The sequence below is a fragment of the Zootoca vivipara genome, chromosome 9 (genome assembly GCF_965207765.1).
Source record: "Zootoca vivipara chromosome 9, rZooViv2.hap1.1, whole genome shotgun sequence".
NCBI lineage: Eukaryota > Metazoa > Chordata > Lepidosauria > Squamata > Lacertidae > Zootoca > Zootoca vivipara.
This window is the reverse complement of record NC_142592.1, coordinates 28253097-28541454: the sequence shown is the minus strand read 5'-3', so window position 1 is coordinate 28541454 and position 288358 is coordinate 28253097. Positions and strand designations below refer to the sequence as shown.

The 288358-nt window shown below is 42.7% G+C and overlaps 3 protein-coding genes across 7 annotated transcripts; all 3 read left to right on the top strand.

Annotated features, from left to right (window-relative positions):
- The first annotated feature begins 14708 nt into the window (after positions 1-14708).
- On the top strand, positions 14709-32012 carry TSPAN8 (tetraspanin 8). Its single transcript, XM_035128525.3, has 8 exons — positions 14709-14896; positions 18443-18505; positions 21223-21351; positions 24475-24549; positions 24634-24741; positions 28285-28413; positions 30119-30202; positions 31774-32012. Exons 1-8 carry the CDS (start codon positions 14837-14839, stop codon positions 31825-31827), a joined length of 702 nt encoding a protein of 233 aa, XP_034984416.1. The 5' UTR covers positions 14709-14836; the 3' UTR covers positions 31828-32012.
- Positions 32013-78519: 46507 nt separating this feature from the next.
- Positions 78520-185487, top strand: PTPRR (protein tyrosine phosphatase receptor type R). Of its 2 annotated transcripts, XM_060279667.2 has the most exons (14): positions 78520-78678; positions 98394-98686; positions 145958-146071; positions 149103-149255; positions 151098-151208; positions 153057-153319; positions 172580-172766; positions 173672-173756; positions 174689-174768; positions 175426-175563; positions 180453-180563; positions 181082-181239; positions 183202-183315; positions 184847-185487. In XM_060279667.2, exons 1-14 carry the CDS (start codon positions 78618-78620, stop codon positions 184938-184940), a joined length of 1962 nt encoding a protein of 653 aa, XP_060135650.2. In that variant the 5' UTR covers positions 78520-78617; the 3' UTR covers positions 184941-185487. The 2 variants fall into 2 exon arrangements, with proteins under 2 accessions (XP_060135650.2, XP_088532854.1); XM_088676728.1 differs by lacking the exons at positions 78520-78678; positions 98394-98686 and adding an exon at positions 134887-135042.
- A 3371-nt stretch (positions 185488-188858) lies between these two features.
- Positions 188859-263581, top strand: PTPRB (protein tyrosine phosphatase receptor type B). Of its 4 annotated transcripts, XR_004693330.3 has the most exons (35): positions 188859-188993; positions 190101-190499; positions 201033-201274; positions 207480-207756; positions 211376-211654; positions 212075-212332; positions 212978-213241; positions 213930-214199; positions 224314-224574; positions 224886-225152; positions 227737-228000; positions 229126-229389; positions 230242-230505; positions 231665-231928; positions 233196-233465; positions 234403-234666; positions 236195-236458; positions 237776-238057; positions 239210-239488; positions 240918-241067; positions 241331-241574; positions 244462-244568; positions 245718-245817; positions 246296-246379; positions 246485-246502; positions 246636-246717; positions 247721-247811; positions 251366-251442; positions 253192-253326; positions 254025-254147; positions 255278-255441; positions 255794-255929; positions 260781-260901; positions 262678-262810; positions 263275-263581. XR_004693330.3 is itself a non-coding variant. In XM_035127168.3 (34 exons), the coding sequence occupies exons 1-34, from the start codon at positions 188918-188920 to the stop codon at positions 263295-263297; spliced, it is 6663 nt and encodes a 2220-aa protein (XP_034983059.3). In that variant the 5' UTR covers positions 188859-188917; the 3' UTR covers positions 263298-263581. The 4 variants fall into 4 exon arrangements, 2 of the variants coding, with proteins under 2 accessions (XP_034983059.3, XP_088532715.1); XM_035127168.3 differs by lacking the exon at positions 262678-262810; XR_004693331.3 differs by lacking the exons at positions 188859-188993; positions 190101-190499; positions 201033-201274 and adding an exon at positions 206249-206753.
- Positions 263582-288358: the final 24777 nt, after the last annotated feature.

Sequence of the window (288358 nt, the reverse complement as noted above, 5' to 3'; positions counted from 1 at the left end):
CTTTTTTTAAAAAAAACCCAGTAAAAAAGAAAATACTGTACTAGGAGTCCTAATCCCAGATCTTCCATTTCACGTGTAGTTTGGCCCTAAGATGCAACACTGCATAGTACAAATGTTATGGAAACATATGGTTTTTATTAAGCAATGCGAAATTCATAACTCTGAAAGCTACATTGACAAATAAAGAAGAAGAAGATAACATGCAAGCAGTTGTGGTTAGTGGTTTCAATATATTTCAAAGCACTGATGAATGGTGAGAAAAGGAAGAAATTTGCATCCTTTGAAGAAGGCTTGAGAAGGTTCTGATAGCATTTACAAGCTGGGCGTACTGGGGTCAAGGCAAAGGTCTAAGAAAGGTAGTGGGAGTGGGGGAGAAAGCATACTCGAAAAATAAAAGAGAGAGAAAGAATAGGAGGGAGAGGTAGATTTGGAAAGGTCAGGATGATCTGGCGAGCTTTCTCTTTATAAAAGTTAACAAGGTCCTCACAAAAGAACAAAATGGAGACAGAAGTGGGAGGTATTTGTGACCTGAACGGAAAATGCAAAACAATCCAAAGTTTAAATGTGGATCTCTGGCACACACACCTTTCCCTCAAAAAATCTGGCCAGTAAATTCAATGTCTTGTCATAATAAGTTCTTGAACATTCTCAGCTGTGATTTAAACTGTGCTCGACTATATGTTACAATAAATGTCAGACACTCAAATATTGATATTACTGTTAGTTCTTGTCATTACTAGGCCAGAGAGAGATATTTTTTTAAAAAAATCTTCCATTTGCCAAGGCCAAGTAGATGTTTTTGGCATAGCTAATGTCCAAACTTCAACCTCATTTCTATCAAGCCAACAATGATATTAAATTTGGCAGGTACCCCAAAGAAATTTGGACATTTACTGGTACATTTCAAGGACCCCACAACCATCAAAAATTGCCCAATTTCACCAGTCATCAATAAGTAATCAATTCAGACTATTGCTGTTTGAGGCAACAATGAATTCCAGACAAACAGTCCACAATGAGAGGTAAAAATCCTTTATTTACGTTTTAACCTTTTGTTACATGGGAATTACACCAGGATACCTGTTGTGCTGGTCTTTTGACACATAAGAAACACAGTTCCCTCGTTCATTTCCCTGTACAATTATTTCCCCCTTATGATTTTATGTTCTTACTATTTATCTCATCGTTGGTCAACATCCTCTCAAGCGCTGCAAGCCAATATCTGCCCAGAAGCAAGAAAAGATGGATTTATATTGAACTATAAGTTATTTTTCATGGTTCTGGGCAAGGTATGGTGATGATTGCTCCAGGAATGCCAGTGGTAAATATCAAGCATTTTGCATCTCAGTTTGCTCCAGTGGCAAAACAATTGCAGCAAGTATTGTGAGTGTACTGTCCGTTATTAAGAGGGTTGGATTAGATGACCCTTGCAGTACCTCTATGATTACAAGAGACTGAACTTGTTCAACTCATTTTATAGTAAACCACACAATTTGTAATTTGGTTAGGGTCCGGTGGACGAATGCACCTGTAGGGCATATGTGAATGTGCAAAACCTACTCATGTTCACTTGAAAAGACACCATCGAGTTGTTTCAGATCTTCTGTTCTTTAATCTCTACTATTTAATACTCCTTTGGAAAGTTAAAAATACTTTCCCTTATTCATTTTCCTTCGTATTCTTTCAAACCCTTTCTCCTGAAAGGCTTTCAAAGGGAAGCAAAATGATCAAATCCTTAGCTGATTAAAGGAGCAAACTTTTCAAAACGCCGCTGTTGAGACCAGTACAAATGAAAGTAAAATTACATCCAGCTTAATTGTCTGACAGCACATGAGCTACTCATACGTCGTAGCATAACTATAGATAGAGTTTCTCATTTTACATTCATATAAAATTGTGCCATTTTTATATGAAGAGACACTATCTTGCCTTCAATCCTATTTAATATCTGTATGAAGCCAGAGTTGTCTGAAGTTATTTGCTCGGTCAGGGATGGGTGGGGCACAATGTGTTCCCAACCAAAGGTACTGCCGCTCCCCTAACACCCCTTATGCCCTGAATCCAGGACTCAGCCACAGATCGTCCCTGCTTTCTTTACAAGCTGCTGGGGTAGGTTTTTAGGATTTGGGGGCAAGGCGACATTGATCTGCCAGTGACACTCAGCTCTATTTTCCCATAACATCTGAATTGGGAAAGGTCATACAGTTCCTGGACCTGTCCTCAGACGCAGCGGTGAGATAGATGAGGAAAAACAAGCTGACTTTGAATTCTGAACCACAGACCGAGGCATGAAACCAGAAGGTACGTATGATCTTCACAATGTTGGGCAATAAACTGAAGCTGTATTTGAAAAAGACAGAGGTGTTATGGGTCCCAAGTCCTCATGTCCAGGAGGTAGGGAGAAGGTCTTCTCCGGATGGGATTGGTCTCATTTTGAAGGATCAGGTCCATAGTTTGGAGGTGCTCCGACTTGGATTCAGTACTTTCACTGCAGGCACAAGTGGCTAGGAATGCTTCCCCACCACCAATTCTGGTTAGATCACCAGCTACGGTTCCTATTGGAGAAAGATGACTTGGCCACTGAACTCCATTCTCTGGATTCTTGAACTGTAGATTGGATTATTGTAATGCACTTGAAGATGACTCAAAAACCCGAGTTGGTCCAAAATGTAGCACCCAGATTGCTAGTTGGGGTTCCCATGTAAACATGTTGTTGTTGTTGTTTAGTCATTTAGTCGTGTCCGACTCTTCGTGACCCCATGGACCATAGCATGCCAGGCACTCCTGTCTTGCACTGCCTCCCGCAGTTTGGTCAAACTCATGTTTGTAGCTTCGAGAACACTGTCCAACCATCTTGTCCTCTGCCGTCCCCTTCTCCTAGTGCCCTCAATCTTTCCCAACATCAGGGTCTTTTCCAAGGATTCTTCTCTTCTCATGAGGTGGCCAAAGTATTGGAGCCTCAGCTTCACGATCTGTCCTTCCAGGGAGCACTCAGGGCTGATTTCCTTAAGAATGGATAGGTTTGATCTTCTAGCAGTCCATGGGACTCTCAAGAGTCTCCTCCAGCACCATAATTCAAAAGCATCAATTCTTCGGCGATCAGCCTTCTTTATGGTCCAGCTCTCACTTCCATACATCACTACTGGGAAAACCATAGCTTTAACTATATGGACCTTTGTCGGCAAGGTGATGTCTCTGCTTTTTAAGATGCTGTCTAGGTTTGTACATGTAAACATGTAAGCTGTTTTAAAACAGGTGCCGGTTCATTTCTGGGCCCATTTCAAGTTAGTATTTAAAGCCTTAAATACACCAGGCCCCAAATATCTGAAGGACTACCTCCTTCCCTACAGGCCCTCTCAGGTGCTAGGATCAGCCGAGGGGGGCTGCTTGGTTGTTACACCACCCTCCAAAAATCAGGGAAGGGGTAGCACAGGATAGAGCATTATCTGTGGTGGCCTGTAAGCTGCAGAACTCCCTTCATGGCACCTTTATTATACAACTTTTGCTGGATGCTGAAGATGTACATGGCTGTTGGCACTTGAAATGTATGTTTTTAGGATAGGGACCCACCTTAAATTTTGTAATTTTAAGTTATTTAGATGTTATTAATGTTATGTTATATTGTGTTTCAGTATTAATATTGAATGAATGAATGAATAATATTTATTGCTAAAAGTTGTAAGCCATCACAAATCAACACAAGCGGGCAGATGGCCACAATGTATAGAATAAAAATAATTGATTCAAAACTGCACTGCAACAACAGAAGAACAGATACACAAAAATGCAAAAATCACACCTGCATAAGTGAAAAACTCCACAACTCATACTCCTCATTTTAGTACAGTACTTGTCTTGGTGCCTAGCTCTCAACTTACTTGCAGCCAAGGCAAATTTTGCAACCAGTGCAGTAAGATACATTATTGCTCAAGGGGAGGTCGGATGGAAAGAGAACAAAGGATGTAATCAATGAATTTTTGACTAGGGGACATATATATATATATGGAATCGTAGCAAATAGTGTTGAAGTATTAATATTGTGTTTTAATTGTTGCAACCCAGCCTGGGACCTTGGGGTAAAGGGTGTGTAACAAATTATAACAAAAAGTGCCATATATGTATATAGCTTCTTCTTCCTCTCCGGCGATCACTTATAGCCGAGTAAGATTGACTTCCATGAACATAGTCTTAACAGTGAGTCCGTAAGTGATGGTGGAGGCCAATTCTGGATCCACACATCCTTACACACACACACACACACACACACACACACACACACACACACACACACACAAAATACATGACTCACATCCATTTTTTTCATGTATTTTACAGTTTAGGAGATTATAGCTTCTGGATTCATGCTTAAATTGGAGGGCCCTAGGTTGTTGAATGTTGCTTTGAAGGAGCAGATGTGGAATGGCTTCCACTTCTCTTTTTTCGTTACCGTGCTTCTTCGCAGTCACCTGTTCCATTAGTACCCTTTTTGTGTTTTATTCTGCCATCTACTGCATCTTAGTAGTACTGTGGTCTGGCTTTTAAGATTGGAACACTTTTTTAAAAAAAGTTTCCTTCCACTGCCATCCAATCACATCACCCATGATTATAGCCCTTGCATTCAAACCTTTCAGAGTGGTTGGCAGAGCCTAGAAGCCCCTGTGCTAAGAACAGCAGGGCTTCTGTCCCTTTAAGATAGCTGAGGAAAGGCTTCTGTCATTGTGTGAGATAATGGGAGCAATGCACCTTCTGAATGTTGTCGTCCCTCGGAGCTCTCAGAGGGACAAAAGGCCTGCTCTGCCCTTGGCATATAAGCTCCCAAGCTCTCATTCTTCTGCAATATGATTATTAATACGGATGCTTTAAAAAAATCCATTGTGACAAGTGCTTATGAAAGGCTGAAGGGCTTGATGTATCTGCATGCATTGTAAATGTGACATTTGTGAACTTTCTATGCCCATGATTGACACGTTTATCACCATGAGAATGTTTGTGATTGTGCCACATTGATATTAGTTAACTTCTAGACTTCCTGGGTTCCTTTGCTTACATTACTTCCCCCCCAAGCTCAGATGAGATGTGTGGAGCCTGGCACGAAGGGAAAGTACTAATCTATACATACTCAGAAGCATTTCCCTCATTATTGTGACTTTACATGGCAGGCCTAATGCCATGTATTATTCAAAACAAATTTCAGAGCTCCACCCTCATCCAGGTGAGGCAGTGGATATTTGATAATAATTAACAGTTCAGTTCTTCATCTCTTGTTGTCTGTTCTTGTCAGGCATGGCACCAATGCCAAACTGCCTGCCATTTTAAATCTCCCAGTGAATTATGGGAAATATACATGGTGGGTACCTTCCCAGTAGGGGTGGGAAAGAAATTCAATTCACATTTAAAGGCAAACCTATCTAATTCTGAAACAAAACACAACCTGAAACTAGGTCATTCTTGGAAATTCTACCTTCTCTGAATTTTGCGATGCAGTTTTCCAGCCAAGTTAGATGTAAAAAAAATTGCATATGTTTGTGTGTGAAGCGTGCTTATAAATGCATATATTACGGGAAATAATATAATAGGTACTATATATAGGACGACTGCTTGTGAAAATTTGTGTATTAGGCAAAAGGACGCATAATTATAGATACGTTATATATGAGGAGGCATTAGAACTACAAGGTGGATTAATTTTCATGAGGACTTTAGAAAAAGCAAACTGATGGGGAAATGTGAAGGGAACTTGAGATTAGAAAAAAAAGGAATTGAGAGAAACCAAAGTTGGACATATTTGTACATTCCTATTTCCCTGTTACAGCTGCTGCTTCCAGATAAGCCAGGGGAAGTGAATAGGCAGATGACTATTTGTGGTTGTGACATATGAGGGAGCCCATTTGTTTGGATCCTTCCTCCATAACCAGTGCTGGTTCCTGAGCAGTTTTTTTTTACTCGCATTCACTTTCCTCACAACATTTTCCAGATTCTCCTGCCCCTTTCGAAATGCTTCTCTCTGCCTCACACCAAGGTGATTGATGATTCTTCCTTATTTTTGTGTTCTTGCTCTCTCACAGGTTTATTCACCACTTGCAAGAGCCAACTCTTTGTTTAATTCCCCAAGATTAGCACTTTCCAATTCCAATTAGTTTACTTTTTGGAGGCTCGAGGAAGGAATGTGGGCTGCACAGTGTGTGCAATGCATCTATGGGAGATTTTTTATAGCGATAAAAGTTTTCCATCAAATGCCTCAGCTTTTTACTCTTGCCACAATAGTTCAGCTAAGTGAGAAACACATTTTTCCAGCTGACTTCGTATTATTTTTATTTGTTGTTGCACATACCTAATCAACAGCTCCAGTTGGCAAAGCTCTTTCTGTCATAAATATGGAGACCAGACAAACCAAATAATCAATCATTGACTAAACAAAGTGTGTGTGGCTGGACAGAATGCCATTTATGCACGATTGTTTTGAATGGCAATTATTTCTTTCCCCATTACTTGAACACCCACAACTTGTGAGGTTTTTCCTTCACTCACCACCCACCTCTGTTTTTAAGGTACTCGCCACTATTTTGCTCCTAGGCCTGACTGCACTGCTTGCAATTCACAAGTGAGTTAAGCTGGAATAATTTTACTGTGTGTAGTGCAGAGGTCAGCAGCCATTTTCAGCCGCGGGCCGGTCCACCGTCCCTCAGACCATGCGGTGGGCTGGACTATATTTTTTGGGGGGGAATAAACAAATTCCTATGCCCCACAACGACCGCTTACCCAACATAAAGGGGAGGCCCATTTTGCGCAGTCGCGTGCAGCCCCCCCTGGGATCCCTGGGGCAGTTCTGGAAGTTTGGAGGCTGGCACTGGCTACCTGAGGCTGGTGGCTGGAGTCGCCGCCCACTCAGTCAGCCGACCAATCCGGCCAAAGGTAGGCATGCCAGGGGGATTGGCCAGGTAGGGTCAGGTAGGCTCACCTGCACACAAAGAAGAGGAGCCATTCTTGGGAAGCAGATTCATTTTAAATAAAAGCACACATTCTACTCATGTAAAAACACCAGGCAGGCCCTACAAATAACCCAGAGATGCATTTTAAATAAAAGCACACATTCTACTTATGTAAAAACACCAGGCAGGCCCCACAAATAACCCAGAGATTCATTTTAAATAAAAGGACACATTCTACTCATGTAAAAACACACTGATTCCCGGACCGTCCGTGGGCCAGATTGAGTAGGCGATTAGGCTGTATCCGGCCCATGAACCTTAGGTGTAGTGACTTAGGGCCAGTTCACTCATTTGGGAAACTCATTTTTACACGTGTGGTTCAGTATGGACGTAGCCATCACTGTACATATACATGTACAGTGATGGCTACGTCCATACTGAACCACACGTGTAAAAATGAGTTTCCCAAATGTACATATACATGTACAGTTGATTAGAGTATGGTGCTGATGATGCCAAGGTTGACATTTCGATCCCTGTAAGGGACAGCTGCATATTCCTGCATTGCAGGTGGTTGGATTAGATGATCCTCAGGGTCCCTTCCAACTCTACGATTCTGTGAGTTGGGGTACAGCAGGCACCCCCAAACTTCGGCCCTCCAGATGTTTTGGACTACAATTCCCATCATCCCTGACCACTGGTCCTCTTAGCTAGGGATCATGGGAGTTGTAGGCCAAAACATCTGGAGGGCCGCAGTTTGGGGGTGCTTGGGGTACGGTGTGCCTGTACACCCACATGTCCCATTATTGTGATGCCTGTCCTCGCGTCACATACTACTTCATATTTATGGTGCATAGTGCAAGAACCAGCTCTTCATATAACATATAAGACTGCCAGTTTCCCTAAGGTGTGAGCCAGATCCTAGATTATTTATTAGTAACTGCTATTTTTAGGGTGGGGGGACAGGATTCTAAGCAGCTCCAGATTTAAATCCAGTGACTCATTGCTTCCTGAGACAGGCTGGTTTGCTGATTTTTCTCATTATTGTTTCTTGCTGTTATCTCAGCAGTACTATGTCATTGTGCACCTTTGGGAGGACAAAGTGCTGAAGGAACATGGTGGGCATGCTCTCTACAAAAAGAGCCTCCAGTGTGAGCCTCCAAGGGTCAGTCGGTAGTTTTTGCAGACTTATCTGAACCCATGGATCACTCTATGCAGACCAGGAAGCTGCACCTGTGGCTATTAGCAAAGGGATGAATTGTTTGCAGGCTTATAAATGGGCTTTGAAAATTAATTGTGGTTGTTACACACCTGATCATATAACTGACAACTGAATGCTGTCCGATCTCTCCCTCAATAAACCACCGAACCTCTAGCCTACATACCTGCCAAGTTGCTGTCAGAGAAATAAGGGACCGGGCCGGAAATAGCAGACCGGAAGTAGCGCTGCCGCCATTTTGGAACTGGGCGGAGCATGCTCAGAAGTGGCTTTTGATGCTGCTTTGCCCAGTTCCAAAATGGCCACTGCGCCAGAAGTCACACTGCAGCCATTTTGAAACTGGGCAGAGCAGCATCAAAAGTTACTTCTGAGCATGCTCTGCCCAGTTCCAAAATCGCCGCCGCGCCAGAATAAACCGGGAAAAAACAAAAAAAATCTGTTTTTTCAGCTAGGAACGGCTGGAAAAACGGGGATTTCCCGGGGAAAACGGGAGACTTGGCAGCTATGCTAGCCTACTTCCTGCCACAAGCAACAATGAAAGGGAGAAGGTGTCTCTGCCTTTACCTATTCCTGCACCTAACATACTGCTATGGCTGCCAGCCAAGTATCCAGGGTGTTGGCTTTCCAAGTGCTAAAACTTAATTTCCCATCTCTCCTGGGAATCTGTGATAGTCACAGTAGTGAACCTTATTTCCTTATCAGTTCTGTACCAAGTACTGAAGGCCACCCATTCATTATTAAGTTTCTTGAGGTGTGCTTGCAGATAATATGCAACACCAGCATTGGTAAAGGCTCTGCAAGACAACAATTGCTCAAAATCTCCATGTACAGAAATGCAGCGCCAGAATCAGTCCTCATTATGCCCCAGGAAATTCGTTAACACTCCTTTCAAACATTCCTAAGACGTGGCTTTGTGTGGTTAAATATCCCTTGTGCTTCCACTAACATTTCCTTTCATCAAGCTCTCCAGACTGGTAAAACAATAGATGCTTCTAAACAAAACCCCTTCTCTTCTGATTCATATGCACTGTGCTATATTACACTTTTTATATCTCTCTATTAACAGTGGAAATATTAGAATAATAGAATTTTTGACTTAGGAGGCACCTTGCAAGTTATCTAATCTCACTTCCAGAACAATACCAACTACAGTATCCCTGACAGCCTCTGCTTAAATACCTCCAGCAAAAGAGATTCCACTATCTCCTGAGGGAACAGCACTTGGCACTAGGATGTTTCTCCTAATGCAGTAGCAGGTGTCATGATGAGGTGATGCTTCTCCTCTTACATCCCAAGAACTGAGTCACTGCTGCTTACCAGGAAGGTGGGACGAGAAAGCAGAGAGGTTGGCACAGTGTTAACACATTGGCAGGAGCACTGAATTGACTCTGCTGGTGTGTTTGCACTAGGCGCTGTGGTCTAAATCACTCAGCCTCTTGGGCTTGCCAATCAGAAGGTTGGCAGGTTGAATCCCCGCAACAGGGTGAGCTCCCATTGCGCTGTCCCAGCTTCTGCCAAACTAGCAGTTTGAAAGCACACCAGTGCAAGTAGATAAATAGGTACCACTGTGGCGGAAAGATAAATGGTGTTTCCATGCGCTCTAGTTTCCATCACTGTGTTCTGTTGCACCAGAAACAGTTTAGTCATGCTGGCCACATGACCCAGAAAGCTGTCTGTGAACAAACGCCATCTCCCTCGGCCTGAAGCAAGATGAGCGTCGCAACCCCATAGTCGCCTTTGACTGGACTTAACTGTCCTGGGGTACTTTACCTTTACCTTACCTGTCCTTCCTAGTAAGCAGCAGCAACTCAACTGTTGGGTGGTCAGGTATGTGCTGCCACCCCTCCAAGCTGTCCACTACTATCCTCATGTTTAACCGAATGTTTTCCTGCAGATGTTTCCCTAGAACCCACTGGATCTACACCTGTCCTCTAGAGGACTAATCTGCTCCATCTTCTGTACTACAGTCCTTCAAATTTTTGAAGACAGCTATCATGTGTGCCTTATTTTTCTCTTCTTCATGCTAAACTCATATGTTTCAACCATTTCTCATAAAACATACTGCCCTAACAGCACTATATTTTAATGCAGGGGTAGACAACATGGTGTCCTCTAAGTGTTGTTGTGTTACAACTTCCATCTGCCCCAACCAGAATGGCTAATGGCCAGAGATGATGAGACCTGCAGACTGGTAACACCCAGGGCACCACATCGGCTAATCCTGCCTTAATATTTCTGGGTAACAGGGATGAGCGCATGCCCATTTTATTTCCATTGCTCATTTCCTATTGCTGTCCTACTTCCATTACTTGTGAATTTTGTCTTGGTATCTGGCTGGCTGGCTAGCTACTGTTTGTGAGGGGAAAGAAAGAGCTGCGTTGATGGCACTGTTTGTGTGTGGAGTGTGTCCATGGGAAGAATTGGGAGGAAATGTTCCCTTTATGGTTGTGTTTACCATAAAAGAGTCAATAAAAATTTATTCTAGCTGCTCTACTGTTTTGGCAATTGTAGTTAAAATGGTTTTTTAAAAAAGCATGGAAAATGTGTACAATTTAAATACAAACTTTCACGTGTTCTTTAAAAAGAACTGCACAAAACAGCAGAACAGGCCCATGACTGAGTGCCAGGGAGACTGAAATGGGACAGAAATAATAATAATAATAATAATAATAATAATAATAATATACCGCCCTATACCCGGGGGTCTCAGGGCAGTTCACAAAATAAAATCAAGCTATAAAACCACAAAAAATAAAATTAAAATTAAAACAACAACCCAATTAACCCCCACCCCCAAAAACCACATTTTAAAAGGGCATAAGATGTAAAAAGGCCTGGTTAAAAAGGACCCCTCTCGAGGAGGGGGCACATGACAGAGGGCCTCAGAAGATGACCTCAGGATCCGGGTAGGTTCATATGGAAAGAGGCAGCCCTTGAGGTATTGCAGTCCTGATCCATTTAAAGCTTTATAGGTCAAAGCCAGCACTTTGAATTGGGCCCGGAAACTAATTGGTAGCCAGTGTAGTTGGACCGGGATCGGTGTAATATGCTCAAACCGTCTTGTTCTGGTGAGCAACCTGGCTACTGAATTCTGCACCAGCTGAAGTTTCTGAACTGTCTCCAGGGGCAGCCCTACATATAACACATTGCAGTAATCTAACCTTGAGGTTACCAGAGCATAGACAACAGTAGTTAGGCTACCCTGTCCAGATAGGAGCATAGCTGGGCCACCAGATGAAGCTGAAGGGTACCCTCCAGGCCACTGAGGCCACCTGAGCCTCGAGCGAAAGCAAAGGATCCAGGAGTACCCCCAAGCTACGAACCTGCTCCTTCAGAGGAAGTGTAACCCCATCAAGAGCAGGCGACCACCCCCTAACAGTGCCTCAGTCTTATCTGGACTGAGCTTCAGTTGGTTGGCAGTACATCCTCAGTCCTTTCTTGGGAAAGTCAAAAAGAAAATCCTCACCAAATCTTTATGAGGTTAGCAGGCTGCCTCACACGTCTATCTAGTGAATGACTGTACCTATAAGAGACAAAGGAATATGAGTCATATGGGTGGGAAGCCCAGAACAAGGAAGTTCTTAGACTTTGAACATGAACGTTACCTCTATTCAGACACAATTTCCTTACAAAACAAGATTGCGACTTTGATTAGTTTGAGCCACTTTGAGTATTCAGTATACCACATTTTGTTTTCTCAGCTGCATTCGAGAAAGGTGCCCTATGAACCTTTGACACATCACTTACTATTAGATGAGGGCACCCCCCACCCCAACCAGGGAGGAATTTATTCAGACTAAAATCTCCCTCTTGGAATCGAGTCTCCAGGCTGACCCTGTGGCTGCAAGATTCTGCCTGCTTTTGTTTTTCTTTGTTGTTTCCTCATTCTTCTCCTTGCCTGCATCTTGCCTGATGAAAAGTTCTGGAGAACTTGAAAGCGTGCCACATTTTTGTGAAATTTTGGTTAGCCCTATTTTTTAAAAAATTGCCTAACTGCATTTTGATGCCCCCCCCCTACGAACCAACACACCTGCTTTTTATGTAACAAGCATCTTGTGAATATCTCCTAAACCATGCCGAGTTTTTTCTTTAATAAAAAACAACAATGGGACTTTACAATAGGGTGCGAAAGTAAATAACTCCACTGAAACTGGCAGAGGATTGGAATTTTTTTGGAGTTGCAGGGCGTGGTACCCTCTGCCCCTTATAATAAATGTTACTGTGTTTTTTGTATGACAGCTGAACAGGTTCAGGTTAATCATTTAGCTGTGAAGCTTTGGTTTCGCTGAAAGAGTCACAGTTGTAGCCTACCTGTAAATAGGTGAGTTCCTCTCTGGCTCACCTTGGAATGATTGCCGGGTTATCCCAAGATAAAAAATTAAAATTAAAATTCCTTCCAGTAGCACCTTAGAGACCAACTAAGTTTGTCATTGGTATGAGCTTTCGTGTGCATGCACACTTCTTCAGATCCCAAGACAATTATTGAGAAAAGAGAGCAGGCTTTTTCCAACATCTATATATATAAAAATGTAAAAATCTTGAAATTGTTGGCCGCTATGTTCTCCGTAACCGCTTGACCGATCGTCCTGAAATTTTGACACAACAATCCAGGCCACTCCCCGGGGGTTGCTGGGGACAAGAAAACCTCAAATCACACACAACAGAGGGCTCAGACAGAAGTGCATGCTGGGAAATAAAACCCAGAACCTAACAGTTCCTTCTCCAAGGGTGGGGGCCAAGGTATGGAGATACATGGGAGAGGAGCCAAAACTCCTCAGGGACAACAGAGGTCTCAGACAGAAGTGCATGCTGGGAAATAAAACCCAGAACCTAACAGTTCCTTCTCCAAGGGTGGGGGCCAAGGTATGGAGATACATGGGGGAGGGGCCAACACTCCCCAGGGACAACAGAGGAAAGGGTATCCTACCGAAACACAGGGATGAGCCGGGGTGGATGGAGGAGGGGCAGGATACGTCATGGATCGGGACAGGGTGGGAGGGGGACCACAGGAAAGAACCACAGCAACGCGTGGTTGGGTCAGCTAGTTCTCCATAAAAGCGGAGAAAAGACAAGCACTAGGAAGATTGCTTCCACCCCTCCTTCCAAAAGCAGAATCATTCCCCAGCCCTCCCTACCAGTCCTCCCATTTCAAGCAATCTTGACCTTGTGAAGAATGGACAGGAGTGGAACTGGGAGCAGGAAGGGATCACTTAAAACAGAAGAGACATGTAAAAACTGGCTTGGACACTCCTGAACAAGCTCAGCAGTGTCATTTCCTGTTGGACTACTTTTCTGTGCCCCTTGATTTAATGACTCGGACTGGGATGCATTATTTTACCTGTCAAAGTAAAATAGAAACAAATCATTTTAAAAAATGAAAGCCGTTCCTTCTGCTTTCTTCAGACTCCCAATAACCACAGGCCGAAATTAACTCTTTAGGAAGTGGTTACCTCTGCACACTAACCTGGGAGGTAAGCTCAGCTGAACACAAGCAGGACTTGGGCATCTAAAACATGCAACAATTAGATCAGTTTAAGATTGGTTGAGGCGTTGGAGGTGTACTAAATTAGGTGGGAGAGGGTAGAAAAACATGCCCTATATAGTAGGTGTATCGCTCTGGTTAAAGGAACCAAAATTTGATCCCCGTGATACAAGCACTAAGTATAACTTTGCAGCCATTTTATATTTCCTTATATATCTTCACAACAGCCATGTGAGAAAGGTCGGACTGAGAGTTGGTGAGTGGTCCAAGGCAGGATGTGAAGAAAAACAGTGATGACTTTAAAATGTGAAACTGCACATGCTCAGATTATTATTTTTCTAGTCCACAAAACTTGTGCCTTAATACTTAAGATACCCTATTTTGTGGTTCCTTATTTCATGTGTTCCTTTTTTGGAAGAAAGGGACGTTGTTTGAGGATTTGCTCCAGGACCCATGGCCATCTTAATCTGACGTTAATTTTGGAGGTATCTGAAAGATACAGCCGTAGCAAAAACCTGGTGTTCATTCAGAAGCAACTCCTACCTTTGTGTGAAAAAAGAAAGTCTTCAAGAGAGTTGAAACCCTAAAATGGGAATACAAGCATGGGGGGGGCATATTCTGCAAACACCTCCAAGTTCTCCCCTTGGAATATTGTTACATATAGATGCCTTTCATGTATCCCATTTCTAAAAGACCGAGCTAATAGATTATATGGCTTCCATGCCGAAAGGAGGGTGAAAGGGGAAATCTTAAAACTGTTACATGTTCTTTTAATTTTTAATTTTTCAAAACTGGTCTTAACACACTAGCCCTTTAAAGTTCTGCATTCCGATTTCCCCACCAACACCTTCACCAAGCTCCAATAAGTACATTTACTTTTCAGGTGTTGGACTAGTAAGACTATACGTAGCTGCTGGGATGTATGTTGCTGCTGTAAACCAGAAAAACAAACACATGGGCGTTAGAGATAGCTCTGACTGGTGCTTTTAAAAATTGCCTGGTTAATATTTAGCTACACGATATGCACGGCTTGACTAATTGAACTTCTTTTCTCCTCAGGACTTCCTTTTCTGCTTTCGAAAGTAAGGAAGTGGTCTAGCCGATTACTCAAAGAAATAGTTCAACGGGGGGAAACTCTTCTAAGAAGTGCAACTTCTATACAAAGATCGCCCTTGATCTTGCTGAATTTTTCTTAAAAAAATAAAAATGGCTGGTGTCAGCAGCTGCATGAAATACTCCATGTTCATCTTCAACTTTTTGTTCTGGGTAAGTCTGAATTGCTCAAAATGATTGTCATGCAAAACAAAGCGAATTCAAGGGATACTGAAACAGCAGTTAAACAATAACGAGGTATTTGTAGAACAGCATTATTGTTGATATTTAACAGGTGCTTGCTATCTGGAAACCATTGAAGACTCTTTCATTTCAACAAGCTTTTCTATCCGGATGTAAAGGTGTTCATTTTGTATTGTTTTTAAATCTATCCTTTGGCAGTGCTTTTAAAAACTATTACTGTATGTTTTTTTTATTGTATGTTAGTAGATGGCATTGAGACTCATATGAAAGGCAACTCATTACTTAGTTTAGTGTTGTTGTTGTTGTTTTAAAAAGATCATGTTTATTAATCACTTTGAGATACATGTGAAAGGCAATTCATAACTTTTAAAAAAAACACACAATTGGGTGGGGAGTAGGGTGAAATTCCAAGAGCAAGCTCAGAACCCAAGCCTTTTTAATGCCCCCCCTAAATTCATGTGACCAAAATGACCTATATTTCAGTAGTTTGGTATAGCACGTGGGTTGGACAGCACATTAAAAGGGTGTTGGGGAAAGAAAGGCATTATTTTAATGTTGCTAATAATACACCGACCACCTGTTGGGTACCTGTGTGTTGTCAGCCACCTGCCACCAACCCAAAGGAGCGTGAAACTTTTATCTCTCCTGATATTTCTAGTTGATTAGTGCTCAGATTTCTGAAATTAGGACTAATTGCAATAATGGCTTGGGAATGGAAAGGCACAGAGTTGGAACTGCAATCTTTTGTATGTTTATTGCATGGGCATAGCCAGGATTTATGTTGGGGGGGGGCAGAGACTTTATGTTAGGGGAGGGAAGAACCTCAGGTGGTTAAGTATTTTTATTGATTTTTATTGATGGGGGGGGCAGCTGCCCCCCTTGGCCATGCCCATGGTCTATTGATTGGTGTTTACCGGAAAAACCCATAATATATCTTCCTCAGAATCAATGACTTCCTCATTCTTTTCAAGTTATTTCATGCAGAGAATGCAAATGCATTTACTCATGATATCCCTGGATGGCTTTGTGAACTGGAACCCTTCAGGTCAGAGCTGTTACTTGTATGAACCTTTGGGAGTAAATCCCATTCCCAAATTCTTAGCAAGACATATTGCAATGCATACCCAGTCACAAAAATCATTTAGAGATCTTCCTATGTCTAAAACATTTATCATGTAACTTCCTCCTCCGATTGAAACTATAATGTTTTGTTTTATTTTGGCCTAAGCCTTCACTTTCAAGGCACATAACCCTTCATCCTTCTCTCTCTCTGCTTATATCTCTGTTTTAGTCATGGCCTGTTGGCTTTCCATCTATAACATTTCCAAAATTCATTCTTTTAAATCTATGAACTCTACTGATTCTCAGCGCCGGCCCACCCATGAGGCAGGGTGAAGCAGCCGCCTCAGGCAGCACCCCCACAGGTGCCCCACCGCTTCATATTGCCACCACACAACCTAGGCAAGGGATGTGGCAGCGGCAGGGTGGGGTGAAACAGGATGCACCCCCTACTTATTGTCATACAGACCTGTTTTCTAGTACCGTACAGTGGACACTCGCAACCCGCAGCGCGGCGTCTGTGCACACGTGTTCATCCTCCTCGTTGTCTTTCAGTGGAAACTTGTATCTATTATCTTCTACCTTTAATATTTTCTTCACACTCATTGTTTCCCCAATTACGGTTGTGGAGAAGAACTGTCGCTCAGTGGCTTTGCATGCCAAAGGTCCCAAGTTCCAGCCCTAGCACCTAGCTTTTCTATGAACAGTAAATAAAAGAAAAGCTTGACTAGGGCAAAAGAGAATATAGCTTGCACTTTCTCTTCAGCTTTGTCACTTATGCTTTTTCTAGACACATGCCATCCCACCATCCTGCAGCATTAGCCTCTTGCTTCTGTTGCCCACAAGAACCAGAGGCTTAGGCAAGTTGTGCATTTAGGCCCCTGTCTGTGTGGTAGGTATGGGGCCTACTACAGATCACTTGGCCAGGACCCACCAAAATCTCGAGCCAGCGTTGAATTATTCAGAGGGAATAATACAGACACACACACACACACACAGAGAGAGAGAGAGAGAGCAAGAGTCCATGCACACCTTATGCTTCTAATGCTTCTTGAACTCTATTTTAAATAAAGACAGCCACAGTCTTTCCACTATGTGATAAGGAAACAGCCACTGTGTTCTCAGCTGTAGAGAATTTTAATAGAACCTGATGAAAGGTATCTATTGATCAGCCATTCAAACAACTGCACAGACTGGGGCTTCCAGTTGGTCTGCACTTAAGCACAGTTAATGATCCAGTCCAGCTTGTGGAAATCTGCCCTTGAGCTGCCTGCATATTTTAAGTTGTCAAAGCATGAGGATACCTCTAGAAGCGCGCGCTCTCTCTCTCTCCTCTCTGCACGCCCCAAGATTTTGTGCAGCCCCTCTGTAAAAGTGGGTGGAGCAACAAATATGACTCGTACTTGTGTATTCTAGGCTGCATTCTAGCCACACAAAAGCCAGAGGTTTCCACACATATACACACACACTAACCAGACAGGCAAGAGGCATTGGACAGTTCAGAATCATATTCTAGCCAGATGAAAGCACCTGAGGACGACATGGAACAGGGCTGGATAGGACTGTGGCCTCAGGGGGAGTCCTGAGGGCTAAACAAAGACACCTATGGAGCCACGTTTAGACTCAGGTTCCTCACTGCTGCTGAAGGACAACACGAGGTTGAGGACTGGGGGCTCCCACCTCAGCACTACATACTGTTGCCATTTTGAATTGATCTACTTATCACCTTCTGGGCTAACATACGGAGTAGATCGCAGTTACGTTTCAGATTTTGCATGTCTCGTGAAGCACTGTATCTCTTCAGACCAAGGATCAGTGCTTGAACCCACGCCACACGTAGCTGAGGGTTTTTCTCCACCTGGTGTATGCGAATAAGCAGTTACTGGTGGGGAGTGACCGTGAGATGGAAGAGAAGTGGTGTGCTGATGGGCGGCACAGTGGAGCGGCCATGCGGTTGGGTGGCAGTGGCCACCCAACAGCGGTCTTGCTGCCACTTACTGGGATGGTACAAATTTGGGACTGTGGGCAAACTGATGGGAGCACTAATTTTGCTCCTCTCTGCTGTCCTGCCCCATACCAGACCATCACGGTAAGTGACAGTAAGTAACACTGCTGTTGGGAGAGGGGCCATTAGGTTTGCACCTTTGATACGCTCTAAGCCCAGAGGAAGATGTTAACTGGACATCTGGGAGAGGGCTGATACCTGGGAAACTTGATTCTTTGTGTGTTTATGGTCCATGTGGTCAGATTTTTGACCAAATCATCCTCTAAAGGAAAATGAGGAGCAAAACACCAGCCAGGGACAGTTCCCAGCAAACAGAGACTGGAGAGCTGGAACATATGATATTATATCTACTCTGTGTGATTGTATGTACTAAACTTGCAAGCAGGCATCTGTTGCAAAATGATTGTTTTACATTCTGTTTACACTGCTGATCAATGTCTTTCCATAAACAGATGTGTGGATGTGCTATTCTGGGAGCCTCTATTTACATGCGTGTGAACAAAGATGCGCAAGAAGTAAGTTTGTTTTTTACCATATTATTTATCCTTATTTTTCTATATTATTTCTCCATGCATTGTTGATTCCAAAATGGTCTGGGCATCCAGTCTTGTGTTTTCCAAGAAATAATGGTGGTTTTTTTATTATTATCCTTTTTTAAATTTTAGAAATATAATTTTAGAAATCCATAATTTGTCTTGACCTCTTTTTGATTCAAGACACATTTGAGAAAGAGGAAAGCTTGGTCCCATGTGTTGGGCTCCTGTGAAGAGAAACTTCCTTCACTGAAAGTGTGAGCCTTATCTCAGCTACCCACTGCCTCAAAAATATATCTCATTTTTAGAAATATAATGAAAAACATCATTCAGTTGATTTTTTGGGGGAGTGGGGATGTAAGTAGTACCACTATGTACTCTCAAATAACTGTACATAGGATTGCAGGTTTAAAATGTTGAATAATCCAGAGATGCACTCAAGTCGAATTAATTTGAATGCTCTTTTGAAGAGAAAAAGAGGTGTGCTGAAGACATTTTATTTATGTGATCAGGGACAAGATATCGGTACCTGATTTGCGCTTTAAACATAATATAAGGAATGTAGATGAATGTACAATATAATATGAATGGATGCTACATGTACATTTTAAACCAATAACAACAACAACAACAACAATAATAATTTATACCCCGCCCATCTGGCTGGGTCTCCCCAGCAACTCTGGGCAGCTTCCAACAGAAAAATGAAATAAAACAATCCATTAAACATTAAAAGCTTCCCCAAACAGGGCTGCCTTCAGGTGTCTTCTAAAAATCTGGTAGCTGTTTTTCTCTTTGACATCTCATGGGAGGGCATTCCACAGGGCAGGCGCCACCACCGAGAAGGTCCTCCAATAATAATAATAATAATAATAATAATAATAATAATAATAATAATAATAATATTGATACCCCGCCCATCTGGCTGGGTTTTTCCAGACACTCTGGGCAGCTCCCAACAGAATATTAAAAACACGATAAAACATCAAACATTAAAAACTTCCCTAAACAGGGCTATGACTGTCCTGTTGCTGCAGTCCCACGAGCAGGGCTAACGCAGTCATCTTCTCCTCTAAAAACCTGCCCATCCTCCAACACCATCATCTGAAACCTTTATTTGGGTGCCTCCACTAACTGAAGGGACTGGAGAGACAATCCTGGAAGTGGCGTTGCAACTACAGTTGCTACCATCATGAGCACAAATCACCGTGCGCAATAAAAAAAAGGATATTTGGAGGTGCCCAAAATCTGCACAGTTATCCCTATATTTATCTACATCAGAACATTTCTACGCTTTTTGATTGTAAAAATAATAATAATAATCTCAAAGCTATTTCCAAAAAGAATAATAAAACAATAAAATTGTCATTGAAAGCGGCTTTTATTTAAAAAAAACATTCCCAAATAATTAAAATCAATGATGAGCTAAAAATAAATTAAAACACACATCAAAATATCTGGGCAGGCACATGTTGTCTAAACAAAAATGTTTTTAGCAGCTGCCAGAAAGAATGCAGTGATATCAATGGGTAGGGAGTTTCAATGTGTGGGCTCTGCTGCGCTAAAAAATTAATTTCTTACAAAAGCAGAATGAGTATTATGTGGTCTCTGTAACAGTGCCCATTCCACAAATTGAAGCGGTCGAGTGGGCATATATGGAGCAAGGTGACCTTGCAGGTAAACTGGTCCCAAGTTGTTAAGGACAACTACCAGACTTTTAGAAGACATCTCAAGGCAGCCCTGTTTAGGGAAGCTTTTAATATCTGAAGGACTATTGTATTTTAATATTTTGTTGGAAGCCGCCCAGAGTGGCTGGGGAAACCCAGCCAGATGGTTGGTGTGTGTGTGTGTGTATTATTATTATTATTATTATTATTATTATTATTATTATTATTATTTTATACTGATAGTAATAATTTGAATGTGACCTGGTAGTAAATGGGCAACCAGTGCAGGCCTCTGGCCAGTGGTGCCGTATGCTGACAGGGTCTCACTCGTGTCAGCAATCGGGCTGCAGGAGTCTTCACTAACTGCAGCAGCTTTCAGATCAAGAGAAGCCCCACATTTGCATTCAGGCACACTTCTTGCAGTGGGAGAGTCAGCAAAAGGCAGAGTCTACATGCAGGGCTGGCTCTAAGGCAAGGCTAGGTGGCACAATGAGCCAGGGTGCCGGGCCGCCGGGGGGGGGCGGGGCGGCGCGCTGCATCCGCCAGACAGCTGCGCTAGGAAATGGGGTGGGGTGGGGGCGCCGGAGGGATCTTTGCACCATGGCGCCAGGGTGCCAGATACGCTTAAGACGGCCCTGCACACATGTACATTCATAGGCTCTGTACATATCGAGGGATATGCCATGTGCACAGGCCTTTGAAGCCGATAGGGCCATGCAAAGTGTTTCCACCCCCCCTGTGCTGCTTGTGCCCCTTCTCCACTCATACCTGAGCAACGCAAAACAGTGCATTGTAACAGTTGCTCTGCCCTAATTTGCAACAATACTGCAGCGGGCCCTTTGGGTATTTGGGTGTAAGAGATATGCAGTGCCTCAACTCATGAAATTGCTCTCATGCAAATGCCTTTTCCCACTGATCCCACCCACAGCAGACTAGAGGAAAGAGTTGTTGACTCCCTTTCACATTGTTTTTGAAGAAGAATGTCCTTTCTCTGTTGACAATATTTGAGGTCTTTTGCTTCTGTCTCCGCAGTCATTCAACAAAGGTAGCGGCATGTTTGCCGGGATTGACCTCCTCATTGCCGTGGGCGCTATCATCATGGTGATGGGTTTCCTGGGCTGCTGTGGTGCCATGAAGGAAAGCCAATGCATGCTCCTCCTGGTAAGAGATTCAGGAATGGGAACTTCAACACTAGCCTTTCCACACCAATGTGTACAATGGTGTGCTCACTTCTTGTCTCCTTGTCTGTGATTTGGAGCATTCTACAGTGGAACCTCGGATTTTTGAACATAATCGGCTCTGGACTTCCAAAATGTTCGAAAACCAAGGTGCAAAGGGCGCTGTCACGGATCGTTTCTGGCTACTGTTGAGAGACGAGTTCCACAGCCATTCTGTCTTTAAGACTTTTATTTGTGCCTGATATATACAGTGCAGTTACACTTTCAAGAACACATGTCTGCTCAGTCTGACGCAGATTCCCCCAATGCCCCTTGCCTGCTCCTCCCCCAGCATAACAACCGTGGGACTCCAAATTTCCTCCCTTTACGTTTACATGCCCTGGAATGTCTCAGTTCAGGTGTGAACTTGAAAGGGCGGGCCATCTCCCCGCTGGACACTTCTCCCTCCCCCTCCCCCTGAGTGTCTGTCTCAGATTGCAGTAATGGCTCTAGGCTGCTGTCTGAGCCTTGGTGCCTCTCCAGTTCGGTAGCCAGGGAATGTTCACTACTAGAACCTTCCCTGACAGGCGCCCTGCAAATTTACAGTGAAATTTGAGAAAAATATAGTGCTACCTCAGCAAAAGCCGTTCAGCTGCTGAGGCATGTTCGAAAACGGAAGCATTTCCTTCCGGGTTTTTGGCATTTGAGTTCCGAAAGGTTCGTCAACGGAGATGTTCGAAAACTGAGGTACCACTGTATCTTCAATGAAATGATGTAGTGTTTCTAAAAAGTTCCAAAGCAGCAGGCAAGAATTCCCTTCTTTGAAGCTGTGGACTATGAAGGAAACACGAGACAGAAGGATACAGTATAGGAATTTGACTCGGATTGTTATTGTTATTAATTGAATTATCACCATTTATTTATATAGCACACATGACTCTATACAATTAAAATATGAAATTATACCCCAAGAGACGTACAATCTAAAACAACAAATATACACAATACAATAAAAATATATAGTTTAGCATGCACAATTCACAAGCCATTACATTAGGGATAATGTATAAAGAGTACCACTTGCATCAATAAAAGGCTGGGAAGTTTCTACATTTCTGAAGCCCTGTTTAGAAGTGTTTACATAGAGGCGATGCATCGGGATCACACCCAATGACTCCACCCCTCCTGATTACCACACTTTCAATGGCCCAGTTTGGACACAGCCAGAGCATATACAACTTGAAAGCACACACAGCCTGTTGTCAGCCTCCTCTGGAGTAAAACTATGGGAGCCAGTTGCATGTCATCTATCCCTCCCTTCTGAACTAAATTCAAGTCAAGATCCTTGGAGTTCAGTAAAACCAGTACCAGAAACTTGGTTGGTTAACTTTTGTTTTGCTTCAGTATTTATGCACCAGTGTTGGTGCTGACCTTTAAAGCCCTAAACGGCCTCGGTCCAGTATACCTGAAGGAGCGTCTCCTCCCCCATCGTTCTGCCCGGACCCTGAGGTCCAGCGGCGAGGGCCTTCTGGTGATTCCCTCGCTACGAGAAGCCAAGTTACAGGGAACCAGGCAGAGGGCCTTCTCGGTAGTGGCACCCACCCTGTGGAATGCCCTCCCACCAGAGGTCAAAGAGAATAACAATTACCAGACCTTTAGAAGGCATCTCAAGGCAGCCCTGTTTAGGGAAGCTTTTAATGTTTGATGGATTTCTGTATTTTAATATTTTGTTGGAAGCCACCCAGAGTGGCTGGGGGAACCCGGCCAGATGGGCGGGGTATCAATAAATTATTATTATTATTATTATTATTATTATTATTATTATTATTATTATTATTACCATACTTAAGCCTAGATGGATTGTTGTTATTGTTGTTGTTTTGCAATACTTAATTTATTCTGTTTGACTTTTTTTCTTTTTTCTTTTTGACACTTCTGAATTTATTGACACGTTCTGTGTTCTGTTCATGTGTCTTTCCATTGTTCTGTATTTGGATGTTTTTGAATGTTTCTCGTAAGCTGCTTTGGGCACAGCTCATTATGGGGGAAAGCGACATATAAGTAAACTCAACCGATCCATCAATTGGTGTCAGGCCATACCTTCCATTTTTCTAGAGTATGGATTCCACATATGGAAGCCTATGCAGGTGATGTGCAAATGAATGATGACTGGAGTCAACATGTAGTAATGCCAGTCTTCTCTTAATGCTTCATTTCTACACATTTGAACACATGAACAGTGCTAGGTGCAGGTATAGTAGGGCAAGTCTGGTGACAAGTACAGAATCAGCAGTGGTGTTTATTCTGGAGGGTGCATCATGATAACACTCAAAATGGTAGACCAAGATCTACCCTGTTTCTCCGAAAATAAGACGTAGCCATAAAATAAGCCATAGCAGGATTTTTAGGCATTCAAGGAATATAAGCCATACCCCAAAAATAAGCCATAGTGATAGGCAGTTTAACCTTGTAGGTTAAACTGTACCATACTTAATAAAAAAAATAAGACATCCCCTGAAAATAAGCCATAGTATGGTTTTTTTTGAGGAAAAATAAATATAAGACGGTGTCTTATTTTTGGAGAAACACAGGTACGTAACATTTTATTTACGTTAAAGGCTTGTTTCTCACTTCCTCACACCCCCACACAAATGACTGACAACAGTAAACTATATGTATGCTTGAACCAAATCAATAAATGCATTGATCAATCACCAAATATACCAACATCATAAAAACTAAAATATTATTAATAATAATTCTAGGAAGAGGAGAACTGCAAAAGAAACAATGACAAAATTTGGAATAGCTTAGCCAACTGTAAAATGGAGCCTACAAGCAACTAATAAATATATATATTTTAAAAAATTACATTTGCATCTCACTTCAAAATATGTCATACAATGGCCAGATTAAGAGAAATCTACTTTAACCTGACATGACCCGGAAAAACTGTCTGCGAACAAACGTCGGCTCCCTCGGCCAGTAAAGCGAGATGATCACTGCAACCCCAGAGTTGTTCGTGACTGAACTTAACTGTCAGGGGTCCTTTACCTTTACCTTTACTTTACCCTGCTTTTAGATAATTAATTGTTTTCTTTTTTGTTTCTCTCCCCCCCCCCAACAGTTTTTCATTGGACTACTAATAATCCTGCTTCTTCAAATCGTAGCTGGTATTTTGGGAGGAGTGTATAAATCTAAGGTACCACATTTTTTTTAGTCATGCTTAATTGTTTCTAAGAAAGTATATCAAACATGCTGATTGATATTGTGTTCCTTTTTCTAGATCGATGAAGTTGTTAACGATACCTTAGCAGAGGAGGTTCAAATGTTGCAGGATACTACAGAGAAGTATAAAGACTTCCAGGCCAGTTTCCACAAATTTGAGCAAGCGGTAAATGATATTACTGATTTATTTGAGATAAATACAAATGAGGATGTGTTTTTTTTAAATAAAAACTGTTACAAGAATAGTGATAGCAAGAAACTGAAAAAAGAACACAACCCCTACCCTTGTGAATAGATTGAAAAAGGTTGGTCTATTGTGACAACAATCATATTAACTTATTACGGAATACAAGTAAACCAACCTGATAAATCTAATGCAGCCATATGCTATTTTTAATTAATTGTGATGTTATATATTTAAACTTTAAAGATAAAATAAAAACAAACATGATATTAACATTTTTTTAAAATGGTAAAAGCTGAAATTCTTACTCATTGGTGCTTGGACTCAAAATATGTCTAGACCAGGCACCCCAAACTGCGGCCCTCCAGATGTTTTGGCCTACAACTCCCATGATCCCTAGCTAAAAGGACCAGTGGTTGGGGAAGATGGGAATTGTAGTCCAAAACATCTGGAGGGCTGAAGTTTGGGGATGCCTGGTCTAGACCCTTAATTCTTGGGGAACCAAGCTGTTTAATGGTTAAATCTATGTTTGTTACAAGCCTTGGATCTGAAACCTGGACCAGTTTCATGCATTAAGTCAGACCACTTCCAGACTCTGGCTATTTTGTAGGTGGGAATCAGTCATGTGTCAGAACATTCAGATTGTAACATTAAAGTGGATTTGGTGCACAAGAAGCCTGCTTCCTAAATATGTAAATTAATCAGACTTTTTGCGGTAATCAAAGTGATGGGGGAAAGGCAGTGGAAAGAGTAAAGTAATACTCACTTGTTGTGCATATAACCTCCCCAGAAACAAATTAGAAGGAATGCTTGATAAACAGCCAACCTTTTATCTCCTGTTCACAAACTTTGTGCAAACGAATTAGGATAAATGTTCAATAAACCTAAGCCTCATTCTTACTCTCACCCAAGACCAGATCCAAGTTGGGAGGTGGGTAAAAAAGGGGCTTCTACTGAGTGGCTGGCTCAACAGGCAGGTGGCCAGGAGACACCCATTGCTCCTTGTGGCCAAAGTGTTTCAAGGTTCCTATCATAAGAGAGACCTGGGTTTGTCACATTAGAGCAATGAATGCAGCATAGGCTTTGAAACTATCACAGTTTGTAAGAACTTATGGCAAGCATCTGCTTTAGCTTATGCCGGGATGACTGTTCCGCTTCTTGTTTATGTGGTGCCTGAAACATCTCAGTTTTGCTTTCTGCTGAAGGAACCAACTTCAAAACTGAACAAAACTATGAAAGGGGGGGGGGACTAGAACGGAAGAATGTAGAGTTACAGAATGCAGACTCTTAACCTCGTTTCGTTAAACTGTTTCCTCCACTGCTGGCTGGTATCCATTCTACTTCAAAGAAAATGGCAGTGATATTTGGTATTTCCTAATGGTATTTTCCTAATGGCCATGTTTGGATGATAATATCTCGGTTTAATAAGCCAAGATATCAGCGAGACTTTGGGCTGCGCACACAGCCCCATCTCTCTTCTATTTGCACAAACAAATAAATCAATTGGAAGCCTTCCGTTCATTAGTTTCCCATTTCATCTGAACTAGGAAACTATGGTCAATGGCTTCAAAACAAGGAAGGATAGTAAGCCAATGTCAAACCAATATGGAAATGTTGGAAATAAACCATCCTAATCTAGTAATAAGGGTTTTTATTCCTAAAGCAGTAGCTATGCTGGAGTTGAAAAGAAATGATTACCTCTTAGTTGCCCTCTACTTCTTAATCAGTCGCCAGTGTATGAAATTATAAGGAGCTGCCTTCAGCCATTCCCTAGAAATAGGGCTGCATCTAGGAAAGTGATATTTCCTTTTCCACTTCTCTCCCCATGTGCCCTCCCAAATACTCCAGGAGTTTCCCTAATCCTCCAGATTTTAAAGCAGAGGTTGGATGGCCACCTGTCATGTATAATCTAGTTGAGATTCCCGCATTGCAGGGAGTTGGACTAGATTACCCTCGGGGTCACTTTCAACTATACAATTAAATGATTCTATGGTTCAGTTTTTGGAGAGGTGCATGCAGAGAAAAGAGTGGGAGGAAGTTCTGTTGCACAGGTGGAGGACTCTGCTAGATACGACCCATAGTTAATAAAAAAATATAGTTGGGGAGAGAAATTTGCTTCAGCCTAATTTAAAGGTAAAGGTACCCCTGACTGTTAGGTCCAGTCGCGTACAACTCTGGGGTTGCGGCGCTCATCTCGCTCTATTGGCCGAGGGAGCCGGCATCTGTCTGCAGACAGCTGTGGTCATGTGGCCAGCATGACTAAGCTGCTTCTGGCGAACCAGAGCAGCGCACAGAAACACTGTTTACCTTCCCGCCGGAGCTATTTATCTACTTGCACTTTGACGTGCTTTTGAACTGCTAGGTGGGCAGGAGCAGGGACCAAGCAATGGGAGCTCACCCCATCATGGGGATTCGAACCGCCAACCTTCCGATCGGCAAGCCCTAGGCTCAATGGTTTAGAACACAAACAATACCCAAACGAAAGCACACCTTTCCTGCAAAATTCACGCTTCTCCAGATTTTGTCATACAGTGGTACAGCCAAAAAATGTATACAAGCTACATATACTGTGGGAAAGTGTGCATGAAAATTCATATATAGGTACATAATGTTAGGGGGGAAATGTTTCGCAAATGTGTATAGTTGCATGCATTAGATTTTATTGACCAACCAAATACAGGTTATAGCGAAAAACACACAAAAAGCAGACAGGTCTCAAAAACATATTAAAACAAACATGATTAAAGCATTATTATACACGTCACAGATATACACAAATGGTGGGAAATGGTGGAAAACTCAGGGAGGAAGACAGGACTCTTGGGTTTTCCTAAGTTGAGAACTTTTATCGCAAACTTTGCTGTGTGGCACTGAAAGGCTGATGAATTTTCATGAGGACTTTTTTTTTAAAGTTTGTTTGAACGTGTGATGAACTGAGCTTAAGACTGGATAAATTAGAAAATGGCAGAAGATTAAACTGGCAGATTCACCCATCCCTACATAAACGCCCCATTGAATTGAATTCAACAGCTGTGTGAGCCTTGATTCTTGTAAAGAGTGGCACCAGCTGATTTTTATAAATAAAATTCAAAGTCAAAACCTTTCTCTCCTCATGAAAAGTGGACATTTGGATAAAATGGCACTAGAATTCTAAAAGAAATCTGCTTTAGTTTTGATAACTGAAAGAAAAATGTGATTTCTCTGGATCACACATACAGTATCTTATAAAAGGATAGTCAGTATTCTGAGAAAGTTGCTTTTCTCGGAACTTCTGTTTATTTGTTGCACTTAGTCCCCCCTGCTTCCCTTGATTTTTGGTGAGTATCATTTAACTGCAACAGCAAGAAGAACAGCCATTCAACTTGGTACCATTATTACTGTTTGTACTGTTTCTCGTCCCCCCCCTGTATGCAAGTTTAGTCACATGGTTTGCTTTTTAAAAAAAACATTCTCTGAGATCTTGACACATGCCATTAATCCTAGTTGGAAACTCTCATTGTCTCTTTATTTTGTCCTCTCCTATAGAACAAATGCTGTGGTTTGCTTAAGGGAGAGAGCGACTGGGGGAAAATTCCATTGCAGAAATATAGTGGCTGTCAATGTGACACTAAAGACATAGGGACATCAGTTTGCAATGGAAATAAGTATACAACGGTAAGAAGAATGAAAACATGTTTCATAATTTTCCTTGGAGGGTTATTGTTGTTTGGACTGCTTGAATCTTCAGGGCGATATGGCAAATTACATACTGTATTGGCAAAGGGTTGCTCTATTACTTGCCTCAAACACTTGTCACCTCTTACCTCGAAATGTGAAAACTCATGTTTCTGTTGCCTTTCTTGCAGTCCTATTTATTGAACTAGTTAGAGGCCATGTGACATATCTGAAGAAGAGTAATGGCCCCACCACAAAATGTATGCGCATTGCACATTGTGTTCTGTCTACCTTGCGGTTAATGGAATGGGTTGCTTCTGGCATGTGGATTTGGAATTCTCCTCCTAATCATTGCATTATTAATCATTAATCATTAATTAATTAATCATTGATTAATCATTAATCATTGCATTATTAATCATTGTATTATGCATTACAACAAGTCATGTACTGCATTCAAGAATTAAATAGAAACATACTGTAGCATCTCCCCTGTACTGTAGCGCACAGCGTGCTATCCAGAACCTGATGCGTTAATGGAAGGCTGAGAAGGTGAACAAAGTCTGCAAAAAATTGAGAATGAAAATGCCACAAGCTATTTAAAATTCTGAGTTGCACATGCCTTCACATTCATTGTCACTATGGACAGCTTTCAACAAATGTGATGTGTTTGTTGCATTTTGCTTGTATCCTGCATTTCTTCCTTGATGGAATTCCCAATACCTCCATTTTCTGAATGTTGAGAACTCCAGTCTCACAGTTATAAACTCAGGTACTTTCCTTGGAATGAAGGTCACCGAAGACTTCTGGCATTTCTGTAATGTATGGTCTATTTACACACACATGAACGTATATGTGTGTCTGTATGGGCTTAATAGGAGGTTTCACTGCATTAACTTGAACAGATATTGGTTCCATACTCCTCAACCATCCTGATTTGAGTGGGACATCACAGAGTTACAGAAGCCATCCTGGCTTCTGATTGGATCCTGGAATGTCCCTTTTTTTGGTCCGGTGCTCTGACGTGAGTCAGCTGGGTCATGCCAGAACACTGGACCAAAAGATGCTTTTTGTGGTCTCACACTCTTCTGCACATCAGCTGGCTCCCGTGAGAGTTTGGGACCAAAAAACAAGTGCCCTGATTTTGATCAGTGGGATATTGGAGGGTAAGATAGCATTAGTTTCACAGAGAAGAGCACCAGACCTCTCTGGGTCCCATTCCCCATGGCACTGCCAGCTTCAAAGAGAAGGAAAGAGGAACCTAGCTGAGTCACCTCCATCAACACATATGCATTCCCAACACCTGTTTGGAGATTATGTACATATAATAGCCAGAGAATGCAGAAAATTCACGTGAGATATGCATATTCCTCAAGGCCTGTTGGAAATTGTGTATATATAGTTCCCTCTTCCTGGAAGGATTATGTTCACTTTCTCCATGAGGCCTGATGAATGTGCACAGGGGTAGCTTGTTTTGCATATTTACCATTCAATTAAGATTAAACTTGCATATATGTTTTAAGACAATAGATATTTGTTGTGCACTGTTTTGCCTTTTTGGTGCCAAGCCCCAAATGGCTTATATTTGGCACAAGATTGGAGATCCCACTAGTTTAGTTCATTCCCATTAAATGTTCATGTTAGAAGCCTAGAATTACTAGCGAACATTTCACTTGCATTAATTTTTGTCTCTTTTCTCTTTCAGCCTTGCAAAGAAGTAATAATGGAGTTCTTCAAGAATAACATGATCATCGTTATGGGGATAGCATTTGGGCTGGCATTCATTGAGGTATATCTACAGCTATTCTTGCTCTTTCGATCTCACTCTTTCTCCAAGGAGCTCAGGGGAAATGTCCCACCTTAGGCTGACTAAGAAGCCCTAGGACGGCATTTGTGTAAATGTGTGTGGGTTTAAAATGAGGAGAGGCATTCTGGTGCATGCTGACTCCACTTCCAACCTTTAACCTGAAGAAGACTCCTCTGGGGAACAAGGAGCTAAAGAAGAGTTTGTCTCAACTGGAGAGGAACCAATATGTTGATTTCAGTTTCTCCCACTTAGTATTCCCTGCCCACCTTAAACACTGTTTACCACATTTCTGCATCAGTTTGTATTTTTGCCATTCCTGACTGGCGCAAATTGGTGGCCCTTGATCTGTGAATTCCACCAGCGTCAGCAGCCACAACAGATGGTCTTCTTTTGGAAGAGTGACCTTGCTGTCTCATGGAGCCACACAGAGCAGTTTAATCTGGCCACTCTGCAATGCATGGTGCCCAGCGGTATCCACCCTTAGCCCAGATGTGGTCCTGTGTATGTTGTGAGCCCATAGCTGTCTCCCCCTTGGTCAGTATCCAAACACTGCTGCAAATCAACTGTATTGTCACTTAAACCACTGCTACTAAATTTCATCTGAAGCTGGAAGGAGCCGTGAAATGTAATAATATAAATGGCTGTTAATAAAAAGGAATAACAAACTTTTAACAAACTGAGCTGATGACAAATCATGTGATAATTGTGTGGTAATTAATGATGTGGGAAATATGCGGGCTGGGAGGTGAGGAACTACACAACTGCCCATTTGCTTCGCTACTAGAGGAGTCAGACACGCAGCCTTTTTCTTACTAGCCAGGTTTGAAAAGAATTTCAGGTTTCTAATTAAAACTGATCCTGAGATGACCTTTTATCCATATCCGCACTGAACCTGAAAGTGTGTGTCTTAAAGAAAATAGTATGTTTCGTTTTGTAAAAAGTCTGTTTTGTACATTCGTATTTGCTGAATGGCTTTCATAAGAAATAAGGGGACCCCCTGGAATGGTATGGAGAATGGTGCAAAGGGATGTCTTAGGTAAGGGGGTGATTTGCTAAAATTAAGTGCCCCCACCCTGCCTCGGTGTGAGAGCTTTCCTCTAGGGCAAAGCCACGATTAAACAAGTCATTAGAATAATGTCGTGATTCGTTTCTGATGAACCGAAGGGCTTCATTCTGGGGCGGTTCTATCTCTGAGAGAGTAGTAGTATACAAAACCTTTATTAGCTACTATGAGATTTGATTCCCTCCCCACTTTACAGCAGAAAACAGCAGTACAAATTCCATAGAAGGCAATGTCTTCACCCGTTAAAGCAATCCATCTTTCAGGATATATTTAAGTTTCCCATAGTGTGGCATATATGGGTTTAATTAAAATCCCACTATTCTCGTCATACTTCTAAAAATTACTTTGGAAATGGGCTTCAGCATAGCACATTTCATCTGTATGTAAATCCAAGAAATTTGCAAACAAAATGTTCTTGCTGTGCATTTGCCTGTATGTGGGGGATATTCTGAAGCTGCCAAATAATACCATAAACATCTTTCTTTTCCAGGTTCTTGGTCTGGTGTTTTCAATGAGCCTTTACTGCCAAATCCAGAGAAAATGAAACCATGGAAGTGTCAGAAATATGCCACCAGCCAAATGAGAAACCTTTGTAGATTGAGAGATGGATGTTTGGTTTGGCACCCGCAAATAAATGCCAGAAGCAGCTGTGATGATAACAGCTGAAGCACCAATGGATGAACACTCATGACTTATGAAATAAAATCTGTTTAAAATTAGAGAAACTAATGATCTGTCACTGGTTTCTTTGTAACGCAATACATACCTATGTGTATACTTCTTGCCACCTTCTTTTAATTTGAAGATCACTTGTCAACAAAACGAAGCATTTTGACTTGACACACATTGTGTTATCGCAGCACACTGTTTTCTGGACTTCTGATAAGTAAGGAATACTTTTTCATTCTGGGGGGGGGGGCTATGTGCCTCTGAATGTTGTTGAACTCTTAATACAAGGCCAATGCTGAGACATAATGGGAGCTGTAGTTCAAGAACATCGGGAAATGCTAGGTTAGTCCATTCAGCGATGAAAGCAAAATTACCCAGCCCAGAGGAGCCATCCCACCTTTGTCTCTGCATTTCACTGGCGCATCTTCTGAAGCAAATATCTTCTGTGAGGGTATTTCAGTCTTCAGTATCTTTCCAATAGGAATGACTGTATTTTAAAGTCATACCCCATGCAGCCAAATTCTCTGGCCTACCAGAGGTCAGCTTGAAAGGATGCAAGGCTAGAATTGTGTAGAATGAATAGATGGGTGCGTATTTTGGGCTCACATGAGATTTTTTTTTGTTATTTTCAACAAACCCTGTTACGTTTCCCAAAAAAATCCCATTTCCAGCCCCCCTCAAATTCAAGCCCAGCATTCCTATCCCTTTTCCTCCTCTTCACTAATTTTTCCCCCTAAAGGTTCTTGAAAAAGAAAGAATGATGCTATAAAATATTTGCCAAGTCTAATTTTTACTTCTTGCTTCGCCAAACCTTTGTTAGGCGTTACAGGTGTGGGCCATCGTAAAACATAAAACACCCATATATAATAATTTAAATTATATACAAATAAACAACCATGTAAAATATATAATAATGAGGATTTTCATTGGGATTTCTTTCCACTAAATAGTGCTATTCACCACTCTAAGAGATACTATTGACAAAAACTCAGCCACCCTTGCAGTTACTTCTGGGTTAATGTCAGATAGATAGAATCTGATATTTTCATTTGGTTGTGCTATTAGACTACCCAAAAAAGGGAATAACACATGTTTGTGTAACTGGTTTTTAAAACTCTGTGTGTACTTGGCTCAGTTTTAAAAGCCTCAGGTTAAGCAATTCAAAATTAAAGGTGCTGGGAGCTCAAAACACTTTTGAAGATCTGATCCCAGGTAACTTTAACTTCTTATCTGATATTGTAACTAATCAAGCATTCTATTAATTCCACTGTGTGTCAGGGGGACACACAGGGCAGATTTATTTCAATTGCTTCCTTTTCAGAAATGGTTTGGGGAAAGTGTGTGTAAGATTATTCAGGGATCCAGGAAAACAGAGAGACAAGGTCTAAGGAGAACTTGGTTTTATTACAACAAATTCAGTACCAAACAAGTACGGTATTCTTAAGATTGAAGCCAATATAACTAGAGTCTTTCATGGCTGCCTGACTGAATCAAGATTGTGTAGTGCATCCTTCATCAATCCAGTGCCCTTCAAATGTTTAGGAGTACCATTGCCATCAGCCGTTCTGGGTGGGGTTGATGAGAGTTGTAGCTCAAAACATCTTGAAGGTGCACCAGGTTGATGTAGACTGGGGGAGAGAGAGAGAGGGAGAGAGATTGAACCCTAACTAAATCCTGAGCTCATATGCAAGAAACATCAGAATAACATGGAGTGGATTTCAAAACATTACAGTCTCCTAGATCATTTCTCATAGCCAATCTCTTTGAATAGCAACAGTCAACAGGGTCTCTGCCACTCGTACTATACTCTGTCAAGGAATGACATAGTCTTTTTATGACAATTATCCGTTCCCACCTCTTGCAAGACAAGAGACCTAAACTCTGGGTGAATCTACTGCTGAACAGCCATATTTGTGTGGCATCTCTGAGGAAGACACGGTTTTTCCAGGCGCTTCAAGATCTAATAGAGTTCCCTGTTCCTCTGTTAGAATCAGGATTGGAGACATTAGACAGTTTCTATCAAACTCAGCAACTGAATGTAAGGCACTTCAGAGGGAGTCAGGACCGACATTTTTAATACAATACTAATATTGCAATTGTATGAATAGCTAAGGTAAGTATCTCCAGTTTTGAAGTCAGGGTAGTCATTTGCCAAAAAATATCCTTTGTGCTGTGCTGAGTACACAGCCTTCAAGCTGCTCTGTTTTGATTGTGTTGCTATGATATTTAATTGGTATGAATCCAAGAAAAGATTCAATTGGTTATTCATCTGCCAAAGAAACGGACTGTGGTTACCCTTAGAGGCTTGCCAATTGCATATTTACTGACATCAGTGGTATTGTGCTATCCCCTATAGAAATATTGGAGACTATTGCTTTGATTGAGAAGAAGTTGCTGATGTGGGTGCTAAGTATTATCAGATTCTGCCTCCAAAAGCAGCTTAGCTGGCTGCAATGAAAAGAGCCAGAATCACAGCACAAGGCCATTTATATAATGCTTTGTTGTAGGGCAGCAGCAACGGAGGAATCTGGAAACTCCATTTTTTGAGACATTAACAGTACAATTTCCTTTTTTGTTTACCTGGAAGGAAGCCCAACAGTTTTCAATGTGGCTTATTCATAGGTAAGGATGCAGAGCCTTCTTTGAGTTCTTCACATACTATTAAAAAGGGGGGGCTCTGGGCATCTCACATCCACAGTATCCTTTCAGCATGGGGAAAGTTATCACTTGTTATGCCTGCTCATTTTATGTAACTATTCATTGGAACGTGGGAAGGACGGAACACAACAGCTGGATGATGGGACATGGGAATTGTTTCTTACTGTAATCAGTGAAATTTATATAATAAGAAAAAAGAGCAAAGAGTGGCAACTTTAAAGACTTAACCAATTTATCCTCGCCTTTGCTTTCATGGACCAGAATCTGCTCCACCAGATGTATGAAGCAGAATCTCATCAACAAAAGCTCATGACACAATGCATTTCTTAAGACTCTAGGGCACCACAAGATTCTGCTGCAGTGGGCTGCCATGACTTCCCCTATGGAAATGGTCAAAAGGGGCATTCTATCTCAATGTGAGACAGGGAAGAAGATGCTGGATCCTTTGAGGCATTGATAAGTAGAAATGGTGCAGTACTAACACACTTGGAGACAGAATGCTGGGCAAAATGGATCGTTAGTCTGATGCAATATCAGCTCCCTGTTCTTGCCATCAAGGGTATAGAACAGTTTGTGCCACACACAAAAAATCAAATCCTTGGAGATCATCCTACAGCAGCAGGATCAATGAATGGCATTAATTATGCTATGCTGCATATGAGAAAGCCAGTCCATCAAAACATAGATGTCAGCACGTTATTAGAACAAATGTAGCACAGCAAAAATTAAAAAAAAAAGAACTTTCAATATGCATATGAAAGGGAACAGTTGCATTACCAATTAGCTTACTTTTAAAGTGCCAACAGGCCAATTTCTTCAACCACGTTCACTGCTTAATGTTAATGTCTGGAACAGCTAAAAATGGAATTTGACAGTAAATCCTCAATGGAATGATAAATCTATGCACTGTTTTTTTACACCACAATGATTATAGCCAAGGTTAGGTTGAGCTCTCATGTAAGCCAGTTAAATCAAACAGATGGAAGAGACGTGAGGCCAAGAAATTAGATATTTACAATAGCAGAAATCATAGATGCAAATCGTTACAATATTAGACCATAAGGAAAAGAACAGTAAGGGCAACAACCTGCATTTCCCTTTGCCAGAAGAGGTGAGACCCAAATTAAAATCATACTTTTTTTGTCCCCCCCACCCTGCAAGCTGTTGATTTATGTCTCAATATTGAATCCCAACCAAGATGACACTATACTTAGGTCAGACTCTCTCCAAAGAACAATTTGTAACATCAGTTAAAAGGATTGTACCAGGAAAGGTTGATCTCTAAGGGATTCTTATTTGGAGGCATAACAAAGCAAACTCCAAGGTGGAAAAGCAGAGTCAGAAAAATTTACATTGAAGCACAGACTTGTGAATAGCTTTGTAGATGAAGAGGGAAAACATCTAGAAAGTCAAAACTGCTCGGCAGAAAGATAGCAGATAATAAGCACTGATGGGACCAGATCACGCATACATTTGTACTACTTGATGGCTCCCATCAAGGAATGATTGCATGTGTGAATGAGGCACCCCTGATCCAATACCAACGGCAATAATTTCCTACCACCCTACATAATCTTACAACACAATCCTTTTCAATACAAAATGTTTGATGCAATTTTGCATATGCTGACTTATAATTTAGCTGTGAGAGACTGAGGCATGTGAGAGCCGGCCCTAATAATGGTTAGCCCTTAAAAATAATGGAAAGTAAGGGAAAAGAAATCCCAATGCATTCAATGGGGTTTCCTTCCATGAAAATGTGTGTATTGTATTGTATTGTAATCTGATCTGTTGCCCACAATAGGCAGCGGGGTTCAGACAAAAAAGCAGCATGCAGATGCTGTTAATAGTAATGATCAGTGCCATTTCTCTTGAAAAAGAGGTGCCAGAACTCACCATGAACACCTCCCCTGTTCTCTTATAATGGCAATGACTCTCACCTGAGAGGTGCTGGAACTGATTTTCAGTGAGTTCCAGCTCAAAAAAGACCTGGTAATCACTATGATGCTATATTACATTTCTTGTAATACTGTAATATGAGATTATTCTGATGCTGATGAAGAAGAAAATGACAGTCCCAGAGCCCCAAATTAAATTTGAAGTAGCCTATAGACACTTTGAATTTGGCACCTGACTGTGAACAAATCAAGTGCAACACAAACTCACACCACTGCTGCTCCATGTCTAATCCCTCACAGATCAGTTTCCACAATCCAGACTACAATGTGGCACAAACAGAAAGTATCCTTCAAAGCACGATAAACCCATGATAAGCAGCAAGAACCTTTCAGAATGAACATGCAGAGAGGTCCTCGGCTTCCTTTGAAAGTAATTTTGCAGACTAGATTCCATTTCATCAGATGCATCAAGCGGAGCCAAGTCAGGAAGCACAGTCTATCCCAGAAAAGTTTATGCCATAATTGATTCGTTAGTCTTTAAGATGTTACAAGATTCTTTCCTATTTCAAAATGAGAAACAGAACTTCAGATTATCAGAATCAGTTTTTTTCACATGCTTTGGAGCATTAAAAAGCCCCAGAATCCTAACAAACCAAATAGAAATCACCATTGCGACACTATAACCCAGTGGGGCTAAATTCATCTTGTCTTCACACCCACTGTGCCCATCTCTGCTAGGTAGCTGGAGGGCATTATATTTTACAGATGAAAACAATATCACCCAGCTTCTTTCTGTTTATAGTTAATACACATTACTTGCCCTACATCAATGTCAAGGAGCAAAATATGAATTCCAGAGTCTTCGAGTTCTGTAGGAAACAGATCATATGTGTTATTCATTAGCACAAAATGTTAGCAAAAGGACTATTACTCTTTGGAGATCTGCAGCATCTTAAATATGTACCACATAATGAATCTAGGTTGCCTGGTGCCTTCCTGAAGTGGATCATTTTCAATTAATTACTCTTCTGCAGCCCTTTCAACAACATAGCCAGTCGTGCTTACCAACCTCTCTTTTAAGGGATACAAAATCTTCTGCAATGTTAGCAATTTTACAGGATTGTAAAATTTGGGACTGACACTCCAGTCAAGTTGCTAAATTATGAGTTCATAAATTCGGAATGTATGACAAGGCATAAACGTTCCATTAATCTCTGCCTTTGATTGAGAATATTCACTTCAGAAGGTGTTTTTTTGGGGGGTGGGAGCCATGAACTAAAAATGTACAAAAAGAAGTTTCTCAGAGTGCAACTTGGCTTCACTGTTAGGGTTCCCAAAAGCCGAGCTCAGCTTTTGGATGGAGGTAACTGCAAGTTGATTTTAATAAACTTCTTTTCTAGCTATAACAACTGCAACAAAGTTATGGGGGAGGGACCTCAATTGTCACGGATTTCATGCTGGTGGAGAGAACCTGGTGATGAGGAAGAATGCATTTTAAATCTTCCGAGGGAGACAGCTGGCCTGTGTTCTGCTATATGGCAAGCATTCATATTATTTTGAAACCATAGGTGGTATAGATTTTTATGGCTACAAATCCCCTCGAGTTTGCTTATTTATGTAGCCTGGGATGGATATTGCTGAGAATTATTCTGGAACAGAACTCTGCGGAAAAAGCCAATAGCCATATAATGCAGGCGCTAATAATAGTTCTAAACGTTTTGTTTTAAAATGTTCCATGGCTTTCTCTAGCAGCTCCGGCTGCCAGCATGTGAGCTTACAAGTGCTACAGAAAATGGCTCATTTGCTACACCACTTATTTGACCGTGAGCATATAATTGTAAGGTGTGGCGATAACTGCAGGAGGATAGCTGAAAGAAGTACTCTAGGGACTCGTGGCCCCTCATGAAAAAGGACATTGTAGTGAAGATTCTCTGCACTGCTGGTAGATATGGAACTGGGAAGTCTGCAGCCAGCCCCAAGTCTTCAGAGGGTGAGTAGGTTTGTCATAGAGCTGTGTCCAAATGGACTCTCAAAATTCTCTAACTTATTTGTGGGCAGAGATATTTTTTTTGGGGGGGGGGAGCTACACAGTGGCATAGCGTGGGTTGCCAGTGCCCTTAACGAGGTGGGGTGGGTGGGAGGGATGGATGGATGGATGGGCAGAGTTCACATGCACATTCAGCTGCCTAACAGCATATGTGTCACCCAGGAGATTGCAGCCACAGAGATAAGAAAAGAAGAGTCCTTCTGGTGTTTGCAGAGGTCACTTCCTGGTTCAAATGGAGAAAGTATTTTCAACGGAGCCCAGGGATAGAAGCACACAGCTGTAACTGAGGCAGCATCAGGCGTTGAAATTTTGTGCCCCTAAGAATTTTGAGCCCAGGGCAACAGAAACTGCCCCTATACCCCTGCACACACATTATGCCACTGGAGCTACATGTTCCACAGCAAGGCTGACTTTCTTAGAAGCTGACTCCAGGCGCTTCAAGTACACTCAAACATGAACAACTTTCTTCTACTAAGTGACGAGGTCAGTGGATAGGGTTGTCAGACTCAATAGAGGACAGGACTTCTGTGCCTTTAACTGCCCTGCTCTCTTTTGAGTCTGGAAACCTTAAAGAGAAACCAGCAGGGTCTGCTGGTTTCTCTTTAAGGTTTCCAGACTCAAAAGAGAGCAGTGCAATTAAAGGCACAGAAGTCCTGCCCTCTATTGAGTCTGGCAACCCTATCAGTGGACAATGTGCCACACTGGCCCCAAACATATTTCTCAGTCCCAACACCAGGACTGAAGCTCCTATGCATTAGCTAGCTAAGCTGCAGTCTTCCATCCCTGGTGGCTCCTGAATGTTGGCAACGATGGTTCTCCCAAAGCGCCCATGGCATTGGCCTTCTCCTGCCACCCAGCAGCTCTCTGGCCCAACCTATGTGTGTGTCCATTGTTCAGGTGATTCTCTCCTTGCTTGCCTCCATCATTGTTGCCTCTGTCGGTATCTGATGTCCCTCCTCCCTTGCAACTCTCACATCAAGTGAACATCCAAGTGCCTGCTACATCTCTACTTTTGTTGTTTAGTCGTTTAGTCGTGTCCGACTCTTCGTGACCCCATGGACCATAGCACGCCAGGCAATCCTGTCTTGTACTGCCTCCCGCAGTTTGGTCAAACTCATGTTCGTAGCTTCGAGAACACTGTCCAACCATCTCGTCCTCTGTCGTCCCCTTCTCCTTGTGCCCTCAATCTTTCCCAACATCAGGGTCTTTTCCAAGGATTCTTCTCTTCTCATGAGGTGGCCAAAGTATTGGAGCCTCAGCTTCACAATCTGTCCTTCCAGTGAGCACTCAGGGCTGATTTCCTTCAGAATGGATAGGTTTGATCTTCTTGCAGCCCATGGGACTCTCAAGAGTCTCCTCCAGCACCATAATTCAAAAGCATCAAATCTTTGGTGACCAGCCTTCTTTATGGTCCAGCTCTCACTTCCATACATCACTACTGGGAAAGCCATAGCTTTAACTATACGGACCTTTGTTGGCAAGGTGATGTCTCTGCTTTTTAAGATGCTGTCTAGGTTTGTCTTTGCTTTTCTCCCAAGAAGCAGGCGTCTTTTAATTTCATGACTGCTGTCACCATCTGCAGTGATCAAGGAGCCCAAGAAAGTAAAATCTCTCACTGCCTCCATTTCTTCCCCTTCTATTTGCCAGGAGGTGATGGGACCAGTGGCCATGATCTTGGGTTTTTTGATGTTGAGTGTCAGACCATATTTTGCACTCTCCTCTTTCACCCTCATTAAAAGGTTCTTTAATTCCTCCTCACTTTCTGCCATCAAGGTTGTGTCATCTCTACTTATATAGCCCTTAGTTGCTGGGGAAAGACTCACCACAATGTGTGTGTGCCTTGGCTTCAATGGCTCCAGCTGCTGGCCTGACTCTGAATTGGCTTCAGGTGGAGGTGAGTCATGTGCTTTCAATCTGGTGCTCCTTCTTGCCACCGCTCCAGCTGTTCCTACCTCCTAATCCTCCTCCTGACTCTTGGAAGGAGTCATGTTCCCCCAGCATCTTGGTTCCCTCTGAGATGGAGGACTGTGTGATCTCTTTTTCCCTGTGTTCCTAGCATTCCATGCTGTCTTCCTGCTCTCCCATTGACCCCTTGACCCCTGCCCCTCTGTTCACATCTTCATGTTCCATGAGGCTGTTGAGGCCTCCTGACCTGATGCCTTCCTCCGGGTCGTCCTCATCCTGCCAGCCCCGGCACCCCTACCGTTCCATGACATCTTGTGATCCAAAATGGCAAGTCCTCTGAGCAACATCAGCTGGGCTGTAGTTTGAGCATGCCCATCACCATGCTAATGCCTGTGATGTTACTAGTGCTCTGCGTCTTGTGGTTTGGGATGTCTATAGAATTAGGGTAGCATACAGAGGAAAGGTCACACAACAGTACAGAAGAACACACAAGTAATTGTACCTCTACAACTATTGGATGTTAACCACTGAGAATGCAGCAGCAATTAGCATTGTTGTTGTTTAGTCGTGTCCGACTCTTCATGACCCCATGGACCAGAGCACGCCCGGCATTACAATTATTTTAAAAAGTTGTTAATGTTGTATTTAAGGTCTCCATCTCATGAACTTATAGTAAAGGGTGGGTAAGAAATATGATGATGATAATGATGATTACACTACTAGCATAATTAAATTACATTTCTGATTAATATTTTAGGAATTGATTCTAAAATTGAACACACGCACACAAAGAACACTCAGGTGAAGAAGAAGAAGAAGAAGAAGAAGAAGAAGAAGAAGAAGAAGAAGAAGAAGGAGGAGGAGGAGGAGGAGGAGGAGGAGGAGGAGGAGGGTGAGTGTTAATTTTTTTTAAGTGGGGGAAAATGTGTGGGGAAAATATTAAGGGAGGAATGACTAAGTAAGTGAAAGGATCTTATTCTGAATTTGAGGAAGTTATGCAAAGTTATTTTAGTGTTTATGTTTAAACAGTGTTCTTAACAAGTTTCTAGGTGTTTTTACATGTTTGTTTTATTTGTATTGTTTTGCTGCTTGGTTGTTTGCTGCTCTGGTCTCCTTTGGAAGAAACGGCAGGATAGAAATTTAAGAAATTAATAAGTCAGTAAATGCCTTAATTGTAGGTTGTAAACAATAATTAAACATCTCTGAAGGATATGCTTATGGAACCGTTTCCTCATATTTAGTCTAGAAAGAAAGTTAGCACCTGAATTCATTTTACAGATATATTTTTTACAAAAATCTCTCATTGAATGTGATGCTCTCTTTAAGAGGCTTCAGTTTGCTCTCTACAAAGTATTCTGTGTTTTTAATAGACTTTTCTACACCCAGCTCTGTGAGGGGAATAGGGGTCTCCTAACAACTCTCAGCCTCTTTATCAAACTACAGTTCCCAGGATTCTTTGGGGGAAGCAAGCCATGATTATTTAAAGTGGTACGATGTTGTTTTCAGTGTACAGTATAGTGCAGATGGGGCCTGATCCTTACAGTGCAGTGAAAGTAAAAATCTACCACCTTCCTCCATTTCTCTGCGATTTTCAAAGCTGGGACTGTCCTTGCAAGCTTGCTTTCTGCTTTGCCGTGGTTAACAATACTGAACTACTCGTGGGAAACATCTGGTTTGCTTTAATGCCAGCTTGGGGTGGGGAGTGGGGGGAAGAAAAGAAAACGCAGAATTAATTTTGATATGATAGTAAACCGTGTTTGATTGGCCCTATACTGACACAGTCATTGTATCATTTACAATCTCTAAAAATAAATTGTATTCTATAAAAAGGTTACAAGATCCTATTAGGCCTTGCAGTTATGACGGCAGTACTATATGCGCTGCCGGGAAGCTGTAAATCCTTCTGGAACTCAGTGTATGGTTTGTACTGATTTTTCTATTAAGTTAAAGAAAATGTTAGCCATGTAAAAGGCAAACGTGACCCATCTGTTTCATGCAGCGCAGTGCAGTTTCCCTGATTAAAAATGCCTGGAGCCAATCCAACGTTGCCGTCATATTGGCTGAGCAACTGCTCCAAGCCAACCCCTGCAAATGCTCAGATCTGGAAGTTCAAAGCTTATTTAGATTGTGTGTACTTGTAAAACGGGGAGGCGGAATGCTGTTTGTGTTTAGAATAATGCCTTGCATTATTATTTTTCAGAACCCCCCACCCCCCCATTAATATCACCTGAACGCGATGTGTATGGCATGCAGAAACTTCTAAATAGGAGATATTGTACTTTCCCCCTCTCTTCTGCCTGCTTTTTTTTTTTTTGGCCGGTAATTCCCAAACCATCTGGTTAGCAGGTACTGCGTTGCGTTTGTAGTGTGACACACCAAATGAAAAAGTCCGATCTTTTAAAAACCACCATAAATTTCTCAAATGGCCTTGTGTGAAATGTTAAAAAGCAGAAGATAGAGGTTTTAGGTTACACAGCCTTTAATTCAAAGAGAGAGAAAGAGAGAGGGGAGAAGGAGAAGGAGAAAAAGTATAAGCAGAGCCAGGTGGGCTACTTGCTTGATACCTGGACTGCGCCAGCTTCTTGAATCCGTGAACATTACACCCGGAGACAGATGGAAATTGGAAATAATCAATCATTCTTGCGGGGACTTTATCATTTTGAAACATACTCAAGATGAGTCACTTGCCAGCATCTTTTGAAGGTGAGGCGCTTAAGTCCAAGCAAGAGCAGATGTTCCAAGGTGGTGATGTGATGTATATCATATGGAGTGTGTGAGGCAGCCCGTATAAGGATCATTATGATTTGATAGGTGATGTGAGTGATGGATGAATCATGTATTGTGCATAATTTCATCATAATATGCATCCCATTTAGCAAGCGTGAGACATGTGGAATATGCAAGTTGTACGGAATCTCCCAAATCTGGTGAATGTCAACATTCACATGGGAATGCTGACAACCTTAGAAGGATTTCCTGAAAGTCCAGAAATAACTATATCTTCCCCACTTTCCACCAGTAAAGGCTGCTTATCCACCAGTAAATGCCTGCTCATGCCTCTCTCTTTTTACACTGACTATATAAGGACTGCTAGTGATACATATATTCAAATAATAATAATAATTTATACCCTGCCCTTCCCAGTCAAGACTGGGCTCAGGGCGGCTAACAACAAGAATATCAAAGCAAGCATAAAAGAAACAATTCAATTAAAATTCAATTTTAAAATTAGGAATCTACAAGTGCAACCTCATTTAAATATCTGTAGGATAAAGCCTTAGGGGAGGGGAACACCGGGGTCAGACTGAGTCAGTCCAAAGGCCAAGTGGAACAGCTCCATCTAGCAGGCCCTACGAAAAGATGACAACTCCCACTGGGCCCTAGTCTCCTGAGAGAGAGCGTTCCACCAGGTCGGGGCTAGTACTGAGAAGGCCCTGGTCCTGGTCGAGGCCAGTCTAACCACCTTGTGACTCGGGATCTCCAGTATGTTGTTATTTGTGGACCTTAATGTCCTCTGCAGGGCATACGAAGGTCCTAAGCCGCATAAGGCTTTAAAGGTCAAAACCAGCATCTTAAACCTGACCCTGTACTCCACCGGGAGCCAGTGCAGTTGGTAAAGCACTGGATGAATGTGATCTCGCGGTGAGGACCCTGTAAGGAGTCTCGCTGCGGCATTCTGCACCCGCTGGAGTTTCTGGGTCAGTTTCAAGGGCAGCCCCGTGTAGAGCGAGTTACAATAATCAAGCCTAGAGGTGACCATCACATGGATCACTGTGGCCAGGTCAGGCTCAGAAAGGTACGGTAGGGGACCAACTGCTTAATGCGGCGGAGATGGGAAAATGACACCTTGGTTGTAGTTGCAACCTGCGCCTCCATGGAAAGGGAGGCATCCAAGGTTACACCCAAGCTCTTGACAGAAGGGGCTGACACAAATAAATTTCATTTAATAAAAACTGAGGGGTATGATAGTTTACTTAAACATCTCCCCCTTTACTGCTTGCATTCTTTGACCTGTGGTTCCCATCAGCATGAAACCTTAGCATAAATAAAATCAGGATCTCTCTTCATGGGGACATCTTTCCTCAGGATCTTCTTTTGAGGGGAGGGTATCAAGAGAGAACTTGTTTTAGGAACATTATACATCACCAGCTATCTATCATAATTTTAGGATTCCCCGTAGAAAAGAAGGGATGGAAAATGCTCCAGAAAGCAATTTTTCTAGAGTCCTCGTCTCCTCCGACAGGGTTCGGAAACAATCTAAGTGTTCAAAGCAATAAATTCTTTGGACGAAGGGAGTTTGCATTTCTATTTATTCCCAGATTTCCTCAGAATGGATCTATCTATCAAATCAGAACACACACACACACACACACACAGCTCTGAGATGCAGCTCAGATACAGGTAAATAAATAACTACTTTTCCTGTCATTTGAGCAAAATAATATTTCCCTTGTATCCCAGCGGATCTTTCCAGAGCAGTAGATAGCAACGACAGATTGAGCCCTTGCCCATAGCAAAAAGCCAAAGCACTGAGCTTTAAAGTCATCTTTAAAGACATCCTATATGCCTTGTTGCTTTGATTTATAACTAAACGTCTTGATAGAGCCCCACTCCTGCAGAGTACCACCTCCTTCTGTTTTCCAATACTTTGTTATAATCTGCCTTGCTGCCACCAACAAAAAGTGCTGTATTTTGTCCATTAAAATTGGACACAAATGCTATTTTAGGTTGTTTAGCAATTTAGATGCATTTCAATCCTCTCTCTCTCTCTCTCTCTCTCTCTCTCTCTCTCTCTCTCTCTCTCTCTCTCTCTCTCTCTCTCTCTCTCATATATACATGCATCCTGCCTGAAAGATTATCTTTGTATGATCACTTTATGTGCCTGCGATTATTCAAACTCTCCACTGGATGTCAATAGTACTTAATTTAAACACTGGATCCTATGCATGGGGTGGGGGTGGGGAACTGAGAGAGTCTGGAACCACTGAAGTCAGTAATAAAGTTTTTCACCCGTTTTAGTGTAAGGATTTCTCCCACGACAGTCTTAATGAAAGTAATTATGTCTGAATTACAATTCATACATGATGAGCACCTGGATTTTGCTAATGTGGGTTTGGCAACTCCTGCAACCCAGCTGGTGCCAAGCGTATTGCCCTGCTTTCCTCTCGACGACATCGGTGAGGCCAAGGGCAGGGGTATTGTCATTTGGGCAGCCCAGCCTTATGCCATAGGGAGGTCAGTTTGGTGCTGCTAGTGAGCAGTTTGATTTCACCCCTGGAGGCACACTCCATTATTTCTCAAGACAGATGGGTGCCGACAATGGCAACTTAGTTCTCCTTGTGTTGGCATTATATCAGTGATCTCCTGAACAGAAGAATTGCCCCAGCCTTTATTTAAATATAATGTCTGGCGTCTTCCCTTCAATACTCCAAATATTATCCACATTCTACCATTCCTTAATTTCTAAAATTCAACATTCATTGACTTTAGCAGTTATGGGTGCCCTTACACCTCCAAACTCTGTTACCCCAGATCTGTAACAATATTTACTGCTTATATGTGACAGGGGTTAAAGATAAATGGCTTAACTCACAATTACTATACTTTTTGGGCCCTTGAGAAAGTTTGTAAGCGGGCCTAACTCGTTTCTGGAATGGATGGGTTTATATATATATATATATATATATATATATATATATATATATATATATAATTTTAGAATTTTCCACATATTTATTTGAATTAACCAGCCCATTCTTTGGCTTTAGGTTTCTAGTTGTATGATAACGGCGTACTTGGCAGCCTAAAGGTTGCCTTAAACACCATATGTAGAAGATCAGCAAAAGTGAATTGCATGCAGTGGGGATGGGAAGGGGGATGAGAACAAGATTTGGAACAAGAACTTATCTAAATCTCACAACTAATATTTGAGTTAGTGGCACCCTGTTTTCTGGTATTTTACCTCCCAGTGCCTGTGGTATTTAAGTATAATGAGGTTTTCATACTTGACCCAAAGACAACTCCTTCCCCCCGCTAAGCCTGCAGAAAGTGTTTTTTTAAATAATCATTTCTGGCATATTTATTCAGAATGTACTATACTTAAGGTTGCTGTAATCACAGGCACACATTGGTTTACCGGCCATGATGTTCAAATTATTAATCGTGGGCCAAAATCTTTGGCGGATGTAAAGATGATGTTTTATTTATCAAACTGACTCATTTGAAAAGGCAGTTCTGGTCATTAGATTCTGTTAGCAGTACTGGCAAAGGATGCTGGGATACATAAAATTGTAAATAATTTTTCAGCTTGTTTCAGATTGTACGGGTACACAAATGCATGTAGTTGTTGTTTTTCTCTGTGAATTCAAACCTGATTATTTGCTGGCATTTATTCTCCTGCCAGATTATATCAGTAAAACTAGAAAAGATCCAGATCCAGAGCTAAGACACCTGGCACATCAGTGCACTTGAATATATATATATATATATATATATATATATATATATATATATATACTGTTTGCCAACTACCCCCAAAAACTGAATTTTTGGTACTGCAACTTGCCAGCCTCACATTTCCCTTCTCAAAAGGGCAGAGAGAAGGACAGAGTGCATCGTGTATATATATATATATAGAAATAGGCATCATTCCATCGGCAAGGCTTTTAAAAGCCTCTGCTGACTTGACAGAAAACTCAGCTTCTGATCTATTCTTATGCTCACCTGAAGCATTCTCGTGTTTTATAGCTGTACTACCGGCCGGGTTATTAGGCAAAATGAGGATCCCACCGCAGATATTGGGTAGCAAGAAGCAGCCGTGAGGTGTAGAGAAAAGGGCTAAATGGGCCACGGAAGTGGCGAGTGATGCCTTGTGTCCTGCGTTGAAGTAAGACTCAGTTGCCAGTCCTGTTTTTTCCCTGCCTGCCTCCATCTTCCACCCCGACTGGTGTGAGGAAAAGGGCTGCAGATACAGTGGTGATTCTGCTGCTCCATTAAGACCCCCCCCTCCCCACTAAGCACCACTTCTTCCCATCAAGCCCCACCTCTTTCCAGCTGGGCCTTGGGTTGCAGCCTCGGTTGGGAACAAGCCCCATTGAACTAAATGGGCCATTTGTAACTATGTTTAGAATTGCATCCTCAGTCCATTCATCTAAGACTAACACTCTTTGAAAAATCAGCCAAAATATTTTGGAATACCTCTAGTAGTGAATCAGTGAAATATCTGAGAAGCTACCTTATCAGGCATGCCAACTTAAATAAAATATGGGGGGGGATGACACACACACACACACACACACACACACACACACACACACACACACACCATTTGATTGGCAATGCCCATCAACTTTGGGAGTGGTGACCCCTCAAATATATTTTTTTGGGGGGGGGAACTGAAGACCCTCAGCCCCTAGGAGTTGGCTCCTATGTTCCTTATAATCGCAGTGGTGTTGAATATTTGTGAAGAAACATCATTTCCTCTATATTGGGTGGCACTGCTTCTCATAAGAAATGCCATCTTGAATATTCTGCATTGTGTTTCAATGGCAGTGTAGAATTTTAGAATTCACACCAACACAGTCTATTGTTGCCTCATCATTTGTCTGCTCTAGAATATAAGGGTGTGTGTGTGTGTGTTTCTCATTAACAACTTTACAAACTATGTGCTTATGGTTTTCATGTGTGGCATGGACCACATTTGAAAGATAGGGAAAGTGTCTGTGTCTGTGTGTGTCAGTTTGGTTTCATTTATTTGTTTTAGTTACTTAAGGAATTTTTATCCTTCCTTTAAAAATACCATTTTTCCAAGATGACTCACCAAAGGACAGAGCGGAATCACAATTGGAGAGTTTTTTTAAAAAAATAAAAAAATAAAAAGCAAAGTAACAAACAGTACACGCAGTATCAGATTAAAAACATATTTTTTTAAAAAAAAAGGAAAAAAAAACATGAGACAGATTTAAAAGGCGGCGTTAGTGCAACATGTTGGACTGAAAGAGAGTGAAATGACAGCAAAAGCAGATATATTTGTGCAATCCTCTTGACCCCACAGCTGACTGGCTGTCCAAAACAAAACAAAATTTTGTTTACAAAATTTGCTTTGCTGTAAACAGATTGTCTCTACACAGGCCATGCAGCAGGGAAGTGGTGTGGGGTATACGGTGAACCAGGTGTGGTGCAAACCATCCAAATGGTGCTTGTATTAGCTGCCATTCCAGCTTGCTGAAAATGTTGAAGCAGGAAGCTGCAGAAACGAAGGCTTCTCACTGAAACTGAGCGCGGGACGGGGAGGTTTTGTTACTGTTTTGTTCCTGATATCCTATTCTTCCTTTAAAAAAGAAATTCTATAAACTGAATAGCAGCTGAAGGAGATAGTGTTCCATTCAGACTTGGCTGTTTTCAGGAGATATCACAGATAGCCCCCAGAGGCTACTTTGTAGAAAGGGTACAAATGGTGCCATAGATTTTGTAGGTTTAAAAAAACAAAACAAAACAAAAACTAGGCTAAGTAGAAGCGATAAGATCTTTGATTACTTCATTGTCCAGCAGGTGGCAGTCATAGAGCCTCTTCTGACTGCTAAACCACAAACAAGTGTTCAGTCTGCGCACCTTTATACAGAAGGTCAAGCCTCACACTTGGCAGGAGCTGCGGCTCAGATTTCCTCCATGGTGCTGCGGTAGGAGATGAGCTCTATACAGGTGGAGCATCTCTTAGAACACATCCAAATACGTCCCTGATGACTGGACTTGATGAACACAGGCATTTCTATGGCAAATGTTCTGTGGGTTAAGGGATCTGAATTGATTTCAAATTTCTGCATTCCCAAACTCCTCCTGGAGTGTGCTTTGAATTGCTGGACCCTGCTCTTCCCACGTGCCTCTAGAAGGTATTAGTAAAGATGTGAGCTGAACACCTTCTGCTTGCTGTTTTGCTGGCTGTGTGACAACACCTGCAGCTACTGTTGGCTCAGGCAATCCCGTTTTCATTAACTGCTTTACTGGATGGTATGGAGCGAACATTCAAAACTAATAAACATCTTCAGTGATTTACAACATGGTCAAGGCAGTAAAAATATGCCTGCCCCGTAAACCAAAACTACAAAGATTTTTAACTTGCACCAAGATTGAAGCCAGTAGGTCCTACATGGCTAAGGAGTTGGATTTTCCCAAGGACCAATATCGCTGTTTGTAGTTGCTGTTAGTAGAAGGGATATGCTTCTAAGTATCAAATATTAGATTGTTGATTGTTCAGAATGGAGAGAAACCGCTAGATATTTCATTTAGCTCATACATGGCAAGCTTTAGCATGTCATTCATGGCAGGACTTTCTGACAGTAAGAGCTGTTTGACAGTGGAACGGACTTCCTTGGGAGGTGATCAGATGATCTTAAGGGTTCCTTCCAACTCTACAGTGTGTGTGTATCCTATCCTATCCTATCCTATCCTATCCTATCCTATCCTATCCTATCCTATCCTATCCTAGTGTTTCTGTTTTTTGGGCTATTTCATTGAGTTCATTTAGCCAGCTCTTGAAGTGTTCTTTGTCAGGAGACTCGGCACAGTGATCACATCTGGGATTTTTGAACTGGAAAACTGCAGAGGATTCCAATCCTGTTACAAATAAATGTCTCAGCTCTGAATCCTTTTATACCCTTTTGAGATGATGATGATGATGATTTACTTGCTCTTCATACTAAGGGCCCAGGGTGGGCTACAACATAAAAATGCAATATTAAAAAAACACCAGTTTGAAGCAACTTAGAATCACATAAATAAGGTGGGTCATGAAAATATACACTTCAAGTGTCAAAAACCAGAGCAAAGGGGTGCGTCGTTGTACTTATAAGGACTGGCAGGAGGAGACGTATCACGCCTCATCTACAGTTTCCACCATCCCTGACCATTAGTCACACTGGCAGGGGCTGATGGGAGTTGAAGCTCAATGGCATCTGGAGGGACCTTGGTCCTCCATCATTGTTTTAAGGGCTTAGTGTGGTCCATCGTATCAGCACCAATATATTGCTCTGAAAGCAAGGGGATGGGGAAGAGACGGCATACAAGAGAGACAAGGCATGAGCAAGCTGCATATCTCCATTCTCCTGCCTCTTATAATTCATTTTATTAGAGGGCCACTTAGATAATGTGCTAGAGGTTGGCAATTCAGCCCCCTACATATGGGGGTGGTTTTTTTGTTTTTGTTTTAATTGTTGATATTGCCCTTCCTCTCAGTTCCCACTGTTAAACTTCTCCATACTTGGTCCCCATCCATGACTCACAGCACACAAGTTGAAAAGCTTATTACATTTCTTTTAAGCTTGGATCAAAATATTCCCTCTTTTTGCTTTGTTGCTTTGCCTGTGAATCTGAACGTAATCTCATCCATCTCTTGTCACATGGATGATGGTGTCCAGATAACGTTCCTGTGTTATAAAATAAATAAGATAATATTTTATGCGCAGCAAAATCTGAAATCAAAACGATCGAGGAAGAAGAGCGTGATCTGCATTGTCCAATGGAATATAAAGATGTACAACTGGGAAGTTGTTGGTGACATGTTTGGCTTTATGAAACTAAAGTACATAATGGAAATCACTCTGCCGAGCTATCTTTTTGCCAAGCTTGACAGCATTTAGAAGAGAGGCAAAGAAATGAGTCAACGGGTTTTCACGCTTGACTGCCGCACCTAAAAATCATAGATCCAAACAAAAGGAACCGGGGAACGTGATGCCATGAATAATGATGAAAGCATTCTTTGCAGCTTAAACAACTCAGCTTACAAAACGCTTCTCTAAAAGTGCAGATCTCTTTCCCCACCCTATCACCCTATGCTTCAAAAAACCCTATCTAAATTTTCGAGTATTTAAACTGAATATTGATAAGCGCACAGCTGTCCCTAGGAACTGAAATGTGTGTGGTATGTTGGTCCCTTTGGATTGCAGGGAACGGCATTTAAGTGTGTTTTTCATAAGGCCAATAGACAATGTTATTGTACAGGTTAAGGCCATACTCGCATCTAAAATGCAGAGCAGGGACTCCTGCCAATGCCGCGGTGCAATTATTCAGGAGCAAAATGTTTGCCCACTTTACTCACTGCACCGGGCTCCTTGATGATATCCTGCAACTAATAAGATATCGATTTATTTAAAGCATGTTTTTATACCACTTTTTAGGCAAAAAAGGGGGAGGGCTCTTAAGAGCAGCTTAGCTTAGATACAATCAATAAAGAAAAGATGTGTCACTGCCCACAGGCTTACAATCTAAAAGACATGATACGAAAGGGGAAAGGGAGTAGGAGGGCAGAGGGAAAAGCAAACTCCAGCACCAGTATGTCAAGTTAAATTGTCATTCTGCCAGCATCAGCCTACTAGAATGGAAAGAGTTCAGGCGTCAAATGCAACTGGTCTTCCAGCAAAGCCGTTGAGGGTAGTTTTGCTTCCCTTCTTCCCTTCTGCTGCAGCAGCAGAGGAAGCTGTTGGAGCACCTGGGGAGGTGCGCCCAGGGGCTGGGCGAGCCGGTATTAGGGGTGGGGTGCACCGCGGGGCCTCCAGAGTCTGTCTGCCTCCTCCCACTCAGCCACCCTACAGCTGGGGGGGGGAGGCAGCGGGAGGAGCATTTGGGGCAGTGTGGAATCTGCAGGTGCCCAAGCCACCGCATCTCTCCAAGGAGAGACATGTGGCTCGGGCGTATTGCAGGCCCCGTGGCGAGTGCCGCCCAACATTTTGTCACCCCCTTCAGTGATGACACCCGGGGTGGCTCACCCCCACCAACCCCCTTCCTCCAGCCCTGGCTGTCATGGAACAGTTGAGGGAGGAAAGGCTGGGTGAAAGCGGTCTCCGAGCAGAGACAACAGGGTGATCCTGTGTCCCGTGCCTCCCTCTCTCCTAGAGATCGGACAAATCCTGATGCTGATATTTGAGTGACATGAACTCTTATCACAGAGAGCAGCCAACGGTTGGAGGAAAATGGGGTGGTCCTCACCTAACGATGCAACATGTTCCTATAAAGAAGGGGGGTTTGCACATGCAATGAAGCATTTCCATACAGCAACAGAAATACACACACAGGGCCGTCTTAAGCGCCCCTGGCGCCGTGGTGCGCCGGATCCCTCCGGTGCCCTTCCACCCTGTTTCCCACCGTGGTGGGCAGGTGGGCGCAGTGCGCAGCGCGGCTGCCACAGGTGCTGCTGCGCGGCAGGCGGGCAGGCAGGCAGGCACAGCGCGGTTGCCGTGGGCGCAGCTGCGCGGCGGACTGGCCGGCCAGCGGGCAAGTGCAGCTCGCGGCGCCCTCCTGGCGGGCCGGCGCCGTGGTGCCCTGCGCCACCCAGCCTGGCCGTAGGGCTGGCTCTGTACACACACACACACACACACAGCACACGCAAAAAAAGAAATCCACCTTTCTCAGGAACCGGATGCAACCGAATCAACTAACTGATATATATGAGTTTGCAGTTCAGGGCCACATCCACCCAGGCTAGTGTGCTGATGGAAGTCAGAGATGGAAATGTATTTCCTCTTTGCAGAAGAGGCAAGCCGCTTTCTGCCGCAAGCCATTTGCCAATGAGCAACTGTAGCACTAGTCATGTACTGTACTGCGAACCTTGGTGCGTGCACTATCCCTGGACCAGCCCATCGAAAGAGCAAGACACCTGCATGAAAAAAATAAACAGATTCTCAAATGTATTGTGATATGGACCTCAGAAAATGGCCCCTTCTCACAGTGTTTCTAAACCACACAAGGTTTACTGCTTATGTGTCACTGACCTCTAGGGCTAGGTTTGGGAACTGCAGTTTCTGTACCCAAAACCCCACTGGCTCTGCAGGTATCAATTAAGCCATATATGTATAGCCAGCCAGCCACCACAGACCATTTACGTAAGACATCTTATTTCTTCTCTGGCTTATGTGATCAACTCCTCATAGATTCTGACAGATGTGCCTTGCAGTTCTGTGGTAGCTCATCAAGCTGTTCCCCGTTTTTTAAACTCTTCTCCTGGATCATTTTGGTGGACCAAAACTTGGTAGAAGCTATGCTTGCCCAAAGTTCCCAACATGCACTGCACAAGGTGCCAAAAGTGAAGTCAGCTATTTCTCTTGATGTGTACATGTCTGCCTATATGTTCAGCCTCTTGCTGCCTGTAGTGACTCATGAGGGAGAACCTAAACCAGGCATAGGCAAACTCCGGCCCTCCGGATGTTTGGGACTACAATTCCCATCATCCCTGACCACTGGTCCTGATAGCTAGGGATGATGGGAATTGTAGTCCCAAACATCTGGAGGGCTGGAGTTTGCCTATGACTGACCTAAACAGATGCAGTGGAAGCACACATATAAAGGGTACATATTTATATCCTGCCTTTCCCCCCTGACAGGGACTAAAGACAGCTTACAGATAAAAAATAAGAACAGCTAAAAACATAGGGAAGAAGTATTCATTAAAAACAATTGAACATATTTTCATTGCTTATCAACTAAAACAGATATTGGGGGGGAAAATGAAAGAACGATTTCAAAATCACTCTGGGAATTGGCAGTGGAGTGGGGGAGGAAGGTGGGTGGCTGGGTGGGTGGGTGATGGCATAGGTAATAGCCAATAGGCACCCATGACAGCCAGCCTGTCCTTGATGTGCTAAAGCTGCCAAGTTCAGTTTCTGCACAGCTTGTTTCGCTTAAGTATAAAAACACAGGTGTGTTTTCAGGGCAATAAATGAGTGTTAAGGTCAGTACTGCCAACGGCAAAATTTTACAAATCTTACCTTTGCTAGTTACAATGTATGTCATTTCCACTCAGCCTTTTAAAATACAAGGGACCCACAATCTGTCAAGAATTAAGTCCCCAACAGGACGCAAGGGAAACTGCCAAAAATTAACACACAAGCACCTGTTATACTCAGAGATAGAAAAGTTGAACTGAAGACTGGAGATTTGAGGTCAGGGAATTCCTGCCTGTATGCTTCTCTTCCTAAATTTTTGCTTCCATGAATCCTGAGACCTTCCTAATAAATGTATTTTTTATTTTCACACACATACCCGCAAAACCACATGTGCCTCCCTCCCTTTCTTTCTTTCTTTCTTTCTTTCTTTCTTTCTTTCTTTCTTTCTTTGATTTGATACAGAGGTACCTTGGTTTTTGAACGTTTCGGAAGTCGAACGGTCTTCCAGAATGGAAAAACGAGTTACCACTGTATTTGTGTTTTGCTTTTCCAGCAACAAATGCTGATCTCAAAGCGACTCACAAGAATCCCAACAGCAATGGACAAGTGAACCATTGTAAACACTATAATATCAAACACATAAACGAAGCAAACAACAAAAATTCACCAAAAACAATACGTTTAAAGCACATTACTTCTCCCCCCGCCCAAGGAATCCTGGGAATTGAAGCTGCGTGAAGGGGGACAATAGTTCCAGGATTCCTGGGGAAAAGAAGGTGCTTTAAATGTATGGTGCATATAAAGCCAATGATAACTGACCAGGCTTCAGCCAGGAGATATCTTCTAAGTCAGGAGTGAGGAACCTAAGGCCACTTAGATGTTGGACTCCAGTTCCCATCAGCCCCAGCCAGCATGGCCATTGGTTAGGGATGATGGGAGTAGTTGTCCAGCAATATCTAGAGAGCTACAGTTCCCCTGCCTTTCTTCTAAGTCAGGCATCCCCAAACTTCGGCCCTCCAGATGTTTTGGACTACAATTAGTCCTGTTAGCTAGGGATCATGGGAGTTGTAGGCCAAAACATCTGGAGGGCTGCAGTTTGGGGGTGCCTGTTCTAAGTGATATGTTGGACAGGTTTTTGGAATCTTTCCCATGGAGCCCCAAATTTTATTTCAAAACTGGGTCAAAGACATTTCAAAGCAGTAAATGTGCAAGGGCAAATATCTATCATCTATCTCGGGGATCAGCAACCTTTTTCAGCTGTGGGCCAGTCCACCATCCCTCAGACCATGTGATGGGCCGGACTATTTTTTGGGGGGGGGGAATGAACGAATTCCTATGCCCCACAAATAACCCAGAGATGCATTTTAAATAAAAGCACACATTTTACTCATGTAAAAACACACACTGATTCCCAGACTGACTGTGGGCTGGATTGAGAAGGCGACTGGGCCGCATCCAGCCCATGGGCCTGAGGTTGCCTACCCCTGATCTATCTATCTGTCTATCTATCATCATCTATCTATCATCTCTCTTTGCTCTATCTATCATCTCTCTATCTATCATCTATCTCTCTATCCAACCAACCCAAATGTCCCAAAGTTACCCCTTCTAACTAAAATGACACAGTCATTCAAACAGTTCCTCTAGTAAGGAAACCTAGTTTTAAAAGCTCAACAAGGCAGCAAATGTTCTCCTAGCCACACTGTAGACAATGTGCAAACCTGCCAAGCAGAACCCCATTGCGCCAGGCACAAGGCTCTGGAGGAATTTTCTGCGGGCAGCCCTTGGTATGCACCCTAACAGGGTCAGAGTGGGTTTAAGAGAATAGGAGAACCGAGCGAGAAGCTTAATCTGCAATGAAACTGGGGTTTAACAAGGAGTATGAAGTGTAGCGAAATATTACTTCCATATGCTGGAGAAAACCACATGTTGAACAGAAGCAAATGGTAGCCTATCAAAGTGGCAACTCAAAATCTGTGAGGGTTGGCAGGCTAACTCAGGACCAGTACCAAAAACAAACCACTTGAATGCTTCAAAAAAAACTGGGTTGTTGGGTTTTTTTTTGAGGGTGTGTGTGGCCGTTACAGTCATTGTAATCAACATTGTAATCAACATTTGTCAAAGGAGGCGAGGCAGAACTGTGTCCCCCCCCCCCTTTACTTTTATTATGTTTGAAGATGCACTTTTCTTCAGGAAACAATTCCTAACAACTGCTGTCTAAATAACTAGGGAATGGGCAAATGTATCCATTTCTGTTGCTCTCTGTTTTCTTCAATTCATTTATTCACATTTACACATCCGTTCGTGTGTTTGTTTCCTTTTAAGAAAAATCCTCATGAAAATTTGCCAGCAGTGTGGTGTAGACTTCTTCTAATATATCCATTTTGTATGCAGTTTTGTATACGTTTTTGAAAGCAATTTCCCCTTATATAATGTATCTTTGTATGCTATTTTCACCACTATATACATTTTTAATGCACACTTTAAACGAGTGTAGGGCTTTTTTTTACACATTACTTGGCTGGAGAACTGCATTGCAAAATTTGGAGAAGAGAGAATTTTGAAAGGTTTTGATTTGTGTATTGCTTGAGAAAGTGTGAATTAGGTAGTTTTGCCTTTAAATGTGGCATGAAGGCTGGCAACGTCAATGCTGCCATGCGGGAATCCCTTGCAGATGGCCACAGTGCCTATAAACAGACAGGTTGTGCATCCATAGTAGTGGCCAGAGGAGGAATGACCTCTGGGAGGAGCGCAGAGAGAAGAAATGCCATGGCACATCTGCAGCAGCACAACTGGATGCCTTCATCTGCCCCAGCTGCAACAAAACATGTCTCTCCTATATTGGTCTCTACAGCCACAGCAGGCACTGCAATTGTCGAACTGCTTGACTTCACTTCCAAAGGCGCACTCCTCAGTTGTTTCCCGAGGCAGATGGATGCCAGGCAGGACATTGTGAGCTGAGTTGAATTTCTGACCCATCCCTAATGATACCACTATGTTATAACGTATCTGTGGCATATGTTGTTGCTGTTAGCTTTACTGTCTGGTCTTTGACCGCAATAAAGACTGATTGATTGATCTGTTGCAACGGAATTTGGATATAATGTGATAACAGTCCCAGACTCATATGAATTGCATTTTTATGTCTAGTTCCTGTGTGTGCGTGTGTGTGTGTGTGTGTGTGTGTGTGTGTGTGTGTGTGTGTAAATTAAAAAAGAATACAGCTGTATCTTGTATGCACCCAATTTTTAAAAAATCAGCATAGCATAGTCAACAGCACACAGTTGCTAATGGATTCCTTAAAGTGCAACTGAGTCTTACCAGGACCTATTAGTCAAAATCGAAATATCATGCATTATTTATGAAATGAGATGAGTTCTTTCCAAGAAAGAAAGAAAATCTGTATGAGGTTATTTCAAGTGCATCTTATCAACTTAACTTCAAGGCTACTTTCATTCGTCAAATATTGAACTCTCTTGCCGACAAACAAATGACGGGGAGTCACAGGTCTGATTGTTTGCTGTTACTTGGTTTTTAATGCCCGTTGAGGCAAACAGACTGTAGACGGTGCTCAGATATCTTTTCTCCTTCTTTCTTTACAATAACTGGAATGGGGAGAAAGACCTATGTTTATAGAGCGGTGAATGATTTCTTGTTAACGTTTACAAGGAGATCCTATAGCAGGCATCTGAGTCGCAGCCTGTGATTTATGTTCATTTGATATATACGGTAGTTAAAGTCAACAGTAAACACTGTGAAGGACTGAATAGGCTGTGTGTTCACAGATAACCTCTTGTCTAGCTTTTACAAGGTTTGCAAAGAGTCGGTTGCTCTGATTTGTGCTGGCTAAAATTAGTCAAAACACCTCGGCCATCTTTGTGTATCCAAGTTAACAACTAATGTAAGAAGCCAGTCGGCATTAATGAACCTTAAAATAATGAATGGCTGATAACCTTTCTTTTATGTACACTTTTACATACAGATACAGACACAGCTTGACTGAGTCCCTGTGGCAATGGCGCTTGAGTTTTGTTCTGCTTCACCTTACTAGGCCTTCCGTAGCATCAGGCTTGAAGGGCAACATTTGGGGGTGAGGCACTTTGATGCTGGGCTGGCAGAGTTGAGGACTCATTTATCAGTGGAAATGACAAAGCTGTAAGTGGCCAATTCTAGTTCCATAAACTAGAAGGGGGGGGGGACCACCTTCACATGGGGCTGTCAATATAGACCTCCTTTATGAGCATCTTGCCTTAATGCTGAGGTAGATGGCTGTGCAAATGGATGTAAGATAATCAGTGCCTTCCTATAAACAAATAGGAGACTGAACCCAATAAGTACCCGAAGGAGCATCTCTACCCCCATCATTCAGCCTGGACACTGAGGTCTAGCTCTGAGGGCCTTTTGGCAGTTCCCTAACTGCAAGAAGCGAAGCTACAGGGAACCAGGCACAGGGCCTTCTTGGTAGTGGCGCCCACCCTGTGGAACACCCTTCCATCAGATGTCAAGGAGATGAGTAACTGGATAACCTGAAGGCAGCCCTGTGTAGGGAAGCTTTTAATGTGTAATGTTTTATTATGTTTTTATATATGTTGGAAACTGTCCAGAGTGCTGGGGCAACCCAGTCAGATGGGCAGGGCATTAGTACGGTAGTAGTAGTAGTGCCTAGTCATGTTTATACTACAATTCATTATAGTCAAGTATTTCAATGCCACTCCAGAGCAGAAAGTTATCTACGTTGAGAGATCACAACTTGTCTCACTCTGGATTTTTTTTATTTTTTATTTTGAAGGGCAGCTTGAAGTAAGGGGTAAACTGTGGTCTCATTACAGCTCCGACATCTCCCAGCATTCACATGACTGGTCCTCAATGGGTAATTCCACATATAGATATATTCCCATTCATTGAAGAACAAATGTTTTTTCAAATACAAAAAAGGCACTTGGTTGTGGGCTACCAGAAGTAGCATTGTGGGCCGGATCCAGCCTGTGATCTGTGGATTCACTCCTGGTCTAATACATCAAATGGAAATGCAGACATATTTGAAGACTAGTAAGGTTCTCTGGAGGAGCAAAAAAGTCGGGTGAGTTAACTTGGTGATATTTTATTTTCAAAAAGCTGAGTTTTATGCACTTGCTAATCTCTCCAAGGAATTCTGGATTGCAAATTATTTATATTGTAATTTGGTTGTTTTGGTTTTTTTTAACTACTGGCTAGCTACCTTATAAATAGATGTTCAAGGTAGGTGGATATAAATTATATGCATCAATCATTAAGCAATACTATTTATTTTAGAATCCCTGTATTAACGTGTGATAATGGATGTGCCCAGCACCTTTTTATGCCATACCACTGGCTGCAAATAATGCTTGCGTCCAGATCGGCATGTTTTCCCTCCTGAGCAAGAGTCGATATGTCACAAACATGCCCTCCAGCAAACACAATCTAGCTTTTAGGCAACTATTTATTTTGACACATCCAAGGACATGCCCACACACTCTTGTCAATTAATTAAAAATAACCCTGCAAGTAGGTGCAAAGAGCAATCGATGCAAACAGCCACAGCACCTGTGGATATGCTCTGAAAGGAGGATAAGAAGCCAGGCTTTCCCCACTCTCAAACTACACCACCTGCACATGGGCTACATAAAAGGTAATGGAGTGACCCTGAGCACATTTGAATCCTTAAAAGAACACATATTCAGATAAGTTTACAGGGTGATTCACCTTTCCTGGATACCCAGACCAACACACACACACACACACACACACACACACACACACACACACAATGTATTTTCTGCTTCAGCTTCTTCTACTCTGACAAACACCCACAGCTGAGTCAGCTAACTGAATGGGGAAAGTGTCATTTTAAGACATCTCCCACCCACTGAAAGAGCTCTTTCGGCTCCCATGGAGAGAAGTCGCAAAAGGTGAGAGAACGCAATTTGAGGTGGGAGTGGAATGACGCTAATATGCTTGTGAGACACAAATGAATAACTTAACCTCTCCTTCCCCAGAAATAATAGATTCTTATGTTTCAATGCAAACTCAAGGCTTTCATTATGTAGCTGGAGGGGGGATGTATTGGCCTTTAAACGCATGCACACAGTGAGAGAGACAGAGAGAACCAGTCCTTAATGAAGAATAACAGTGCTTGGATATACCCGACTGGGCTTATAAGACGACCCCCAACTTTCCAGTTAAAATATAGAGTTTGGGATATACTCGCCATATAAGAAATACGACCCGGTGTATAAGATGACCCCCGAGTTTTGAGAAGATTTTCCTGGGTTAAAAAGTAGTCTTATGTGCAGGAATATACAGTATGTTCTATATCTGTGAGACCTCTTTCTCCACCATTGTGTCTTCAAAGTGGAGAATGTGGGGCTGAGATCAGGATCTGGAGATGAAAAGGGAGCAATCAACTAACATGGCTTGATGCAACAGCCACAGAGGACAGGCATTAGCAATCTGACATTACTGAATATTGCTTAAGGTGCAGAGGAACATAGAAAGCTGCCTTATACCGAGTCAGACCACTAATCCATCTTGCTCAGTATTGTCTGCACTGACAGGCAGCCCCGACTGAAGATACCTGGGATTGACCGGGGACCTTCTGCATGCAAAGGAAATGCTCTATCACTGAACTATGGTCCTCTCCCAGCTTGAATGCTTCACTAAGTAGCCAGGCTTCTGGAGCCAAATAATAAAAAACCACCAGCCAGATGTGCCCACCTTTTCCTTCACTGAAAGGCCTTTGCTTGGCTATATCATTTAGCAAGAGAAATTTTGAGAAAGAGACATGCCCAACAACTAGTGACTCATTCCTGCTAATCTGAGAACATTACAACTCTAAAATCAATGCAGATTGGATTTTCTGTATTCCCCCCCCCCTTCAAGGTGGTGGCATTTCTATATACCACTCCTCAACTATGTCCTCTGGGTGGTCTACACACTTAAAATTTAAAAATATGAAATGCTAAAGATCTAAAATACACCAAAGCATATCATACCCGGGGGGGGGGCATCATTATGTGGATGATACCCAGCTCTACCTCTCTTTCAAATCAGAACCAGTGAAGGCGGTGAAGGTCCTGTGTGAGTGCCTGGAGGCGGTTGGAGGATGGATGGTGGCTAACAGATTGAGGTTGAATCCTGACAAGACAGAAGTACTGTTTGTGGGGGACAGGAGACGGGCAGGTGTGGAGGACTCCCTGGTCCTGAATGGGGTAACTGTGCCCCTGAAGGACCAGGTGCGCAGCCTGGGAGTCATTTTGGACTCAGAGCTGTCCGTGGAGGCACAGGTCAATTCTGTGTCCAGGGCAGCTGTCTATCAGCTCCATCTGGTACGCAGGCTGAGACCCTACCTGCCTGCAGACTGTCTCGCCAGAGTGGTGCATGCTCTAGTTATCTCCCGCTTGGACTACTGCAATACGCTCTACGTGGGGCTACCTTTGAAGGTGACTCGGAAACTACAACTAATCCAGAATGCGGCAGCTAGACTGGTGACTGGGACTGGCCGCTGAGACCACATAACAGTGGTGTTGAAAGATCTACATTGGCTCCCAGTACATTTCCGAGCACAGTTCAAAGTGTTGGTGCTGACCTTTAAAGCCCTATATGGCCTCGGTCCAGTATACCTGAAGGATCGTCTCCACCCCCATCATTCTGCCCGGACACTGAGGTCCAGTACCGAGGGCCTTCTGGTGGTTCCCTCGTTGCGAGAAGCCAAGTTGCAGGCAACCAGGCAGAGGGCCTTCTCGGTGGAATACCCTCCCATCAGATGTCAAAGAGAAAAACAGCTACCAGATTTTTAGAAGACATCTGAAGGCAGCCCTGTTTAGGGAGGCTTTTAATGTTTAATAGATTATTTTATTTCACTTTTCTTTTGAAAGCCGCCCAGAGTGGCTGGGGAAACCCAGCCAGATGGGCGGGGTATAAATAATAAATTATTATTATTATTATTATTATTATTATTATTATTATTATTAGGTGCAGGAATCCAGAGAAGTGTCCTTCTTGAAGATCTAACTGCTAGGGCAGGCATGTATGGGAGACGGTAGTACTTGAGGTAACCTGGCCTCAAACTATTCAGGTATTTAAAGGTTAATGCCAGTACTCTGAATAAGGCATAAAAATGGACTAATTGATTTTAATGGAGAATTAAGTGTATAATTTATCTCCTACTCAAATCCATATGATGTAACTGCAACTAAAAGCTGCTAACAAGAATAATATAAATACAATAAAATATGGGGAAACAACAAAAAATACAGTGGATAAAAATGATTTTGGGGTCAGGATGATGGCCATGCTTTGTCTCTGTGTTTCTAGCATATATCAGTTGGATGACTATGGAGTAGCCTTTGCCAGTCTGGTGCCCTTGGCCAGTCTGGTTCTATGGGAACTGCAGTCCAGGACTGGAGGGCATGAGATTGACAAAGGCCACTGCTAGATAGTGCAGAAGGACCATCTAAGATGTGACTAAGTAGCCAGAAGCAAATATCTCTTGCAAACCAAGGAAGCACTAGACCAGGCTGTTGGGTACCTTGTAAGAGACCTCTCACACTTAAAACTCCATGTTTGTCTTTAAAAACCATGCTGGAGTACATCACTACAGAGTGAACATCAAGATTCCTGCCTGTAAGGATCATTTGCCACCAGCGGCGGAGCTTCATGCCCCGGCACTGGGGGGCGGAGAGCAGGCGGGGGGCGGGGCTGGTTCGCGTCTCGGGGGTGTGTGGTGCGCCACCCACAGGGGCGTGGCATGTGTCCTGGGGGCGTGGCATGCCGTCTGCGGGGGCGGGAGGCAGCTGCAATGGCACCCCACTGGGATCGCGCTTCCAGGGGCGGTGCGCTCCCCCCACACCCCATTTCCTCCTCCAGTGTTTGCCACAAGGTTGGTATGGAAAATGTGACTTGTGCCTGCGAATCCCGGCCTTTCCAACAGGGAGGTTATTCCAAAAGGAAATACTTTGCAGCTTATCTCTGACCATTTCAACTCGAAGTGCAAGACTAGAATGTTGGGCCACTGGCTGGCATCTTGCCAAAACAACGGCTGGCGCCAGACAGGCTCATCATATTAGTTAGATCAGGCTCTTGCCTGTGTTACTTGAGCTTATAATTGTTTGTGTGGTATTCTTAGAACATGAACACGACTGCTTTTGCGGCATTCCAAATTAATTCATTCCTTTTGATTTATTTGATTGCTCAAAGATGGCAGCAGGACGAAGCTTAATATTTATTTTGAGGAACCTAAGATACGGAGGTATCGCAGTGAGGGCGAGGGATCAATGAGGTTTAGTTTCCTTCCAGTTGCAGAGGATACAGCTAATGTACAAGATTTTGGCGGCAGTAAGGAGACCAGTATAAATGTTTGCTTCGCAGCATAGACCAAGATATGATTATGCATAACATGATCTTGCAAGGGGGAGGGGGGAGCGACTGCTTATGCTCTCCTTTAAGTGGCATCCATATATCTTCTGAGGTTCACCCAGAGGTCGTACGGGAACTGCATGAACTACCCAGAGTCAGACTGAGGACATTTTACACATGATACTGGAATGCATTTCAGATGCACAAACGTTAAGATGGAAAATGAGTCGGAGACTTTTTTCAAAATCAAAAGATAGCCAATGCAGAATTTATATTTGAGTTTCAGCGCTGGGAAGTGCAACTGCTTCAAGCGGCGCTTGTGAAAGAGTTTCTACAGGCTGAAATCTTTGACGCCTTTGATCAAGAGATTTTAGGAATGTAGCGACAACAACTGAGCAGACGAAAGTTCAATAAAGTAAGCTTCGCAAAGACAACCCATGCTGCTCTGATGCTGGCCCCAGATTAAACAGAAGGTGATATCTGGACCTCTTTTGGATTTGGATGTTATCAAATGGAGTGGAAATGTGAACTCCTTAGTAAAATAATAGTAATTGTCTAAGATGATGAGGCACTTATGAACTACTTAGACATGTGCAGAGCTCTGAGTCCAGGAAAAAAAAAATACTTTATCAGATACGACTGAGAAATGCTGCTTAAAGCTCTTCTGTTTTTTTTGCCAGATCTTCCTTTAACATTCTTTTGAGACATGGGAAATCAATTCCATACAAGATAGGAAAGGGAGGCAAGGAAATAGCTCCCTAAACAGGTCAGAAGAATATTTGGGTCTTAAACCTGCATTTTCTCACTTCAGTTATTTCTGCCTCTCCTCTTGACAATGGTATCCACATTCAGTTCTGAGGGTATGTAGACAAAACAATTCCTTCATCTAGGTAACAGATCCAAAAAGCTTGCTCAGCATATTAACATTCGGTTGAAGATGGATGCCTAGCTCCCGGTTTCCTTCCTCCTCATGGACCACCATTTGCCCATCTGTCTCTCTAGGAAATAGATTCCTAGCAAATTGGAATAAATGTGCAATTAGGGGTGGGAAATCCAAAGCTGCTTAGGAGGAATAACCAAGTAATAGTATATTAGTATACTGATGACTTGCAGCTCATTCAGCCTGGCTTGTGTGTGTGTGTGTGTGTGTGTGTGTGTGTGTGTGTGTGTGTGTAATTATTGAGATTTTGTCATTGCAAATATCAAATATCATATACCATTATCCAATCCTACCTTACCATTACATTTACAATCCCCTCCCTCTGTCCCTGACATCCCTCATCTTCCCCTTCTGGTTTGTTACATTGTTTGTTGTATTCTGCATATATATATATATATATATATATATATATATATATATATATACTATTAAATGATAAAATGTTATTACATTGTTATCCTCTATTTTTGTATTCAATAAAGTTGTGAAAGTTTATTCAAATCCTGCCAATGAGTCGATTTCTTTTTGTTGTTTCTGCAGATAAATTGTAAATGGTTCCCATTCCTTTTTAAAGTCACTATTATCTTTTTCATGTAGTTTGTCTGTTAACTTTGCTAACTCTGCATAGTCCATTAATTTTTCTTGACATTGTTCTTTTGTTGGTATTTCTTCAGATTTCCAGTTTTGAGCTATTAAAATTCTTGCCGCAGTGGTCGTATACATAAATAGCTTGCATTTCCCTTTTGGTAATTCTTGACCTAAAATACCCATCAAAAGGCTTCTGGTTGTTGTTGTTTTTACCAACCTGGCTTATATAATGGCAGTCAGGCAGTCTTGCTTTGATTCCATTTGTCTTTCACACACATGCCTTTGCTATCATTGCTATTGCGGTGGACCATTTTTTCCTTTCACTCGAGGTCAGAGAGGTGCCAGTATAAGCACTAATCTTCATATTAAAATCCTTGCCAACACTGTGACATGTTTCTAAGACACTAAATTATTCCTTAGATAGGGAGCCTAGAAATGCTTTGAGGCAAATAGCCTTGTGAGGAATTTTTGGGCTATCCTACAAAACCCAAGGTATGACATATGGACCATTGCATCAATCGCAAAAATGCTCTGCTTTGCATTTCCTCTCAGTTGTCAACCAGACTCATAGGTTTTCTATGCATTGGAAAGACTTCTTAGTAAAGCCTTCCTATAACACAGAATGTGTGGCATTTCTGAATGAGTAATTTGACTTTTAGGAAAAAGTCTGTATTATAAAAGTCTGTATTACTGCCAGTGCTCCCCCCCCCAAGGGCTTTTCAAGGGTACACAGTACCGGCACATGTTGTTGTTGTTGTTAAAAAGTGTGACACATACTCTAACAACTTCATGGTGAGTACCAGCACCTATTTTTCTAGGGGGGGAAACCCCTGGAAAACCCCTATATATAACATATATACCATAAGTGATATATATGTTATGTGGTTAATGTCCATAAAAACCAGCCATTGTGCACATTTACTATATCTCATGAAGAATGTTCACGTTATCTGTCCATGAAGAAGAAACTGTACACAATTACCAGGCATACATATACCAGGCATACATATACCTGCTTTTTGGATATTCCCTGGGCACTCTGCATACTCCCCAATAAGGCCTTGAGGAGTGTCCATAACTTAATAGAGTTTTGTACATCCACCAGGCAATGTGCATAATCTCCAACCAGCCTTGGGGAATGTATACACCTCAACTGCATTTTGTATGTTCTTTGGCAATATACGCATTTCCTGGTCATTATGCATATCTGCCAAGAAACATGTCCTTTGTTGCTATTTCTAGTTCACTGGTGGATAATGCATTGCCACAATGCCACAGCCCACTGTCACACTCCACATATGTGCTTGTGTGTAATGAATCTGCACATTATAACCTCCATGTTATATGGCACCAAATATTCCTTAATTAAAAGGTGAAGTGCATACCCACAGAATTCACAGTCTCAGACATGGATAAAAACTGCACAACTGGAGAAAACAAAATGATGTGTGCATGAAATGTTGGCGGGCATGTGTGCATAATGCTTCCTGCAATAACATACAGCACTATCAGGAGCCGGCGCACCCATGAGGCAAGGGGAAGCAACTGCCTCAGGTGGCAGGATCCACGGGCAGCAAATCACAATGTAGATCTTTATTCCCTTGCCTGCTTTTGATGTAGAACTTTGCTCACCCATTCTTCCCTGGAAAGGAGGGGGGCATCATTTTGTGGTTTACCTCAGGTGCCAAAATGTCTTGGGCTGGCCCTGAGCACTATCCTAAACCAAACCCTCTGCCTATGGACTGGACGAGAATGATTAAAAGAAGCCTTTCCAACCTTTCCTTGAAAACCTACAAATTAGGAAACTGTGCAACCTCCTATATTGCCCATTGGTATTCTACAAGTGTACAACCAGGCACGAGCTGTGTGCATGATGCTAAACATCCTTCTGTAATACAGATGTGTTGGTGAATTTCTGTGGATGATGACAAAGAAGCACAATGGGAGTCAAGGACTTTTGGGATCACACTGTTCTTGACTAAAGAGGTACACTCTGTTCTCTTGAATTAGACCTCTAAAATAAGACCATGCAAACACAACATAAAAGAGTCCTGTTTTACAAATGAGTTTCCCAAGAACATATAACATTGCATCAAGCAGCACACCAGCATTTGCTGACCAATTCAAGATTTTCTATGCGGCGAGGAAGATAAACTGTTGACTTCTTGGTATCAATACGTAACCAGGATCAGTTTATCTGACCTAAACTCCCAGCAGTTTCTGTACTTCCTTCTCTAGCTCCAAGGAACAACAGCTCTTTGCAGTTTTGAAAGCTAGAGGGGTGTTTGTTTGTTTTTGAGAAGGAGCTCTCATTTGCCTTGCGCTGAAATTGAGGATTAAACATCTCGTTCTTCATTATGAATCATTTCAGGATTCTTCTTGGCTTTCATTAAGAAGAACAAGGCGGCGGCTGTAAAGTTTGGACAGTGTTTACTCCAGTAAACCAGGAGGAATTAAGGCCAGGATCTGTCATTCCCCTTCCCCCCCAGAAATGAAATGTTTCACAGGGGATCCATTTGGATTTCAGCAAGTTACAAAGATATCTGCCAACTGTCAGCTTTTTTGCAAACTGGAGAGCTTGGAAGCTGTCATTTTAGAGATGTGTGCATTGCTTCCTTGAATGCTGCAGCCTTCACACCTGCCAGAAAATGTCAGCTTGTTTGTGCCAAGAATAAAAATGTGGACATATGTCTCATTCTCCAAATAAAAAGTACAGCGTCTATATTTTTGTATCCACTCCCTGACGAAAGTCAGTCATGCTTTTCCTGCAAATCAGAGATGCAGAGAACATAAGAGCCATCTGGGTTTCAGGTAAGGGTCTGTTTCAGGGTGGAGAACCTCAGGCCTGGGGGGGGGGGTCAAATGTGGTCTTCAATGCCTCTCTGTCGGGGCCTCAGGACTCCCCCCAGGCAACACCCCTTCACTGCCACACGCCCCTACTGGCACTGCTTCCTATCCTACATGAATGTTTTCCCCTGACTGGAAAGCTTTGTTGAATTCTGGTAATGCTTCTTGCTTGCCTGGATGCAGGACAGAGAAGGATGTGTGAGTATTTGCAGAAACTTTAGGGACCCAGGTGGTGCTGTGGTTAAACCACTGAGCCTAGGGCTTGCTGATCAGAAGGTCGGCGGTTCGAATCCCTGTGACGGGGTGAGCTCCCGTTGCTTGGTCCCAGCTCCTGCCAACCTAGCAGTTCGAAAGCACGTAAAAATTCAAGTAGATAAATAGGAACCGCTACAGCGGGAAGGTAAACGGCGTTTCCATGTGCTGCTCTGGTTTGCCAGAAGCGGCTTTGTCATGCTGGCCACATGACCTGGAAGCTATACGCCGGCTCCCTCGGCCAATAATGCGAGATGAGCGTGCAACCCCAGAGTCGGTCACGACTGGACCTAATGGTCAGGGGTCCCTTTACCTTTAGGCACCTGTACAAAGGAAAAATGTACATTAATTGCTCCACCTACTTTTGCCTCTGGTCCCACCGACCACCATAGCTGCCAAGTTATCCCTTTTTTAAAGGGATTTTCCCTTATGATGAATAGGCTTCCTCGCGAGAAAAGGGAAAACTTGGCAGCTATGCCGACCACTGCCATGTGGCTCCGGGAAGGTTGCCCACAGAGTACTTGGACTTTCAACAAAATACCTCACCACAGTCTCCTGCGTAAACTTATCAGTAAAAGATTAGGAAGAGAGGTCAGAAATGGGTTAAGTTGCAGCAAGCAAAGAGTAGGAATAAATGGACGGTTCTCCAGATGGAGAGAAGAAGAAAGTGGAGTCCACCCCAAGGATCGGAATTCGAACCTGTGCTTTTTAACTTGATCTAGAGTTAGGAGTAGGCAGTGAGGTGGCCAAGTTTTCTGATAATACTAAATTGTTCAGGGTCATTAAAACGAAAAGAGCTCCAAAAAGGATTTCTCCAAACTGAGTAAATGGGCAGTAAAATGTTGAATACAATTCGCTGTAAACTCCCTGCTTCCTTGCTACTTAACCAGTTCCTTACCCAGAAGAGAACCTGTCCATGACTGCTAAGCTAACTCAGGAGTCTTTGGTGAGGTACCTTGTTAAAAGAGTTTTGAAAGTCTAACTACATTCTGCTGACTGGATTGCCTCTGTCTGAATGCTTGTTGGCACTCTCAGAGAACTGCCTGAGAATCTGGAGATTCCAATTAATTATGTCAATAGCCATCAGTTGGCCTATGCTGCCTTAAAGAATCTTATGTCCAACTTTCAGGAGAGAACAATGAACATGTTTTGCCAAACATTCACCAAAGGGGGAAACTGCTCTGTTGATAGTCAACGCAGGGGCTTCATGCTCTGCCACCGGGGCTGGAGAGCAGGCGTGCTGCCTCCAGGGGACGGGGTGCGATGCGCGCTTTTTTAAAAAATATATATTCATTGAAGGATTTTTCTTAAAAATACAAAATACAAAAAAAATTTACATTCACTATTAATTCACCAATGATTACAAAAAAAGACAAAAAACAAAAACAAAAAACACAGAGCAAGAGAAAAATAAAAAGAAATAAAAAATAAAAAAATTAATTTAAAAAATACTCATAATATCACTTAATTATAACCATTCCGACTTCCCCATCCCACCCTTCCCGAGTCTAATTTAATCCCCAAATAAACAGCTTCCATATTGCTATAAAATACTACTTTTAACACATCATTATTCATCTCTATCACATCAATATTCCAACTCTTCTTATATAATCATTTTAATCTTACTTATCTATTATATTTCCCCTTAGCCTCTAATTTCTCCCCAAAAATGTTCCACTTAATATCAATTCTCATTTTACTTCCTTCGTTTTCCCTCTATGTCCAGTCCCCCCCCCCCCAAAAAAACCCTGGTTTCGGTTCCCCCAGATGCCTCGACTAGCTCCTTAGAGTTTTCCGATTTCAAACCTGTTTAATCCGTCCACAAATTAATCAAAGATCATTTTGCAATGCACATTTTGGGGGTGGGGCGTGCGATTTGGGGGTGGGGTGCACCACGTGCAGGGGCAGGGCACACATTTTTGGGGAGGCAGCCGTGATGGCGCCCCTGGGATCGTGCTGCCCAGGGCGCCCCGCCCCCCTATCTTCCTACGCCCCTGAGTCAACGCTTTCTGTTTCAGTGATGTATGGTTCTGTGTAAGGTGGCATTCCACCGCAGAAGAATATATTAATAAAGAAGGTTAATGAATGTCTGGAATCCAATATTACATTTTCTTTGATGTAGCAATGCAATATGAAAAAAGCAAGAACTAAGACTGCCTTAATTGATCCACCTTCCATGTGTCTTCCATGCATTTTTTCTACATTAATGAGAAAGACTAAGAACTCAAGGAGAGTATACGTTCTTGACAAAATATGTAATAAGCAGAATAATGACATTATACAAACAGATATAATTGTCGTTATACAGAAAAATTAGATTAACTACCTCTGTGACCCCAAAGCAACTTCAGAATGCAACTCTGCCATTTTCCCCAATCCATTAATGCAGGCAGTGTTCATATTATCTTGTCCAATTCATATTTCCAGGATTTGAGTACACTGTGTAGTTCTCCTACGCAACCATTTGATCAAAAAACTGTCATGAACAATCCCAGAAATCCCAGAATAGCATTGAAGTTGACATGTTGGAAAGTGCTCACCCTCTGGCTGCTATGCTGTCATTCTAAGTCATCCTCGCTGCTGACCAAATCTGTACTTTCCAAGAATAAATCTTGTGAAATTCTGTAGTCAACATATTTAGACGGAATGAAAGAAAATCCCAGTAACGGGAGCACTTAAGACTAGTTTCCACGGAAAATCAGATGAGCTAAATTGCAACAAGCAACTCCATCTTGTCCTTTGTCCTATTTACAGCCAGCTTATTTTAAAGAATAATAAGATTGATATTTATACCTTTCATAATGAAATTAAACTGATACTCGGTGAAAGATGTGGCAGATCCACACCATGTATTTAAAGCACACCCAACACATATTTAAAGCACATGACTTTCCCCAAAGAATTCTGGGAACTGTAGATTAATTCCCAGTACCCTTAACAAACTACAGCTCCCGGTGTTCTTCGGGGGACACCGCATGCTTTAAATGTATAGTGTGGATCTGGCCATAACTGGAGAACCTGGAGACCCAGTGTGGGGAAGCAAATAAGGGGGTTAGGTTTGGACTAACCACACTTGGGGTCAATTTCTTGGACAGGTGCATAAAATCAGAGCACAGGATCACGATCACCACCAGTGTTAGCACACCTCTTTTAAGCGCTTTAGGATCAGATTTGAAGATGGCTGGTCATCTGTGTGGATAATGTCATTACACAGTTTAGTAGCTAGTTGGTACTGGCCTGAGTTGTACCTGGATTCTGAACAGAGCCGGGAGTTTCCTGTGACTTTTTCCGTTCTTGTTGGGGAGAGACAATTGACATCCTTGTCAAGCTTCCTAACTGGTGTGTCATACTCTAAACCTTCTATGATGCCCTTTATTTTGTCATACTGACTCCAAGCAGGTTGTTGACTCTAGGAAAAAAGCACCAGATAGACGCAGAGATACTTTGTCCATGCCATACTTCTGCTTTCCCCCCCCTTCAGCTTTCTGAAGGATTTCATGATGGCACAGACTTGAGCATGAATCTTTTACTGCCACTTACTGGAAACAGGCGTCAATGCAACCAGTAAAACTCCTGAAAATTGCTTTCAAGAAGCAGACTCCTAGTGTTTGCTTTCCAAGAGTACTGGTAGTTCAAGGTCAATGTACATGTACCAAGATGGCAGGGTGGGGTGTTTTTTTGTGTGTGTGGTAATGATGAAGATGATGAAACAATTTGAACTGTAGCTCAGTGAGAGGTAAACTCCAGTTCCTAGGATGTACAATGTGGATAATGTTCACACACTATGTTTCCCATAGAATGCTATGAGAAACAGACAAGGAGGAGATGAAGACGAAAGTCCTACCCATCAGTTTGTTTCTAGCATAAGGCATTTGGAGGTATACTACCTCTGGATACAGAGGTTCTGTTTTCCTATCATGGTTAAATATAGTACCAAAAACCACATTTAGGTTGCAATCATCTATGCACTTTCAAGAGGGAGTCCCATTGAACTCAGTGACGCTTACTTCTCAGACATGCATAGGATGACACCATTACAGGCAAAATCATCACCAGACAGATTCCTAAATGCACTTATCTCTATCAATCTGTTGCTCAGGGTCTCAGAAAATGCCACTGTTTTCAACTTGCAGGTGGAAAAAAATATGTATCTTCACATGTCTTCCTTGTTGTCCTAGGTTCTTAGAACCCACTCATCAAGACCAGCCACCCTTTCTCCAAACAGTTTAAAGAAAATTACAGAAGACCTATAATTTTGGGTTATCTCTATTACCAAGAGAAAGGTAAACTGCTGCGTTGAGTTAGAAGACTGAAGTAAATTCTAGTTGGGAAGACAACTTAATATGCTTGGTTGCTAGGGAAACCAGACACATCAGATATGGAGTTTACTCCTGTGATGCAGTAAAGACACTAACCCACCATAATCCAACCCACGTGTTTCTCAGGTTTGATACTGCGGGAAAGTAATATCTCTGGTGATAAAGCACCACAGCTAATAGGACAATAAAGGCACACACGGCAAGGAGATCAGCAGCAATACTGGAAAGGAGAAACTCTTCTTTAAGTCTTCCAATGGAAATCTCACCAGTTTGAGATCCCACCCACTTCCCTTGTTGGAACACACTTTTCAGCAAGGCATGTGTGGAACCAACTTCACTATCATTTCATTGGCAGGTAAACAAGTTTTTATCCTCCTGCACATGTGGGGAGCTCTCATGATATTGTTGTAACAGTGGCTTGGTTCACATGGCACACAAAGCCAAACCATGGTTTAGCGTGAACATATGAGTGGGCATCTCTTGGAAAGAAGCCTTGCTCCTCCCGGGTCCTTTGTATTGTTGCACCACACTGAGTCAAGTCAATGATTGGTTTAGCATGTTGTCCAAATCTGGACTCATGCTCCAGTCCAGGCATCCCCAAACTCCGGCCCTCCAGATGTTTTGGCCTACAACTCCCATGATCCCTAGCTAACAGGACCAGTGGTCAGGGATGATGGGAATTGTAGTCCAGAACATCTGGAGGGCTGAAGTTTGGGGATGCCTGGTTTAGCATGTTGTCCAAATCTGGACTCATGTTCTAGTCTCTCCCAGACTAACCACAAATGGCAAATCAAGAGCAGCCCTTGGTGATAGCTCATTGCACATCTGGAAAGAGCTCAACTATGAGCCAAAGGTGAGATGACATGTTGAGCCTAACTTTGGCTTAGCTTAGATTCAGGTAGGTAGCCATGTTGGTCTGATGCAGTCAAAATATACAAAAAATAAAATAATATTATCCAGTAGCACCTTAGAGACCAACTGTTTGTTCTGGGCATAAGCTTTCGTGTGCATGCACACTTCTTCAGATACACTGAAACAGAAGTCACCAAACCCTTATATACTGTGGGAGGGTGGGGGTGGGGTTTTCCCCAGGAGGATAGTAGGAGATGGGAGATGGACTCTGGAGGGTAGTAGGAGATGGAAGAAACCTGTTCTTAATAGAGATATTGGATTCCTGTCTCATTACATATGCTAATCATCTGCATACTATCCTTTGCTTTTTCCTGTAGGACTAATTGCAGTCGTTAACAATCGTCAACAGGTTTACCATACCCATTGAGTCAATCACCCATCTCCTACTACCCTTCCCCACCCCACCCTCCCACTATATATAAGGGTCTGGTGACTTCTGTTTCAGTGTATCTGAAGAAGTGTGCATACACACAAAAGTTTATACCAAGAACAAACTTAGTTGGTTGCTAAGGTGCTACTGGACAATTTTTATATTTTTTTAAAATATATTTTGGCTTAACTTAGTGTGAGGGAGTAAGAGAGGGAGCAAAGCAGCTGTGAGCTCCTCTACAGGAACCTGGTTCACACTAAACCATGGTTTGATTCCGTATGACAGGTGAGCCAGGTCACTACGTTGCATGCATTTTCCATAATTGTTATTGTACCACCACTGTGCATTGTTTTAATATATTTCCCATTGTATTATATAGTATTGAGACTTTTTTGTATAAAGCAATATACAAATCTAATAAATCGAATCACTTGTGACTTCCTCACTTTGGGGACAGACAATTGTATGGGCACAACCATCAGAGGTAAGACCGTTCTGACCACCATGGCTTCTTGACAAAGCATCCTGGGAATTGTAATATGCTGAGATCTCTAGCCCTAGCTTCGTTATAGGGAAATAATTGTTAAACCAGTTTTAAGTCTGTGGTGTGGATTCCTGGAGAGATTGAGCACTTCTATCCTTTATTTGTAAACCATGTGTCAGGTGTCCTTTATTATGTAGATACAGTGGTACCTCTACTTATGAATTTAATGCGTTCCGAACGCACATTCGTAAGTAAAAAAAAAAAAAATGTAAGTCAAATCCCATAGGAACGCATTTGGAGAAAAAAATTGTAAGTCGAAGCAACCCTATCTAAACTGCATCCAAGATGGTGGGCGGAGCTCCATTCGTAAGCAGAAACATTCGTAAGTAGAGTTATTCGTAAGTAGAGGTACCACTGTACATACATTAAGTGCATTTTACAACAATGTAGACAGCCCTTTGGTATGTGGCCCACTCTCTTTCCCACGGGCAACCAAATGTTAACTCTGTGGTTGAACATACGAAAAAGTCATAATGAATGTATGTCACACAGCTTTGAACATTACTTAACTGAGGCAAACAAGGAACTGAGTGGGCACAAATTTAACCAGGCAGGTTCCCACAGACCATTGCAAAGTGTTTCTCAGACAACAGCTTGCAAATCCAGTTATCTCGTCTGCTTCTGCTTATCTTGACATAATAAGTTTTTTAAAAAAATAAATTAAAAACCCACTGCAGTAAGCGAATAGGTTTCAAATTATGGAGTGGAGGAAGAGGAGTTGAACATAACTGAGGAACATATTCTTTTTAAAAAAATATGGTGCATTGACTAGCATTAATAAAACATGATCTTTCAGATTCTGCTCTTATCATATATTTAACATTTAAAATGATAATTATCCTTTTCAGTTACTAATATCTTAAATAGGTGAGGGGCCATACCTCATGCCTTGAATGCAGAAGACCCAAGGCTAGTAAAAAGCATCAAATATCATGTGTGAGGAAAAACTTCTCCCTGAGACCTTGGAGGGTGTTGCCAGGCAGAGTAAATATGGGACAAGCAACTTGTAGCTCCCCCTGTTGTTGTTGGGCTCTCATCAGCCCTGACTACCAGCTATACTAATGGATTCCAACAACGTATAGAAGGTAACAGTTTCCCCATCCTTGGGAAGAGGGAATGATTGTTAACCCCTCTGGAAACTGTAGCTCTGTAAGGGGAACAGGAGTATTCTAACATCTCTCAGTGCCATTAACAAACCCCACTTCCCAGGATTCTTTGCAGGAAGCCATGATGGTTTAAAGTGGTATGATACCACTTTAAATGTATAGTGCAGATGAGGCTCAAGTCTCATGAGGAATGGTTGAGAAGTTCTGCATATGTTTGTCCTGGAGAAGAGAAATTAAGGGGAGGCATAATGTGTGCCTTCAAGGGTCTGAAGGGCTGTCATGTAGAAGATTAAGCAGACCTGCTCTCTTTAGACTTGCTTTAGAGGGCAAAACTAGAACAAATGGGTGGAAATGGCAAGGTTTGGGGCCCAGCGATAAGGAACTTCTCCACCGGAGGTATTTAAGCAAAAAGTGGATAGACATATCGCAAAGGCTCTGTAGTCACAAGATTCATATACTGAGCAGTGTGCTTGATCTTAGGACTTTGAAGGTCTAAACCAGGCATCCCCAAACTTCGGCCCTCCAGATGTTTTGGACTACAATTCCCATCATCCCTGACCACTGGTCCTGTTAGCTAGGGATCATGGGAGTTGTAGGCCAAAACATCTGGAGGGCCGCAGTTTGGGGATGCCTGGTCTAAACTAAGCTGTGGTCTAAACCACTGAGCCTAGGGCTTGCCGATCGGAAGGTCGGCAGTTCAAATCCTTGTGATGGGGTGAGCTCCCATTGCTCGGTCCCTGTTCCTGCCCACCTAGCAGTTCGAAAGCACATCAAAGTGCAAGTAGATAAATAGGTACTGCTCCAGTGGGAACGTAAAAGGCGTTTCCATGCGCTGCTCTGGTTCGCCAGAAGCGGCTTAATCATGCTGGCCACATGACCTGGAAGCTGTCTGCGGACAAACGCCGGCTCCCTCGGCCTATAGAGTGAGATGAGCGTTGCAACCCCAGAGTCATCCACAACTGGACCTAACAGTCAAGGGTACCTTTACCGTTACCTTTAAATAATAAACAATAAACAATAACCAACAACGTTCTACTTTGGGATATGAGGAGGAGATATCAGCAGACTACTCCCTTCAAAAGAGAGTCCCACAAGGCTTTTTCTTGGCTGTAAATGTTGCACATTTCCTTATAGATGCCTGCTGTCTTGTGGACAAAATATGGAGTAGGACTTTTTCAATCGGGATGCCAACCCTGTGGGGTACCTCACTTCCTGACCCACCTACCCCCGACATTAAACATTTTTAGGTCAGTTGTTGTTTGTATCCTTTTCTGGTTTTGCATTAAAATCCCCCCCCCCCCGGAATCTGGTGTTCCATTGTTTTCATGAAAAAGATTTTTTAGCTTTGTATTTTACCTGGATTTAACACTGTGTGTTAAAAGTGCAGACTAGAAATGTGTCAAATAAATAAATAAATAAATAAATAAATGTTGTCATTTTTGTTTTTATCGTTTGAAGCTATGATTTTATTGTTGCAAATTGGATTTCATTTTATGTTGTCAGCTGCTCTGATTTCTTTTTTTGAAGAAGAGGAACAAAGTTCTTATCTTCTCTCTCTCTCTCTCTCTCTCTCTCTCTCTCTCTTTCTCAGTAGTCTCAATTTCTTTCTCAGTAGTCTTGGAATCTTGGAAATGATGCTCTGCATGTCATTTATGGATGAGGAAAGGAATTGTGGGGCTTTCTGAAAGTGAAGACTGACTCTGCTGTCTGTAATTGCCTCTTCTTTCCCCAAGTCAGGGTTGTTGTTGTTTATTGACTGGGGAAGGTGTGGGAATTGGCACAAGAGATGGCAACACAGGTGAGATGCAAAACCCAGTTTGAGGTGGGTGCAACTAGAAAGGTGCTGGACCTGATGGACCTGTGGCATGTCTTGCAGTAGCCCTTCCCTGCCATCAGTGAGCATGTGCTATTATGCATGTCTCTAACAACTTTGTGTGTGTGTGTGTGACATGTGACCATTAAAACCCATTTGATATGGGTTGACTGTGCAAATAGCACACATTTCCTCCCTCCAAGTCAAGGTGAAAATGATGACGATGACTCCATTTATATGCCACTTTTCCTCCCAGGAGCTCCTGATGGCATACATGGTCCTCGACCCTCAAATTTTATCTTCACAAAAATCTTGTGAGGTAGGTTAGACTGAGATATAACAAGTGGCACAAAATGCCACCCAGTGAGCTTCTGGGCTTAACATGGCTATGAACCCCGATCTCCCAGCTCCTACTACAACACTTTAACCACTACTTTTGATGTTGGCACCAGAAATAGTCAGATTCAGTCAGAAATTCTCCAGCATTTCCTTTTTGACTTATATGGGTAAATCTGTTATTTGTTCATGGATGGGAATAAATACGCTGCACATAAAGTTTCTATGTTTGCTTTAGCAGCCAAACAGCTCAGACGAAATATAATTTTACCATATGGGGTGCCATGTGCTGGTGACCACCTCTGCTAAAATGTACTTCATTTCTGCAGCAGCCAGTGGTTTCTAAACAAATGCATCTCTCTCCCTTTATATACTGTAATATTACATGTAAAGTACTAATATGCTGAACTTTCATGGCACTCAAATTTAACTGTCTGAGGTGGCTGCAACATAGCCCTCTCACTTTGCCTCATGGTAGGGTTGGCTCAGCTGGCTGAAACAGTTTTTATGGAGTCGGAGGCAGAGCGGGAAAATATGGTGGTCACTGCTTGGGCAACTGTAGAGAGTTAACCGAACTGTCTGTGTATCACAATATGCAAGGTGGGTGAATGGGTGAAAATAAGGGGTGGCGGAATAGCTCAGTCAGTAAGCATGAGGCTCTAAATCTCAAGGTCGTGGGTTTGAGTCCCATAAGATCTCTTCACATTGCAGGGGGTTGGGCTAGATGACCTTCGTGGTCCCTTCCGATTCTGACCAGCTGTGGCAGCTGACTGAGAGAGCTGGTCTCTAGGCTCTTCTATTCTTCTTCCCCATCCTCAACTGCCTTTCCAGACCCAGGGATCCACCCCCCTCTCCTCACAGCTCCCCGAGCCTGTCCACTGCCATCATCCAAGCGCCCCTCCGGGCAGCCCCTTCTGCCGGCAGCCGGCTCGGGCGGCCGAAGAGGGCCGTCGCTCGGCTCGCCGCAGCTGCGCACGCGCCGTTTCCCCCAGCGTGCTCATTAACCAGGAAGGAGGAAAACCTGATGGGAAGCAAAACCCCGAGCGCGGCCAGAGCGAGCGAGGCGGAGATCGGCGCTCTCCCAGCCGCAGGCGCGCACCATGTGGACGACAGCAGCCTGCCTGCCGGTGGCGTGCCTCTTGCTTCAGCTCCAGGCTGCAGGTAAACACGCAAGAGGACCCAATCTGGCCGTGCTAGGATGGTGTGCAGAGCAGCCGAGGCTTGGGCTAGGAGGGTTGGAAGGGGTCTCTCTGAGCGCCCGGGCACGCTGAGAGGGAGGGAGAGAGAATCGGGGCCATTAAAGCACCTGTTGGGTGGTCCCCCTCCTTGGATGCGGGGCCACCATCCTTTATTGGCGTCCCAGGAAGGGTTTGGGGGATAAAAAATAAGCAAATAGGCGTTGGAGCCTCCCCGCTGTTCATCTGCGCGTTTTAGTGGGTCATTTGCTTTTGCGCGTTCCAAAGGGTGGATTTGGAGCAATAGCTTGTTCGCTTTAGTAGAGGCGGACCATCTGGTTTGCAGCTCTGGCGACGTGTTTTAGCCCCGCCGTAATCTGGGCTAGATTCGCCTCGAGCTCTCCCCCAGCAGCCCGGAGCTGCTTCTCTCGGAAGCTGAAGATCCCTCTTTTGTTCGGGAAAAGTGTCTGTTTTCTTACCCAGACAGGAGCAGTTTGGGGGGAGCGGGTGGGGCTGTTTTCTGTCGGTGTTGTCTGGTGTGGACGCCTCTGTCCGTCTAGGTACAGTGCATGTTTTCGGGTTTCAGCACCAGGGTCAGCGACAAGCCGAAATACCTAGAAATGCGAAGCAGCGGGGAACCGGGCCAGACAATTCTACATCTTGCAATCATACGGTCCCCGCTGTCCTGAGCTCTGTTAATAAGAAATACGGTAATTCAAAACAACACAGCATTGCAAACGCTCAGCTGCTGCCCTTCCAGGTAACAAGAGATCGAAGGACTAGATAGAGGTTTATGCCTGTGCACGTTTTTTGTTTGTTTGCGAGGGGAATCGCACAAGTCATTATTGTAGCATGATGGAGGCTGCGCTTTAAATGCGTGCTCGGATGTGGAAGTAGCATTTTAGGAAAGGTGAAATCCCGCTGCGACAGCTCTCTCTTGTGCAATAGCCCTACAGTGGGGATAATAAATCCCCTCTCTGCTTACCTAGCAAAAGCTTTGCCGCCTTCGGGGAAACGCTGCAATTAAAGCATTACAGCCCCCCTCCGTGAACACCTTTTCAATCTTGGCCATCGGTTTTAGACTAGTTATTATATGCTTGTATTTCTGCACAGAAAGAGAAAGGTGGTTCAAAGAATATCACAATCGTCTTGGGCTGCTCTTCCCCATCATTTAAAGTGCAGTATCCTCATTTTAAACAGAAGGACCATTTCTTAAAGATAACTCTCTGTTAATAGAACCACAGCATCACCTCATTTCAGCAAACATTGCTGTTAAGTTCTTCCTGCAATGAAAATGGATGTCGTCTGCTAAGGAGCTTCACTACCAGTTTGTCTGAGTGGTCTTACATGGCTACAGTTTGGTGGTGGTGGTGGTGGTGGTGGTGTGGTGGGGAGATGTTAGTTGCCCGAGGTGGTTGTTTGGAAAATTGAAGAAAGAAAAATATTGCGGACTCAATACCTCTAATCACAGGCTCACACTGATTTGGAGTTGGGCATCCCACCCCCAGCTGGTCACATTTTGTTGCATAAAACTCAGGAATTGCATAAAACTCAGGTGTTTAAGTATGCAACTATCTTGCATGCCTTTTCAGAAGTAAATACTGTTGCATTCATTGGGAATAACTCTTTTAGGAGTGCAGTTTTAAGTCATCTGTCTAATACTGGAATGATGTACCTTCTCTCACACCAATCAATAACAAACCAAGGTTACATAAAACGCATAGGCAAACACACACAACGTAACCACAACCAGTTTTATTTCAGTGCAGCTGGTTACGTTGTGTGTGTTTGCCTTCTCTCACTCCTGCTAGTTTAATGCAACATTTTATAATCTCTAATTGTATCTAGTTGGTGTTGGATGATGGAGGCTATGAGGCTGCAAATGTATCTACAGTACTTGCCTGGGAGTAAGTTCCACTGAACAACAGTGAAACTTACATCTGAGTACATATTATAACACTGTTCAGTGAGAACTCTTAAGGCCCTGAGCACGCTCTGTATCTGTGCATTATGGATGGTTTGCCCCTGAAGGGTATCCACCTGTGGACCTCCATCTTCACCGGTGGACCTTTCTCTCCACAATAATCTCTGGCCCCTGGGATGTACTCTTGGGGACTGCAACGGTGCACCCTAAAACCACCTATACAATGCAAAATATTTCAAAGCAACAATATAGTGGAAACAGAGACTGGTGCAGCAGACAATACAAATTGTGGATAAGATAAACCTAAAGCCTACCAAAGGAAATGGTTTTTGCCCTATGGCATAAGAGAAGGCACCAACTGAGCCTCACAGGGCAAATACTTCCAGAGTTTAAGTGTGGCCACAGAGAAAGGCCCTTTTTTAAATGCCCCTCAATTGATCTTCCGACATGGCTGGGACATTCTAAACTTGCATGTCTGCATGTGTTTGGATGGTAGTCACCAAGTTTACTCGGAGTACATCCATTGAAATGACGGCATATGACTAAGATAAACAGGGCCGTCTTAAGTGCCCCTGGCACCGTGCTGCGGCGGGTCCTTCCGGCGCCCCCCGCCCTGTTTCCCAACGCGACGGGCAGGTGCAGCGCGGCTGCCACAGGCGCTGCTGCGTGGCGGGTGGGCAGGCACACCGTGGTTGCCATGGGTGTAGCTGTGCGACGGACCGGCCGACCAGCGGGCGGGCACAGCTCGCAGCGCCCCCCTGGTGGGGCGGCGCCGTGGTGCCCTGCGCCACCCAGCCTGGCCATAGGGCCGGCCCTGAAGATAAATAATTTCTGTGGGTATACTGTGAGTATACAGTGGGTATACTGTGATTAAAACTTAGCTGACACTTGTCCTTTATTTTTAAATAAAATTTTAGTGGCTAAAATTACTTTGGAGATCAAATTGGGAGCTAATATTTAGAATAAGACCCCTGATGCTCAATCCAGAAGAGGGTAGGTAGATCACTGACACTTTTTTTTTAGTGGGAGTAGATCGCAGTCTCTTGGGAGTTGGACATGCCTGGACTATAGGAAAGGAGAGCCTGTGTGTGTTCAGCTGTAGACTCCCCCCACCATCAAGAACTTTACATCAGGTGGATAGGCTCTGCTTATAGGCACACAAGTTGCCCTTTTTGGTGGTCTGCTGAATACATGGGCATGGAGGTGTGTTTTAATGGGCAGTCACACCTCCTCATGGACAAACACATCTACGTACTTTGAGTGTGTAGGCGTAACAATTGAAGAGCCATTCAATTTGCTTAGGATTGCATCTGTGCAGCCCCCTCTAATGGAAACCCAGTCCTCTTTATTTCATTTGAATCTTATTTCATGAATCAATTTTCTTAAGAATGAAGTCTTGGCTTATAGGGCACGATCTTAAGCGCATCTAGCTGGAGTAAGCTACAAGTAAATGGGTTTAGGATCACAATCCACTATGCAAAGGATATAGCTCAGTTGGTAGAGCAGGAGTCTCTTAATCTCAGGGTCATGGGTTCAAGCCCCATGCACTGCAGGGGATTTATCTACATGGCCCTTGTAGTCCCTTCCAGTTCTATGATCCTGTGTCTACTAGTTCTCATGGTGGAAGTAAGCCTGTGTAAGCTGCACTGCTTCATAATACTTCTCCATCATAGGAACAACAACAACTTTGCACATAAAATACTTGGTGTTGGGGAAGAGTTCTAGCTTAGCCTTCTCCAAGACATTCTAGTTTTGTAAGTGAGAGGATTATTATTTTTAATGGAGTAATTTTCACTCAAGAGAGTGCTCGTGTGCTCTCTAAAACTGTCCCTCCCTGACGCGTGGCTTGATCTTATGCACACAAATTTTGATGAGCTTCCCCATAGTGTTCTTGTGATGCACCTACCAGATCTCTTCCATACAGCAAAAGAGGAATCTGGCCAACAAGATTGTGAAATTCATCTAACCACGGTCTACAGTTATGAATTATACATGGTGGTTTCCATCTATAGCCATCAACTGCATTGCACTTAGTGCAGCTGTGAGACTCTCATTATATCCTCTCTGTGAGATGTGGCTGAAACATCTCTGGTTCTCAGTATGGCTCCCATTCTGTGGTACAAGCGGAGACTTTTTCAGTGTGGAGTTAACAATAAGCAACGCATTAAAAAAAATCTATAGCATTCACTAAGTTAGGAAGGAAAATAGGTTTGTGGGCTGTAATTATATGAGCTCTAGGGTGCCATTGGCCAGAAGTTTGATTCCTGTTGTTGTTGTTGTTGTTGTTGTTGTTGTTGTATGGGAGAGATCCAAGAACAATATAGTTTGGTTTATTGCAACAGCAATAGAATAAAGCTGATCGAAACAAAGTGACTGTGTTTTGGGCGTGAGAGGACGGCCCCCAGCTGCACTGCGGTTTAAATCTCCTTTGGCCACGCCTCCCCTGGTGCTGATTGGCTGGCAGGGTCCTGCCTCCGCACTGATCTCCAGCCCCAGCTGGATCACAGCGAGGCCCTAGGCCCAGCCACAATGGTGTCCACCAAAAAGTTAAGCAGACTTAAAAAGTATATAGGCTGTACAATGTCTTTCCAGCATCTTATCCCATTGACTGGGTGTGGGAGGATGTCCTATGTAAGCGAAAGGCTTGCACTGACAATGTCTACAGCTTAATAAAAATAATGCCACATAGGTTTGTTGGTTTGTTTTATTAAAATATCTGTTCGCCACACATTCAGTAAAAGGCAGCAAGGTGATATACAGCCTACAAAATCATAGTAAGGTCAGTAAAAGCATCAGTAAAATATATAAATAAATAAAGGTAAAGGTAAAGGGACCCCTGACCATTAGGTCCAGTCGTGACCGACTCTGGGGTTGCGTGCTCATCTCGCATTATTGGCCGAGGGAGCCAGCATATAGCTTCCAGGTCATGTGGCCAGCATGACAAAGCTGCTTCTGGCAAACCAGAGCAGCACATGGAAACGCCGTTTACCTTCCCGCTGTAGCGGTTCCTATTTATCTACTTGCATTTTGACGTGCTTTCGAACTGCTAGGTTGGCAGGAGCTGGGACCAAGCAACGGGAGCTCACCCCGTCACAGGGATTCGAACCGCCAACCTTCTGATCAGTGCTTTAACCACAGCGCCACATACTGGTTGCTAAAAAAGAAAATCACATTGTAAAGGCATGTCTGAATAACACAGTTTTTAGGAGACATCTTAAGGAAGGCGGTAATGATTTCTAAAACTGGTAGATATATCAAGTACTATGCCAAACACCTACCTTGGAGTATTTATTTACATAGAGTATTTATTTAAAGGCTATGAGTGCAATTCAGCTCATTAAAATGAATTGGCATAAGCTGTGCAACTGCTGGATTGCAGCCAATGAATCACATCTATAGGGCAGATCTGTCCCTGTCCCTTACTGGATCCTGGACATTTGGGGAAGGTTTTGGGTAGTTTTGTTCAGCATCAGAACTTGGTCACTGTCACTAGGAGATGATTGATTCAGAAGATCTTTATGCACGCCTCTAAAACAAATCTATCGGGTCACATTAAAGCTCTCAACAATAATGATGCCGACAAATTATCCTGAATTTTTCAGCCATTCTACCACAAATTTCTGTAAAAGTCTCATGGGTGGAATTCAGGACTTACCTTACCTTGGCATGGCCAAAGGATGCTTGTGAGTGTCCTTTCATTCTACAAATCCAGTGTTTTGCACACCTGGAACAGAGGAAGCTGCCTTATATGGACCGAGGCTGTTGGTCCATCTGGCTCGGTATTGCCGACACTGACTGACAGCCGTTCTCCAGAGTTTCAGACAAGGATTGAACCTGGGACCTTCTGCATGAGAAGCAGATTTTCTGACACTGACTGGGCTATGACCTTTTCAGGGCCATGCTACCTGAAAACTCCATGAGCTTAGGCTTTTCATAAGTTCAAGGACCCTGCCTACCATGTGCCTGACACCTTGTTGTTGTTTAGTCGGTTTGCTTTTATAGAAACCAGCACAGAAATAAATAAAGGAAGCACTTCCCTTAAAAACAAAACCAGTGAGTGAACCGATCTTAGGGGCTCAGCAGCCACCCTCCCTACTTCCCATGCTTCAATCAAAACCCAGGGGAATACATCATGAGAACTCTTCCTGTGAGTTATTTTCCTCCCCAGAACAGGAAGCACAGGCAACTCTGTAGGCTGCAGAGCCCTGAAGAAATGTTTCATGGGGTGGAAAAAACACCCAGACTACCCACATCGACCTCCCAGGAATAGAGCAAGCTCAATACTCCACCCAACCTGCAACTAAGGTAGAAAAACAGAAGGCTCTTTCACAGCTGAAGATAACTTTTGAGAAATGGGGGGGGGGAAACAGGTTTCAGCACAGCACTAGCCAACAACGATTTATTTTATTTTACTTTTTTTAATATCCTATATTTTAATTGGTGCAGAACCCAAAGCTGATCACAACAAGAATAAAAAACAGATGCAGCTAAGAACATGCATAGATCAGTTATGAATATTAAAGCAAAACAAATGTTAGCATATTAAAACCAGCGCTGAATCAAAACAAGTTAAAAGCATCCAAAAACACAAGAGGAGAAGAAAAATGTACAACACCCACAATTAAAGGATCTTGTCACAACAGCCGGTTAATGGCCAAAGACTCTTCTAATTTTTTTAAAAAAAGTCATTGCTTGCTGGTGAAAGAAAACCAGAGAGGGAGCCGGCCTGGATTCCCATGGAAGGGAGTTTCACAATCTGGGAGCAGCCCTCGACAAGGCCCTCTCTCGTACCCTTGCCAAATGTGTGGTGAGGGTGACAGGACAGAGAAAGGTGTCTGCTGAAGATCTAAAAACCCAAGTAGGCTCAGATAGGTTTGGAACATAGGAAACCACCTTATATGGATTCAGGCCAGTGGTTCATCTGACTCAGGGTGGTTGGTACTGACTGAAAGTTGCTCTCCTGGCTTTCAGAAAGCAGTCTTTCCAGCATTACCAGGAAATGGGTGGATTGAATCTGTGACCTTTTAATAATAATAATTTTATTATTTATACCCTCCTCATCTGCCTGGGTTTCCCCAGCCACTCTGGGGAGCTTACAGTACGTATAAAAACATGGTAAATCATCAGATATTAAAAGCTTCCTGAAACAGGACTGCCTTCAGATGTCTTCTAAAAGTTGTGTAGTTCTTTATCTCCTTGACAACTGATGAGGGCATTCCGCAGGGAGGGTGCCACTATTGAGAAGGCCCTCTGCCTGGTTCCCTGTAACTTCACTTCTCACAGTGAGGGAGAAGACCCTCAGAGAAGGACCTCAGTGTCCGGGGTGGAGGTGGTGGAGATGCTCCTTCAGGTATACTGGGCTGAGGCAGTTTAGGGCTTTAAAGGTCAGCACCAACACATTGAATTGTGCTCAGAAATGTACTGGGAGCCAATGAAGATTCTTTTGGACCAGTGTAATGTGGTCTTGGTGGCTGCTCCTCGTTACCAGTCTAGCTGCCGCATTATAGATTAGTTGTAGTTTCCGAGTCACCTTCAAAGGTAGCCCCATGTAGAGCGCATTGCAGTGGTCCAAGCAGGAGCTAACTAGAGCAGGTACCACTCTGGAGAGACTCTCTGTGAGCAGGTAGGGTCTCAGCATACCAGATGGAGCTGGTAGACACAGAATTGACCCATGCCTCTATGGACAGCAGTGAGTCTGAAGTGACTGCCAGACTGCACACCTGGTCCTTCAGGGCCACAGTTACCCCATTCAGGACCAGGGAGTCCCCCACGTAGTAGAGCATATGCTCTACTGACCTTTTCTGGTTTAACTAAATCAGGGGTGGGGAATCTGCGGTTCTCCAAATGTTATTGGACTCCAACTCCTATTGGCCCCAGTGAACATAGTCAGAAATGACAGGAGTCCAGAAACATCAAGGTGTTTGTGAGGTGCAGGTTCACCATCCCTGAGCTGCATGAGAAGCTGTAAAAAAAAATGCACCTTCTCAATCAGTCTTTATCATCCTGGTGCCTTTCGGATGTTGCAGGACTCCAGCTCCCACCATCCTTGACTGTTGGCCATGCTGGCTGGGGCCTGATGGGAGTTGTAGTCCAACAATGTCTGGAGAGCGCCAGAACTCTGCCTAAACTGAAGCAGAGAATAATGAAATGTATTATCTTGAGAGAAGAGCTTGTCACCACGGAGGTGGCTCAGTGTGATCCAACTACATTCTACGGCAATGCAATTTCCAAGTACAGAATTATTTTAGGGGGAAGGAGGACTTGTGCTCCTATGTACATTGCAAGTCTACTATGCATATGAAAAGAATATTTAGAATGAGCGTAGCCGACTCTCCTTTGAAACGTGTTTAGAATTCTGCTTCACGGCATTAATTAATTTAAACACTTTCCAGCCATTATCCCTTAAATTTGTTCTGCTGCAGAAGGTTCCCTGCTGAAATTTTATTAGGATGTAATCTATGCTAGGAGGATGTAGACAATTATCTTTTTTTTCTATGTGAAAGCTCAGCAGACATATTACAAAGTTATTTTTTGCTTTCTTTCAGAAGAAGCTAGTTGTGAAATAGCTTGGTGGATCTGCATTGAGAGGTGTGTGTGTGTGTGTGTGTGTGTGTGTGTGTGTGTGTGTGTTATTACATTGAAAAATATCCTCAAATCTGTAGGATGGAAGAATATTGGTAGAGAAGATTCTGACCAATTCAGGACTTGAGTGGTAATATATGGGCTGAGTGGACTCAATCTCACTTTAGAAATGTGGTGGAGTGGATGCATTATTATTATTATTATTATTATTATTATTATTATTATTATTATTATTATTATTATTTCAAAGCATACCTATATTTTATTATGCTGCCACCATACCCCTGTTGGAAACCAATGCAGTGGCACGTTGAAATCTCCCTATATGCACATGGTAAAGCAGTCAAATGAGCACTGCATGGTGCAAGTCACATTGATTGACTTCCTGACATTTCTATCCTGCCTTTGTTCTGTTGTGAAACTCAAGGTTCCCCAGCAGTCGCCCATCAGGGCACTGACCCAAACCCAGGCCTGATTAGCATCAGCAAGGTGCTAGCTTTATGTATCTTCAGACCATAGCCTGTCAGCAACGCTGTAATCCAGCAGATAGAGATTTGAGACTGAGATCGAGGAGGCTGGGTTCCACGTGCACTGCAGATCTTAGTATGATCCTAAGCAAATCCTTTTCTGTCAACTGAGAAGAGCGAAGAACTGGGATATTTCTGGATATTTCTTCCCATTGTACATGAAACCTGAGAAAGCTGCTTCCAGTCAGTGTGGACAGCACTCAAGTAGATATATGTATATTCGGTATACGTTGCTAATGGGATGGTACATATAGAGTAAATGGTACTTCAGATAGCTTCATGTGATTTTACTTAATGCCGTGTGAAGAACAAGCAAAAAAATATATATATATTCAAAAACAAGTGTGGTTAATACAGAAGGCAGACCCTCCATGGATGCATGGAAATAATACCAAATTCATTCCTTGCAAAGTGAGATTATCCATTCTGTTCAATGGAATCTCAGGGACGATGAAAAAAGGCACCTTTTGGAAAATGTCCAAGTTTTGCGCAACATTAAATGAATCAATATTCTGTGTATGAGTGAGTCAGGATTGTGAATGCATTAGGGACCAATCCATCAACTCTTAATTCACATGAGTGTACCACAGAAATCCAATTGCCCACAATATCACATTTCCACTTCACTTAACAGTTGATCGTGAAATGCATCCCTATAGTCAGAAGCTCAAATAAGCCCTTTTTGGTTTTGAGCCCTGAAATGCTGGCTTGGTCATGAGTTAAACACATAGGGGTGATTTATTCTCAGTGACTTCTAGCCTATCAGATTTTTGCTTAAAAGTATACTGAGTAGTATTTAACTATTTCACAAAGTATATGTTAAATGCATGTTAAAATATGCAAAATCAAGGAAGAGCTTTGCTTTGGATGCAATGAATTTTGGGGTAGGGGGGGGTAGGCAATGAGTCTGTCGCAACTGGCATGTGACCTCCTGGTCATTTGAGATGGATTTGTTAAGCAGATATTATAGATGCCAGGGATGCTAGCTCCAGATGGCTATGTATTCAGTTGGACATTGTGCATCATTTGAAAGCATCCTTTGGGTAAATATGTTCTATGCTTTGGTTTGTTTAATTGGGAAAGGGGATATAATTTAAGCAAGCTATTTGTCTAAGCAGTTTTTAGTAGAGTTGTCCATGGAATCAGATATGTGTGTTTACTTATGGGGTTTGAGATGGGGAGAACACACGCTTTATACTCGCACTGCTTCCTCTGCCTTCAACTATCAGCAAAATATTGCAACTCTAAGTAGGCTTTAGAATTCAGTCCTCTAAGTGGCACAAGGTTTGTTATCTTTTTGGCACCACCAAGTGAAGATGTATTTTTATTTATTTAGGATTAATAGTGAGTATTATAATAGGGATTTTTTTACCCTTCCTTTCTCTGGGTATCTGTAGTTTTTAAGAACGACTTCTGTTTTCAATGCTTTTAATTTACTCAGTATATTTTGCTATTGATGACTGTTGATTTCATTGATTGGTTTAATGGTTAGGCTCCCTGATCTCCTTGAGACTGAATAAAAACACTGTAAATAAATGACTACTTCTATCCATGTCTCTTTTTAACCAGGGGTGGAAGACCTGTGGCTCTCTGAATGCTGATGGACTCCAACTCCCAGCAGGCATGGTAAAAATGCTCAGGGATTATGGGAGTTGCAGTCTAGCAACATGTGGAGGGTCACAGCTTTCCAGCCCCTGTTTTAAACCATAGGAGTATGCCAGGTGAGCAGAACATTTGGCCTTGTAGATATTGCTGAACTATAACTCCCATTACCACCACCCCTGACAAGCATGGAAAATCGCCAGGGATGAAGAGAACTGTAGTTCAGCAACATCTAGAGGCCCAAAGCTTCCCCACATGTGGAACAGGTGATGTGATAATGATTATCATCAGTGCACACAAACTTGTAAGAATAAAAATGGTGGCTGGAATGGTTAAACAGGTACATGGGATGCTTGAGGAATACAGAGAGCAATATCACCATAAAGCACAGAATCTCTTCTTTGAAGTTGGTTGAAATCTATGAATTTCCAAACCCAAGTCCAAAGCTGGAAGTGTGCATACTTTCTGTGTAGAGTTTAAGAATACAAGTTATGTGGTGGGGTTGAGTACAGCTGAAGTCGGAGTTAGATGTACTGTATTTACTCAAATGTAACACACATTTTTTTGGCCAAATTGCATCACAAAAATTAGGGTACACATTAGATTTGATGGCGCCAGCAAATACTTTTTTGGGGGGTTTCAAGGTTTTGAAAATTGAGGTGTGCCTTAGATGCGATGGTACATTAGATTCACGTAAATATGGTAGTAATTTGGTTGTCTTCATGAGAATCAGCGTGATCTAGGGATGTGAAAAAAGACTTGAAAGATGGGGAGTCTGGATCTGAACCATGACTGGGAGAGTTTGGAGCATCAGTCCTCTAAGGCTGTTCAGTGGTAACAACAGTGATGTTCCTTGCAGGGTGTGTAGGAAACGACAGACACAATCTTATGCAAACTGGTGTGGTCAGTTGAACTCAGTTGGACTTTCTTCTGAGTAAACATGCCACATGTAAGATAAACACTGGAACACACTCTGTACAAAGACAGCAATAAGGAAGTTGACCACAAGTTCATGCTTTTCAAGTGTTTAACATGGAAACTGTACACTCCTATAAAATTGCAGCCAATTTTGGAGGGAGGGGGAAAGGCAGCAGTGAGCCTGGCATGGTGCGGACACAGCTGCAGGAACATTGAAATGGCTCCGCTGCCATGCCTGCACCTGCCAAGCTCCTTACTTATAGAAGGAGCTATATAGCCCTCTTCTTCCTCCTGGTGCTGAACGATGTTTGAAAGGTGGGAGAGGAAAGCAGCCCCACTCAGCTGCCCCACCAGCTGTCTTTTTTCCACTGTTGAAGGAAGGACATGGGAACCTGTAGTTTCAGAAACAAAAGTTAGCACTCCTTGTTAAGGGGAGATGGCATCGTCAAGATTTTTATTCCCCCCCCCCTTCCTTATTGCAGTAGGACACTAGGACAAAAATAGCCACCGAAAGATTAACAACTCTGTCACTAGTTCTCACTCGTTAGATTTGCCTCCAACTGTCAATTAATGGTCCAGTTGATTAATCTGATTAAAACTTGCAGTCCTGATTTATTAGCAGTAGTCTTCGTTGTTAAGTGCAGCCTGTTCTCTCAGTAGGAAGCACCATCTGCTGTGAAGAGGTGGCGAGTGGGATGTCGGGTCAATTCAAAACCTATACAGAACATCCAATGGGTTTTATTGATGGCTATAGTGTGTGTGTGTGTGTGTGTGTGTGTGTGTGTGTGTGTGTGTGTGTGTGTTGAGGAATGAGGGCATAAAAGATACCTGAAACAGAGGTCTGAATGGTAGGTCAGATCTAGATTGAGAAAAGAAACCAGGAAAGGGACAGTGGTGATAAGAGACAGAACCTGCCTTAGGAAAAATAAATCTTTTTCAGTTTTCAACAGTAAACAAAAGAAACCCACTTTCAATTAGAATGACTACCCAATCACAAAAGGAGACAATACTCTCAGACTTTTTCCATCACTACACTGAGATCAGGTGATAGTATGAAAAGGATTTTATCTTTTTATTCAGTGGAAACAGGAAATTCTTTCTCTTTTTCATTTTAGAGAAAGACAAAACATATTAGGGGGTAGGTTCTCTCCCCCCCCCCGGTATGGTATCTGTATGGTAGGCTCTGAAAAAGAAAGTCCTCAAGGTTGGGAAACTCCAGTGTGAAGTAGTTTTCCATTCCTGAACATCCCCATAGACCCAAGATAATTACCAGAGGATAAAAGTGAAATAACCTGCCATTAAGCTGACTAATTATAATTCACTGAATTTTATTCATGCCAACAGAATGGCAGATACCATGTGTCATTGCCTCTCACTAAGAGGAATAATCCATCTCTGCGAGGTCAAAATTCATATGACCAAATTGTCCCAGTGGGAATGTGGGGTGAGGTGTGTGATGGAAGGATTGTGCGATTCTTCACCCTGACTGTAATTCCCAAGTCAACCTGTATTTAACGCTGTGAAGCTACTGAAAGTTAGCTGAATAAAAAACCAGGATGTTCACTGAGTAGTGAGCGACGAAGCAGTCATATTACCCTAGGGGTGGGAAATCTTCATCCTAGGAGCTGAACGTGACAATCTAGATCTCTCTGTCTGGCCGTTGGAATTTTCCCTAGGCCACATCTATCACTGATCCAAGCGCTTTTGCCTGGCTAGAATGCTTCCTTGATGCCCTAGCTTAGTTGATAGAACATGGGACTCTTAATCTAAGGGTCGTGTGTTCAAGCCTCATGTTGGGCAAAAAGATTCCTGCATTACAGGGGGTTGGACCACAAGATTCTCGAGGGTCCTTCCAATTCTACAGTTCTATTAATCTAACTCTGATAATGCCTTGTGTGTCTGGATCGAAGGTACGGAGTGTTTGGATGTGTGTAAAAATTAGCCTAGTGTACAAAGCTAAAAGTCATACCGTATTTGTTGCTTCACCCACTTCTGTCTCTGACTTCCACACCACCAGCAAGCAACATTCAGAAGGTTGTCCAGAAGTGACATGGCAGTGACACAGCTTTCAGACTGAAAAATGTTCCCCACCCCTGTGATACTCCTTCTGTACAAGCAAAACACACAATTTCATCAACCCATATTCCCACCATGTCAAAGTCGTGGTGTAGATTGTTTTTCAAAGTATCCATTTTCATTGCTTGCTCTAAAACAGGGTTTCCCAAACTTGGGTCTCCAGCTGCTTTTGGACTACAATTCCCATCATCCCTGGCTGCTGGTTCTGCTAGCTAGGGATGATGGGAGTTGTAGTCCAAAAACAGCTGGGAAGCCCTGCTCTAAAATGACAAGAAGGCATGAGCAGAATTGCCAAGATACTTCAATATGGTTTCGTCAGGAGGGGGGACAGGGGGAAATTAGCACCAACACTAAATATTTGTTCCCCTTTGGGGCAGGCTTCAGCTGGGAGGTGAAAACAGTCCTTCCAAGATATCAGGGAAGTATAACAAAGAGATCCAAAAATGTTGGTTGGCTCTACTTTTTCATGGCACTGACACAAAATGATTTACTGTTCTAAAAATAGAACTGACCACTTTTGCAACAAAGGGAGAGAATGTTGGGAGTCTGGAAGAAGAATTCCATTTCTGGAAGAATTATTTCTGTGGGAAACAAATTATAAATATTAACTGATGGCCTTTTGTAGCTGCTCAAGGACCTGGAACATTAGGCAGCTGAAACGGGCTGTGTATGTTTCCAGAGGTTAACGCTGCTATAGAGGTAGTGTTGGTGCATTGTTATGTTTATGTATAATTATCTTGACAGGTGTCAACTCAGATTTCTTTGATGTGAACACCTGCCCGTTTGGTGCCTAGACTGCAAGCCTGAATCTAATATCTAATGGCTACTGAAATACATATAAATGTCAATCACTCTTGGCTTGATTTTTATTTATTTATTTATTTATTTTTTGTTACAGGTTTCTCTTTTTGTTTTTCCTGGCTTGCTCACATAGTTGTAAACCTGTTGTCTGGTTCTCTTTCTACAAAAGCACAGAATTAAATGTCACCTGAAGACGACTAGAAAAGCACTCACTTGCATAACTGTCCCGTAGATCAGAGTGTTGCAGCTGTTTGCAAGATCTGAGTTTTGGAATCTCCTTGAGCATCCAGAAAGCACTGCAAAGTTCCTGGGGTTTTTCCCTTCTGCCATGGAACTTTAGCTTCCTTAATTTTTACATCACAGTTCTAAACCTCAGATGCTACAATTGCACTGGGCCTCCATCCGTCCGTCCGTCCATCCATCCATCCTTTCCTCCTCTCTCGGGTTACTGAATGTTTTTTTCACTACTAACTCTGCTATACTCAGCCTTATCCATCACTTACCAAAGTTCAAATGCTGCTACTGCACAAGGTCTTCCATCTATCCATCCATCCTTACCCCCCTCTCTTAGGTTTTTGAACTACCGGTACTCTTGGCTATTTAACTCTGTTTTATTTTGCCTTTTCCATCACTTACCAAAGTGAAGTGACAGACTGCAATTCACTATACACCAGGAGACTTAATCTTCTTGAAGTCTGTGCATGTGAGAGTGTTTCCATATGATCTTATACACATGGAGAATGATAATGTTCACTTGTCCTTTTGTGTTACTGAATTCACTTGATTCCTCCTCCACCCAACAACCAAAAATTAAGAAAAGACAAAAGTGTTTTTCACCATAAAAACTTGTCTGAAATTGTCTAATAATTCTGACCTCTTCCCATATATTGTGTTCTTAAAATAGGGAAAGATCAAAGTTTGCCTAAGCAAAGCATCTTCCTAGAGCTAATATACCGGTCTGCAGTGGAGGGTGTTGCACCCAGTACTATTTTTCTAGAAAAATAGGTGCTGGAACTCACCATGAATGCCTCCCTTGTTTTCTTATAATGATAGTGGTGCCCACATGAGAGGTGCCAAAACTCTGTTCTGGTGAGTTCTGGCTGGAAATAAAACCCTGGTTACACTCCTTTCCATGTGTTTCATAGTCCCAATAAAATCCACAATCCACCCCTGCTCTCTGCTTCCTCTTGTTTTAAGGACACAGCAACAAGTGATGCATTTAGCTCCATATCTAGTTTGAACCCAGGCTAGGGTGGTATACAAATACTAAGAATTCTAAAAGAAAGGAACTCCCGAAATCTTTCCTCTATATTTTTGTTTGGAAGCACCTCCCCCCCTGCCTGCTCCTGTAAAATAGAAGAGGGAACCCGCCCTAGATAGCCAGCCCAAGAGGGTAGCAAGATGAGATTATTGCTAGGGCTCCCAAGGCCAAGAGGGTCACAAACTAGCTTCAGTGCCCATCAAAGAGGACTAGAGAGAGAATGAAAGAATGCAGTGCCTCTTCTAGGTTAAAGGGACACACAGTGAACTTGCTTTGGCCATGGATCCACCAACTCCTGGAGCTGGTCCTGCCCTGTACGAAACCTCTTAAACTCCACATGTACAGAATAGCTGAGGCTTCCTCTTTTCCATGCTAGTTTTCCACAGGAAGTTTTGTGTTGCCCTGAGGGGCCATCCCTCATGGGGTTGGAGCACGATGCTGTGTTTCTGTCACGCACCAGCATAGACTGATACACCGAGAGTCAAAAGTCTGCTCCATTGCTTTGTTTTTTTTCACACGCACTTAATAATGACAAACAGGAATCGCATTAAGCAAGCCTTAACAGCTTCCATTCACTCTGCGTCCTCAGTGCAAGCCAGACGATTATGAGCATGTTTTGTGCTTTTTAAAGTGTAGGCAACATTCAGCGATTAGTCAAGTCCTTTCATGAAGCAGGAGATTTTTGTGTGGGTTGCCGTTCTGAGGCCAAATTCTGATCTCACCGATACGGCCGGATCCAAAGACCACTAATATCAAAGGGAGACTTCCCACTGACTTCATTTGACTTTGATTCAAACCCTTAAAGGCCACTTACATCAATGGGGTTGCTCATATTTTCAAAGAGTGGATGCTGGCTCAAAAAGTTGCTTATGAAACATATTTTGATCAGCAATTAAAAAAACAAAACTTCAAAGACTGCAAAAGTTGCTCTCCTGGTGTAGTTTGTTTCCGAATTATGTTGAGTAATCAAATCCTTACCCTCTCATTATCTAGAATAAAAGACGAAATAACTGGTAAGCTGCATTGCTTGTTACCTATAAGTCCCGTATCTGAAGTTGACGGTACAGAATGGACTTTTGTCTTTTATTGAAAGCAGGGAGATATGAAACAATGGAATATTTCCAGGATAATCTTGTAACTGTTTCAGGATTGTCACGGTATACTTGGGAAATCTTGTACTGATACAATTACATCAACCCAAGGTCTTCTGCTCCCAATATAACTGGTTAAATACTATGGGCAGAAGCCACTGGCCAAGCATTACAGACATGCCAACCATCCCCCCCCCCCCCGAGCATCTCTGTACTATGGGCTGGTGTCAGAGACATTCCCTCTCCCAGGGAATTCTGGGAATTGTAGATGTGCAAGGAATGGTTGGGATCTCTAACACAGCATTCTCGGCATCTGGGCCAGATTCAGTATCCCAGGATTCCCTGGCAGTTCTTGGATTCTGCACATTTAAATGGGTATGCAACTGATATGGCTGTATACTCCTTTCAAGAAGATACAATTTTGAGGTTATAAACTGAAATCATAGGTGTAAGATCCTGATTTTAATTAGTCACATCCTGAAAACAGATTGCAGGATCTTTCTGCAAGTTCATATTGCTCTGTCTCATGTTACTTTTCGATGTAGCAAACTCACAGGGTTATTTGATGTCATTGATGTCTGATGGTAAAGACTGTAAGATTATATCCCCTGAGCTGTCACAGCCTGTTAGTTCTCTGACTCTTCACCTGATATCATAAATACCATTTCGGTTATTAGAGATCCCATCACTATTTAGAGATGTCTTTTTCAAGGACAGGTCTATGCTGATATGCAAAGTAAAATATTGCCAAAACAACAACCCACCCCATCCTGTTATGCCACCAATATGATACCATTTGGAGGTTGATTAACTCCATCCCCTATCAGCCCCAGCCAGCATAGTCACTGGATGATGGGAGGGCACCCAATCAGGAAGGCACCACACTGGCTATCCCAACCTCCTTTTGTGTTAATCTAGTCACAGTCCTTTGCAATCCTTCTGTCTCCCCTGCTGTGGCTGTGTTCTGCCTCCTCTGTCAGAAGCAGTAGGTTTCTGAAGGCCAGTTGCTGTTGTCCTCAAGTCCTGGTTTGGGGCTTCCTATAGACATCAGGGCAGCCACTGTGAGAACAGGATTCTGGGATAGATGGACCATTGGCACAATTCAGCAGATTCTTCCTATGTGCTGACATGGATGTATGACAAGGGCTGTAGCAGGGTTTCCCAAACTTGGGTCTCCAGCTGTTTTTGGACTACAGTTCCCACCATCCTTGGCCACTGGTCCTGCTAATTAGGGATGATGGGAGTTATCCAAAAAGGCTGGAGATTCAAGTTTGGGAAACCCGGGCAAAGAGCTAAAAGAGAGAACCTGTGCCATCCAGATGTTGGGTTATAATTTCCATCATCTCTGACCGTTGGTGGTCACTATTCATGATGGCTATGTTCTGTCTCTGCTCTTGGAGTCATCATGCATCTTGCATACCTGTTGCTTGGAATCACAAATGGAGTACAGTTGTACTCAGGTCCTGTTTACAGGCTTCAAAATAGGTACTGTGTTAAATGTATCCAAGGGGGTTGTTTGAAGCATCATTGATATTAAAAATACAATAAGTTTTTTTGCACTTCCCATGCCTCTAAACCAATAAAGTCTACCTTGAGTGAAATGCTAAAGAAAGTGGAACAGAGATATTTTTCTTAACACCAGTGACACTTCCTAGATTAAAAGCCATTTCTAATGTGAAAATGCCCTTTAGATGTTTAAAATCTGGCAAAACACATACATGATATTGGATGTGTTAAATCCTTTCCAATCTTGTGTCTACAGGGACATACCATGGGGTTGGTTAGGTTTGCCCCCACCAAGGGTGCAGGCCCAGGGGGGCACAAAAACTGCACCTCCCCACTTTGGCTCAGAGTGGCTAGGAGCCCACCTGCCTGCACACTCCCTGGGATGCTCCTTCATTGCTCTGGGCAGCCAACATCTCCTTGCCAAGGACTACATGACTTCTACATTACATTTCTGCATAAATTCCTTGTAATAAGGCAGACCTGGAAAATCTTCTGATGCTCACAAAGCTCAAACCCAAGAGCTCAATGCCTTTGACTTCCCCTCCACTTCCAACAAGATGTACCATATATCCTTCCTTCTCTGAGCCTAATACTGTCAGGTGGGAGTCCTGCCTTGTTTTTTAAATTCCCAGTCCCCATCTGGTTTTGTACTATCCGTGAAATCTGATATCTGGAGACAAGAGTGTGGGGCTGTTTTTGATCAACAATAATTGTTTCCTCCTTAATCGGCAGACAAGGTACAAATTACATTAATTACATCAGAGATAGGAGCAAACCTCTTCCTTAACTGCAGCTGTTGGGAACCTATTTTGAAGAGAGCATCATGTATGTGAAGTGGATTTTTTTTTTTTTAAAAAAAAAGTACATCTTGTCATAGATGGCGAAGAGCTTAGCAAAGCCAGTCAAAAATATAGGCAGTGCGCACATAGTGCATATGGTGGCAAATGTAACAAATTTGCAAAGAGTGAAGAATAAGGTTTCTTTTGAGCTGTATAGTGCGAGCGTTTAAATGACGGTGTCAACAAATACAACCCCACAAAACATTTCCGGCACACAGCATACCACATTCAAATGTGTTTCTCTACATTTCCCCAATACGGTTCATTACTTCAAGATGGTAAGGCAGGCACCCCCAAACTGCAGATCTCCAAATGTTTTGGCCTACAACTCCCATGATCCTTAGCTAACAGGACCAGTGGTCAGGGAAGATGGGAATTGTAGTCCAAAACATCTGGAGGGCCAAAGTTTGGGGATGCCTGTGGTAAGGGAATGGGCATAACCAAAAAATGACTCTCTCTCTTTTTATTCTTTTTGAAAGAGTCTTGTTTCTGTTTTTGTTTTAAATCATCCTAAATCAAGAACTAGTAAGGGGAAATAATGACTTATCTTCCTCTTCTTCTGTTTTTTTAACAGGATGCTTTTCAGGAGACAATGATCACTTCTTGGCAATTCATCAGAGAATGAGCAGGAAGCCAATATTCATTTACCACCATGTGCAAAGTGTCGAGAAAAGTTTGGATACAAGTGATCGGAAGGATTATGGGCACAATTCCCACTTATCTTCCCATGGGAAAATAAGCAAGCTGCACCCTGCTGCCATAGTTAAGCCAGCGTACGAACCCTCCCTCAACCTATTAGCTATGACCGGGGATGAGGACCAGGAAGTGGAAAATCTGCCTATTCCAGCAGCTAATGTGATAACTGTGGTAAGTTTTCTCACTCTTAAGTTCTGGCATCATAGCTGAGAACCATCTACTCCAGGGGTGAGGAAGCTGTGTCCATCCAGGTGTCATTGAAGTCCAACTCCTATCAGTCCAAGCTGGCATAGACAGTTGGTGGGGATAATGAGAGTTGTAGCTCACCACACCTAGAGTGCAATGTGTTATCTATCCCTGGTGTAGCCTGTTGTTGGTTTTTAGGCTCCTGGTGGCACAAAAGGCAGAGACCATGTATGTTTTAGAAGTTAGGGGTTGAGCGTGATTGAATGATCCTCAACAAAACCAAAACCTTTCCGATGCTGCAGGATACCTTGGGAACATCTGCTTTCTTGCACTTGCTGATAAACTAGACAAACCCAGCCGTAACCTGTGGTACACAGAAGGTGATAAAGTGTAAGAAGCCCTGAAGGCTTTGCTAGGAAACGAAGAGCAAAATGATGAATGAATTTGAATTTACAAACTTTCCTAGTGTGAAACAAACAAATGTTGAGGACCACCGACTCAAGACCAAGCCCCTTTTTCTTGCCATTGGTTGCCCTGGGTGTACTAGAGACAGCATTTGCAGGACAAACTATTCATTTCCAAGAGTTGCATTTCCTTTTTCATCTCTGTAGGAAAGAGGAGCAACAGTGGTCATCCCTGACCACTGGGCACACTGAGTGGACTTATGGGAGTTGGAGCCTAACAATATATGGAGGCTATAGGAAATGTGGCTGAGGAGATGCAGTGATGAGGACACCTGCCTCTCTTCTGTGTAGTTGTTAGAGATACAGCAGCAGTGTCAATGAAAATAAGGTGGAAAATCCTCTGGTACAATCTTTGCCAACCTGGTGCCCTCCAGATGTTTTGGACTACAACTCCCATCAGCCTCGGCCATCCATGCTGACTGAGATTGATGGGAGCTGCATCCAGATTGGCAAAGACCAAAAGAATTGCCAAACTTCCTTTCTTTTCCCGCATGTGGATAAAGCTGAGCCATGCAGGTGGGAGGCAGGCGCACGCTCAACACAGCTACCATAAACACAGCAGCAGCTGCTTTTTAAAAGGAAAATGTGCTGCATGAATTATATGGCAACCCCATATAATTGTGAAGAACAGAATGTGAAAGCTCCCTCGATGTGGCCTGAATTCTTCTACTGTGTGGGGTTTTTTTTGGTTTTTTTTTTTACATAAATACCTGAAGCCTGAATTAAGCACATTTGCAGTTGGTCATTCTTACATAACTGCCCTATTAAATCTCCATTAGCTGCCTAGTGAGAGGCCTGACTTCCTCTACTTAATGCATTTGTGCAGAGCAAAGGCTGCTCTAGTATGAGTGCCGGCCTGACTGAGAGCCATATGGGCAGCAATGGCTGGAGCACAGCAGTGTGAATTAAGCACCCGGTTAGCCTCTATTTAGAGTACAAGCCCTTCTGTGAGGATATCTGAGGACTCTCTACTTGCCGTATTGGGGTGGGCAGAGAAGTTATTTCAGTGCACAATTATGGAGAGGAGAGTCAACTGCCAAACTGAATCATCATTGGCAAATAAATTTCCCTCAGGAATGTCTTTGGGGAAGCCTTGACAGTAGGGGTTCTCCCGTGATCCAGGAAAGCTGTGGGCCAGTGAGTGGTTAGGAGAGATTTGGGTTTAAGAATCTGAATGTCCTTCCCCACAGAGAGTAATTCCCCTCTCAAAGCATTTTTTTGAATGATTTGCATTTTATTGCCATGCACTTTTCCTCTTTGTTTGCTTCCTTCTTTTGTCCCCCCTTCTTTTTTGCTTTGAACTTTCAGGAGCGTTTTTTTGTCATCTTGCTGACCTTTCAGGAACACAAGGGCGCTCCCCTGTGCATTAGTCACCTTCAAAGAAATGAGGTTATGTCAGGGTTGGGGAACTGGCAACCTTCAGAAGGTTTTGGGGACTACAACTTCCATCAGGCCTCACCATTGGCCATACTGGCTGGGACTGATGGGAGCTGGAGTCCAACAACAGCCAGGGGTTGTGGTGGTCACAGCTTCCCCACCGAGTTTTGCTTTTTGGAAATCTTAGGGAAGGCTTTGATAGTAGGGCTTCTCCTGTGTTCTCTCAGGGGGTCTTTATCTGAATCCATTATATGTATTCATTTATTAACCCCCAGTTGCACCACCTTTTGATCAGTGCCACTGAGGCAGGTTTACAATATCAACACACCTACTCAAATAATGGTTCAGATCTGAAGCTGGTGACTTGGGCCAGCGGCAAAGGAAGCCTCTCAGGCACCTGGGGCGGCGTACCCAGGGGTGGGGAGAACCTCCCATAGGGGTGGGGCACTGTGCCCACCCCGTGCCGTCCCTATGGGCGCCGTGGCGCCCCCGTCCCTATGGGTGCTGTGCGCCCCATTCCATCCCATGCCATCCCTATGGGCGCCACGGGGGGCATGGCGCCCACAGGGACGAGACTGTGCCCCTAGGGACGAGACGGGGTATGGGGTGCCCATACAGGACATACGGCACCCATAGGGATGGGGCGCACAAGGGGGCCTCAGCCGCCCTACAGCTGGGCGGGAGGCAGCGGGCGGACAGCGCGGAGCCTGTGGGTGCCGAGACGCATGGCTCGTGTGTGCTGCAGGTCCCACAGTGATGAGTGTCGTCCGCCATTTTGTCACCCCCAGTCATGGTGACACCCGGGACAAACCGCACCCCCCACACTCTCCTTCCTATGCCCCTGACTTGGGCCAGCTGCTGTATCTCATGTCAGCCTACCCTGTTTCTCCGAAAATAAGACGTAGCCATAAAATAAGCTGGAGCAGGATTTTTAAGCATTCAAGGAATATAAGCCATACCCCGAAAATAAGACATAGTGGTTTTTTTTTTGAGGAAAAATAAATATAAGACGGTGTCTTATTTTCGGAGAAAACGGTACCTCATAGGCAGAGCTTTTTTTCAGCTGGAACTTGATGGAGTTCAGTTTCAGCACCTCTCAGGCGCCATTATAAGAGAGCAAGGGAGGTGTTCATGCTGAGTTCCGGCACCTCTTTTTCTAGAAGAATAGCACGGCTCATAAGGTTATCCTGAGGATATATAAAAAAATATGGGGGAAGATCAGTGTAGGATGCCTTGGGCTTATTGGGGAAAGGGTGGAATAATGTTTAAAATAAAATGATATTGATTTCAACCATTTACTCAGGCTTGCTAGGGTGGCTTACAAAAATCCAGAACTCCCTGCTTTCAGGTTTACAATCTAAGAAGACATGGCATGTGAGGGAAAGGGGGTGGGAGGAAAGAGAGTTTAAAGCATGGGGACTAGTTATTATAAAGAATCTGGCTGCCTAAGATACCCCCCCTCCCCTCCCACTATCAGATCAGCAATTGTTATTTTACAGGTCCCATTTCTTTGAGTGGGTTTTGCCAAGGAAACCTGACCTTTAGATCCTGACTTTAGTGGTGCTCCTGGTTCTTGAACTCATGAGAGCAATTGCAGGTCATAATATTTCCTGCAGTCCAATTGCATCCTTTGAGTGCATTGTGATGGAGTAGGAAAGTCTGGAAAGCGAGCTTATTTCTTCCTTTTAAATGCTGCCAGCGCTTGCAGCAGAACAAGAAGGTTCTGAGCACAATCCAGCTTTATGTATTTGCAAAGTAGAAGCAGGGGTGGTGGGTGGGCGAATGTGCTATCAATCCTCCTTATTATGAGTGAAAATTTTGCATTAATCTTTTTAAAAAACAAAACACCAAAAGCTGTATTTCTACCCTGTTACCATTTCCTTGAAACAGACTGCAGATGCTGAGAACTGGATGTAGCTAAGCAAAAAGAAAAAGGGAATTGCTTTGTGAATCTCTCAACAAAGGAACTATGCCAAAGGATAATATAAGGATACATCTTGGTGTAAACCTGATCATTTTATTTGTATGAATAGGAGGTAGAGGGATTTTCCCCCCCTCCCAGGCATAATTTCATATAACCTTGAGGGGCTTCCTACTGCAAGACAATGTTGTTCTTATCTGATGTTTTTAGCCTTTTCTATTAAGGAGCAACAGGAAATTGCAATGCAATTTCTAAGTGCCCTAAGCAGAATTTGATTATACCATAAGTAGGCCCCACAGTTTCAGACTTATTGTTCCTCTTTAAGTTTGTGCTTTAACTGTGCCTTTTCTTTTCTTTTTCAAATGTTCACAGTCGACTGCCTTAAGTTTTTATTTTTTATTTTTTTAAAAAAAGAAGCACTTGAAATAAAATATAAGATCAAATGTGGCTTTCCTAGTTTCCCAGAAGATTTGATGTTCACAGAACTGGCTGAACTGAAAACCGAAAAATCCAATCACACCTGACAACTTGCCCTGTTTGAATGGGAACTGTCTGGTGCAATTTGAAAAATAAATTAGAAAGGGAAAATAAAAGGTGTTATTGTTTGCACTTTGAAATGTGATCTTCTGGCCTGGCCTTTGCCCTAGGACTCTTGCAGGCCGGTGATTATTGTGGAATAGATGCTCCTCAATATGGAAGGTTTTTTTGCAACTCCCACACAATGGCAATTTCATCAAAATGCGAAAAACACCTGTTGCCAATGAACTGTGTGATAGCTCATTGACCCATGTGCAGGGCCTGCTTTATGCATAAACTAAGCAAACTACAACTCAGAGCCTCAGATTATGAGGGGCCTCTAAATTCAATTTTTTAAAACTAGATTTCAAGTTTCACATGATTGGTTAATAAAGGAAACAGGGTAAACAGACTATAAAACAGATGTTGTTTTGAGGCATACCCTCCAACATCTCGAGTGCCTAAACCAGTATGTGGGTCTTCCCACCTGTGCTCCCGTCCGAGTCATATGACCCGCACAAAATCACGAAGCCCAAAAGATGCCCTTCTTTTCAGGGCCATGCTTGCATGGTGCCCAAGACTGCAGTCTCCCAAAAAGCACTTTTCCGGGGCGAGATCTTGGTGCAAAATTGCATGAGATCACGGCACCAAAAATGGTTTCCGTGTTCACACATGAAAACGGGATGTCCCCTTTTTCCAGGGCACTTGCTGGGTATGGTGAGATGGCAAAAATTTACTTAATAGCTACACAATTCCTTGTCATATAGTGTTGATAAATCTGTTCATAAATAACTATAATGTAGTTTTTGTATATGCCATTCATAAGGTGTTTTCATTTAAAGGTATTTCACATGCAAATAGGCTAATAATAATAATTTATTATTTATACCCTGCCCATCTGGCCGCGTTCCCCCAACCACTCTGGGCGGCTTCCAACAAAACATTAAAACACAGAAATCCATCAAACATTAAAACAGTGTTTCTCAACCAGTGTGCCTCCAGATGTTTTGGGACTACAACTCCCATCATCCCTAGCTAGCAAGACCAGTGGTCAGGAATGATGGGAGTTGTAGTCCCAAAACATCTGGAGGCACACTGGTTGAGAAACACTGCATTAAAAGCTTCCCTAAAGCAAGTTGTTTATGTTTTTGTTAGGTCATTAGTTTTCACTGAATCCTCATATACAAAAATTTAAAAGTTTAGTATTTCTGTTTTCATCGTGCTTTGTGTCACTGAAAAATGTGTATTTTTCTAACATGATGCGGCCTCCTAAACTTGGCATTGTTTAGAACAGGCATCCCCAAACTGCAGCCCTCCAGATGTTTTGGCCTACAACTCCCATGATCCCTAGCTAACAGGACCAGTGGTCGGGGAAGATGGGAATTGTAGTCCAAAACATCTGGAGGGCCGAAGTTTGGGGATGCCTGGTTTAGAGCCTCAGCATGTCTTAATCTAGCCCTGCAGGGCTAAGAAACACCACTTAGCAGGCCTGGCCCAAGACATTTTGCTGCCTGAGGCGAAGTAGATGATAGTGCCCACCCTCCAATCCTGCACGCAGTCCAACTGGACTAGCAGTTGAATCTTTCTTTAGTACTTGTGACAGGGCAACACTATACCCGAGGGTTGCAGGGTAGTTCGGGGGGGGGGCAGAACAGAACTGTAGATTTAGGGTGAACAGTAAAAGGGCTGCTGTGACCTTTAGCAGCTGCCGCCTGAGGCAGCTGCTTCACTCTGTCTAATGGTAGGGCTGGGTCTGCACACTGGTATCAAGGGATATCCTCTGGCAGCATGCAGTGTGGAAGTAGGTCATTACATGCATGTATCTTACCATTTAACTTCACCTTCCTTTGATTCCCCCCCCCCAACACCTTCATTTTCTTTTTATGGTTTGGACCATTTTATGGCAACATGATTCCTTCAAGCTATGTAGCCGTCAGATCCCAGATTTCCTTCTTAGGGAAAGATGCCTCGTCCCATTTATTTTGTGAATAATTCTAATTGTCACGGCACGTGTTCCAAATGGCATCCACGGAGCCTCCAGGAGCCTCCAGCTCCTCTCCAGCTCTGTCGTTCTGTGTTTTGTTTGCACAAAGAAGTTTGCTGGCCTCATTTCCTTTTTGCTTCCTTCGGTGCACTTCAGCAGGGATAATTGTGGGACGAACTATTATGCTGGCATTGTGTTGGCTGTCAGTCTTTGTAGAGATGGCAAAAAAGATGGTGTTTAGACTCTCATGTACACTAGAACACCCCAAAGGCATTTTTCTTTTGTCATGTTCCATATAAAATGAAAAGGAAAAATAAGAGTGCAATATATTCTTAATTTATCATTTGTGCAGTGCGGTCCTATGCACATATACTTGGAAGCAAGCTTCACAGATTAAATGGGCATTGATCCCAGGCAAGTGGGCATAGGACTGCAGCCGTAGGACTGCATTCAACTAAATTCTACTCAAATCCGACCCATTGAAACGAATGAACATGTTAATCATGTCCTTTAATTCAAGGGGTCTTTTCTGGGACTAGTGTCGCATACCATGTACACAAAACCCACTGTGCCAGCCCAGCCCTCACCGCTGCTGTTGTGGGGTGGGCACAGGGCACAGAGGGCTCACAGGGCTGCACTGAGCCACCTGCCCGCCAGCCCACGCAGGGAGGAGTTCAGCCAGCCGATGCAGCCTTAGGCGGGTGCATCACCCCAATGCTGGTCAGGCTTCCATTCAGCGAGGGGCACAGTGGCACTACTGCAAGGACAGGCTGGACTCTGGGGCCCAGAGACCAATGGCAGCAGGCAGGGTAGGATGGGAATCCCTATGTTGGGGCATGTGGTTTGCGCCCCCTCAAAATCATGTGCCCTCTGCCCCTGATCCCACATTGATCCTTCTGTTCCATCTGGACCAAAATGGGGACCATCTTCCTGATGCCGTGATTTAATGGCCTATACCTTGTAGGCTGTAAATGCATGAGGAAGCTTTGCCTTAAAAACAAACAAACTAGTGGACTGTTAGCAAGTTTTGCAAATGGGGCCAAGCTGGGATCTATATTATATTATATTATATTATATTATATTATATTATATTATATTATATTATATTATAGTTCCCATAACAAATGTTGAATCATCCTTCTGTTGTCCTTTGCTTCAAGGTCACTCCTGACTGACAATTGGTAATGGAGCTTAATTCTTCTTTGGCTGTGTTCCAGAAAGAGACGGGTGAAAGGTTTTCAGAAATCGAAGGTTGAGTTAATGCATGTCCTGTTCACTGCATGGTAGAAGCCTTATGGGGAAGAACTAGAGCTAAGAATATATATGCAATAAAACATTCTAATTAGGCATTAGTATTGGGTATGGTCAAGAAGATATATGATAAATATATGTGAACCCTCATGCAATCTTTGTTCCAATGTGGGTTTGAAATAGAGTTTTATGTCCTTTATCAGTTCTTGGAGAATACTGTGAGAATCTATTCTCCACAGTCTTGGGTGATATATACTTGAGAGATGATGGTATGGAAATCACCGAACTGTCGAGTTGGAAGGGACCCCGAGAGTCATCTAGTCCATAAATGCTATGTTGTGTTAAATTTCAATTCAGATTAACAGTTTGGGTAGTTGTTTTCCTTCTCTCCCCTCCCCACTTATCCTTCTCCCATAATTATGTATTATTTGGGGCATTAATATACTGTTTTGGGGGGTGCAAAATGTTTCCCAACTGCTCCAAATAACACAGTTGAGCAATACAGTACGAACCAGCAAAATTAAAGAATGCCAGATGAAAACAACATTATACAGAGATTTCAGTTTTGAAATTGTATTGGCTATGCTGTCTTTTTGCCCAAGAATGGTACAAGTGGTTTTTGTTTGCTTGCTTTGGTCTTTCTGTGATCTGTTAGTATTTTTGTAATTATGAATTATTTGGGCAAATGGCTGCTGGCACAATTACCATTGTGCTGCATAGAATATGACTTTGACCTATAACAGAACAGTCGCTCAGGCTAATGAAACACAAGCCCTGCTTTGCTGGCAATTCCTAACTTCTTCCATACAGGGCAAAACCTGCATGTAATGGACTCATTTCTGCCGTCCTAATGTGACCAATATGTCTTGTCTTTTTACAAACCATCCTTATTGATTGCCTGTTCAGTTTTATTCTAAACACTTATAGGAAATCATAGCTAATGTACGTCCAGTGCAAAGGCTCATGGATTTTTAGAATCTTAAGGGAAAGTCAAGATAGCGTCACAGGAGAGCAAGCAAATTCATTAGCAGCATGCCAGACAACTTCCATTAACACATTAATTAATTATTGCAGTCTAAAATCTAATTATATTCAACATACTTACAGACCAGGACTAGACTGTCCTTCACTTTAATCACTTTCTTTCTTCATTCAGTCAGTGTAAATGAGTCGCATAGACCCGACTTTTGTCAAGCAATCTGGCATAGGATCAAAGGTGTACAATACAATACAATATACTTTATTTGACCGATAGTCAGAAAGAAAAAACATTTCTCAATACAAATATAAAAATGTATCAAAGGTATAAAATAAAAATAGATCAAAGGTCTTTGTGCTGCCAAGTATAAAATAGATAAAAAATGCTATACAGTATCTACAAATGGACTTCTCTTTTTTAAAATAACTTTTTATTGATTTTACATAATAAAGAAAAACATACACAGCATAATCTCCCCCTTCTTCCATCCCCCCCTCCACGAGCCCCCTTCTGCCACAAGAGAGTCTCATGAAAGGTGGGCAGTCGAAGGTAGTCCATTTTATACAGTAATTGGGTTTGTCCCCACCCCACCCTCCCTCCCCCCAGAGCCTCCACCTGCCACCAAGAGGCTCTAGGATGAGAAGGAGAGATGCAGGCGGGTGTCCACCCAACTATTTATCCATACGTACATTAAAATCTTTTTAAAAAAACAAAAACAAGCAAATAATATACATCATATTTTCAATCTCTTACTTTGTTTGACATTATCTTGGTGACTTCCTCAAATCCCTTCTTCCTGATTTTCATAGTTTCCTACTAATAATCATAGCAGATTTCTTCATCCCAATTTCAACTCTTATTCTTTAAGCAAACATTCCAACATTTATACCTAATCTCTAAACTTATCCCTTTCCCTTCTTAACATATCTTCCACCTTCTTCTTACCCACCCTCCACGGGCCCCCTCCTGCCACGAGAGAGTCCCATGAAAGGTGGGCAATCGAAGGTGGACAAATGGACTTCTCAATCCTTCCAAGCAGTGTTGTTGGGATCCAACTGTCTTGAGAGACAATGGAGTGTGCCTCCAGGGGTGAAGTCAAGCCGCAGCACTAGCAGCACTGAAGCAACTCTCCATGGTGTGCAAGCCTGGGCAGTGTGTATGGGGGTCCTGGGCTGCCCAGACAGCAAGATCCCCCCTCAGCCTCTCTGATGTGGTCCAAAGGAAAGCAGAGCAGTACGTTTGCTGCTCTGAAAAAGTCCCAGAGCTTCACTCCTCCACATTCCCCCAACACAGCCCCACTGGTCGTGTCAATTTACTCCCTATTTTCGTCCTTTTAACAGAAGATTTCCATAGGAGATTGTTGCAATGTGTCTACGTGGGATGACAGGCAACAAGTGACAAGGGGGCTTTCCTCAGTTTCCCAGGCAGCTTGTTCCTTTAGTTCAAAGCAATCTCTTAAAAGCCTACCTCTGAAGTCATTTTAAATCAAATGCACCCAAAGGCAAACTAGCAAAAAATTGCCTCTTTATTGTGGTTCTTGCCTTTACAAGAACTGCAGGGACACACAGGTGATTATAATACCCAGTGAAAGGCATGTGAGGAATATGAGAAGCAAAAAACAACAACCCCACAACCCCGAACTGTTTGACATAAATGCTTTGTGCTGCCAAGTGTGAAAGCGTTCAGCATTGGAAGTCTTGAGCTCTGTATTGAAAATTGCTTTTTAGAACCAATATTCAAATAAGGTGCTGCTGCTGTTTATTCCCTGTGTTAGCGATAGGGAACGTCAGGCCCAGGGACAAATGTGACCCCAGCTGGTCACACCCCTCCTGAACTGCACCAACTCACAGGGTTGCCAACTTGAATAAAATATTAGGGCCCCCCAGGTAAGCCCCGTGCCATATAATTGATCACAAGACATGGTGTGCACATCTCATTTGAATGGCAATGCCAATCAACTTGGAGGGGGGCAGCCTCCTCAATTATTTTATTATGGGGGCTGAGGGGAACTTGGCCCCTAGGAGTTGACTCTTATGCCACCTCACCATCCTTGCTTTTGCAACCTCCTTTGCCTGGCTGAAATGTGTCCCTGAGCTCTGCTACTTTGGGCAGATCCACACCAGACATTTAAAGCTCACCTGGCACCATCATTACATGTCTTTAGGCACCAGGCAAAAACATTCCTCTTTACCAGGCATCCCCAAACTGCGGCCCTCCAAACTGCAGCCCTCCAGCTAACAGGACCAGTGGTCGGGGAAGATGGGAATTGTAGTCCAAAACATCTGGAGGACCGAAGTTTGGGGATGCCTGCTCTTTACCCAGGCCTATGGCTATTAAATTATGGCCTGTGGAAGTGTGGGGGAGAAGACTGTTATTACGATGACTAATTTTATTATTAGGCTGTCTGTCAGTATGCTTTTATTATGTCTTAATCGTTAATGTTCTTTAATGTGTATTATTATTATTATTATTATTATTATTATTATTATTATTATTATTATTATATTGTTTATACCCCGGTCATCTGGCTGGGTTTCCCCAGCCACTCTGAGTGGCTCCCAACAGAATATTAAAAACATGATAAAACATCAAACATTAAAAACGTCCCTAAACAGGGCTGCCTTCAGATGTCTTCTAAAAGTCAGGTAGTCGTTTATACCCTTGACATCTGATGGGAGGGCGTTCCACAGGGCAGGCGCCACTACCGAGAAGGCCCTCTACCTGGTTCACTGTAACTTTGCTTCTCGCAGTGAGGGAACTGCCAGAAGGCCCTCAGTGTCTGGACTGAACAGTGGGGTTGGAGATGCTCCTTCAGGTATACAGGGCCGAGGCTTTAAAGGTCAGCGCCAACACTTTGAATTGTGCTCACAAACATACTGGGAGCCAATGTAGGTCTTTCAAGACTGGTGTTATATGGTCTCAGCAGCCACTCCCAGTCACCAGTCTAGCTGCCGCATTCTGGATTGGTTGTAGTTTCCTTCAAAGGTAGCCCCACATAGAGCGCATTGCAGTAGTCCAAGCGGGAGATAACTAGGGCATGCATCACTCTGGTGAGACTGTTGGATTTTTTTGAATAGTCAAGTTACTTTAGAGCCGGTCTAATGTAAATACTGTCTGTTTAAGAGAATCAGGTGCAGGTGATTTCTGTTAATTGCCCACAGGCGTGGGCTCTGCTTCTTGTATATAAGGCTCTGCCAGAAAGCCTTCTGTATCTCTTAGTTAGATCTTTCAGTTTGATTCATCTGTTAGTAGATCACTCTCTCAGTTGTTCTCAGTTTAAGAGATTCCTTAGTTGAATCTTAGTATGAGAGTTGCTTAGTTATAATGCTAGTTTGCTGTTAATTCTCGGGTAGTTTAATGGGAGTTTTGTGGGAATTTTGTGGGAGGTTTGGAAAGTGGGTAGATAACATTGCTAAGAGAGAAAGCATTTATCTTTAGTTTAAAGTCTCTTTAGAGTCAGTTTGTTTTTCAGTTAAAGAAACCCAACCATTTGTATTTTCATCTGCATTCTTTTACAAGTGTGCAGCTAGTAAGGGGTTTCATATAAGGGAGATAATACCCTACGCTCTTGGTGGTGTTTTCTTAGCCAGGTCAACTTCTGGACTGCGTATACTCTGCGTGAAGCGTACTTTAAAGGGCCGCTGGAAACTGGGATATATGATTTAGGTTAAGCAAGTTTCAATACCCAGTTTTCTCCAATATTATTCTGATCATATATATTATTTTCCAATAGAGACAGTCTGTGGGCAGGCTGGCGTATTATTATCATCATCATCAACATCATCTAGATCAGTAGTAGGGAAGGGTTTTCGGATTTGAACTTTTAGGGTATCAGTCAGAGTACATTTACAAAGTACAAAGAGCAAGAGATCACCCAACTCTCATCAGCAGCCAGAGACCCTAAGCGTGACTGCAAAGATGTCCTGCAAAGATGTCAAGAAGTGCTCTGGCTGAATGAGATTACAGGATTGTACTGTGAGTATAGTATAGGGATGATCCAGCTGAGCTGAAATGAATGGGAGATATAGGTGTTCATGTTCAAATGCCCAGTACATCACGATACCATGCCCTGTCAAAGCACACACCATGAAATGACATGTAAGAAGACTCTTCGTTCCTTTGGAACAAGCGTGGGATCTTAAGTATTTTGCAGAATGAAAAATCTATATATATTCTGGGACCCCAGATGTCATTTACCTTTTGTCAGACGACCTTTCCTGAAATGTATGAGGGTGAATAGTGTAGGATCTTTTTAATTCAGCTCCTGACAACCACGTTCTGTTCATAAGCAGGAGATCTGTACCGTTTTGCAGTTCACATTTTCCTGCAAAGAGACAGCTGGACCAAAGAGAATACGACAACACGAGGAGATAAAAGGAAATCTTAACTTCAGAGTAAAGGAAATGGCATACTCTTTTCCTTGAGCAAAAAGAAGAGTGTGATAGAAGATTACCCATGCCTCCTGATTCATACAATAACAAAAATGTTTTTTTCTCTCTCTTTTAAATGCTTTTATTTTAAAAAGAATGGAAGCTGCAGTTTTCATTTTTTTAAAGGCTTAAAATGCAATCCATGTGCCACTGAAGGCAGTGATTTTCATAGCTGTAAGAATGCATATTTAGAATGACTGAAATCCACAATTTTAAGAACGAGGCACTTTTATAGGCAGTTCTTTGATGGCAATAAAATAGCTTTCAGATACTTTTCTACAGATGTGTTACTAGAACAACAATAAGTGGGAACAGCAGCAAAACGTTGCGATGTAAAGGGCACCTATTCAGTGCCATGCACCTTTTCCAGGACACTCCCTTCCACTATTGCCTCCCCAGTTTTTCCATTCCCTACTTCTACTGCCAGCAATCCATAGCAACTGGGCATGTCCAATCCTTACTGGCTATTTGGATTTTTATTTTTTATTTTAATCTCCTTAGGCTCTGTTGTAAACTACCATTTGGCAAACTTTGGGGTTCCTCAGCTTCTTGATCTCTGCCCCCTTTGCATGTAAAGGGTGTCATCTTGGCTATAAGGACCCACCCTCGGAGAATGAGTCACCCTTAGTTTATAGGATGTAAATGAAGCTGATTTGTTTACATTTACAGGGAGCTAACTATATATTTTAATCCTGTCATCCTATTTGAGGCTTCCAGGAATATCCGTAGTGGCGTAATCTCGTAGCATATGATGCTTTCCGTGCTTTGTACATGTATGGAGGCAACGTGAAAGTTTAAGAAAGGCTCTCAAATTAATGCACTGCTTTGAACATACCGGCAAGCACCAGCTACAAGTACATTAAAGAAATGAAGAGTGACTATGTAAATACTGATTATTAAAGAGCCTGGGGATTTAAGGTGTCATGAACATTAAGAGGGAATCAATAGTTTGGAATTTATCGATTGATAGATTTTGGTAAATATGGTTTATGTGATTTGATTAATGTGCATTTTGTATATTATTATCAGATGAACTGAGATAGAAACTTAACGTTTATTTCCCCGTCTCCTATATAGATTGACCTTATTAGATTGACCTTATTAGATTCTAGTGAACATTTGTTCACTTACTTCATTTTTCCAGTTGCCATTTGAAAACAACAACACCTGGAATTGTTTTCATTCCTTTTCGGTGTTTGTGCCTAGCACAGGGTGGGGGGGGGGCAAATAAATCTTAAACATCTGTAAAAACAGAGTTTCTAATCCACTACTCAGATACATTGGGAAGAAGGTGCAGTTTAACTGTGGAGTCTAACGTTCAATTTTCCTGTGTGTTCATGAAGAAAATGAAATGCAATAATAATAAATAGGGGAAAGAAATACTTGAGCTTCCCACTCACTGAAATTATATAGCTAGCCAGAGTTTCAAATAGTATAGCAGGGGTTTCGTTGCAAGTCAAGTCAAATAGTCTTTGATAAGTAATTTGCTTTGAATAATTGGACCGTCTTTAAACATTAGCAATGTGCATATAGGCTTGGTAAACAAAAATGGATTAAGATTAGTAAAGCGTTTATGTTCATACTGGGAGCCTCTAGAACACGGGTGTCAAACACAAGGCCCGGGGGCCTAATCCGGCCCGCCAGACCTCGTCATGTGGCCCGCGTAGCCGCCGACAATAGCCGCTGACAGTAGTTCTGGAGCCTCGTTTACATCCCCTCCCACACACACGCCACGACGCAGGAATGTGATCCGCGTGGGGGCGGGAATGAGCTTACATTATTACAAAAAACAGTAATAATTGAATGCAGTGACAATAATTTATGATAATAAAGAGTGGACACATAGTCCTACAGACACAACCGGCCCTTTGAGGGTGACCAAACTGCTGATGCGGCCCCCGATGAATTTGAGTTTGACACCCCTGCTCTAGAATATCTGTCAGAGGTTATTGTGGCTACTCCTGAGTAACGACTCTCCACAAACTTGTCTTTCAGAGTCTTTATTGGTGCACATTATTTACAGGGTGATGAGCTGTCGGTTTCATGTCCGCGCTATTCCGTGTCAGAATCTGGCACTGCCCCTTTTCGCCCCTTGGACCAACATAGGAGCCTGGGGACAGCGAATCTCCTCCCTTTTCTCCTCCTCCTTAATTCTGCTGCCGGGGGAAAGGGTCTACGCTCCGTCTTTTCCCTCTCCCCCCCCCTTTCCGTCTCTCTCTCTCTCTTCCCGCCTGTGGAGCAGGGGCTCTTCCCTGCTGCCAGAGCCCTGGCTCTCCCTCTCTGCTTCCTGACTCCCTCCTTCAGACCCTGCACTTCCGTGGCTGCTTGGGGAGGAGCTGCTCCTGATGATAGGGGGCGGTTCTCTATACTCTCTCCCCCTTACAATATCTATCAGCCTTTTTAAAAAAGTAGTTTTCTAGTTCCTAATAAAGAGATAAACTTAAATCTGATTCGCTATGCTCAGGTTTAGAATTTAAGGATACAAGGAAAACTTTGGCTTGAAAGGCTAAGGAATTAATATTTGTCTGCGATAACAATGCTATACCAAACCTTGTCACTGAAGCAATCAGAATTTTGGTAGGGTTGCCAAATGTCTGGAATTTCCCGGATATAGCTGGTATTCAGCCTTCTAAAAAACAAAACAAAATAACCCCTGGATTTTCACTTTTTGAAATATGGCAGCCCTAAATTATGGACTGTTTGTATATGGCTCCTTTTGGTATAACTCATCCTTACTCACTTGGCCAAAAAGATGTGCTGCTCTATTGCTGGAATAAATAGAAACAGGAAATAAAAGGAGCAAGAGAGAAAAGCCCAGTGGTAAAAGTCTGGCTCCAGCCCATAATTATAGGAATGACTAAATTTACTTCCATAATAAGCACTTTATTACTGGGCTCAGTCAGCAAATCACACAGATGACACAACTATTCTTGCCTTTTAGCTTTACAGGAAACATTCTGCAGAAGACAGATATAGGTTTGTCCTGAACATTTAAAAACCAGAAACACAAACTCTGATATTTCCCTATATGTAATTTCAGTTTATTATATATTTGGGACTATAGTACCTGGCTTCAGGAAAGCTTTATTTATATGAAGCGGTGCATTCTGCGAAATATGCTCCTTTAATGCAACTTTGTATTAGGGCTGTGCACCAGATTTGGCTGAGGTCCAAGAACTGAGCCAAATCAGGCATACTCGGGGTGACTCAGGCATTGGACGAATTGGGCACAGATGTGGGGTCGGATGGCCCAGGACAATCCAGGGCTGTCAGGGAAGCAGGGCATCAGGAAGGAAAGAGTTGCAGGCATTGGGTGGAAAAACCCAGCAAAAAGTTTGAGACCTATCCTGACTACCAGCTGCGACTGGTAGACAGGAGGTCAGGTAAGCGCTACCAACTGCTACTATGTGTGTGTGAGAGAGAACCATGTTAAGCCATAATTTCTGCAGTTTAAAATGGGTTTAATGAGGAGTTGTGCAGACTTAATTGAGATTAGTCTCTGCCTGGTACTAAAGAGCTTTTAAGTTGCACAGAGGACTGTTGTAACTAAGAAACCAAAATGATTGATCCCCTATTTTTTGAAAACATAACATCCAGCACTTTGCTTGCATCTCTCTCAATCCTTAATTGATTAATCCTTAATTTCAGACCCCTGAGAAGCACAGAACAGAAGCAAAGAAAAATGTGGTAGTCATTATACAGTGGTACCTCGGTTTATTAACACAATTGGTTCTGGAAGTCTGTTCATAAACTGAAGCGTTCATAAACTGAAGTGAACTTTCCCATTGAAAGTAATGGAAAGTGGATTAATCTGTTCCAGACGGGTCCGCGGAGTACTCAACCTGAAGCATACTTAACCCGAAGCATGGGCGTAATTGGTTCCAGAAGTCTGTTCATAAACTGAAGCGTTCATAAACTGAAGCGAACTTTCCCATTGAAAGTAAGGGAAAGTGAATTAATCCGTTCCAGGTGGGTCCGCGGTGTTCGTAAACCGAAAATTCATAAACCGAGGTGTTCGTAAACCGAGGTTCCACTGTATTAGCAAAGAATTTCAACTGATTGGCTAGATAAGAAGTCAAGGGAAGCCAAATTGGATAACATTACTTAGTGGTCCGAAAGCATGTCACCTCCATCCTCCAAAGTAAAGCAATACCATCTCCAGATGATAGAAAATTACCTTCCTCTTATTTTAGGGTTCCTCTCTTGTATGGCTAAACTTCTACCTGGGGACAACACCTTAAAATTGCAAATATTTTAAGGGACGTCCACAACTGAGATTGAATGTTGGGCAGTCTTAATCTGTATCCCGATTAATTTGCCTTTTGAGGGATGGGTGAATCTGCCAGTTTTGCTTCTCTAAGTTCCTCATTTTTCTAGTCTTAAATTCAGTTCTTCACACTTCCACAGCAATTTGCAATTTTTCAAAGAGAAAAATCATCCTGAAATTCACGAGCATTTTAATGCAAATCCCTCCTAACAATCACAAGTTTGTATGCAGTTTTAACTAACACACACATCTTTGCAAGCAATATCCCCTAATGCATTTTTGTATATTATTTTCTCCTAATATGTGCATTTTGTCCACGCTGTTGAATTGTAGAACTGTATCACAAAATTTGGAGAAGTGTGGTTTTCAGAGGATAGCTGTGTTTTCATTTGCGCATTGGTTGGAGAAGTGCAAATTAGATAGCTTCTCGTTAAAATGCAAATAAAATACTGTAGAATATTTCCTCCAACCCTAGAGAAAACTTGATGACTGGAGTTTGCTGTATGCTCCAGATCTTGCCTATTGTTATAGCCTCTGCATTCCTTTTTCTCCTGAGCATGGTAGTGTCTGTTACCGCTGAGGAAGGAGGCAAGGTAAGAATAGGCTGTGCCAGGCTTTTACCAAAGCAACATTAAAGGATGCTTTAGTTCTCCAGTTCAATTGACTTTCCTCCACCTCTTGTTTCCTCTTTTCCAAACACATGTGCTAATATGCTTTTAAAAAAAATTCAGTGGTGAGCTCTTGGCACTGGGGACGAATGAGATCAAAGGGAAACAAAAGAGATATTGAGCATGCAGAACTGGAGTTTTGGAGAGCTCTTCTGTGTGTACAGTACTTCAAAATGAGTGTTGATAAGACTCGAAATAAGTGTAGGAATCTCCCCGAACTCTGTGTGCACTAAAGAGCCAGTGAGATGCTCCAACAGCTGGTATTAATTTCTTCAGTCAACAGGCACAGAAAGCCATGGCTCAGGTAACCGTGCTGTGAATAAGGTAAAAGCAAGCAAAATGTGGCTTCATGTGTGTTGTGTGACTATGCAGGGAAGCTTCTTGTTCTTTTCTGCATCTCTGTCAGATACTAAAGGACAGTTCTGCACCTCCCTCAGCTGGGAAATAAGCAACCTTCCAATATAGTCCAATAAGGACATAAGAAGGGCCTGCTGGACTGATGGGCAGCATCCTGTTCTTACAGTGGCCAACCAGATGCCTGTGGGATGTCCAGAAGTAGGACCTGAGTGTGACAGCATTTGCCACACTTGTGGTTTCCAGCGACTGGTATAGAAAGGCATGCTGTTTCCAACAGTACAGGGAGAACATAGCCATTGTGGCGAGTCACCACGGACAGCCTTATCTTCCAGGTATTTATCTAATCCCTTTATAAACCTATCCAGGTTGGTAGAAAGAAGGGAGGTCTCACTTTTCACTCCAGCCTCTGATGTCTGGGGCGCTGCTGCGGTTATGTATCAGGCGCAAGGAGTGTAGGGAAATGTAGTTTTCCAGCTCTCGGTGAGCAAGTCAAATACAGGGCTTGGAGAGTGGCAGAGTCTGTATTGGCTCAGAAGGAATGAACAGCACAATCCCAGCCATGTCTACTCAGAAGTCAGTCCTATTAAATTCAGTGATGCTCCTGGATAACTGGGGCTAGGATTGCAGTCCAAGTTATTTTCTTAGCCCCTCTACTCCCAAAATTGTATTTCCCTCCCCCCCCCACCCAATTTTAAGCTTAACTTGTGGAGTTCTCTCAATTAGCAATTGATGCAGCCACATTGTGAAGATACACAGCTAGAAGCATTCCAGGTAGCATATTTCATCTCTCTCTTGGAAAAGTATAAAAAAGCCTGATATGCTGATTTATGTTCATACCTTGTGCACATATTTCATTTAAGTTTCTTTTAATTTTTTTAAAAAAACATAGTTCTTTTTCAAGAATGGGTTGTTTACTTTCCAGCTTTTATCAATCACACCTGAACTTTTGTAAAAGCTGCATTTTGTCGATTCTAGTGCGTTCTGCCTCATTGTGACTTGCAGAATATCCGCATCATTATGTGACAATAGTTTGATCGTTTTGGAATGTGCTGCAAATGATGAGTTGTAAAATATATGCAGGTATCTTAACGGGCTTTACTGACATCTGTGGAGTCTCGTTTCCTTAGCCAAGTTTCTCTTTTGCCGTGTTGAGTACTTTCCACAATTCCAGCATATTAAAATGCTAAATAATATATCTCTAATGTGCTTGGTCTCTAGAGTTCATAATATTTGACTTTTGCGGATGCAGTAATGCAGAAAGAGCGATAATGAAAATCAGAAATTAATTACTGGGAAGCTTCTTTCACTTGTCATATGTATTTGGGCTGGTACATAACTCCACATTTCCCCCCCTGGTCTCCTAAGTATCATCGGCAAGAAATTGGAGCATTGCGATTATTTCTAATCATGAGTTTTGTCATTGTCATCTCAATGTCCCTGTTACATGAAGTGTGTTCTTAGCTTATTATTATTATTATTATTATTATTATTATTATTATTATTATTATTTCCACACTATGCACACACACACACCTACATTTACTCCTTGTTTTTCTGTATTGCTTTTTTCATGTTAAAAGCAATGGTATATTCTTTCCTGGATGGCAACTTTCAATTCCCATTTACATTAATGGAAGAAAGCCACAGGCGTCAAGGAGATAGAATAGTCCCCTAAGGCCATTAGGTTCTCTTCCATGCTTTCAAAAAACATGGCAAGGGAATGGAAAGTGCAAGGGCATTTCAAGGAGAGATATTATATTACACTTATCCCCTCCCCACTCATTGAATAACGTGAGTGAGAATGGGGGAAATGGGCATGGGAACAAGGCCAAACACACACTAGGGGTAACTGATCCATTCTGCAAATGATTCCCCCACCACCACCACCATTGTAAATTAGGCTAGTAAGGACAGCGGATATGAAGATTTTGGTGAGGTTCAGGAAATGTCTGTTGTTAGACTTTGCTAATCTCACGTTTGTTCCCACCTTCCACTTTTTGGCAGCCTCTTTCTTCCGAGTACCGGTGGCCACTTTAAGGTCTCGGTGTCTCTCTGTTTGAACTCAGTTTCCTTAGATTTGCATGATTAAGACACAGGCTGCCAAGATCAATACTTTAATAACATTAGTATTGGCATACCCACAGTAAAATAATAATAATTGTAAATGAACAGAAGCCTCCAGGGGATCATTAGTGAAAAGGAAATAGTTTTAACAACCCTTTAAAGTGAATTCTGGCCCCTCTAAATCTTCAGATGAGCGCTCTCTATACACACTGCTGCTCAATAGTGTATCTTTTTTTGGATATATATATATGTACACACATATATATACGGTATATATATACAGGGTGTGTGTGTGTGTGTGTATGGAGAGAGAGAGAGAGATTTACCCAGTTCCACACTTTGCCCCTGAAACAAGACACAATTTCACCACCCTGAAATAGGGGCAGCTTTTTCAAGGGTAAGGCCCCAAACCAGTTTGTCCAGTTTGGACGAGGAATCCTTATTGTAACAGTGGAAGTGGCTTCTTTTTTAAAAAAATTGAAACTGTGGGTCACCGACCTCTTTTTTGTTGTTGTTACACCAGTGGGCACATTTTGGAATTTTGAGGAAGAGCAATGGGTGCAAGTCAAGAAATAGCTACCATGGTGATGTTGCTTAACACAGAATGACTACCACATGTAAAAGAGCTGAAAAGGGGACAAAAACCACAAGAAGTGTGGGCATGCCCGTCCCTCCCCGACCATGAAAAAGTATACATACACCAGCCACTTCCGATCCTGGCATCCAGTGAAACGTGAGCATTCCAGGGCAGAGAGACCAAAGCAGTGCAAAGACTGAGAAGCAAGGTCAAGCAGCCTCTTGTGCATTGTGGATTATTGTGGGAATATACACCTTTCACAGGCAGCATAAGAGGTACTCTGTTTGCAACCCCTGTTTTAAACATTCAAAAAGTTGCTGAATTGAGACCACTGGTGGGCTCCTCTCCTCTTCCTCCACATCCCCTCCCATGTTTACAATTAAATCCATGGCCACTGGAACAGAACTCCAGCTGCCTCCATGTTTCTCCAATCCCAGAATGCTTCTGGAATTCCAGAGGCAACATTCTTAATGGTTGCTGTGCATAATAAATGTGCCCGGGGGGGGGGGGTTGCCTTCACCTGTCCAAAGGCCACTCATTTTCCAGATAGTCATCATTCCTTCTGAGGCAGTAATTGCTGCTTGTAAACATCTGTGATCCTTTTGAGGATAGTTACCTTCTTTAATCATTTGTTGCTTAACTGGATCACAATAAAAATAATAGTTAAACAGCCTTGCCCTGTGGAAGAGCAGAGCAATGACTCTAAAGGATAATTGGTGTAATGCACAGTTTTACAAAGATGAAAGCTGCCCACCTAGACCTTTCTGGGCACTGTTAAGTACATTAGGGTGATATTGCTTGGAAGAGTCCATTGAAGGCAAATTAATCGCAAGTGAGTGATCAGTGTAATGCAAAGTGACAGTCAGCAGGAGGTCCTACTAAAAAACCATTTCTATAAATCTTGTATTGATGTCCCCCCCCCCTTTATACATATCAGGCTTTACTCTGAAAGCTTGGAGGTTAGCAAACCTAATTCCTTGTAAAGTATATCCAGTGCTTAATAAGGTCTCAATTAACAACTCAATTGAGTGCAGTCCTCCATTGGGGTGGGTGGGTAGGGTTGCATGAGTGAAGCTGGAAATCTAATCTTTTGTCAGGAGCCATCTGGAGCTTGTACCAGGAGGAAACAAGGCAGGGCAGTGTTTTCAGCACCATGGAAAGCTCCTAGTGAGCACTGTCCTCCAACAAAGGCTAGAGGTGAACCTAAGAGTCTCTGGGTCCAGCCTATTCACCCTTAGCTTCACCCGCTTTCCTGAGGTGGGTGAATCCTTAAAAGAGTAACGTCCCACCCCATTGCTCCTTCTTTCTATGAGCAGACACAGTGAAATAGAAGGCACTTGATTCAGGTAAATCACACCTGGGGAAAGGCATCCATGAGAGTCCTGGCACAGATTCTGCAGGCTTCTGATCTCTAGCCTCAGATCTAATGCCAGGAACCCTGTCCAGTTGCCCCCAATGATCTCAGCAATTGACTTGGGGTGTACAGGACAAAATGATTACCCTGTATCACATTATGCAACTCACTCACTGCCTCTTTTTCCTTCCCCAGCAGGGGGCAACAACACATAAATCATCCAGAAGGGGGAAAGGCTCCTTTGCTAGTGTTGAAATTTACATGGCTGACAGCTCAGAAGCTAAGAGGATAAGATCACATGGCCACAGAGTGGTGTAACTCTATCCCTTGGCATCTCTGTGATGAAAACCCTCTATGCTTGGCAGTGGAAGAGAGATAGAAAGCCCCTTCAGTTTGAAAGTGGAAGTGCCTGTGGTGGTGCATGACTCCAATCCAGGCATAGGCAAACTTGGCCCTCCAGATGTTTTGGGACAACAACTCCCATCATCCCTGACCCCTGGTCCTGTTAACTAGGAATGATGGGAGTTGTCGTCCCAAAACATCTGGAGGGCCAAGTTTGCCTATGCCTGCTCCAATCTTTTCTATGCAATAAGCCCACAACTTATGCACATTTAACTTGTATGCATTCAGCTTTATATGTGTGGCAAAATGTTTGTAAAAAGTGGACAGGGTTCTGGGAAAGATGACACTGGCAATCCCACCTGCCGTTGAACCCAATGCATTTTGACTGTACACGATTTTGACTTTAGGCACGATCCACGGAACATAACCTCCGTGCAAATCACAGGCTTAATGTATCTATCATTTTTTCAGTGCAAAGTCCAGAAAAGTTCATTTTAACCACAGAAATTCCATAGAGTTTCAGCTACCTTTTTCATGGGAAATGATGCCTTAGGCTGCAGTAGAGGAAGGACTGATGAGCCAATTTTTAACATAGATAAGGAGGCCTTTACCCTTACAGTGTGTAGTGAGTCTTCTACCCATACCATACACCCTCCCAGTCACACCCTGGTCTTTCCCACCATTGGCATGTGGTCCCTGGAATGTTGCCCAGAATGGAATTTGGCCCTCTCTTGCTTTAACACACACACACACACACACACACACACACACACACACACACACACCAAAGTACAGGTTCTAGCTTGCTAACCCAATGAGAACAATGAAGATCTGCCTCTGTGTCTCCATCAACAGTTCATATTCTGTCCTGGAGACACATGTTGGATTAATCTTTTTCCCATTCACCCCAAAGGTTCTGTTATTGTCCTATGCTAAAACAGAAGAAAAGCAGGGCACTAATAAGACTAAAACTGACCAAGATCTTTCTTGAAAATGTTTAAGCTAGCCGTTGACTTCGAACAATGGACTGCAAATCCATGCTAATGCTTCATAGGAATAGGATCACACCTCCTCTTAGAAGGCTAGTGTTTCCTGTGCCTGGGATTCTCCTTCTGCCTGGTAGATAATTCTGCAGCGACACATCCTAATGCTTTTTGAGTTAGTGAATCAATTCCATTTTTGCTCATTGCAAGCCTGAATGGCTGGCAGGAACTTGCAATTCATTGAGAAATGTAGGTCACTGTCTCCCAGTAACACCTAACAGTGTTTTCCTCTGAAGTTGAAATACGAAGTGGCTTCTGTGATTGAAAAACAGGGGTGGGCAGGCAACAAGAAAGGCAAGAAATGTATGCTTGGAATAGATCAATCATATTTACACAATGGTCCCCAATAGGCACTGTTCGTGAGGCCAGAACAATTTGGCAGGGGGACTTGTTCTAGAATTTGAAATGTTGCCTGTCTGTTTTGTTTCGCTCAAGAATGATGGAAGGAGAATTGGGGGGGGGGTGACAGGTGTGCTTAGACAAGGAGCAAGGAGGAACCAGCGCACAATGTCTTCCCAATAACAGGGGTCAGCCAAACATTGCAAGAATCTAGAGCAATTGAATGGCCAATGGAGAACCCTTAATGCCCAGCTCCAAAGCTGGCCACAATTTCTTGGTCCTTCCTGGCCAGATATAAATAAGTGGGACCTGCAACACTAAATTGTACTGTGGAGTGCTCTCATTCATAGCCACACAATTTCCCATTCTATTCTCAACCCCAGGTTTTCTGTTTCCCATAGTCAGTTAACATTACCTGGCCTCTGAGCATTTTCAGTTCTCATTGTCTGTTGTTGTTGTTTTGTCCTTGTTTGGTATTTTCCCTATACTTTTAATTATTATTATTTTAAAAAGTACTGCTGCAAACAGGGCCAGATTTAGGTTTGATGAGGCCCTAAGCTACAGAAGGTAATGGGGCCCTTTAGGGAGCAGGCTAGCAGGTGGGGCCCATTACTCACATCATAGGAGCCTACACAACACAAAACACTGTTGCTGTATGTAGGTTTTATTTTATTTGCTTTTTATCTTGTATTTTGGAAATGTACATCCAGGTCTTTTTCCTTTAAAAAATTTTAGGGCCCCCAAGAGAGTGGGGCCCTAAGCCAAAGCTTGTTTAGCTCATACGTAAATCTGGCACTGACTGCAAAGATTGGGACTCCCCCATGCCTGCTGATACTTTTGTCCATCTGGGTGGTGCTGTTTTTTCTGCATAACAATGTAGTGATTCTACAAATCATCACTGTGTCGTTGCAAAGGTACTAAGTAACTGTCTCATCAGAGCAAGGATTTCCACTTGTGTGATGGGACTTCCACATCTCCTTCCCCCTTTGCACCCCACACTCTCCCCAAGATGGTTGGGAAGACCCCCCCCAGAACAGATTTTGGGGGTGCACAGAGGTGGGGAAATCCCTTTGTGCAAGCAGAAATCCTTGCACTGGTGGGACAGCTACTTAATGCTACATTCTGGACAAGCCAAAATGTTTCTGAAATTGCTGGTGCAGAGACAGAGGCTATGTACTGGCTTAAAATATAGCGAGGTCATTTCCCACCCCCTCTGTGCTTCAAGGCACATTTTCATGTTGAGCAGCAGACAGAGGGTAGGGATATCTTCACCTGATTTGCATGACCTGTTTGGTTTCTTCACACCCATTCTGTTCCTATTCATGAAGCTGTCATGTGCTTACACACTGCTTTGAGAGAAAATGCACATACCAGCAATATCTGGATATATATATATATATATATATATATATATATATATATATATATATATATACTAGCTGGCCCTGCATGCGTTGCTGTGCGTTAGTCTGTGAAATGGAGGGTAATAGTCCCCCTTCAGATCCCCCTGAGCCTCAGAGTCCCCCTGAGTCGAGGCGAGATACTGTGGAGAGGGCAGGTTACATCCCTGTGTCTCCCCCCACCCTGTTCTGACCCATTACGTATCCCTGCCCCCTATTCGGCCCCCCACCCCCAGGCAGGCCCCTACCTCCACTTGGCAATGTTGGGCCTTGTTGCTGGAAAAGGCCTGTTTTCAGTTGGTTTGGTCTTCAACACCTCTGCCGGATGGATGGATGTGAGTGGTGGATCTCATGGTGGAGGCGGGGTTCGTGGGTGTGGTGTAGATTTCACAGGAAGGGTTGGGTGTACTGTGGGAGGAAATCCACTTGAGGGCGCTGTTTTACTTTGTTGAAAAAGAGGTTTGTACCTGTGGAGGTGTGAGATTTGAGGGATTTTTTTTCTAACAACGCTTGGGGAGTGGCCTGGATCGTTGTGTCAAAATTTCAGGATGATCGGTCAAGCAGTTACGGAGAAAAATGGATCCCGTACTTTCACGATTTTTACATTTATATATATATAGATGGATTGTGGCTAACATTAAGTGTGCATGGCTTCAAACTTTGCTGGTGGGAGCATGCTGAAAGCAGAGTAAACGGTAATACACACATGCAGCCAGAGACTTTGTATTTTCTCCTCCCTTCCCCGCTCTCCACCATGCATTCAGATGCTCTTTTCTTTCAATGCAAGTATGCGATGCCAAGTGTTGATGCAGAATAATTGCTTTGCCAGTTTTCTAAGAACCGGCTTTGATATTTGCATTAGGGATCCACTTACCCAAGACCTTCACCAGCACCACGGCGCTACTTCAAAGACGCCTTATCTATGCTCTTGGTAATGTGCTTTGCCCTTTGGAAAACTAATCAGTTAAATCTGATCCTCTTTAATGTTGACATGATTTGCAGCAAGAGAACTGTCACAGTGCATTTCAATTAGGTTTGATTTCCTTACCTAAAAGGTCTTAAAAGCTAATTGCCACAGAGTGCCTTTGTCTCCCCATCGCAGAGGGAGACACGATTATCCGAGGGGCTGGGGAGAGGAAACGCCTGGGACTCGCACAACTTTGCAGTCGCTAAGGAGTGCATCTAAAAGGGTAAGGGGATCGTGTTACATGGTGCTTTGGTAAAGGACAAGAACGCGTCGTTTTAAATGCAAGGAGGAGAAGGGAGTGAGATAGATATGGCTCAAGTGCAGAGATTCTCCCATGCTGGGATCCATTTTGCCAGCAGAAGGACTGTAAGGAAGTGATACTGTGGTATCTAAGAACAATGCAGTGTGTATGCTCTCCTCAAGGAGTTGACAGGGTACAAACCTAAGCCTAATCTATATACTGTTACAAAAGTCGTGTGCTGCCCCCACTCTCTGCAAGATTCCTGAGGGTTCCAGGCACTTACCCAGGGTCCGTGTTCGCTTGCTGAATTGAGACATAGCGAAGGCTCTTGTATCTTTAAGAAATATGGTTTATTCACCTATTTACACCTTCAGTCTGCATGGAGGGAGACCAGATCTTACACCATAGTCATTTCAAGAAAGGCTTGTTTCCCCCACAGCAGTGCAAACAGCCCTCAGCCAGCCTGCCCAAGATGGATCCCAGTCTTTCTTCTTCTTCCTAGAACACCCTGCTAAAACTTTTTTCTTGTCACCTCACACCCAGTTACCCTGGAACCTTCCAAATCCCCTGTTCACATCTCAGGGCAAGGAGGAGATTATTTCTCCTTTCACATCCCCAAATAATCAAAAACCTACCATTTATTAATTTCTAGGGTTTGGGAAGTACCCCTCCCAATAGCAATATATATATCAGTAATAGGGTGTTCCTCACCCCAACCCCATCTCCTAAGCCTAATAGCAGCATGGAGGAAGCATGGCTAGTCAGAAAGGACTTAGCCATCTATCCCATCACACTGCCATCACAATAAAAAGTATCTCCCACACCTATTATTATTATTATTATTATTATTATTATTATTATTATTAAAAGCTGCCTTTGTCTCTAAGGAGACACCTTTAACATCACAGGTACTTCACTGTTTTCTCCCTAAGTAAGTGTGTGCAAGATTGTGGCCTTAGGCATTTGCTTTTACTTCAGTATTATTTCATTTACAGTATATACTGTACAGTATGCATTTTTATACTGTTGCAAGCAGCCCTTGGGGTGCATAAATTGGCATTAGCCTCATAAGCATCATCTGGCACTTGGTTTGCACTAAAAATAAATTTGTTGTTGTTTTGTTATTTAGTCGTATAGTCGTGTCTGACTCTTTGTGACCCCATGGACCAGAGCAGCCAGGCACTCCTGTCTTCCACTGTCTCCCGCAGTTTGGTCAGACTCATGTTGGTAGCTTCGAGAAAGCCACTTCCGCATCTCACAGAGGTGGCATTGTGGGCGTGGCCTGAGCGATCTCTCGCGATGGGGGCTGAGCGCTCAGCCCCCTCGCGAGACAGGAGTTCCCGCCTCCGTCATACCCGGGGCTGACCAATAGGGTTGGCTGGGAGGCGGGGCTTCCCCTCTTTTAAACAAGCCGGAGGCGGGAACTCTGCCTCTTTCGCCCCGCCATAATTCAAAAGTATCTATTCTTTGACGATCAGCCTTCTTTATGGTCCAGCTCTCACTTCCATACATCACTACTGGGAAAACCATAGCTTTAACTATGGTTGTAGGCAAGGTGATGTCTCTGCTTTTTAAGATGCTGTCTAGGTTTGTCATTGCTTTTCTCCCAAGAAGCAGGCATCTTTTAATTTTGTGACTGCTGTCACCATTGCAGTGATCATGGAACCCAAGAGAGTAAAATCTCTCACTGCCTCCATTTCTTCCCTGCTGCCCATTCATTGAGCAAGCAACGGTTTCACAGAATGGCTCATTCTAAAATACTTAGGTTTTCCCACTGTTATGACTTCTTTTTTTGAAATTCAATAATCAGTAATAAGTAATAATAAGTAATAATGCAATAAGTAATAAGTAATAATGAAAAAAATTCTGCTTACAGTTTGAAAGACTGGTTGAACAAGAACACTCTAAAGATAAATCAGAGGAGCTGGTTTAATATGGATGGGGAGGGAATTCCCTAACATTGGTGCTGCTATGCTGAATACTCTGAATAAGCTTTTTTCACACAAGGACCACACTCCCCTGTGGTTGTCCTTCTAAAGGTCGCATGCTAACGGTGGATGGAGCCTGAGGCAGAACAGGGCGGATCTCTGTGTGTTTGCATTTTCTAGCTAAGCGAAAGCCAGGGGTTTCAACATCCATCCCCATATCTCTCCATCCATGCACCTGGTACCCCTGGAATCTTGTACTGCTGAGAGGTTTGGGCAGTGCTGTGGTCTAAACCACTGACCCTCTTGGGCTTGCCAATCAGAAGGTTGGCAGTTCGAATCCCCGCAATGGGGTGAGCTCCCGTCACTCTGTCCCAGCTCCTGCCAACCTAGCAGTTTGAAAGCATACCAATGCAATTAGATAAATAGATACCACTGCGGCGGGAAGGTAAACAGTGTTTCTGTGCGCTCTGGTTTCTATCACAGTGTTCCGTTGTGCCAGAAGAGGTTTAGTCATGCTGGCCACATGACCCTGAAAGCTATCTGTGGACAAATGCCAGCTCCCTTGGCCTAAAAGCAAGATGATTGCCGCAACCCCATAGTTGCCTTTGACTGGACTTAACCGTCCAGGGGTCCTTTACCTTTTTACCTTTTAGTGTGTAACAATATATTTTTTGCCAATGTTTCTTTTAATTCTAATTTTCAGCTTTTGTGCATTACCTATTATTGCTGTGGTGCTTGTCCACAAGTAAAATTTTGTTGTTCATGATTATTTGCTTTACTAACTAACCAGAGAAGCATCTATTAGAAATTGCTGTTGTTGTCATAGCAGGTCCATATGTAACGTCCTATTATGCAAATGTGATTTCACTTGGTTTAAAAGAGGACACCACGAACCAAAATAGAACATCAAAAGAACCCTGTTCATTCAGAAAATTCAGAAACTAATTGACTTTGACAGGTTTATGCAACAGTAACTATATCCTAACATTGCAACTGTCAGTAATCCAGTTCCCCTTAAGGAGTGACCCATATAAGGTAGGAGGAAAACCTCATGGACAAGCAGGAAAGTGTACAATCTTTCTTTGGAAATAATGAATACAGAATGTAATCAGAGAGCAGAAGTAACTAATCATCAAGCATGCAAGCGTATTAGCACCCCAGCCCTGCTCATTGCTGAGATCTCTGCCGGTGATGCTGACCTAATTTAATTTTTTGCCCAGCTAGCCGTAGAATTGAATCATAAGCATGTTCTGGTTAGCTCAGTATTTGCTTAGGCTTTTGAGTTCCTAAAGTGGTGAGATTTGCAATGATAATTGTATTTTTCCTGCTTTTATTTATTACATTATGTCCCTAGTTCTGTGACCACTTAGGGAAAATGTGCATGGCTTCTTGTTTCTTGATTCATAACGAAAGAATTAAAAAGAAAGGAGACTCGCAGCACTTTTCAAAAAACAACCAAACTCAGTAATTCAACCCCTGTTACTTTTAATGTTTGCTATAAAATAAAATCCCCCCGAATATTGCAGTTTTGTTTTGATGAGACTTTGTAAATGTTATCACACTGTTATGAGTATGATTTAAATTTTGCGGGTTATTACACTTAATGTGGCATAAAACACTTAATCCAGTTGCATTCAAAAGCAGTCTCACATTTCATCCCTGGGCCAGAAGGATAAACTTGATTGCATTCTTCTGTTAACAAAATATGATATTGAAGAGAAGGCATAAGTGGGGGGGGGGGTTTAAAGAGATTCTAGTGATTTGAAAGCACACTTAGGCTTTTAAAATGTATTTCTTTGTGTTTATCTCAAATATCTATTTTCAGTGGATTTAATATGTTAATTATTCAAGGTGATGCTTTTCTGCAAACTGTTAAATGCCTCTATATTTTCCCTTTGGACAGGAGCCTCAAAACATGTAAATTACAAAAGTTTAGAAATTAGTGTAGATGAAAATAGATTGTTACAGTGTGTGTGTGTGTGTGTGTGTGTGTGTGTGTACACCCCCCCCAAATGAAGAGCACTAGTTGGTGTGCCTGTGGAGCTGTGGCTCTGGAAGTGTGAGCCATAAAACCTGGGGCAACAGCAACCTTTGGCATCTGGTGTAAGGAAGAGGACTCCAATTCCACCAAGAAATTGTACTGGGGTATCTGAGCTGGACATACCACAGCTTTCGGTAGGCAGCTACAGAGCCTGAAATGTGTGAGCTCACAAATTCTAAAATGGTGGCAAGAGCTAATCCAAATAATATTTCCCGTTAACCCCGATTCCTGAAATGGCCAACATTCCTCCCACGGGTGGCCTTTCCGCAACCTCCTCTTCAGGGTGTGGTTAAAGAGTTATATTTTTAACTTTTCCTTTTGTGCTTGTGAAATGATTTGGATGAATTTCATGAGCAGAAGGGTGGTGGCAGATGGCAAGGGAAGGAATAAGAGTAATCCATAGCTACCAAGAGGGTATAACATGTATCGTATTTCAGGGGAGGCAGGCTGGCATCCAAAACTACATCGAAATCACAAATGAGCCCGTAGGGGGAAATGCAAGGGAACATTAGGCTGGCTTCCTGAAAAGACAGGAGTTCTGTGGAAGCCAAAGGTGACTAATGGATGGCAGACTTCAGTTTCATTCATTGTTGAGTTGAGGTTTGGACGATTCCTGTCTCCTTGTTACACTTGCATAGAATCTGATTCTTAACTTGAGTCCCTTTAGGTTCAGCTTTAGGCTAATTCACACCTGGATATAGATCATTTGATTTCTCACAGCTCATCATGTGACCTTCCCTGGTTCCTTTGAGAGGAACGGTGAGATATAAATGGAATGAACAAATAAAAAGCCCTTTGTTTGAGCTATTACAGTGGTACCTTGACTTACGAAAGCGATCTATTCCGCGGTGCTCTTCGTAAGTGTGACGATCACCCAAATTTAGGGACAGCATAGAAGGAGTTAAAGGGATTAGCCAGTTAGAACCCTAGGGGGCGGGGTTAGGAGGACTATATAAACCCACCCCTGGGAGGAGAAGCGGTTGTTGTTGTTGTTGGGGCTGGTAGGGGGAGGTTTGAGGAGGTGTGGCTGAGAGTTCGGGGGGGGCAGTTGAGAGAGTCAGAGGGTGAGGCAGAGGTAGCGAGGTAACCAGAAGGGAGAGAGAGTTTGGAACTGTTATTGATTATAAACTATAGGTATAGGCCGGTATAGGAACTGTTCTGAAAGAAAATAAGAACTAATCTTTTGGAAACCACATGCTTATGTACTAAATCTAAATAAACATAGTTTGTTCCAACGTTACCCCTGACTGGAGTGAGTGGAGAGATTACCAGACATATACTGGTTGGCGGCAGCGGAATTAAAACGTGGTTGGTGCAGGTACCAACGGACCGTGAAATGTCTGGGGGTTCTGTGCAGGTTGAGGTAACCGCCGCAGTAAGTCGAATTCTTCGGTTGTCGAAGCGCCCGTTTTGCGCATGCGCAAAGCACGATTTTGTGCTTCTGCGCATGCACGTAGAACATGCGCGGGGCAAAAAGACTTCTGGGTTTGCCGACTTCGGAAGTCGAAACCTTCAGAAGTCGAGTCATTCAGATGTCGAGATACCACTGTATTGGATGAGATACAAACCCTTTGTCATCTTGGTATTTGATTGGGGATGGCTGTGCTCACTCATGCAAGTCTTCAACCGATGCTCCTTTGACTGATAAATATGTACATGTGAACTCACATGGTATCCAATGATTGTTGGAAACCACTCTGGTGCCCACAGCGCTCAAAGCATCTTTGCCGAATTGTTTGTGCTAATGTTCAGCAAGGAGGGCAGCATTAGAAGCAGCTGCAGCTGCTAAAATGGATGATGTAACAGGGTCAGAAAGTGTATCCAGACAGTACAACTAACCCCCTTTTCCTTTAATGATTTAAACCACTTTAGCTATTGCATTCACACTTGGAATTGGTGTCCCTGTGGCAAATTTCCAATCCTGTTGCAATGTCATATATTGGAACACAAATAAAATTGATAAGGGTAAGCATAAAAGCATAATTCAAAAAAAAATCTAGACTGAATGGACTAGACAGGCTATTGACATGATTCAGCAGGGCATTTCTTATGCTCTTAACATTCCTGAAGCACCAGGAAACACTTCAGGGAAATCTTGGGACAGCCTGATCCAAATCTCTCTTCATCTCGGGAAATTCTCAAATCTCTTTAAGGCATTACTTTTTGTCTTGGGATTTGGGGTTCATCTGCATCTGATATACTTTTCTGGCTTTTATATGTTTTTGGTGAGGCACGGGGCTAATGTGAAGAAACTTATTTTGGTACACTAACAGTGCAGTCTTGTGTAAACTCAGAAGTAAACCCCACTATGTTCAATAAACTTTCTCCCACGTAAGTGTGCAATTTGGCTGAAATCTTTTGTACGCTTTTTCCAGGAGTTAGCTGGTGGAACACAGTCAACATATATGGGATTGTTCTGAACATACGAAATTGTGAAAGATAATGTCTAACTGTTGGTAATTTCCTGTGTTTTCTTTGTGGGGCTTATTCAGTGGTTTAAATTGATGTTGTGCTAATTAAATAACACCTACAGGAACCAGGAGCAAATTGCATTCTGTGCAAGCTACTCCTCAGGTGCTGTGTGTCAATTGCTAACATTCAGCTCATTAGCCGTAATAAAGTCAATATGTGTTTACAAAGCTAGAAGCAGCTGGAATATCACCCTCCTCTCTCAGTTGCTGTTTGTAGCTGACACAGCCTTCATGGGCATATATGTGAGTATCTGGTAGAGAATAGTCAATAAATGTCTGATTTGCGACAATAACTTTTGCATTTTTAACCCAATTTGCTAGAGAAACTAAAACGAGAAACTCCAGAGAGGTATATTGTGGATATGAGACACACAGAGCTTTCACTTCATACACTATCATAGTCAAATCATTGTTGGATGATGTTAGTGACCAATGGTTGAGCGTGTTCCTAAGAAGGTGCAGTGCACGGAAATGGATATTTTCAGTGGAATTTTGCTTAAATGTGCTCAGAATAAAAGTACTAGGCTTGGACCCAAACTTGGAAGTCTATGAATAGAACAGAGTTTCCTCCACAGTCTTCTGCATAGGGTGGCCAGACTCAATAGAGGACAGGACTTCTGTGCCTTTAATTGCCCTGCTCTCTTTTGAGTCTGGAAACCTTAAAGAGAAACCAGCAGACCCTTTGTTTCATTTCCAAGCAAAGGGTCTGCTGGTTTCTCTTTAAGGTTTCCAGACTCAAAAGAGAGCAGGGCAATTAAAGGCACAGAAGTCCTGTCCTCTATTGAGTCTGGCAACCCTACTTCTGCACCCATGGAAATCTTTAGGAGATCCTATATATTGTCCTGGGAGGCAACATGTAGTGGTGGTTATGGCACTGAAGGAGGAAGGGGGTGATTGAAAGCTGGGGCACCCCCAGCCCACTTACTCTCATGTTGTTAGATTCAAGCCATACTCTCTTCAGGCTACAACAATTTTCAAACTGGATTCCCCCCCTCCTGCTTTTAGGAAATAATATTTTTAATCTATATTTTAGTGATATCCCCCCCCACTTCCTGTTACAGACATAGTCACTTTGGCATTTCACCACAAAGGTAGAAACATTAGACAAAAACTGACGGTGGCAGCAACAGCTAGGGTGGGGAATCACCTCATTCATTAGAACAGGTGAATAGTATCTGAATGTAGAAAAAAGGAGTGAAAAATTCCCGGTGGAGGAAACATGATAATACCCTAACTTTTGATTCAATTCCCAATCTTCTGCTGGCATTCTCAATGAAAGCTCACATGACACCCCCTCAGTGCAGCGTTGACTTTCGTTGATCGTTCAAGCCTTTTGTTTTTAGCCATTCTCTTCCAAATCTTGTAGGACGTTTTAATTTAGCCCTGTTTATAACGAGGTTTCGCAAATCTACGCAGTTACACAGCTGTGTGCCTTAGAGAATTTGAATATATCCAGCAAAAAAAGGCAAAAATACAACCAAGACCAAAATGTTTGGTGAATAGTTTAACTTATGAATCATATTTGTTATTATGTATTTATGAACTTTTATTCCACCTGGCTTCTGAAGAGCTCAGAGCACCACACATGGTTATGGTGTCCCCATCTGACCTTCACAGCAACCCTAAATAAAGTGAGAGACTGACAAGCCCAGCATCACCCAGTGAGCTGAGTGGTTGATATGGGATTTGAACCTGGCTCTCTCCACTCATAGGAATAGCCCTGCTAGCATAGAACAAGGGCTCTTTTTGTCCACTGTATCTGACAATTGCTTGCTTCTGGGAAGCCCAAAAGCAGAGGATGAAGAAGTTGGACTGCTATACAGAACCAAGTTGCCTCAAACTGAAAATTGGGCCCTTAGTCCCATGTGGTAGACAATTCTTCCACTAGAGATTTGACAGACATCCTCGGTGGTGTCCAATGTTAGAACAGACCTATAGAAATAAATGGACTTGAGTAACTCTCTTTAAAATATTTATATTTTATTAAGGTGATTTCAGTTAAAAGAAATAAAGTGATACAGAAAAAAAAGAAGGAAAAGTGAGAGGGAGAAAAACAACAACCACAAAGATTCATATAAAAATGAAAATATACAAAAGAGAGAGAGAGAGCAATATATGATATCCCCATACATTCTTGTACAAATTGGTGTAGTGTTATTGTCCTAGTGCTTATGTAAATGCTAATAGCCTACTACATTTTGTATAAACTCATTCCAAATGTTATCATATTTATCCATGCAGAGTCTGTGCCTGTAAGCAGTCTATTCATAAATTGCCAGTGATGATGTATCATCAGCCCATTGACTGAAGGGTATCATATCTTTATTTTCTTTTTCCCAGTTCCTCAATATCAATCTCTTGGCCACCATTAGGGCATGGAAAATCCATTTCCGTTGTCCCAGCGATAATTTCCATACCGCAGGTATATAATTCAATAAGATATTCTCCGCTGAAAGATCCAACTTTTTCTGCAGTCATAGTTACAGAGTCCAACACTTCCCCCCAAAACTTGTTAAGTAAAGAACATTGTGCAAACATGTGTTTCAGAGAGGCATTGTCCTTCCCACATGGACTTGAGCATCTCTGAGGGCTCACACACTTATCTTAGCAGTGCTTTTTTTCTATTAAAAAAAATAGGTTTTCCTACTCATATTGAAATACTGCCACTCAATGAGGCCAAACTTAGATTCACAAAATGTTTAGGGATATGCGTACCCCTGCGTAACCCCCCCCCAGGAGAAAAAAGCACTGCCTTTAACATTGAACGGCACTTTGGGTTTTCTGTGAATTGCCGTTTGCTGCAATCCAGTGGTAAAGAGCAGGTTTTTGTGGGGGAAATGCCAGGGCAAAAAAACAAGCAACAAACCCAAACACTTGGACATGACACTTTAAAACACAGACCTGTGCCTAGAAACGTGGCACAAAAGGAAGTCGGGGTGAGCCCCGAGAATCTAAATTGTGGCAGTAATTCCCACAGGTTAATGATGGGCTGTGCTTTATTTTCTCCGTCCAAAATCGATAGTTCTGTTGTTGCTTATATCTCATCAAAGGCACCATGAAGACTTTTCAACACTGTGCCTCCCCCAGATCTTCCTCTTGTGGAAAGTCTCTGTGTGTTTCAGTTCCGATAAACGGCAGGAGCAGCAGCAGGCAGCTGAGCTGCATCCCAAAGGAGCCGGTCTCAGCAGTTCTGGGACCAGTTATGCAGGCATGCTCTGTATTTCTCTGTTGGCTTAGAAACCAGTGTGGTTAGAGTGAATCACACCCCAACGAGAAAATGAGACAATCAGTGTCTTGCACATGCAGGTGGAGACATCAGCCAGATCTGAAAAAAATAAAGAAGCCAGGAAATTATCCAAGGTACAATGTTGTATTTTTTTCCTTCCCCCCCCAACCTCCCTGCCCCTTAAAAAAAACACACACACAAAATAGAACAAGTTGTATATTAAGTAAGACGAAGAATTACAGTGTGTGCAATATCATGGCTTTTACCGTTCAATCCTATCCATATCTACTCAGAAGCAAGCACAATTTACTCCAGTGAGACTTGCTCTCTGGTAAGTGTGCAAAGGATTGCAACCATAGTGGCTTCAAACCTGGTTTTATATAGTATTTGATTTTATATTTGGGCAACCCGTTTTTTTAAAAAAAGCTTAGCATAGCATGTATCTTGATTGCATTAGTTTTTTTAACTAAAATAATAATCTGAATGAGATATTGCAAGCTGGGTGGAGGTATATCTCCCAATTTCTAAGCATTTCATTCAACTAAACTTCCTTGCAACCTCCTTTTGAAAGTGTTCTGTTTTTGGTACCTCAATCAAAGCCATCTTTTCATGTGAACCAGCCCTATCGGCTTCCAAGTGAATTTACTTGCAATAATGCTTATTCACTAGATACACGCTTCGGGTATTTTTGATACAGTGGTGGTTAATGCTACATTTTAGCCACCAGGATGATAAATGACCACAAGTGATTAAAAGGTGCTATTTTCCAGTTCTTAGGTATCTAATTTAATAAGAGCATAATTGTTTTTCCACTTTAATGTTCTCTTCAATTCAGCTGTGGTTTAGAGTTTGCTATGGTGTTAATAACAGGAAAGCAAATTAATCTGATTTGGGGGGGGAGGGGTGAAATTTTACTTTCACTTTACCTCAGGCCCCCCCCCCCAGCCATTTCATCTGACCCCTGAGTGCCCTATAAAATACTCATCAAGGTGTTTTCAAGAAGCTATTGGTTCATGGTTTCCTTCATAGCCTTGCTACTGTTTCATTCAAATAAATCCTATAGTTCAAGAACAGTTTCGCTCAAAAGTGGGGGAAGCATTTTCTTCAACTCTCAGATGTAGGCAGCTCTGCATTTGAATGCTGTGTTTTGATTTGGATTGGCATGCAATATTCAGTCGTGTCTCTGAGCACATGTGTTCCATAATATGTTCAAATGATTTAATTTATGCTGCTGCTCCCGCTTGCACCCCCCAAAAATGTATTATTTATTTTAGTAAATCTTTATCTCAAAGAAGGCTATGGGTGGCAAACAATACAGTTAAAAATAAACACGAGCATAAAAGCAATGCAATTAAAAAATAAAATAAAAATACCTTTAAAAACTTTAAAACATGTAAAGCAAGCACATGCTGTCATTTGTAGCTCAGCTAAAGCAGTTTTCTAGAATCTCAGTCAGGCTATTAAGCAAATTGGAGTGACATAGAATGTTTCCCATTTACCCTTTACAATATAGATAACTACGGTACTTTTTCATACCTCAATAGAATTAAACGTTGTTACTGAGAAAGGCTAATTTGACATATAAATTTAAAAAATAAAAAAATTCTATTAAATATTATGGTTTATATTTTTTAAAAAAAAATGGTCTGAAATTAAATGATTCCCCATTTCCTGTATTTCATTATCCTGTCTCCAATGACCATCTTCTGCAATAGCATTCAGTATTTTCAGGGATAATCTAATATTCTTAGCATCTGGGGAATTCCAAAGTATTGTGCTGAGAAACTTTGTTTTGTAGAATGCTTAATCTAATATATTCAAACAAAATGAAGTCGGATTTAATATTCTGTTTGGAAATTGTTTCAGAGAGGGGCAAATTCATCCAACATTTGAACACCCCTCCCACCATTGGTAGTTTAAAAGTCTACAAACAGAACACTTGTTGCTTTGCATGCCTCTGTCTTGGTATTGTCATCTGAGAAGTTTATAAATTAGCAAGGAAGGGGAGATCACCCCTCCGTATGTCCTTTTTTGTGCACTCATAAAGATCTGTGCTCATGATTGTATCAAAGCAGCTTTCAATACTGTTTGGGCTTGCAAAAGTTTCTAGGAGGACATACTGCTTTCTTGCCAATCAGAGCATGTCCCATAACTTCCTGTTGAAATCCTGACACTTTATACACCACAAATGTTCTGGTTTATTTTATTTTTGACCCCACTTTTGTTGCGCTGTACTAGAAGATCGCCCCTCCAAATGGCAATAATGCAACAACACTGGGGACACATTGCAAACCATCTAATAAAGTAGAATTATGTCTGGTATAAATCCACCACTGTTATTGCATCAGTGACATGCTCCTGAATATACCATTAAACAAGCAAACACACACACCTGTCTGGAGGGTCCCTAAAGCTAGTTTTCATGAGAAGATAGTGACCAATGGGGGTGAGATTACTTACAGTTGATGTGATGTGAACAGAGAAGAAAAGTCTTGTAAAAAGAGAGACACAGGGTCTAATTTGTTCCGGACCTCATCAGGACAGAAACCAACCAATAACCTTTCTTTGCTAGCAGAAGTGAATCTCAGAGTGTATGGTGAAATAGCAGTATAGAAAATGTAAAGAAAAGGGGCTTCTCAGCATGTACAGTGCATCTTAACTTGCCCCCCAAGAGCAACAATCTCCATCTACATGTTTTGGATTAAGGAACTGGGAGTTCTAATACAAATCACACTAGTAAGAGTGAGCTCTTGCAACAGATATGTGTGATTTTCATCAGGTTCATGTTTTGGGTCCAAAATGTGTCATTTTGGAGGATGCAAAAAGCTTCCTAAAAGTAGCAGCGTGACTCTAGGCCATAACTATCCTATGGAATGTGTTCAGGTATGTACCATAAATTTAATTTTGTGCAATCACAGTGTATTAAATTGCACAGTCCCCCTAACACAACAAGCCATCAAAATGATTTTAATTTTTTTTTCAGTTAGAAAAGTAGTAGGGAAATGCACTGAAAAGTCTAAATAGCCACAAGCAAATCAGCTTGTATAAAGGTAAAGGGACCCCTGACCATTAGGTCCAGTCGTAACCGACTCTGGGGTTGTGCCGTCATCTCGCGTTATTGGCCAAGGGAGCCGGCGTACAGCTTCCAGGTCATGTGGCCAACAAGACAAAGAAGCTTCTGGTGAACTAGAGCAGCACACGAAAACGCTGTTTACCTTCCCGCTGGAGCGGTACCTATTTATCTACTTGCACCTTGACGTGCTTTCGAACTGCTAGGTTGGCAGGAGCTGGGACTGAGCAACGGGAACTCACCCCGTCGTGGAGATTCGAAACGCCGACCTCCTGATCAGCAAGCCCTAGGCTCTGTGGTTTAACCCACAGTGCCACCTGTGTACCTTGTATACCCATAGTCATATAACCACCCTATTCAGCACCAATGCTCAATTAAGACCAGGCATAGCCTAACCTCAGCAAATGCTTTGTGCAAGCAGATCAGGATGAAATCTCAATAAACAGATAATCTGAAGGGGTCCATAAGTTGGGGACCAACTTTTGCATACGCAATGGGGCTTTCATTTTCTCTTCTGTCCCCTCCAGCCCTCTGCATGCCCTCAAAATATGCTCTGGAAGGTTGGAGGGGGACCCTCCAGAGCAGGCATCCCCAAACTTCGGCCCTCCAGATGTTTTGGACTACAATTCCCATCATCCAGGGACTTAGCCAGGATGAAAATTAGGAGGCCAATGGGCGGGGCCAATGGGCGGGGAGGGGCCACAACGGGGAAAGGAAAGCTCCCTTCTCCCTTGCCAGCTTTCCCTCCAACCGCCCCGGCGATCGAGGAGGGGGAGGAGGGGATCGGAGCAGCACGCTTTCGGGCTGCTCCGACCCCCTCCTCCCCCTCCGCGATCGGCAGGGGCGAGGGGGCGCCAGGATCAGCCCGAAATCGAGCTGCTCCGACTCCCTCCTCCCCCTCCGCGATCGGCAGGGGCGAGGGGGCGCCAGGATCAGCCTGAAATCGGGCTGCTCCGATCTCCTCCTCCCCCTCTGCAATTGCCGGGGCGGGCGGAGGGAAAGCCCCAGAGCCGCGCAAAGCGTCTGGCTGGCTTTCCCTCCGCCCGCCCCACAGCCAGCCGGCTAGAAGGGGCGTCTCCCTTCTCCCTTGCTGGCTGTGGGGCGGGCGGAGGGAAAGCCAGCCAAACGCTTTGCGCGGCTCTGGGGCTTTCCCTCCGCCCGCCCCACAGCCAGCCAGGGAGAAGGGAGACGGCACCGGGCAGCCAGCGGGGCAGGCTGGCCAGCGGCCCTGCTTCTAGGGGGGGCAATTGCCCCCTCCTGCCCCCCTGCCTACGCCCATGCCATCATCCCTGACCACTGGTCCTGTTAGCTAGGGATCATGGGAGTTGTAGGCCAAAACATCTGGAGGGCTGCAGTTTGGGGATGCCTGCTCCAGAGCATATATTTTGGAGCTACACAGGGGGAGGAGAGAAAATGGAAGTTCTGCTTCCAAGTGAAACTCTGCTTGTACAGCATTTTTTTTACCTGTTACCTCTGAAGCAAAGCAGGTGTTTGGTTACCCTTCTTGAGGATAACCAAGGAGACAGAGAAAGGCCACCTGTCAGATGTACCCAGAAAGAAAAATAGAGGCATTCAGCAACTCCAAAAGCAACACTTCCTCACCGCTAAATGAAGTGCCTGCTTTTCCATTCACTTTCTTATCTGTAGAGTTCATGCAACGAGGCAAACGGAGGGGCAAAGTACAAGGTAAACAACCCCAACTAGAAGGAAGTTAATTAGCTCATGTTTGCACATGGCTTCCAGCCTCTAAGCCTTATATAAAGTTTAGCCTGGTCTGTGATTCATTATGTTGAAAGAGGAAGGAGGTTCACCGGAGTAAATGGTGGTGACAGCCGTCTAGAATTTGAATTTCTTTCCCGACGTTTTTTTTAAAGTGTTGCATGAAATTGAACTTTCAAACTATGTTGTTGTTGTTCATAAAAAGAAAGACCATGATTTACAGAGTAATCTTTATTTTCATTATTTTGTGTCAAAATATACACTTCTGACTCTTGTAGAGCTTCTGGGTGTGGTCATGTCTGGATGTCCTATCTGAAAGGTCTAGGCAACTTGAGTGAGGCTGGCACTCCCTTAGAGACATAAAGATACAGGCATAGGCAAACATCTCTCCTCTCCCCATGATCAAGAATCCTGCAAGAGCAGGAATTCCAATCCTGGAAAGAGGTGCCCTATATAGCCTCAAAGTTGGATTATTGCAATGCACTCTGTATGGAACCACCTTTGGGATTCATTTGGAAACTGCATCAAGTTCACCAGGACAGTTTCCAAGAACATAGTACACACATTCTGAACAAGCTGCAGTGGCTGCCAGTTTGCAGTGGCCAAGCCAAGTCCAAGGTACTTGTTTGGACTTGCCAAGCTCTATTTTGGAATACCTAGCCCAGATGTTCCAATCGAGCTAGGATGCCCACATTTGCCAAGCATCTGCTGTGTGGGAGCATGCGAGAGGGGGTTCTCAGTACTAGCATGCCAACTGTGTCTCCTTAATATCTAAGTTTCTCTGTCAGCGTGCAGACCAGCCCGATTCCAGACTAGCATGGACAGAGTGCCTACCGGCGCCAGCAGACCATAATGAATGAATAATGCCTTGGCTCTGTTTACAGTCTTTAGTGCTACATGGAAGGAAGCATCCCATCTGCTTTCTGCTCAGAACTGTTTTAAACAGAAATGGATACTGTTGCTTTGCTGTTTTCGCGGAGCAGAAGACAATGCTTTCAAGGTCATTCCTTGAAAAATTGAAATGCGGATTTCAAGTTCCAGATAAAACCCTGGAGTTTGTGAGGCATCAGGGTCCACCCACCATCTCCAGGTAGCAGAGGTTGCTGAAAGCCTCCTTTCGTTTTAGTGGGGGTTCTTGCATGTGTCGTGACAGCAATCAGAAGAACCAGCTGGATTGGGACAAAGACCCATTTAGTCCAGCCTCCTGCTCTCAGAGTGGCCAACCAGGTGTATGCAGTAAGCCCCAAAGCAGGACCTGAGTGCAGCAGCACTTGTGATTCCTAGCCAATGGCTAGCCTCCACTCCCATTGTTCAGCCTGGACACTGAGGTAAAGCTCCAAGGGCCTTCTGGCGGTTCCCTCACTGTGAGAAGTAAAGCTACAGGGAACCAGGCAGAGAGGGCCTTCTTGATAGTGGCTCCTGCCCTATGGAACACCTTTCCATCAGATGGCAGGGAAATAAACAACTATCTGACTTTTAGAAGACATCTGGAGGCAGCCCTGTTTAGGGAAGTTTTTAATGTTTGATGTTTTATCATGTTTTTAATATTCTGTTGGGAGCCGCCCAGAGTGGCTGGGGAAACCCAGCCAGATGGGCGGGGTATAAATAAATAAATTAAATAAATTAAATAAATTAAATAAATTATTATCATCATCATCATCATCATCATCATCATCATCCTCCATGGATTAGCCCCATATACGTGAGGAGAGGTTACTCAAGCACTATACTTGCTTTTTATATTGTTTTTGTTTTGGAAAGTGCAAATTAGTAGCTTCCCATTAGAATATTAACTGAGCCAGCAGGCAGTTGGACTAGATGACCCTCAGAGCCCCTCCCAACTCTTCAGTTCCATGATTATATGTTCTTAAATGTCCATGTGCAGCTACTTCATTTCCCCGTTCGCGTGAGTGACAAAGGAAGCCAGGAAGCCGCAGTTTCTTGTTGATACCCAAACTGGGAAGCTTCCAAACAAACTGGAACATGGAGGCATGATCTAGAGCTGGATTCCAGACCTTGAATTGCTTGGAAGCCATTTGCTATAGTTCCTGGTTCCGTCATCCCTCGAAGCTATGGGAAACTTTGGCTTCTTGGCTTGTTCATCGTTTTGCACAAAAGGAGAAGCTCTGGGTGGGTGCGTTAAATTAATCTGCATCCCTTGGGTTATTGAGCTGAGGCTTATAAATGCAGCCGCAGCAATAATTACCTCGTATTGTAATACTCAAATCATTTGTTGGGGATGGGGGAATTAAAGCGATCTAAATAGACGCTACTGCGCTAAACACGCTTGTAAGATGACATTATTCCGAGGACTGCAGGCAACTTTCAGAAGTCAAAGCGAGATTTCACAGTGTTTGTAAAGTATTCCTAATACCTACACATGCAGCATGAGAAGAATGGCAGCCTAAATGTACAATTGGGCTCAATGCCCTTCATGTTTCTTTTTATCATAAGCAATCTGCTTCTATGGGAGACCACGTTTGCCAATTACTTCATGTTGCTTAAAAGAGAAACCAAAATCGCCCAGCAAGTGCGGAAACTTTTAAAAACAGGCTTTGAAATATATCTCAGACTGTTCTTTCAAGCAGCTTCCCACCACTTTGTGCTCAATTAGTTTGCACTCCCAGAACGAAATGTCAAATCAAACGATGGCGGGATCTGAGCAAACTTTTCAAGGCAGAGTTGGGGATAAGTATGGTATTGAAATCAAGCTGTATCTAAAGAAAACATCTCTGGGATATTTTCTTCCCTCCTATGTGACTTAGTCTAGAATGCCAAAGCCTGAAAGGATAAAGGGGTTAGCTTGTCAAAATGACCATTTTCAAAAAAAGGAAGTGAAGGCTTTTATTCAGGTAAGGGAAATGTCTGTCTTTATGCATTGGAATTCTTCTTTATCAACACTTATGAGAGCCATCAGGGCCGGGCTGTCTGTGAGGCAGGGTGGGGCAGTTGCCTCAGGCAGCAGTCCCTGAGGGTGCTTCTGCCACTGCTTCCTGCAACACACCTGCTGCTTCCTGCCAGGCAACCACAATAGGAAGTGGTGGTAGTAGCCAGCTAGGCGGAGCTGCTTATTCTCTGAGGCAGTAGCGGGTGAAGGCAGGCCAGAGGCACCTCTGTCTTCACTGGCTGCTCCAGTGGCTGCCCTGCTGTTGTTGTCCATTGTCCATGCAGTCCGTTGTCCTTATCTCACGGCTGAACAGAGGGCATGGCTGAGTGACTTTCCCATAAGTTCCTTATTGGAATTGTGTTAGAGCTCCTCCTGGCAGCGGGGAGGGGAGCTCTCCCTCATTCCATAATTATCCCCTTGTGGAGGAGCGATGTTGGGAGACGATGCAACAGTCTGGCCACTTCAGCTCAAAATCCTACACTTGAGCAGGGACAAGCATGCTAAGCATGCCCAATCGCACACATTCACCACTATCCCCGTCATCCTGCTTGAGTTGGAGGGCCAAGTCTGAAGTGGGGAAGCTCCCTCTTCTTTCTAATTCACCCGAGTGGCTGCCTATGGTCGGTGGATTCCCCTGTTTTGCTAGACCAACTGAGATTGCTTCCATAAACTTTCATAAAAAGTGCGTAGGCTCCCTTGCACCCTTAGCAAGAAGATCTATCAGCATTCCCCCCATCCCTTGTGCCCTTGGCAAGGAGCACCTTTTGTGCTCTGCCAGTGACTTCTTCCACAGCCACTGGGGTCAGGCCTGCTTGGCTCCATCTCTCCTCTCCCTCCTCCTCCAATTCCTTTAGACCGTCTGTCTGTGCGTGCACTTGGAGCCAGGGTGGAGAGGCGCATTTTTTGTGCCTTCCCTGGGCCTCCATCCTTGGCAGAGGCCTACCTGGCCAACCTCTAGGTAGAAAGGTAAAAGATAAAGGACCCCTGGACAGTTAAGTCCAGTCAAAGGCAACTATGGGGTTGCAGCGCTCATCTCGCTTTCAGGCCGAGGGAGCCGGAGTTTGTTCACAGACAGCTTTCTGGCTCATGTGGCCAGCATGACTAAACCACTTCTGGTGCAATGGAACACTATGACAGAAACCAGTCATAGTTTCTGTCATACCACTATGACAGAAAGCCGTTTACATTCCCGGCACAGCAATATCTATTTATCTACTTGCATTTGTCTGCTTTCGAACTGCTAGGTTGGCAGGAGTTGGGACGGAGCAACGGGAGCTCACCCCATCGCGGGGATTCGAACCGCTGACCTTCTGATCGGGAAGCCCTATGCTCTGTGGTTTAACCCACAGCGCCACCCGCATCCCTAACCTCTAGGTATGCCCCTGCATATAAGAGGTATGCCTTGTAGTTTGGATGGCGCATTTTCTCAGATCACCTAATTGTCCTCCTGTCCCTTCTATAGAAACTCCAGCCAGATTTCATGGTGCCACTGATTTTTTAGCTTGACAGGTTCCTCTTTGTTTTTAACTCCACCTTTCCAGGCCCCTCTTGCTAGTGTAACACCGTTGCATTTATAGCCTGAAGCACAGCAACCTGGAAACTGTTGCTAACAGTTGCAGTAGCTAGATTAATAAATTGCATTGGGAACATGTTCCCTCCAAGGTGACTACCTTCCGCTCCTTTAGGCATACAAAGTCACGGCTGACAGCACGCACCACACATTCAAAACTGCATTCCCCTTAGGGAACAAGTGCCGTAAATGATAAACACTACAGATCAGCAAGGAATAATGTGATTAATTAGTGTTGGCTGACTCCGGACAGTTCAACACTTCCTCTGTTGAATTAAAAGTGTCTGCAATACTTGGAGACTTAAAAAAAATGAATAAATCAGAGTGAACTCGGTGCCCGTGATCTGCTAATACCCTAGATGTAAAGGGCAGTTTGCATTGTTGCTATTTAGGTCATTATTTTATTTAGGTAATTTACAAACCACTTCGCATTTCAAAGAAAAACTCTTAAGCAGTTTACGATGTCCCAAAAATATCACAAATCAACTGCAAAAAGAGTTATAAAAAAATTACATGTTTTAGAGCAGTGCCGAGAATAATTAGATAAGCTATCTTCTTGAACACAACTATAAACTGAAACATATGGGGACTATAATAACTACAAGCAGATTCAAAATGCAGAAATGCAGCAGAGACAACCAGACTCCTCCAAGCTGCAGCGCTCTCCCTTCTGCTGCTGTCTCACCAACTTAAGCTCAGTTACAAGAATCTATACCAGGGGGTAGACACTTCTGACTTCCCATGTGAAAGCCTGGCTCCACGTGGCAAGGCCTGGTTGTTCCAGACAAAAAGAGGGCATGGTGTATGTCAGGTGACTTACGGCATGGGCCCTGATCAAGATCAGCTGGATTAGGGGGATGTAATCTGTTGCACGCTTTACAAAGTAGGATGAGTCCTTGCACGGCAAGAAGGGTGCATTATAGTCCTAAGAAAACAGATGGTTCATTCTAGGGAGCCATTTAGACTAGTAGCTGATGGGAATAGTCGAGGCTGGTGAATGAGCACTCAGCAAGGCTTCATTGGCATCAAGCATCAGCCAGAGAACACTGTTAGGCATATCAGGGCTCAGTTCAGGAATGTGGGAAGTGGCAGTAAAAAGGATGTTCAGCATAATGACCACAGCTCAGGAAACAAGCATCAAATTTTGTACTCCATTGCTTTATGCCTCGGAAGTGAAATGGTAATCAAAACAAACCTTTGCTTATTTTATGTAATGCTGTTTCATTTAGAGGGGTCACTACCCTGGTGCTTTGCTCTGATTGACTTGTGGGGGATTTACTCCTGAGTAAAGCTTTTCAGATTGCAGCCAAAGAAGCCTTCTAACGTTCCTTGACCTCACCTTGAACTGAAGGTTGGGAGAAGACGAGATGTTACTTTAAATTAGCAGCCTTCAACACACTGGAATCTGCCCACCCCACCCCACCCCACCCTGAAAAACCACAACAGCCCCCCTTGTTCTTGATTTAAAACACACATTGGGCCATGTTTTGCTGATTGTGGGCAGGACAGCAAATGGTGCCTCCTCCTCTGTTCAAGGCACAAAGGACCTCAGGACTGTCCTGTTATTTGGGCACCTGAACAGAAACCCCCCACAAGGTCCTTCATGATATCAAATTAAATAACTAAACAATTTGCTGCCTTTTCATGACCCTCCTAAACTCCTCTGCCTCGGGGTAGAGCCAGCACAGCTTTGTCGTCGTCCTGGGAAAAACCGCTTGCACAATTCACCGAAGTCATTCATTAGCAGGGAACTGTGTATGCTGAGCAAGGTTAGCATTTGTCTGTTTGGGGTTTGTTTTGCAGACTCTGCAAATGGATGTAAACAAGCTGAATATCACGTTGCTTCGGATTTTCCGCCAAGGAGTGGCTGCTGCTTTAGGACTGCTGCCGCAGCAAGTGCACATCAACAGACTCATTGTAAGTGGTGAGCATTTTGTGTGGCAATTTGCATTTTTGGCTTTCATTTCCTGAGAATAAAAACCCAGCAAAGTTTTAAACAGTGAAATATCTCCCCTAACTGCTGACTGGAAGGGTGACTTCTGATGGCCACTGAATATTTTTCATATAGCTCATTCTTCTCTAGAGAGTTCCGGTTTATATATACCACCATGGTTGCATGAGTGTGAAAACAGACCAAAAAAAATTCTGATATTGTCCCGAGCACCAAAATTACCCCAGAACCTGACCACTGTAGAGTCAGAAGGTCAAGTCACATGATCACATTCCACATGGCCAACCAGCTTTCTTTAATTTGCATCTTGAGCTGCCGTTGGATATGGTGAATGGGTTATGTGCAAGGTCTACAGTAGGACATAGCAAACCTTCAAGGGGTGACACTATGCCCAGAGAGGCTTTGATGGAGTTCAGAAGTACCACACCCAACACCTTCCCCCTGGGCAAATTCCTATTTGGGCTCAAAAAGTATCCCACCAATGCTCATAAGAATCTGCCAAATTCTAGTGAGAGGAGACCACTGGCCCACCTAGTTCTGTTTTTGTCACCACTTGTCACAGTGCCGGTAGTGGCTACTCTAGAGTAACGACGCCTCACAGCTCTGCATTTTTATCCTTTTATTTAGTGCAGTCTATTTACAGTGCAGAAACAGTGCTATGTACATGTTGCTAGTCCGGTGCAGAACCTCCGAATGGAGATTCCCGCGTTTTCCTCCAGCAAAGTAGCCTGGGGATCCCAAATCTCCGCCCACGACGTTTCCTGCGCAATTCCGGGGTCACTGGGATCAGCCTTCTTCCCACGGTCTCCCTGCTTCCCCCTTCCGTTCCCAAGTGGCGCCTTGGCTTGGCTACCTTGCTCGAGCCCTGGCTCCTACTTCCTGATTCCTCGCTAGAGACATCTCCCTCCCCGCTTCCACTTGCGCTTGGGGAAGAGCTTGTGGTTAAGATGGGAGGCGGCTGTCTATAGCTGCTGTCCCTCACACCACTGAATGGCAGCAACTTTCCATGTTTTCAGAGAGGAGACTTTCTCTTAAAATATGAAGGTGCCAGGGGTTGAACCCGGCCTTTGTTTGCATAAAGGCATGTAATCCACCGCTGAGCTACAACTCTTCAGTTGATTCCATCCTGGTTCCTTGTGTAGTTAGCAGGCATGTGGCAGACATCTAGCAAAACAGTGATCAAATTATGAATGAAATTTGCTCCAGACTTTTGGGAAGAGAACACCTACCCACCAATTTAATGAGGATCATGCAGGGTCATTTCTGAGCTTCTTTTCTCTATATATGAGGTGTGGGGAGCCTCAGGTCCAGGGGCTGAATATGGCCCTCCAGAACTCTCTAGCTAGCCTTCGGAAGTGTCCCCTGGCTGGAATGTGTCCTGCAACTTTGATAACGTCTCTTGCTTGTCTGAATGAAGGATAGAGGGGGATGTGAGAGTATGTGTAGAAACTAGCCTACCATACAAAAATAAAAATCAGTGTTAATTGCTCTGGCTGCCTTTGCCTGTGGCCTCACCCACCATTGGCATGTGACCCTCAGGAGTTAAAAATGTGGCCCTTGGGCTGAAAGGGAGTTTTCCAGCCCTGCTCTATATAATGTTATACACAACATATTCAAAATGCATATACAAAGTTCTGGTTATTTTTGCATCTGTTCTTAACCAGTTCGTTTCCGCAGAACTTACCTGGTGAAACTGGTCCGATGGGGAGATTTTACTTGCACTGTAACACAGAAATAGGTTAGCAGTGAGAGACATTATATTGTGTTCCACATGTACAACACGCTGTATATCACCTCAGTCATGGACGATTCATTTTAAAACCAAATTTAGTTGTGTGGATTACAAGACACAGTCAACATGTGCCTCATAACACCACAAGATGGTTGTGCACGGCTCATGCATGGCCTGTGGAGCAGCCATGGCTGAATTTGGCAAAACGCAATCCCACTTCTGACTCGGAAGAAATGTCACGTGGAATGTTACGTGAATCACAAATGTGAGAGCTTCACCTTTAGGGTTATTAACTTTCCAACAATTATGTCTAGATTAGTTTTCCACTTTCTACTTTGGCCTTTGAGAGTTCATGGTCCTGTAGCTGGGTGGACTTGCTTGTGGTTGGTTGACAGCATATCATGTGTGCCCCTATGAGGGAGATGAAACGTCTGTTTTCATGGCCATCAGAATTTGCTGGAGCAAACTAAATGAAGTTGAAGTTGTCCGAATGTATGATGTAACGTCTTTCTGATGGTGTGAATTCAAGTTTGGATTATTTGCTTAAGGGTAACATGACACATTAGAAAACTGTAAATAAGTAGCTATTATCAGGAAAGGATGTGAATCACCAAATTTAATCCATGGATTTCAAACCCCCTATATTTAGCCCTTGGTGGTTTTTATCTTCGCACTGATGGCTTGCACCTCACTCCTAAACATTTGCATCCACATAACTGACTGTAACATCACTTAATAGATGCTGCAACCCCAGATTAATATATCATAGACACTGCATGGACACACTCTGCACCATATTCCAGTATTCATGTGAATCTAGTGGTAGGTTTGGGTATTTGATTCTCTTGGATCCATGTGGGATTTAAATTCTAGGTCTTCAGGAATCTGTCTGCTTTAAAATAGACCCAGATAAGTCCCCTGGAGAACTCTGGGCTTTTACAGAGGCTTCTCTGCCCTGGTGCGTAGCAATGACATCATCACTATGCACCCAGATTTGGAGACTTTTAAGCACAGCATAAGGAAGAGGAAATTTTAAACATCTGAACTGCCATTTGGATGTTCTAAATACCAACTAGACTCAGTTTGGTAGATATTCTACTTAATCCAATCATTCTGATTTGAACTGAGGGGAATTCACCCAGCTCTGATCTCTCTTGAACACTTGTAAGAAGAGCAAATCTTTGAATCATACCGTGTTTTGTTATTGGTAGAGATTTTTTAGATGTCAGCGTCCTGCTCATATTTATGTTTTCCAATTCTGCTAGGGCAAGAAGAACTGTGTTGAGCTCTTTGTATCACCAGTAAACAGAAAAGGTGTTTCTGAGACACTACCGTCTGAAGAAGTCTTGAGATCTCTTAATATCAATGTGCTACACCACAGTTTATCCCAGTTTGGAATTACCGAAGTCTCTCCAGAGGTAAGCAATCATGAGTATATCATGCTGCATCTCATTATTCAATATGCACCTCACATGTGCTCTTATTAAGGCCTCTGATCATTTCAAAACTGAGGTAGTGATATAGTGCATAGTAGATAAATGTGCTCCTGGTCATGCCAAAATACAAATTCAGATTCTAGCCTTAGTCAGATGTTTCCTGCCCAGTTCTCAGTTTCTAATTTTTTCAGTCTGAAGTTTGGTTTTTCACATTTTCACATCAGTTTGCAATTTCTTTAAAAGTACTCATGAAAATTCATTATTGCAAATTTCTCCCAACATACACATTTTTGCAAAGCAGTTTTGTAATATACAGTGGTACCTTGGTTCTCAAACTCAATCCGTTCTGGAAGTCTGTTTGACTTCCAAAACGTCCCCAACCAAGACACGGCTGCTGATCGGCTGATTGGCCCCAGAAACAATGTCAACAGCCGAAACGAACATTTGGCGTGAAAAAATTTCTCAAACCGACACTTACTTCCGGGTTTGCGCCATTCGGGAGCCGATTTGTTCGTCAACTAAGCTGTTCGGGAACCAAGGTACCACTGTAATGCATTTTTGTGGGTTATTTTCATTAATATATGCACTTATATGCATTCATTACGCTAGCATATGTATTTTGTTCTGTACATTACTTGACTTGCAAACTGCATTGCAAAATTCAGAAAATTGTGATGGTTGGCTACGTATTGTTTCAGCAAGTGAGAATGAGGCATGTTTGCATTTAAATGCAATCTGAATCAAATTTCTCTTCCATTCCCACCCATGAAAAGGTCAGTGAGAATGTGAGGAGCGAGCCCTGCTACTTGAAACTGCTCAGCTGACACACAGCTGGCATTTATCAGCCTCCGTCAGACTGATGTTAACTGCATGCCATGTTGTGTGGTTGATGCACACAGCAGCATTAAGGGGCGGTAGCAGCCCCACACATGTTCTTGGTGTGTTTGGTAGCCACAGGTACCAAATGCATGAATGGGGCTTCTGATGTTCGTATTGTGGGGGAAAGACCAAAGGCTCAGCCAGAAGGTAATCAAAACATTAACACAGAACTTTGTGGCACCTTACAGCTTAGCTGTTTTGTTTTGACATGAGATTTACAAGGCTTGTGATTAAAATTTTAGCTTATTTGAAACAAAACGTACATCGTTTTGACTACCCAAATACGCATGCATATGCTGCAATTGAGAAATGCAATTTAGCTTGAGCAAAAGTTTAGTTCCACTCCATTTGAGGATGTATCAACAGAGAAGAGCCTTGACTACTACAAACTGTGAAGCAGCATAATATAAAGGTTGGGTTAGATGCAGACTAAGTCAGGATTTTTTTATAACTTTCTTTGCTTATCAGATGCCTCCTAAGATTTCGTTTGCACCTGCTTTCAGTTCTCTATATGGTTCACAGATTAAGGTCGCCTTATATAGCTATTGAAGGAGTTGTGGGCGGAGATACCAAACAAGTCGACCGAAAGTTTAAGCAATTCCAGTTACCTTCTCACCTGCTGAACCTGGTGATTTCCAAGAAGGAATTAGACTTGGCTATTTAACTTGACACAGTTGGATTCATGGGTAGAAAGAATTTTCCAGTGCTCACTAATGAAGGTATAAATTCCCCTTCCTAGACAGGTTAGGGTGGTTTTTGTATCATACTTGTTAGAAGCGTGATTGGAACTGATTCATCCAAGCATTTTATATTATAGAAAAACACAACAAAGATTTTTTTAAAAAACAACCACCTTCCTATCTACCTGACAAGGGCTCTCAAGTGTGCAACCAGAACAGTGTAATTACATTTTGTTTTGCTTTTGTGTTTTTTATAAAATCAAAGAAAAACGTCTTGCAAGGCAAGCACGAATCGGGTAAACTCTGGAGCAAAGAAGGATTTTATGCTGTCATCATATTTCTCAGCATCTTTGTTATCATTGTGACATGCCTGATGGTAAGTCTGTTTCTTTACATTTTCTTCAGCTCATGCCTGTCTCAAAAGCCCAACCGGCAGATTTGTGCCAGAAGTATTTACATAATGCAGTCCGGTCTTTAACCACTAACAAAAAGCAATAAAAAAAAATTATGCACAGCCAGACTTGATGTAAGCTGGGTGTTTGCATCTGGAACGACTAAAGCTTTTCTGCAGCTGACTCGAAAACGGCTTACGTCTCACATTTATTTTGTAAGGGGTAGAGCCCAGTTCAAAGCATGTGTGCTTACTTACAGCCAGCGTTGCTGAGCATGGGGAGCCCTCCTCAAAAATCAGTAAGTCTTCTTCTCAATGGGAAGAAAAAGTGGAGCAGATGACATCCAGCCCATCGGTCCTTCCACTAAACAGCTGGTTGGTGTGTACTTACTGCTTTTTGGAGAGGGCTTCACAGATGAAGCCTATGCAGCTCGACTGGTGGAGAGAAACCATGGGTGATATTTTCCTACTCAGAGTAGAGCTATTGAAGTTAGTTCTTAATTAGCTCCAAGTGCTCTACTCTGACTAGGACAGGCACCCCCAAACTTCGGCCCTCCAGATGTTTTGGACTACAATTCCCATCTTCCTCAACCACTGGTCCTGTTAGCTAGGGATCATGGGAGTTGTAGCCAAAACATCTGGAGGGCCGCAGTTTGGGGATGCCTGGACTAGGACACGCTGAACACCACCCTATATATGCAACATTCTTTGCATAGGCCATTCTTCATTCAGCTGGGGGGGGGGGGAGAGAGCAGAGGGTCTATTAGAAGCCCTTTGAAGGGAAGCTTTTAATGTTTGATGTTCCATTGTGTTTTTAATAATCTGTTGGAAGCCACCCAGAGCGTAATATTATATTATTATTATTATTATTATTATTATTATTATTATTATTATTATTATTTAGTTCAAAGTAGCATCAGAACTACTTTGTTTGGTTGGTTGCAGGTTGTTTTGGGCAATTAAAGTGAATTAGCAAATATAATATATAATAAATAATAGTAATAAAGTATATCATCAAATGTTTATTATTCCTAACTGCTAAACAACATTAACACCAAAAATGCCCCCACCTTTTCATTAATGCTCATGAATTAAAGGAAGTTGGGGGCAAGTAGATTTTTCTGTGCAAGGATAATGCAGTTCTGGTACTCCAAACAAAATCCCGGGCTCTTAAGTCTTTAATTGAAAATGTCTATTTTCTTTTGCATCCAGTTCTGGTTGATGGATCCTGAGGTTCTACTACAAAAAAAGGCAATGTAATCTGCTGACTCCAGAGCTGGGGGGTATTCATGCAGAATTGTTTGTATATATGTCCCTTAGATGGATTGGAGTGGTTACATTTTTTGAAGTGTATGCTAGGAGTATTTAATAGTTAAATGGGAACCTAGAACCTAGCAACTGAAATGATGAATATTGGCATGAAGATGGTTCCCAGAGAACCCTCAGCTGCAGACAATACAAACTGAGGTTTATTTTACAGGAAGTGCTGAGTATTCTGGTCTAATCCCTACCGTACATTTAAAGCACATTGCATGCACATTTTAAACACATGGCTTCATCCCAAAGGATCCCAGGATCTGCAGTTTACCCTTCACAGAGCTACAGTTATTAGCACTTTAAACAAACTATGGTTCCCATGATACATTGGGGGGAACCATGTGCTTTAAATGTGGACGTGACCTCTTTTGAAAAGAATCTGTAGCACAAAATGCTCATTTTAAAACATTGCCACTGACATTCTTTGCCGTTGACTGATGCCTCGTTTAATCCAGTTTCTCTCCCCTCCCCTCCCGAATTTAAGATAAAATCAGCTCTTCTCTCTGTTTTCAATAGGTCCTGTACCGACTGAAAGAGAAAATACAATTTTCGGTGAGACAAGATAAGAGCAAGAAACAGGAAATACACCTTTCAGCCATCCCACTGCAGAGAACTCCGTCCGAGTACAAGCCAGCAAACAGAATGGTCCAGCCTGAACTGGCTCCTAAAGCTGTGAATGTCATAGTAGATCCACAAGGGCAATGTGCTCCTGACATCAAGCCCACCCTTTCAACCAGCCCATCCCCTTTCAAGATCAAGTCAGTGGGGCTTCAAGAAAGGTAGGCTTACACCTCTCCAGATGCAGTTTGCCATTGTTCCCCTGTGTTATAAGCAGGTGAGACAAGTTATGTGGCCCTGCAGATGTTGTTGCGCTCCTCCTACCATCAGTCCCAGCCAAGCATGAGCAGAGGTTATGAGAGCTCATTCATTCACTCCATTTCTATGCTGCCCATTTACCCAAACGCTCTGGGAGTTGTGCTCCAGCAAGATGCAGAGGGCCACAGGTTGCCCACCCTTGCTATAAAGGATGCTATTTTCTGAGTATAATCAGAGATTATAATTTGCACTTAAACTGCCAAGTATTGAAATAATGTTTGGAATCAGTAAAGGTATTAAAAATAAAAAAAAAGTTGGCAGCTTCCAAATATTTCCAAAGAGGAAAACAAACATGCTTTGAATCCGAAATGTGATCTTTTTGGATTGAATGGTTAATTTCATCATTTTGCTTTCCTGTGTTTATGTCCTGGCCTGGGTTGCAGCACATCTGCTGGAAAGCCATCAATTAGAAACATACCTTCTAGTGCAAGCACTTTTCATAAATCATCGATACGCTGTGCAGTGACTCTTGTTGGCTAAAGTAAGCCCAGCTAGCCGACAAAAGAAAGATGCAAAGAGCATGCAGGCAACAGAAGCGAGGCAGGAGGGTGGGTGATCAAAAATACTGTTGTTTAGAAGCATTGGTGTTTAGGAAGAACAGATTCCTATTAAACAATGACATCTCAGCAATAGATGTGTTTTCATCAAAGGTATGTCAGAAATTGCAACAGCATACAGGATGTGTTCTGAATACTTAAAAGGGCTTCTCTTTTGTTCAAATAAAGGAGTTCTACTGGTTTCTCTGTGCAATAAAATAGTCAACAATGAAGAGAGGCCATTGGTTCTCAAGAAGCAAATGGAAATTCTACAGATATGCCCAGGTTGCATGGATATCTGTACCTGGATGGGGAAACGTAACCAAGTGATGTCTGTGTAGCTTCCACCAATCAGTTGTTCTGGAGAGAGACCCAATCACTCAGGAGAAAGATGGGAAGCTGGCTTTGGTACCCCATCACTGCTGCATCTCCTTCCCCTGCCAAAAAGCTAGTAAATGGAGATCTGCTCGGTTGGATTAGAATCATTATGTGTTTGGTGATCCCCAAGGTTCTTTTGAGATCTTGAAATCTGCACATAAATGTAGTAGTCTATCACAATCTCTCTGGAATACTGAGCTGCAGATAGACACAAATTCTATTTAAAGAGAACAGAGTAAGATCGCTCCCCACACCCCTTTCAGACTTCATGTGGTTTTTTTCCCCCTCCGGAGCAACTACAGTTCTGGCCAAGTCATTATTTTTACAAGCTGGAGAGGGATTATTAGCAGGCCCATGGCCTAGGTATACATGCTAGAGGCATAAATCCCTTTGCTTATAAAGGTGGCCCCTTTGACATTTGTTGAAAACATTGCTATTATGATGGTGTTCATAAAAAGTACCAACATAAAAAGTAACAACATGAAGTGTTCTTCAAAGTGCCCTGCTTCCTGCCTCTCCACCCCAGATCAGTCTTAAAATATAGCTTAGGGTGGGCTTTTGATCCTTACTGAACATTTTGCTCCCCTTAACGCACTTCAATATGAAATAGCACTGTGACAAAGTCTGAAACAGGTGTACAAAATTCTAGCTAATGTGGGATATATGATATGAGCAGTCGGATCTCTACTGCATTGTTGAACAATTCATACCTGAATTGGGTGAGGTGCGGCAGAGAGAACTAAGCAAATCAGGTGTCTGTGTGAAATAGTTTCCTCATACGTGACATTGTCTGTGTGGTGAAGAGAAAGGGGCATGTCTGTGCCCAAAAAAATGTGTACTATGTTTCCTCCCAACATCTCTCTCAACCATTCTCCATCGGTGAACAAGAAAAGAAATAGCACTGGGAAGGAGAGGGGGTTTTTGGCGAAATTCTCATGGATGAGGTGTAGGGGTTTAGATTATTTTAAGTTATCCTTATAGTAGCGCTGCAAGGTAGGACAGTTTTAGCATCCCACATATTGCAGGTGCAGGCTGAGGTGATGGCGACTTGACTAGAGCTTCTCACAGTGTAGTCCTACACATGTCTACTCAAAAGTAAGCCCCACTGAGATCAATGGGTTCGACTCCCTGGTCAGTGTGATGGGGATTGTCATTTGTCACCAACCTAAAGTTTGAACCAGGAACATCTTGCCCTGAAATTCACATTCTCAGGCAGTGTGTGAGACAACCAGACAAATACTGATGTTTGAAAAATCGAAAGTAGGAAATATCAAGTGGATATAATCTGATTGACAATCACAGTCCCAACACATTATCCTAACTATTTTTGAGCAGCTTCAATGCTGTGCAAAATGCCACCGTGAAGCACCATGTACAGAGGCGAAAGCATCATTAATCAGGATTATGCCACATCTTTCCTTATACTACCAGAAGCTTCCTGGTTATTAGCAATATTTTGTGAGCTCACTAAATTCACTCTGGAATATTATTTAAGTGCATATGGTGTGGGCTGAGAACTTGCCATAGAGTTCTCCCTAGTGTAGGCATGATGCTGTTGCTTGATGGATAGTGACATCTAGAGGAAGAAGATAATATTGTCAGTGGACCTTCTGTTCCATCTGTTACAAATTCTTGTGAGAGTTCATTCGAGAAATTAGAATGTGCCCCTTGGTGGCACTTCTTCTGCTTTAACCAGCTCAGTAGTCCGTTTATATTTATCTTTCACTAGTGTGGCCTAATATTACTATCATAAGAGAAGTTACTGGAAAGTAACAATCTGGGGGGAGGTCTCGTGTGTGTGTGTGTGTGTGTGTGTGTGTGTGTGTGTGTATGTTTGGGGGTAGTGATAATTTTATTCTCTAGCGTTCACAGCGGAAACCTGGCATTGGCAGTATTGATCTCTACACAGTGAAACAGAGAGCAGATAATAGGATGCGTGTCCTCACCAACCATTCCTAAGTGGTACCAACTGATCTCTGTGGATTCCATTGGCTACGGATCAGGAAGCAGCCTGTGACACTAAAGTTACCAGATTTTTTTTCAATGAATCCAGGGACACTTTTCAATTTCTTACTAAATAGATGGATTTTGTCAGGGGACTGATTTGTAAATCCGGGGACTGCCCCCAGGAAACGGGGATGTCTGGCAACCTTATGTTACACTGGCACAAAGCAAGACACAGCGTTGTCTTGTACCTAGGAGTCATTTCCCCTTCTTGGACTTGTCTTTGCTTCACTTGTTCCCCTGGGCCTCGGCTAGCTTACCCTTGTTCATATACCTTGGGGTAGGGGGAGAGGGAGGGAGGGAGGGAGGGAGCTACAGCAGTTTAAGAGGTGGGCAACCTTTTCAGGATCAAGGATCAAATTCCCACTGGAGAATGTGACTATAGATGCTGCAGGCCTCAGTTCAGCACCGGCCCCAATGCCTACCTAGGCTTACTGATCCCAGGAGGGCAACATGCAGCACTCCTCCTTGTAATTCTAATTAGATTATCTAAATAATAATAATAATAATAATAATAATAATAATAATAATTTATTTATACCCCACCCATCTGGCTGAGTCTCCCCAGCCACTCTGGGCAGCTCCCAATTGATTATTAAAACAATACAGCATTAAATATTAAAAGCTTCCCTAAGCAGGGCTGTCTTCAGATGTCTTTTAAAATTAGGATAGCTATTTATTTTGTTGACATCTAATGGAAGGGCGTTCCACAGGGCGGGTGCTGCTACCGAGAAGGCCGTCTGTCTGGTTCCCTGTAACCTCACTTCTCGCAATGAGAGAACTGCCAGAAGGCCCTCAGCACTGGGTCTCAGTGTCCGGGCTGAACGGTGGGGGTGGAGACGCTCCTTCAGGTATACAGGACCGAGGCTGTTTTGGGCTTTAAAGGTCAGCACCAACACTTTGAATTGTGTTCGGAAACGTACTGGGAACCAATATAGGTCTTTCAAGACCGGTGTTATGTGATCTCGGCGGCTGCTCCCAGTCACCAGTCTCGCTGCCACATTCTGGATTAATTCTAGTTTCCGGGTCACCTTAAAAGGTAGCCCTACATAGAGCGCATTGCAGTAATCCAAGCGAGAGATAACTAGAGCATGCACCACTCTGGTGAGACAGTCTGCGGGGAGGCCATTTAGAGCTTTAAAGGTCAGCACCAACACTTTGAATTGTGCTCGAAAACGTACTGGGAGCCAGTGTAGATCTCTCAGGACCAGTGTTACATGGTCCCGGCGGCTGCTCCCAGTCACCAATCTAGCAGCCACATTCTGGATTAGTTGCAGTTTCCAGGTCACCTTCAAAGGTAGCCCCATGTAGAGCGCATTGCAGTAGTCCAAGCAGGAGATAACCAGAGCATGCACCACTCTGGCAAGACAGTCCGCAGGCAGGTATGGTCTCAGCCTGCGTAACAGATGGAGCTGATAGACAGCTGCCCTGGACACAGAATTAACCTGCGCCTCCATGGACAGGTGTGAGTCCAAAATGACTCCCAGGCTGCGCACCAGTCATTTATGGGTTTATCCTATCACATTTCACGTGTTTTTATTTTTCAAACACAGATATTAATGATTGAGGCTGCAATCCTGACCCCACTTACCTGGGAGTAAGCTTCATTGTTCAATAGACCTTTGAGTAGACATGGGATTGTATCCAAGGTTAGTGAACCCATTGGAATTAATGGACATGACAAAGTTTGGTCTGCTAATTTCAATTGATCTACTCTGAGTAGAACTTGGTTGGCTGTAACCCATTACTAGGATTGCCCTGCAATTTGGGGAAATCTATAGGTTACAATGTGGGGCGCCCTATTAATGCATGTGCAGCCTCTAAGAGCATTTGGTTCAGCAGGTATAGACTAGGCTGGGAAAGGCCACCATTCACCTGTGACAAGCTATCTGCTTTTTCAAATACTTCTGTATGGAAAAAGCAGGGCCTCAAGTGTCTCTTTCGCTCTCATACCTTTTAGGTACTGATAAATGCCTTCCTTTCTAATATTTAATTAATTGAGCAGAATTGCTGGCGTAAGTATCACTGTTTGTGCTATATATAACCTAATTATTATTAAACACTTCCTGCCTTTATGGTTCAGCATTCTGTTAACGGACTTTCGGGCATTGTGTAGCTCTCTGCAATTTGAATAATGAAACCGAGCCAGTGTTTGTGGATGGTTTCACAAGCATGAGAACCTAATATATATTTACAGGAAGGGATCTGGAATTTCCTGGCCGAAATACACAGCTTTGCATAGATTTGGAGGATAAATTTACTCCATTGTGCTGAGATGAATATGCTTTTCTTTGTGCTTAATATAACTCTTAGGCATTTGCTTTCAGGGAAATGTCAATAACAGTTGTTTAAAGCAGAAGCTTGGGATACCCCCCAAAAAAAAAGTTGTTTCAGAAGAGTATTTCAAAGATTGGAAACAATGGAGGGGAGAGTGCTGTGGTTTAGTTATTTATAAAAATGTTTGTATACCACAGTTTCATTTAAACAATCAACATGGTATGCAGCAATTATAATACCATAAAAAAGCAGCACAAATGTGACCCTACCAGGTTCCTATCAATGCCCAATGCCTTAGCCAAGCCTGTTCTTTCCTGTAATCAATAAAGTTGTGGCTTAATTCAACCCAATACCAGTCTCCTATGACATTCTTGTGGCCTCCCTTCACCTGCTATAGCCATTATGCACCTGTGGAACAGCAAATATAACACCATTAAAAAACAAAACAAAAATTAAACTGGATCACCAGCTAATTATTATGGGGAAATATTTTTTCCCCATTGTCTGTGTATGTCAGGCAGCAAAGAAACATTTTCAGCTAACATTCCAGAGTTACTGTAGAATGCATTTGCTGAATCTCTTTTGGAAGAGGATTCCACAGGAGTGGGTCGGTAACGCAGAAGGCTTGGTTTCATGTTGGTGTCAAATGAGCCTCACCTCACCAAGATGGGGAGGCAGGTGACCCACGATGCTTCTGCAGATGATAGTGATTGAGCTGGGATTTAAAGGTTCAGGCAGTCCTTAAGGTACCCTGTTCTTATGGATTAGATCGGGGTTTCCCAAACTTGGATCTCCAGCTATTGTTGGACTACAACTCCCATCATCCCTAGCTAGCAGGAGCAGTGATCAGGGAGGATGAGACTTGTAGTCCAAAAACAGCTGGAGACCCAAGTTTGGAAAAGCCCATCTTTAGATTCTTCTTCTTGAGTATTGAAAGCATAAATATTTTTAAAAAATAATTTTTATTGTATTTTATATAGAAAAAGGAAGAAAAAAATACAAAAATATAAAACAATATCATCAAATCTTGTTTCTTCAATGTTCTTCACTTATCCTTCTTACCATTCTTTTATAGTAAACTCCTAACATTTCCCAAATCATAACTAAACATCACAAAAATGCATCTTGGTTATCTTATTTATGGCTAATTCTTAAATGTTTTATATGAAATAGTGAAGGAAAAGAAAAAAAAGAAAAAAAACCATAATAATAACAAAAAGATATAATCATACTTTCCCATTTTGAATCTAAACATTTCGGACTTCCTCATTCCCCCTTCTTGAGTTCTTTATAATTCACTAATTGTTGCAGTTTCCAACTCTAAACTCACATTCTTCCTTCCAAATTATAACTTCTTTTTAACCATTAACCCTTCATACTTCACATTGCCTTTATTACCCCATATTCTCTACCCTTTTACTCAAAAATATTCAAACTTAATTATCAAACTCTTTTACCCCCTTTATATTCCCACCCATAAAACTAAATCATTGAAAGCATAAATAGACACCATGTGTACTGGCCCCCACTCTCTGCAGTCTGCGCATTGGGTGGCCTTATGAGGTGCCCATGTGCAAAGAGATGTAGATGCCTAGTATACCTCCATGCAGGGAGGAGTCTCCTGACTAGTCCAGGATTCCTCCTTCCATGGAACAGCCAGATGTGACATCAGTGGGTACATGTGGCTGACATGCATGACATCAGCATGGGGTCATCAGCTAACCACCACAACTCCACAAGCCCCTCACACGTTTTCAGCCCACAAAGACCTTAATACAAAGTAATTGGAAATATCATAATTTAGGGAAGTGAATTTAAAAGAAGCTAAAGTTTTAAGTAGGCACTTTCTCTTACTGATTCACAATGCAGGTATTTCAGTCTGAGGGGAAATGGAGAACAAACATCAGGTTAGTATCTTCAAGGCGGAAATACAACTGTTTGTGACAGTAAACCAGGAACAGGGAACTTGAGGCTCTGGAAGTGTTTCTTTTGGACTACAACTCCCATCAGCTGCAGCCAGCATGGCCAATGGTCAGGGATGATGAGGGTTGTTGTCTAGATGGCCCCACCCCTACAGTAAATATTCACAACAGCGACTTTCCACTGAACACAGAGCATTGTCTTTTTTGCTGCACGCTGTGGCCTATGCCAAAGGAGATCTTCCACCTTTCCTAAGAAACAAAGTTCAAAAGAGCTCATAAACTCTGGTGGTTATATTTTGGATTGGACAACTCCCAAGAGACACTCAGTTTTTAATGACAAAGCTACTTACAGCATCAGCATCTCCAGAGTCAAATAAATCTGCAGTTGCCACCACACTTTTTATGTAAATTAGCCCAGTGTTTTGTTTTGCTTTTTTTTTTCCTAAGAGAAGCTTAAGCATATTGCAGCCTCACAGTTCTTATCGAGGCTTGATCCTTGTTACATTCGTTGCTACTGGTTTTAGCTTGTACACAGGAAACTGCAGTGCCAATCAATTTCATTCCCAAGGTGACAGGAAACCTTCTTCAGTCAGTTGTTGATTGCGCTTGTCTTTGCTGCACCACCCATTGCATTTATTCCCTTTGGCTGAACTTAAGACAGATTAATCACTGGCTGACATCTGGCAGACAGTTTTGGTAGCTTGTCAGTGATTTGTCTCAGTGGCCTGTTAAAAGGTTCTTTGTATTTATAAGTGGCTGTGGGTGGGGGGAAGGGGAGGTTCAAGACTGCAACTTAGGGCCCACCTATCTAGGAGTAACCCCACTGAACTCAATAAGTCTTATTTCTGACACGAGAGCACTAAAATCGTTTTCTTTTTCTTTTCTTTTCTTTTTTTAAAAAAATTATTTTCAAAGAGTTTAGAACTTTTCATTCCCCCAACATTTTAGGAGGATGAATAGTGTCAATATGTGGCTAGCACTAAGAAAACCAGGGTGTGCGAATGCAGTTAAATGCATGTGCAAATTAAAGAATTGTTCAGTCTGTATTGGACTGCCTTGCTCACTTTAAGTTCCCAATTGTTCCTCTGAAGCCCCACCCTAACCCTCCCCACAGATGATGCAAATAATGGTCTCACCAGCTTTTGAATGCAGAATCATAGAATCATAGAGTTGGGAGAGACCACAAAGGCCATCCAGTCCAACCCCCTGCCAAGCAGGAAACACCATCAAAGCATTCTTGACATATGCCTGTCAAGCCTCTGCTTAAAGCCCTCCAAAGAAGGAGACTCCACCACACTCCTTGGTAGCAAATTCCACTGCCGAACAGCTCTTACTGTCAGGAAGTTCTTCCTAATGTTTAGGTGGAATCTTCTTTCTTGTAGTTTGAATTCAGCCCTGGGATTTTCCAGGATTTTCCCAGCAAGACTGGGACGGTCCCTCGTCTGAAACCCTAGAGAGCTTCAGACCATGGATCTGACTTAGTACACAGCAGGATCCCTGGTTCTTCATCAACCAGGCTAACGCCAGCCTTGATGGCAGGCTGTATGGGGAGGGCAAGCATGACTATGCGCCTCAGCAGATGCACTGCCTACCGGTGTGTTCTGCATACAAAGACACGATTCCTTGTGGATCACTGTCAGCAAAGGATACTTTTGTCCTTGCTGCATCAGAGGGCACTGTTCCAGTGCTTTACCTTTCCATGTAGGAATGAACGGCAACCAGTCACTTGATACAAGGGGAAAGTAAAAGAATACACTCTGGGCCACTGCTAATGTAGTGACCCCAGTCGTTGAGAATCAAGTCCTCTCCTAACCACACAGACCATCTGATTTGTGTTTCTTGTGTTCAGTAGATGGGGAACCCTCCAACTCCCAGTATCCCTGACTGTTGGGCCACACTGGTTGGTGCTGATGGGATAAATATCTGAAGGGCTATAGATTCCCAGTCCCTATGATAGAGAGTGATGGAGACCAGCAGGAGAGCAGGACAAAATGTTGGGAAGTTGATAGGTGTGTGTACGCACACAGAGAGAGGTATGAATCTGGGGTGGGGGGTGGGGGTTACTGCCAATGTTTCATCTGAAAGCATGGTTTACATGATAACATTCCAGTTCGATGGTAGAACTAATTGACAGGAAAAGATGGGAGGCTGTCTAAGCGTTCAGTTTTGAACAGTCAGTTCCCGTTGCTCGGCAGCGCAGCCTTATCGAGGGAAGTACAGGAGTGAATTGGCAGTAGTTTAGAAAGCCTGATTAAAAGAGGGAAAGCTGAAATTGCTCTCATGTCAGCTGTTTTCCTGCACAGGATGTTGAGCGATTCCTGTCCCAGCCAGATACTGATTGCTTAAAACTAGAAGTCTAGAAGTACTTGTTGAAATCATTTCCTCCTCCTCCTCCTCCTTCTTTTCCCCATTTATTTATTTATTTTTGAGATGATAAAGTCTGAATGAGTGACTTGGAGTATGAAGTTGGGCATTGAAGATGCTGGGCAGTTCATGAGACATAGAATCAACAGGGTGGAAAGGGAGCCACAAAGATCATCCAGTTGACTCCTCTCCCAATGCAAGAAACTCACGACTACCACATCCCAAGGCAGTCTGTGTGACCTACGTTGTACAGGTGCCTAGGTAATGTGGTCCCACTTCTCTTAAGTGACATCAGGCAACACACAAACATACAATAAGCAGAAAGGAGAACCAAGGAAGACAGAAGTTGTGTCAGAAAACTTGGGGACAACAGACACACAGCTTGTTTAGATGCTATCCTGATTGTGTGGCTTGCTACCAGGAAGCAGGGACCATGGAGATGTGTCACTGTACAGTTAGGTGTTTGTATGAAGGATTGTCACCTGGCATAGGCTAACAGGGACACATACCTTGAATAACATCCTGTTCCCCTGCTCACACATTTAGCTAACTGGTCAACCAAGTCCCATAAAGAGTGGTTTATTTATTTTTAGAATAGCCCTATAACTGTCAATTTTCACACAACCTTTTGCCCATACATGCAACAAGTAACTTAAGCAGTCAGCACTAAATCCTTCGTCCTGTCCCAATTAACACTTGGTTTTGAGATAAATTTTGAAGTACAAGCAAGGCCTTCCATCCATCCATCCATCCATCCATCATTTCCCACCTTTCTTCCATCATGGAACCCAAAGTGGTTCTCAAATGGTCTCTCCCCTCCAGATGGATTCACATATGTATATCACTGAATTTATCACAGTTCTACATATGTCAGGGGTGTTTAAAGGTGCCTGCATGGTGTCCTAAATGTGTTCAGCTGTCTTCCAAGATGGTGTGCCCTGAGCTGTTGGTGTGATAAAAGTGCAGTGGTTGCGGATAGTGTATGCATGGACATCACTAGGGTTAAACCGGATGGCGTTTTAGTGTATTCATGTCATCTGAATTAATGGGGTGGTTAATTAAAAACAACCCCCTGGCATATCTCAGCAGCAGCTAGCACATGCCACCCTAGACACACAAGCATTTGCACAGCGTGCTTTTCACATTCTGCTCTCTGTGATCACTGTTCATAGACTGGCTACCCAGTCTTTAAAGCACGTTCATGCCACACTCTGAACATGATGCTCTATGTGATTTCTTCTGTACAAACAAATGTCACACACAAATAAGAAGCCCCATGGAGCTGTTCCTATCAAACTAAAGTACAGCGTGCATGCTTTTTCTGTGTGTCTCCACCCCACCCAAATGGGATGATTTGATCTCTTGTCTTCCACCAACCCCTTTGTGGTGTTGATTCCAACGTGTTTGGTTTGGGTTTTGGTTTTTTTAAAACAAATTTTCAGTTGAAAGCAAAGGACAAAACATCTAAGTACTATTTTACTTTGCTTCATTGTATGATGTTGATACAGTATTAGAAAACAGGCTCTCTAAAAGTCTGTTTGGAAAGAGAGAACCAGAGAGCCCTAGAGCCAAAAATAGGGTGGCAAACCCCACAGGGCAGTGTACTACACTTGTACTGAAAGAAGGAGAACAATTTAGCATCTTTCCACTGATGAGCATGGAAGTGTCTATGGCATGTTGCAAGGGTTCTGGGAACACTGTGGAAAAACCTATCCTCCTTTGGGATTCACCCCCAAATATACAGAAGGCAGAATTCACAGGATATACACACACCTACAGGGTCCACATCCAGGCAGATGGATTCATTGCTCAGCATCTTGTGATGCTTATAGTCTGACGTGCACTTGCTTGCACAAGCAGCATTTATTAAAAATAAAAATGATAATGTTGTTATTACGGTACATTGCTGCCCCACTTTTCCTCTAAAGAACTCAAGGTGGCATACATGGTTCTCTTCCTCACAGTGTTCTACCTTCACAATGTGCTTCATTCCCAAGTGGAGATTTGAACCCTGGCCTCCCAGGTCCTAGTACAACATTCTTTTCTTTTTACTGGAAAATTTATTAATTTGGTTTTCAAATTAAAAATTTGCAGAGATATATCAAACATAAATAATAAAAACAAGATTCCAAGAAATCTCCTGGACTTCCACCCTCCCCTTTGTGGGTACTATCATTAATCCTTTCTTCCTGCATCTTTTATGGTAATCCAAATCCTTTCCCTCTTCCATTATGTCCAGAATTCAATCTTAAACTACAAGTGATATTCCAATCCTACTAACTGTTTACAATGGTCTTTAAGATAAGTTATAATTTTTTTCCATTCCTTATTAAAATTCTGATTTCTTCCTGATTTCTGATTCTTCCGGTCATTTTTGCCATTTCAGCATAGTCTTCATCTGCCATTCTTTATTTTCTTTCCACCTCTTCTTTCCAGTTGACTCCTCTCCCAATGCAAGAAACTCACGACTACCACATCCCAAGGCAGTCTGTGTGACCTACGTTGTACAGGTGCCTAGGTAATGTGGTCCCACTTCTCTTAAGTGACATCAGGCAACACACAAACATACAATAAGCAGAAAGGAGAACCAAGGAAGACAGAAGTTGTGTCAGAAAACTTGGGGACAACAGACACACAGCTTGTTTAGATGCTATCCTGATTGTGTGGCTTGCTACCAGGAAGCAGGGACCATGGAGATGTGTCACTGTACAGTTAGGTGTTTGTATGAAGGATTGTCACCTGGCATAGGCTAACAGGGACACATACCTTGAATAACATCCTGTTCCCCTGCTCACACATTTAGCTAACTGGTCAACCAAGTCCCATAAAGAGTGGTTTATTTATTTTTAGAATAGCCCTATAACTGTCAATTTTCACACAACCTTTTGCCCATACATGCAACAAGTAACTTAAGCAGTCAGCACTAAATCCTTCGTCCTGTCCCAATTAACACTTGGTTTTGAGATAAATTTTGAAGTACAAGCAAGGCCTTCCATCCATCCATCCATCCATCCATCATTTCCCACCTTTCTTCCATCATGGAACCCAAAGTGGTTCTCAAATGGTCTCTCCCCTCCAGATGGATTCACATATGTATATCACTGAATTTATCACAGTTCTACATATGTCAGGGGTGTTTAAAGGTGCCTGCATGGTGTCCTAAATGTGTTCAGCTGTCTTCCAAGATGGTGTGCCCTGAGCTGTTGGTGTGATAAAAGTGCAGTGGTTGCGGATAGTGTATGCATGGACATCACTAGGGTTAAACCGGATGGCGTTTTAGTGTATTCATGTCATCTGAATTAATGGGGTGGTTAATTAAAAACAACCCCCTGGCATATCTCAGCAGCAGCTAGCACATGCCACCCTAGACACACAAGCATTTGCACAGCGTGCTTTTCACATTCTGCTCTCTGTGATCACTGTTCATAGACTGGCTACCCAGTCTTTAAAGCACGTTCATGCCACACTCTGAACATGATGCTCTATGTGATTTCTTCTGTACAAACAAATGTCACACACAAATAAGAAGCCCCATGGAGCTGTTCCTATCAAACTAAAGTACAGCGTGCATGCTTTTTCTGTGTGTCTCCACCCCACCCAAATGGGATGATTTGATCTCTTGTCTTCCACCAACCCCTTTGTGGTGTTGATTCCAACGTGTTTGGTTTGGGTTTTGGTTTTTTTAAAACAAATTTTCAGTTGAAAGCAAAGGACAAAACATCTAAGTACTATTTTACTTTGCTTCATTGTATGATGTTGATACAGTATTAGAAAACAGGCTCTCTAAAAGTCTGTTTGGAAAGAGAGAACCAGAGAGCCCTAGAGCCAAAAATAGGGTGGCAAACCCCACAGGGCAGTGTACTACACTTGTACTGAAAGAAGGAGAACAATTTAGCATCTTTCCACTGATGAGCATGGAAGTGTCTATGGCATGTTGCAAGGGTTCTGGGAACACTGTGGAAAAACCTATCCTCCTTTGGGATTCACCCCCAAATATACAGAAGGCAGAATTCACAGGATATACACACACCTACAGGGTCCACATCCAGGCAGATGGATTCATTGCTCAGCATCTTGTGATGCTTATAGTCTGACGTGCACTTGCTTGCACAAGCAGCATTTATTAAAAATAAAAATGATAATGTTGTTATTACGGTACATTGCTGCCCCACTTTTCCTCTAAAGAACTCAAGGTGGCATACATGGTTCTCTTCCTCACAGTGTTCTACCTTCACAATGTGCTTCATTCCCAAGTGGAGATTTGAACCCTGGCCTCCCAGGTCCTAGTACAACATTCTTTTCTTTTTACTGGAAAATTTATTAATTTGGTTTTCAAATTAAAAATTTGCAGAGATATATCAAACATAAATAATAAAAACAAGATTCCAAGAAATCTCCTGGACTTCCACCCTCCCCTTTGTGGGTACTATCATTAATCCTTTCTTCCTGCATCTTTTATGGTAATCCAAATCCTTTCCCTCTTCCATTATGTCCAGAATTCAATCTTAAACTACAAGTGATATTCCAATCCTACTAACTGTTTACAATGGTCTTTAAGATAAGTTATAATTTTTTTCCATTCCTTATTAAAATTCTGATTTCTTCCTGATTTCTGATTCTTCCGGTCATTTTTGCCATTTCAGCATAGTCTTCATCTGCCATTCTTTATTTTCTTTCCACCTCTGGGCCAGTAATATCCATGCAGCCGTGGTCATGTACATGAATAGTCTTTTCTGCTTCTTTCAGATTTCAGCACCTAGAATTCCTAAAAGGAAGGCTTCAGGCTTTTTAACAAAGGTTATTTTAAACATTTTTTTCAACTCATTATATATCATATCCCAAGATCCTTTTACTACCTTACAATTCCATCACATATGATAAAAGGTGCCTTCACATTTGAGCATGTTTTATACATTTTTGCTAATTTACTAGGAGCTAAATACCATCGGCACATCATTTTCATATAATTTTCTTTCAACGTACAACATGCTGTGAACTTTAAATCCCAGTTCCATAACTTTTCCCAAGCTGTAAGCTATATATTATTCCCAAAGTCTCTCGCCCAGGCCCTAGTCCAACATTCTAACCATTACACCACACTTGCCTCTTCGGCAATCCTTTCTCTTTGCCTGTCAGTGCAATCTCCAGACCAGGATGTGCATAGTTGTGATGCAGTCTTAACATGCAAAGCCAAGCACCTTTCCTCTGTAATCGGTACTTCTGCCAGCTAATGAATGGCTTCCTTCCACCTGCACTGTTGACACTGTCTAACAAACAGCCCCCAGCCACAACGGGGAATCTCGGCAAATGTCCTGGAGGTCTGGGAGTGCAGAAGGAAGCGGCTCCTCCCTTTGTCTGGAATACCAAAGTGAGAAGGCAGAGACGTTTGGGCATTGGTCAACCTTGTTTAATCCCCCCCCCCCAAAAAAAATTTTTTATTGATTTTCTAACATTCCAAATTACAAAAAATTCACAAAAACAGAAATAAAAACATAATTGTTTAATTCCTTGACCAGATTGGAAGAAAGGAAAATTTGCAGGGCAGTCCAATTTGCATTGGAAGAAAGCAGTAAATGTAAACTACATTGAGAGAGAGCAGGGTGCCAAATGAAATAGCCATGTATGACAAGAGAAGCGATTTAAATGTAAATTATAGGCAGGAAATAACCCCTTTAAAAGCTTGATGGTTTGCACCGGGTTGGATACCCCTAAGAAGGGGAAGAGGAGTCTCTTGTAGAATATTTTCCAGTTAAATGTCTCTTCTGTTCACCCTTGCCTCACGGGCTCAAAAGTGCTTTGTGAATCAGTTGGGGAGGATGTGAAATATTCTGAAATTGGGCTAAGGAGGATTTGGAGTTTCTACAGAAAAGCCTTCCTAAGAAGAACTGCCTTCTTACATTTATATCCCATCCTTCTTTCATCCTGAAACCCAAGACAGCATGCGTGACGTACTCAAGTAGTCACTCATTCAGGAACTCTCCACTCTTAGACCTCCTTAGCTTTAGCAAGGGGGTGCTAAAGGCCTTGATACATTTCTTATCACTGACATTAGGTAAAGGTAAAGGCGTGACTCAACCACTACTGGCACATGGAGGACCATGATGAGTGCCAGAGCGCATGGAAATGCCGTTTACCTTCCCGCTGCAGTGGTACCTATTTATCTACTTGCACTGGTGTGCTTTCAAACGGCTAGGTTGGCAGAAGCTGGGACAGAGCAATAGGAGCTCACCCCATCGTGCGGATTCGAACTGCCGACCTTCCAATCGACAAGCCCAAGAAGCTCAGAGGTTTAGACCATGGTGCCACCTGCATCCCTATCACTGACATTAAATACCATTTGGAACAATTATTTGTTATTCCCTAACCATTGGAATGGGACCCAGGTGGCGCTGTGGTTAAACCACTGAGCCTAGGGCTTGCTGATCAGAAGGTCGGCGGTTCGAATCCCTGTGATGGGGTGAGCTCCCGTTGCTTGGTCCCAGCTCCTGCCAACCTAGCAGTTCGAAAGCACGTCAAAATGCAAGTAGATAAATAGGAACCGCTACAGCGGGAAGGTAAACGGCGTTTCCATGTGCTGCTCTGGTTTGCCAGAAGTGGCTTTGTCATGCTGGCCACATGACCTGGAAGCTACACGCCGGCTCCCGCGGCCAATAATGCGAGATGAGCGCGCAACCCCAGAGTCGGTCACAACTGGACCTAATGGTCAGGGGTCCCTTTACCTTTACCTTTAACCATTGGAATAGCAAATTTATATGTATAATTCTTGTGTTTCTTTCCATACATCTCCTTAAACTGCTTCCAATGAATTGCCTTCTTTACATCTGTCCAGCAGGGCTGTTGCACAGTTTTCTTGACCAATCTCTTGAGCTGGAAAAAGCTATAAATTCAAAGTTATAATTAGATCTGGCCACATTTCTTTCTTTCTTTTTTGTTAAAAAGGAAGTAGCCCTTTTGCCACGACTGACAGATATAACAATGTAAAAGCCAAAGAAAATATTAACATTTCAATTGTGCTTTGTTACAAAACAAAACAAATGGATTTTCTCTGCTTGCCTAGGGAAAAGAAAATGTGGACCCGTTTAGAAAGTTAAGATTGCACACTATGTGAGGAACAGTTGATCTAGTTGCCTGGGCACCTTCTTCCCTCTGATACTTGCCCCCTTGTGAACAGTTTCACACCCATTTGCAAAGTGCTCTGGGAGAGTGGAGTATTGAAATGGGGACCCTTTTCTATGTAAAATAGCAGGAGCTGCATTCCACTACATGGCAAGGATGACAACTGTTGGAAGTGAAACAGTGGGGATCATTCAGTATGTAAACTAAGGGTTAATTTTGCTCTCGGTAAGTCAGCTAACCAAAAGCCGGTGTTGGAGGAGATGTTGCTTACCAACCAGGCAGAGTGGCATGATCCCTACTGTGGAGGCATGTAATCTGACTTGCTGTGTAGTTCTGAGGGAGCTTTTCCTCTGTACCTGTGGTAGAATGTCTCCCTGCTATGTCCAAGGCCTGAAGTAAGAAAGATATACAGTCATACCTCGACATCCGAACGCTTCGACTTCCGAAGGTTTCGACTTCTGAAGTCGACAACCCCAGAAGTCTTTTCTGCGCACGCGGTTCGCGCATGCGCAGAAGCGCAAAATCGCGCTTCGCACATGCGCCAACCGCACACTTCGACATCCGAAAACCTCGACTTACGAAGACAGCTGCGGAACGGATCGTCTTCATAAGTCGAGGTACCACTGTAACCTATTTGCCTCTTTCTCCTTAGTTATATGCTGTTTTTGTTCAGTTTCCTCAGTAAAGTATTATTGGGGTGTGTGTGTGGACTTTGCTAAAAGCAAGGATAAAATCAAGGTAGAGTCGCTTATCTTTGATGCCCTCCCAATACATTCTGAGTGATTTTTCTTTTAAAAATGTTTAGGGGTACTCTCATTTTCCTACTCATATTGAAATACTGCCCCTCAATGAGGCCAAACTTAGATTCACAAAATGTTTAGGGGTATGCGTACCCCTGCGTACCCTCAGAAAAAAGCACTGCATATAGGCAGATCATCAGACTACAATTGATGGATACAAAATATTTATATGCTGCTATTCATGAAAAATATCAGAGCAACTGGCAACAGTATATACTGTGCATAAAACCAGCTTTAAAAACCATGAAAATTTTAAAATCAGAAATTGGCTAACTATTGTAAGAATAGCTATAACCCTGACAGACTAGGAAAGTTTTCAGGAGGCGCTTAAAAGTTGAAACAGAAGGCGTCTATTGACAGAGTGTTCCATGTGATTAGCATCCGTGGGTGGGTTTCCCTTAGAAAGGCAAGTAATAGCTCAGCTGTTAGAACATGAGACTCTGAAACTCAAGGCTGTGGGTTTGAGCCCCACGTTGGGCAAAAGATTCCTGCATTGCAGGAAGTTTGACTGGATGATCCTCGTGGTCCCTATCAACTCTACAATTCTTTGATTCTTCGAGGGAAAGTGCCAGAATGAAACTGTCGTGTGTGGAGGCTATGAGAGGAAGGCAAACCTCTGTCAGCAACTTTGAACTCTCTTTCTTAGTGGATACATTAATAATTCCAAAGCTCTTATTTAAAAGAGATTTAAACCTGCAAGCAATTGTGTTTTAGTTGGCCTAATTGATTTTTAGCAAGTGCACTTTGCCAGTGATAAATTATTCCCAAGCGACATCCAAATAATTAAAGTCATTTTCACTCTTGCAAATGGCAGGGTGCTTCCCAAGAATGGCTCCTCTTCTTTGTGTGCAGGTAAGCCTACCTGATCCTACCTGGCCAATCCCCCTGGCACTCCCCCTTCGGCCGGATTGGTCGGCTGATGGAGTGGGCGGTGACTCCAGCCTCCAGCCTCAGGTAGGCAGTGCCAGCCTCCAAACTTCTAGGTCTGCCCTAGGGTTCCCAAGGGGGCTGCACGCGACTGCGCAAAATGCGCCTCCCCTTTATGTTGTGGAAGCGGTCATTGCCAGTGATAAATTATTCCCAAGCGACATCCAAATAATTAAAGTCATTTTCACTCTTGCAAATGGCAGGGAGAGAGCTGATTCAATCAAACAAACCTGAGTATATTGGAAGGATCCTTTGGCAGCAAATAAGAGAGAATGAAGGATTGTGTTTCCAGAATATAAAGAAGGGCAAATGGTTCTTTTCTACCATAAGTTATTTTTGCAATGCAGGAAGCTGTTAATTAGCTCAAAACGCAGGGTAACATTGGCAGCAACAGAATATTTTGCAAGGGGACAAGTCCAAAAAATGAGAATTAACAGACCTAACAGTGACAGAATTGTATATTACATGGAATGATCATGCAGTGAGGCCATGATCCACCTATTGAAGTTATTTATTTCTTGCATTTATATTAACATGTGGTTCTCTAGAACTCTTCAAACTGGGCTGGACAGACCAAGATCAGCTTAGCTTCAGAAAGGTGATGGCCCCATGCGTTTTCACACCATACTCTGATTGCAGTATAGGTCTCATCCATAAGATTACATATACAATCATACTTTGGATTCTGAACGCCTTGCAAGTTGAACATTTTGGCTCCTGAATGCCGCAAACCCGGAAGTAGTGTTCCGGTTTGCGAATGTTATTTGGAACCCAAACGTCCGACACAGCTTCCTCATGAGATAAAGAGCTGATTGCACATCACTTGTTTTGTAATACAGGCGAGGATCCAATGTATCGCTCACCTTGGATATGAGCAGCTTGGGCAGCATCGAACCTTTCGTAGCCGTGCCGACGCCAAGAGAAAAGGTTGCCATGGAGTACCTGCAGTCAGCCAGCCGGATCCTGACAAGACAGCAGTTGCAAGACACAGTGGCAAGTTCTCATTTGCTCCAGACGGAATTTATGGTAAGTCTGTTGGCCTGTCGTCACAACTAGCTCAAATCTGTGACCCTCCTCTACAACTTAGCTTATTTTATATATATTTTATATATTTATTTTAGAGAGTTTCTACGCTACTTTTGCCTTCTGTTATGAATTACCAAAGTGGTTTACACATTAAATATAATGCAAGACCAGAGGTACCCAGTTGTTAAAACCAAAAATCCAAACAGGCAATATCAGAACAGCAAAAAAGCGGCGAGGACAAGAAGTACATTTTCTGTTCTGGTTGAAGCCATCCAGCATCAGTGCCCACTGCTTGCTTGCTTACTGCCAGAAGAACTCTCTTCTGTACAATGGCCAGGTGGACACCTGTGAAGGCGGTACAGCCAGCGGAGCCTTGTCCTGATGAGCTAAGTCATCCCAAGGGAAATTGAATTCAGTAACTTTTTCACACCTGCCACCCAGTAGTGGGCAGCGCACTGGGGCTGTGCTGTTTACCCATCCTCCTTCTGGCCAAATTGCTGGCTACTGGGAGGGAAGAAGTAAGGCGCCAGCAAGGTGGGTGCGGTGCAAATGTACCAGCAGGAACACCAGATTAGCTCTGCCAGCATGTTTGCACCGTGCCAACCGCCCCAGCAACTTTCCATCCCCTTCTGCAGCAGCTCCTTAGCCAGAGGGAGGACATGTATGTGGCACAGCTCCACTGTGCCATCCACTGTGAACATCCATCACCCTTGGAGAGGCCATTTTGAGCTGGAAAAATGGCCAGCAGGAAAAAGACTAAGCACCCTGACTCCCTCCCATTGCTGCTCTACTCAAAATTATAGTCTTTCAAGGCTGTTTTGTGGTTTCTTTCATGCAAGTGGTAAGTAGCACTTTATAAAGGCTAATGTGACTTGATTATGGGTGTGTGTTTCCTTCCTCTCTAGGAAATCCCCATGAATTTTGTGGATCCTAAAGAAATTGACATCCCTAGTCACGGAACTAAAAACCGCTATAAGACCATTCTTCCAAGTAAGTCCATTTAAACTGATGTTTTTATCCGTCTGCTATTTAATCCAGTGGTGCGGTCCTCCCTTTTCCTATCATCAGTCCACTGCTGATGTCAGCCTTTCCATTCCCAACACTGGGTGTGCCTTTTTGAAGTGGGGCACCTGACAAGTGATGTGTGAAACGATGGCTTTTCTTTGAAAAGGGCTGCAGGCTGACATCCCCACCCTGTGCATTGCTGTGAAGTTTGCCAGTGACTTGTGTTAAAAGTTTTCTGTACTTCTGAATTATGATCTTCCTTTCCTGGGCTGGTCAGTTACCCAACCGTAATGTGGCATGGTTCTTAATTTTACAATGACAGAATTTTCTCCCCACACACCTTTTGGGCGGGGGGAGGAACACGTGTTCTTTTGATTTGTGGACCCTTCATTTCCCCCCTGGTATTTATAGTTTATTGCAACATTATTTTCTCCAGAATTCATTGAGGTTTCTTATTATTATTCATTAAATTTCTATACCATCCTTCAACCAAGGTTCACAATATAAAAACGCAAAAATGCATACCATAGTAATAAGTGAAAACAATAATCCGTCCACACACAGGTTATTATTATTTACTCAATCAATTAGCACTTTTGAATGTCTGGCTTCAATTGTATTGAAACTGATGCTGTAGATTTCCAACCCACTCTAGAAAGCAGCCAAACTCAGCGTCATGTATCAGGGGTGGCAAACCTGTGGTCTTCCAGGGGTTGGTGGACATGGTAGCCAGAAGCCATGATGTTTATGTTCTACCTCCAGTGTATGCTGGGAATCACAAGAGGGGAGACTGCTATTCCCATCATTAATCTAGACTATTGGCCACCTCACCACCTATTCATTTTCCTATGCTTCTGTAGCTCTTACAGGTATATGGATTTTCATTTTGATTTCCATGTTTATTTTTCCCCTCCCAGATCCTGTAAGCAGAGTCTGTTTAAAACCAAAGAACCCAAGCAATGCTTTGAGCACCTACATAAATGCTAACTACATTCGGGTGAGTAAATCGATGTGAATTATGTGCGGATTTACTTTCTTAAAGTTCATTTTCGTGCCTTCAATTTAGGAATACTTGATTCTTGTTTACCTGGGAGACTATCCAACATGAGTTCCCTAGCTTTGCTGAATCAAAGGCCACCATGTTTCTCTTTACTTCTGCTCTCTGTCTACCCCAGGGACCCATGGGTTGCATTCAATGCTAGTCCTGCTCTAAGTAGGCCCATTGAATTGAACAGGCGTGACTGACTTAGGCCCATTTATTTCAATGGGTCTACTCTGAGTAGGACCTGATTGTACGGGGAAATGCAGTAAAAAGAGATCAGATAAAGCATATAACCATCGTACAAGCAAATGAGGATAAAATCAGGAAGAATGCTCATTGTCAGATAGCCTCCCCACAAACAAATCAGAGCAAATGCCCAGGAAAGAGCAGATAGCGTCTAACCTTTGTGTGGGCTTTATGCAAGCAAATCACAATGAAAGCACAATAACAGACTGTCTGGGGGAGCATTTAGATTATTGGTGCTTTAAGCTAAAGGGCTGTAGAAGCTTTCAGTGTTAGCTCTCTTCTTTTTTAGGTGTCTGATTCTTTTATGCAAATGAGGATCTTTAACTGTTAACCGTTCAAATGTAATGTATCTTTTTTCTCAACCAGGGTTATGGTGGCCAGGAGAAGGCTTTCATCGCAACCCAGGGCCCGATGATTAATACAGTGAATGATTTCTGGCTGATGGTGTGGCAAGAGGACAGTCCTGTCATTGTTATGATCACAAAGCTGAAGGAGAAAAATGAGGTACGATTTCTCAGATGAGCCACTTGTGAAAACAACCCCTCTGAATGTGGAAACCAGCCAGTGCTGGGATCAAATGATCAAGACCCCAACATCATCATGATGAATGCTATATACAATCACTACCCACCGCCATGCGGGACATATTTGGGAGAAGAAAAGGCTGAGGGGTAAACCCTAGACAAATCTAGAGTGGAGGCCCTAAGATGGTTGGATGGTGTCTTGTATGCCTCCTTCTGGCAACTCCTGCAGCCAAGCTGGTGCCAAATGTATGGCTCTGCTTTCCTTTGGACCACATCATTGAGGCCAAGAGGGTTTTTTTATTTTCATCTGGGCAGCCCAGGACCTCCATACACACTGCTCATTCTGCATACCTTGTGTCTGGACTTCTGCCTTCAAGTCCTACCTTGACAGCATAGTTGTATTGAAGAAGCATGCAGGGTGGGTGGAGTGGGTACTGTGATCAGGAAGAGAGTCTATGCAAGGGTTCCCCAAACTGGTGTCTCCAGCTGTTTTTGGACTACAACTCCCACCATCCCTGACTACTGGTCCTGCTAGCTAGGGATGGTGGTAGTTGTAGTCCAAAAACAGCAGGAGACCCAAGTTTGGGAAACCCTGGCCTAGGCAATTGATTGAGGACCTATCTATTTAATTATTACCCTATCAAAAATATACTTACATGACATCTAAAAAATACATCTATTGTATTTTAAGGGCACATAAGATATCGTGAATTAAACAGATCTTTGTCTGACCTGATCAGAATGCTTATAGAAACCTGCGATGGCCACCAACTTGGATGGATTTAAAAAAGAATTGGACAGATTAATGGAGGGTAAGGCTATCAATGGATACTAGCTATGGTGGCTCTGTTCTGCCTAATGTTTCTAGATACCAGGTGCTGGAAGCCACAGGAGAGCAGAGCACTCTTGTGCTGGGTCCTGCTTGTGGGTTTCCTACAGCATCTGGTTGGCCACTGTGAGAACAGGATGCTGAACTAGATGGGCCATTGGCCTGATCCAGCAGGCTCTTCTTATGTTCTTAAACCTATAATATGACCTATAGTAGAACTATTTTCCCAAAGGAAATGCCAAATTTTTAAACACTTACATCTAACACTGCTTGAAAAGAATGACTTGAAAGGAACACCCAATGGTTTCCAACATATCAGGAAGCCCTGTGTTTACCTGAATTGCCCAGGCCCCTTACGATATTGTTTATCTACATTGTCATGGACTGACAGTGGCAATTTCCTCCTAATAAAAGAAGGGGAGACGTCTTAAGTAGTTCCCAGGCTATATGGAGAAAGTCTGTGTTTGCATGAGCTTCTGACATTCCGCTGAGAAACCCTGGCAAGAGTATTAAGGACTTTTGCAATGGCAGATGAATGATTCTGTCACCTTATTTGCTACTGGAAGCACAGAGGTTTGGGCACATGGTCGTTTTGCTATCTAAATGTCTGTCAAATATTCAGAGGGGGGGGGACGAAGGAGCAGCTGGAAAAGGACTGATGAATAAAAAAGAGAAGAGATGAAGCTTCGAAATGGTGCCAAGCTGTGTAAAAGCTTTAATAAGAAATATATAATGCCTCCAGTGTTTCAGATGACCCTTCCTTGAGGGTATCAGGCCTCAATGAAATACTCGAGTCATGAGGATTCATATCTTTGTTTGCTCGTCAACTTTCAAAGAAGAGTGGGGAGTTGTTTTTATCTGGAAAGTACTGGCATGGATGAAAATGTGAAAACCCCAACACTCCCCACAAAAAACAAAAAACCAAGCATTTTGAGTGGCTTACTGCTAAATCCATGTTCGCCAGAGGAGAGAGTGCAGGTAAACCATCCGCACCTCTAGTTGCTTTCAGTGAGACTTTACGGCAGCTGATTGGAGCATTCTTTATTAATTTAGACCATTAATAGTCTACCTCTCATTCAAAGAACTCAGGGCAGGCAACACAACAGAATTGAATAGCATACAATATCCGTATGAAAGAGAATAGAAACATTGGGGAGAGAGACAAAAGAGCAGCAACATTATGTTGCTTGTCAGTAGCAGTTTTTACATAAGAGCCGTACAGTGGAACCTTGGTTTATGAACACCTCGGTTTACGAATTTTCGGTTTACGAACGCCGCGGACCCATCTGGAACGGATTAATTCACTTTCCATTACTTTCAATGGGAAAGTTCGCTTCAGTTTATGAACGCTTCAGTTTATGAACAGACTTCCGGAACCAATTGTGTTCATAAACCGAGGTACCACTGTAATTGCAATGGACCCCAAACAGGCCTAAGAGCATCGCCATCAGTATGAAGTGTTCCTCTTCAAGTTGGCAGCCACTCCATTTCACACCCAGCCCCATTTTCAATCTCCCCTTGTCCATTAGCACTCCATGCCTATCGAGCATGTTCATTCCTCATTGTGTTGTTTTGCAGAGGTTTTCCCCTCTGCAATGTTTCCCCTGAATGTTTTCCTGTGCTTCTTCAAATCTTGGAGTTCCACAACCTGATGGATTACATTTGTTACTGTGGACTGAAGATAAGACTCCTCCCTTAGCCTTTTGTTTCTAGTCCTGTCTCAGTTTTGTTCAAGCCAATTCTGATCTAATGCCTTGGGCAGGTTTCTATATATTTCTTGAACTTGTAAATCACTCCATTGCCCTTTATGGGGAGAAATGGTGATCCTATCACTGAGACAATTTCCTCAGTATATATATTCATTTTCACTCTTACCTTTTACTAATGGGCTTAGGCCTGCTTTTCACTGGTGATTAATCTATTCACTAGCAGGTGCACCAGTATAATAATAATAATACCGTAATAATAATAATAATAATAATAATAATAATAATAATAATGATAATACTTAAACACTAGGTGCCATACAAAACTAGGTAGATAGGGAAACAAGTGGATAAACCAATAAAAAGGACCAGCCTTGGTTTTCAATAGCAAGCCAGTTATTACATAGGGATGTACAGATATCTGTGGTTTTCATTTGCTCAAAGGAGGGGAAATGCATGTTTGCAGTTACAGATAAGTGCCATGAATTTATCATGGAGCTGTGAGGGGTGGGGGGGCAAGGGAAAAGGGAGCAGTGAAATTTTCAACCTTTTTTACTGCAGTTGTGCAACAATGCAGAATCATTGCCATGAAATGAAACTAGCTCAGAGTCTAGTTCTCAAACCTGCAGAGAAATGATCTGCAATTACGATCCAAAATAACTTGCAAAATGAATCCACAACAGGAATGTTGCAGTTCCCCCCCCCCCTGCTGTGGCTTTTACACCTTCAACAGCTGTATGAGGGTTTCCTAGCTCAGAGATAAAGGGGCAAGAAAAGTTTCGCCTGTTGTTTTGTTCTGTTGGTTGGCTTTGTTGTTGTTTTTTCTTGTTGTTAAGCTGTTCCAGAAATAGAAAGTGGTAACTGGTAAGTGGGGTTCCCTAGGACAGTCTTTTCAGGGGACACTCAGGAGGCACAAAATGAGCGAGAAGTTTCTCAGCTTTTCCAAAAACTTAAGTGTGTGTTTGCTTTTTAAAAAGAGGTGCATACAGCAATGGTGGGTAAAAAGTCTTTTCATGCACATAAGAATACAAGGTTAAAAAAAATAGTATTTTAGGCTGCAATCCTATGCACTATACACATTTACCTAAGAGTAACCTCAACTGAACTCAGTAGGACTTATTTCTAAATAGTCAAGTATAGAATTGCACTGTAAATGTATGCTAATGCACGGAATTTATTTTTCAGAAGGAGTCATGCTTAGTCTCTTTTTTATAATAGGGCTTACTTCCAGTTCCATGTGGAGAGGATTGCAGCCTTAATATAGCAATTGGTTTTTAATCAAGACATTTATGTGCAGCATGAGATTTAAATAAAATAATTTCATAGGCGCTGGTATAATAATGGGGCTTTTAAAAATTTGTAGGCAGTTAAAAAACAGAAGCTTCTAACAGTGGGGAAACTGGACTTTTATGAAAACTCAATGGAAAAGAAGTCAGTCAATATTCTATGTATTAGCTAAATGAATTTTGAACATGCAGAGCTACTATTTCTGATCTGTAACATTTCCTTTTCATAAATTATATGTTGGTTCCCCCCCCACACACACACACACCTTCTGTTATCTATTCACAAAACAAGGCCTGTAAAGGCAACTGTAATAAATTTGCAAAGTAATTAAAATGTGTTATGAATATATGTGCATGCATTTGAATTCAAGGTTTGCATCTAAAGTTCACAGGGAAAGGCCATGATTGAGTAATTATTTTTTTCTGGCAACATAAACCATTGGCTTGGATCACTGGACCTCTGGATTGCTCTCCAGATGTTGTTGGACCTCATCCCCCATCACCTCTCAGCACTGGCCATGATGGGAGTTGTAGGTCAACAACATCTGGGGAGCAAAGGATGGGAAAGCCTCAGTTAAAGATGTGTAGAGGGTGGAGAACACGAACCGTCATAAAATCTGTTTCCAAAATTCAAAGTGAGTCTCACTAAGGTGTGAAAGGCTAGCATATGCTGTAGGTGTGCTGTACTGTGTCTGCATATGCATTTATGTAGGTGTGGGCTGGAGACACGATACACACACACACACACACACACACACACACACACATACACCTACACCTACCTTAGGGTAAGTACCATTGAACTCAAATGACATTTTTAAAAAGACACCTGCAACTTCTCCCCAAAAGGCAAAGAGGAGGCAAAACTGGGTCAGGTTCCAGAAAATGCCCATGGGAAATAAGGACAGTATTGGAAATATTAGCATTTATATTAAAAATGATATTTAAATATTAGCAGTTCTAAGAAGGGAGTTATTCCATCGCCACTATCAAGCAAAATGGGCTTTGTTTGTTTTTAATCAAGCATTTTAAAATTTCTCTTTTCCAGAAATGTGTGCTCTATTGGCCGGAGAAGAGAGGGATATATGGAAAAGTGGAAGTTCTTGTTAACAGTGTGCAAGAATGTGAGAATTACACTGTCCGTAACCTTACATTAAAGGTAATACAAGTTCTGGTCATTTCTCGTCTCCTACCTTATCTGCTTGTGTCTTCTTTTAATAAGTAATACAATTAAGAAAGCACTATTTGCGGGTGGCGCTGTGGTCTAAACCACAGAGCCTAGGGCTTGCCGATCAGAAGGTTGGCAGTTTGAATCCCTGCGACAGGGTGAGCTCCCGTTGCTTGGTCCCAGCTCCTGCCAACCTAGCTGTTTGGAAGCATGTCAAAGTGCAAGTAGATAAATAGGTACCGCTCCGGCGGGAAGGTAAATGGCATTTCCATGCACTGCTCTGGTTCGCCAGAAGCAGCTTAGTCATGCTGGCCACATGACCTGGAAGCTGTACGCCGGCTCCCTCGGCCAGTAAAGCGAGATGAGCACCACAACCCCAGAGTCTTCCACGACTGGACCTAACGGTCAGGGGTACCTTTACCATATCTGCTTGTGTCTTCTTTTAACGAGTAATACAATTAAGAAAGCACTATTCGTGGTTCATCACCAATGTACACGTTTCTTTTCAGCAAGGAAGCCTTTCAAGACATGTCAAACATTACTGGTACACATCCTGGCCAGACCACAAAACTCCAGATAGTGCTCAGCCCCTTCTACAGCTCATGCTGGATGTCGAAGAGGACAGCGTGGCATCCGTTGGTAGAGGACCTGTAATTGTGCACTGCAGGTAATTTGCTTTCTTTCTTTTTTTAAAAAAAAGTTGTTTCTCTTGCAAATTCAGTGAAGCAGAATCTCTATAGGGGTGCTGGGGGGGATTCAGAAACCAAATCACTATATAAAGACACCCTTTGCTGCCATCTTCTCATTTTCCTGATGCCACTTGATAGGAACACAGAAAGCTTGTACTGGTTATTCCCATCCCAACGCAGCTAACAACATCTCTACTGAATTAGAATTGCAGTCGCAGAAATGTGTTTACCTTTACACCGTTGCTATTCTGCCAAGGCATTGCCTCAACTTCCCCCTCAGCATATCTCTATATGCTAATTTTTAATAAAGCAGAGAAATGTGCAATTGCACGTTCCCACCATGCTGGGGCAGGAAACCATTAACATTTTGTGCTGTGGATTGCTGCTCAGTTATGAAAGGAGCAAACTGAGACATAAGCAAACCTAGAAAACTAGGAGGGAAATTGGCAGATTGAAGCACACCTTTCATGCTTTGAGGAAAGGGCACACGTGACACTCCTTGTGAGTGATAACATGTCTAAATTCTTCTCCTATTTTTAGAAAACAATTTTCCTCTTTTCTTTGATTTCAAACATTATAATCTTGTATGAATAGAAGGCAAGATCATCCCAGTGCCGGAATTACGTATAAGCTAAGCAAACTATAGATTAGGGCCCCACTCTCTTGGGGGCCCCCAAAACAATTAAAGGGGGGAAAAACCTGGAGGTACATTTCCAAAATATAAGATAAAAAGCAAATAAAATAAAACCTACATACAGCAACAGTGTTTTGTGTTGTGTAGGCTCCTATGCTAGCCTGCTCCCTAAAATATCACTGGTTTTCTCATTTCTATATATAGGGTGCCTACATCCTGCATGTGCAAATGGCTTTAGATACCTATTAGGTTTATAAATTACCATATAGCATATATTCTTTTTTAAATTAAAATTAAAATTAAATCTTTATTTCAATTCTTTAAAACATTACAAAATATAACAAAAACAGAAGATTTACAAAATGTAAAGAAACCGAAAAATATATATATCAAAAACAGAACATAAGAATATATGCTGAAAATAAAATTCCATCTAAACTTATACTCAACATAATACACATCAAATGATATACAAAAGGTTGAAATCAAAACACAAAATTTCAAAAAAAAACAAAGGAAAGGAAAAAAGAAAAAGGACAAAGAAAATTACAATAAAAATTTTAAATTAAAATACTTACGATTGTTAGCATATTTCTTCCTATAATTTTCACCCATCTTAACTCGCTTTCTTAAGTTCTTGTATTTGAACCACCTTCCACAGGTGTGCCTTCTTCCTGTATCTAATAAATATCTCTCTTCATACATTACTTAATTTAAGCAAATCACCAGATCAGTTTTTATACCTTCTTTTTTCAGATAGTCCTCTACCAATTTCCACTCGTTTTGAGTTTTTTGCTTGGGGACATTCCTTATAGTTGCAGTCATTTTGGCATATAGCATATATTCAACACAAAAAACAGCAACAATTTGTTGTTGACAAAGGACAGCTGAATATATAAAGGGTCCCGTTACCTTCAGTAGCTTAGGACCTCATCAAACCTAAATCCAGCCCTGATCATCCCTCATAGTATTTGGGGGGGGGGGGGTGATTTCAAACTGAGTTTATAAGGATAAAGTAAAACCAATGAAAGAACAATTTTAAAGAAAACCCCTGCATCAACCTAATCAGGGCCATATGTGTTTTTACAGAATAGAAACCTAAAAATGCCAATCTACTAATTCACCAAGCATTAATATTTTCTGCTACTGTAGGTGTGTGGGGTGAATTATGAACCAATAAGATTATCCTGTGGCTCACCATTCCTTCTTCTCCCTAGATAGAACTTTGACAGATGATGGAAGATGATAATGACTGACATTTTACTCCCTTTGATCTTTGGTGTGGCTTTTTTTAAAAAACTTTCAGTGCTGGAATAGGAAGGACTGGATGTTTCATTGCTACCGCAATTGGTTGCCATCAGCTGAAGGAAGAAGGAGTTGTTGACGCATTAAGCATTGTCTGCCAACTTCGTTTGGACAGGTAAGATGATGCCACATGCAAAATCCATCTGCAGTCCGAGTCCTGGTCATTTCCCCCACCCAAGACCATTTGCCAAAACATCAAAGAGACGGAGATCCATTCATGCATTGCCACCATCATATCTAGTTTGACCCTTAGGGAATCATTCTAGGAACAAACTCACTTTTGTGTATAATGAAGACTCAATAAATTCATTTGGAGTAGGAATGGGGATAAATTCGGTTTGGTTTGCAATACCTAATTCACACTTTCGGATATAATATGTGAGCCAAAACTTGGATATCTTTCCAAATTCGCACATCTCTGAAATTTTGTGATGCAATTCCTGAACCAAAATATGTGTACAAAAATGAGTATTTGTGTGGACAGTATGCTTCAAAATGCATGCACTGATGGGTATAAAGTACAAAAATGCATTATATTAGGAAATGTGCTTGCAGAAATGTGTTTATTAGTCAAAACAGCCTGCGAAGATGTGTATATTAGTAGAAATGCACACTAAAATGCTGAATAATTTTTGTGAGGTCTTTTCTGTTGTTGCTTTTTAACACAAACCAATGCATAACTACAGCAAACAGAGCTTAGGGCAGGAAAAAGTAGAAAGGGAGACAAAGTGAAAATGACAAATTCGCCCATCCCTAGCATGGAGTTTTTGAAGAAAAATATTAAAAAGCAACCTCAACAGACTGCAATTTTCAGCAGACAAGTGGTGGTGGTGGTAGTGGTGGTGGTAGGATTGGTACTTAATTCTTTCCCTGCCTTTAGTATGGGTCCTTGTTTGATAGCAGTGCAGAAACTCCAGGGTACTTTTGCAGTGACTTTTAACACATTTGTCATAGGTGTCCACACGCTATACTTTTATGGTCAAAACCAAGTAAGAATTGCGCTGCCGAATGCTGCAGTCAGTGAGTCACTGCTGCAGAATTTCTTCTGTGTCAGCTGGTAAGGCAGGAAGTCTGGGAGGCGTTAGAAAAAGGACAGGAAAACCTGCTCTTTGTACATGTGCCCCTATGGTCACAATAGGTCACATATTTAGTGTAAGAAAGAAAATGCATTGACACCGGGAGCCAGGTTTTGATTTGCTGCTACGTTTTAAGACGCACGTTGCTCCGTCCAAATTAATTTGGAATAAATAGTTTGGTGGCTGCGGCACTGCACGTTGCAAAAAGAGGAAGCAAAATCTGACAGTGTAATTTTAGATTTTCATAGCATGAAATATAAAATGCAGCCGATTCTCTGCTCATTACCGTATTGGGGGCCAATACAGAACCCCACGTGAAACCTTGTTAGACAGAAATGAACCTACACACCATAAGCCAGAGATGAGAAATCTTTGACCCTCCAAATATTTGTTGGACTACAGCTCCCAGCATCCCTATTGGCCATGCTGACTGGACCTGATGGGAACTGGAGCTCAATAGCATCTGAACGGCCATGCCATTAGCAGTGATACCCCTTTAAGCTCTCTGGGGTGGTGGGAACTATTCTGCATTTGCCACTCTCTTTCCAACCTCCCCTTTTTTGCCCGCAGAGGTGGAATGGTCCAAACCAGTGAACAGTATGAATTTGTGCATCATGCGCTGAACCTGTACGGAAGCAGGCCATCTGCTGAAGCTGTCCAGTGAAACCAAGAAGGAAGAAGCAAATATGTTGATCTCTCTTGGGGTAATTTGATTCGTTACCTACCAGCAACTTCTTCAAGGAGTTTACAGCTGTGAAGAGGCGTGGCGCTGCAGCCAACTTGTAAAAGGAAGGTGGATGGTGAAAAACAAAAGCATACAAGATTGACGGACCTTTGTCTTGAATGTATTGTGAGTTCCCTGAACCAGTTTTTAAATGAAGGTTAATGTACTGATGTTACATTTGGATTTCACATATATATCTTATGGAGGATTTGTTTCTGTATTAGTGGCATCTGCCACACAGAATGTATGTAAACGTATGTTTCTATGTTCTCCGATAGATGGACTTGGGAAATTCCACTGAAGAAATGTGTACAAATGCTTTAACGTTTGCAACAACAACAAAAAGTCTGTCTTGTGAATAGGCTGTCAGGTGTTCTACTGTACCTGTTAAGTGCTATTACCTATTATGTGGTAAACTTTATTCCTAGCCCTTTATGATCCTTGCCACTGAAAGCTGCAAGTGGTTCAAATGGAAACATTTTTTTTTTTAAGCATTCAGAAGAAAAGCCCAATGTTTTTGAAACTAATCGAAATCGGTTAGGTATTTTATATGACAGCTCCCAAGTTGTCTTATACGACAACTCCCAAGTACTCTTAGATATTTAAGTGTGTATAGTAAATTCTGTAAAGCATTGTGAAACACAATGGCGGCCACACAAAGGGAGTGTTTCCTGTGCGAGCCTGACTGAAACAAATAAAAGTTATAAAAGAAATCCTGTGTTTCATTCGAGGTTGCTGTACCCTTGTGGACTTCCCTTTCGCTTCATTGGCGCTTGCACAAGTGACATTTCCAGTGGATTGAGCCCAGTGGCTTTTTCCCCCAATGTTGATGTATATATTTGATACTGTCGATTGTCTTAGAAGCTGCTTTTTGCTCCAGGACAGAATCCGGTGTATTTGTAAATTGCGTGAGTCGTTTTAATTTTTGAAAAAGAGAAACTTTGTAACATATACTAAATGGTAAGAATTTTAAATATTTGCCTGTCTTTTACCGAAAGCTTTTTTAAAAAACAACAAGAAGTTCCATTTATTGTAATGAGATGGATGGGTGTTCAGGGGAACACAAACTAGAATGAACCATGAGGATCTTGGTGGTTTTTTCTTCTTTTTATCTTCGCAGTGATCAGTTTGTAAGGACAAAAAAAGTATCGCTAAAACCCCCCATTTTGCAAGAACTGAGGAGTCTCAGCATAGGATTTGATAATGAGTTTCTAAAGCAGTTATGTTAGCTTTGCTTCATTCCAACCAATAAACTTGATACAAAATATTTCAATATGTCTATATTTTTCTCATGTTATTTCACTGATTACCAGCCAATTGTCCTACTTTTCTCCCTCAGCAAGCCCACGAAACTCAAGTCTGTCTCTTGGCTTCATGCTGAAGTGATACTCATCTCGGAATACCCTGCCCTGGGCATTTTACTTCCCACAATACCCTGTAATATGCTCCTTCCCCTGGTCTACCTAGGCCTAATCCAAGATGTCTTTTCTGTTTGAGGTGAAGGACAAATTGACCCCCTCCCTAATTCTATGTACAAAAGATAGTCCCATTGGCATCTGAGCCTTACCGTGCCCTCCGGTGCACTCGGGGGGAGCGGACTAGTTTCCTACGGCCTGTAGGACAGGCCTCATTTCAGCACACATAGGTTTGTCCTCCAACACCTCACCAATTGTACCCACCCCAGCATCAGCTGTTAAAGGGGGCCACCCCACTCTGTCTAATGGTAGGGCTGGCTCTGGGCCATCTCCTCAGCTGGCAGAAAGTGGTGTGAGGCCATTGGTGAGGTCATAGGGCCTTTCCCTGAAACATTTTCTGTCATTTCAGCTGAGTACTTCAGTGTTCAACCTGCAGTGCAGAAATCTCCCCTCTGGATGTGAGCGCTACGGAAGTTGACATACCCATCTTTAAAGATATGTGCAAGTAGTATTGGCTAAAGACGAGGCAATTAGCCAGAGCCAAGGGTGCAAGGTACCTCAGGATTATACATGGGGTGGGGCGAAATGAGATTCAGTTTCCATTTAAAGGCTACCTAATCTGCACTTTCTGAAACAAAATGTGAACTGAAACACAGCCATCCTTCAAAGTCACGCTTCTCCAAATTTGTGATGCAGTTCTCCAGCCAATGTGCCCAAAATGCCTATATTAGGTGAAAGTGTACATAGAAATGATTACTGTATATTATTGAAAATAACATACACAAATGCATTATATTAGGGAAACCACTTTGCAACAATGTGTATTTTAGGCAAAATTGTATACCCAAATGTGGATATTAGAATAAATCTGCACTAAAATACTGATTAATTTTTGTAAGGCCTTTTTAAAATAGGAATTGCGCGGAATTGTGAAGAACTGAATTTAAGATTGAGAAAATGAGAAACAGAGAGAAACCAGAGAGATATAGCACAGATAGACATGGGTATATCTTGGTGGGTAGATTGAAAGACATGTGTGTGCCCCAGTCTTCCTGGGACAAAGGAAGAAGCCCTAAGATTTACAGTTCTACACTCAGAAGGGGCAGACACTGCATAAAAGTGTTCCAGCCATCTGGACAAGGTAGGATCAAAAAAGGATACAGTGGTACCTCAGTTTTCAAATGTCTTAGAAGTTGAATGTTTCAGTTTTCAAATGCCATAAACCCAGAAGTAAATACTTCAGTTTTTGAACACGCCTTGGAAGTTGAACATGGCACGCAGCTTCTGCTGAGTGCCAGATCCGGAGGCCTAGCTATCCATACCTGCCAAGTTCCTGCCTGAAAAATAAGGGATCGGACCAGAAGTAGCAGACCTGAAGTAGCGTGCCGCCATTTTGGAACTGGGCGGAGCATGCTCAGAAGTGACTTTTGATGCTGCTCAGCCCAGTTCCAAAATGGCCGTCGCACCAGAAGTCGCGCTGCAGCCATTTTGGAACTGGGCAGAGCATCATCAAAAGTTGCTTCTGAGCATGCTCCACCCAGTTCCAAAATGGCCTCCGCACCAGAATAAACCGGGGGAAAACAAAAAAATCCATTTTTTGGCTGGGAACAGCTGGAAAAAATGGGGTTTTCCCGCGGAATACGGGAGACTTGGCAGCTATGCTAGCTATCGGCTGTTGAGTTTTCAGTTTTTGAACATTTCAGAACTCGAACAGTCTTCTGGAATGGATTACGTTCAAAAACTAAGGTACCACTGTGCAACTGAGAGAAGAATCAGAATTCAGTGTCATGGCCTTCCCTTCATGCTGGCTTCCTAATACAAAAGGTCCAAGGCCATCAGCATCAATTAAACTCGCAATAGGAGTGTTCACACATGACATTCAGCAAGTGTTCAATTTGTGTACCTGGGTGCGGAACAGCTGAGCTGCCCCAATTCTGCGAGTGTCCATTCTTTCACACAAACACTTGTACACCCATAGGGACAATATAATGTGTGAATAAGCCTAATGGGAGAGACTCCTGGGTGTGAGTCAAACGTGGTATCTAATCACACAGCGCTCCTGGATGGATTCATAACATATCATTACACAAGCTTGAGTGTTTACAGGACAACATAGTATATATTTACATCGACCAATCAAGAATACCTGCAGACACAGAATGGTTTACAGACAGGCAATTAAAGGAAATTATAGCCCCTTTTCCTCTGTTTCTTCTGCTGAGTTTTCAAAGATGCTTAAGCCCTGTATTTGTTTTTGAAATGTACCCCTCTTTTGCTTGTGTTTTGCCTAGCCAGGACAGATAGCTAGTGCATGCTATAGAATCATATGAAAGGACAAAGTGGTATAAAAAAAAACCCCAAAAAACAATTGAATAGAAGGAAGTGTTCGTCACTGACATTTTCCTCCTGTGAAGGCACATTTCCTTCCTAGCCTTCGCTTCACTTATCTGGGGTATGCATTTTTCTAAAAAGAAAAAAAAATGAGCGAGAGAGAAAGAAGCAATGGGAGTTGTTAGAAGGAAAATGGAGAGTTTATTTCACATTCTAATTTCTACCTGCCTGGCTTTTGGGATCTCTGGTAAGTACAGCTCCCCTTCAGATTTTTGTGTTTCTTGCTCGATCTGGCTGTGGTTCCCAAGAGTTCCTGGGAGTTTCCCCTGAGTTGCTGAAAGGGAATTATTTCCGTGCTTCAGTTTATACAATAAGGGAGAGAGGCATTGGCCGAGTAAAACCCAAGATTGTTTAGGTTTCAATCAAAAAAAAGGAAATAAACTTTCTTTTGAATCATTGCTTCATTCTTTGGGAGGTCCTCCCCACTGGACACTCTCTTTGGTCCATGCTCATTTGTGAGGAGCTCTGAGACTTTATCCATGTTTTGTGCAGGCAAGTTATAAAATCAGAGGCTTTTACAGATACATTTTTGCTAGAACTTAACGTAATATAAACGATCCCACAGCTAATTACAAATGAAATACAGAAAAAGGGAGCAGCCAGTCCGGCAGAGTTTAATACCGAAATTGTATTTATTCCATGCTGTAAAATATGGTATGGGAAAGAGCTTATTTTGTGATGCAAGGGGGTGATTCCTTGTGAGTTTGTGATTCCTGAGTCTAACCACTGCTGTATACATGGTACCAGTCAGCCATTATTGCAAAGTAGTGAATGGAAACCGCCTTGCAATGAGCAGCATAAGTCAGGGAGTTTATATTAATAACACCATATCTCATGTTTATATGAAGGAAACAGAGCCCAAGGGCAAGAGAGGCAGAGACAGATTTGAAAACACTTTCAAGCAAATGGTTTGCATGTTGCAAACCAGTTTTTAAAAGGATTATTAAGAGTTTGACTTACTGTTTCATTGTGAAATGAAAACATGGGCAGTTAATGGCTTGGTTTGATTCCCCCCCCCCTCGGTACTCTGAGAGGAATTAAGTTTAGGGAATCCACAGAAGTATGCAAAAAGTCTGTACCACCATGATCCCAAACCTCCTTTTTACACAACTGTGAACTTTCTTTTTTACCATGATTTGTAGGTGAGTGGCACAACAGAAAGATAGTGAGATGATAATGGTTATGGAAATGGGTTCTCACACTTGTGGAGCTGTATGGCTGCTATTGTTTCTGTTCTGTGAACATTAACATACACTCTGTCCCATTTGTATGGGTTCTTCATTTCCCCTCTCAGGTGGTTTTCTGATTATCCATGAGCTCAAACAGCAATGTATTTATGAGAGCAATAAAACAGTATATGTGGGAACATGCAACCTGACCAATATAAACCAGCAGTGGAGATGGATGAAGAACGAAAAGCTCCTCCATGTTAGATCTGGCCAATGTCTGGCTATCAGCAGGTTTAAGGCGGCCCATTCGCGCAAAGCCATCACCACCAACTGCTCTGAGGCACCCAGCTGGACCTGTCACAGCAGGGAAGGACTCCTTGAGGTGAAAAACAGCTTTCTGTTCCTCAAGAAACAAGGCTCAACGGTAGTAGTGAAGATGGGGAGGAAATATCTTCATAGTTGGAAAAGAATTGACGTCAACAAGAAAGGAGAGACTCTCCATGACAACCTGTGCTCAAGGAATGGTAAGCCACTCCTTTGGATATGATTCCCATGAACCGTAAAGTGTGTCTTGCGCTGACCAATTTTGGAAGTTTTTGTTTTGTTTTGCATTTATATCTATTTGTTCAAAGTAGTGTATGTGGTTCTTCCCCCTCCTTCCCTCCAACAACCCTGTGAGGTAGGTTAGGCTGAGAGGCAGTGATTGGCCCAAGGTCACCCAGTCAGCTTCATGGCCCAGTCTGCCTTGACGTTTAAGTCACTGGAGAGTAATAATTTGCACTAATAAAAAGCCATTAAGCAGGCTTCCTCAAACTCGGCCCTCCAGCTGTTTTGAGACTACCATTCCCATCATCCCGGACCACTGGTCCTGCTAGCTAGGGCATAGCTGCCAAGTCTCCCGTATTCCCTGGGAAACCCCCGTTTTTCCAGGCGTTTCCCGCTGGCAGCCCGGATTTTTAAAAAAACCCGTAAATCCCCCGGATTCTTACCGGCCCGGGGAGGCTCCTTCTGCGCATGTCTGGAGTCTCTGGACATGCGCAGAAGCGATTTCTGGCACTGTGGCCATTTTGGAAATGGGCAGAGCATGCATAGAAGCGACTTCCGGTGCTGCTCTGCCAAGTTCCAAAATGGCCGCAGCGCGACTTCCGGTACCGCGCTGCTGCCAATCCCGGATTTTTCAATCTGGGAGTTGGCACCTATGAGCTAGGGATCATGGGAGTTGTAGGCCAAAAACATCTGGAGGGCTAAGCTTGAGGAAGCCTGCCATTAAGGGTAGCTTCAAAGCAACATTTTAAAGGAAAGAAATAGGGTGTCTCTTCCTCGTATGTTTAGGTATTTTTAGCCTGTCAGGTGCTTTCTTAGCTGAAAGCCAATATGGGGTAATAGTGTCAAACTAGGAGCTGGGAGACCAGGGTTCAAATACCCACTCAGCATAGCTGCCAAGTTATCCCTTTTTTTAAGGGATTTTCCCTTATGCTGAATAGGCTTCCTCGTGAGAAAAGGGAAAACTTGGCAGCTATGCCACTCAGCCATGAAGTTCACTAGATGCCTTTGCGCCAATCACTGCCTCTCAGCCTAACCTACCTCACAGGGTTGTTGTTGTTGGGATTAAAAGAGGGGGGGACAATGTGTGCCATCTTGAGTACCTTGGAGGAGAAAGCTGAATATAAATTTAATAAATAGTAAGACAATTATAGTATTTGGTCCTTTGGTACTCTGAAATAGCTTTTAAATGGCCTTTCTTGGTTTTCTTGGTTTGTTTATTGTTGTGTGCAGGTCTGATACAGTCTGCAAAAAAGGAGTATGCAAATTACACAACATTCCCTCTTAAAACATTTCATCACAGAAATGAAGAGTCAAAAACCAGCAATCTTTTAAAAACAAAAATCAAGCAACAGTAGTGGTGCATAGGCAGGTATATTTTCACAAACATAAGCTCCTCCGTTGTTTGTTCATCTGATATTACATAGCATTTACAAGCATGTAGTAATCCTAATAATAAGCAGGTAATATAGAACTGTATTATTTATTAATTTATATGCTGCTTAGTACCATAGATTCTAAGCAGGATACAATAGAAGAAATACTGGAGAAATTCACAGAAAAGTTGGCTTACACACCCATTTTCCATTTTCCAATATAGTTAACATGTTTTCTTTCATTTTAAATATAATTTTCCAAAGTTTTCTTATCTGGCAACAGTTCTTCAAAATTTTACACTTGAGTGAAAAAACTCAAGACGTCTGGTTCCCCCCTGCTGCCACCAAAGTTCTGTGAAAGACCTTTCCAAGAAAATGCACAATGGGCTGTGCAGCGGTGCCTGCCAAGGGGCGGTGGCAAGTTCTGGCAAGATCTCACAAGATCTTAAAAGAGCACACAGAGTTCTGCGGAAGCCACTGGTGCCTCTCCACAAGCAGTAGAGCTGGGGAGGCTGGTGGGGCACCCACAAGGGTGGTGGGGCACCCACTTGAAATCCCACCACCCAAGGTGGCTGCCTCAGCTAGCTTCGTTGGTGAGCTGGCACTGCTCAGTGGTAAGCCCCTTTGAGTTCAACAGGGATTAGTTCCAAGTACAGTGGTACCTCTACTTACGAATTTAATGTGTTCCAAACTCACATTCGTAAGTCGAAAAAAATTGTAAGTCGAATCCCATAGGAATGCATTGGGAGAAAAAATTCGCAAGTCGAAGCAACCCTATCTAAAAATTCGTAAGTAGAAAAAATCCTATCTAAACCGCATCCAAGATGGCGGATGGAGCTCCGTTCGTAAGTAGAAACATTTGTAAGTAGAGTTATTCGTAAGTAGAGGTACCACTGTAAATGGATACAGATTTTCAGCCTTTGCACTCCTATACCTTTAAATCTGTGTCATACTACTTCAATAAGTCAAAGCATCCTGTGAACTGCAGTTTGTTAAGGGTGCTGAGAGTTGTTAGGAGGACCCCCTATTCCCCTCACCATGCTACAGGAATGGTTGTTAAGCCACTCTGAGAATTGTAGCTCTCTGTATGTAGTGTATATGGGATTTCATTGAACTTCCTTCTGAGTAGGCATGGCTATGATTTTGCTGTAAATCTTATCAGCATTGCACAAATTTTGAGACTCAACATACTTATATAACTTAGGAAAAGGCTCATTTATTTAAACAGTTATTTTCAATTTGTCCTAAAAAAAAAATAGCTTGCTAGATAAATTTGGGGAGTGGATAGTTCACAAAGCAGAGAGAAGGAACAATGGTTCAGTGGTTGCAAATCCAATCCTTATCTTATTTTATAAGCTAACCTATTTCATTTTTAGTTTTATTTGAAGAGCAACTCTACATATTATTGATTGACTAAATTGTACTGTGATTAGAACATTAATAATTTTTTTAAAAATCCCAAATAGAATCCTAATTTCGACTAAGAAAAAAATTTATCAGACACCAAGTGTGACATGAGTCATTTTACTCGTACTTTATATCCTCCCTTTGTTTTGTCTGCAGTCTTAAGTAGACAAAACAGAGGATAAGCAAAAAGGATATAGCATAATAGCTAAATGACTGATGTGCATTTGGAAGGCATGGTGATAAGAATGCACTTATAGTTTCTCCTAAACAGTCCAGCTATGACTCAACGAGCCCAATTATGAGAGCAAAGTCGTGATCCAATGAGTCCCATTACATACAAAGGCATGTAAGGGTTGTGACTTCACTATTGCTCTAATGATGGTGGTGATTTGCTTATCCAGTGGTATCCTTTGACCGATATTCAGCAGAATAAAGAGGGAAGCAATTTTCTGTGATTCCCCTTTTCCCCTGCACCTTCTTGCCTTTCTAAATCTGCTCTGGATGGTCCCTAAACTTTCAGAGCAGATTTAGCTGGGTGTGGGGTAGGGATGGGGGAGAAAATTGATTCTGTTTGTATTTGAAGTTGAACCTCCCAAATTTGCACTTTCAGAACCAAAGCACAACCATCCTTTAAAATTCATACTTCCCTGAATTTTGCAATGCAGTTCTTCAGGCAATTGCGGTGTACAAAAAAAATACATATACTGCAGTAAACCATGCACAAAAATGTATGTATCAGTGAAAATAACATTAGCATCAGTGAAAATAACATTAGCATGCATTGAGAAAATCTGACGAACATGCTGGTGAATTTTGATGACAATATTAAAAAAAAAATGCAAACTGATGTGGAAATGTGGGGTGTTGAACTTGTTACTGCAAGAATGATAACTTGAGAAAAACCAACATTGATGGATTGGCTCATCCTTAGTGTGTAAGGACATTGTGGGAGCAAAAATTGCTTCCCTTCCCATTCTGTTGATGGAAACCTTACTAAGAGCTGAGCAGCACTGTTGACTATTTATTACATTATCAAAATCTACTACTACTGTATCTGCCACACTGCTCACAGTCAATACAAAAACAAAACAAATATACAAATCAACTACTGTAGCCAATAAAATAACATTGATTGTAAAACCATAACAGCAACTCCTTCTGCAGCATCACAAACTACTTTTGAACCCACAGGTTTGAAATCAGCTTTGTCTCTGCCACAAACATACTTTCTATTCAAGAGTATGCCCCATTGAGTTCGATAGTATTTGCAGGCAAATGCTCATAGGATGCAACCTGAAAAAGATTACTAAAATTTGCAAATATCACAGTCCTTCCCAGTGGACACAGCCTGGGCCTTAAGCTTCACTTGTCACTCCTCCACCACATTTCTTCTATTGTAGTTCTGATTTAAAAAACAAAAAACAAAAACCACAGTCACATGCAATATTCCAATATGCACAGTGTTATTATTTGTTCCAGTCCTGGCATTGCTAAGCAAAACAACACATTTAGTGTAATAAAACCCATTGTGTTGATTGATTCAATCCAGAAGTGATGGTAGTCATTCTATGGATAACTTGCAATTCAATGGTTCCACATTGGAGTCTTCCTCTGAAGTTCAAGGATGACCACCTTATAGTTTTAGAACATAGCAGGAGGTTGGAATGTTCCCCTGCTGGTTTGGGGATGTTGCCATTTCTGATATCAGATTAGTGCCCATTTATTCTTCTTTTAGATAAAGCCCTGTTTACGCTGTGTAGAGGGGCATTTTGATGCATATGACACTTTAAAAGTGAGAAAAACAAATGAACTTCATTGTCCAGAAAGTGGGAGAAGCAACAAGAGGATCAGCCATTTTAGATCTGGTCCTAACCAATAGTGATGACTTGGTTAGTGGGGTAGAAGTGGCAGGATCATTAGGTGGGAGTGACCATGCTCTTCTGGAGTTTATTATCCAGCGGAAAGGAGCAACCAAGCATACTAAGGTCCAAATTCTAGACTTTAAGAAAGCCGACTTCAGAAAACTTAGGGAAACGCTGGGTGAAATCCCATGGACAGTAATACTAAAAGGGAAGGGAGTTTATGATGGTTGGGAGTTTGTTAAAAGGGAGATATTAAAAGCACAACTTCAGGCAATACCAATGAGACGGAAACATGGAAGGTGCCTAAAGAAGCCAGGCTGGCTATCTAAAGAACTTTTGACTGAGTTAAGATTTAAAAGGGATATGTACAAAAAAATGGAAAAGGGGGGAAATCTCCAGAGAGGAATTCAAACATATAGCCAGCACGTGTAGAGACAAAGTCAGAAAAGCTAAAGCACAGAATGAACTCAGGCTCACTAGAGAGGTTAAAAGCAACAAAAAGGGCTTTTATGGGTATGTCCGTAGCAAAAGGAAAAACAAGGAAACAGTGGGGTCACTCAGAGGAGAAGATGGTGAAATGCAAACAGGGGACAGAGAAAGGGCAGAACTCCTCAATGCCTTCTTTGCCTCAGTCTTCTCTAAGAAAGAAAACAACGCCCGACCTAAAGAATATGGAGCAGATGATTCAGCAGGGGAAACACAGCCCAGAATAAGTAAGGAGGTAGTACAAGAATACTTGGCTAGTTTAGATGTATTCAAGTCTCCAGGGCCAGATGAACTACATCCAAGAGTATTAAAAGAACTGGCAGAGGTGATTTCAGAACCACTGGCAATAATCTTTGAAAATTCCTGGAGAACAGGCGAAGTTCCAGCAGACTGGAGGAGGGCAAATGTTGTCCCTATTTTCAAAAAGGGGAAAAGAGAGGACCCAAACAATTACCGCCCAGTCAGCCTGACATCAATACCAGGAAAGATTCTAGAGCAGATCATTAAGCAAACAGTCTGTGAGCACCTAGAAAGAAACTCTGTGATCACTAAAAGTCAGCATGGGTTCCTGAAAAATAAGTCATGTCAGACTAATCTGATCTCATTTTTTGACAGAATTACAAGCCTGGTAGATGAAGGGAACGCTGTGGATGTAGCCTATCTTGATTTCAGCAAGGCCTTTGACAAGGTGCCCCATGATATTCTTGTAAAGAAGCTGGTAAAATGTGGGCTAGACAATGCTACCATTCAGTGGATTTGTAACTGGCTTACTGACCGAACCCAAAGGGTGCTCATCAATGGCTCCTCCTCATCCTGGAGAGTAGTGACTAGTGGGGTGCCACAGGGTTCTGTCTTGGGCCCAGTCTTGTTCAACATCTTTATCAATGACTTGGATGATGGGCTTGAGGGCATCCTGAGCAAGTTTGCAGATGACACCAAATTGGGAGGGGTGGCTAACACCCCAGAGGACAGGATCACACTTCAGAATGACCTTAACAGATTAGACAACTGGGCCAAAGCAAACAAGATGAATTTTAACAAGGAGAAATGTAAAGTACTACACTTGGGCAAAAAAAAATGAAAGGCACAAATACAGGATGGGAGACACCTGGCTTGAGAGCAGTACATGTGAAAAGGATCTAGGAGTCTTGGTAGACCACAAACTTGACATGAGTCAGCAGTGTGATGCAGCAGCTAAAAAAGCCAATGCAATTCTGGGCTGCATCAATAGGAGTATAGCATCTAGATCAAGGGAAGTAATAGTACCACTGTATTCTGCTCTGGTCAGACCTCACCTGGAGTACTGTGTCCAGTTCTGGGCACCACAGTTCAAGAAGGATACTGATAAGCTGGAACGTGTCCAGAAGAGGGCAACCAAAATGGTCAAAGGCCTGGAAACGATGCCTTATGAGGAACGGCTTAGGGAGCTGGGTATGTTTAGCCTGGAGAAGAGAAGGTTAAGGGGTGATATGATAACCATGTTCAAATATATAAAAGGATGTCATATAGAGGAGGGAGAAAGGTTGTTTTCTGCTGCTCCAGAGAAGCGGACACGGAGCAACGGATTCAAACTACAAGAAAGAAAATTCCACCTAAACATTAGGAAGAACTTCCTGACAGTAAGAGCTGTTCGGCAGTGGAATTTGCTGCCAAGGAGTGTGGTGGAGTCTCCTTCTTTGGAAGTCTTTAAGCAGAGGCTTGACAGCCATCTGTCAGGAATGCTTTGATGGTGTTTCCTGCTTGGCAGGGGGTTGGACTGGATGGCCCTTGTGGTCTCTTCCAACTCTATGATTCTATGATTCTATGGTAGATAACACTATTAGGCTCTGTAAGAGTGTTGCCAGAGAAAACACTAGGATAGAATTGTTACAGTATAGGGTTTGGTCTTTGTGTCCATATCTCTGTAATGTTGTTGCTGATGAGTAGCAGTTTTAGACTGGGGGTGGAGGCTGTTTGTAAGAAAGTATAGACCTTCCACCACCAAGGCCTGTGAGAGTGAAGTGCCATTGTCAGGACTGGTCGTTGACAGCAGGCTTGAGTGGTTCGTAAGTAGAGATGGGTGAATATTTCGATTTCAGTTCTGAAATCAGGACCATGATGGGGGGAAAGGTTAATGCCCAACTCTCTGCCATTCGGCTTCGGGATCACCACGCCGGCTATTTGCAGAAGAAAATACTGCTATGCAGAGGCAAACTGCATGACCGTTATTATCACCTCCACTTTGGCCCTGAATTAAATTGGCACATTTATTTTTTAACGTATTGTTTACACAGTGTTGCCCATATGTTCCAAAATCTCCTGAAGGCAATAATTGAAGCAATCATCATGTCACAAAAGCTACATCGCTCTATAATAACATAGAGTAGTGATTCCCATATGAAGGAGTTTAGCCCACAAATGTATTATTGGACTCCTGTGAATGGATTGTCTCATGGCCAGTGCTGGATGTTGGGCTGGCCTCACACTTACAGTGACTTTTGTGTGTGTAATTTAACAGACTCCTACAATTTCCTCTTCAGAGAAGAGCAAAGATTACAGTTTAAAATAGAAAAACATTTGAAATGAGTTGTGTGTTCATTGGCGGGGGTGGGCCTTCCTGAGGGGTTCAAAATACATGTTAGGCCAACATAATAATATGCATGTTTTACGTTGAAAAGGACCTTGGAGGAACATGCATCTTGTACATGTAAACAGAAGATAGACAGTTTTATTTTATTGGTAGCATTAAACATGCATGTCAGTGTTGTTTTTAAAGGATGTTGTTCACTTCAAGATGAAAGTTCACAAAGTGGTCCTTTTGGCAGGGGAGAAATCATAGGTTGACATTCTAAGACTTCATAATTACACACTGAGTGATCATATTTGGAAACATCTGCTGCTTCTAACCTAGTAATTACAACTTTTTAGAGGGGCTGTGAGCTAAAAAAATTTATACGTGGCAGGCAGCCTACTGTTGTGGCAGCAAAACAAGGTTTTGCCATGCATGAAACTCTGCTTCTAGGAGTAATTTGCCTCCTAAAAGCAGAGTTTCATGCATGGCATTTGCTGTGAGAGGGGGAAGTTCGCATTGCAAAGGAACAGTCCCAAACTTTTTGGCCTATAAATGTAGCACTAGTGGTCATAGAACACTTCAGATTGTACATTAATTCCCAGCCACATAGAAAGGACATGACATTCTCTTACCACATAGAGAGAAGTAAGGAATGTGAATGGAAAATGTGTAAAAGTTTCTTCCTGCACTCTCATTGTAATTTTGGCATTCCCTAAAAGATAGGTGACTTTAAAAAGCTCATATAATTATGACCCATTACCAGAAGCTTGCGGGCAGTGCCCTCCAGGTTATTTCCTGAACAGAGCGAGCATGAGATTTTACATGGAAGAGTTCTGAATATCTGTTATTATAAAGTAGTCTTGAGCCATTTGTGACCAACCAGGCTTAGCGCAGCCTATCAGCTCTGTATGGCAGTCCACAAACGAATTGGAGAACTTCTTGATTTTGTAGTAGCCCACCAAAATCTGCAAAACCAAGTTGCTCCTGTATGCCTTGTACAAAGTGGTACAGAGCACATGAAAGGGTAGAGGGCACACACAGGAACATCAGGACCAGATTCTCCAAAGCTGAAGGGTTACCCATGTCTCCCTTGATGAACAGTGGAGAAAGCACTGGGTAGGAACTTGCCCCAGACTGCTAGGTAGTGCTTCAAGAACAGGTGTGAATGGGCTTAGAGTTTACAGGTTTGTCAGTAACACAGTTACATGTATCATGTACACCCACAAAATGTACTGAACCTTGTATATATAGGTGTTAGTTAAAAGTGAATTCCTTGACCTTGGGCAGAGGTGTTTCTAATAACCAGCCCACATAATTGATTGAATTCAATTTAGTCTTTTATTGCATATGCATTTTTCTGTATCCATTTTGAAGATCTCGAATGAGCTTGCTATTGTAGGGTGGTTGCTGATTATCACATGACAAGCATGCTTTTTGAATTCATCCATCATAATAAACGAATAAGTCAAATTAAAATGGTAAAAAAATCAACCTACCACCATACTGTTATCTGTCTGTCTGCCATAACTCAGTAATAGTACATCTGTTTTAAACTGAGAGGTTCGATTCTGCACATCATCAGGTACTGTATGTCTGGAAAAAACTTCTCTCTGAAATCCTGGAGAGTCACTGCCAACATAGACAATACTGACCTAGATAGCTACCTGGAAAGGTAGCTTCCTATGTCCCATATCTGTCTGTCTGTGTGTCTGTCTGTCTGTCTGTCTGTATCTGACTTTGGGCACTTCACTTTTATTATTGAACTATTTGCTAATCTGTCTGCTCTTCATTCTTTAAATTGGATTTATTTTTGTGGGAAGGATTAAATAAGTTTGGTTAGATGTGGAATTGACTCCCCCCCCTTTTTTTTCTCCTCCTCTTCTTCTTTTTGTTATTTTTTTATTTTTGGGAGGACTTTTCCATTTCATTCTTTGTGGGTTAAATATATGGGTTTCCAAGCTAGAACCTGGAGTTCTAATTAAAATATATTAACTGCACCCAGTTAAAATATATTAAAAGAATTGCTACTATGCCAATCAAGCACTTTCCTGAGATAACCAACCCTGGAAAGCAGCTTGTCAAAATGTTGCTTCTGGTGTTTTTCAGAATTGAGCTCTGTATTGCCCTTGAACAAGTGTCAACTTAGGAATTGGCTCTTCTGGATAGAATCTAATTAGGAGCTAATTGGGAGCATTCAATTTTCCCCTTGGTACTCACTCCTGAAAACAGCATTTTAGAGCTGGTTATCTGGCCAAACTCTTGCCAGTTTCATTAAGAAATGCTTTTATGAAGCTGCTTTTCCAAGTAATGCCCACCACAGTCTTTGAAGGCCACTATAACAAGATCCCATACGCAGACACACTTCGTATCTGTGGTTAACCTGAGGTGGAAGACATCACTCATTATCTTTTAGCCTGTTGCTTTTTTCAGAGATCCCAGAGATCACTTTCTGAAACCTTTGTTCGCACTAGCAAGCAGGAATGGTTGGGCTTCTCTTGACAATAACACAGAGAGTGTCCAGTATGCACTAGCTGCAAAAATAAAATCAGGGCGAATGAAATAGATAAAATTGTTATAAGTTGTTTTGCTGATTCTGAGGTTTAACCAGAAATTAAGCTATATTTAAGATTCTTGGTGACTTTGGTATCTTCTCTCCATACATCATGGAGGTTGGCTTTTATTAAGGATGGATGGGTTATTTTATTAATATTACTGCTGCAAGTTTCTCATGGCCTTTGGCTAGAACAATAAACAAGATGTGATTAGTATGCCTAAAAGTATTTTCAACTATGCTTGGCACTGACTTTATTTACTGTCATTTATTCATCTTAGATTTTGAAGATGCTGAAACATTTGTTCGAACCACTAGAAACACAGACCTTACATTTAATTCTATAACACACAGTCCACAGGATGTTCTTGGCACTAGCAGTATGGTGGTTTTCATCAGCAATGTCACAGAAAGCAACAATAAAAACATGGGCAAAGTCAATCCTACCCAGAATGTACTTGAAGTGACAAAAACACCCTGGATTCCCACACCTACCCATCATTTCTCTACCACCAAAGAACAGGTAAGTTCAGCTCATAACTGGGATTGGCAGTAGTTCTTCTGCAGCTACTTTGAGGATAGAATCCTTCAAGCTTCACAAATTGTACCTAACCTAAGGCATGCAAAACTGACTGAGAATTGCCGGAAACATGATCGTCACCTTCATAATGGGAAGAGATAAATCATAAGGTGCAGAGGAGTTTATGCGGATATGTGGTTCTACTATGTGCTTTAAATTGCCAAGATACATCAGCCTATGACAAAACAAAATGCCTCAAACACTAAGGGATTGGAAGGTGGTCATCACCACTGGCAAATGATTTAGCAAGTAGAGTCACATCTCTATTGCAGCTTCTGGCACAGGCTGGTTGAGCTACTGTGTTAGATAATGGTGCAGCCAAAATTCATATTTCCTGGCTCAGGAAAGGCAAACATTGCAGGCTCACAAGTTCTCTAGCTCACGGTCAGAGAAGAACTTTAAGCCCTGCCTCCCAGCTCTTTCCCACCCCATTCCTGCCTCATATCCCCTTCACTTATCTTCATTGCTGTTCCAGCAGCAGGGGAAGGGAGGAAGATATTTTGGCCCCCCCCCTTCCTTCTCTGAGGATGCTTGGTATGCTGCTATGGCAGCATGCCAGGCATTAAAGAGGGGAGGAGGGAAAGGGAGAGAAATCTTCCTTCTGTTGCTGCTACTGGAAGACCAGCAAAGACATTGGGGACAGCAATGGCTGCTAGCCCCGTAAATGTCCCCCTCTGTTAGAAGGCACAACTGTGTATGCCACATGGCCTGCACTGGATTCCTTCAGCTAGCCTGCTTCCTCAAGTGCAGTGGAAGAGACTATCCCATTGCCAGTGTGGAAGCACAGGTTCAGTTGCCGATTTAGTCAGCTTCTGAACCATGGAATGGGGAGAGGGCACCATCTTGGTCTTTGCCTCAGGTGGCAAAATGCCTTGGAACAGGCCTGAGGATGCTGTCTCGTTGCCGGTGTCCAAGTATGATTTATTTGCCAGGCCAGTTGGTTGTTTTATTTGGGATGGAAGATACTATTCATAAACTAGGATAAACAATAAACTAGGAAGTGGCTTGCAAACCCTAAAGGGGCAATGGGAACAAAAATGCAGCTTTCTCACTCAATTTCACATATTTTTTAGTTGAATTAGCCAACCAGTTTTTGGCTGCATGCTTCAGAGTGGAGAACTATGTGCCATACAATAGAGACAACAGGTCTTGCTATTCCATATGCCAGCTCAGAAAAGACATGTTCCCCAAATCAGGAAACGAGTCCGGGAAAGAATTCACTCCTGTCCAATCGGGGGTCAAAAGCTTCTTTAAGAAAGGTTGCTTAAGAAGGCTGAGTTATATGAGGCTAAAGGGTTAGATGATGTGGCTTGTGCAAATTATTGTTAATTTGTTAAAGGTACAGGGGTAGGAGATTTATTTATTTAACATTGATTTAGGCTAAATACTTACATGCTGCCTTCCAGACCACTTTCAAAAGACCATTACGCAAGAGGAAACTGTACACAGAGCACAGGGGTCACCATGGAGCCCACAGCATAGAGCAACTCCACTGTGAGAAAAAGTTGCTGCATTTGGGATTTCTTAGGTTAGAGCAAGAGGTGACATGATAGGAGTTTACAAAGGTACGCATGCCACTAGAATTTGTGGACATCCAGTGAAGATAAATGTTGGAAGATTCCTCTTCCATTGATGGCCTCAGCAGTGGTAGGTATATTTCTGGTTTGATTCACTTACATGTCGAGGCATGTTTCAGTATGCAGCACACCTTGAGTATATTTTTGAAAGGAGATTCCTTTTTATATGGATTCATGGTGGGTTGCGGTGTTAATTATGCTTTACTTTGTTTTCCTTCTGACCATCCATATCCATGTATGTCAATTGTTCAGGGAGGCACATATATGTTCAGTATATATCTGAGACATTGAAAACATAGTGGGCCGTGTTAATATGCTAAACATTATTGTGACGAACAATAACATTTATTCATTTACACAATGAAAGGCTGGATGCTGCTGTTTGACTGAGGTCACCTGATTTTCAAGGCACGGTGGTGGCTGCTTGGCGATGATGGTTTTACAAATTGTTTACACAAGACCAACCTTGGGTTGCAAGTAAATTTGCAGCTTATGCTTTCAGAACTATGAGAAAAGCTATGCAAAGCCCATTTCCTCTTGATAAAAAAGGGGGAGAGATTTGTGTGTGTGTGTGTTTTAAAGCCAGGAAACCTACTATTGATGATATGTTCAGTCACACCCCACAGTTCCTTCCAGCTCTTTCTTTCACTCTGTCTTCTTAAAACTTGGGTCACCAGAAATAGTAGTATTGCACGTCTGTTCAGTATCAGTTGTAATATTTATTTGGCACTACTTACATTTGTTGTCCCATTTCAAATTATGGTTATGTTGCTCTACTAAGTGTTCATATGGTACACTTGAACCTGTTTGTACTTCATCTTGTTAAAAGGTAATTAAAAGTGGGTTCTTCAGTGTCATTTTACACCCCACCTTAGTATCGTCTGCAGTAAGAGATAGAAACTCAACTCCACAGTGGTGCAGTATTTAAGATATTGAAAGCTGCAAGAGCACTATATCTATGTAAACCAAAAAGGTTGCCTTCCATCAGTGCTGTCTTAATTTTCCTGCAAACTTTACAATTTGTTTACAGATCGTTTCTTTAGTGTATAAATAATTCTAACTAATTGTTATTAGAAAAGAAATGGCAGAATTCATTTGTCTGTTCTTTTTCCAAAGGATAGGCAAATATTCCTTGAAAAATTTGCTTGCTTTTAAGTGTTATATATTTCTTAAGGGCAATTTATTTGGGTCCAGGGTGGCAGAGTTGCCTCCAAGGCACATGCTGATCCAAGGAAAAGAAAAACTGAGACAAATTGGCAGTTTTTCAGGCTAATGATAGTCTTACAGCCATGGATTTGAGATACCATTGGACTTTTTGCACTTGACACAACACTTTTGTCAATATTTTTAAACTATATTGGCTGGAATGTGTGAGAGAAAAATAATGGTTGTCTGTTGATTACGGATTTGTGCTTGCTAAGACAGAACAGAGGAAATTTGCATTTCCGGTAAAAGGGAGGAAAAGAGCTTGCCTACGGAGAAAAAAATTATATCTCAGCTCTGAAAGGGCACTTAAGGTCGTGTTTGTACAGTCAAGAGCGTTTGGGAATAGTTGCTGAGGTGGTTGTTGTGGGGAGAGCCATCTTTGCTCTCGGTTCGAGGGAGCCCAACGCCAGAGAGGGCATGTCGGCTCTGTGTTTGTAGAAAATTTGCATGAGTCATGTTCACCACAGGTATCAGTCACGGTGTCCACACAGCCATTTCCCCTGGGCACAGCAACTGTGTTGAGGGAAATATCACTACCCCTGGGTTCATTTCCATGACCCTAATAACTTAGGGGTGCCAACTTGAATTTAAAAATGGGGGCAGCCTCAGATAAGCCCCATAACACACGGACCATTTGAATGGCAATGCCTATCAACTCTTGGGGGGGCAACCATCTCAAATATTTTATGGGGGTCAAAGGGACCTCAGTCCCTAGGAGTTGCCTCCTGTGGTCTAACTTCGCTTCAGCCTTGGCTCTACCCACTCCACCTCACGACCCCATGGCTGAAGCGAGTGAAAGCAGTGGCTGCCTCTGTTGTTGTTGTTGTTGTTTGTTGTTGTTGTATTAAAGATTTTCTTGATTTACAGAAATATGTGCAATGTCTCTCGTAACATTTTTACAAATCAGTTTCATTTGTTGAGACATTGGGAAGAAAGGAGGGAAAGAGGTAGATGGGGGAACGGTGGGTGGGGGTGGCGTCGGGTGACAATGTTTCTGTCTTGCTTAATATATGTGGTGTTTTTTGTCAGCGTCGCTTGTGCAGGTTCTCTGCTGTTCACTTGTGTTTCTTTAGTGGTGAGAGATGTTGGGGTTGGCCTAGGATATGGTTGTTCATTTGTGGTTGGCTGTGGTGGTTTTTGTTTCGTGTGTGAGTGAGGAGGTGGGTGTTTTGGATCAGGTTAGCAATATTGATTTGTATGCTGTTGGTGGGTTTTTGTCATTGTCTTGTTGGACATAGCTGTCAACTCTCCCTTTTTTTCCAAGAAACTCCCTTATTCCAAGCCACAGCTGTTAACCTTCCTTTTTTTGCTGGAAATTCCCTTATTCCAGCGCCGTTTCCTGCTGCTATCCTGGATTGTTAGATGGTATACTTTAGACCAGGCATAGGCAACCTTGGCTCTCCAGATGTTTTGGAACTACAACTCCCATGATCCCTAGCTAACAGGGCCAGTGGTCAGGGATGATGGGAGTTGCAGTTCCAAAACATCTGGAGAGCCAAGGTTGCCTATGCCTGCCATAGACTGTCTCCGGGACATCCCTTATTTTCAAATCCGAAAGTTGACAGCTATGGTTGTGTATGTGATAAAGGGGAGCCATACTGGGGTGAAGGTGTCTTCTTCTATTTGTCCCCCTGTCAGTTTCAGCTTATTGGTTAATTTTTCTAGAAAGGCTGTTTCCCATAGGCCTACTATTTGGTACCATTGGTCCATGCTTACTCCTGACAGGTCTCTCCAGTGTCTGGTTATGGTGTTTCTGGTTGCCGAGAGTAAGTGGGTTATGAGTTCTTTGTGATGTAGGTGGGCAATATTGTTTTGGAAGATGTTTAGCAATTTTTGTTGTTGTTGTTGTCCAAACAAGCTCTGGATCCCAGGGAGAAGAAATCCCCTGAGGGGAGAGGAGAGGAGAAGAGATGAGAAGGCAAGCGACCACTGAAGGGCAAGTGTGAACTGAGGAGGTTTACAGAGGACATTCCAGGGGGAGGAGAAACGCCTGAAGGAAATCATCTCCAGTGTCAGAAATAGCCCTGGGGAAAAAAGGTCCGAGGCAAGCGAGGGGAGGAGGAGGAAGGAAGAGGGGCAGGGTGCGGCGGAGGAAGAGAGGAACACGGGGAGGGCATGATGGCGAGGGAGAGGCAGAGCGAGCGCCAAGGCGCTGTGAGGAAAGGAGCAAAGTGAAAGGCGCCAAAGAGCTGTTGGCTGAGGCGGAGGGCTCTCTCTCTCTCGTGTGTGTGTGCCGCCTCGGACATTGGCTCTGCGAGGGGCAGAGAGGAGCAACCGGCCGCCATGGCCGCGCGGGGAGAGCGGCGGACAGCTGTCTCCCGCCGCGCCTGCTCGCCTCGCCTGCTCGCCTTGGGCAGTGGCCCTTGCGCTCGGCCGGCGCGAAGGAAACTTCCTCGAGGAGCGTCGTGAGGGCCTGCCTGCCGCGGCCGAGCTGGCCAGCAGAGGGCGGCCGCGGGCTGCTACCCTCGGCCCCGCGGGCGGGCAGGGGAGGGAGCTGAGGAAGCGGCCGCCGCCGCCGGGTCCAAAGGCGCCTCCTTGCCCCCACCACCTGCAGGCTGCCTTGCAGATCCAAGCGGATGGCAAGGCTGAGATGCGGAGCGGGAGTCTCCTTGTGGATTCTCGCGCTGGCCCTTCTCAAGGTGGGTGGCAGCCACGCGCAAAGCAAGAGGATGGGGAGGGAGGGGGGGACTTGCAAGGCACGAGCCGAAGCTGGAGACAGCCGGGATAGCTCCGTTGGTAGATCCAAAATTTCATGCATCGCAGGGGTTGGACTAGATGACCCTCTGGGTCCCTTCTATGATTCTCCCTCCTAGCAAATGCAGCCTGCCTCCTCCAGTGCTACCTGTCAGATCAGCCTCTAACTTAACTTTGCTTTCAGCGTCAGCTTATCAAACAGGATCCCATCCAGGATGGAAGTTCTCTCCTGCGTTCTCTTCTCTTCCCCACCCCCCCAACATAATGATACTTCTCCAAGCTGGCTGAACTGAAGTTAACCACTACTACTATTCAAAAAGAGTTCATCATTTTGCACATGAATTACCACCCTTTCACACCCGTGACCCGCACACACCTATGCAAAGAGGAGAATAGGAAGCTGCGTTCTGTGGCTGGGGTTTGTGTCTACAGGTGTTGGGTATTCTATGTACAGAGTGCAAGGCGTGTGTCTATGTGTGTGCTATTTTATATGCACACATATAAGGAAGTCATTTCCATCTAAACTGAGGGATTTTTCCATGTCTATATTTAAGATTAAAGTGCAACAGTCTGAAGTTTAGAAGGATTGCCTCAGGTGACCGTAGAAGAGACGGAAATCATTTGCTCTTGGATGAGATAATCACTGTATGCTGTTTCTGATCCTTCTCCAGAGTGGTCTAGGAGCTCCAGTAAAATGCACCATCAACCAGACAGAGTGGAAGGTCTCCGGCCAGTCTGTCCATCTCAGGTGGAACAGTTTGGGATACCCCTGTAACTTCAGTGTTACCTGCAACTCCCGCAATGCCTTGTACAGGGTTTGCCAGCCCATCCAGAAAGTCAACAGTTCCTATGAGTGTGACTACAACGGCTTGGAAGCAGGGACTTGGTACTATATCAGGATTGTCTCTCTGTCTGATGGAGAAACCAGCAATATCACATTGCAAACAGGTATGGGTGACAGGTGCAGGTTTGCTTAGCACTTTGAGGGGAGTTTTGGCATAGAGGGAGGATCTGTCATTGCCCTGTTGCCTCTGTGACGCTCAACCTGAACTTGTGAAATGGAGATTATAAAGGGATAACAAAAGTCATTCCAAACACGTTTTCGATATATTCCAAATGTAGGTCAGTGGGTACAGAATTAATCCACCCCACCCCCACCCCACTTGGTAGAACTTTATTCTAGTTCCTAAAAACAATCTCTCTTAGTTAAGCTTAATAACTGACTTTCAAGGTAAGCAATGATCTGGAACTCATTAAAAGAGGTTGCTTGAAATCTAAAAAAGAAAAAGAAATTCAAGCATATAGTATATCTTACTTTACAACTGGGTTTTGAGTTTCTGTTTATATTAGTCATAATTTTTCAGTAAGCTCACTTTAGTAATTTTGTCCCAATTTAGGCTGCAATCCTATGCTCCCTTACCTGGAAGTAACCCATTTTGCACTGCTGGGCATCTTTCCCGCCTTTAGTTGTATATACAGATTTTGCACAGGATAGTTGAGTGATACTCGATGATAACTAACAATGAAAAATATGGACGGTTCTTCTTACAGGTACATAGGTGAGATTAGTCATGAATACTCACTTACAGTGCAATCCTATGTATGTCCACTCAAAAGTAAGTCCTATTGAGTTAAGTGAGACTTACTCCCTAGTAAATGTGGGGCGCAGGATTGCAGCTTTAAGAGTTAAAGAGAAAGTGATTATGATAGTTTTCCAAGGAAACATACTTGGTCCTGTATATATTTAAAGGACCTGCAAATGCTCTTAGTTTTTAGCATCAATCATCACAGAGCAGTTTGTGCAATATTCCATGGTATGTTATCAAATGCAATCCTAAATGCAGTTTTAAAGTACATTGTTGTTTGTATTTGAAATTGATGGCAGCAGAGTAATCCAAAGTGATGATTCTTAGTTATTGTCTCAGGACACATTTCCTTACCTACTTACTGATACATCATTTGTATCTGTACAAATATGTTACAAACTAACAGATACATTATTAATGTAATTTCACACAACCCAGCAGAGCTTCCACTATAATGATTAGGGTGTATCTTGCAATATCATATTACTGATAGGACAAGTTCTCAAGGTAGAAACAGACTACAGAGCATTATTTTCCAAAGCAAGTGAAATACTATGTAAATAAAAACATTTTGTATTTTGTTTGTAAATATCATTTGCAACATATATCCATGCTTTTTGGAAATTGTGTACTGTAGAAAGGCAATGGGTTGTATTCTTCTTAGTCCTCAGAGCAGACCAATGAAATTATTAAACCTAAGTTAGACACGTCATATTAAATATATATAGCTAAGAAGTCTTCATCCCCTTCAGATACAATATAATCAATTGTGCAATATAATCTATTCCTGTGCACAATACTCTAAAATGCTTTTTCAACTTGGATGTTTAAAAGAGTAATAGTACAATCCTGTACATGCGTACTCAGAAGCATGTGCCATTGTGCTATGGTATTTACTCCTAGGTACCCATCACTTGGGAGTAAGCCCCCATTTGACTCTGTAGGACTTAATTCTGAGTAGTCAAGCATAAGATTGCTCTGCAAATGAAATACTCTAAGACATTGTACTGCAGGTAAATAAGGTAAAGGTAGAAGCATTTTTGTATGAGAACAAGGTTTGTATTTTTCAAAATTTGAGACAGATAGACATCTAGATTCTCTGTAAGAGCACCAGCTTTTTGTCAATACATTAATTTGATTTGGCAACAATAAATTGATGTGGAAGGTAAAATACTGACTCCTGTTGAAGCCACTTGCAATACTTTGCTAGGAAGCAGGATAGAAACTGAAATAATAATAACTGGTGCAATTGGCTTCTTATTTGGAATCTTTACAAAAAGCACGACTTTTCAAAGTTTCAGCACAATTGATTTCTTATTTAAATGTCAAATTGTGTAGCCAGTGTTCAATAAGATTCCCGCAAAAAAATATCTTCTTAGAAATATTGTATTTCTATGATATATCGGTATTGGACAGCTGCCAGTCAAGAACTTTATAACAATGTAAATGGTTTTTTAAGTGTTTGTTTCCAGCCAGGGCTTTTCAGGCCAGGCACTTCCCAAGCTCATTGTTCCTTTGTTATAACGGATGTACAGAGGACTGAGTGTTTTGTGTTCTGGGGTAGATAGATTAGATAAAGTCTGAATTTCTGAACTTCGCCTTCTAGGCACGCAACCTTTTAAAATTTGCCTTAGAAGTTGTGTTTCACCTCCACGTCGTTCCTCATTTGTGTAAATTTTTAATTTAAGGGGCAACCCCAACTAGACTTAAGCACCCTGAGAAAGCTGTATTTGCTTAATTCTTTTGCATAAATCAATGCAGGTCTTTAAAAGGGCCTGGATGACTTCAAGCGTTCTCCATCCCACAGTTCAGGGCAGTAACAATCTGGTAAAAACATTAAAAACCTATCAGGTGTTAAACCTCAGCCCTTATACCATCGTATCCTTCTACTATCCAAAATCCAGAAACATTTTTAGCGCTTTGTAAATCCCATAGGCAGAACCTTGAATTTCCATTATCAGAGCACCAATGGCACATGCTTCTAATGACCAACCTCAGTCAGAAGGCAGCTGCAGTGTTCAGTATGAGCTGCAGCTTACAAAAATGCTATCAAGGGCAGTATTTTGTAGAGTAAATTGCAGGAAGTTATGGAAAAAATGAGTGATAGTTGCTAGCTACAGATCTGAGGGGAAAGGCAATGTAACGAGGTGGATTATAGATGGCATGATACAGGAATGGCCATTTGGTAGCCTAGGTTGGTAAGGGCAGCACACCTGTCAGATGAGGAGTTGGTTTGTTCTTGCAAGCCCCAGGCAATGAGCTACTGAGATGGATAATGGGGCATCTACATTAGAAGCAATACACAAATCTCTCCAGTGCTCAAGGCCACTGGCCAAAAGCAGTGTGGAAGCGATCAACACACAGCTTCTGACCCTTATATTACTTCTGAGAAAGCAAAATGAGAGTATGTCCCTATTGTCATTGCATAATCACCCCGTTACTTTCCACAGAGGTGTTGGAATCGGTGCACAAGTCTTTCTTGTGCTCCTTTTGACTGTGGAATAGGTTGCTAGCTACAAAGTTGCTGGCATGATTGCCTTAGGGATTTGTGCTACCACACCAAAATCGATGCAAGAGAGTTGTGAACCACTTTAGCCTGGGTTGCCTTTGGTCCTGCTCCCAACAGAGGCTACTGAGAAAGCATTGTGCACTAATAACTCCCACTGTGTCATCATCACCTGTGTCATCACCCACTATGCCCCTCCCATCTGAACTGTGATCACTCTCAATCAAATATCTTCCTCCTCCATCCTCGTCCTCATAGTGCTTGCTTTAGCCTTTTTCACTTTGAGGTATCATCCATTCCTCTCCTACTCTCCAAACACCACTTTCTCCTTTCTGCTCTTTTCCTTGGCATGTTGTTGACCTCTGCTCACCTTCCCAGTGACTGCTGTGGAGAACTTATTTTCATACTTGTTAAAAGATTAAGTGAATTTGTGCGCATTGCATTAGGGTTTGTTTGTTTGTTTTCTGGAATGCAGACCCCTTGCCACCTGCGAGATTTGAAATTAAAAAAGAAGGAATTACAACCACAACCTTGCAGGTGTGGTGGAGCCCATCCTTAGGAAAAGTAGACTGGTATGAGCTGCAGTTACTTGAGAGTAACACCAACAAAGTCCATGAGATCCAAGTTCCTGGAGGCCTTTCAAGAAATGAACAGACATTTGACAATCTCACCCCTGGCAGCAGATACACTCTATCGATCAGTGCAGCTGCTGGAAATAAAAAGAGCCCTTCAACTAACACCAGTGGTTCTACCGGTAAGATATCTATCTTTGACTAATCCTACAATAATAATATTCCACTTGCATTTCTCATATCCCATAAAAGGCTATGGGGAAAACATAGCATCAAACAAGAAATAAGCATTAAAAAGTTGACAACGGGTTAGTTACTGAAAATCAGCCAAGTTATATCCATAATCCCATCTAGCCATTTAAACAGGTATTGCATCAGAGTAGCATTAGGATGGTTTTCTGTTTTAATTTCAGCCATTTTGATTTCTCTTCTAAGCATAAATAAATATTTTGAGTGAAATATTACAGTCTTTGTTTTGTAAAATATGCCATATATTTTAAGGACATTTGTGTTGCAAATCCTAAACATTTTAACAGCTGTACAATTTTGTTTGTATATAAACCATTTTTCTCCCCCCCCCCCCACTCCTTCTCTCTCAACAGCTCCTTCTCCAGTAGAAAATATCCAGGTCTTAGTCAAGGCTGAAACAATCCATGTTTCGTGGTTGCCAGGTGCTGGGAATGTGGATCAATACGGGCTGGTTTTGCTGGATAAAGATGGTCCAGTTCAACAAACGGATCTAGAGAAACAATATTTGGCATACAATTTTTCAGGACTAACACCAGGACGCCTGTATAATCTCACTATCATTTCCAAAGCTGCAGGGCTGGAGAACTACAATTTTAGACTAATTAGGACTGGTAAGGTTTTACAGATCTTTCCTTGAATAAGAGAGCAGAGTGCGAGGATAAAACTACCAATACATTTTTCAGTAGAAATCTAACAACTTGGCCTCCTGTGAGAATCGCAGTCGACATTTGAAAGATTTGTTCATATAAATGTCCCTATAGATTGATTGCAGAGCATGAGATTGTAAGGAGTGCCTGCAGATTTTGGGGGGAAATATGAAGGGCTGCAGTCTCGAGCTACTTGAGATCTTTAGGAGATGACATCCACTATTTTTCTTCTTCACTGCTGCTGTTTTCTCACTTCTGTCCTCCCACAAGTGTTCCTAGACAATTAGGGATTGTATACTAGATGTGATGATGTTACAGTCTATTTGGCTGCCAGATTTGGCTATTTGCTGATTTCACTAAGGGACAACTAAGCCCATTTAGTGAAGGCAGTGTTGCCTCTAAAGGTCACCATTGTAGCCCTTTATGAATGATTTGTGAATAATCACTTAAAAGTGTTTCATTTCCCAAATTTTGAGAAATATTTTTGTACTCAGCCATAATATCTGTTACTCTTCTGTGCATTGGTATAATAGTTTCCAGTATTTTATACAGTTCTGAAGTCTACACAGCCGATAAATTTCTTACTCCTTTTTTTTAAAAAAAAAATAGTTCCAGCCAAAGTTTTAGATTTGGTGGTAACTAATGATGGCACCTTGGATACCCTAAAAGTGACGTGGAAGGGGCCTCCAGGAAATCTTGATTTCTACAATGTCACCTTGTTTCATCTTGGATCTGCTAAGGAAAGGAAATCTTTAGAGCCACATGTCACAGGGACATACTTCAACAAACTAATATCGGGACGTCTTTATCAAGTTGATGTCAACACAGTCAGTGGTGAATTGTTCACTGAAGCGACAGCATATGGCAGGACAGGTATGTTTCTACAATTTTCTAAACAGAAAGACTTCCACGTTTTCCACCTATTACCTTCCATACAGGAGATATTATGGGGAAAGACAAGCTTTTGGTTTCAGTAGGATACAAAAACATTGCACCCACTTGGAGTTCTCTCTACATATGCAGCAGCCTTCTTTTTGCAAATCTGTGTTATATACCTCTGAAGGAAGATCGGGACAGATATTGATATCATCTCAGAAAACACATGGTCCTGGCCTGCATTTGATGAGATAGTCTGGACTGTGGGGTTGGGTACTTGCAGGGCAGAACTGCTGTCGAGAGGGATGCTTAAGTGTACCCCACACCCATCAGTTCACTGTGCAAAATACCCTACCTATCAGCCATTCTTCAATCCAGCCTGGTCACTTCTAACTTCAGAGTCTAGCTGGATAAAAAAAGCATTCCCACCCACCTGCTATTTCTCCCTTACAAGCGTCCTCCATTGCTGGCATGGTACAGGAAACAGGACCATATATTGTTCTTTCATTGGGCATTGAAAAGTAATGTTAAATTCACGCTTCCAGTATTGCCTAGTCATTTTAAGAAAAAATATGGGACGCTATTGACTAGAAGGTTGTTAACTGAAGTACGCTTGTGAACCAATGACCTCTTCCATGATAGAACACAGTCTTCTGTTTCATGTTGTTGAAATTATATGTTTCAGTTCCCCAGAAAGTTTCAGAGCTGAAAGCTGACAGCATGGGCTTGTTAAGAGCTCTGAAAGTGAGCTGGTTGCGCCCTACTGGAGACTGGGAGAAGTACTGTATTGTGCTGTTTGACCATGCTACGGTGCTGCTGAATACTACAGTGGAGAAAGACCAAAGGGAATATATTATCACTGGTTTAAGGCTTATGCCAGGAAGACAGTATGAGGTGGAAGTTACTGTTGTAAGTGGAGGCTTGAAGAACACAGCGCGCTGCAAAGGCAGAACAGGTAAGCAAACTTTTTTTATCGTAGTCAGAAAGAAACTTTGAAAACTGACAGAGATTGTTTGCAGGTGATTAGATGTAGTCTATTATGGGATGTGTGAGGGGCAAGGGGTATCGCGAAGCCCCTCCCCTCCTGAGTTCCAGCCCAGCCCAGAGCACGACTGAGAGCAGGGAAAGCTCCAGCTCAATTGGGGAAACAGGAAGTGGGGTCCAAGGCTCTGGCAGGGTAGAAGAGCCAGCGTCCCAGGTGGGACAGGAAGGAGGAAAAAAGGGGGGCAGACCCATCCCCCCAAATCCGGAACTTCGCAGAAAGCGTCGGGGGAAGAGGATGGGGCTCCCCAAGTTGTTATGCTGGCGCAAGACGCGCCAAACGCCATTCGGAGGTTCTGATTAAAGCTGAAAAGATGTGTCTCTGTAAATAGCTCTACCTTTAGCACTGTAAATACGCAGCACCAATAAAAAGATAAAATGCAGAGCGGTGTAGAGTCGTTACTCTGAAGTAGTCCCATCCGACCACTGTGACAGCAACCTCCGAATCTTTTTTTGGGCTACTTTGGAGTTGCCGGGATGAGCGCGCCAGAAGCGGAGAAATGGCAGCAGATCGCGGAGAAAGCCCAGCAGGACCTGCAGCAACTGGCGTTGCAGGCACAGGGGGAATTAAAGGTGGCTAAGCAAGAAACGGAGAAAGTCAAAGAGGACAGGCACAACCTTGCTGAACAGGTGAGAGCACTTCAGGAGAAAGAGCAGCAGTTAAGGGCGGTAGCCGTGGACCTCCAAAACAAGTTGGATGCAGAGAAAAACAAGGGAGGAGGGGGAGCCCAGCTCCAAGTGCTGCCAGGAAGGAGAGCAGGGACCCTAGTAAGCAAGTTCAATGGAGACCTGAGGGAATATCATGGCTTTGAGACTGAGATCGTGTATGCTCTTGAGCTGCACCATGATGAGTTCCCTGATGATGGGCACAGAGTAGCGTTTATTGTGGAACACCTTACCGGGGCAGCCAGGGAGTGGCTTAGACCGTTAATCGCGACAAAAAATCCTTGCATGAAGAATGTCAAACTATTTTTAGAGGCTTTAAAAACCATGTATGCGTCTGATAGCCATATGGACCAGACCAAAGAGGAACTGCATAATTTACGACAAAGAACAATGACAGTTCGCGAATATTGGTCAAGATTCACCATGCTGGTGCACAGACTGGGGTGGGAACTGCACTCGCCTCCGATGGAAGCGGCGTTCTACCTGGGGTTGAATGAGGATGTGAAAGATGAGCTCTCGAGAGGTCCAAAGCCCAGTAATATGGATCAGCTGAGCAAAGCGGCTCTGGCGGTGGGGGTGAGACAGGAATCCCGGTGGAACGACAAGCAAGCAACGCGCGCAAAGCGGGCTTGGTTCCCACGGTCGCAGGAGAAGCCACTCCCCCAACAGCCATCTCACGCCATGCCAGGGGCCAGCCAAGACCAGGAACCCATGCAAATTGATAGCGCGCGCGCACGGGCTTTTCAAACCCCAGCGGCGCCAAGACGCAAGGAGGGAAGAGGCAGGAATTGCTTTCTCTGCAACTCCCCTCAGCATCTCGTCAGAGACTGCCCACATCGCAGGGAATGGCAAGGAAAGGCGGGAACGGTTGTGCCCTCCCCCACTGACGCAGCACCACAGCAGGGAAACGAGACAGCCTGCCTGCAGGAGACAAGGGGCAGCAGCCAGGCGCAGTCAGCACGCAACAGCCCCAACCCACCCGCCCGCACAGCGAGGAGCAGCGCCAGCCCACCCCCCCCCAGAGCAGGGGTGGTTCTAGAAGTGACGCTAACGCTCCCTAATGGGTATCCCCTGACGGTCCTCGCGTTAATCGATTCGGGGGCGTCGGCCAACTTCTTTTCGAGAAACTTTGCAGAAGCGCACCAGATCCAACTTCTGCAGCTGGATTTTCCCCTGCACGTCTCCACCATTGACGGCAGGGAGTTGCTGGGAGGGGCCATCACCCACCAGACCCCCCCCATGAGAATGACGGTGGGGCGACACTCAGAGACACTGGCATTCAACGTCACCACCATCTCAGACCCCCCCATCGTCTTGGGCATGAGCTGGCTGGCGCGCCATGACCCCTCCATCAGTTGGCACCAGAGATGCATCACGTTTGGATCGGACTTTTGTCTGGAACATTGCATGCAGCACCAACCAGGGGAGGGGCCTCCAATAGCCACGGTGGCCACCATGCACGTCAAGGGGGGTGAGGCGATACCCAAGCCGTACTGGGACCTGCAGGAGGTCTTCAGTGAAGCGGAATCCGACCACCTGCCCCCGCACAGGTCGTTTGACTGCCAGATCAACCTGGTGCCGGGGGCCACGCTACCCCCAGCCAAGCTGTACTCCATGTCAGATCAGGAGCTGGAGGATCTGCGTGCGTTTATAGACAAGAACCTCAAGAGGGGGTTCATCAGAGAAAGCAAGGCAGCAGGGGGCAGCCCGGTCTTCTGGGTGGACAAGAAAGACACGCAACAGCGCCGTCTGGTGGTGGATTTCAGGCGCCTGAACAACATGACAGAACCGGTGGCTTTCCCAATGCCCAGAGTGGACGATCTGCTGACAGCGGCACGCAGGGGCAAGATCTTCACCAAGCTCGACCTGAGGGGGGCATACAACTTGATCAGGATCCGGGAAGGCGATGAGTGGAAGACCACGATGTTCACGCCTCTGGGCTCTTTTGAATATCTGGTGATGCCCTTCGGTTTGCAAGGGGGCTCAGCATGCTTCCAGGCCTTCATGCACCACGTCCTGGGGTCCCTCCTCTTCAAGAAATGCCTGGTCTTCCTGGATGACATCCTTATTTACTCCAATGACCCAGAGCAGCATGTGAAGGATGTCAGGGAGGTGTTGCAGCGCCTGAAGGAGCACCACCTGTATGTGAAGCTGGAGAAGTGTAAGTTTCACACCAAAGAGGTAGACTTCCTGGGCTACAAACTGTCAGACAAGGGGCTAGCGATGGACAAGGACAAGGTGCAGGCCATCCTGGACTGGCACAGCCCCAGGACGCGCAAGGATGCCCAACGCCTACTAGGCTTCGCCAACTTCTACAGGAAGTTCATCAAGAACTTCTCTCGCGTTACGGCTCCCATCACGGACTGCCTGAGAGGCAAGCAGAAGTTCAGGTGGACACAGGAAGCGCAAGCAGCGTTCGAAAGCCTCAAGAGGGTGTTCGCTTCCGACCAGAACCTGTTCCACGTGGTGCAGGATGCGCCCCTACGCGTTGAGACCGATGCTTCAGACAGAGATTTGGGAGCGATCCTGTTGCAACTGGATGCCAACAGAGAGTGGAGACCCTGTGCCTTTTTCTCTAGAAAGCTGACACAGCCAGAACGCAACTACACGGTGTTTGATAAGGAACTTCTCGCGATCCACGCTGCGTTCCAGCATTGGAGACACTTCCTAGTGGGCGCCAAGCACCCCATTCAGGTGTGCACGGACCACAAGAACCTGGAGTTCTGGAGAACGGCCAGGGTGCTCAACCAGCGGCAGATACAGTGGGCAGAGTTCTTCTCGCACTTCAACTTCTCCATCCACTACATACCGGGGGAGCAGAACGTCAGGGCGGATGCCCTCTCCCGCAAGCCAGAATACATGGAGGAGGAGTTGCCACCAGCACCCCGACACATTTTCCCCCCATCAGCATGGTCCTGCGGAGCAGCAGTGGTGAGCGAGGCAGAACTCACAGCACTGACGGCAGCAGATGAGTTTGCCACCCGCATCTTCAGAGAGCTGCGAGGGGGGAGGGAGCAGGCAAAAGACTTTGCGGAAAGGCGGGGGTTGCTTTTTTACAGAGGAGCCCTGTACCTGCCCACCAACCAGCTCAGAGGTAAGGTCCTCAAGCAGATGCACGACAACCCGACGGCGGGTCATTTTGGAAGGGACAAAACCACTCACCTAGTCATGAGACACTTCTGGTGGCCAGGGGTGCGGGAAGATGTTCGGGACTATGTACGGGGCTGTGACACCTGCCAGCGAGCAAAGGTAGTCAGAGCAGCACCAGCAGGGTTGCTGGCGCTATTAGCCACCCCGCACAGGCCGTGGGAAGTAGTGTCAATGGACTTCATCACAGACCTGCCGTCGTCCAGGGGCAAGACCGCAGTGTTGGTGGTGGTGGACCTTATGTCCAAAATGTGCCATTTTATACCGTGTGCCAGGGCGGTCTCTGCAGAAGAGACAGCCAAACTGTTTGTTGACCACGTATTCAGATTGCATGGATTACCTTTAAGAGTTATTTCGGATAGAGGCCGCCAATTTGTTTCCAGGTTCTGGAGGCGGCTCATGAACCTCCTGCAGGTGGAGGTCAGCTTGTCGACGGCTCGGCACCCGCAGACCAATGGACAGGCAGAGAGGGTCAACGCCATTCTGCAGCAGTACCTGAGATGCTACGTCAGCCAGAGGCAAACGGACTGGGTGGATCGCCTGCCACTGGCAGAATTTGCCTACAACAATGCGGTGCACGTCTCCACAGGGGTGTCGCCCTTTAAGCCCAACTACGGGCGCGACCTCAGATCTTTCCCGGAGAGGGAGGGGGAGGAGGAGGAGGAGGGCCCGCAGGCAGAGGATTGGGCAGAGGAGCTGGAGACGGTGCACCAGCAGCTCAGAGAACACTTGGAGAGGGCCAAGGAAGCGTACAAGAAGGGGGCAGATCGCCACAGGCGACCGGGGGAGGTCATCAGGGTGGGGGACAAGGTTTGGTTGTCCTCGGAGGGCCTTCCCACCAGAGGGAGGTGCAAGAAGCTGGCACCCAGAAGGTTGGGCCCCTTCACGGTCACGCAGCAGGTAAACCCGGTGGCATACAGGCTGGCACTGCCAGAGGACATGAGGGTGCACCCAGTGTTTCATAGATCGCTGCTGTCTCCGTACAGGGAAAGTAGCAGGTTCCGAGGCAGCGCACAGACCCCCGAGGGAGGGGGGAGAGAGGAGGCAGGGAGCCACTCAATGAAGCAACGGCCATCCTTGATTCACGAAGGGGGGTGAGGGGCCTGGAGTACCTTATGGCATGGGAGGACGCCCCGCCATCCCAAAATGAATGGGTCCCAGCCACCCAGATACAGGAGGAATTCTTAGTGGAAGAATTCCACGCCCTCTTCCCACACAGGCCCAAGCCCTGGCACATGGAAAGGGAGGGGGAGGAGGAGGAAGCACAGGAGGGGGAAAGCAGTTCACCATGGAGATGGGAAGCAGAGTTTGAGGACACGGAGGAGGAGATGTGGGTATCTCCGAGGTCCTCTCAGTCAGGAGAAGAGGTGGACTGGCAGCAGATTTTCACCCCCACCAGCTCTGAGGCCACGGACTTTTGGGGCTTTCCCTCTTCCCAGGAGGAAGGAGGGAGCCAAGGGAACTGGGGGGAGGTGTTCACACCAACCAGCTCGGACAGCACGGAGTTTTTAGGCTTTCAGTCACCACCGACACCCGTGCAGCCTCTCGGGAGGGAGGAAGGGGGGCCTGGGAGGGGGATGGATGTGAGGGGCAAGGGGTATCGCGAAGCCCCTCCCCTCCTGAGTTCCAGCCCAGCCCAGAGCACGACTGAGAGCAGGGAAAGCTCCAGCTCAATTGGGGAAACAGGAAGTGGGGTCCAAGGCTCTGGCAGGGTAGAAGAGCCAGCGTCCCAGGTGGGACAGGAAGGAGGAAAAAAGGGGGGCAGACCCATCCCCCCAACTCCGGAACTTCGCAGAAAGCGTCGGGGGAAGAGGATGGGGCTCCCCAAGTTATGCTGGCGCAAGACGCGCCAAACGCCATTCGGAGGTTCTGATTAAAGTTGAAAAGATGTGTCTCTGTAAATAGCTCTACCTTTAGCACTGTAAATACGCAGCACCAATAAAAAGATAAAATGCAGAGCGGTGTAGAGTCGTTACTCTGAAGTAGTCCCATCCGGCCACTGTGACAGGATGCATTTGCCTTTGCAAAATGCTTGTGTGTGGATTTATAATGCTATTCTAACATTGGCTGTATTTGCATGAGCAGATCCTTTTTTCCCCCATTAAATTTTTATTTTGCGGCGGCTTCTCTCAAAGAATCCTGGAAACTGTGGCTTGTTAAGGGTGCTAAGAGTTCTTAGAATGCCCTTATTCCCCTCACTGAGCTACAATTCCCAAATTTTCCTGGGGAGATGCATTGATTGCTAAACCATGCTGGGAATTGTAACAGTGTCAGGGGAATAGGGTGGCTTCCCTACAACTCTCAGCAACTAAACAAGCTACAGTTCCCAGGATTCTTTGGGGGAAGCCATGACTGTTTATAGTGATATGACACTGCTTAAAATGTATGGGACATATGTGGCCAGATTAAACAAAAGGCCATACTTCAAGTTGGTTTTGGTTTTTTGCTCTTGGGCTTGCCAATCGGAAGGTTGGCAGTTCGAATCCGTGCAATGGGGTGAGCTCCCATTGCTCTGTCCCATCTTCTGCCAACCTAGTACAGTAGACCCTCCAGATAAGGAACTTAATTCATTCCGGGGGTCCTTATGTACCCCGAAAAGTCTGCAACATGGGGCACGATAGAGTGCTTCTGTGCATGCACACACATGGTGCACAGAGCATTTCTGCACATGCGCGCGGCGAAACCAGGAAATATACACTTCCAGGTTTGCAGCGTTTGCAACCTGAAAGTTACGTTACCCGAGGGTCCACTGTAGTTAAAAAGCACACCAGTGCAAGTAAATAAATAGATATCACTTTGGTGGGAAAGTAAACAGCGTTTCCATGCACTCTGGCTTCTGTCATGGTCCTCCGTGCACCAGTAGCGGTTTAGTCATGCTCGCCACATGACCCGGAAAGCTGTCTGTGGATAAATGCCAGCTCCCTCAGCCTGAAAAGCAAGTTGAGCGCCATACCCCATAGTAGCATTTGACTGGACTTAACTGTCCAGAGGTCCTTTACATTTTACATTTTACCTACCACTCACGGGCAACCTGTGTTTCTCCACCTCCCTAGATGCAGCGCTGCTGCTGCTGCTGCTCCTGTAAAGCAGTGTTTTTGCCAGAGTGGAAATGGCTAGTAGGCAATGCTGTGCATGGTTGAGCACAGCAAATAAGCAGCCGTTTGGACCTCTCCCCTAGGTCCATGGTCTGTGGTTTGATTGCACATCTGCAGGAATGCCTGCCTGCTGGATACTTTTCCAATGGGAGCAGTCTCTGGCAGTGGCAGTGGTGGCAGGCATGAGAGACTTCAGTTATAGGAAAAAGCATTGTAGAAAAAGGAAAAGTAGAGTGGGCACAGCACAGGCAGGAACAGAGCAAGGTGTCTGCAGCTGGTTTGCTGGGAGGGACCAGATTCTTGGGGTCACGAATGGGAGAAAGGCGTGCAGGCTGGGCTGAGGTGCGGCAAGGGGACCCTATGTGTCTACATCAGTTCCTGTGAATTGATTTGACAGAAACAGAGAGAACAAATAGGTGTTGAATGATGAGAACCTCCCCCAAACTGCCACATTGTTGGTATTGTATAAAAGTCAAACAGAAGAAGTATTAATAGTATATACATTTATGCTTGCCTGTTGTGCAGTCATTAATCTAAAGGAGGGTGATTTTTTTGGAACAGAAATCACATTGTGATGTCTCCCATCACCTATTGATACTTATTTAAGCACAAGCTTTAGATATTATTATTATTAATGAACTGAAAACTGGTTTTCTTATCATTTCGACAAGAAACTGCAGTGCATAAAAAAGCCTAGGAGGCTAACCATATCTGACCCGTTAAATGGAAGTTGCCTCCTCCTGATATAAGCTATTGCTGTGTGCAGCAAGCAAAGTATTAAAAATTTACAAAAAGGAAGGGAGTAGCCTGGAAAACAATAGATAGAAGGGTGTATAAGAAAGGGTGGGAAACTGTGCCTTATCTTACACCTCGTGTTGATTATTTTTCCTGCTACACCCTCCCTTTTGATTCTTTAGACTTTGCACGCTTTTTGACTCTTTGACACCATATTTTTTTCATAACCACAGAATGCCAGATTATTGTGGATTGTAGAAATGCGCTATTCATAGTCATTTTGTGATCTTGCAAAGTTCAACAAGCATCCTTTTGATGTCATTCTGAAGCAAATCATTTTAACTTAGTGGAGGGAAACTGCTATTAGGGTAACAATAACGTTCCCGTTTAGAGGCAGTACTTATGGTGTCTTGTGTCTGTTTTAGTCATTCTACAAAGGAGATGAATAAAATGGTGTTACTAAATAGAGCTATGAGGTTAGGCTCTTGAGTTCAAGTCTCACTTGATAAAAAGTGTTCTGTGCTGTTTTAAGAAAATGAAGCCAATGAGATGCAGATGCAGAATCCTGCATCTCACAGAAACTTCCAGACATTTCTGTAAATCACTGGATCATACCTTTTGATTTGTTCAGTTCAGTTTAGTTTAAAATCTGATTACATACAGATTGTGAATTTTCATAAGTGAACACTCCATTGGTTGAATAGCTGAACAAATGTTCCTCCCACACACATTGTACTCTGTTTAAGGCCTTTCATAAATTAAGAGCTACGTTGTTAAATCCTAATAGCATAGCTAAATAGCAGATGGAGCTTAATTGTCATCTTTGATACTTAACACACACATTTTCATTTAATAGCAAGAGAATAAAGCCTGTTCTAATAGTAACTTGCAGACAGAAAACCAAAAGAAACACAAAAAGTAAAGGTAACCACACTGGCCCATAAGAAAATTTCCAAAATCAGCATTAGGGCAGTAACTTTCCAAAAAGTCACAATTTAGCATGCAAGCTTTTGAGTTCTCCATAACTCTTCATGAAGCTAGATGATAAATGAAGCCAGGGTTTCTAACCTTCTGGAGAACTCAAGTGCTTGCACATGGTGATATTTGGGTTCACCTAATAAAGGTATTGTGCTTTAAAAGAAAACGGAAAGCTCCTTAAAAAAGCAACTTGCCATAACTCTGTGGTAGATCATATCATAGAATTGGAAGGGATCCCAATGATCATCTAGTCCAACCCCTGGCAGTGCCAGAATGAGAAATTTTATGCAGAAGTCCCATCCCACTCCCAGCCTCAGCCTTTGGCATCCGCTGTTAAAAAGGATCAGGTTGCAAGTAATTTGAAAGACTTCCTTTTGAGAGCTATTACCTGTCAGAATAGATATTACTGGGCTTAATAAACATAAGGCTGTTTCCTATATTCATTTGGCTGGGATGTGGGGGTTGCTTGAAATTGCTTCTGCATGGCTGCTTTTTCTCTTCTGACTTATGGATGAGGCCCATCTGTGTAGCTTTCCTGAAAGTTTTTGCTAGGCATGTCTGGCAGTGGTGTGGGGCAGCTAGCACCCTACAGAAGCAGTGAGAATTGGTGCCCATCTCATGTTGATATTATGAGTCACAAACCCCGTGCTTAAGATATTATTCTCTGGTTAATTGTGCTGTTTTGAATGTGCATTTTATAACAGACTGCCTTTAGCAACGTTTTCTTTTGAAATGCTCAGTATTTTTTGTTTGTTTCTTAACTTTGCTGCGCTAAATGTAGTTGGCCTCCTTTGTAATGATTTGTTTCAGAATCTTTAAGATAATATTTTAGTTTCCTGTTAATTATGTTGCTTCGAATGTACGCTTTATATTTGACTATCTTCAGTAACGTTTTATTTTGGTATTATTATTTTTATGTTTCCATGCATTGTAAACCGCTTTGAGGTTTTTTTTTATTAGAAATATAAAGTGGAATAGAAATGTTAATAATAATAATAAAAAAAATAAAAATAATAATAATATAATAATAATAATGTAACCTGTAGAGGAAACAGAGCAAGCTGAGTAGAAGATAGATAGTATCACAGCTGCTTTAATCAATGTAACTAATGTTGCCAACTGTCATCAGTTTGCTGGGACATATGGAATGATTATTCACGTTTAATCCATTGTATCTATTTTCCTGTAACAGAAATTGTATCTACTACGATTCAGCCCATTGTTTGCAGTCAAGTTCAGCATTGAGCATTAGAATGACGGCTGAAATGTGTAGCGGTATTAATATTTTGTCGGGCGGATCCCTCCAGCCTTACTGTTTAGTGTTGTGAAATCCCCTCTTGCTGTGGCTCACCTGGTGTTTAAGTATTCCTCTCCTCCCCGCTTACCCCCTGCTTCTCTTTCCCACAGCTCCACAGCCAGTTCTCCAGCTCCGTGTAAAGCACGCCAATGAATCCTCTCTCACCATCATGTGGGTGACGCCTCTGGCTGAGTGGGATGGTTATGTGGTTTCACTGGGAGACAGAAGCCTCACCGTCATAAACAAGGCTCTTGCAAAAGAAGCCAAAGAATTCACTTACACAGACCTGTTACCTGGACGGAAGTACACGGCTACAGTCACCAGCATAAGTGGGGATCTGAGCAATAGGACTTCTGTTGTGGGACGCACAGGTACCATACGGTTGGCATACTGTTTCCTTAAACAGCAACCATCATGTATTGCTTTCTGGGAACTTGAGATTCCTGCATAGCAGAGGGTTGGACTACCTGAGCCTCAGGGTCCCTTCCAACTCTACAGTTCTATGATATTATGCCTTTTTAAAAGTAGGGGATGTGCACACTCAAAACTATTGCGAACGACACCATGGTGTTTTAATCAATATACATAACTGTATTGTTGCAGCTGTTAGGGTTGTTGGGCTTGTTTATGATGAATAATCTTTTATCTGTTCACTGACCATGATGCTGGCCTTGAATTGCAGTTCCGGCACAAGTGACAAGTTTAAATGTGGCAAACCAAGGAACAAGCAACAGCCTATTCACCAGCTGGATAAGGGCCCATGGAGATGTGGATTCGTACCAAGTGTTACTCATTCATGAAAACGTTGTCATAAAAAATGAAAGTGTTCCTAGCGATACCAACAAATACCACTTCCAGTCTCTAAAACCTGGAGGGCTCTACTCAGTGGTTGTCACCACGGTTAGTGGAGGAGTATCTTCAAGACAAGCAATCGCAGAAGGGAGAACAGGTAAAGGGGAGTAAATGAAAGCTTTGTTGAGATAGAAAACTGTGAAAATCACAGGCAGTATTCTGTTTTCCATCCCACAAAAATATATCAGTCAGTGCTTCAGCTTTCCTCCATGTGCAGCCATATTTCACTGTTGTTTCACAGTTCAATTCAGCAAAAGGTTCCGCGTGTTTCGTATATTGTGCTTTATCCACACTTGCACAGCATTATGGGTTCTCTAGTCTTGAGCTTCTCAGTTCCAGCCATATATGCAGTGTGTGTGTGTGTGTGTGTGTGTGTGTGTGTGTGTGTGTGTGTGTGAAAATGACTATAGTTCAAAGACCTTCTGTATCATCACTAAATTCCAGGTATCGCAAGAATGTGTCATGACTGACCGTTAATATGACGATGATTTTTAAAACATCAAAAACTGAATTTTTAAAAAATGATAGACACATTTTTTTAAAAAAAACTAAAGGTTTGTCAGTAGCAGAACTGAAGCATTTACGATCTGGAAAAGCCTCCCCACCCTCTCCTTACTGAAGACTTTCCCAGACTGAGTGTGGATTTTTCATGATCACAGTCACACTATAATAAATGACCCTGAGAACAACAGCCTATATAGTAACATGAACATTGAAGTGTTAAATGTTAGACCTTTGTATTAGGGGCTGGAGTTCAACTCCACCCCTTGGACTTCCCTTTGTTCTGCTTTTCAGTTTCAGCTGTTTAAAGACAGTGATAAAGCACGCTTGTTTGCCTGCTGTAAGAATTAGAGTTTCTTTATTCTGCAGTTATTATGATGCGTAGAACAGCATTGGGTGTTTATTGATAAAGGGTGAAATAATGAGAGAGCTTAAAGTGACCTGGGGGAAAAAATTATCCTAAATTATCCTTTACTCTTTTAAAGCACTCATTAAACTCCCAATCATAGAAGCTCTCTTCTTGAGGCTTAATGGGAAATAATGGAAACAGTCCTAGAAGAATAGAAACTGTGCTGTGCCCAATACAGTTAGCTGGCTGGCTACCTAGGCTGTAACTCAGGCCTAATTTCCAATTTTTCCAATGTATGCAACTCAGCATGAGGCCTTTTCAGAGTTTCTGGGCAAATAAGTCCACCCAGCAACCAGTTTTTTATTTAAAAAAAAATCCAAATGCTTTCCACAATTAGTTTCCATTTGCTTAGTTTGTTCCACCCAGTTTATTTCATGTTTATCAAGCATTTTTATAAGTTTCTGAAAGGAAGTCTATTATGCAGTAAATACTTTGCAAAGTTAAGGACTCAGTCTCATTGACTGAGATTGGATGACAAGATATCTCATTGACAAGAGATATGGATATTATTTTCATTACTCTTTAAATATTTGCCTGTTATGGCATTGTAAAAGTACTCTGTTTCTAAAGTTGGTTTTTTAAATTTGTTGTCATTGTGATACAAAATTAAAACTGAATTTTCAAGAAAACAAATGCCACACTAGGTGTGTGTTTTATTATTTCTTTGTTATAGCATAAACTATTTTGTTTGCTTTAACACGTTTTGGTATCCGCTTGTTCACAAAAGGATCTTTAACATCTTTTTTTTTCCTTTTGAAAAAATTAATTCCTGGTGTTCATGCTGCCTTTTCTGCTTAGTTGTCCTTTACATACCCGTTATGGAAGTTAACACAACTCTGGAGGACTTATGGGGAAGTTCCTCACATCCTCTCTACTAGTGAGTGGGGGGAAGGTAGGCTAGTGCTATGTGCCTCCTCCCAAAAACGCCCCACCTAGAAATGAGGCTGTCCTAACAAGGAAGGGTGGTTACAGGGTTGACCTGCATAAACTTTGTTTCACCTCTTAGAAAATTATTCATAATTCTTTCCACTAGAGGGCAGGAAACGCTCGATATTTCTGTGTAATTCTTAGAATGATCTGCTATGGTACTTTTACCAGATTTAATGTACAACAGCCTCTTGAGAAATTAGTAAATTGTCTTACTCCAGGTGCTTGCTGTATTTCTGTGGTTGAGTTTGGCTTTCTTCTGGGGTTTTCCCCCTCTCTCTTCAAAATTGTAAATAAAATTCCAGGGACTTTGATGTTACGTTTATGTTCTGTGACTTAGCTGCATATTGCTCTTAAGAATTTGCTGGCTCAGTGTATAGCACTTATACCATGTGTGCATGCAAACTGTTTATTTCTCACATATGAGAGTTGGTTTTAAAAGTTTAAAAAGTATCATATTAACCTTTATCGTAGCCACTTGCAGGAAATATGTACAGTGGTACCTCAGTTTATGAACTTAATCCGTTCTGGAAGTCCGTTCTTAAACTGAAACCGTTCTTAAACTGAGGTGTGCATTCCCTAATGAGGCTTCCCGCCGCCGGTGCCCTTCCACTGTTCGACTTCCGTTCTTAGACCGAGGTAAAGTTCGCAAACCAGGACACTACTTCCGTTTTTGCGGAGTTCGTAAACCAAATAGTTCATAAACAGGTCTGTTCTTAAATCGAGGTACCACTGTATTAGGTTTTGGTCCACTATAAGGGGGGGGGAGTCCTATTATACAGCATGAAGAATTTCTTTAAATGCATTGTAAACACATGTTTGTTTTTAATGCTTTGTTGTACAGTTCCTTCCAGTGTAAGCGGAGTAACAGTGAACAATTCAGGGCGGAGCGATTACCTCACTATTTCCTGGCTGCCAGCTGTTGGAGATGTAGACAGCTATTTGGTAACGCTCTCTCATAAAGGGCAGGCTGTTCATACTGTCACCATTGCAAAATCTGCCAGCGAATGTTCCTTCAACACCCTCACTCCTGGGCGACTCTATGATGTGACAATAACTACAAAGAGTGGAAAATATGAAAAGCAATCCTTCAGTCAGGAAAGAACAGGTAAAAAGGTGGAGGAAAGAGGTATACAATATACTAGCAGTCATAGAGAAACCATGTCACTGTTACTGTTACTAGGCATATCACACACACACACACACACACACACACACACACACACACACACTGCAGTGAGCATGGGGTAAATTGGAAAAGAGGGAAATGGTGATATGACAACAGAGGTACGACGTCTGTTGTAGATGTTGGTCCCCCTAATCTTAAAAGCGACATGTCAAATGATTTCAAACGACTTCTTCAAAAGAATGTTTAATTATATTCTAGGGAAAGTTTACAAAAGGAAAAAATATATTTTAAAAAAAATAGACATTCAAAGCTTAGAAATATTTGCTTGCACATTTTCCAGTGAAATGCATTTGATACCAAGGCACTAAAGGACAAGGACAGGAACAGTGCAATCCTATGCATGTCTACTTGGAAGTAAGACCCACTGAGTCACACCTTAATTGCAGTCTCGGGTGTCTATTGCTCCTGAAATCCACTTGCAAAAGATCCCTTGTTAAAGGTCATTTGTATCTCAGGAAACCTGAGACTGAAAGAGAATCCATGGCAGAGGTAGTTTGTCTCTTTGCTCAGATTTCACATGTCCAAATAAAACAAGGGTGAGGAACCTTTTGTCCTTCAGGTGTTACTCAGCCACAGTTCCCATCAGCTGCAGCAAGCATGGCCAATGGTGAGGTATGATGAGCATTGTAGTTCATTATCATGGGGAGGGCCAAGGTTTGCCGCCCCTGAAATAAGACATGCCTACCTTGGTCCAGGTAAGATGACCCAGGCGTATATCACTTGCTGGATCGGGATTCAGGAATCGTAGGCAAAAAATGTGAATGTTGTCATCTTATTTTCAGTTGAATCTGGATGGGGTCTGAACTTACATCTCCATCCACATTTTGGCCAATCTAGTCACATTAACTATGCATGACAACAGCTGGATCTGGCTGAGCTTCATTGTTTTTTCTCCGCTCCCAACACACAGACATACACACACACACACACACACACACACACACACACACACACACTCCAATTTCTTTCTCAAATTAGCCTCAGTCTGCATTGCACGTTTATTATTTCTGAAATCAGAACACGGAGTGTGTTCTCTCTTTTCAGTGCCTTCAAGCGTCCAGGGACTTACAGTGAGCAATTCTGCAAGAAGTGACTATTTAAAGGTGTCTTGGCTACACGCCACAGGAGACTATGATAATTATGAAGTGATCATCAAGCACAACAATGACTTCATCCAAACAAAAACTGTCCCCAAGGATGAAAACGAAACTGTGTTCACTAACTTGGTTCCAGGAAGACTTTATAGTGTCATGGTCAGCACAAAGAGTGGAAAATATGAGACTAGTGAAAGGGCCAGTGGAAGGACAGGTAAATAAATGCTCCAGCTGGATAAAAATAATATTTTCTCAATGTTGAAAATGTCCAATTTAATTCTTTAAATATCCAGTGTTCCAGTTTTTGCAAATTTATTTAGTGAGGGGGTTTCAAAATTTGTTTTTCAGGGTGGGGAATTCAAATCTGCTATTATTTTTTGTAATTGGACAACATTTAGCTTGGTAAGTCTATGTTGATTGAGAAACAAAGAAGCTGTTTTCAGACAACTGAAGAATTTTTAATTTTACCTTCTGAAAGCATCAGGTAGTATAAAATATGTATAATATATAAATATATTAATAATATAACTGCAAGTACTTGGCAATCATTTTGAATGATTTCTATGCAATTTTACACACACCTTATTTACCAAGCAAAACTAAATTATATTAATTTAAATCAAATATCTTTTGAATTCCCAGGTCCTGTACCCACTTTTTAGCAAATTCCCCTCATTTTTGGAATTTGAATGTTAAAAAATGGCCTACATAGCCTACAACCTTGTAGTAGTTTATTCCAGGTTTCACCAATGCATCTTGTTGAAATCAGTGTCATTAACCATTCATTGAAGTTTGATGTGGTTTGCTTTCTCCAAATTGTTATATCACATGCTTGTATTATTAATAAATTAATATATATCACCGTGCAGACATGTATTTACAAAAATTGTGAGAGCCTATGAGATATTATACATATGCAAAATATATTTGTGACTTTGTTTTTCACAAACTAGACTTTTATGCTCAACACATAATTGCTTTCAGCAATGTAATGACACTTTATTTATTTCTTTTTCAGTAATAGTCATTATTGCTGCCTGATAATGTTCTATCATTCCTTTTCCAGTCCCAGAATCTGTAAAGAAACTGACACTAAGTGGTAAAAGCACTGAAGAGCTGTATATTACTTGGTCCAAAGCTGATGGTGATGTTGATCAGTATGAGATACAGCTTCTGTTCAACGACATGAAGGTTTTCCCACCCAATCACCTTGAAAACACATTTGAAGAATTCAGGTTCACATCCCTAACTCCAGGACGCCTTTACAAAATTGTTGTCATCACAATTAGTGGAAAAGCACAACGAGCTACTTTTATACAAGGACTGACAGGTTAGGAAAAGTGTATATCAAACAGATTTTGAGTCTGTCTGTGTTGATACATTACAATGTGATTTTTTGCAAGTTTTCAGAAACTGATAGGTCAGATTGAGAAATACAGGTGCCATTTTTCACCGCTCAAGACACAGGCAAACCCATGTCTTTAAACATTATTCTGCCTCAATCACATGTAAAACTGGGGATGGAGTGGTGATTTAAAGTCGAAAGGAGGCATACAAATAAGGAGTACTTTGTGCCACCTTGTTTTCCCCTCGCTGTATAACCCCTAAATTCATTTTTCCTTCAGTCAAACTCTAGTGCTGGAAACAAACCTGCATGGGAGAAATAAAGTTGGGTAGAAGAATTATTAGCAGATGGGAATGGTCATCAGCCTTCACCTGCCAGTCCCTTTTATCACTTTACATTCACCCGCTACCTCCTACTACTAGGGCAGTCATGTTTTTTCAAGACTCAGGTCTCCCTTTGCCATGTATAATACGGCCCATTATATAACAAGTTCAAATTATTTATTTTATCTCCCTCTGACACTTGCCTTTTTAGCTCGTCACTTCTCGACAGCCTCTTTGTAACTTTCTCTCTGTGTTTCTGTCTCTCTCACTTTCTCGTTCTCTGTATTGTAACTATATAATATTAAGTGAACCTTCGCTGAATGGTCCCATGGCGAGTGCTGCAATGAAAACAAGTAGCATTTACATTGAAATCGTAAAATAAAACCACCAGTGACAAAGTAACAAAGCAGCAGCACAGAACAGCAGTGCGCAGCTGCGCCCAGAATGTTCATTGCCATCTCAGCACAGGACTCTGGCTATATGTGCATTCAGGTGCAGGATTTTGGAAACCTCCCTCATCCTGTTACCACCACATCCTGAAATGCCGCTTGTTATGACCATGTGCATTCTGTGGGTTCATGGACAGAGATCTGCCACTCCTCTCCAACTTGACTCTGCCATTCCTGCATCCTGCTTTAATGCCCACCTTCTAATACTCTGTTACAAAAATCACAAGGTAAAAGCCTTCCGTGCCTTGTGGTCTGGTCATTATCTAGCTTTCACAATTCTGTTAACCACAACTTTTAACAAAATAATTGGCATGGTAAGAAAATATTTATTGATTTCTTTGGCCGTTCTTGTTGGTATTTCCCCCTCTTTAGTTCCAAGCGCTGTCAAAAACATTCATATTTCACCCAACGGAATGACGAACAGCTTGAAAGTGGTTTGGACCCATGCAGGGGGAGATGTTGATTCCTACACGGTCACAATATTCCATCAGAACCACCCCCTTGATACCCAGACCGTTTCCAAAAATGTGAATGATCACACATTTAACAAACTGGAAGCAGGGGAGCTGTACAAGGTTGTTGTACAGACAAGGAGTGGAACCTTGCACAACAACTCCACAGCCTTTGGGCGAACAAGTAAGTTTCTCCCTGAATCAAAGGAGGGCAAAATAATGGAGAAGACCATTTGGTTTCCTGCTGAACAGCACGAAGGAAGGGGGAAGAGAGCAACTCAATTGTAACTTTAGGTTCACAGGCTAAAAATTCACTGAGTGGAATTAAACGTCGCACAATTACAAACATTCTGTCTGCACAAGCATATCAGCTTGGCAGGTAGAACAATCCCCTCCCCCAGTGTGCTATCTGGGGTTTTCTTGATCCTCGAGAGCAGGCATCCCCAAACTTCGGCCCTCCATATGTTTTGGACTACAATTCCCATCATCCCTGACCATTGGTCCTGTTAGCTAGCGATCATGGGAGTTGTAGGCCAAAACATCTGGAGGACTGCAGTTTGGGGATGCCTGCTCCAGAGCCTGTTTCTTGGGGTATGGGAAGCCCCATTGCACAAGTGGACACCCCTGTGCTTCCCCCGACACAGTTCATTAGATGAATCTCATCCATTATTTCTGTAAGTTCATGATCTCAGAACAGTGAATTCTCATCTATTTTGTTTAAATCATAGTTACCTGTTCCAGCACAAGTCAGAATATTAAAACCAAAGTCAAACTGTGGGTTAATATACTAACCTGTTCCAAAGCTGGTAACCTCTGTTTCCCAGTTGGAATAGAAAAGGAAACGATAGTTATAAATGCTGTGAAAAGACTTGATCATATATTGGCTCCTTACTCCTTGATGTAATTGTCTGAATATGGCCAATGAATGCTAAACATTATTTACAGAATCTCAAAGAGAAAAGGCGCGCGTGCACACACACACACACACACACACCATTGAGGTGGGTTTTTTAAAGAATGTAAATACATTTATATTGAATTTCTCAATCATTAAATCAAGAAAAACTTTACTAGAAGATTAGGCCTGACATTTATAATATACTATACATCAGTTTTTGAGCACTATTTGCATCTAGCTGAACTCAAGTCTGAATAAATATGAATGACTACTGGTTGAACCAGAATGGGTATTTATGTCACCCCCCACTCTGCTCTGTCTTGCAAAATATAATTTTAATGAGGATGCATACGAAAAACAACAATATATTTTGTGTGCTAAGGAAATGGGAAGATGACACAGGTTGACCTGAACAAGAGATCTGGTTGACTGAATTTGATAACAGCGTGTGTGTGTGTGTGTGTGTGTGTGTGTGTGTGTGTGTTCACCACTAATTAGTTAATAATTCTCAAGACGCATGAATGAGCCTCACCTTTTAAACCTATGTTCCCAGTCCCTGCTCCTGTTCAGAAATTACATGCAGACAATGCATACAGCAGTTACTCGTTGGTTGTCACCTGGCAAAGCGCTGCTGGTGTGGCTGAGCGATACGACATCCTGCTTCTGACTGAGCACGGCATCCCTCTAAGCAACAAATCAGAGCCAGCTACTGCTAAGCAACACAAATTTGAAGATTTAACACCAGGGAAGAAGTATAAAGTACAAATATTGACAGTCAGCGGTGGCCTCTTCAGCCGTCGGGCAGAAACTGAAGGCCGAACAGGTAATTCCAGCATTTTTATTAGGGGACAGCAAAATAACTGTGGCTATAAACGCAGAATATGCCAGAAGACCTGCTCCATTTTTAATACCTTGGAAAGTGTATTGTGAATATTTGGTACCTTTATGAATGAATATTGTTATTTTTAATTACTTTCTTTTTAGCTGAGGCACCAAAATAGATTTTAAATATGTCAGCACATATACAAATAATATAACTCCTTAAATCATCCCTCCCTTAAGCTTTTGGAGACTGGCCTGCAGTACCGCAGCTACCTGTAAAATGGATTGTCCTCGTTCAGTCAGAAGGTTCAGCTGAAATTAATGAGAACTTTACTTGAGCAGGAGATGGAGGCAACTGATAGTGAGGATACTAAATATAAATCTAGCAAAACAGATTTGGGCCACATTATGCTTAAATCAGCATTTACTTTCCCAGAATATGCAACTTAAAAATATATATAAGCAACATTGGCTAGAATGTATATTCAGCATGAAAATGATTTTCTTCTGCTTGTTATTTTGCTTACTTTGTCCCAGATAAAAGGGCAATCTTAGTACCCTATGAAAATTCTTTGGCACTAATTTTGGTTTGAGCAAATATTTTTGCCCAAATACAAAAAATATTAAATAAATTACTGTATTAACTACACGTTCTTTGGCGTTTGTTAACTACTTTGATTTTGATTCAAATAAAGGCAGGGCAGGATAATAAATAAATTAATAAATGCAAAACAATCTACTCATGATTCTGAGAATGTCTCTGAAACTATGTGTCGTTCTGTTTAATGATAGCAAAGGGTTAATCTACATAGAAGGAAAATATTGGCATGAAAGGTGTATAAACATAGTTTCTGAGGTTCAAAGGACATTTCTTCTGCCCATTTCTTACTGCTTGCCAAAAGCTACAAGAGTGGATGCAATATCTTCTCTTATTTCAGCTCCAGCAGCTGCCACAAATCTGAAGGTGACAAATACCACCACTGGGCGCCTGTCGTTTAGCTGGACAACTTCTCAAGGAGAGCTGGACAAATATGAAATCTTTCTATATAATCCAGACCAATCTCTCCAGGACAGAACTTCAGGAGACCAGAATCTCAAGCAGTATTCTTTCCAGAACTTAGTGCAAGGAAGGTTGTACAAAATGGTGATTGTTACCCACAGTGGCAAGCTTACTAATGAATCATCCATCTTCGGGAGAACAGGTAAAAGTATCTAATGAGCTGATCCATCAGCAGCGAGAGACACTTTTAAAACCTCAGTGGGCTACTTTAATTGTAAGAAGGGATTGCTAGAGGAGTTGCCAATAAATAAAACCCAGACTGGTTTCCTATGTCTTGATAGAAGGGTTCTCAGAAGCATCTTGAAACAAATAACGAAGTTCGAATTTCTTCAAGGGAACAGATCAAAGTTGCAAATTTGTGTTGGCAAACCCCAATTTGGCTGAAGCTTAACTGGGCATGTGTTTGATGTACACAAAGGTGGATCTAGGGGAGGGCAACCAGTTCAGTTGTTGTCAGCAATATGCTGATGACACACAGCTCTACTTCTCCTTTACATCTGCTGGTGTGACAGTGGAAGTGCTGGACTGATGTCTGGCCTTGGTAATGGACTAGATGAGAGCCAGTAAAATGAAGCTTAATCCAGACAAGACTGAGGCATTATTAGTGGGTGGCTCCCTAGACCAGCTGGAAGGGATGTGGCCTGTTCTGAGTGGGTCACACTCCCTCTGGAAGAGCAGGTACATAGCTTGGAGGGTACTCCTGGATCCATGACTGTTGCTTCAGGCTCTAGTGAGCTCAGTGGCACAGAGTGCCTTCCATCAGCTTCAGATGGTGGCCCAGCTGCACCCCTATCTGGACTAGGGTAGCCTAACTTCTGTTGTCTATGCTCTGGTAACCTTCAGGAAGTACATGGGGGTGGGCTGCCTTTGAAGATGGTTTAGAAACTACAGCTGGTACAGAATTCAGCAGCCAGATTGCTGATCAAGGCAAGACAGTCTGAGCATATAAAACCAATTTGGGCATAACTGCGTTGGCTACTGATTAGTTTCAATTAAAAGTGCTTGCTTTGACCTATAAAGCCTTCTGTGGTTCAAGACCCTAGTACTTCAAGGGCTTCCTCTCCCGACATGAACCAATCTGGAGCCTGCATTCAGTATTCCAGGCCCTTCTCCATGTGTTTTCTGGAAGGGAGGGACAGAGGGTGACAACACAGGAACAGTCATTTTTCAGTGGTAGCTCGCTGCTTACAGAATGCTTTCCCCATGGAGGTATGCCTGATGCCATCACTATCTATTTTCGGCACCAGGGAAAAAACTTCTTTTTACCCAGACCTTTGAGAAAGTTTCAGATATTTGTGGCCTTGTTTAGTGGGTGGGGTATGTTAGACCTGCCTTTTCTATGTATGAATATGTTTTTATTCTGTTTTGGCTATTATGCTAGTTTTAATCTTTCTAGTACTGTATTTCACCTTGGATTATATTTTGTAAAGAAAAGCAGCTAAAAAGCAGAAGGAATAATATGAACGCAAAGTATAAAATACCAAAAGGAACTTAATAGTTTTCAGTGGCCAGGGTTGTTTTTAATTAAAACGTTTAATGATTAGAGACATTAGGATTATTATTATTTAACCAATTTTTATTATGCCCTTGTATGGATACCATAACGACTTGTCATCTTTACCTGCCCTAGGATGCAGAGTAACTCTCTACTGATTCTTTTTTTTTCATAGTTCCAGCCTCAGTTACCAATCTCAAAGGATTCAATAAAAACATGACAGAAAGTCTGTGGTTTACCTGGGACCCAGCAGCAGGAGATGTTGACTCCTATGAACTGAATCTCTATAACCCAAATGGCACACAGAAAGAAGCACAGTACGGAAAAGACTTGACAGAATGGCACTTCCAGGGCTTAGTTCCTGGTGGAATATACACCCTTGTTGTAGTTACCTATAGTGGTGACCTGACCAATACAGCAGATACTAAAGGCAGAACAGGTAAAGAACAGCAGTTCCTTTTCTTCTTTATACTGTACTGTTGCTGCCATCATTGATTGCTTCAATGCTCTAATCAGCAGGTGTAGCAACATAAAGACACTGGGAAATCCAATCATTGATCTGCTTTGGCCTTAAGTCCAACAATTTCACTAAGGGTTGCCTGTGCACCTTTGATTTGACTTTTGCATTCCCCACCCCCACCCCCGCAGGCTTTAGCACCCTCAATATTTCATGTTCCACTAGTAGAAAACTTTGGGAAGTTCTCCAGTAAACATGTTGTCAGTAGATGATTCTGGAAATATGAAAGGAGTCTCCAGTCAAGGTGGAGTGAACAAAGGGCTTCTCCACGCCTAACTTTAATGTGTATTTCAAGTCCCATTTAAATAGAATTGTCCACATGATGTCCCCCTCAAACTTCTTCTATGCTGTTGGTTTCCTCGTGCAAATTTGAATTTCCCCGATCCAATGAGAAGTTTTTAATGTGTGAAATTTTAATGTATTTTAATCTTTGTTTGGAAGCCGCCCAGAGTGGCTGGGGAAACCCAGCCGGATGGGCGGGGTACAAATAATATATTATTATTATTATTATTATTATTATTATTATTATTATTATTAATGAAAAAAATTGAAAAATGCAACTCAAGACTCTTTTTTGCTGGGGATCAAGAATCCATTTTGCAACTCACCTTCCACACACCTTACACCTCCCTAACACCAGTTCTGTTCTGGCAGTGGTAGTACCTATTTCTTGTAAACTCCTCAGGCAGTTTAAAAAGAAAAAGAAATCATATTTGTGCAATACTGGAAAACAAAAAACCCACTGTTTTTCCTGATCTCCCTGCTTCATTCCCCCCCAATTGATTTCACTATATATTGCTCTATCACACATACAGTATTCCTATTTTAGAATGGGAAATGCATGCCATTTTAGGATTTAACATAAAGTGTGCACATGTGTACACACTGCTCAGCAGATTCCTGCATGCTTGCCCTGTTTGCACAAAATTAATACATTTGAATCAGCAAATTTGAATGCAGGGAGAAAGACAAAAGGGAATGTCTACAGGTATGGATGGAAACAAGTGGATTTGATCTTGAGCTACAAATGAACACAGGTATGGACTAATAAGGTCAAATCTGAATGGGGGAAACATGGATTCCAAGTGAGAGCCAACTCTAATGTGAACAAGCCCAAATCCATAACTCCTGAACAAAACAGAAATCTATTTGTTGGCTTTCTTCTTACAAAATGTTGGAATTATGAATTATGTATTCAAGAATAACTTGATTATTTATTTTACACTTTCTCTTTCTTAGTGCCAATCCCTCCAAATACAGTGTCATTTGCTGATGTCACCAACACCTCCTTGTCCATCATGTGGTTGGGCCCTCCTGAGTGGACGGATTATGATGACTTTGAACTTCAATGGACCCCAAGGGAGACCCTCACAGTTTCCAATCCTTACAGTAGTAGCAAATCAAAAGGACGCAAAATGAATGGACTCCACCCAGGGAGACTGTATCACTTCAGTGTTAGGAGCGTTAGTGGAATCATTCATAAAACGTACAGTAAATCACTTTCTGGAACTGTGAGAACAAGTAAGACACCATATTGGGACATTGATGAAAAGTTTGGTATTAACCTCCAGTGCTTTAGTTAATGCTCATTTATATTATATTAATTTATATTAGTACAGTAGTCAACAGCATCCATAGCCCCAACATCCATTTGGGGACCTACTTCTTCTTATGTTGCCATATATTTGAATAGTTGTGGTACTGCTGTTGCAATCCACCTTAATGTTAGTCTTGACCCACTACTCCACCTCAACCACCAGCTGATTCATGAGTGCTTGTGCAGGGATTGATGTCTTTACCTGTTTCACATTTCTGTTGTATCCTCATCTGGTGAAGAGCTCAGAGCTCTCACTGATCAAATGCATGCACCAGGTTGTCCTGGAAGCACAAGGGGTGGCACAGGAAGGAAACTAGGTCAGGAAAAGGTTGAGAAACATTCTATCCCATTGACAGAACTGAAATAAGGTCTAATGGCCAGTCTAGTTGGCTCCATTGTACATGGAATGATGGGGGTGCCATTCTGCAAAATGTCATAGGACAACCCTGTTGGTTTCCTGTGCTGTCCCCATCCAGATACTGAGAAGACCCTGAGCTGCTTAGCTTCAGCAAGTTTGCTGTATCCCTACATCTTCAAACCTTGCCCTTGGACTTAGCTCACATGACTGTTGTGAGACTGTAATGGGATAGGCATATCTATGACCTGCCCCCGCCCCCCGGGTCCTTGTAGGGAGGGTGTGGTATAAATATTGCGCACACGCGCACACACACACGCACACAAACACACACACAAATAGCAGTGAAATTCCTATCTCTCATCTCAGTCAGCAATAAAACAGTGACCTAATTTTATTGCAGGGTTATTTTGAGGGTGAATAAGACAAACACTGTAAAGACATAGCAATTTTTTAAAGTGCTGTATAAATGATTCATAACAGCAGATATGAGACATAAATATGATTTTGCAAAGTAATAGGTTGAGTTCAAAGGAACTGAAATAATGTGGTTGCCATCTAATTAACTGTAGCATTAACATTAACATTAGCATTAGTACATTACCATGCTGTTCCCTAATTTAATATTAGCTTTCATATGGTGAGATACATCTTTGTGCTATAAAGTAAGCTCAAAATATACAATGCACATTATTGATTCTGCTCCTGCTTTGCTTCAAAGGGCCAGACAAGATACAAAGTTTGCATTGCCGACCACAGAACTCGACTGCCATTGCTTGCTCCTGGATCCCACCTGACTCTGATTTTGATGGATATAGTATTGAATGCAAAAAAATGGACACTGCGGAGATTGAGTTCTCCAGAAGAATAGAGAGGGAGAGATCTGTGTATAACATCATGACCCTCGTGCCCCATACAAGATACTTGGTGTCCATCAAAGTGCAGTCAGCTGACATGACCAGTGAGGTGGTAGAAGACAATACCATCACTATGATAGACCGTAAGCCTTTTATTGTATGGATAAAGGGTGGGGCACAGCTCCCAATGCATGATGCAATACTTTGAAATGAATAACATGTGGCCAGAATGTGGAACATCTGTTCCGCTGCATTCAGTGCATGTTGTAATAGCTGACACTAGCTCTCAAAGCACTGAATGTATTTTTAATTGCTAAATGTGCTTGCTTGACTCATACTTTCAAGAGTCATAGGCAGTTTATATATTCTAACATGCCAGCAAAACTCAGTTATTGGTTTACCTTCCATTTGCAAACTGTTTCTTTCACCTTTCCCCCCCTTTTGCATCCTTCAAACAAAACAGCTAGGTGTATATTTCTTCCTACAGTTATGAAACAGGAAATCTAGATTCTCTCAAGCCTTTCTCCCTTCTCTTGATGTTTGCTTATTGTACCAGATGTTATGGGAAGAAAGCATAGCTTCTGTGAATCCTCAACAGTTCAACCATTTCACCTTCAGGGGGAAAAATGGAGGAAATGCCATAATGGCGGGGGACTACCATTGGTTTATGGGCATGTACACACACAGCCTGATAATGTGCATTCAGTGCTGGGTGCAGTTGTATTTAGGGGTGCTGTACACATATTGCCGCCGTGTCAGTGCTGTCCAACATTGTTGGTTGATCTAAAGTACATTCTGGTTTTAATCCAATTCATGCTGAGAATGCACTTCTCAAGCACTTTGCCATCATCTGTATACAGAGAGTGTTTTCTTAAGTCACTTCCTATTTGGGTAGACCTAGTGATGTCTCAGGGTTGTGCCACCCCTCCTATCCCACCATAAATCTGGTTTATTAAAACACATGCGGGGGAGGGGGGATTAAGTGAGGAAGGAGTTGCATGTGCACAAGTATGGTGAGGTGTTACCTTATTTCCACTGAGGATGGAAGGACTTTCCAATTTCAGTTCTCTGTTTCTCATTTCCCCCATCTTAAGTTTGGTTCTCTACGTTCTCTGCAGCAATTTGCAAGGGTTTCTTTAAAGAAAAATCATGATGAAAATCCTTTACATTTTAGTTCATTTCCCCCCTAATGAACACATTTTGTATATTTCACTAATGTACCAGCAGTTTTCCCTAATATAAATGCACTTTTAATGTTAAGTGTTCTAATATCAAAGAAGGGATGAGCAGCCTGAAACCACTGTTGAAGCATTAGAATTAGAATTCTAAAGGCATTTGCAGCTGATGGTTGGGTCTTGCTTTCCTACCCCTAACATACAGAGATGAAGAAAGACTACAAAAGTACAAAAGCTGCATTCTATTTGTTAATCTTCAACTATAAGAGATGTTTTGGTGGCTAGGAAGAGCATTTCAGTGGATATTTGATTCCACTTGGGTAAAAGTTTGCATTTAGGTGCCTAGTACGTATTGATGAAATATAGCTTTTGTAACACAACTACTGCTATCATTTAGGCCCTCCACCACCAGCAGCACATATTCGAGTGAACAAAAAGGATGCAGTCATTACCAAATCTTCCATCCACTTCGCTTTCAATTGCAGCTGGTTCAGTGACACCAATGGAGCTGTGAAATACTTTACCGTGGTTGTGAGAGAAGCTGGTGGTAAGTTTCCAGGGTTATACAAGATAGCTTGCATTGACTCAGTGCCTTTGCCGTAGACTTCCATAATCTGGTTGATCATTGTAAAATCCTGTTATGCCCACAAGGGTGATTTCAATATACAATAATAATAGATAAAGCATCTTAATAGAAAAGTATCAGGGGTCCTTGGTAATCTACAGTTCTGTAATTTGATCCCCACAAGCCTAGTTCTGCAGTAATAACACAGTATTGAACTTCCAACTTTTTCAATCACCCCTTTCTAGGTAGTGAAGAACTGAAGCCAGAACAGCATCACCCTTTGCCTTCTTACTTGGAATACAAACACAACAACTCCATCCAAATCTATCAAACAGATTATTTTGCGAGTAAATGCACTGAAAGCCCTGACAGCGTTTCAAAGAGCTTTGATATTAAGCTTGGAGCAGAGATGGAAAATCTGGGAGGAAAGTGTGATCCAAATCAGCAGAAATATTGCGATGGGCCACTAAAACCCAGGACTGCCTATAGGTCAGATTTAGTGCGGTAATCATGCCACAAAAGAATGTGGCTTGTCATTTGGAACTGTGTTTTCTAGAAGCATCTGAACTACCGAAGATTAATACCGGTAGCCTCTGTTGCATGATGTTATCTGTGCTTTACTGTGCAATTTATAATAGCTTTGCCCTGCTCTGTCTCATAGATAATGTCTAAACATTTCCTTCACCCATGTCTGTCTATCCTGCAGTGTATTAGATAGAGGACTCTGTAACATGTCATTTTCACACTGATCAGTGAACATGCCAATCCTGCAGTGGAAAACCTTAGGATGGTCCCTAGTCCTCATTTGCAGTATAAAAGTGTTCAGTGCAGCTAAAATACCAGCATACACATGATGGATACTTTTGAAATTGTGGGCAAAATATACTAGACTCTTTTGTCAGTGTAAGACTAGTTGCCAAACCCAAATGGTCCAAAAATCATGATCAATTTATTTTTGCATTTCCCCCTCCCTATCAGAAATCCCCCTCCCTATCATAGAACCTTGTAGGGTCTGAGTTTTTACTAGCCTATTTAAACTACTGTCTACAGTAGGTTTTTCGCTGAAATTCTCAGACTAGAAAAATGATCTCATAAAAGTATTACCAGTTGGATAACTTTGCCATTGTTCCAATTTAAAAACAGGTATAAATGTACAATGTTTTCTTTCTTCATTTTCTGATTGAGTGTGGAGTTACTAGCCAGGGTCTACCTATTAGTATGGGGCTACTGAAGAATCTGTTACAGACCAGAACTTAGGTTTGCTATGCCAACAAATACGTATTTAGGATAAGTGTACCAAACTCTCTGCCAAAACAATATTAGTCATCATAATGCAGAACTTTAGAATCAGAGTGCCAGTTCTTTAGAAGGTGGGTCCGGTTTTCCAAATGTATTATGTAGCCAACTTTGACTGAGAATTGACAATGATAAAGCAAAATTAGCAACACTCCCCACTGGGTAGTGAGACTAATCGTATGCGGTTTCTTTAATCTCTTAACTGTGCATTAGTCTCAGTGCAAAATGGGCCAGCATGTCTCCCACTTTCTTAGAGATCATTGCAAAACTTTTGTTATAATGCATTTCCTCTGACTATGTTCAAAGGGCTTTTTGACTATCCCCCCAAAACAAGCAGGGAGCATGTGTGTGTGTGTGTGTGTGGATTATGAAATGCCCTGTGCAGTTTGTGATCAACATATCCAAAGACAAAGACCAGGTTCTGCATTATGATTTAGCAAACTATTGGAAGCACTGTATGAGTCTGACCAAACTGCGGGAGGCAGTGGAAGATAGGAGTGCCTGGCGTGCTCTGGTCCATGGGGTCATGAAGAGTCGGACACGACTAAATGACTAAACAACAACAAATACAGCATAGAGAGCAAGCAGTATGATTAAGGTGCAAGGAATTCATAAGAAAAAGGTGGGGGTGGGGTTAAGTGCAAAAAGTTAGAAGCATCCTAGGTTCTTACATTCCTTTCTTAACTCATTAGGTGCCAAAATGAAGAGAACTCAGGAGATCCATGACTGGATTGCTCAACGCCCTTTTATTTAAATAAAAGCAACCACAGAGGGATTGGATTAGGCCCGCAGTGCTAGAAAACCAGGCTTAACTCTTTCTCACAATAAATAAATAAATAAATAAATAAATAAATAAATAAATAAGATTCCTTCCAGTAGCATCTTAGAGACCAACTAAGTTTGTCATTGGTATGAGCTTTCGTGTGCACGCACACTTCTTCAGATACTTCAGATTCTTCAGATACTTCTTCAGATCTGAAGAAGTGTGCATGCACACGAAAGCTCATACCAATGACAAACTTAGTTGGTCTCTAAGCTGCTACTGGAAGGAATTTTTTTTGTTGTTGTTTCGACTACAGCAGAAAAACATGGCTACCTACCTGTAACTAACTCTTTCTAACAGTTTCCCTTATTTAAATCACACGCACACACATAGTCTGAAGCTGCTATGGGCTGTAGAATAAGAGGGAAGTAGGTACAATTAGGAATGGAAGAGAAATTTAATTACCAAGTTTGCATTTAGAGGCGATCCTCCCCAATCTACACTTTCCAAAACAATATGAAAATCAAAAATCGCACTTCTCCAACCAAGTAAAACGTAAAATGTCTTAGGGTAAAAAGGGCATTAAAATGCAGATATTTGTGGACATGACATACAAGATGCATTATATTCAGGGAAATGCTTTGCAAAAATGTGTGCCTTAGGAGAAATTCACACTGAAATGTTGATAAATTTCCATTAGCACTTTTAGTGTGTGTATGCATGCACATGTGCAAACTGATGTAGATATGTAGAGAACTTAATTTAGACTTGGAAATATCAGAAACGGAGAGTAACCAAAACAGCTTTGCTGACCTCTTGCTGAAATACAGGCTCTATATTCCAACACTTACCACCGCAGCTAATAGTAGCTTTGAATGTGGGGTAATTTAAGTCAAGGAAAGTACAGAGGAAAGGATGGGAAACATTAAAACTTCTTCTCCGTCCCCACACTTCAAAGTGTTGTGGCCTTGACCCAAGATGGGCACCTTACAGATGTTTTCTGGCTGGATTTTGCATCACTCTAAAGCAGTAGGAGATTTACTTTGTGTAGCCTTTAATACAGAACTGGGGTCCTTTGGCCCTCCAGATATCATTGGCCTCAGCCCCAGCCATGTGGCTTTCGGTCAAGGATCATGGGTGTTGTAGTCCATCAACATCTGGAGAGCCACAACATCTGGAGTTCCCCAGCCCTGGTTTAATAATCAGTATTCCTATAACCTTTACTCATTTAAATGCTTCCTTCCATTTAGGACTATCATTATAAATTATACATCCCAGGGAAATCTAATTTTAAAAACCATTTCCCCTCCTTTCCAGGATCAGCATCCGGGCTTTCACGCAACTCTTCAAAGAAGACCTGAAGGAACTTCCTGAGCCCCTGTTCTCGGATACCTATTTCTCTTTGCCAATTATTACCGAGTCAGGTTAGTTTCCCCTCCTACCTATGAAGCATTTCAGGGTATCTAAAACCTGAGCATTTGCTGGAGACAAAAGACAACAGGGAGGGATTTGTAGAGCTCTAGCCTTGTCCAAAAGTGACTTTCATCTTAAATCCATCCAGTTAGAAGGCTGATTCAGCCACTGCTATTTAATGAGAACCTGTAAGCAACATGATTCATGCCGTCTTCAGTTGGAGACTCTGTAGCAAGCCGCCTTTGATGAATCTCTGGAGAGCGTCTGCTGTTGTGGAGAATGTGGAAGCCTGCCTCTGATAGGGACGGGTCATCAGAAGACGATTTAGCAAGTCTAAAAGCATGGTTTAATTTCAGCCAGAGCTGACTGGGACTCGTAAAGTTTTATATTGTTTTGCTTTAAGGATTTCTTTTTCTTCACCCCTCCTTTATATAAGCATTTTATTGCATTTCAGAATTACAGTTGGCCTACTTTTGAAACCTGAAATAATGAGGGTTCAGTAGTAGAATGTTTATTTTTAACACAGTTATCACACACACACACTTTTATGTATTGGAGTTTCTATATTGTGGTTTGACCAAATGGTCACAGGTTGGTTTATAATTTTAAAAAAATGTGCTGGCTATGTGCACTGTTGGAGGTGGTATGCCTCTGCATTACCATTTGCTTGGAATCACAGGTAGGGAGATAAAACAGGAGATGAAAGTAACAACCCCTATCCTGCTGTTTGTCCTCAACATTTGCTAACTGACAGAATATTACCCTTTGAACATGATGGATTTAGCTATCGCTAACCCTGATAGCTGTGTTCTCCCTCCACAGTTGGGGACAGTATGCTTCTCAATGCCTGGAACCCATGGGGAGGGGAGAGTCTTGTTGTAGTATGTCCTGCTTGCAAACTTCCCATAGGTTTCTGGTTGGCCACTCTAAGGGCAGGATGCTCGACAAGATGGGCCTTTGGGCAGATCCAGCAGGGCTTTTCTTACATCCGTATGTGATAAGTACATAATTTAAAAGACTGAAACAGCAAACTGAAATTCCTAACCTTGCTAGGGATTGTATCAGAAAGCAGCAAAAGGTAGACATAGACTATTATATCATGACCTTTCTTCTAACTTTAAAACTCTTAAGTCTGATCTGTGTATATACAATTGTTTCAGAGCCCTCACTTGGAGTTGTCGAAGGGGTGAGCGCTGGTCTGTTCCTAATAATTATGCTGGTGGCTGTCACTGCATTGCTTGTCTGCAGACGGAAAGCAAAGTGAGTAGAAAGAGTAAATGTAAACTTATTTATCATGCAATGTAAATTTCACTTTATGACAGGCGCTGTAAATGCAAGAACTACAATTTTATAGTTGCACCTTTTGAAGCTATTCCTCAGTACTGTAGGTCCTAAGCGCTCTCTCTCTCTCTCTCTCTCTCTCTCTCTCTGTGTGTGTGTGTGTGTGTGTATTTGAATCTTGAATGGCAGATAGATTTGCTACAATATTTATTGGTCAATATAAGGAGCAAGATTGCAGCCTTAATGCTGCTACTGTGCTTTGAAGAGGAGGTGCATCATGTGCAAAGCAGCAGCATCACACAGAAAAATAGAGTGCGATGTTGCAATGATCCTGTCTTGAAACGGACATGATTTGCTTTTGGCCACAGGAGGTGGCTGTTGTGGCAGGGCAAAGCAACATTTCTCCCTTATTAGGGCACTAGATGTAACAAACACTTGACAACTTCTTGTGTTGCAGTAGTGGCCATGAAAGACCAACGGTGAGAATGAGCATTCGCAGGGACAGGCCGCTCTCTGTTCACCTGAACTTGGGACAAAAAGGGTAAGGTCAAAGTGCTTGCACTGGCATCATTGGACAATGCAGTCTGTCTAATCGCCATCTGACCCTTTCTTTCTTTCTTTTTCTTTCTTTCCAAATAACCTGAAGGAGCCGGAAAATGTCCAGGTAAGAGCCAATGCTAAGTCATTCCTTTCTACTGAGTTGGAAAAATACTGGCTCTTTGTTTTAATAATGTGTTGACGTATGGTGTTTTCTTTCTCTCCTTGCCCCTCCCCACGCCCTGCTTTGAATGTTTTAGCCCAGTAAAAGTCAGTCAGTTTGAAATGCACTTCACCAAACTCCAAGCAGACTCGAACTACCTCCTGTCAAAGGAATATGAGGTAAGGACCAAACAGAGTGAAAAGAATGGGCTGTTCAGGTACATCTGGCTATCATTCACAATGCATTGACTCAAGGCCAGTCATATTAAAAGAGACCAGATCAGTGACTTTTGACACACACAGGGAGAAAAGGTTGCATTGCTTGGGAATCAGGATGGGAAGGGACATGACATAGATAGCAGCAGGTGCCAGCGGGAGGTATCAGTGGAATAGGGCTCTAAGGCCTAGGCTAAAAAATGCAGGTGCCATTTTGGGGTCCTTCCTCAACAGTTTTCAGCAACCAACACAAACTGTTTATATCAGCATTTTGACCTGAAGTGGCTGCTGAATATCACTGTGCACTGTTTGTTCCTCAGACTGGTTTGTTCCCTCTCTGCTGTTTCTACTCAGCAGTACCCAACAGTATGTATATAGGGTGCTTTCCCACTCTTGGTTGACATTCATTGGGTCTCTGAGCAGTGCAGCTCATCCATCTATGTACATTGCCCTCGGGTATCCCCTCTCAATCTGATTAAGAAGAGCCATCCTGGATCATGCCCATCGTGTGCAGCATCCTGTTCTCAAGAGGCCAACCAGTTGCCTATGGTGGGGGGCAAGGGGTAGGAAGGGCGCCTGCAAGCAGGACCTGAGTGGGAACATCACGTTCCTTTCTTGTGATTTCCAGATTGATCCTCTATGGACAATACATTGCATGTCAGCCTCCAAAGTCTTTATTATTCACATATATTTAAGCAAATTCCCAAGTTTCCAAGCAACAGCTTCATCTGGCATGATGAGAAGTGGCTCTGTTGTATAGTAGCTTAGCACTAGAAATTGCCTTGGAGAGGTGGAGGAGCAAAGGCTTCAACCACTTGGTACTTGGCACAAATCCAGAACTGCTTGAATTCAATCACACATCTGTTCCCATCCCTTAGCCCTGAATAGCTGGCATGCTATAGAGACCATATATTAATATAATTTAACCATTTTCATCTCCCCCTTTCCTTTCTTTTGGGTTTTACAGGATCTAAAGGAAGTGGGTCGAAACCAATTGTGTGACATAGCACTTTTGCCAGAGAACAGAGGGAAAAATCGATACAATAATATATTGCCCTGTAAGTTTCCTGCTGGAAGCAAGCCTTTTCTTTTCCTCTTCCTACATCTTTTCAGCAAGAATAAGAGAGACAGGAAATGTGGTAGATCCTTCACCCCAGTACTTCTACCTGGCAGAAAACCACCACTCCCTTCAAGGGGTCTTACCCTTTGATATTCATACTGCAGGTCGCATAATGAGAGAACTCCCTCACTTCGCACCCAAAGTGCAGTGACTAATAATGTTCATCTTGGTTATGAAAGGCTTCAGCCGTTAAAGCAATTTTGCTGAATTGTCACTGTTGATGGTAGGCAGATGTAGCAATAAATAGCAACCTTTGCATGCATGATTGGTTTTATGTGATCAGCCAAAAGACAAACAGCGGAGTTTAGTATTTGCTCAAAAAAACCCAGAAACCGAACCTGTTCTAATACGTCCATAAATCACTCAACCAACATTACTGATTTGGTAGGCAGTAGATTTTTCTTTTATCTATCAGAATAAATTCAAAGTCCACAGAAAGATTAATGGTCCATGACTTTAGAACACAGAACAAATGAAAGTAGGATGCATTTTCAAAGAGTGAATGTGTTTTTTCATCTACAAACTCTAAGAACTCTACTGAAACATGTAGAGAAGAGAATAGCAGTAAGAACAGGATCTCCATAGTATGCTCTCTCATGTTTTGGGAACATGTACTGGGACAGCGAGGACTCCCAAGTCAAATAGCCAAGATACGAGGAACAGCCTCCCTCATCGTAACTGGTAAAGGTGTCAACCTAATCTTCCATGACATCTTTTTGAAGGGTCAGTTTAAGTGATCAGAGAGAAGATGTACAACAACAACAACAACAACAACAACAACAACAACAACAACAACAACAACATAATTATTTGTATCCCGCCCATCTGGCTGGGTTTCCCCAGCCACTCTGGGCAGCTTCCAACAAAGATTAAAAATGCATTAAAATGTCACACATTAAAAACTTCTCTAAACAGGGAAACCTCAACAGCTGGGCATGTCTATATGCTGACCGCTCCTCCATCTATCTTTCTTCCTTGATCTTGGAGTCATGGAAGAATCAGCTCATCATTTCTCCCCTCCTTGCACCCTCTTGTACCTTCTGCTGCCTAAAGAAGTGTCCCAAGAAACTCAAAATCTGAAAGCTGGAAGCTGAAAGCTGAAAGCTGCTCCAAAGCCATCCAGTATGGCCATCCAGTAGTATGAGGAACTGCAGTCAGGAAAAAGAAACACCAGAACACATGGAGATGTTCTTGCACAAACCTAAGGAACACTGAATCCTGGTTCACTGGCTTTGTTATAAAATTGTCCATTATATAAGATACAAAAGAAATAGCCTGGTGACACATCTAAAAATCTACATGTATATTTCCTCTATATTGTCAATTCCTGCCTTAGCTAATCAGAGGTTTGGCAGCCAATTGGAATAATTCCCAGTACTGTATATTTGCCTGTAAGAATTAATTTCCAAATCCATATTTGTGCATCGTGCTTCTGAGAGTTTTCAGCTACTATATTTCACCAAAAGAGAGGGCAGCCAGATAAAAAGGAGGACAAGATTCCTCCACCTTTAACTGTTGTGTAACAGGGGGAAATTCTGCAGGTGTGACTTTCATGTTGAAATTCCTTCTTCTGCACAACTATTAAAGGCCCAGGAATCCTTTCCCCCCCTAAACGGCCATTCTACTAAATCAGGCATCCCCAAACTTTAAGAACAACCATTTAGTACAGGCATCCCCAAACTTTGGCCCTCCAGATGTTTTGGACTGACCACTGGTCCTGCTAGCCAGGAATCATGGGAGTTGTAGGCCAAAACATCTGGAGGGCCGCAGTTTGGGGATGCCTGTACTAAATGGTTGTTCTTAAATAACTATGAAGAGCGGGGATGTCCAAGAGGTCGATCAAGATATACTGGTAGATCCCTGGGAGGTTTTGGTAGATTGCGGTCGTTCGCTGGGTCCCTTTCCCTAATGTAGGTAAAATAGAATCCAGCCCCACCCTCCATTGTTGCACAATCTGTAGAACAGAAGACTGGGAGTTTACTCAGTGAGGCTGTTTGTTTCCCCAGCGATCTGTTGGTGAGTGGCTGTTCCCCTTTCTCCCTTGAGCTTAGGCTTGAATTTCCTCCTCCCTGAAAAAAGCTCAACAACTTTTCCCTGCACCGGGGTCTTTCCTCCTCCTCCTCCCTAAAAGAAGCTCAACAAAAAGGGCTCTCCTTCCTTAAAAAAAAACCAAAAGGAGGTAGATCACTGCCAGTTTTTAATTCTGTGAGTAGATCGCAGTCTCTTGGGTGTTGGCCACCCCTGATGAAGAGGATAGTTCTGTGTGGTAGAGGTGAGCATACATTGGAAGAAAATAAGAAGTAGATCAGGCATCCCCAACCTGCGGCCCTCCAGATGTTTTAGCCTACAACTCCCATGATCCCTAGCTAACAGGACCAGTAGTCAGGGATGATGGGAATTGTAGTCTGGAGGGTGAAAGGTTGGTGGTGCCTGCTGCAGATGCTTATAGTTTCAGGACACATCACATTATAGCACAGAATAACTATCCTTTCTAATAAGCGCCTATTCCTTCTATGATAGCACAGATTTGGGGTTTAGATATCTGCCGCTAGCAGCAGTTGGGCAGGGCAGCATTGTTCAACCGGCTTCTGAATGAACAGTATCACTGCCACTTACCAAGAGGGGGAGGGACAAAGCATGAAGAGCCCAGTGTGGGTGTGGCAATGGAGGCAATCCAACACTCCGGCTGCCACACCACAGTTCCCACACTGTGCTGAGCCTCCCATGCCTCACCCCTCTTCCTCTTGGTAAGCGGCAGTAGCGCTCTCCATTCAGAAGCCAGGTGCAGTTATTCCCTGCCTAAACCACCCGCCAACTGCTGCTGCCCACTGGGGTTTGTAAATCCCAGTTGTGCTTGCTCACTGCATCTGCAAGCCAAATGGCACTCAAGTCTCTCCTATGCTAAGTCCTCATAGGGAACCACAGGTGTGCAGTCAAGACAGAAGGGAAATTGCTTGGATGCAAAATGATGTCTAATTAACCCATTGTCCTTTTCACTCTTGGGTATTACTTTCCATAGTTCCATGTTGCTGTCATATGTTGCAAATTCTGGCTTGCACCCAGGCTCATTCTTGGCTCTGATAACGGGGCAAATCCAGAGCAGCATTGGAAGCAAAAACAAAGGAAAGGGCTTTTCCATCCTCACAATATTATATGTAGTTTTACCACTTTTGTTACTTACCAGAACCTCAGCCACTAGCGATTTTGGGGCGGTGAAAACTTTGTGAATTAAAATAATAATAATAATCTAATGCATTTTTTGTTTAATCTTTAGAGTCATCAGCATGATTTGTCTCCCAATTAATAAATTCAAGGCCCCCATTTCTAGCATGCCTAGATGAAACATACTGAATAAATATAGACCATCATTGCTACATACAACTGAATATTTAGATTCACACCTTGACTGTCGGTACTTATTCATTGTTATGCATTTATTAAAATTAAGGGAACCAATAGTGAAAATGTTTTTGCAATGAATCTCTTCCACAGACGACACAACGAGAGTGAAACTTTCAAATGTAGATGATGACCCATGCTCTGACTATATCAATGCAAGCTACATCCCAGTAAGTGACTCTGTGCTTCCTTTTTGCAGCCCTTTTAAAAATTGGATATTTGACAGCAATCTTTACTCAAGTTCATAAACCTCTAATCCTCATACCCAGCCGTTATACTTACAATCCAAATTCTGAAAATTGTGCCTGACTGGCTGCCATAGAATTGAAATTCAGTAATCACTTAAGGCCATTTTCTGGGCTTTCTGTAGCTTTGTGTGAGCAGCATTAGAATAAGCCAAGAACAACTTTTTAAATATCTCTGTCTTTGTGGAACCTCTACGGATAGGTACAACTGTTTGGCACACAGTGCCCAAAATTGTATTTCATATTGAAAGCATGCATATCTTACATTAAAGCACAACTGGCAAAGATTACACTCTCATTTGTCATAAATGGCAGAATACCTCCAGATCCATAGATCACCAAATAATGTCCTATCCGTGATGGTCTATCTTCCTCCCACAACCTGTGATCTGGTTTCTAATTCCTGTATTAGTGTTTTCCTAAGTCACATTTACGTTTTGCTTTCCTCTTATAAGGTAGACCAGGGTTCTTCAACCATGGGTTCCCCTGTATTGTTGGACAGCATCTCCCATCATCCTCAAACTGCTTAGCCAATCATGGGGGATTCAGAGACCCAAGGCTGAAGGACAATGAGCTATACCAGGCATCCCCAAACTTCGGCCCTCCAGATGTTTTGGACTACAATTCCCATCTTCCCCGACCACTGGTCCTGTTAGCTAGGGATCATGGGAGTTGTAGGCCAAAACATCTGGAGGGCCGCAGTCTGGGGATGCCTGAGCTATACTGTTGTGAACACTCAGTGTTAAGATTTTCACTCTGTCATCTATTGTAATTATATTTGTGAACACTCCAGAAGACCTTGATGAATTAATTGGGTGACTTTGTTGCCATGACATCCCAGTTTAGGATATTATTTATGTTGTTATTGATCATGCCCATCCTTCTGGTGGCATAATGGTTCTCCTTTTCCCATTTTATTCTCACAATAAACCTATGAGGTAGGCAAGAAAGGGACCGGTGGCCAAATTTCACCTAATGTTGAGGACTGATGAGGGATTTGAACAGCTTTGGTCATGCCAGTGCTCCCCAGATGCTTTGTACTCAAATTCCCATCATCCCTTGCCATTGCTGATGCTGCCTGGGGTTGATGGGAAATGTCTGAAACAGCCAGAGGGCAGCAGGTTGGTAAAGACAGGCCTAGTACAATACAGATAACATGAACAAGAGGAGCTAATAAATATCTCCCAACAAGATGCAAGTTGCTGGGTAAACTGAATTGACACAACAGTAACATTTTCCTTGGGAAGAATCAGTGGATAGGCTTTGCTCATAATCTGGGCCAGAGTGGTTGCTGTTGTTTTTTAATTTCAAAACCGTTAGTCTTTTTTTTACCCAGAGCTATTTGTCCTTCAGGCATCTTTTAAAGAAAAGCCTGCTCTCTCCTTGCATCATTCTCTGTTTTGCATTGTGTGAGTTGATCTTGAGAGGGCAAAGACGATTGGCTGGTGAGGAATGGATGGTATTGTTTTGCGGCATGGTGCTTGGAGTAGAGTGCCGTTTGATCCCTGTGATTCAATGCACTGACACATTCTCTCTTTCTCTTCTCCAATCACCTTACTGCTCTTAAGCCTCAAAGCGACCTTCAGCACTGTGCTTTAAAGCCAGTTATCCAAGAGAGATGCCCCTGCATACTACGACACTATCTAAACTAATCATAGGTTTCTAAATTGGCAGGGCAATAATTTTCGCAGGGAATATATCGCAACTCAAGGACCTCTGCCCGGCACAAAGGATGATTTCTGGAAAATGGCATGGGAACAGAATGTTCACAATGTTGTCATGGTAACCCAATGTGTTGAGAAGGGTCGGGTGAGTAAATAGCTTTCCTGTTTCTTGATTACATATATGTACCTATATCTCACATTAGCACTTGAGATAACCCGGCCAGGGTCAGGACATGTTGCATTCTACATTGTGTAAAGAGCTTCACGACACATGCATGAAAAGATCTACAGAAGATCATCCAAGTAGCCTTCTGGCTTGGAGCCATTAGTCCTCCAGTGGCAGATCAGTGTGCTGATGTGATTGTCTTTCAGAAGGAAGGCAGGGTGTGGATCAGCGATGCTATTGGTGCACAGGACAGCTATCGTTTTAATGTGAAATTGCTACCCTTTTCCCCATAAGAAATGAGTGAACATTGACATGACAGAAGATAGCAGGATGTACCTGTTGAAGCATGGCTAGTTACGTGGCTTACTGTGGGAGAATAATGAGTGGGCAGCACTAAAAACCCTCTGTCTGAAAGCACCCTAGCATTCTACAGTTGTAATTTGCATCCTGATCAAATCTGCACTATGCTTCTAGAATATATCATAATTTGTGCCATCCATGTAATTGTATATAATTGTATATAATTTGCTGGGCCTTTTTAAAGTTAAATATAAAGAATTCACATCAACTGATGTTATGTTTTGTCATTTTTGTTTATTGATTACCAAAGGGAATATACGCATAAAGGTAAATTTATTCTTCTGATAGTAAAAGCAGACTCTTCTTTGTTTCTTTAGGTGAAATGTGACCATTACTGGCCCTTTGATCAGGACTCCTTATATTATGGAGACTTAATAGTCCAGATGCTATCTGAGTCAGTGCTCCCAGAATGGACAATAAGAGAGTTTAAGGTTTGCAGTGTAAGTATAGTATAACTATTTTAGCAAGCTTTCCTCAAAAATAAAGTTATACTGGCAGAGACTGATTATTACATAATCATCTGGTTCCTTGTGACAGAAGTTAAAGACTAGGAGTCCCCCAATCCTATACTTATTTATCTGGGAGTAAGTCTCACTAAACAAAATGGAAGTTACTTCCGAGTAAGCATGTAAGAACTGCTCTGTGGAAGCTGTTTCTCACATTACAATGCAACAACAAGAGAGTATGTTTGTGTTTTGAAAAGGCATGCAGATATCATTCTACTGTCACAGCATGGAGCGAGCACCCAACTTCCAGCTAACACTTTGAACTGTTAGATCTGACTAAAGGTAAAGGTAAAGGGACCCCTGACCATTAGGTCCAGTCATGACCGACTCTGGGGTTGCGCGCTCATCTCGCATTATTGGCAGAGGGAGCCGGCGTACAGCTTCCAGGTCATGTGGCCAGCATGACAAAGCCGCTTCTGGTGAACCAGAGCAGCACACGGAAACGCCGTTTACCTTCCCGCTGTTTACCTTCTACTTGCACTTTGCACTTTGCACTTTGACGTGCTTTTGAACTGCTAGGTTGGCAGGAGCTGGGACCAAGCAACGGGAACTCACCCCTTCGCAGGGATTCAAACCGCCGACCTTCTGATCAGCAAGCCCTAGGCTCAGTGGTTTAACCCACAGTGCCACCTGTGTCCCAGCTAACACTTTGAACTGTTAGATCTGACTAGTGTGTGGCAAATATGGCCTGGTTGCTGCTGTGTCATAAACTTATACCTACCTGCCAGATCTTTCTCTGTTTTTTGTTTCCTGGTCTGACTGAGAGCTATTTACAATTGAAATAAAAAGCCAAGTGTCATCCCTTATCTCAGGTGTGGGAGTGAGCTTTGGCCCTCCAGATGTTGCTGAACTACATCTGCCTTCATCTGTGGCCATTGAGCATGATCGCTTGGGATGGTGGGAGTTGAAGTTCAGCAACCTCTGGAGGGCCAAAGGTTCCCCACACCTCCCTTATCTGTACAGTGTGAGAACCTGCCCTCTGATACTCAGCAGAGATAATCAGTGGTGTATATTGTCTGCTTTCCATGACTAATTTCCCCCTCCACTGTCAATTGGCCTTATAGGAAGAGCAGCTTGATTCCTCTAGACTCATTCGTCAGTTCCATTACACGGTGTGGCCAGACCATGGTGTACCGGAAACCACCCAGTCCCTCATCCAGTTTGTGAGAACAGTACGAGATTATATCAACCGAACACCCCGTGCAGGACCAACCATAGTACACTGCAGGTATTAGCAGGACAACAGTGCTTTGAAGACTGGGTTGGGGGGGTGGGCGAGAGTGCATCAAAAAGTATTTGCCTTTCATTTGCTTTCCAGTATCATTGAACAGGTAGGACTTCTGGTAGCCAACTGGAAGTTTAAGTCTTCTCCATGTGCAAAGTGTACCTAACAAGAGATCATTCTTCCAACCATTTTGCCGGTGGGTGGCACTGAGAAGTTTCCCTGCTTCTCTCAGTTAAAACACAAAGGATTGAAAAGATGGAGATACAAATGAGAGCTCAGCTTGAGCCTCCTGTGTCTAGTACTAGCCAGAGGAGGAGCAAATCAGGAGACATACTGTTTCTGTATTCTTTTTCAGCGCTGGAGTTGGAAGAACAGGCACCTTTATTGCACTGGATCGAATTCTTCAGCAGTTGGATTCAAAAGATTCCGTGGATATTTACGGGGCTGTGCATGATCTGAGGCTTCACAGGGTCCACATGGTCCAAACAGAGGTAAGCATTATTAGGATGCCACTATTATCATACCACAATAACCGGAGAGTCCTCGCTAAAAATTGAATTGTTTGGTTCAAACCAATGTATGAAATTCCAACACACTCTTCTGGTTTGGGTGAGGTTCTGGTGCTGCAGCAGCAGCCATTGCAACTTGACCTTCCCACAAGCCCTTTCCCTCACCAGCCCTCCCAAAACTCTGCTTGTTTCCACCCTCCCCCTTGCTCTCAACAGAAATAAGCCTCTAGGCCAGTGGTTCCCAACCTTTTTTTGGCCATGCCCCACCTAAGCATCACTAAAATCCTGATGCCCCCCCACCCTGTGACATATAATTCTTATCATTCAAAAGTGAACTCCTATTCACATGGAGGAAGCCTAAGAGGCCATTAACTGTTGTTAACTCATTCTCGAATTGCCCCACTTTGTGAACCACGGCTCTAGACCATGTGTGAGGTTTCCCAGCTCCTTTTCCTCCTTGCGCCCTTCTTTCCTCAAGTCTATATCTTCTCCCTCGCCTCTCAAATTGCTGGTCAGCTAGAAACTGCTAATCAGCTATGGTAGGTGGTCAGCTAGCATAGATAAGCTGTTCTCATTTTTGTGTGTTTTAATCTTGCATTTTTATGCTGTGTACAAATGAAAGGTGGTATACAAAGTTAATAAATAAATTGCTTGTCAGCCAGCAACTGCTTGTCAGTTATGGGAGGAAGTCAGCTAGCAAAGGTAAGCTAGGCACAGGTAACTTTCCTCTAGGGCCAGAGTCTCTGTTCCCTGCTGTGATCTCAGATTGCATTATTAGAACACCACTGAAGGAAATGGAACGTTCCCTGCCCCCCATGCATATTGATGCAGGGGGTGTTTTTTGGGGGGGTTGACAATCCCAATTAGCAATTGGGTAAAGCCTATTGCTTCCCACACTAGGGTCATGATTCAGTCGTCCGTCCCCCCACTCAATCCCCTTGCACTTAAGGGCACAGATTACTGAGCCAATGTATCATCTAGGCCTTAGCTCATCCCTCTTTGTCTTCTTGGACCTCATGCATCATTTCCTAAAAGTGCTGAGCTCTCATGTAATGTCTGGATTTCTATGGCTATCCAGCCACCCGTCCTATAACAAAGCTTTGCTTGTACAGCAGTCCCTTAAGTACCTTTTATCTCCCATGATGCTAGCTAGCTGCACTTCAACAGGAGCTTCCCCCCCCCCTTCTCCTTTCTTCGCTCCTTTTTGTACACCTTCAGTATTGCACAGATGAATGCTGGTACTACAAAACAATCAGTAGCTGCTGCAGCTTAATTACTTAACTTTTCAGAATAGGAGGGGGGTGTACTTGCTCCCTAACAGCAGCCTCACAAGAAATGTAGTCCTTTACAATGAGGGAAGTGAAAGCAATTTTCACCAGCTCTGGGGAAGTGCCTATTTCGCTATCCATTTATATAGACAGTAATTTACAGGCACTCTGGAAATGCTTCAGACAAATAACTAGGATTTTCCCCCCCCCTCCACGGGTGAAATAGGGTCAGTGTTTCAGAGCATTAGGCTTAGTGGGGTAGACAATGGTTCAAAAGACGAGACATACTTAGGAGCTCTGTGTATGAGTGCTTAGAAAACCATCAGACAAACAGCCAGGGATAAAGGAGGATATACAACTGAAGATGTAGATACTTATCTGTGAGCTTATTACTTGGAAGCTTCAAGGTCAGAGGGAGAGATGACTTTTAGTGTGTTCTATTTATTTACCAAGCAGGTCCTGCCATCATTCATTATTATGGTATTGGGAAGAAGAGATCCGTCTCTTCCCAACATGTTGTTCACAAGTGGGCAATAAAACAAGATGAAAGCACAATTCTTTAATTTAAAACACACAGAGAGAGAGAGGGGGGGTGAGTCACATAATGCTATTTAACCAGAGATACTAGAAAAGAAAGAAAAAAGCAGTGTGTACATTTCTGTGCTCTCTTAAGAGGTATTGCAGTGACAGGATAACCCAAAGTGAGCTATGATACTAGTGGCTTTACTGCAGTGCCAGACAGTTCCCAGAGGTTGGTGCTACTGTTGTTGGTGAGGACACTTGCTATCCTTGCAATCAGGGTGCTTCCAGATAGGGATAGGTGCTACTTGTGCATGCATATTTGATTGTTTGTCTAGTCTAGATGCCATTGCTGGCATCAACATACCAGCTAATATTTTTTCCTCATTTAATCTGGAGTTTCAGTGTAAAATAAGGCAAGTTAAAAAAACAAAACACCACCCTGATGCCAGCTTCCCATTTGCAATATCTGAAGGACATCTTTGCAATATTAAGCCCCTATTTGGAACCATCACAGCATTATGCTGTGAAGTCCAGGAAAATATGTGCCTTGCACCAGTAAAATAATAATATAATTATACCCTACCCATCTGGCTGGGTTGCCCCAGCAACTCTGGGCAGCTTCCAACATACAGTACATAAAAACCTAAACAAACATTAAGGACTCAGCTAAATTGGCAAATAAAAATTGCTTTATATGCATTGTTTATGCATTCTAAGACTGACACCAGTTGGGTACTGTGGAGTTTCATTTTTGCTAAGCCGGTTTCGCATACAAAGTTTACAGCGCATTTAACTGAAACGCTTCTTTGATGTGTCTAGATCCAGCCTAATAGTTACAATCTGATCCAATATAAAAAGTCACAATAACTTTAAAATAAGCAACATATCAAGCAAAGCAACATTTAGAATCATAGAATCATAGAGTTGGAAGAGACCACAAGGGCCATCCAGTCCAACCCCCTGCCAAGCAGGAAACACCATCAAAGCATTCTTGACATATGGCTGTCAAGCCTCTGCTTAAAGACCTCCAAAGAAGGAGACTCCACCACACTCCTTGGTAGCAAATTCCACTGCCGAACAGCTCTTAGCAATCCATCAGAATCTAATAGTAAACAGTGAAGTTAAACCTCAGCAAATAGCAATTAAAGAGTTTGCACTTATCAGCCACAATAAAGAATTACAGTACATCTCACTGGTAGAGAACAGGGGAGGGAACAAACAGAAGGACAAATGGGATGGGAAAGTCCTATTATGCTAGAAATATGGAGTGGGGGGACAATTAAACATGAAGAGTAGCAGAACTGGGAGAGTGGATTGTTAAAGTTCAGTGTTGTAGTCTGGGATCCTGCAAGCCTTCATTAGTTTAAATTCTTCCTGTTTGGATGTTGGGAATGTATCCCTCCCCTCCAACCAGGCACAATGAGAGAGGGACTATTCCAGCGGTATCAGAATCGGGGTCTGTTTAATTTGTCAGGTTACAGCCATCTACAAATTCCTGTGTGTCTCTTACAATACAGAGACTTAGACTGTGCTTAGCACTGTTTCTTGGATCATAATGAAAAATCCAAGTGCTTCCTAATAAATGAGATGCTCTAAAAAGTTCAGGCTTAAGGTTTTTAATAGGCAAAGCTGAGAAGCCTATGTTATAATTGTGGGGGAGTTTTTCCATGTAGGCACTAAAAATGATTGCATTGCAAAAAAAAGAAAAAAAAGATGCCTTAGTCACAAGGCTGGCATCACTCTGGAAAAATATTACTACCATTAAGATGATGAAAATCAAATATACATGCATTATTCTTAATTGAATTAACTAACAGGGATATTATTCCTTCCTAGTTAGAAGAGTGAACTAATTTATTTTTAGATGGGATTTACAATAATATTCCTGTTATCTGGTATAAAAGTGAGAAGATGATTGGATGGTTTTCAGTTGTTTCATTACATTCAAAATTCAACATTAGATGTGTTTGAACTTTACTATGATCCAAGCAGAATAGGGAGGCGGCAAAAAAGGCCTCCACAGTCTTACTGCCAAGGTTGAGATTTGGTGACTTGCTACTTCAAGGAAATGGACCTTTCAGATCTACCTAGCATGGCTATAGACTAAAATGTACTGTGCAGTCATGCAATGCACCAATTAGGCCCTCCTCACTTGTACATTTCTGGATCAAGAGGCCAATATTTCATAGCATGTTGGGGGGCTAGCAAAAACCTACAGGTGGATGTTGAAATAAACAGTGGGAAAATCCCCCCTCCCCCTTCATGCTCTATAATCTAGTACCGTTGCAGAAGTCAAGCCCAGGGCAGGAACAACCATTCTGAACCATCTAATGTGGTGTGCATGGTGGGAAGCTAACATTCCATTCCAGTCTGGTGGTATGTCATCCAACCCCAATGCCTCCAGTCCATTCAATTATTAGGAATTCTGTCCCTTTAACACCTTAAATTATGGGGGAAAGAGAACACTTGGATAAGAGGAATTCCCATCCTAATAAGCCAGCTGCAAAAGGCTCTCTAAGCCTAGCTTATTAGGAAGCACACTAAGCTGCCTTATTAGGAAGCAGACTCTCCCCCCCCCCCACACACACACACCTTAATGATTCAGGTGTTGATTGGTGTCAAGAGATGAGAGGGATCTGTCAATTTTGATTTCTCTCCGTTTCTCATTTTTCAGATCTTAAATTCAGCTTATCTAGTTTCAGTGCACATTTGCAATTTTCAAAGAAGCTGCATGAAAATTCATAAGACAATATTGTGTGCATGTCTAATACACACAGATTTATCTATTATATGATTTTTTTGCAAGCAATTTGCACCCAATGCATGCTCTCTCTTTAATATGGTTTGGTTAGAGAATGGAAATGCAAAATTCATACAATACAGTAGTGTGGGGGTTTTTCCCCAGGAAAGGTGTTTTCTGGTTCATATATTGGTTCAGAAAGTCCAAAATGACCTGAACAAATATGTTCTCCTATCACTAGGAAAGGAAGACCTGAAAAAACATTTTTTCCTCATCTTGACACATTCTCTTCCTTCATTGTAGTGTCAGTATGCGTATTTACATCAATGTGTGAGAGATGTCTTAAGAGCAAGAAAACTACGCAGTGAACAGGAAAACCCATTGTTTCCAATATATGAAAATGTGAATCCAGAGTATCACAGAGGTAAGGATGTTTTTTTAAGATTAAAAATACGTTATAATGTTGTTACACATAATAAAGTTATAACTGGTACCTATAGCAAAAGCAAGCCATCTCTTTCAGTAAATATAAAGATTGCAATTTTGAATGTCAGCACACAACCTGGGACTTTTGTTAAAAGAGCTGGCAATAGATGGTGAATAATATAATCTGCTTCTTACATGCAAGAAGGTATCATGAGCTAAGAAGGAAAGCAGCCTTCAGAAGCAAGATGGTTCTGAGCATTAACCCTCATTTTGTTTTTCTTCAGTTGTTCATGCAGTTCCTTTGAACCTACAACTCCCTGATATTTCTTATATGTGTGCTGTTATTGCGCAGTCCACCACAACACAGGATTAAATGTTTTCATTTAAACCAGTCTACTCCCATTGAAAAAGTTGAGAATTTACATCCCAGAACTTTGAATGAAATCTCATGAATATAGTAGTTTATTACTGTCCTCCAACTTGACCTTTCTATTATTTGAAAGAAATCCCCGCCATTCAAGGCATCTCTAAACACCATCTAGTTCAGGCATCCCCAAACTTTGGCACTCCAGATGTTTTGGACTACAATTCCCATCTTCCCCAACCACTGGTCCTGTTAGCTAGGGATCATGGGAGTTGTAGGCCAAAACATCTGGAGGGCTGCAGTTTGGGGATACCTGATCTAGTTCTTTCAACTTTTCATGGGCTGTACTTGAAGGCTCCATTACAGGCTTAATGTGTTTCCCTTCGTGTGTGATATGTTCATATGCTATATTTTATGCCATAGAATAGCATTTTGCTGCCTTTTGAGGTTTTAGGCTTTCTGGAGAAGGGAGAATATATTGTGCTAATAAAATACCAGACATATTTACTGTACTAAACAAATGATCTTGATAAGAATAGCCTGCCTTGTCCTTCCATCACTTTCTTTGCTTGACATCTTGCTCCAGTGTAGGAAGTCATAGCAAGAGGATTTACTAAAGCCTTCTTATCAATTTTTGATAGTGGAGTCCTGTATAGTAATCAGTTCTGTGGTGGCAGATTCCCAGAATATCTGACTATTCTGCAGCTAACTGCCCAGTAAACTTTATTTAATTTTTTACCCATACTGACAATTTTTTAAGCCTCTATTTTGTTCAAGAATAGCCAGATGTTGTAGACCACAACTCTCTTCATCCCTGGGCCATGGTGGCTGGGGCTGAAGGAAGGTTTAGTCCAAAACTCCATCCCCAAACTACGGCCCTCCAGATGTTTTGGACTACAATTCCCATCTTCCCCGACCACTGGTCCTGCTAGCTAGGGATTATGGGAGTTGTAGGCCAAAACATCTGGAGGGCCGCAGTTTGGGGGTGGCTGCTCCAGAGGCATGATAACTATACCTGATTTAGATTTATTTAGAAGATTAATGGATGTTCCTTTGCAAGGGTTTGCAGTTTGAATCTTATTGCTGTTTCATAGGTACAAATGTGTGGGTGTTTTATGCCAATTTAACTGCCATAGCTCCCCCCCCCCCCGGCAAAAAACTGATCCTACTACTGTATATGAATTATAAAGATTTCTGCTAATTCCCTGCTAGAATTGTTTTCAACACATGTGTATGCCAACTCTCCAGAGCATAGATTATTTACAGCACTGGTGAAAGCCACCAAACAGACTTGTTGTTAGACTCTAACTCCTATCTTCCCCGACCATTGAAGTCTATAACATCTGGGGAGTACCAAGATGGCTGCCCTGAAAAAGATATTATTTTTAAGAACCTTTTCCCCTTTCACAGAACTAAAGTTCCCAGAGTTCCCTGGGGTAAGGAACGATGGCTTAACCAGTTCAAAGCTGTAACTCCAGATGGGAGGAAGTGCTACAAAACTATGCAACACTTGCATCTGAGTAGACAAGTTTAGAACTGCACTGTAAGTCTGTAGTATAGATGATACTAATATGGCTACCTCCCCACCCCCACCCCATTGCAGAGCATATGTCCTTTAAGAGCTGCATGATAAGCAGAAATCCAGGAAAGGTTTAACCTCATCACAGTACTTGTATGCCAAAAGGAGTTTTCTTTCCTCAATTTCTGCTTTTTATATAGCTTGGTTTTGTTATTTGTTTTTATTTAAAAGATTTATAGGGCAATGTTCTATTAGCGTTAAAAAGGCAGGAGTCCTGTCAAGAAAAAAAAAATATATGACTGTTCTGTCTTGTTGTTCTAAGGCACAGTTGCCGTTTTCTTATTTTGCATAGAGACACAATTCTGGTCTCCAGCTATCTATATCATTCTAGTACTTTCATAAGGACATGTTTACAGGCTGGTGCTGGAAATACGAAAACAAAACCATTCTGTGTGCCCTTCCTAACTTCCGTTTTCTTTTTGTTTCAGATGCTGTTTATTCAAGGCACTAAAGCTCCAACAGATTCCTGCTCGTTGCAGTTGTATCTGTTGTGTTTTTTTTAAAAAAAATACTTTATGCACTACAGAAGTGCCAGACATGTTTGATACTGTGTATAATTTATTAGTCTGGTGACATTTTTAAAGTATATAATTTAAATATAATAGATATTGTTGTATATAAATGTACTTTGCTATTATGTAAATATGTATTTTATCTATAATGTTTATATTAAGCTTCAGATAATACTATTTTTCCATGCTAAAGTTATTTTAATGAATTCTTCCCTATAAACTATCTTTTGCTGAATAAGTAGCAGGTTTTTAAGCATGAGACAAAAAAGTGTAACACTACACTGCAAAAACACTTACAGGCATGGGTGGGCAACCAGCAAACCTAGACTAGCTCCTCCTTGCATCTATATTGTTAAGGGTTAAAAAATATTGATCATTCAAGAGCTGCAAAAGCATGCAGATTTCATACCTTGTGAACTGTGATATCAGTTTCCATTCATCTGTGCACGTCATGTTCTTTAGACTTCTGAAGACATCAGGGTTTTAAGTAATATTTAAGACTGCAATCCTGTGGGGGGGGAGAGACAATAAAGGCACTGTCATATTATAGGTGACAGGGGAACACCTGGTACTGAGGATAATAGCTTCATTGATGCACAGGAAACTGAGGTGGTGCTCCAGAAAACCTGCTAAAGGTTGGGAAACTACAAGGAGGAAGCAGCTGGAGAGAATACTCGTGGTTTCAGTTGTTTCTGTACTAATGCACAGAGTAAGGGGGGAAAGCAAGACAAATATGAGCTCTTAACACAGTATGGAGAAGACAGATAAATAACTATTTGGTGACAGAAAGCGGAACACCTACTTTACCTCTTTCTTCACTCAAAAGAAAAGCACTGCCCAACCTGGGGAGAACAGAATGAACAATGCACGGAGGGAGCTACAGCCCAAGATGTGGTAATGGAACATCTATCTACTTTAAATGAATTCACATCTCTGGGGCCTGATGAAGTGCACCCAAGGGTACTAACCTTCCTTGGAGGTTTCTTTTTGAGATACAGGGAACTGGACTAGATAACACTCAGGTTCCCTTCCAACTCTATGACTCTCCGCCCAAGGCCTACTGCCTATTTTTCAGCATCAGATTAATTTCCATTGAGACACTCTGGAATGAACAAAGTTGCTCAACTTTAAGAACAGCCAGATGCTTTAATTGGCTCACTTTTATGAAGATGCTGCAATATGTTAGGTCAATAGGAACAGATGCTGGGCATTAAAGAGTTCTATTAAATAGAACATTGTTGCTAAATGGGACAATAAGTTGAGATTGAACTGTTTCCACTGTTGACACTTAACTTCATATTTTCACTATAAAATGAATATGCAGCCTGATCTGAAAAATGCATGCAGTGAATAAGCACTTACACAGCACAAATGTATTTTAGATGCAAAGGCTAGAATATTTGTGCAGCAGATTTAAAAGGTTTTGATGACAGATCCTGAGCTTGATGAGAGACCATCTGATAGAAAATAGTCTTCAGCCCAAAAAAGACATAAAGACTATCATCAATCCTCTCTACATGTGGAGGACAAAGGCTCTATATGCAGGGAGAATGAATTATAGCCAAGATTTTGCCACATTCTTAAAACACTTCAAACCTTGCTGTTCATTGCAAATTGCTTTCTTTCCAAAAAGAGAGGGAGGGAGGTCATTAATATTTATAGCCAATGTTGTGGTGTTTCCGGACACACCACACAAAGAACCCCTGCTGTACTTCATCTAATTACCTCGTTTGTATGCCTCCTTTCCGACAAGGTGCCCGAGGTGATGTACAAAAGAAAGAAAGCATTTACAGTCAAAAGGCAATGCCAGTAAAATCAAATGCTAAAGCAACTGGATACAGAAAACAAATACAAGTAGCAGCAAATTAGCAGAGAAATTTGTTTATGGCACAAAACTACACATTGCCTACTCAAATGTAAGACCCACTAAGGGCAATGGCACTCCCAGGTAAGTTGTGTATAGGATTGCAGCCCCAGACAACAAAATGACTCAACTAAATCACAGATGGCAAGAAGAGAGGTAGCCTGCCAGGCTTTCACGGGGTCACTGTCCATACAAAAGCAGGGATAGGAACACTGTGGCCTGTCTAGTTTGGTCGGACTACAACTCCCATCATCACTGACCATTGGCCGTGCTTCCTGGGACTGATGGGAAGTGCAGTCCAACAACAAATGCTCCCCATCCCTGACCTACATCCTCCAACTCAATGATGGGGAACCTGTGACCTTTCAGACGTTTCTGAACTACAACTCCCTGACCATTTGCCATGCCAAAATTGCTTAACAAAAGTGACATGCCCCTCCCCCATGTAACCTTAATGGGATGTGAATGTTTTATATAGGAAACAATTCCCCTTGCACACATCATACAAACATTTTATTTGAGGGTAAAGACTGATTCATGTGACCCCCCTAAACTGGTCCTAAGATTACGGCAACTGAAAGCACACATTGGCTAGCTGCCCAGTGAAGTGGTTGCCTCATAGCTTTCATTAGTAACTGCTGTTATAAGCTTGTGATTCTTTTTTCTGTTCTGATCAATCACATGTGGAAAAACTCATCAAGCAGAGTGTTAAGGTCAGCCAGAAGACCCCTGCACACTTTTTAATATTTTCAAACAGCAATGTGGTTATTGGTAATCCATCTAGAATTCAGTAGGAGTAGTAACTTGATTAAAACCCGTTTTAGCCCTCAGTGAATTTGCCCAGAACATGGGGTTGTTGAACAGAAGCACAGAATTTATATTGGAGGGGACCTGCCACCAGGGGAGTAGCAAGGGGGTGCGGTGGGTGCAGTCCACACCGTGTATCCCCACTGGGGGGGGTGACAAAATGGTGGGCAGCACTCACCGTGGGGCCTGCAGCACGCCCAAACCACACGTCTCTCCTGGGAGTGACACGTTGGCTTGAGCGCCTGCAGGCTCAGCGCTGCCCCAAACAGTCTGCCCATTGCCTGCCTCTCAGCTGCAGGGCGGCTGAGTGGGAAGAGGCAGGCAGACTCCTTGGAGGCCCCATGGTGCCCCCGTGGGTGGCTGGCCCCACCCCTGGGTGCAGGGCACACACTCCACCCCAGGTGCCCGATCGGCTTGCTCCGCCACTACCTGCCACCCCTCTGTCCATTGCCTCCCTACTCATAGGAAGACTTCAGCAGGCTTCTGGCTGTTTGGCTCTCCATTGTTAACAGCAGGTATCTGTTTAAACTGGTTGGACATAGGCGCAGATAAGCAGAAAATCAAAGTTAAATTTAGAATCATTTGTCTATGCTAGGAGAAAAACTGGGAGCCAGTGTGCAACCCTCTTGTCACCAAGGCGACAGATGGAGCAGATGCTTCTTCATTTTTAGCACTTTACAAACCAGGTGTTTTTCTGCTACAAAACGCATGGCAGGGAACAGCTGAGGAAGAAATCTCCCCACCCCACCCCCATCCCATAGAATCTAATTCCACTGGAGGCTTCCCTTCCAGTGTGGCCCTCCCTTCACCTTCTATGGCCATTATGCTCCTGTGCTGGCAAATCAGCACATTCTGTGACTCCTTTTCAATAGCTATGGTAAAGGTAAAGGGACCCCTGACCATTAGGTCCAGTCACGGACGACTCTGGGGTTGTGGTGCTCATCTCGCTTTACTGGCTGAGGGAGCCGGCGTACAGCTTCCGAGTCATGTGGCCAGCATGACTAAGCCGCTTCTGGTGAACCAGAACAGCACACGGAAACACCGTTTACCTTCCCACCGAAGCGGTACCTATTTATCTACTTGCACTTGACGTGCTTTCGAACTGCTAGGTGGGCAGGAGCAGGGACTGAGCAACGGGCACTCACCCCATCGCAGGAATTCGAACTGCCGACCTTCTGATCGGCAAGCCCTAGGCCAGGCATCCCCAAACTTTGGCCCTAATATTTTGGCCTACAATTCCCATAATCCCTGACCACTGGTCCTGTTAGCTAGGGATTATGGGAATTGTAGGCCAAAACATATGGAGGGCCGCAGTTTGGGGATGCCTGCCCTAGGCTCTGTTTATACCCAGCCCATCTGGCTGGGCTTCCCCAGTGGGAGTGAAATGGAAAGTACTGTGTTCAGAGAGATTATAAATTCACATTGCTTCTTACTTCCCTGTTTACCTACCAAAACAATGCAGTGGGAGGGGGGGAGTGAATTTAAATAATCAAAACCTTGTGTCTCTTTTGAGGGCAATTGATTCAGCATTCATCAGCAATCCTGTTTCCTCAGCACCGCGGCAAAAATGAGATTCATTACCAGTAATACAATTACAATGTGTTGAGCAACTCTGAGGAAACATCAACTGCACTATATAAATTATCTCCGAGATCTATTAAAGTGTCATCTTTCTGCTGAGGAAATGAATCCTATTCAGTAATATATGATGTGAGAGCAAACATTTTGGATTGTACATCATTCTCCAAAGAATATAAATGACACTCCTTTTCTCATTTCCACTGCTCTTTGTTTTCATTTTTCTCCTTTGTACACCCTGTGTGTACAAACAAGACCATATCATTCTGTAGCTGCCAACAGCCATTTCAACCACTTCAGGAAGCCACACTTGTGATTGGTTCATGAATCTATTGCTCCCCATTGTTACCAAATTCTCTGCAGAATCAACGTCTGGTATGTTCCCAGAGACCAGATGAGTAAAAGTATTGACAGATTACAATGCTTTTGCATAAGATTGTTACCACTATCTGCTATATATTTTGGAAATGATTTGTCTCTTTGTTATGCCTTTGGACACCATTTATAGCAAAACTAAACTGGAATGCTGCTCTCCATGTACATATTGGGCCTCATATGAACTCCCCCCCCCTTTTTTTTTTTTACTGTATCATTTAGTTCTTGAATTCTGCTGAAGTACAGAGTTGATCTATTTAATTACTAGCTGCCTCATACCCAACATTGCTTGGGAATTCTAAGAAACAAACAACAACAACAACAACAACAACAACAACAACAACGCAGTTTAGAAAGGTTCGGTCCACCCTCTTGATTCAAATTTTTTAAAACACAGATGAAAACCTGCTCCATGATCTCAGGAACCATCCTCCCCATTCTATTCTGTGAAGTGATAATTGCTGCCAGCAACATAGACCACTGGTCCCAAAACATATGGGAAACCACCCAACTGGAAAAGCTAACCAACAAACTCAAACTAGCACAGAGACAAGCTACAGAGGATGCCTTCACCCCAGCGTGGTTCCCCTTTATTACATACACAACACAACAGGACAATGACCTATTGCCCCTTCAACAACATTCAAATCAATATGGCTCACCTGACCCAACAACCTAGCCCACCTCCCTCACACAAATAAACCACACCCCAATCAACTAAACACAACCAAGCAAGCTCAGGAACCCCTAACCTCTCATAATATCAATAATAAATAAATACTCAAAGAACCCACCCATGTGATGCTGACACAGTCCCCCCCCCACACACACTAAGAATAGTCAACAGAACGAAAAAACAATATCCCCATTTCTCTCCCCCCTCCCCAACTGCAAGATGTATATGACAAAAATGTCTCTCACCAAATGTAAACAAACTGTGAAAAAGACTGGATTCAAAGTGGAGACAACAGATGTACCGTTCCCCTTTTTATCTGTTTGCTTTGTAGCACAAAAAAACCCCAATAAAACTAATTAACTAATAAAATAACAATAATTGCTGCAAGCATCCTCATTGCTGTCACAGATCATTCCATGACATCAAAATGAGCAAGACTACACCGTGTGCATCACTAGAGTTCTGTGTGCAAAGCAGAACCCTTTAGAACTTTGGATCGTGTTAATACATTTTAAATGTAGGTACAGTCTAAAACAAAGACAAACTAAGCAACATGAAACTAATTTTGCAGTCCCTGCTTAGCAATCCAACACTTCTGATGAGCTGTGTTAAAGCTGCACATGTTATGCCAGTATTGAGTTTGAGTATTGGACTAGGATTGGGGAGACATGGGTTCAAATCTCCACTCACTTGGTGATCTTGGGCCAGTCACTATCTCTCACCCTAACCAACTTCACAGGGTACTTGTGTGGATAAAAATGGAAATAACCTTAAACTCTTTGGAGGGAAGAAAGGATATATTTATCTAATTAAAAAAATGACATGTGATTAAAGTAATAATTCAATGCAAGGAAATCCCATTGAATTAAATGGTGCTTATTCACAGGCAAGTTGGTATACAATTGCATCCTAAAACAGCAGATTAGGCATGCATGATGCAGGGAGCTTAAGCCAATACAAAATTCCCTTTTTATGAAATACATTGTTAAAATAACATGAGAGGATAGTCTAAAGTTAATACTATTTTCTTAAAATAATAATAATAAAGCATTGCAGCAGAGACCATTGTTTCCTTTGCCAAGGCAATGAATTTTTCATGCTGAGAACTTAGTCCTACAACATTTCTGTTTATAAAACCAGAACTCTATGGATTTCAGGAGAACGAGGACTCCACAACCTCAGTTGATCCTATGATCCAGATCCACTTCCAATTTTTCTTCATTTCAGCAGAGAAAAACTCAGCATATTATTATTAACTCTTCAACATCACTGGGACTTTAAAATCTTTAATGTTGGCTAGATTGTACTCTCTGTGCATGAGAGGGTGTGTGTGAGAGAGTGTGTATAAAGCACTACTATTCCTGCATCTGACTAAAAGTTTGCAAAGGATAAAATTGTGTTCCATTTAAATCATTAAGGAACATGCAACAGGCATAAAAGCAAAATGTCAAACTCGCAGGCCAAAAGCAGATTGCAAAAACAGGAGGCTAATCAAACACCTGGCAATTTGCACTACGCAGCTGGTGAATGAGTCTGGTAAGCTTGTTGTACTCATTTGTTTTGCTATCATTAAAAAATAATAGATACTATGGAGGGAACTCACTTGCTCCACAACACTCCTGCAAAGGGTTGGTGTCAGAGGTAGATGGCTTGATTGCAGATGCTATTACTCAGGGTCTGTCATTCCATGTTTTCCAGGATGCCTGAAAAATAGGTATGTGTGTGCTTAAATGGTTTGAGCTTTCTGCCAAATAATAATCTAATACAGTATCACATTTTAATCCAGGAATGGGGAACCTGCAGCACTTTCATTTCATTTTATTTTTAAAAGCATTAAGCAGCTCATTAAAAAAAATATTGTGGCACTGCCACTAAAATCATCATCATCATCATTTATTAAATTTCTATACCGCCTTTCATCTGAGGGTCACAGGGTGGTTTAAAATATAAACACAAAACACAAAACAAAATAATAACCCCCATGCCAGAGTTCAAAATATCATAAAATCATTTTTAAAAAATACAGACCAAATGCCCAAGCACTCAGTAAATCAATCCTCTAAAAGCTCTTGGCAAATCAGAATTTTTTTCAGTGAGAGATGAAATTTCAAAAATGCAGGTGCCTGTCTGATTTCAATGGGAATAGTGTTGCAAAGTAGGGGTGCTGAAATATACTCAAAGTCCTGTAGTGACTTCATGCTCTTTATTGCAGCTTGTAAAACAGTGAATAAAATGCCCCCCAAACCTTAGGCTTTTATATACAGTGGTACCTCGACTTACGAAGGTGATCCGTTCCGCGGCGCTCTTCGAAGGTCGAAGTCTTCGGTTGTTGAAGCGCCTGTTTTGCGCATGCACAAAGTGCGATTTTGCGCTTCTGTGCATGCGCCGACCGCGCACACCGCTTGTGCGCACGGTGAAAAGACTTCTGGGTTTGTCGACTTCGGAAGTCGAAACCTTCAGAAGTCAAGTTGTTTGGATGTCGAGGTACTGCTGTACATTATTTACACAATGACTCACGTCTGATTGGCTGATTCTGCTTCCCTCCTGGAGCCTGATTGGTCTTTTCCTGCAGGCCAATCAGTTGTTGCATTCTGGGATCCTACTTGCCTATTGTTCTAGGATCCAAGCTTAGAACATAACAGGTGCCATGACTATGCTGAAAGGTTTCATTTACATAGAAACTTGGCCTAGTTTGCTGTAGCCTCTGGCATAATTTCAAAAGCCATCTGCATAAACCAGGCCTCTGGCCAAAGGGATTTGTTCCTCCTCTGACAGCCTCCTGAGTGGGAAGAAAAAGAGAGGTGTCAGAAAGGGAGAAATGTGGTAGAAGAAGGAATAAAGGGGGGTGGCCCTGCCCTCTTTGGACTTTGGCCCATTGGTCCAGCCCACTATCAACATAGATTAGTTTTTGGCCTGATAGATTTATTACTTCCAAGAGAATGTGCCCCTCAACAACTCAGGGATGGGGGCAGGGGGAGGAACAGAGAGAATATCAGATTAGGCTGTAGATCACAATACTTTTCTAATGAAAACAGGGATGTCCTGACCTATTCTATTATAAATAATAATGTTAACAACAACAACAACAACAACAATACCCTGCTCATCTGACTGGGTTGCCCCAGCCACTCTGGGCAGCTTCCAACATATATAAAAACATAATAAAACATCAAACATTTTAAAATACTTCCCTATGTAGGGCTGTCTATAGTTGGAGACGCAGGTGGTGCTGTGGTGTAAACCACTCAGCCTCTTGGGCTTGCAGATCAGAAGGTCAGCAGTTCAAATCCCCGCGACGGAGTGAGCTCCTGTTGCTTCGTCCCAGCTTCTGCCAACCTAGCAGTTAGAAAGCACACCAGTGCAAGTAGATAAATAGATACCGCTGTGCTGGGAAGGTAAACGGTGTTTCCATGCACTCTGGCTTCCATCACAGTGTTCCGTTGTGCCAGAAGTGGTTTAGTCCTGCTGGCCACATGACCCAGAATGCTGTCTGTGGACAAATGCTAGCTCCCTTGGCCTGAAAGTAAGATGAGCGCCACGACCCCATAGTTCCCTTTGACTGGACTTACCATCCAGGGGTCCTTTACCTTTTTACTTATCTCCTTGGCTCAGGGGTTGCATTCCATGCTCTCCAACATTTCTCCAATGAAAATAGGGATGTCCTAAGGAAAAGTGGGACATTCTGGGATCAAATCAGAAATGGGGATGGCTTCTGTAAATCCAGGACTGTCCCTAGAAAATAGGAACATACGGAGGGTCTGGCAACACAATTGTATAAAATAACCATGTACTCTAGAGTAATCCCATAAAAGTACAATAATATTTGTTATAGGTCACCTCACCGTCAACAGATGTTCAAAGACCATCTACAGAAGCAGAAGACCATAACTTTGCAGCTGCTGCCTGTTGAACACACCAACAAAAGAACACATTGGATTATTTTTAAAGTCCTTGGAGGGTAGAATAGTGATTTTGACAAGCTCATTATATTTAACAAATATTGTAAAAAAATAAAATTAAAATAAATCAGATCCAATTGCATGTAGAAGTGATTAATTTTCCATGGGTTATTTGAAAGCAAAGTAAATAAATAAAATAGTGTTGCTACCGGTAAAAGCCAAGCAGCTAAACACATATTTGATAGAGGGAAGTTGTTTACAGCAGTCCAGGAATTATTCTGAAATATGTAGACCATAAATTCTGTTCTGACCATTGAAAACTTTAAAAGTATCTGAGGGAATATAATACATTTTATACGCTGCATTATTGTATCCATCTGTGTTCCTAACAAACCATTTACCAACCAAAGGTAATACAGTTTTTGTTGATTTAAATTATGTATCTTAAGTGTATTTTTATACTGGAATCAACAAATCCAAACTCTCTGAGCATGTGCCACACGTTTTTATCAACAGTTCATAAATAAAACAATTGCTTATTTAAAGCAGGCTCTTTGCATTCTACCTGACTACTTTTTTGTATTATGGATTTTCTTGTCAAGCTGTTCAGAGAAAAGGTCATCAGAAAGTTTGACTGGGGAGAAAAGCATTTCCAGGGAACTTAAAATTAATCAAACGCCCTTCCTTTATATTTCCGTGTACTCGTGTGTCACAGATAAATAACCCTGTCGCAACTGATCATTAACTTCTTTCTTCTAAGCATGTTTGCCTTTGTGTTTTTAGCAAGCAAAAAGAATACTCTACATTTATAGCCCCCTCCTAAACATGTTTAACCTGGGAGTCTATTTCACTCCCAAGCAAGTTTGCATAGATTTTCAGCTCTACAAATCCCATGCACATTTACCAGGGAGTAAACTAAAGCCCATTGAACACAGTGAGGCTATTTTTGAATAAAGGCTGTCTGGTTACTTGGTATATTATTATTTAAAAGGTAAAGGGACCGACTCTGGGGTTGCAGCGCTCATCTTGCATTATTGGCCGAGGGAGCAGGCATACAGCTTCCAGGTCATGTGGCCAGCATGACAAAGCCGCTTCTGGCGAACCAGAGCAGCACACGGAAACACCGTTTACCTTCCTGCTGTAGTGGTACCTATTTATTTACTTGCACTTTGACGTGCTTTCGAACTGCTAGGTTGGCAGGAGCTAGGACCAAGCAACGGGTCGCAGGGATTCGAACTGCAGACCTTCTGATCAGCAAGCCCTAGGCTCTGTGGTTTAACCCACAGCGCCACCTGCATCCCTAAATTCCAGGAACTAGAATTGTTGGTCTTTCAAAAAGCACCCCATGGCCCATGGGCAGAGCATATGTGGCCCTCCAGATGTTGTCAGATTCAAACTCCCATCAGCCCCTGCCAGCAAAGCCAGCAGAGGTGCCAACTTGAATAAAATATTGTGGGTGCCCAAGGTAAGCCCTGCCCCACATAATGGATCAAATGACAAGGTGCGCACACCCTATTTGAATGGCAATGCCCATCAACTTTGCAGGGGCACAGCTCTCTCAAGTATTTTATTGCGGGGGCCGAAGTTGCCATGGCCCCTAGGAGTTGGCTCCCATGATAGCCAGTGATCAGGGATGATGAGAAGTGGAGTCCAGCAACTTTTGGAGGGACAGAGCTTCCCATCCAGACTGAGCATATAAAAGGATTTCTCTTCAGTTTAATGGAGAAGAACGGCAGCTCTGTCCTTATGCCAATGGCAGTGGAGTTGCCACTTGGCCTGGTCCTTTCAGAACACTGGATTCCCAGGCATAGTGTGTAGTTTAGCACCAGCAGGGCTGGCCCACCCATGAGGCAAGGTGAGGCAACCACCTCGGGTGGCAGGCTCCACAGGGACAGCAGATCCAGCCTCCAAGGAATCGATTGCCGCCTGCTGCTGCCGCTACTGCTGCTGCCACTGCGGCAGTGACAGAAACGGCTGTGGCTCGCTTCTTGGAGGCCAGTTCTGCCACTTCTTTGGCAGCCCCACCCCAATGCCACTTCTACAGTGGCCTCTCGGCAAGTAGAAGGTGCTGCTGGTCTCCTCCCACCCCCAGGAAGGAAAATGTGGGGGCTGCCCTCCGAGGGTCTACTGGGCTCTGCACCCAGCTGACGTGATCCAGAACAGGCCCCTCCCCCCACCATGATGGCCTTTGATTCCCAAGGGGGTACCATTTTGTGGTTTGCCTCTGGTGCCAAAAATGTCTTGGGCTGGCCCTGAGCACTAACATAGGTCTCCTTTTTCTCCACACTGTCATTTGAAATCTTACCAGGGAGGTATGGAACTCAGAACCAAACTTGATGCATAAAATCCATGAATGAGATCCCCATTGTTGTTTCAATCAAAGAGCTTGCAGCTGGGTCGGAAAGCAGTACTGGGGTCTAGGGTTCCCATACCCTGAAGAACAAAAAACAGGACACATTTGCTGACTTCTGCTTTTAACTATGGGTCACGCTACCCGTGGAAAAGAGGACCTGTCCTGGAAAAAGAGGGCATATGGCAACCCCAAACTGCAATTTTATCTCTCAAACATACACACTCCAAGCTAAGGTTTTCCTTGCAGGGCACATAGCAGCTTCAGGGAGAAGGGGCAATTTAAACTGAGAAAAACGTGCAGTGGGAAAGGTTAAGCCTTCTGTCTGCCTTGCTTCTCCTTTGACTCTATTCCCTCCTTCTTGAGGCTGCTTTGGTTGGTTGGTTGGTTTAGAACAGGAATAGCCAAACTTGGCCCTCCGGCTGTTTTGGGACTACAGTTCCCATCATCCATCCCTGACCACTGGTCCTGTTAGCTAGGGATGGTGTGAGTTGTAATCCCAAAACAGCTGGAGGGCCGAGTTTGGCCATGCCTGGTTTAGAAGAAGCTTCATGATGTCACAAACGTCCCACTTCAGCACAGGCCTCTCACTTCAGATCTAGTTTGGCTCATTAACCACATGGAAATGGCAAGAGCATCACACAGGTCATTAAAGAAGTGCTCCTAATCCCTAGAAACTGTCATATACAGAGGTCTCCCTAGCTTAAGTACTGTCCACACAATGGTGGGCAGTGTCAATCCTTACACATCTGGATGCTTAAGTAATGTCATTTGGGACACAATTTTATTCGCTGTAGACATACATCTACAAGCTTCATTCTTTGATTTCCCTTTGCTCCCCCAGTCTGGGTTATGTGTGAAGTCTGGGGGCGTTCATGTTCACCAGAGGCTTCCAGCCAGAGCCTAACAATGACAAGGGGAACCTGCAGTCAAACTTGCAACTACTTTAGTACTATTTACCTGAGCTACTCCATGCCTTTTTCTTTTTCTTTCTTTTTTTGAGGGGAAGAGTGTTTCACCCCCATCCACTTTTTATCTCTAATAAATTCCAGACATCGTCTCCCATTGGACCAAGGAAAATCTATACAGCGTCGTCGTGAACCTTGGAGATTTAAAACAGAGGAGAAAAATAATTAACAGAACAAGTTTTTCTAATTATTGAAAAATTCCAAGGCAGGAAATAAGAGGTGTGCATTGTAATACTGAGATCATTCATAATGGGAGCAAACTACTAAGTGGAATGGTAAATTAATTGTGTTCATAAACTATAAAATTGATTTTCAGCTTTATCTCCCCCCTCAGTATGCTGCAGTCCAAAGGCAAACTACTATTGCCTCTGCTAGAAGGGATCATTTGAATGCTACCCCTCACCCCTTATACAGGAGGTCATACCAAGATAATTGGCTTCATCTGACCTTTAAAATGGATGTGCTCAGCAATTACAGGAACAGCAGCAAATCCAATATCTTTATAAAAAAAAAAGTGAAGATGGCCACATGAACATTCTGAAATGTTTCCAGCTTTGGTACATTAAATACTAACCTTTTTCAGAAAAGAATTGTTTTAGAAATGATTGCTCCCATTTTTTTCTTAATGCTGTTTGAGAAAATGCCTTTCCCAATCAGGTATTATTGACATAGGGGGAAAGTGCAGAAGGGATTATGAGCCATGTATTTTTCACATGCTCCGTCTCCTCTTACCGTACTTGAAATATAAGCTACCCTCCTTGAAACCGAATTAGACATTTGGGAGAAAGTAACTTGTAGCTTTTATCAAGTAAATTGTTTAGCTGAAATCTGTTTCTGGGCAGGTAACTTTACTTACAGTTGGAGTAAGGAGGAGTTGGCAGTCCTTTTTGGATCCAATACCATTGTCTCTCAAGACAGACGGATGCAAACAACATTATATATATATATATATATATATATATATATATATATATATATATATATAGGATTTTCTCAAACAGCAAAACATACAAAAATACAAAACACAAAAAGAGAATACAAAAAACAGAAAATACAACAATGCAAGAAAAAATACAAAAAATACAAAAAACAAAAATTCCAACTTATGACCCTTATTATCAATCTATTGACTTCCTCATTCCTCCTCCTTCTGCAATTCTTTACATATCACCCGTAGTAAACTCTAAATCTTATATAATTTCTAATTATTACTTTAATATTAGCTTATTTCTCTATCTTTTACATCTTATCCTTTTATATTGTGTCCAAATCTTACTTCTTAATTAAATTATCATTTACTTCTAACAATACTTATTTCACACCATTGTATTATCTACAACCTCTATTTTATCTCTCTCACTTCTACTAATTCCAGACGGATGCAAACAACTTTGTCCAACTGGGGAATGAAAAAGAATCTGGGATGCAACACGGCTGGGCTGCCTAGACTGATCTCCACTTAAAAATAGCCTTTCATAAAAATGGCAGAACATTCATCATCATCATTCCACCAGGGAAATGCCTCCCTATGGCCTCATCCAAATGAGAGCGTCCCACACAGTAGTTTGTAGGGAGCAACCAGGAACACATGGACCATATTTATTTATCTCTTGCAATTATTTATAAATCCTACCAAGGTGGCTTACATACTACATATTTTAAAAATAGCAACATATGAAAAACACATATACTTTTTTGGGGGGCAGGTATTTTAGGCCACCAACAGAGCAATCCTAACCATAACTACTCAAAAGTAATTGGCCTTTGAATTCAGTGGAGCTTACTCCCAGGTAGGTGCGATTCGGGTTGCATCCTAAGACTAACATTGTCAACAAGGGAAGCCAGTGATGCAGAAGAATATCATTATGAGCTCTGCAGACAAACATACGGAGTGCATTGGAAGGATGCTAAAATCAAGTCAAACTGCATTCTTCGGCCACAAAATAAAGGCAATCAGGGTAGAACTCAGGCAGAAGAAGAAGAAGAGTTGGATTTGATATCCCGCTTTATCACTACCCTAAGGAGTCTCAAAGTGGCTAACATTCTCCTTTCCCTTCCTCACCCACAACAAACACTCTGTGAGGTGAGTGGGGCTGAGAGACTTCAAAGAAGTGTGACTAGCCCAAGGTCACCCAGCAGCTGCATGTGGAGGAGCGGAGACGCAAACCCGGTTCCCCAGATTACGAGTCTACCGCTCTTAACCACTACACCACACTGACAGGTTTTTGCTGGTATGGAAGTGGCTTCCGGTATGTGATAAGGTGCTCCACAGTGATTTTTTTTCTAGAAAAAGAGGTCCCAGCACCATGAACGTCTCTCTTGTTCTCTTATAATGGCAATGGCACCCAGCTGAGAGGTGCCGGAACTGAGTTCTGGTGACTTCCGGCTGGAAAGAAAGTCCTGGTGCTCCATCACATTTACTTTTTGAAATCTAAAGAGATATTTTGATAGCAGGTGAGGATTGAGCACTGGGGTAAAAGGTGATGGAGTCCCAAGTGTAAAAAGAAAGAAAGTCGTAATACATTTTCCTCGATGGTCACATTTCACTGAGAGGGACCACATGAACGTTTCCGAGCACAGTTCAAAGTGTTGGTGCTGACCTTTAAAGCCCTAAATGGCCTCGGTCCAGTATACCTGAAGGAGCATCTCCACCCCCACCGTTTTGCCCGGACACTGATGTCCAGTACCGAGGGCCTTCTGGCAGTTCCCTTGTTGCGAGAAGCCACGTTACAGGGAACCAGGCAGAGGGCCTTCTCGGTGGTGGCGCCCGCCCTGTGGAATGCCCTCCCATCAGATGTCAAAGAAAAAAACAGCTACCGGTACCAGATTTTTAGAAGACATCTGAAGGCAGCCCTGTTTAGGGAGGCTTTTTAATGTTTAATATATTATTTTATTTCATTTTTCTGTTGTAAGCTGCCCAGAGTGGCTGGGGAAACCCAGCCAGATGGGCGGGATATGAATAATATATTATTATTATTATTATTATTATTATTATTATTATGAAGGAGAGATGCCTCTCTCTCTTCTCCCCACACAAAAACTCCACATCCCACAAATTGACTTTCCTTTGGTAGTGAATACGGTATGTTTTGGGGTTCAATTTTAGAGGGACAACCCTTCAGTAGGAAAGTATGTGAACATTGCCTGGTTGCAGGACTGAAGAAACAAAATTCACTCAAAGCTTTCCTCCTTAATCATCACTCTTACAACCTTAGAGACCCTGAAAAACGGTTCAGGAAAGTGTACATTTAAAAACTCCAAGAATGTTGAAGGAATCTCAAGGGGAAACATTGCTTTTGCATTTCATGCTCATTTGTTCTCATTTAGCTGTGAGCATATTAAGCTTGTAGCTTTTACAGTAGGCACATCACATACTTTTCTGCATACTTCTCCCTTCTATACACATCATCCTTGATTTACTTTTCCTGTGTTCCTTATCTCAGTAATTAAATGCAGCTCATTTGAGTGTCTTAGAAAACAGACAGTGTGAAAGATGGCATCTAAAGTAGGGGAATATTATTATACTATTGTGGGTACCTATGCCCCAGAGTAAATTGCTTATTCGGAACTTTCTGTGTGGCGCTTAATGTCACCCATGTGTAAAGCCTAACTTTACGGGACTCGTCCTAGAATTAGTCGTCCTACCATTCTGTGTATGTCACCATGAGGATGTGGTGGTGCTATTATTGAAAGACTGGATGCATTTAGTGCGGACATGAGACTGGGGGTCGTCCAGACTGGTGAAGATTTTTGCAGGTGTATTTTTTGCAAAAATAGTGCATTCATGGTGGATTTATACCAGACTGCCCCCTCATCATTCCATTCTATGAGTTGTTCCGTGATGCTCCCTCAATGTTATCACACTGTTGCCATCTTGCACTCTTGCACTGTAGAGCAGGGGTCAGCAAACTTTTCCAGCAGGGAGCTAGTCCACTGTCCCTCAGAACTTGTGGGGAGGGCTGGACCATAGCTGTCAACCCTCCCATTTTTCGTGGGAAACCCCCTTATTTCAATCAGTTTCCCGCTGCTATCCCGGATTGTAGATATCCCGTAAATTTCCCGGATTTCAAAGCAGTTCTTCTCCCTCCCTGCTGGCCAGGGAGGCTCTGCTCTGCCCCCCCCCCGCAAGCGAGCAGCCAGCCACCACCCGGTAAAACACCTCGCTCGGCGGCTGACTGCTTGCTCCCTTGCCAAGTGCTGCCGGAAATCGCCTCTGCGCATGCCCGGGCATGCGCAGAACCAATTTCTGGTGCCACTCTGCCCATGTCTGTGCATGTCCAGCTTAACTAACAATGTTGGGCAAACCTCAGGTTTGTTTAGTTTGATTCAGCTTTATTTAATTTGCTCTGAAACCTTGAGCCAAATTGAATCAGACACTCAGTTTCTACTTCTGTGACAGAGTCAACCAACCACAAGAAGAAAAAGCAAGTTGGGTGTAAGTAACATCCCTGTAACATTTTATAAATCTGTGGAGAGAATTACCAATAACCAAGTTACAAGTCAGTTGTAATGGCCTCAGTAAGTGACGGTAAGGCATGATTAAATCTCTCTGGCATCCATCTAATAAGTGCATTGAGCTGTGATTTAAACCCCATTGACTTGGTGCTAAACATTTTCCTGGATTGCACCAGGTGCTTTTGAAAGTTATGTGGTACTCAGCTTCAGGTCTGAAAGCTACAATTTCAAAAAACCGTCGCTAAATTTGGTTAGGTTAGGTTATTGGTTTTCCAACAACAAAGTTGAGCTCAAAGCACATCACAGCCATAACAAAGCAGTGGAAAATTACATAATGTCCCCATCAATATAACACTATAAATAATATTTTTGAAATGTAAGGCATCCTAGTGCTGCAGCAATAAAACTGTTAGCACATTTGCAAAACTAAAATGAGTCAGATATGGTTTCAGATTGGATGAGGAACGGTGTGTTGAGATTCCTGCATTGCAGGGGGTTGGACTAGATGACTCTCAGGGTCCCTTCCAGTTCTACTGAAGGACCATGACAGAGAGTGGTTATTATTTAAGAATTCTATACAATATAATGATTTCCTGTCCAATATTTTAAGTATAAGTCTTTCCATCTTATGATAAGTCTTTCCATCATATGAAAGCCTTGCTCTGTAACTTCTACTTGAGAACAAAGAGGGAAGACAGTTAGATATTCAGTCCCCAGGTAAAAAGGAAGGAGGGAAGTACAAGCTAGACTCACAGGACCGGATAAGAAGGGAGGAGTACAGTGGTACCTCGCTAGGCGAATGCCTCACAAAACCAAAAAATCCTCGCAAACGAAAGCGTTTTGCGATTTCAATGGAGACTCGCAAGACGAAGTTTCCTATGGCGTGCTTCACAAAACGAATTTTTCGCTATACGAAGCGACTCGCGGGATGAATTAAATTCGTATTGTGAGGCACCACTGTATGGCAGTTTGGATTTCTGGAATGTATATGCTTTTTGTAGTTAAGTTTCGAAATCCTATGTAAGCTGGTATAATTTTAGTTCTCCTGGAAATCGTGTGTTTCAGGTGTTGCCTGTTTGTGACTGTCTAAAAGGATTGTGCATCCACGAGTGGGTGTGCAGTTTTGCGAACAATCGCTCTGCACCTTGCCATGCATATGCTTGACAATAAACCTGTTATAATCTGCTTGACTTTTTGTCTCTCTGTGTGACTCCATTGCTCCTGATGGGCTTAGGTCCATCATTTCAAGTCTATGATTCCATAATAATAGTAAAACCTGAAATCGTTTCAGATGTCCCCCTTGCTCTGCAGCTCTCAAACACACCTCAGGTCGACAGTTGTGTTACAGCTCATCCACATTCATGAACTGAAAATGTCACCGGAATCAAGTCCATGCCTACAAAAGGATATTGTATTGGAGGGGAAGAGCCCCTTCAACAACCTTGTTTGTAGGGCAGGGAACTCCCAGGCTTCCTACCCTTCAAATGTGTTCAGCAGTACAGTGGTGCCTCGCTTAACGAATGCCCTGCTTAACGTAATTTCCGCTTAACAAAAGGATTTTTCAAGTGGAGGTTGCCTCGCTAGACGAATTCGTTTTATGAAAAATTCGTCTAGCGAATCGCGGTTTCCCAGAGGAATGCATTGAAATTCAATTAATGCGTTCATATGGGCAAAAAAAAATATTCAAAAAAATTCAATGCATTCCTATGGGATTCGCTAGACAAATTTTTCGTTATAAGAAAAGACCCGTGGAACGAATTAAATTCGTCTAGCGAGGCACCACTGTACTCTATTTCTGATGCACAACAATGAACCTGGGCTACGTACACAATATTTTCACACCACACTAAACGTAACCGGCTGATTAGCACAATACTAATATATCATATTCTGTAATCACCTTAACACGAGACACACATAAGGCCCAAACCAGTCACATAATATAAAAAGTCTTCTAAAGTTTTTTAAAGTCCAAACCATATATATTGAATATTAGGCCCCAAATAAATCAATGCGTAGACAATGGTACAGCCAACGCAAAAGTCCATAGTACATGTAAGGTTCATATGAAGGTTCATAGAGTCCAGTACCATCAGCAAATTGGATACAATTGTAGATAATATACAAACAGAGGATTACAGGTACTCTGAAGGCTGTAATTTGCTGATGAAGCCAGAGATGGCGAAACAGGGATAGTTCAATCCGGATATCCTTGTCCTTCTCTCTTTTTATTACTTCATGGAATTGTTACTTCTCTCGTTTGGACTGATACTGAACTCCATGTAATATCAACAGTCTACGGTTTGTTGCCTCGTGTAATTGTCATATCCTATGTTTGGCTTGTACTGGACTCTATGAACCTTCATATGAACCTTACATGTACTCTCTTGGGCCCAGTGCACAGATTGTCCATTATACTGGCATCACCTAACATTCTGTAGTCTAATATGGCTTTGAACATCATTTACATTTACTGTTTAGCTTGTTTTACCTTCTCTACGCCAAGCAGCTGCAGAACTCCCCATCAAGCTGTGTTCAGGTTGTCCCGTATTATTCCTTTGTTGTTGATGGCTCTTTGCTGCCAGTATTATATTTTCTACAATTTATATTTGTTTTTAACTAACTTCCAAACAGTACTTTGCTTAATTTTGCCTCTATTCATTTACCTAAACTGCCATAGCTTTCAAAATATTTTCACTAAATTCATTCCATTTATAGTTTGGGGATATATTACCATGCAGATCTATGCATTTCATGCTCAGCTCCCTCGATAAAACATAACTTTGTTTTCTACTTCCCTGCTCATTTGTTTTCCTGTGTGGGCACTATTAACTTTCATGGAGCACAGGAAAACAGTGGGTTTTCTCTCTAAATCTCATAAAACATTGACCTAATAAAAACCACATTTCCTATTATTGTCTGAGCATGTTATTCAGTGATGGGGCTGGCGGCCGACTTTATGTTCTTTTTCAAGGCTCGATGCCCGATTACATTTTTATAGCGTTCTGGAACCACTTCAGGAAGCTGGTGAGGAAAAGAAATTACACAAATGCAAACATGAGGTGCAAATTACACAAATGCAAACATGAAGAAAATGGCCGCCCAGATGTTGTTGCTCCAGCTCCCATCAACCCCAGGCAGAATAGCCTATGGGCAGCGATGATGAGAGCCAGAATCCAATGGAAGTGCGAGAGCCACAGGTTCGTCACCCCTGCTTTAAAGCATTGGGCGGGGGGGGGGGGAGGGAATCTCTGGGATTCAAGACAGTTACTGCCAGTTAAAGCACTGAGGTAAATAAATAGTCTGACCTAGTAAAAGGCAGCTTCTTGTGTTCCTAAACTCTGTTTAATTCCATTGTGCTCATAATTTCACCTCATCAATGTGTCTCTGTTGCTTATTTGAAACTTGACAAGATATACCCGAAATAGCTAACTTTAATATTATGAAACTCAACACAAATTAGAGTAAACTCTGCCAAAACAAAAGGCAAAAGACAAAGGGGAAATTATTCCCAAGTATATAGGGAAATAATATTAAATTGAACGGACTGATAGCATTTAGGAATCTGCCACCGAAGTCATTCCCAGCTGCTTATTGATAGTGCCATTTCATGCTGCTTACTCAGAAGTAAGTGCCACTGTGATCAATGGTTCCGACTCCTAGATAAGTGTGCATTAGTTTGCAGACTAAGTGGCTAACAATGTTCTGAACTGCTGTGTAAAGATAGGTATGTAAATGTTATAATGCTGTTTTTAAAAATCAGTGCTACACACCATTTTTCAATTATGCTTACAGTTCTAATCACACTTTAACACAAGGGGTTCTGTTTTTTCAGATGCAGAAATGAGTTAAACAAGGTTTTAAAAATTGTCGCTGCATCACTGCAATTTAAAACAAAAAAATGCACACACTGTCATAAATTATAATAGTGGCATATTTTAAAACAACAGTCCCAACATAGGAGCACGTACATGGATTTAAGGTGCTTAACTTTCAGTAAAATCAGTGCTGTAAGCAGCTTGAGCCTATCCAATTTGCATTTGAAGTAATTAATGTGGGGCTATTCATAGGAACAAACCTTCAGTTGATCCACAAAGAACATTTTGCTTTTGTTTGAAAACCACCTGCTTATACAGATGACCATATAATTCAAGCCATGTGTTTATGTCTCACCTGCTCCTGATGTGTGGTAAAATCATATTTACTATTTGGCAGGATAAATCAAATGCTCAAAGTTGACTTACCTCAGGTAAGAGAGCTCATTCACCTTAAGGAATTTCACTGTCTGCATAGGCTCAATGGCTCTGTAACCTCTACATAACAAGTGACAATCAACATACACTCAACACAGACATTTGCAGCACATTAGAAGCTACCAGTGGTTGCCAGTCTGAAGTACCAACACTTTTTTCCTTTTTTTGTTGCCATTGGCAGCCATTTTGTGCTGGGACCCACAGCTCTTTTATCAAGATATGAACCCTATTTGTAAAGCACCTTAACAGGGAACTGTTGCTTTTGCCATGTCTTCATGTCCTGAACCCCTGGCCTACCTGGCAGCAGGTCAGCACGCCAATCCAAAGTTCAAAGTCTGGAGGTCAAGCCACACAAACCAACTCCAAAGGTCAGGAAGCACAGTCTAGGGTCGACCCAAGGAGCCAAGTCCAAAGTCCAGCAGTCAGGATACAGCCCAGAGTCAAACCCAAAGCACAGTCCCATAGAGGTCGAGGAGGAGCAGCCAAGCCAAGGTTCATCAGCACAGCCAAGCAGACACAGCACCTCAAGCACTGCTTCCCTTTAGTACTTTGCATGCTGATTGCAGCTTCTGGGCTTGATGTGACCCTCACCTGTTCCAAGCCTGCTCCAGCTGAGGAATCACACACCTTCTCCCAGAGCTAGTGAGCCCCACCTGGCCAACGAGGAAGCTTTGCCTTTGCCTGCCTCAGCCTCCTAGAGTGTTCCTCATGCCTCAGAGTCTGTCATGTTCGGGAAGACAGGGGCTCCTCTGGCTCTGGTGATGGGTCCTGCTGCTCTGGTTCCTGTGCAGTGATCCCCCATCCCTTCACTATCCTCCATCACCCCATATATTCTACACCTCTTGTTCTCCATCCTTAGCTTGCCCCAGTGTTTCCTAGTCCCGGCTACACCCCTCACTCGGATCCTTTTCCTCCTCCCTGCCGTCCTGCCAGTTCATGACACCTCACAATAAATAATGGCTTCGGCAGTGTCAGCCTGCTCACTGGAAGGACAGATCGTGAAGCTGAGGCTCCAATACTTTGGCCACCTCATGAGAAGAGAAGAATCCTTGGAAAAGACCTTGATGTTGGGAAAGAAGGAGGGCACTAGGAGAAGGGGACGACAGAGGACGAGATGGTTGGACAGTGTTCTCGAAGCTATGAACATGAGTTTGACCAAACTGCGGGAGGCAGTGGAAGACAGGAGTGCCTGGCGTGCTATGGTCCATAGGGTCACGAAGAGTCGGACACGACTAAACGACTAAACAACAACAAAGTGTCAGCCTAAACAGGGCCCAAATGGCACCCCCCATCCTCCACTAACTTCAGCACTTTAAACAAGCCTTGCTGTCACCATTTATATACCAATTCCTGCTTTCACCTTTCCTGTTCGACCATCATGGTGTCCCCTGAAGTGGGTTGCTTCACCCTGATGCACAACCTGATACAGTGGGAAGGCCAGTAAGGAAAATTGAGTTTTAAACATTCCTGGAGGTCAGGGCTATGGATCTACTGAACATGGAGTGCAACCTCATTCTTAAGATAGCCATCGTGTTGGCACTTGGAAGGAAGGACAAAGAATGGCCGCTCCACAGTGTAAAGAGAATATCAAAAGAGGGCACAGATTTGCAAGTGCTAATTTATATGTATAAATGCATATTTAGAAATACATGTCTATATTTTTTTTTACCTCAGAAGACAATGAGGGCTATCTGTCTAAGGGCCATCTGTTGATGGGCAACTTAAAGGCCTCTTTGATCTCCCTTCTTTATCTTTAATCTGTAGTTGAATCAGACACACCTTCAAATAGAGGATTGCCCCACCATCCTAGGCTAATCCTAGAAAATCATCCAGGACCTAAGGTGGTGCATAACCTGAATGTCTGTTTAACTGGAGGCCCAAATCATCCTTCAGGGTCTAAGGACCTGATTCCCTTGGCTCACCTGTTCTCTTGTCTGCTGACTCCTTAGAAAAACAGCACTAGAGATGAAAAATTTCCTTGTGATCTAGTATCTGGGATTGTCATAAGATTTGTAGTAGTAGCAGCAGCAGCAGGGGCGGAGCAAGCAGGGGGCGGGGCGGTCCACCTCGGGTACCGCCTTGGAGGGGGTGTCACTCAGGGCCACGCCCCCCCTCGCCTCTGCACAGCAGCCTCGGGGGGGGAAGCTGCAGGTGCGCTGGCTGAGCAATTGGGCGCCACGCGGGTGCCTGCTGGAGGGGGGTAGCACTCAGGGCTGCGCCCCCACCCCGCAATCAGCACTTGAGCCTGGACGCTCCATTTAGGCTCTGTTTAGAAGTCACGGGGCACAATCCCCCTCTAACTAGCACGCATGTGCAGCGGGATGCTGCGCATGCGTACAACGTAGAGGGGATCGCACCCCCACGACTTCTAAACAGAGCGTCCAGGCTCCAGGTAGAGAGTCCACTGGTTGCAATTCCCCCTACGTAGCGATGCATGCGTCGTTACGTAGCAACGCTGCACCCCCTGGGGGCATGGCAATTTCGACTTATTAGAAGTTATTTAGACTTGTTAGAAGTCTGTTACCCAGTGCTATTTTTCTACAAAAACAGGTGCTGGACCTCACCATGAACAGCTCCCTTGTTTTCTTAGAATTGCAATGGTGCCCACCTGAGAAGTGCTGGAACTGATTTCCGGTGAGTTCTAGTTGGAAAAAAGTCCTGAATATACTCTTAATAAACATACAAGACACCTACCATTCATATAAAATTATAAATGCGCGCACACACAACAGCCACAGGAAGCCTTTGGCAGAACACTAATTCCAGCCACATCACCTCAGTCCATCAAGAGCCTACAGGAAAAATGAAGTATTTACCTGGTGCTGAAAAGATGTCATTGAAGCCACCAGGTGGACAAAGAGCTTTATGGGTCAGTACATTGAACTGTAAAAAGTTCTATGCAAGAAAAGAAATGCACATTTTCAAATACAAAGGACACTATGGGGGACGATGTCATCCATTATAAGGATATATCCTCTGCTATAAAACACATACCCAGCATCTTACATTATCCCTTCACTCATGAATGCTTCATCTTTCCAAATGTATCCATTACACTTCGTGATATTTGGAAGAATAATATATCCCTTGCTGAGACAGACGTACTTCTTGATTTTCATTTGATCCCTATAAATATTGCTCAAGGGGAGCTTTCAAGAACCTCCAACCATTTATTTTGCTGTTGGGTTGCTATTAAAACAGCACGATCTCTTTCTTTTTCTTTCCTGTATTATCTTTATCTCATTTGTAAGGTATAAGCAAACAGCTCTTTTGTTCCGTTAAAGAAATCTTTCATATTCTTAACATTTTAGGTTAAAATATGCACTTCTTGGGAGATGATTGGACTAAAGGCAAGCATATACACTAGAATAAAAAGAAGTGGAGAGTGGAAAAAGTCATTATTCTCAATACAAACAAATGCTGAATAGTTGCTTCAGACCAACCAGTAGATGTTGCCTAAATGCACATGAATAGTCTACTCTTTCAGAATAGAAGCACACAAATGAATGTTTGTTCTTATACTGTAAAAGTAATTTCTCTTCCATTTTTCAGGATTCAGATGTTCACAACCCATTAAAAAATTTCTATGAGGTTGACTTCAGGGAGGCAGTTATGCAAGTAGGGAGGAGTGGATCAAGGAATCTGTTTCCCCAATCAAACTGGTCAGTAAATTGCAGGGTACTTTCAGAAGTGATGCTACTCACACCCATTTTCTTTCAATTTGCATTTTAAAAAATCTGTTCGTTCATGCAACATATATTGTGGGAAGCATTGC

Bases quoted from the DNA above. Each gene is read 5' to 3' on its own strand.
- TSPAN8 (XM_035128525.3), top strand. From the start codon at position 14,837: ATGGCTGGTGTCAGCAGCTGCATGAAATACTCCATGTTCATCTTCAAC. The intron at 21,352-24,474 runs GTAAGAGATTCA...CCCCCCCAACAG, and splicing joins GCCAATGCATGCTCCTCCTG to TTTTTCATTGGACTACTAAT. The intron at 24,742-28,284 runs GTAAATGATATT...CCTCTCCTATAG, and splicing joins TCCACAAATTTGAGCAAGCG to AACAAATGCTGTGGTTTGCT.
- PTPRR (XM_060279667.2), top strand. From the start codon at position 78,618: ATGTGGACGACAGCAGCCTGCCTGCCGGTGGCGTGCCTCTTGCTTCAG. The intron at 78,679-98,393 runs GTAAACACGCAA...TTTTTTTAACAG, and splicing joins GCTTCAGCTCCAGGCTGCAG to GATGCTTTTCAGGAGACAAT. The intron at 146,072-149,102 runs GTAAGTGGTGAG...CAATTCTGCTAG, and splicing joins TGCACATCAACAGACTCATT to GGCAAGAAGAACTGTGTTGA.
- PTPRB (XM_035127168.3), top strand. From the start codon at position 188,918: ATGGGAGTTGTTAGAAGGAAAATGGAGAGTTTATTTCACATTCTAATT. The intron at 211,655-212,074 runs GTAAGATATCTA...CTCTCTCAACAG, and splicing joins TAACACCAGTGGTTCTACCG to CTCCTTCTCCAGTAGAAAAT. The intron at 234,667-236,194 runs GTAAAAGTATCT...TTTTTTTCATAG, and splicing joins ATCCATCTTCGGGAGAACAG to TTCCAGCCTCAGTTACCAAT.